At 42.7% G+C, this 239,984-nt stretch overlaps 13 protein-coding genes, 2 long non-coding RNA genes and 1 pseudogene across 37 annotated transcripts; 7 read left to right on the plus strand and 9 right to left on the minus strand.

Moving 5' to 3' along the window:
• Window positions 1-2,836: 2,836 nt before the first annotated feature.
• LOC114791129 (ras-related protein Rab-38) lies at window positions 2,837-7,969 on the minus strand. Of its 3 annotated transcripts, none has more exons than XR_003749919.1 (6): window positions 7,822-7,969; window positions 7,495-7,708; window positions 6,480-6,760; window positions 5,908-6,389; window positions 4,398-4,636; window positions 2,837-4,016 (listed from the first exon to the last, which is right to left on the minus strand). XR_003749919.1 is itself a non-coding variant. In XM_028981691.1 (4 exons), exons 2-4 carry the CDS (start codon window positions 7,685-7,687, stop codon window positions 6,174-6,176), a joined length of 690 nt encoding a protein of 229 aa, XP_028837524.1. In that variant the 5' UTR covers window positions 7,688-7,713; window positions 7,822-7,969; the 3' UTR covers window positions 5,633-6,173. The 3 variants fall into 3 exon arrangements, 1 of the variants encoding a protein (XP_028837524.1); XR_003749917.1 differs by having other exon boundaries at window positions 7,495-7,713; XM_028981691.1 differs by lacking the exons at window positions 2,837-4,016; window positions 4,398-4,636 and having other exon boundaries at window positions 5,633-6,389; window positions 7,495-7,713.
• A 923-nt stretch (window positions 7,970-8,892) lies between these two features.
• On the plus strand, window positions 8,893-13,377 carry rab39bb (RAB39B, member RAS oncogene family b). Its single transcript, XM_028979124.1, has 3 exons — window positions 8,893-9,305; window positions 10,178-10,404; window positions 11,260-13,377. The coding sequence occupies exons 2-3, from the start codon at window positions 10,190-10,192 to the stop codon at window positions 11,684-11,686; spliced, it is 642 nt and encodes a 213-aa protein (XP_028834957.1). The 5' UTR covers window positions 8,893-9,305; window positions 10,178-10,189; the 3' UTR covers window positions 11,687-13,377.
• A 482-nt stretch (window positions 13,378-13,859) lies between these two features.
• vbp1 (von Hippel-Lindau binding protein 1) lies at window positions 13,860-17,901 on the minus strand. The gene is made up of 6 exons (XM_028979138.1): window positions 17,745-17,901; window positions 16,828-16,952; window positions 16,297-16,363; window positions 16,117-16,215; window positions 15,777-15,915; window positions 13,860-14,427 (listed from the first exon to the last, which is right to left on the minus strand). The coding sequence occupies exons 1-6, from the start codon at window positions 17,838-17,840 to the stop codon at window positions 14,351-14,353; spliced, it is 603 nt and encodes a 200-aa protein (XP_028834971.1). The 5' UTR covers window positions 17,841-17,901; the 3' UTR covers window positions 13,860-14,350.
• A 2,311-nt stretch (window positions 17,902-20,212) lies between these two features.
• syt4 (synaptotagmin IV) lies at window positions 20,213-24,545 on the plus strand. Its single transcript, XM_028982186.1, has 4 exons — window positions 20,213-20,443; window positions 21,216-22,099; window positions 23,073-23,193; window positions 23,500-24,545. Exons 1-4 carry the CDS (start codon window positions 20,410-20,412, stop codon window positions 23,820-23,822), a joined length of 1,362 nt encoding a protein of 453 aa, XP_028838019.1. The 5' UTR covers window positions 20,213-20,409; the 3' UTR covers window positions 23,823-24,545.
• A 5,610-nt stretch (window positions 24,546-30,155) lies between these two features.
• On the plus strand, window positions 30,156-54,625 carry LOC114784414 (urea transporter 2). 5 transcript variants are annotated; one of them, XM_028969791.1, is made up of 8 exons: window positions 30,156-30,365; window positions 34,663-34,852; window positions 35,502-35,630; window positions 35,896-36,088; window positions 36,709-36,856; window positions 52,918-53,052; window positions 53,995-54,044; window positions 54,166-54,625. In XM_028969791.1, the coding sequence occupies exons 1-8, from the start codon at window positions 30,257-30,259 to the stop codon at window positions 54,340-54,342; spliced, it is 1,131 nt and encodes a 376-aa protein (XP_028825624.1). In that variant the 5' UTR covers window positions 30,156-30,256; the 3' UTR covers window positions 54,343-54,625. The 5 variants fall into 5 exon arrangements, with proteins under 5 accessions (XP_028825624.1, XP_028825637.1, XP_028825632.1 ...); XM_028969804.1 differs by having other exon boundaries at window positions 54,268-54,625; XM_028969799.1 differs by having other exon boundaries at window positions 54,150-54,350.
• Window positions 54,626-65,415: 10,790 nt separating this feature from the next.
• Window positions 65,416-66,504, minus strand: LOC114795272 (uncharacterized). The gene is made up of 3 exons (XR_003750491.1): window positions 66,397-66,504; window positions 66,206-66,265; window positions 65,416-65,626 (listed from the first exon to the last, which is right to left on the minus strand). It is a non-coding gene; the product is annotated as an uncharacterized LOC114795272 (long non-coding RNA).
• A 551-nt stretch (window positions 66,505-67,055) lies between these two features.
• Window positions 67,056-97,590, minus strand: LOC114800235 (iron-sulfur cluster assembly 2 homolog, mitochondrial-like). The gene is made up of 4 exons (XM_028997365.1): window positions 97,457-97,590; window positions 78,914-79,029; window positions 78,527-78,710; window positions 67,056-67,100 (listed from the first exon to the last, which is right to left on the minus strand). The coding sequence occupies exons 1-4, from the start codon at window positions 97,457-97,459 to the stop codon at window positions 67,056-67,058; spliced, it is 348 nt and encodes a 115-aa protein (XP_028853198.1). The 5' UTR covers window positions 97,460-97,590.
• Window positions 97,516-100,524, plus strand: ccdc166 (coiled-coil domain containing 166). Of its 2 annotated transcripts, XM_028988247.1 has the most exons (8): window positions 97,516-97,631; window positions 97,713-97,824; window positions 97,927-97,980; window positions 98,082-98,136; window positions 98,263-98,407; window positions 98,541-98,620; window positions 98,699-98,875; window positions 100,208-100,524. In XM_028988247.1, exons 2-8 carry the CDS (start codon window positions 97,715-97,717, stop codon window positions 100,433-100,435), a joined length of 849 nt encoding a protein of 282 aa, XP_028844080.1. In that variant the 5' UTR covers window positions 97,516-97,631; window positions 97,713-97,714; the 3' UTR covers window positions 100,436-100,524. The 2 variants fall into 2 exon arrangements, with proteins under 2 accessions (XP_028844080.1, XP_028844089.1); XM_028988256.1 differs by lacking the exon at window positions 97,927-97,980.
• Window positions 100,525-101,698: 1,174 nt separating this feature from the next.
• Window positions 101,699-143,240, minus strand: sema4f (sema domain, immunoglobulin domain (Ig), transmembrane domain (TM) and short cytoplasmic domain, (semaphorin) 4F). Its single transcript, XM_028999207.1, has 14 exons — window positions 142,395-143,240; window positions 111,874-112,022; window positions 110,520-110,579; window positions 109,417-109,515; window positions 109,174-109,285; window positions 108,838-108,957; window positions 108,244-108,398; window positions 106,562-106,743; window positions 106,307-106,448; window positions 105,878-106,097; window positions 105,663-105,772; window positions 105,373-105,524; window positions 104,928-104,983; window positions 101,699-104,498 (listed from the first exon to the last, which is right to left on the minus strand). Exons 1-14 carry the CDS (start codon window positions 142,480-142,482, stop codon window positions 103,711-103,713), a joined length of 2,433 nt encoding a protein of 810 aa, XP_028855040.1. The 5' UTR covers window positions 142,483-143,240; the 3' UTR covers window positions 101,699-103,710.
• On the plus strand, window positions 142,410-185,707 carry m1ap (meiosis 1 associated protein). Of its 12 annotated transcripts, none has more exons than XM_028999277.1 (12): window positions 142,410-142,990; window positions 164,173-164,189; window positions 164,320-164,572; window positions 164,651-164,830; window positions 166,437-166,626; window positions 175,323-175,505; window positions 175,953-176,103; window positions 177,372-177,513; window positions 178,936-179,136; window positions 180,295-180,486; window positions 180,670-180,852; window positions 185,388-185,707. In XM_028999277.1, exons 3-11 carry the CDS (start codon window positions 164,324-164,326, stop codon window positions 180,832-180,834), a joined length of 1,653 nt encoding a protein of 550 aa, XP_028855110.1. In that variant the 5' UTR covers window positions 142,410-142,990; window positions 164,173-164,189; window positions 164,320-164,323; the 3' UTR covers window positions 180,835-180,852; window positions 185,388-185,707. The 12 variants fall into 12 exon arrangements, with proteins under 12 accessions (XP_028855110.1, XP_028855074.1, XP_028855144.1 ...); XM_028999228.1 differs by lacking the exon at window positions 142,410-142,990 and adding exons at window positions 160,189-163,797; window positions 163,888-164,007 and having other exon boundaries at window positions 164,173-164,572; window positions 185,295-185,707; XM_028999219.1 differs by lacking the exon at window positions 142,410-142,990 and adding exons at window positions 160,189-163,797; window positions 163,888-164,007 and having other exon boundaries at window positions 164,173-164,572.
• On the minus strand, window positions 170,166-197,148 carry dok1b (docking protein 1b). Of its 4 annotated transcripts, none has more exons than XM_028999342.1 (7): window positions 196,843-197,148; window positions 191,462-191,755; window positions 190,542-190,632; window positions 189,936-190,108; window positions 188,233-189,289; window positions 187,944-188,050; window positions 170,166-171,167 (listed from the first exon to the last, which is right to left on the minus strand). In XM_028999342.1, the coding sequence occupies exons 1-6, from the start codon at window positions 196,897-196,899 to the stop codon at window positions 187,971-187,973; spliced, it is 1,752 nt and encodes a 583-aa protein (XP_028855175.1). In that variant the 5' UTR covers window positions 196,900-197,148; the 3' UTR covers window positions 170,166-171,167; window positions 187,944-187,970. The 4 variants fall into 4 exon arrangements, with proteins under 4 accessions (XP_028855175.1, XP_028855183.1, XP_028855167.1 ...); XM_028999350.1 differs by lacking the exon at window positions 170,166-171,167 and adding an exon at window positions 187,439-187,452; XM_028999334.1 differs by lacking the exon at window positions 170,166-171,167 and having other exon boundaries at window positions 187,554-188,050.
• A 684-nt stretch (window positions 197,149-197,832) lies between these two features.
• nagk (N-acetylglucosamine kinase) lies at window positions 197,833-203,677 on the plus strand. Its single transcript, XM_028988058.1, has 10 exons — window positions 197,833-198,032; window positions 198,445-198,529; window positions 198,670-198,768; window positions 198,872-199,013; window positions 199,108-199,218; window positions 199,304-199,416; window positions 200,396-200,483; window positions 202,191-202,288; window positions 202,361-202,439; window positions 203,170-203,677. Exons 1-10 carry the CDS (start codon window positions 198,004-198,006, stop codon window positions 203,361-203,363), a joined length of 1,038 nt encoding a protein of 345 aa, XP_028843891.1. The 5' UTR covers window positions 197,833-198,003; the 3' UTR covers window positions 203,364-203,677.
• A 536-nt stretch (window positions 203,678-204,213) lies between these two features.
• Window positions 204,214-226,435, minus strand: LOC114795167 (probable N-acetyltransferase 16). 2 transcript variants are annotated; one of them, XR_003750481.1, is made up of 5 exons: window positions 226,282-226,435; window positions 225,808-226,003; window positions 225,505-225,729; window positions 224,306-224,941; window positions 204,214-204,229 (listed from the first exon to the last, which is right to left on the minus strand). XR_003750481.1 is itself a non-coding variant. In XM_028988070.1 (4 exons), exons 2-4 carry the CDS (start codon window positions 225,994-225,996, stop codon window positions 224,372-224,374), a joined length of 984 nt encoding a protein of 327 aa, XP_028843903.1. In that variant the 5' UTR covers window positions 225,997-226,003; window positions 226,282-226,435; the 3' UTR covers window positions 224,059-224,371. The 2 variants fall into 2 exon arrangements, 1 of the variants encoding a protein (XP_028843903.1); XM_028988070.1 differs by lacking the exon at window positions 204,214-204,229 and having other exon boundaries at window positions 224,059-224,941.
• On the minus strand, window positions 204,249-206,294 carry LOC114795182 (probable N-acetyltransferase 16). Its single transcript, XM_028988101.1, has 4 exons — window positions 206,186-206,294; window positions 205,724-205,946; window positions 205,421-205,645; window positions 204,249-204,857 (listed from the first exon to the last, which is right to left on the minus strand). The coding sequence occupies exons 2-4, from the start codon at window positions 205,910-205,912 to the stop codon at window positions 204,288-204,290; spliced, it is 984 nt and encodes a 327-aa protein (XP_028843934.1). The 5' UTR covers window positions 205,913-205,946; window positions 206,186-206,294; the 3' UTR covers window positions 204,249-204,287.
• LOC114795189 (uncharacterized) lies at window positions 215,785-223,290 on the plus strand. The gene is made up of 3 exons (XR_003750482.1): window positions 215,785-215,832; window positions 215,905-215,983; window positions 223,208-223,290. It is a non-coding gene; the product is annotated as an uncharacterized LOC114795189 (long non-coding RNA).
• LOC114795176 (histidine N-acetyltransferase-like) lies at window positions 217,172-219,605 on the minus strand (annotated as a pseudogene).
• Window positions 226,436-239,984: the final 13,549 nt, after the last annotated feature.

The raw sequence follows: 239,984 nt of genomic DNA on the forward strand, positions 1-239,984 counted from the left end.
ACGTGACGCCAACGTGCCCACGCCCCGGCTGAGGCACCTGCGTCTGTGCAAAAGATCATTTTGCATATCCACGCAGCCGTGTGAGAGTTGGCCATTCTCGATTGATAAAGAACTGGCCAGGTGTTTTGGAGCCCCGAAAACCCGTAATAGCTCACAGGGGTACAGATCATTTCTTTCTCTGTCTATAGACGGACACGGGTGTATTTTTACACAGCCTAATATTCTGCTGCTAGTGTCGTGACATGACTTTTACTTGCTTCGTGAACTGTGACAATGTGTATTTGAGTTGTGTGGATTTCAACTATGTATAGCCGGTACATTTTTTGCATCCTTGATCATCTACAACATTAAAGTGAAATTGATTGTTTTTGTCTTTGTGAAACACAGCACATGGTGCACACAATGAAATTTGTCCTCTGCTTCTAACCCATCACCCTTGGTGAGCAGTGAGGAGCCATGACAGGCGCCCGGGGAGCCGTGTGTAGGGACGGTACCTTGCTCAGTGGCACCTTGGCAGTTCGGGATTCGAACCCGCAACCCTCCGATCATGAGTCTGCTTCCTTTACATTTCAATGTCAAGTTCCATTACAATGGCAAGGGGTGGAGTATGCCGAGCACCACATGCTGGAAATTATTTATATTTACATTTACGATTTTGCAGACGCCCTTATCCAGAGAGACTTACAACGTAATTATAAGAATTTAAGCAACTTTGACGAGACAACATCTCGGAAGATCTGGTGAAGTGTTCTCATTATTCAGTGTTTAGTACCAGCTAAATGTGGTACAACTGGTGAACTGATGACAAGCCACCCAAGGTTGTCCCATGAATGGGGATCACAGAAAATGGCTAGTCGTTCAATCACACATAACACATAATGTTAAAAACCATAATGTTTGTTACAAAAGAACAGTATTATAACACACCAATCCTGCTGTGTATGGGGCTGTGTTTCCAGGTTAACTCACCACAAGCATGTATTGGGATCTATGAACCTTGGTTTTCATCTGAACAATAAACTGGACAATAAACACAAATGCTCTCTACATGCTACAGAGGCTCAGGTCTTTTGGAGTGCAGCTCCTGAAGACCTTTTAAAAATCTGTGGCGGCATCAGCCATCTTTTATGATGTGGTCTGCTGGGGCAGCAGCATCTCTACTGGGGTCAGAAAGAAGTTGAACAGGCTGATCCGGAGGGCCAGCTCACTTCCTGGATGCCGTCTGGCCTCAGTAGAGGCAGTGGGTGATAGGAGAATGGTGGCTAAGCGGTTATCCCTGTTGGATAACATCTCCCACCCCATGCAGGAGAATATGATGGCTCTGAGCTGTTCCTTCAGTGGCATACCACATGCCTGTATGACCTCCCTACAATGCCTGGGCATACTCCTAGGTGGTAGTAGCCTAATGGGTAAGACACTTGCCTGTGAACCAGAAGACCCGGGTTCAAATCCCGCTTACTACCATTGTGTCCCTGAGCAAGATACTTAACCTTAAGTTGCTCCAGGGGGACTGTCCCTGTAACTACTGATTGTAAGTCGCTCTGGATAAGGGCGTCTGATAAATGCTGTAAAAATGTAAATGTACTCCTGTTGATGTGGCAGATGGACAGTCTGGGGTGCAATGTGGCGTTGGTGGATAGAGCAAGACATGATATCCCAGATGCCTTCGTCTTGCAGGAACTGCTGACAAATTCCAGCCACATGAGGTCTAGCATTGTCTTGCATTAGGAGGAACCCAGGGCCAACCGCACCTCTGGCAAGCACATGGAGGGCTGTGCAGCCCCCGAAAGTAAGGCTGCATAATTATGGCATAATTATCTGCACAGGGTGGTAGTAGCCTAGTGGGTAACACACTCGCCTATGAACCAGAAGACCCAGGTTCAAATCCCACTTACTGCCATTGTGTCCCTGAGCAAGACACTTAACCATAAGTCGCTCCAGGGGGGGACTGTCCTGTAACTACTGATTGTAAGTCGCTCTGGATAAGGGCGTCTGATAAATACTGTAAATGTAAATGTAAATATGGCCAAAATGATAATCCCGATTATTTCAATAATGTAATCCCGATTATTCATTATTTTAGGTAAAACACATTTTTATTGCACTTTCTATTTTGAACTAACAGTAAGTGAAGATTTTTGGTGATAAAAATCAGCTTGTCAACATTTTCTGTCTCAAGAGATAACTGAAGACAGGTCACCAGGAAATATTTAATATGAGTGATGAAACATTATTTTAACATGATGACAAAATAAAATCGTACTTATGACATGTTATACATTGATTCTTTGTTCGCTCGTTATTATAGCTGTACCTGGCACAAATGTGTCCTTTTAACCATAACCCTTGGTGAGCAGTGGGCAGCCATGACAGGCCCCCGGGGAGCAGTGTGTGGGGACGGTGCTTTGCTTGGTGGCACCTTGGCGGATCGGGATTTGAACCGGCATCCTTCTGATTATGGGACCTCTTGATTGTCAATCAGTGTTGCTTCCTAAGTGGACAGTTTGATTTCACAGAAGTGTGATTGGAGTTACTTTGTGTTGCTTAAGTGCTCCCTTTATTTTTTTGAGCAGTGCATATTTATGTATGTGTATGTATATATATCATTTCTATATTGTACGTTTTTCCGTACTTTTGGTATATTCTTTTTATCCCAGCTGTGACTGTGCCACTTGTGGGACTAATAAAGTGTTATTATCTTATATTTTGTCATCTTGCTGATCCCATGCATGATCTGTTTTGAGTGAATGAATGTATGGTGGTGTATCATCCAGGCCAGCAAAGCCCCTCAAAGGGAGGGGCTTTGCATGTTCCACATGATAACTTGAATTCTCTCTTCATGATAACATTTATTAGAATTTTTTGATCCCACTACCCTTCTAAGACAAAAAACTCCCAAAGTAAATGAACGAAATAAAAATACAATACATTAATATATACATGTACACACAGTTAATTATACACACAGTATAAAAATATTTACATTATTATACAAAACTGTCACAGCTTGATGGTTTGTCATATGGGTCTGAAAAAAGATGGTGTTCATGAAAACATGCTCCATTAACAGAGCCCACTTTTAGAAGGATAGACCAATCAAATTAAGAACTCTCTCTTAGATATTGCCATCTACCACAGATTCCTGCATAAAATAATTTAATAAACCTTCTGAACAATTGACTTGGAACATTGGTAACATGGTCACAGTCAGCCCAAAAGCTGTTAGGAAAGGTACAGAATTACTTGATGATGAACCACAGCCCCATCTAGGGGCATATAGGCTTAATTTGTTTCCATAGCAACTATCTAATCTATCAGTAGCCCCTGGCAACAACCGCTGCAGACATCACATATCCATTTACATTTTTATCAACCCAAATCAGCCCAGGGGCATTGTTTTGTTAATTATAATGTTATTGTATTTATTTTATTTTAATTTTTAATTTTTTGTTAATTTATCTCTCTTTGCACATACCAGTGACTATTACTATTGGAAATCAGGCATTATTTCTAATTAATCCATTTAATGTCACACTTAAATCCAGTTTGCCTCATAATAGAAATGCCAGTGTTACTCCAAGAAAAAGTGAAACTCAGCGAAACTCAAAGAAAAAGTGAAATCTGGAGAATGTGAGCCAGTCCTGTGGCACTGAAGGCTGATGCTAGATGGCATGCAACACAATCGCCAGGCCTTGTTCACAGTCATTATCCCATCACACCATGTGGTGACATGTGTAAAGCCCCGAATAGAAATGAAGCACGTGTGTGCACGGGGGGAGGAAATTGTGTTAGGTAGTCCTTTCAGACGACCCCCGACACGTTCTCATCCTCGGGACCCACCAGCACAGGCTGGCAGCAACCTTTACAGATGTAGCGCAGCACACAGAGGTAGACACTGCCGGACAAGCCCACGGTCAGCACCAGCAGTAGCAGGCTCAGGTACGACTGTCCTGGAGTGAACGGCGTCCCCAGGAAAATGTCACTGTTAATGACTGGCGGGTGGTCGGTGGGCTGAGCTGAATAACAGATAGACAGAAAGGTGTCATACAATCATTTTCTTGGATGTTGTTTATATTTTATAAACATCTGGCAGGTATTTTTGGTGAAAGTGAATGAGATTTCCAAAAAAATAATAATAAAACAGGTAGAGTAGATAAATGGTTGGTAAATGGGATAAAGATGAACTAAAAATTAAAATGATAAAATCAGTTTGAAGGGAAGAATAAACAAATTTTAATCTGGTGATGTCATAATTTGACGTCACTTACTTCATATTATAAATTGTTGTTTAGAGTAACACATTTTCCTCTCTTTCTATAATCTTTCTATAGTTTGCTTCAACATTAGGATTTTTTATTTTTCAAAGTAATTTAATTACACATAAAATAATGTCTTACCTGTTGGGCATAATAATACAAAGAAGAGCAGAAGTTCTGTCAAAAGCATCTTTGGGGTCCGGATTAAAACCAGAATCTGCCAGAAAGCTCATAAACTGCTTTTCTAATCGGAACAACTAAATGTGGTTCATTGTAAAAGATATATGATGAAGAAAAGTGTCTTGCTCCAGCGACGCTCCGTCACAAAGTCCCGTCATTCCCCGTGCAGTCCGCAGCGTAATTGCCGCTCCGGCTCAGCTCTGCGTAGGTGGGATTAAATCGTGTCGAGGAGAGGATGAGAGAGGAGGAGAGAAGAGGAGAGGAGAAGAGAAGTGGAGAGGAGAGGAGAGGAGGAGAGAAGAGGAGAGAAGAGGAGGAGAGGAGAGAAGTGGAGAGGGAGGAGAGGAGAGGAGGAGAGAAGAGGAGAGAAGAGGAGGAGAGGAGAGAAGGAGAGAGGGAGAGGAGGAAAGAAGTGGAGAGGAGAGGAGAGGAGGAGAGAAGAGGAGAGAAGAGGAGAGGAGAGGAGGAGGAAAGAAGTGGAGAGGAGAGGAGAGGAGGAGAGAAGAGGAGAGAAGAGGAGGAGAGGAGGAGAGAAGGAGAGAGGGAGAGGAGAGGAGGAGAGAGAGGAGAGAGAGAAGAGGCGGAGAGAGTGGAGAGGAGAGGAGAGGAGGAGAGAAGTGGAGAGGAGAGGAGAGAAGAGGAGAGAAGAGGCGGAGAGGAGAGAAGAGGAGAGAAGAGGAGAGGAGAGTGTTTTTTTATGACATGTTGAAAACATACTGAAGTATGGTGAGCATGATGGAAAATGCTGCTTTTTGTAAAAATGTACACATTCAAAACAATGTACCCGAAGGTCTATATTAGTTTGGTCGGAAATAGCATGCATTACGAATTATGAAAGATAATGTTTTATTTCATAGTCATGCAACATTCATAAGGACGCTGAAAACAGTAATAGTGTTTCCTGACAATGGTAGCCTGCTAGTATTTAGAAGTCAAAAAGACATAATTCCCATCACCTTCTGATTGAAACTGTTCTTTCATGGTCTAAAATGATCTGTGACGCACACAAAAGAAAATTGTTATAGTATTTCAGCACTTGAGTTATATCTGTGCTGGCGTATGTCTTTTTTCAATAAACTGGATACTTTATGTATGAAACAACCATTTGTCAGCACAGAACAAAAGGCTGACGCGTTACACCGCTGTAAAGCGCCTTGGATCCTTCTGGATCCTTCGTCACAACTGCAGAGCATGCATTCCCATGAATACACCGGATATCAGGAAAGCATCCTTAAACATGCCGACTTGTTCACCGTTTACTGAGCAGGCATGAGGCCATTACACAGGACCCATTCAGAAAGAGGATGATTAGCTGTGGTGATAAGAGACCCGCCCCGGCGGCAGTAAACAGTCCAAACCTCGCATCAACACCAGGCCCATCTGCTCAGCACGGTTTCTACGGCAGCAACAGCTGACAAGACTGCAGATGAGAGGGACAGATCCAGACTGATCACCGCACGGACCGGCTCACCTCGTTTCAGCTCTGTTCAGCGTATTCCGCGCTCATCGCCACGGCGTGATGACAGAACTGCTAATCACGGTGCTGAGTGAAGAAAATCTTTAATACTTTTTATTTCAACAACACAAAAAAAAACCTTCAAAAGTCAAGAGATTCAATTATGACCACCAAATTCTGAACAAAAGAAGGAGAAAATGTACAATATATAATATAGCTGGCAAATAAAACCAACATTTTAACAAAGAGAAAGAATAAGGTCACTCTCCATTACGGAGAATTCAACTCCAGTCTTTCAGTAGGTCTCTCCTTCCTCGTTGGCGTGTCTGGACTTTATTGCAGAGCGTGCAGCTGGGACCGCCGCTGTCCCTCAGGGTGCAGTCGAACGCAGGAAGGATGACCACACCGGGGTCCGAGTCCAGGGGCGCGCTGTCGCTATCTCTCGACATTATGTTCTCCACCAGACACGTGATGGCAGCGTCAATGTTTGTGTCGTCCTGGGTTCGGTGAGACACACACACACATAAATAAAGCATGCTTTTTTTTAAAAGTTTTGATAACGCACGTCGTCGGGTCACTACGCCCACCTTGGCAGATGTTTCGTACCAGCCGACGAAGCCATGCTCGCGGGTGAAGGTTTCCAGTTTGGGCCCTTTGGTGCACAACCCCTGGTGCTGCAGATCGCATTTGTTGGCCAAGAGGACGGCGGGTACCGGGCGCCCATTGCCAAGGGCGACCTTGGCATCCAGGTCACCCTTCCATTTGAGTACCGCTTGAAAGGTGGACGCCCTGGTCATGTCAAACACCACCAGCGCCCCAACGGCTTCCCTGTAGTACACACGGGTCATGTTTCCGTAGCGCTCCTGTCCTGAAATGAAATAATGGGACACGTGACCGCGGTGCTGCGCTAAACACTTTATTTGGTCAGCAAACATTCGAGAAGTAATCAGCAACAAGCCAATAAACTCTCAGGTGAAGGCCTTGAATCAGCATTTCAGAATGCGTACATGTCATCAGAGATCAAATTTCTGTCCCAAAGGCCCTTTGACGGGCCTCCTTGGTTCAAAAATGAACGCATTCGTTTATGCGGCGTGAACAGACATGAACTTTGCCGCTGTCTATAGTCTTGAATTCTCTCTTCCTTGATTGTGGTTTCAGCGCTAAACAGATTGTGATAAGCACACGGCCGCAGTCTCTGTGAGCTCGTTCATGCTCTTTTAATAAAATAAACGGCAGCGAGTACAGCCTGGCCCTCACATGATTCTAATAGAGACCATCTGATGCACATTCTCTCCACCGAGACAGAGATTAGTCTATCTCCAAAACAGGCACATTCCTGACCCTTTCTTCAGCAATGTTTCATCTATATACAAATATGTGTAGATATAAACATAAAAATAACACACTGTGGAGTACGCCGCCCTCTCACTGACATTTACAGCATTTGACAGATGCTCTTATCCAGAGAGTCTAATGTACTTGACAATGATATTCATGTTATTATGAATTTTATGACATTGAAAGGAAATGATGCTGTATGTCTTACTATTGCGTGTAATATCAGTTGAACAGTTCGGTTTATAACGAAAGGAACAGACGTACCGGCAATGTCCCACAACTGCAGGCGTATGACCGTCTGGTGATCCCAGTTGAAAACTTTCAGGGCAAAGTCCACTCCGATAGTGGCTCTGTAATGGTGGGAGAAGATCTGGTGGACATAGCGCTTTATGATGGAGGTCTTCCCGACTCCCAGGTCCCCAATCACTAGGACCTTGAGCAAACGCTCCTGTTGCATGACCACGGCCTGGTGCAGCTCCTAATCTATGGAGACGTGCCGCACATCGGAAAATGTTCTTACCGTACAGTGCGAAACAAACAATCAAAACAAACAATTAAAAGAGACAACTGAGCATAGACGTGTTCACCTACCAAGAGAGTAAAATGTATTTAAAGTATATTCCGCATGTTTAGAAAATACATTTCTTCTTTCTCCCACCCAAAAAGTGCGACGTGCTGCATCTCATCTGCAGCCCGCGAGTTTCACTTGTATCTCCCAGCAGAACCGCTTCGGGTGACGCTGCTGTCATCTGCCGGCCGCGCCCCCCTGAATAAAACGATGAAGGGAGGGGAGGGGTGGGGTGGGCGGGTTCTGTCACTCAAGCCCCTCCCCGCCCGCACGCCGCCTGAACTACAAGTCCCACTGTGGTCGAGAGCGCGGGTTACCTACCGTAATGTTTGTAGTGAATCGGAACCCAAAATATTTAAAGAAGCAGACGCCTCGTTTAAACGGTTCGGATCCAGTTGCACATCCGACGACGGTGAAATGAAAGGATTTGCATTTATTTCAGTTCATTTGAATTTAGCAGGGCGTTCAGAGCAACTCAAAAGGAACTGGTCCCAAAATGCCTGGACGTGTCAGGAAATTTTGTGCATTGCAAACAGTTTTAGTTCCATTGCTTTGGGACATTCGAAAATCATTATTTTAATTATTTTAATCATTATTTTAAAAAAGCTATTTAACCTGCAACTGCACTTGGATGTTCTTATCGCGTAGTGCCTGTACCGGTAAACTGGTTGTGCTGGTGGAGCATTTAACCAGGTTAAATTATGTTTTCATATTGGTTACGCCAGCTAAGTGCACTTTGTGTCTTGCTGGTCATGCCTGTCTATAACTTGATTTAATCCAGTCTATAATCCAGGGTACTGCACTTTCTAGTTCATACCTATCGCAACTATACAAAGTTCTATATCTTTCATTTCATCTCATTAGAATTTTTTTTCCATCAAGAACAGGATATTTTACAATCTGCACACTGGTTATTTTTCACTTGATTTTTTTAGACGATGCTGCTGTTTACTGGTCTTTAGAGAAATATACCTTAAAAAAAAAAGACACACGTCTTTGCCTTGATTTTAAAACCAAACGGGGCGTAGATCGATGCTAATTGCTTATGTCGAGGCGGGGGTATTAGGAGGATTACGGCGCTGGTGCTGATGCGGGATGAGTCAGGCTATATGATGCTGTTGGTGTTGCTGCCATTTCATCAGCAAAATCCCAAACATTTTTCCATCTTCAAAACACGGCGTGAAAGATAATTATCAAAACGTTACTTGTTGGTTTGTTCTTTAACGCGCCGCGCTTCGAGCCGACTCGGGTGCGTTTTGAGGGTTTTGTTTTGTGGAAGTTGGTTCGTTCAAGAACAAAAGACGCTGCCGCTTTGGCTTCCCTTCTGGGGAAAAAAAAACAGAGGCATCACCCGACAGTAGCCTAGCCGACCGATGTGCAACGCGTAGCCTTTTTCCCCCCACGTTTATGCGCGGGTTGTTTTTCCTGCGTTTTCGAGAGGAGCCCGGATCCCCTGAGCGCCATGGACGCCGCCGATTCTCAGCTCTGAACGGCTTCACCGAGCAGCGTAAGCACACCCCGCGTTCCCATGTTTTACACCCGCACAGCAGGCTTCACGGTGCGTCCATTACAGCAGACCCCCGTCACACGACCCGGGGACGACCTGCCATCGAGTGCAGCAACAGATCACGACAAACGGGCGGATGGAAATGGAATTGGGTTTCTTGTTTTTTTTTTTTAGATGCCTTTTTTCATACGGTCGAAATGAGGGGGCAAATGTTGCATTGGCTTACCCTTTACTGCCATGAATGCGAAACTGATTTAAAATGCTGGTAGGAAGAGTGGGGGTGGGGGTTGTGTAGTGCTTGCAGGGGTACATTTCACTGCTATTTAGATACACGTGTGGGCCGCGCGGCTCTATAGGCCTTCAGCCTGTGTTTAATTGTCGGTGGCCTACCAGGATAAGCGATTTTCTGTCGATGCGAATGTGAATATTAAATTCCCGCGTACAGGAGACATGGGGCTGTGGACTACAGAGGGCGGTGGGGTCGAAAAGACTTCAGGGCCGTTCCAAAGAAGATTGCCAAGTCATGTGGTAAAAATGTATTATTTAGCCAAAACCACAGAGCAGGTTTCAGTGGAGTTACAAAGAGATTAGAGCGGCCTAAGTCTCGTGGTGAGGGCTGATTTCCACCCGCCCAACACACACACACACACACACACACACACAAACACATATCCATGCACAGAACGAGGTACTTAAAAACTGAGAAAGAATTGGCGTTGGTACACCGTGTCCTCGTTTTCAGTTCTGAGGCATCACTCATCTACATGAAGAATCCTTGTGGGGGGAGGCTACTGGTCAATAGCCCTGTCCGTTTCAGCTCAGGCTTTATGGTCAGAAACTGCTCTTTGCTGGAGCTCTCTGTGTGTCCACAGACCCGGCTAGTCATGGAGGCGATATGGCTGTACCAGTTTCGATTGATTGTCATCGGAGACTCCACTGTGGGCAAGTCATGCTTGATACGGCGCTTCACTGAGGGGCGGTTCGCTCAAGTGTCAGACCCCACCGTCGGTGTAGATTTCTTCTCTCGTCTCGTGGAGATCGAACCAGGAAAGCGAATTAAACTTCAGATCTGGGACACTGCAGGTCAAGAGCGCTTCAGGTAAGACCGACAAATCTTCGCAACATCACTCTCCCAGACACGAGGTTACTGTTTTAGGTGTGTTATGGGTTCCAGGCCTCTGCGAAACACGTCTTACACGCATCAGCAGCGATATTAGAAGAATATCTGGGCTTGAACTGGGCCAGCAGCGTGCATTATTAAAAATCGAGTCAGTCTGAAGTAAAATTCTACCTTTGAACGCAGTTAGCCTGTATGCAGTATATATGTTTGTTTTTTTTTTACAGGATATATTATATGACGTTAAGGCAATGCTATAACTGTTTGTTATAACAATGGTGTAAAGTAACCTGCTCTGTCTCTTTAAGGAAATATTTCAGCTCAGGATGCCAGCGTATATTTACCTATCACTGCGATGGCACCCTTTGGTATAAAACGCCATGCTGATGCAGTTTTTTTCCTGGTACAGGAAAGCAGGTTTATCTGACCTGTTGAAGCATGTGCACATGATATTTGCTAGTTTTAAAGAGAGTCAGTGCATGAATCTGTAGTCAGTAGTTGGCTGTCTTGGCTGAGTTGTGAGGAATAGTGAACTTAAGCTGCATGAATGGGGTCATTTTAAAGGAGTGAAATGACGAGGAAATACACTGATATTTCAAGATAATATTAAGCTTGCAAAATTCTAATAATAATATAGTGTTCTTCTCTCTACTTGACACATTGTTTTACCGAAATGTCCCCTTTTCTATGATTCTCATGCTACAATTAACATGGCTGCCGGAACTCTCTTTCTCGCACCATCACCCTTCTTTTTTCATCTTTTGCTTCTCTCTTCAACACACTGTCGACACGCATTGCCGTCATCGCCCACCTCCATCCCGCTCCATCTGCTTACAGGTCCATCACCAGAGCCTACTACCGCAATTCCGTGGGAGGCCTCTTGCTCTTCGACATCACCAACCGCCGCTCCTTCCAGAACGTCCACGAGTGGCTGGAGGAGGCGCGCAGCCACGTGCAGCCGCACAGTATCGTCTTCCTGCTGGTGGGGCACAAGTGCGACCTGGAGGCCCAGCGGCAGGTCAGCCGCCAGGAGGCAGAGAAGCTGGCAGCCGCTTACGGCATGCGCTACGTGGAGACGTCGGCGCGCGACGCCATCAACGTTGAGAAGGCCTTCACCGAGCTGACGCGTGACATCTTCGAGCTGGTCAAGTGCGGAGACATCGCCATCCAGGAGGGCTGGGAGGGGGTGAAGAGCGGCTTCGTGCCCAACGTGGTGCACTCCTCCGAGGAGGTGACCAAGAGCGACCGTCGCTGCCTGTGCTGATCCCTGCAGCCAGCACAAGAACCCGAGCTCCATTCTGTCCCCTCCCCTTCTCACCCGATCACCACCCCGATCTGCCACCTTCACACACTGAATGTTGAGCCCCTCCCCCCTACATCCTGTTCCAGTCCATTTCCCATTCCCCGAATGTTCATTTGACTGAGCTCTTGAGATCCTGTCCTGTCCAGACTTTGGTTTTACGACCTACTCTACTTTTTACATGCTGCTCTGAGATGACCACTGCATCCCCTTGAGCTTGTCTGATTAGAATGTGAAGACAGCCTATAGACTGAGCCTCCAAATGGGCATTTAGCTGCACCGAGTTACACGGCTTTCAGACATGACTGAAGCGAACTGTAATTTATTCTGTAACCAAAACACTGTCTCTCAAAGCCTTCGTGTGACTATGCCTGCACCGGCTCAAGAGCACCGTAGCCACGGACACACACAGAGAGGGAATTGTCCTTGTAGACTGACTGCTGGGGGAAGGCATGCCTGCAGCAAGTGAGAGGCTCCTGCGACGCAGCGAGAACCCACGCTAGAGTCCCGACGTGGAGAGGAGTCTCATCAATGATGTCATAAATCCCGCTGCTCTGTTAGCTGTGTTCTTATTAACGCATTTCTCTTCACTGCTGATCGAGAGGAAATCTCAGCGTAGACGGACCGCTTTCCACACCCACGGACGGTTTGACAGTTGATGGCAACGATATAACAATTAGTACAAGCTTAGGTTTCAGTGGACCACGTGATACTAACAGAGAGGTTTGCTTTCTGCATTTCGAGGTTTGCTTAAGGTTTTTCTTCCTTTGGAGTTATACAAACACATGGCGGGAAAGGAAGAAAAAAACAAATCGCTGACAGTGCTGAATATTTTGGTTTATTCTCTAACTCATTGTGAAACACATTGCTGCATCATCACCGCTGTGTTCAAGGCATCTCTTCATGCCAGATAATATATGCTGATCAGTGCATTCCTAAATGATTTGATGAATTGACTATAATATTGACTATTTTATCCCTTCACCCCACACCAAGTTAACATTAGCCAGGCCTGAGGTTAACATACTAAGGAAGGTCCTGTCATTCCTAGATCTGGCATTACGCCCAATTACTATACAGTCCGGTATATAGTGAATAAGCCATAACTAGGTTACATTTTCACTATATATTGACTATATTCACTGATTTGCTATATACTAGAATATATAATGTTCAAGTGGACGTTTCCAATATCTGAAAAAGATGACCTTATCAGAAAAGGCAGAGCCTAGACAATTGGGCATAATAGTCTAAATTAAGATGGTAGGTGGGGCAAAACTGGCCTGCCAGCATTATGGTAACCACCTTGCCTTTTGCAGAGCCCGAAGCTGTCGAGTGTTTGAAAGTTAGCTGCAAACGTAACGAAATTGCTCACAGCGCTGATCGTAAACCTTCACAGGCATCTCTGTTCCTGGAAGAGGTGAGGATTCTCAGTAACATTCTCTCCAACGCTTTGTTCTCTGTGATCCCTTCTTATTTAATTTCAGCTCAACCAGTAGCCTGTCCCTACAGACAGTAATATGGAACTAATCCGAAATCTTGACAAATGTCATTTATCTGTTTCAACATTTGGTATGGAGCGCTCCTGGAGCACTCCTCCTCTTTATCAAAACAACTGGAAATGTACTAAAAAAAATAAAATGTAATGTTACAAAGCCGTTGCTCTGTGTTTAACTTGAGTTTAGTCGTTCAAGACTGCGATAAGCAGGAAGAACGATTTGTTTTCTTGAGCATGCAGAAATATCATGTAAAGGGCTTTTAAATCATATGAATAAAATCTATGAAAAGTCAGTCATTCAGTAGACATGTCCTTTTCTAGCGTTCTCCAGGTGTACATAGATAAAACTAGAAATCAACAGAACCCAAGTTTTCAAATGACATATTGACGTGTCAGTTTAAACTACCCAGTGATTAGTGGGCATCAGAGCAGCTTCATACTTTCTAATACTTTCAACTATGAAGTAGTTCTTACTTGTTTTATCTATGTATGTAAATCCTGAAGGCATGTTTGACCTTACACTAGTGAATAAGCTTTAAACAGCTCAGACAACAAGCCACAAGACGGTTCGAAAAATAGTAACATGAGTGACACCTTTTATAAGGTGAGTCAGAAATGGAAGAACTAGTCCAAAACAAGTTACATTTTGCCATATAGTCCCCCATTACTTTATCTCATCAGTTCTCATTCAGTGTTTCATTGATACAGTGAGACAAATAAATACAGAAGCGAAATTACAAAGTCACAAAGACAATGATGACAATGACAACTTGAGAAGACAAATGTAAGCATTGACACAAAAGGAAAAGATATTTGCATCTGCTGTAGCTGAAGTGGTGGTCCTTTCGGCCTTCTTGTGGACCTTAAGAGGTCTCCGCTTATTAAGTAGTGCTGTCCAAGAGTCAGCATTACACAGGGGGAAAACTCTCAGCGCTCATGGTTACTAATTGTGACTAACTTAATAATAAAAAATACAAAAAACTTCATAACATGACATTTCTTTACTTGAAAAAAAATACTTTAAATCAAATATATAATTGATACAGATGAATAGTGAGAACGTGTGTGAGGCCTATTTCTTTTGGGAGGCTAAGACGGGGATGGATGATCAAAATGGAGAGGGCTCCCAATTACGACCTCTCGGCTGCTTTCAAGACATTGTCTTTGCTCCTCCTCATCACATCCCAGTTGTAGACTCGTGCCATATCTAAGGAAAACTGGTTAAGGAAAACCCAACATGCATATAAACACTCAATAACACTGGATAACTTGACCATCAATAATGTAATAAAACAGCCCGATCAGAGCAAGGAAATTGAAATTATACATAAAAGACGCACAATATGAATGCATCAATTTTGTACCATCGTCTCACACTAAATCATTAATGACATTAGAATACGTTGTGCACCTTCCCTGTACCAACGCATCAAGAAAATACAGATTAGGAAATGGGGGTTGGTCATAGCCTAGAGGGTAAGATATATATGAACCAGGAGACCACAAACTCACAGGTTCAAACCCCACCTACTACCATTGTGTCTCTGAGCAAGACACTTATCCACTGAGTGTCTCTGGGGTGCCTCTGTAACTACTGATCGTAAGTTGCCCTAGAAAACTGCATTCTGTAAATGTAAATCTGAGACCATTCATTTTCACAGAATCTCTCCAGATCCAGGGTCCTAGAACCTCATTTTCAGGTGGGTTATGGTCAAGGTACTGAGGTGAAGCTTGATTCTGTGGTTTCAGACATGGGGTTTGAACCATTTTCCTGGTGGAAAGCCAATAATTACCCAGTTTTATTTGTCCTGCTGGGGCCGCCAGACATCGTTTTAAAGGTCCTGGTATTTGATGAAGTCCATAGTACCACATTCCCTAACAGTTCCCAAGATGTGAAGATAAAAACCCCACAAAAACAACCCTACACCATATTTCAGAGCTTAGATTTCATAATAATAATAGTTCTTTTGAAGGCAATGACACCTTGAGTGTTTACTGTTTAAAAACTCGATTTTTCATCAGTTGGAAAGGTGGTGGAATCTCATGGTGGTTTTGAGATTTCACTTCTCCCAGATGCCTGATTTTTCCATGTCTGTGTTCATTCCATGATTCAGTAATCATCACTCGAGATGACACCAGAATAACAAAAGGTTTCAGTAACCTTTACAAGCCAGTAATTATGCAGGAGAGTGTAATCTGGTTAACTGAATCCATATGACTGCCACTTTTGCCTCCAAAAACATCACTCGTAGCCAAATATTCCATGCCATCACAGGTGCTTCTGTAACAAGAGAATCCCCCATTGGTGGATTGACTGCTGTAATATAATTTTCCCCATTCCTGATGTTTGTCTATTTGCAGCATCCTATTTGTTAAATAAGTAGGTTACTGGAAGGTTGCTGGTTCGAATTCGCCAACCAGCCAGCTGCCATCCCCACACACTGCTCCCTGGGAGCACGGATACACAGGATATGTTAAATGTAGAGATGCTATGTTGTCGCACACTCTGTGCGCCACGCAGTTATCACATTCATTTTCATTACATTTCAAGGATACTGACTTCAGTGGTGGTAAACTGGTCTCTGAGGAAGTCCAAGTCTTCTTCCAAGGACTCCAGGTTTCTGGAAGCAGTTGCCAGGTTCTTTTCCAATAGAGACTCCGCCTCGTCTATGTCATATTCCAGCATAACATTGGCCTGAGAGAACAGTACAGAGAGAACACGATAGTGACACCCGAGCCCAAAGCTGTACAAGAAAGTTATTAAATTTCTTGAGATATATGAAAACCAATAGTTTGGTTGAGTGGAACTGGCAAAAACATTTGCACCAGAATCTATTATCAAAGGACAAAATATTGTTATGCAGGTCTGCTGCATAACAGGGAATGCCACACTTACCCCAAGCCACAAACACACTTTATCTGTGGGTGGAACTGAAGCCTTGCAGTATACATTATCAGCCAATAAAAAGTGTGTATCCAATGGTTCTGTAGTGTCCTAAAAGGAAACAAGTTTACATGAAACCCCAATGCGCAAAAATAACAGTGGACAACCATGGTGATGAAACTGCTAATTTACCTTCTTTTTCTGCATGTGTTTTAAAATCGCTAATGTCTGCTTAATTTGTGGAATCTGGTTTTTCAACCTGAAAAGCAGGACAGTACGGTTAAAAAAAAAAAAAGAATCAGTTTTGAAACTAATGAAAGGTTTTCCATCTTCCCAACAGTAACTCTCAAATGGACCACCTTAAAATGTAAAAACAGAATTTTTTTGGATGACTACTGTTTACTTATACGTGAGTATTATTACTGGCTACTCTACCCACCTCAGCAAATGAATGATTTCCTACACGCAAACGCCTACAGACGGAAAACTATAATAACACCATGTATAACACCAAAACAAATAACACCATTTTGCAATAAAATTAGGTGAATCAATATTTGATCAGTGTTTGACATTATATTATGACATTGCAAGCAGCTTATCTAAAACGTGGTTTTGTTCTCACTGGTTTGCATTGGTCACTTTTACACAGCACTGTACATATTTTTTTTTTAGGTCTGATTTGAATTATTTCATATATATGTAGGAGATTCTCTAGCATACCTCATTTTCTTTTGGACCAGATTGAGCTCCATATACTTGTATTTCTGATATTGCTCATCCAGTTTCCTCAGGACAGCATCTGCGGTGTCATTGCCCGGCTGCTTCATGAATGAATCTACATCTTCCTAAAACACAAAGCATTCATAATGAATGGACATGCTGGATCCCGAAGCTAAGATCCTTCTGTAATATTTAATTTATTATTGCAAATCAAATACACACAAACACAAAAGCAACAATATTTTTCTATTTATTCTTATATTTACAACAACATTAGATTTAAGTTCAACACATAAAAAAATAATAAATAAGATCTGTTAAGTGTGATAAATCTCTTATATAAGGCTTAAATATTCAGTATTTAGCAGTGACGAGGGCATCTGATGAATACCATAAAAATATATATGTAGTTGATCCGCATCGCGGTAACCGGGGCGTGGCTCCTCGATTTAAGGTGGAAAGCTCACAGCCACATAATATAGAAATGTCCGTTTAAAACATGCCACAAAAAAAAAATAAAAGTAGAAATGCACAATTAGCTCGCTGGTTTTCTATTGCCGACTAAACACAACTCGCAAAACAGTCTTACAAAAAAAAAGAACAAATAAAAAAACAAAAGCACACAAAGAAGACTATCCGGTCTGCTAATTACGTTTAAATAGACGTAAAATCTACTGCGAAATTAAAACGCCTCCTTGTAGCGCGACGCGAGTGCGGCGGGGATAATCGGCGACACCGACAAGTGAAGGATGCCCGCCGCTGCTACCTTAAAAGGACGTGGACGCGGACCAAGCCAAGCGGCGAGGCAGACTGGGCCTTAATCAACATTTACAGACGATCAAAGACCATTCGCAGCACATTCCCGCATCCTTCCTGCGCCTCACCGCCCGCAGCAGCGTTTACGCAGTCTGACGTACCACAAACACGGCCGCGGGAATGCCGAGATGCTTCTTCTTGTTCGCCGCTCCAGCGTTGCCACTCTCTATGGTGGTCGCCATTTTGAAAAGGCTCATAAACCTTCCGTCTTACGGCTTCTTCGCTCCTTCTTCGCGGCCCGACACTCAAGTACACGGCCGGACTGGGAAGTTGCAGGCGACAGGCCCGCAGTGCACGACAGCGCCGCCTTGTGTGCTGGTAGAAAAACGCTTGAAGAAAAACGGAACATGAAAACAGTACTGTGCCCCCAGTACTTAAAACAAACGAAACGTTCCGCACACCTTTATGTGAAGTGAAACTGTCAGTTTCATCAGAATTACGAATCTTTGCACCATTGCCTACAAGCCAGACCCCCCCCAGTCATGTCTATCATGATTGTAGCAAATTAAATAAGAAAAATGAAACTATAATAATAAAATTTTTTGCTGTGATATTATATTCATAGGGGTGCCATTACAGTGGGGCAAAAAAAGTGTTTGGCATTCACCAATTATGCAAGTTGTTACACTTAAAAAGATTAGAGAGGTCTGTTTTCTTCATCATAGGTACAGTTCAACTGTGACAGACAGAGTGTAAAAAATACACGAAATAGGAAAGAAAGAAAAAAATTGGGTCAATAGCAATAGTTCACCTCAATACTTTGTAATGTATCCTTGGTTGGCAATGACAGAGGTCAAATGTTTCCTGTAGGCCTTCACCAGGTTTGCACACATTGTCGCTGGTATTTCTTCCATGCATATCTTCTCAAGAGGTGTGAGGTTTTGGGACTGTCACTGGGCACTGATTCTCTACTGGATTGATGTCTGGAGACTCCAGAACCTTCTAATGCTTTTTACGTAGCCACTCCTTCATTGCACAGGCGGTGTGTTTAAGATCCAGTCATGTTTCATCTTCACTGATGGAAGGATACTTTCATTAATAAGTATCAGTTGTTCTGTCCTCTTTTCAGAAAAACAGCCCCAAAGCTCAATGTTTCCAACACCCATGCTTACCAGTGGGTATGGTGTTCTTGGGATGCAACTCAGCTTCTTTCCCCTCCAAACACAAATTCTATTTTGGTTTCATCTGACCACATGACATTTTCCCAATCCTCCTCTGGATCATCTATATGGTATCTGCCAAACTTCAGACAGGTCTGGACATGTGCTGGTTTAAGCAGGTGGACCTTTCCAGCACTGCAGGATTTTAATCCATGATGACGGTCCCAGCTCTCACTGACCAGTTCCCCCCATGTAGTTCTGGGCTGTTTTCTCACCGTTCTCATGGTCATTTGTACTCCACGAGATGAGATCTTGCATGGAGCCCCAGGCCAGCGGAGATTGTCAGTGATCTTGTATTTATTCCATGTTCTAACAGTTGATCTCTTCTCAGCGAGCTGCTTGATTGGTTCGTCTGAGTCTTGTGTAGGTGTACAGGCTTGTTTACATTTTTACATTTACAGCATTTATCAGACGCCCTTATCCAGAGCGACTTACAATCAGCAGTTACAGGGACAGTCCCCCTGGAACAATTTAGGGTTAAGTGTCTTGCTCAGGGACACAATGGTAGTAAGCGGGATTCGAACCAGGGTCTTCTGGTTCATAGGCGAGTGTGTTACCCACTAGGCTACTACCACCCTGGTATCCTTAGCCAGCTCTCTGGTCCTGAGTCTGACTGTTTGAAGGTGTGGACAGTTGTCTTTTATACAGATACAGAGTTCATACAGGTACCATTAATAGGAGTGAAAGATGGAAGAGCTTCTTACAGAAGAAGTAACAGGTGTCACGTGACGCCAGGAACACGGAAACGAGTGACGGGATTGGAAATAATCATCTGTGCGCCTGCGGCTGGTGCTCTGTCGTTGTTTGGAAGTTGCAGACCTGCAACCAGCCTCAACTGAGCTCACCTTGAAGACCAGTTAGACTGATCCTTACCTTGTTGTCTCGTCCTGCCCCGTTCCTTCCTCCTTCTGCGTTTGTGAACACGAACATCTGTTTGTGTTGCAGCCATGGGCGACTCTCGTTCAACGATCCAACCGGTGGGAATTCACTCGCCATAGTCCGGCTTTCCATCTCCTCCAACATGCGCTCTTCATCTCTGTTTCCCCGTCTTGCGTGTGCATTTTTTTACATGTTACATTACAGACCTCTCTTACCTTTTTCAGTGGAACAGCTTGCACAATAGGTGGCTGCAAACTACTTTTTTTGCCCCGATGTACACGCTTTTTTAGATCCAATAATAAGCCTATAATAATAAGTGGGAGCTATGTAGAGAGAGAGGAAGAGAGAGGGGGAGGGAGAAGAAAATCTCATTCTGGCCAAGACGAAGGTAAAAGGGTGTAAACTACGCCGATTGTGTATCAATTATGACACGAAACGTGTACGTGCTTCAGCAAACCCACAAACGAACGGCGCCAGCGGCCACTTCTTCCCCGGGGAATCGGGCCGATTGATTGCATCCCCGGCCTTCGTCAGCATTGCGTCAGCGTGGACGGGGCGGGGGGGTGCGTGGGTTCGGGCGGCTCCGCCTCGGACCCCCGTCACACCGCGCCGTGGAGCAGCGAGGAGATCCTGTTTGGGCTTCATCGCGGCTTGAAATATTTAAAAGACCTACACGGCGTGTTAATATTTCGACGCGGCTCAGCACCTCGGACAAGATCACGCCGCGATGGCGCCCGTGGCCGCGGACGACGCGCACTTGGGTGAGAGAAAATTGCGTAGTGAACGTTTATAATGAATTGTCATGTAAATACTCTGGATAGTATAGTGTAGTGTCGTATTTTGACGTGAATATGAAAAAAAAGAAATCTTCCTAATAGAAATATTATTTATGCATCTACACAATGTGTGTACAAGATGATAGAGATGACATATTCTAATGTTGGATATTCTATAATAAATGGCGCTTGTAAAAACAGTAATAGTGAAACAGAATAAACGGTGTCAACGTCCCTCACAAAAGCCTAGATGGTGGTGCAACAGTGTAAATGTTCCTGTGGTCCACGGTCAGCACTGGGGAGATGTGAGAATAAGGTCTGCCGAAGGCTTGGTAGACTACAGAAGGAGACGGTAAATCAGTGCGATGCAGGCAGCCTGCCCCCCCCCCCCCCGACTCACTCTGCACCTCGTCTGTGTCACAGTAAAATCTGTGACGGCGTGCGTGCGGACGTGTGTGTGTGTGTGTGTGCGTGCGCGCATCACAGGATGCAATTCCGCCGGGAGGCAGTGCACAAGGCGAGCAGAAGGAAAATTCCAGATTTCCTCCCATAGTCCCGTAGTGCAGGAAAGCGACACGGCACGGCCTGTTTCTTCAGAGGGGTATTTGTGTAGATAAGGTTTTGCTCAAGTATATTTGACAAATTTGACTCTAAATGAATACTTGCCTTGTACACGTGATGATGAAGAAGTTTAATTAAAGTGGACATTAGACCCACTGAAGGAAAAGTCTTTTTCTTTGTTTTCTTCATACTTTAGTGGAGCTGCCAATGACCATCAGTGTGGTCAGCGTATTTGGCCTGGTATTCAGTGTCTCTGTCTTTGCATGGATCTGCTGCCAGCGCAAATCCACCAAGGCCAGCAAGACCCCACCCTACAAGTTTGTGCACATGCTAAAAGGTGTGGACATCTATCCAGAGAGCCTGAGTGGTCAGAAGAAAAAGTTTGGGGCCACAGACAAAACACCAGACTACAGCAATGGAGGAAAGCCAGCTTCCAGTCCAACGGGAGGCAGCACCAGGCCAGCTCTCCACTTGGACCTGGAGAAGTGTGACCTCAATGGGAATTTTCCCAAGATGTCCCCAGTTCACCCGAAGATCCGTAGCTCCCCTGATCTGGATCTGCCGTCTCCTCAACCCGGCTTCATTCAGGGGGTCGGGGTACGTGTGGAGGTGGGCACCCCAGACAGCAGCCTCTCCAGCCAGGCCCCAACCCCAGCAGAGAAACCCCAGCAGGACAAGCAAGACAATGGCCTGGGCACACTGTTCTTCTCTCTTGAGTACAATTTTGAAAAGAAAGCCTTCATGGTTCACATTAAAGAGGCCCATGGCCTCTCTCCAACCGATGAGCAGTCGCTCACCTCCGACCCCTACATTAAACTAACCCTGCTTCCCGACAAGAAACACAAGGTGAAGACCCGTGTTCTGCGCAAGACTTTGGATCCGGCCTTTGATGAAACGTTCAGCTTCTATGGGATTCCATATGCCCGCATTCCCGAGATGGTTCTCCACTTCATGGTGCTCAGCTTCGATCGCTTTTCTCGTGATGAGGTCATTGGAGAGACAATGGTGCCACTGGCAGATGTCGACCTTTCTGAAGGGCGTGTCCTTATGAATCGTGATATCATCAAAAGGAACATCAGGGTGAGTTCGGTGCCTCTACTACACTACTAAAACCTTTCGTAAAATTGGACTTGAACTGGTGCTACCTTTACTCTTTCAGGCAAAGTGAATCTAGAACTAGAGCTTATCCTCAGATAATCAAATTCCACTGCTCTTTGGATGCTCATTTTACTTCCTGTAATAGTAAGATCTGTGAGAGTGTGTAAATGTAGCCGTGAAAGGAAAGATCTCTTTCTCTTGCCTCGCTTATACAGTAGGGAGACGATCAATAGCCAGTCTTCTAAGTATGTAACAGCCAGCAAGCCACACCTAGAATGGGAAATTCAGAGTGGACATGTGATGCCTTAAGTATTGATGCGCATGTGTGTCTTCCCAGGTCAATAAAATGACTGAAATGTCACCCAGACTTACAGCTGTGGAGAAACTAAAACCCCCAGAGGAGGCAAAGCACATGAATATTTAATGATAAAAAAAAAACAGTCTATACACAAATTACGATCAAGGATTAAATATTTCTATGCTTAGAAAAATGGCTAAACACTGCCGTGTCAGCGTACCGCTCTTATCAACATGCTGCTTAAACTCATTTTTCTAATTGGGGCATTATAGGCCATTATGCTGCTGCTGCCTGTGACAAACAGGCAGTCAGCAAAAAACTCAGGAGGTATGTCTGGCAAAAGAAACTCAGCATGAGGCACAAGCCCATTGCTTGTTGCTGTGCCATTGTCAAATGGTCCCCATGCATAATGGAGGCCACCATATTCTGGCAGTTCCAGTGTAGTTCAGCAGATTAACGGACTATCGACAATTTAAAAAGTGCTGCTTCCATTACAGACAGACAGATCCACAGACTTATCTGTATTGTCTCTATTGTGTTATTGTGCTAGGGGTTTGACTGGCTGAGTTTTCACATTTGTAAAAGATTGGCCATCTGTATTCACATGACAGACATAATTTAATCTTTCTGTGTTGCATTTTCTTGTTCTCATTCTAGAAGTCTGCAGGAAGGGGGGAACTCCTCCTCTCACTGTGCTATCAGTCTACAACAAGCACCCTGACTGTGGTGGTACTGAAGGGTCGTCATTTGCCCAAAACGGAGACCAATGGGCCGTTAGGTAGGAGAGATTATATCATCACATTCAAATGGATAGATAGCAGAGTCACATGGCACCAAATTTATTGAAACCAGACAAAAATCTATAGGGCAATGTTCTATAGCCTGTAACATTTGTCCTTGATAAATGGTAAGATTAGATTCTAAAGGTCATATGAGACAACTATCACTACTTCGGGGAAAGAGAAATCTTCCAAAGAAGCACTAATAAGTCCCCATCATCGATTATGTCATTGATTGTCCCTTTGTAGCAGCAGCAATTTTTAGAAACAAGCTTTGCATCACTTCTGGTTTTGGTCTTCCTCAGATCCTTATGTGAAGGTGAATCTCTACCACGGAAAGAAACGTGTGTGCAAGAAGAAGACCCATGTGAAGAAATGTGCCCCGAACCCTGTCTTCAATGAGCTATTTGTCTTTGATGTGCCATCTGAGGAGGACCTGTGTGACACCAGTGTGGAGCTGCTGCTGCTTGACTCGGATAGGTCAGCGCGTATGCCAATCATTGGCCGCCTCCTGCTTGGCACCTCCTCTCCAGGCACCGCCGGCGAGCACTGGCGCGAGATCTGTGATCACCCACGGCGACAGATCGCCAAGTGGCACATCCTGTCTGAGGACCAGCCACTACCTTAATTCCACCAATGCCCATAAACTGTCACTAGACACGGGAAGGGTTGCGTGGGAGGGATTAGTTTGGTAGTGGGCGGAGTTTGCCACAAATGATGTTATGATGATGTCAGTCATTTGATCAAAATCAATGTGTTTGGGCTCTTCAAACGGAGGCAACTAAACCCTGCCAACAGCCAATCAATAATTCCAAAGACACTCTTAGAATCCTGGATGACACTTATTGCCATACTTCAGCGTATTGCCATCGTGTGCAGTGCCGAAATGTCGTAACTGTCGCAATTGCTGTTCTTCTTCTACTACTCTAATATTAATATTACTCAGTCGTACAAAAAAAGGTCCACATGATGTGGTAAAATACTGAATGATCAGTTTATTTTTAAAATGCTACTTTTTTATTTATTGGATGTTGAATAGATTTTTTTTGTACTTGATTTCTTTGCCTGGGTATGTTTTGTAAGTTGAAGTGGTATGCCATATTGTATCTCATATCTCAGCGGTTTTAAAAGCAGCCTAAATTAGGCGAAAAACACAATGGCAAAAAAGGATCGTTGGGAGAACTGGCGTGGTGTGCATGTGAGTGTGTGTTTTGGGGAGTTTGAGAGAGCGTGTGTGGCCAGTTCAGAAGGAATGAGAGGCAGAGGAACATTCTGCCTTAACTGTTGAGCACAAAGACAGATCGTTATGTATGTATATGTACCTTAATATAAAACGTGAAGTTCTGAGAAAGTTGCCTCGTATGTTTTATTGAGTCTCATTGTAGACGTGAGGGCATCATCATTCCTCTTGTGCCCAGCCCCTTCTGTCATTTCAGCAAATGCAAATGGATGACGCCATGGTTTAAAATCGACTGGCTTCAAGGAGTCCTGACTAGGCGGCTTCCAGCAGTGAACACATTCTGTTCTAAGATGATGTAATGGTTGAATTTAATATCCATAAAGTACTTCTCTCCACTGCCAACCTTTCCTCACCTACACACACATTCTCTCTCTTGGAGGGTAGCCAGTGAGAGGCTTAGTTTTACAGCATATTATGTCACTGTAGAATGATGTTCCCAGAATTCTAGTGTTCTGAGAATGAGCACAGCGCTGAGGCAGCGTTATATTTGTGAACAGGATTCTGTCATTCTGAGGACAGACCTCAAACACACACACAAACACAGAATGTTGTGTATGAACATTAATATTTTCTCTTCACATTCATAATTTATGCACACAGTGGCAAGTCCAAATTAAACATTTATCATCAGATAAATTAAGATGTGCTCCTGTTGTGCTAAAATGTGCTCCTGAATGGGCATGTGCCAAGTATTGTAAACACACACTTGTGCATAACGAATATGACATCATGTGACAAGCAATTTGTTCAATTAGTCTTGGAATAAAATACTTTATTTGATGCAAAGCACTGTTTCCTGAATACAGCCAAAAGTAGTATGTTGTAGTTGTAGGATGATTTAACTAGACAAACAAAATTATAAAACCAGAGTTTCACCTTTTGACCACATCAATCCAACGTTTCCAAGACATGACAAGAATGTGAAAAAATCACAACCAAAAATTGACATTCTATAAAGGTCTATTTCTTAGTCATGCCTTCAGAGTACTGAGCCAAATCAAGCCACAGTGTGAACATTCTCTCAGTCACGAAGCATTACATCCAGTCTCTCAAGGATCCTAGTACTGTATCCATGGCAACAGGTGGAGAGAATCAAAAGCATTGTTAATAATTTGTAAACATTGTTAATGTGTACAGCAAATAGACAGACTTAATTTCTAAAATACTTACACATAAGCTAGTCACATTCTCACGTCAGCAATACAATTACCTCAATGACTATTGGCACCTTTGTAAAAGAAGCTTCACGTCACACTGAAAAAATCAGATCAAGATGATTAATACTTATTTGTAATACATTTGTCCATATAAAAAAACTCTAATTGGTAAAAAAAAACACGTGCCCACATTTCTGACATCCTTGTATAACTTGGAATTATTTTCCAACGTCTTCCAAGGTAACATTTCTCTCCTGATCATCCAGGATCCAAGACCCTCACTTGACCCTCTTCTTCAGCAACTGATTATGATTTGGTCATTTGGTCTGTTTGGTTTGATTTTGATGTTCTTAACAAGGCTTTTTATATTATACAACTTCTACAAATATATTACAGTTGGTAATTTTTTTCTTTTAATTATAGCCATCCCTTTCATTCTAAACACTTGAATGCTACATGGTGTTTCAGAGACCTTATAACATGTGGCTGTTTCAAAAGTAACATTTCACAAACTCTAGGTTAACTGCCAGAATATACTTGTCTTTGAATCTGTATCAATGCCTCATAAGTAGTCATGGGTGATTAACCATTTATTTAACATTCCCTGACTGTTTTCAGTGTTAGATGAAGCTACGTTCATTTACACTTGACAAGGGTTCACCATAATGACATCATGAGAACTTCATAAGCATGCAGGCAATGCCAAGTTAAAACATCAATAGTATAATTAATCAGAAATTGATGGTCTTGTGGAGTTTTAGAAGAAACAATCGCACATACTTGTGATCATCCACTCATTTCACATAAGTGTGGTCATGGCTACTCTGGGCATTAAGAATCCCTCCATCTATTAATGATCTTTATATTCCTATTTACACCATGGCACACCTAAATCACTCATTGGTCAATTCATTTGCACACACACACACACACACACACACTGGGTTGTGCAGCATTAACAATTCATCTAATGTCCCTGTCCTTGGGCATGGTGCATTACTAATCCTGTGGCTACAAGCACACAAAACATGATTAATGAGATGGTTCATTTGATCAGCATGCTGACTTTAACCACTGACAAAGTAGACAGATTATGGGGTAGGGAGAACATGACCTTCATTTAATTTGTTACGAGGCAGGGGTTGATTAGGTAATGCTTCTTAGATAATAGCTATTTTTGGTCCCTTCATTTCTTTTTTTAACATTACTTTAATTGTCACTTGTGGTTTATCTATTGTAAAGGACAGACACCAGTGACTACTGTTCAGTGGCCATGGCAATGACACGTTTTTGTTTCAATGGTTCTTTAAAAAGAGATCTGTGTGATTGCCTGCAGGCAAAGTCAAACTACATGTATTATGTCCATGCATACAGAGTTTAAGAAATTAGCTGAAATGTTTGTCATGTGTTGCTGCACAACACATTTGGGGCTGTCATGACACAGGGATAAAACTCTGGGTGTCGACAAGACACACACAGTTCCAATAACCTTTATTTAAACTGGACAAATCAACATGAAGGAATCTGCTTTGAAAAAAGGAAGATTGAAACGGGGACAGGAAACTCACACTCATGCAGGGACATGTTTACAACCCATTCCACCTGAAATCACGAAACAAACCAAGAACCCGGAAGAATGGTGCAGGAACTCCTTTATGGCTCCTTTATGGTGTGTGTGCAGCCCTACACTATCAAGGAACCTCACCATGTTTCACTGTTGCCTGCAGACACTCATTCTTGTTCAAATTTTGACTCATCAGTCCAGAGCACCTGCTGACATTATTCTTCACCTCAGTTCCTATGTCATCATGCATAGCTGAGTCACTTGGCCATGTTTCCTTGGCAGACAACTGAGTCTACAATCTTCACCATTGCCGGTTTCTTTGAGCTTAAAAAAGCACATCTTGAAACCCCAGTCTGCTTTGAAATATTTGTCTAGGAAAAACCTTGCTGATGCAGACTGACTACCACAAGAAGAATTTTTTTAACAGATGTCCCGACCCTTCACACTCACATGACATAGAACCTTCCTTGTAATCTCAGAAACAAGGTTCTCTTTCCACTCAAAGATTTGATTCTTTCTTCAGTCCCCTAAATGCAGAGTTTAGCTGTTTAATGACAGGTACTTTTTAATCATATTGCAGTCAACTCAGCCAGTGGTTCTCCACTTAGTCCTCACTCCATACTCTGTATAGACTGGAGCTGACGCAGAAAGCACACGTGATCAGGATTTGCCCTGACATTATCAGGACAACTCAGAATGTCACAAATGCCAGGATTGTTCCTGGAATGTTCATAGCCAACCAGTTGAGAGAAGGTCCTTGTTTCTGTCCCTGTCTCATTAATGTGTCTCCCAATTAGTATCCTATGAGAGCTGTTTAAATAATATTTTTTGTGTCTTTCTGAGCAAGTAACCGTAGATCCTCTTTTTCCCATTGAAGCAATAAGTTAGACATGATCAATTATAGCATTGATCAATCTATCTTTGTGCCTATTCATAAGAAAAGTGAATACAGGCCCCTACTGAATATCTTTCCACACACACACAGTGTATATTCAGAAGGCATTAATTTAACTGAGCAGGCCTGAGTGGCAAGGGAGAAAAATGCTAATGAGTTCTCATTGTGTGTATTTATGCACATCCACACACACACACCCTGCAGCAGTCAAAATGAGCAATTCAAGTCAAGTACTGAAAAAATTATAATGGTTCTCCAAGTAAACAGCATGAACCAAATTATTGAAGCCTCATCATGAAACCATGTAGCACAAAGAGTGACGAAGTGGCCTGGAGTAGTGAGATAAGTGCCAATAGAAAGAAATAAGCTATTTTAATTCAAACTTGTCACTTTGTGAAGTCTCAGTGTAAGCATGAGTGTGCATCTGTTTGTGACAAAGTGAAAGTGAAGTGATTGTCATTGTGAAACACTTCAGCACAGCACACAGTACACACAATGAAATGTGTCCTCTGCTTTTAACCCAGTGAGCAGTGTGTGGGGATGGTGCTTTGCTCACCTTGGCAGGGCCGCTTCCTTAACTTCTAGGCCACCATTGCCCCACTGACAAAGGGGGCATTTGTCAATGTTACATTATGTCTTCTCCATTTTCAGCCTAACTGCCATTACTACAACTAAAAATGCAATCTCTATTTCTTGGTTATACTCATTGCAGGATATATATTGGATAAACTCTTTAGTGTGTGGAGGTACAATCCAGCATGCCATCTACGGGTGTTATATGCAGCACTGGTAGTATATATTACACCCTTAACCTGATAAATTCCACATGGCATCAGTTAAGGGATTGTGGAATAGGGGATTGTTTATAGGGATTATGACTGAACAATCGTATTTATCTACTATGTTCAAAGTGACCTTTATATGGGACCACAAATTAGGGGTGCAAAGTAGTAAGAAATGGTTGGACAGTAAAGATGCCCTAATTCTGTACTCTGCTCCACTTTTACATAATCTGTGGCCCTTATAAAACTGGATAAAACTGAACACATTTTGCTTTTCAACCAGCTCTTCATTGTGTTCTCACACAAACAGACGAATGGAAAGATAATGTGTTCAACGACAGCTATCCCATACAAAGAAAAACTGCTGGCCAGTTCTAGTAATCATTAGAAACAGACATACGAATAGGTAGTTGTGGATTAAAATGATAGGCAGTGCAAGGGAGTGTTGGAAAAAAGAGAGAAATGCTCTTTTATATTTTCGCTGTCTTGTGGATGAGGGGAAAGATAGAGCAACATCACATGACTTCAATTGATGCTCATGAATCTGGCACAGAGGTCTGCAACACTGAGATACTACAAGAAGGTAGGCCTCCAATAATCTTAACACAACCTAAAGTATTCTTTTGGGTGCACCACGTCTCCTAAACTGCCCCAAATGTTGCCTACTTTATTGTGCACTTTAATATTAAAACGCTTTACTTTATGATTATCATAACAATTTCTCCCATTGTCTAATGCTTATTATAGACAAACAATATTTCCATTTTTGGTCCTAAAACACGTTCTTCTCAGAACCGTGCAGTTTAAACAGAAGACTTGATATTTCTCTCTCTTTCTTGCTTTTCTCTCCACCTTTTTTCCACCTCAGAGGCAATGATTAATCATCAGTGGCGCCACATCGAGGTAGCCCAGAACATGAGAGAGGTTTTGCATTAAAATGGGACAAGGTGAATAGGATAATATATGAAAAGCATCACCATTCAGATGTTTAGTGCTAATTATTAAATTAGTTAATTAATTGACCTGCTCTAAAATACATGCACACCTCCACATAAACTTCCATTTAACAATCAAACTAGAATTTCAAATTGTGCATTATATAAAAATACTTAACACATTATGTATAATAACTTCACGCAAAGTTTTAACATACAGAATCTGTCATAATCTGTTTAAAGAAAGTTGACAATGTAGCAAGTGAGTAAATAAGAAAAACACCCCAAACAATGTGACCCTTCAACAAATGAACTTTGAGAGGCGGCCAATGTGTCACCAGCTGGACTCTTACATAAACCCTCACATCACATTAACCCTCACGTGAAAGTGTCGTGCTGAGACAGAGCCACACAACTGAGACTGAAAGTGCGAAGAGGGTGACGGAGAAAGGAGAAGACTCATCTCTGTATAATAAAGCATTGCTGACAATGGCAAATCAGCACAAATCCAAGCCTTCCTGTGTCTTCTGGAGGTGGTCTCTATTCTGCTTACTCTACTGTACTGGGGACATGAGCCACTTCCACAAATTCATGCAGGGTAAGAGACCTTCAAGTAGCTCATTGTTTTTTTTTTTTTTTAATCTATATATATTAAATGATGTGCTGTCAACTTTTGCAGAGACAAGAAAAAAAAAAGACATCACTGCAGGCATAATTATTGTATTGGGTGTCTAAGCAATTCAAATAGTGAACAATTCTGAAATGAGATAAAAGTAAAAAGAAAAGAAATTTCTCAGCTTCTCTGCTTTGAGCTCTAATATCAGGCCACATGCTTTCATAGACATCACAAACAATATTTTCCCTGGCAATCCCTGGAAGGAATACCATTGCCATATGTGGATGAGCCACAAACCAATCCCTCACTGCGGCTGTGTGGTGAAAAGGAACATTGTCCCATACAACAGCATAATACAGAGCTGTGACTGTGGCATCGTCTCTCTCTTCAGATGCCACAATTGTGCCGGGTTGGCCTCATAGGAAATCATCATCATTATTATTAATACTACTACTTAATAGGCTTTGCTATGCAGGTGATCAATTCATGTGATCTTGTTGTTGTCATATTAAGATATATTACATGATTTTTTAGTTTCTAACAAGCGCTAACCCATACTTCAGATATTTTTCCCAAACACTCAAAACAGACACACACCTACAAAACACAATTGGCCAACTGGTTAATTTTTTTCGCAAAAAACTTTTTTTTTATATATATATACGAGTACTTCATTTCAAAATACAATACACATTTCTCTGTACACACTAAAAGAATGCCTGTATAATGTTCAAATTCTAAATTATTTCAGAAAAAGCTAATAATTTTTCCTTTACTGTATACAAGTTTTACTGTATTGCTTACAGTGAACAACTTATTCATGAAACATACAAGAGCAAACACACAAAACACACTGAGCAGACATGGCGTTCTTCGGGTTTAGACAACATGTCTTTGTCAACATCTCATCTGATGTCATCCAAGACGATACACCTGTAATAAAAGTGCTCAGTAAGACTGTGGCCCATTTTTCTATAATATTCCATTCTTGCCAACATCTTTTGGCCAAATTAAATCCTGTCTCATCTATATAGATGGATTTGTGAGGAACCTGATTTGCCTCCAACTCCATAACTCTCTGAAACAAAGTTTATGCAAATTGTCACAATATACTGTGCTGTATACTTATTGCTTACAGTGAACCTACTGTAGAAATAGACACAATTTTGCCTGGACATATTGTCACTAGAGCTCCTTGACTATGTCATTGTTCCTTTTAAAGGGAACGGTGTGGAGCTGCTTCATCTGTACTCTTGGACCATGTCTGTGAGGCTGATGCTATTGATATAGTGAAATGCAATTTTATTTCATTACAGTTTTTCTTGATTGCCCTGCTTAAAGAAACTGGGATCCACTCGTTTATCATCATGACCCTCTCAGCAGAGCAGAGCACAAATCTTGCAAACATGTTAACCCTTTCTCACAGTTAACACGGATATCTTTCAAAAAGTCCAAACTCCATTGCTGTAGCTGTAGTAACCAAACAGAAAACATATATTCCTACCAATTAGAATCTATCTAGATCGGTATGCAATTACTTGTTTGACGCTCCTTTACACAAATCTACAATTAGCAATCAGTCTGCAAGCCTTAAAAGAGGTAAAGGGGCCCGAGGAAGAGGAATCCATGTGCAAGTTGAAGGGGTATTTATAAGGGCTCAAGTGTCAGATGAAATTCAGGCCACTGTCATTGAACACATTATCAATTATGGCCTTAGAGACGAAAGAGTCCAACTTGTTTTAAACAGAAACACTGTTGCATCCATTGTCAGAACTTTTCAGCAGGAGAACAGGTAATGTTGCTGTGCAGTAAATTCAGAAATATCTATGTAAATGTTTCCTCATTCTCATTACATGTATTCTTTATAGAATCCAAAGTTTACCAAAACAACACTACTCATATGTTGCGCGGTCCATAAAAATGTTTCAGCCCATTATAACCAGCCTGCTGTCATGCAGATTGGTGCCAGGTGAGTCTCAAGCTGCACTTAATCGTGACAGAGCCCCCCTCCATGGGCTACATCCTCGGAGCCCAAGCAGCACCATCAGTGGAGGAGGTGGTGTGGACGGCGGCAACCACAGGGTTCCTGCCCTGATGTGTCCTCCGACCGGAGGACCCGGACCCTCTGGCTGGCTCCCAGACGTTGTCCTGCATGGTGGCCTCGGTCCATCCAACCTGCACATAAAAGTCAGGGCCGAACCTTCCGGTTACGAGCAGGCCCTGTCTCCACACGTCCCCTGTGACACTTCTTGGGTCGCTCCCGTGCAGGGAGGTGGTCCCGGACCCTTCCGGTAACCGTTTACTGTATCCCTGGGTGGTGCCTTCTGGGCACATGCAGCCCCCCTCGCTACATGTCCCTGCTGGCAGTGTGACCAGCTTCTCTCCCTGCACCGCGCAGGGAGGTGGTCCCGAACCATCCATCGACCATTTACTGCACCCCTGGGTGGTGCCTTCTGGGCACCTGCAGCCCCTCTTGCTGCACATCCCCGGTGCCAGTGTGGGGGCTTCGCTGGACCATCAGCCTCTTCTGTGTCCATTGGGACAAGCAGGTCCTCTTCCTGCCTGTCCCAACTGGATCCTCATGCCATCCAGGGGGCTATGTGGTGCTCCGCCCCTCTGGAGGCGGACTCAGGCCCATGCCTGGCCCACCCTGCTTACCGGCTACCAGAAGACCCAGCTCCGTCGGTTACCCCCCCGCCCTACCCTCAGGAGGAGCCCAAAAACCTGTACCGCACCCACTCCAAAAAAAAGCTTTGGGGGCGCACCCCCCCTGACTGGACAAAGGGGTATTTCTGGGCTCATCCACCTCATCCTGGACTGGTGAAGTCAGGTCAGGAAGCTCCTCCATGGGGTTCAGCTCCACTGCTTGATCGCCAGCTGGTGGACACAAAGAGGGAAACTAGGGACAATAAACACATGCACACACACAGACGGACAAAAAAGATGGTCTTCTAGTTCCCTCCAGTGCTGAGTCCCATAGGGTCTTCCTGCACTGGATCCTGGCTGGTGCTGGGTGTAGTGGTGGGCCAGGGTTTGATCCATGGTTCGGGCTCTGGCTGATAGAACTCCACCCTCAGTAGCTCCAGGATGTCCCGGTATTGCCATATTGCTATGCCCCAGCCTCAAGCTGACCCAGTCAGACGTGCGAGTATAGTGTTGATCTTCTCTGCGTCTGAGAGCAAGGGAAGAGCAACAAAGTAGACACCACAGGATGTTAAAAAGGTCTGGCATGTACCTGCTGCTCCTGAGAAGGGTCCGGGCACTTCCCACAGGGTGCTGGGCACTTTGCTGGAGATGGTGGTGGGCATGTGGCATGGAGGGTGGATCATGTTCTCTGCAGCAGGCTGGGGAATGTCCGGGCAGAGGTTAGGCGTGTCCACGTCTGGAGCTGGAGAGGCGGATTCCCTGCAATGCAGCGAAGTTGCTGGCTCTTACGCCCTGCGTCACAGTCTTCCTTCTTGCTGTCCGTCTCTCTCTCGTCATCCTCACACCACCAGAAGTCTCGTGGATCCCCACAGACCTCTCGACGATCAGGGACGGGTGCAATGGGCGGAGCCATCCCACTAACTCGTCGCTCTCGTTGCAGTCTGTGTCATCCGAGTCCATGGGGAGGCTTGCCAGCAGAGCACAGAGGTCCTGGCCCGACTTGGCAATGAGCGTGGTGGTCGCATCCTCTGTGCTCGCTGCCCACGTCACTTCCTCGCTGCGGTCATGCCCTTGTTCTCAGCAAAGTCACCCACAGACTTTGCCGCTTCCGGGTTTCACGGATCACCCAGGGATCGACGGCGCTGCCCACCACGGCCCTACCATCGTCCCACCAGGAATACACCACTCAACCAGCTCTTGGGGGGCGTATCCCGGTCCTGGCGCGTCTCACTGCGGAACGCCCCACCCCACGGGCGATCCTCCAGCGATTCCCGTTGAGGGGATTCAGAACTGAAAACAACACTACTCATGTTGCAAGTTGCACGGTCCACATAAAAATGTTGCAGCCCCCATTGGCTACTCAGCCGTGCCTTATAACCGCCCTGCTGTCATGCAGATTGGTGCCAGGGGAGTCTCAGGCGGCACCTAATTGTGACAGTAATTTTCTATTTTCAGGTTTGTATTTTAATCTTTTTTTCACTGACATTTTGCAAGCTGTCTGGCTAATTATACATGAAATACCTTTTTACCGTTACAAATACTTTTGAATATTATTAAACAATATTAATCCCTATCCCTATTAATTGGGTCCTTTATTTCAGAATTTCACTTCTTTAATATATAACTTTTTTAGATAAACCCTTCATTCTGCAGTTGCTGGAGTGGAGTTTGCGTGGGGTCTCACAGGTGATCTTGGCCAACAACCCTGTTAGCGGTGCCCTGATCCTGTGTGCACTGGCCATGGATAGCCCCTGGCAGGCCCTGTTGGGGACCATGGGACTACTGTCATCCACTCTCACTGCAGTCATCATAGGACAGGACAGGTGAGGTACACAAGGGCTACGAACAGAATTGGACTCAAGACTGGGCCTTCACTTGTGGATATTCAATACATTCAGAAAAACATCCTTTTCCCAGTTGGACAGAAACTCTTTAGTGAGAATTTGAGGTTGAGGTGGAAATGACTGTTTCATATGGGCCTGAAGATGTTCCAGTACTTTCTTTTCTCCATTGTCATTGTGGTTTGGACTGGGAGAGCAGTCTGCTCAATGTTTAAGTTAGTAATGGTACATTTTACAACCCTATAACAAATCCAGAAGTTGGATTTGTTATAGGGCAGGTATAACAAGGGACACCGGATGAATTCTCAATGCCCTTTAAAATTATGCCTGAGAAAATTAGCAATGAACAAGTACAGTGAAAATAATCAATGATTTAAACCAAATGAAAAATATGAAAATTGGTCTAAAAAGGCATTTAAAGGACAACAGGAGAGCTGATCAAGTCTAAATAACAATATAATGGTTGGAACCAAATGTAGGTAGAATTTAAATACTGTAAATCAAGATGATGTTTTATATTATTTCATGTAGGCTATTTCACATAGACCAGGTTGTGAAAGTTACAGATCAATAGTTCAATTCAACCAAAATCCAGATTTATGAGTACAGAAAAGCCTCTGTGTTTCCCAAGTGCAGAGATCACTAGTGGAGACCATGGATTCAATGGGATGCTTGTGGCCTTACTAATGGGTATCTTCAGCTCTGCAGGCGACTGGTACGGATGGCTGCTCCTGCCGGCATGTCTAGGGGGAGCTACATGGTGAATTTTCTTTTCTTTATTTATTTTCCCTTTAACTCCAGCATCTGCACCACAGAAAATGTCTCTTTTTTCATTTACTTTCAGCATTATCTTAATACAGTAGATAATTATATTAAATAAAGAGATATCTGCTAGTTTAACATGTTAAATTATTTTCATGTGTATAGTATAAACTGTGTTTACATGATTGAAAAAAAAATATATAAAGAGTTTTTAACAATTCAGTAATTTTTTTAACAATTGCACTCATATCTTTCTATTGTAGTACCTTTTTTCACAGCGGTTTAGCTCGGGTGTTTAAACCATGGGACCTTCCTGTCAGTGTCTTTCCTTTCAATACAATCATCCTGCTCTACCTGGCCTGCACTGGACCTACTAACCCGTACTTCCCTCATTACGACTTCACACAACCAGTGGCAAAGGAGAGCCTTAACTTCACTCATCTGGACACCACTCAGGTGAGAGGCGTGCAAATAGATCTTTTGCAGACTCCTGGGTTTAACATAATGGACATTTTTATTGTATGGGGAATGTCTGCCACTATTTCAGTAACAGACTGAGATTGGAAGTTCAGTGGGCTTCAAATCATTACAGGAATGGCACAGCAGTTGCCTCCCTTCAAATTACATAGAAGCCTAAGTGTCATTTTTAAACCATAACATATTGGGTGAGCTCTCTTACACTTATCCCATGAATATGCCTTGTACTTTATGAGCCCTGAACCCATACGCATGGAAGGGATAAATAATTCTCTTTAGCTTTTCTTATCTGAGAAATCAATGGTCCTGTGATCAGACACTAACCAATAAAGTGCATCTATATAGCCAACATTTAATTGTGTAGGTGCAAGGTGAATGTTTCTAATAAAGATTCAGATGATTGCTCAAAATAAATAAGAATATGTTGATTTCAGTAGAAAAGAATAAACATGTTCCATCAGCTGTGTTCTTTTTTTGTACCCACACAGTGGGTACACAGTGACAGTGACAGCTGTATTAATTTTCAAAAGAAAGGCTGTTTAACAAAGGAATGACAACCTGCTGCCCCCTCTAACTATCCTACCTGTCATTCCTGTCAGCTCCTGTGTGCTGTGCCACTGGGTGTGGGGCAGATCTATGCAACCAAGCTCCTCAGCTCCTCTCTGCTCATCCTGGTGGCTGTTTTTCTCTTCTCCCCCATTTTATGTATCCATGCACTAGTGGGCTCAGCTGTTGGAACCCTGGCTGGTGAGTACCATAATTAGCAGAAGCTAATTAAACTGTAGGGTAGTGGTTCTCAATACAGTTTCTGGAGCACCCCCATACCTTACCTTAATTGTGTTCAGACAATCATTTATTTAGAACCCGTTGTCTTGGGTTATTGTACCACGCACAAATTCAAATTACTGGCACAAATAACGCCATCTGAAAAGGTGATGTTGTCTTACATTCACATCTAGAGAATACCAGTAGATGGTGGAAAATACTATAATTTCTATGAAACGGTTTAATGAGGCTTGAAAACTGCCCCAAATGGTATTTGGCATTTGAGTTTGTGTTAGGTTTAGGGTTAATTCTCTCATGCTCTGTGTATGGTGTCTGGGATTCAGTACAGTGTGCTTTCAATGAGCTCTAATCATCACAAACACAGAGTGTTACTTCACTCATTCATAAGTACTGTTCATTTGTACTGAAGCCAAACAAGTCCTACCTGGAACTACAAGCTGAATATTTATTGAAATATTTACTCCTCTCTGAACATCGATGGATCTTGTGTGGAGATTGTCAAGAAAACAAAATTCCTTGGTGTTCAGACTAGAGGAGAACCCCTCCTGGGCTCCCAACACCAGATCATTAGTCAAGAAAGACTAGCAGCATCTTTACTTACTCCAGAGGCCGACGAAAGCCCGTCTCCCATCACCGATCATCACCACCTTTTATAGAGGGACTATTGAGAACATTCTGACCAGTTGCATCAGTGTCTGGTTTGGGAACCGCATCGCATTGGACCACGCATCGCATTGGACCACAAGACTACAGTGTATAGTGAGGACCGCAGACAAGGTCATCGGAGACTCTCTTCCCTCAGTAATGTACATTTACAACACACGCTGCATCCAGGAAAGCAACCAGCATTGTGAAGGACTCTACACACTCCTCACATGCACTCTTTACCCTCCTGACATCTAAAAAGGTACCAAAGCATTCGGGCCCTCACCACAAGACTATGCAATAGCAATTTTCTATAGGCCATTAGACACCTAAACAATCATGTCTTTTTGTTTATTTGTTTAATATACCCTTGTTCAGCCCATGTGCACTTTATTTTGCCTGGTTTGTCTGTGTTGCATATGTGCACTTTATCAGTATGTGGTTTAAATGTTACACCAATGTTACGTTGTTTCATTTCACTAGGTACTGTCTTAACATTTATGTAGCTGAAATGACAATAAAGCTCACTTGAACTATTTAAGAAATGTTGTCTTGATTAATTAATGTTGTTTGATGTTGTTTCAACTGATGACTAGATGCTATTCAGCCTACTATTAAGATGGTATACACTCAGGTTTCAAGACTTGGTCATAATACCAGTGGTACCACCACTTACCTGGGGCACCAACAGCAGACAATGTGCTTTAAGGCCCCTCTTCAAACAAAGAGAACAGGCTGGTGACTCCTTTGAAAAATAGAAAAATTGGGATGAAATATTTCAGAAATACCAGATTCACTTACCAAGTCTTGAATTGTCATTGTTAAAAATAATGAAAAACAGCAGAGCCAGCTGATACGTAGAATCATTTTACTTACTATATACTACAGAATGTTTTGTTGTAGCTGGTTTAGTGTGATTGTATATTTTTACATTTACAGCATTTATCAGACTCTGTCATGATCCGGACCAGCAGGGGTTACTCCGCATCCGGACTCCGGACCGGAGTTTCATGTTGGTCCTGTGTAATGTTCCCTGATCGTGTTCACCTGTTGTCTATTTATATAATTGTATAAAACTATCCTGTTTGTGTCTGTTCGCCATCGGGTCATTGTGCATGTTAATGTTCCCTTGTCTCGTGTAGTTCGTATTAAACCCCTGTCCTGTGATCGTGCGAATGCGTCCTCCTTCATGCCATGTCCAGCCCACCCGTGACAGAATGACCCGACCGCGTGGACGCGGCCGATCTACGCCCCGCTGAGATCCAGGGAACCGTGGATGGTCGGGAGGACGTCTGCTCCACAGATTCATGTCCAAGGTTCCATGTATGGACATCCCCTGACGCCGCCGTCTCGTCCGGATTCCAGCGACGCACCTCCGGTAATCGCCAGTTCCCCGCCATGATCCATGTCATGTTTTTAATCAGTTCCCCAAGCGTGACAGACTCTCGGCGGCCTACGAAAGCTACCGTGGGGTCGAGAGGATCTGTCACGCGGTCCATGTTCCCCCTGGTGATTCCGGAGGCGGGGAGTACCGACGAATCAGTGCGACCGGACCTCGATGGCCTACGAAAGCTACCGTGGGGTCGAGGAGACCGGTCGCGCAGTTCAGGTGCTCCTGGCGTTAACCGAGACGAGGGAGGCGGCGAACTTTCCAGCGGGGCGTACCGGAGACTGACCGGAGTGACGGTGCCTGCGGACGGCGGACAGGACGCCGGTCCCCCACGGACGAGCCGTGCTTTGGCCCGGGCCTGACGCCGCCGGTGCAGGACTGACGCCACTCGTCCTTATGGACTTCTCCCCCCTTTCATGGACCGTTTTGTGGGCGTAGTGCTTTTAAGGGGGGAGTACTGTCATGATCCGGACTGGCAGGGGTTACTCCGGATCCGGACCGGAGTTTCATGTTGGTCTTGTGTAATGTTCCCTGATCGTGTTCACCTGGTGTATATTTATATAATTGTATAAAACTATCCTGTTTTTGTCTGTTCGCCGTCGGGTCATTGTGCGTGTAGATGTTCCCTTGTCTCGTGTAGTTCGTGTAGCGCCCCTAGCCCAGCCAGGGATACGCTCCCTGGGTTCCCTCTGAACCTCAGTATTTAACTAGTTAAACTATTGTTAAATTTTGGATATGCTAAATTTCTCCCACCACTTACCAATAAGGAAAATCGCTAAATACACAAATTAACACACCACAAGTATTCTAACACACACAAATAATTTACTAAATATATTTACATATTACATTAATGATTAGAACATGAACAATTAGATAAAATAATATTTCACTCAACACATATATAACAACTCAAAAGTAAAAGTCCTCGAACACTCAATAACTCAAAAAGTCAATAGTTGAAACTAACCCGGGTACCCCACACTACTCGTTGCAGGCCTGAGTCGCTGCTCGGGTGCGTGGTAGCCGAAACAGAAAATGGTTGCTTCACTCGCGTAGAGCAATAAACCAAAAAAATACCAGGTACCTCCTTACTCCGTCATCCGCTGAACGGCATGAAGGAGCCTTCTCAGGATCGGTCCTGGTGTCCAGCAGAGCTCGCTCGGTCCTGGCCTCCGCGTTGGCGACCTGACGTCCGCGTCTTCCCTTCTGTGACCCGCGTACCGCGTCGGATTCACCGCTCGGTTTTCGCGATCGTAATCTGTCTATAATATCCGCTATCGTAATGGGTCACTATCCGTTTCCCACTAGCGCAATATGTTCCGGAGGGTATAAATACATGTGCTATGTATCTATTTCCACCGGACTCGCAGGTAACTTTACTGCACCTCGCGTCCGTCCTCCATCCTTCTCCTGTCCCCTTCTCTTCCGGTCTCTCCTACCAAATCACCCCCCGCTCACACACAGTAGGCAGGTAGTACACACATTACCAAAAGGAAATACTTTACATATACAAAAAGTTAATCAAATGCAAATACAACAATTGTTCCTCCATACAATAAATAAACAATAAATAAATACCTTATCCAGGCATTTATCAGTTCTATAAAATAAATAAAATAAACAGAATAAAATATCAGCAGGGCTACACTCTCCCCCCTCAAAATGTCAAGATGTCCTCATCAGACATACCATAACCTTACTAGCGTGGCATGAGGTGTGTATAACCTGAGCTGTATCTTACTGACCTGATCCTATATGAATCACTACACCCCGTTGTACTATTGTCAGCGGCTGATCAATACTTTGTCCGGGTTTGTCATAGGTCAATCTAACAACTGGTTTAGTTTTTCGCCTTTCTCTGATTAATGGAGGTATATTCTGAGCTTCGTCCTCAGATTCTCCTGATTTTTCAGATTCCTCTTCTATTGGAATGTCCAGTATTTCAGACACTTCGTCTTCCAGACCAGATGAATCCATTTCAGGTCCATTTTGCATTTCTTGATCCAGAACTTCATGTGATTCTTCACCACCCTGAATCTGTTCTGTTTCTGTTGTTCCTTGAGGCAAAGAATGCAACTCAAATGGTATTGATCTAAGTTCAATGTAAGACTGTCCACCCTCAGATTCTTCGGACGATTCTTCTCCACTTTCCTGATTCTGGATTTCAGTATCTGGACATTGTTTTTTTCTGTCGACGTTGTCGATGGGCGGAGTTCTGAGATGCTTCAGTCAACTCTACTGTGGATGGAAGTCTCACTGCCTCTCCAATAGGTAGTAGATGATCACGGTGTAGAACTTTCATCTTACCAGTTCCTGTTTCCGGTTGAACCTGATACACAGGTAAGTTCGGCAATTTCCTCTTCACACGGTATGGCACAGAACCCCAATGGGATTGAAGTTTGTGTTTCCCATGCAATCCAAGATTTTTCACTAGCACTCGGTCTCCAGGATCTAAAGACTGAGCGACCACTCTTTTGTCATATGACCTCTTGTTACGTTGGTGAGTTTTATTCGCCACAGCTGTAGCAAGCTGGAATGCTTCTTGCAAACTCATCCTTTTGCTTCTTGTCAGCACTCAAGGTCCCTAACATGGACAGCAGTGTCCGGTTGAACCTCTCAGGCTGTGGATCACCTTGAGGATGATATGGTGTAGTTCTTGATTTCTTTATACCCATCATGCTTGTCAACTCTCGGATCAGGTGACTCTCAAAGTCTCGTCCTTGATCGGAGTGAATACGAGCAGGAAGCCCGTAATGTACAAAGTACTTGTCCACTAGCACTCTGGCCACCGTGCCCGCTTTCTGATTACGGGTGGCAAAAGCCTGTGCGTAGCGAGTAAAATGATCTGTGATCACTAAAATATTACCCAGACCCTTAGAGTCAGGTTCCAAGGTCAAAAAATCAATACATACTAAATCCATGGGTCCACTGCTCACAATTAGATTCAGGGGAGCAGCCCTTTCACATGGACTTTTCCGTGTCACACAGTATCCACACGACTTAATGTACTGTTCAACATCCTTGGACATTTTCGGCCAGTAAAACCGGTCTCTCAGCTGATCAACCACTCTGTCAGTTCCAAGATGTCCAGCCTCATCGTGTAATGCTTTCAACACTGTGCCTCTAAACCAACGTGGTACTACCAATTGTACTTTTTCCACTCCTCCTCGATTCACTTTACGAAAGAGCAGTTCATCTTTCAGAATCAACTTGTCAGCTTCTTGCTTGAATAATGCAATCTCTGGGTCAATTCCAGTACAACCGGCCATGTCCCTTATAGTTTAGCCTTCAAGACTAACCCCACTACAGGATCTTGTTTCTGTTCTTTGATCAACTCGGCTTGAGTCATCAACTCCAATGAATTCAGGTCCAGTCGGGTAGGAAAAGCATACAGTTCCGGAACGCATTCTGGAGTTGCTCCTAGTTGCTGTACCAGTGGAACCTCGCATCCATGTTCATGACGTACAAGAGACTTATTGCAAATGACTTTGACACCAGTCCTTGATATGTCTTGCCACTCTTGCATCTCTTCTCTCCCTTCATGTTTCCTCGAGAGGAGATCAGCGTCGATGTTCTCTCTTCCAGGTCTGTAACGCACGTCAAAATCGTACGTAGCCAATGCCGCTAGCCATCTATGCCCAGTAGCGTTAAGCTTTGCAGACTTCAGAACATACGTGAGTGGGTTATTGTCTGTTTCCACAGTAAATCGAGCCCCATAAAGGTAATCGTGGAACTTATCCACCACGCTCCACTTTAGTGCCAGAAATTCCAACTGATGAATGTGATATCTCTGTTCAGCACTATTCAATCTTCGACTGGCGAATGCAACAGGTCTCAAACCTTCTGGGTGGTCTTGATTTAAGACTGCGCCCAACCCCTGCAGGCTGGCATCCACATGTAGTACATATGGTTTGCTTGGGTCAGCAAAGGCCAGTACTGGTGCATGGGTAAGTGCATACTTGATCTGATTGAACGAATGAGTACATTCCACAGTCCATCGGTCCCCAAACGGTTCAGACTGCTTGAAGTACTCCCCAGCGGTTTCTTTGCGAGATGTCTTTCCTTTTTGCATTGGAGGGTATCCTTTTGTGAGTTCTGTAAGTGGCTTGGTGATCGCGGAGTAGTTTTGGATAAATCTGCGGTAATAACCACAGAAACCTAAGAAAGATCGGAGTGTCTTCAAATCAATGGGTTGCGGCCAATTAGCAACTGCTGCTACCTTGTCTGGGTCTGTAGCAATGCCATCCTTCGAGACAATGTGTCCCACATATTTGACTTCCGTCTGACAGAACACACACTTGTCTAAGGACACTTTTAACCCAGCACTCTCCAATCGGTCTAGTACCTTGAGTAGGCGTTCTTCATGTTGTTCCAAAGAATCTCCAAAGACAATTAAGTCATCGAGGTAAACTAAAACCTGTAGAAGATTCATATCTCCTACTGTTTTTTCCATAAGTCGTTGGAATGTCGCCGGTGCTCCTGAGATACCTTGCGGCATTCTTTCAAACTGGTAGAATCCCAATGGACAGATGAAAGCAGTTTTTTCTTTGTCCTCCTCAGCCATCGCAATTTGATAGTAGCCACTTCTCAAGTCAAGAACAGTGAACCATTTGCTCCCTGCCAGACAGTCGAGGGCATCATCAATGCGTGGTGTGGTGTATTGGTCTGGTGTGGTGCGTGTATTTAACGTACGATAATCTACACACATCCTTACACTTCCATTTTTCTTCCTTGCTATCACTATGGGTGACGCATATGGACTATGCGACTCCTTGATAACTCCTGCAGCAAGCAGTTGTCTGAGGTGTTCCCTCACATCCTCTATATCAGCAGGCGCGATACGACGTGAACGTTCCCTGAATGGTTTTGGGTCAGACAATCGGATGGTATGTTCTACCCCTTTAGCTAGACCCACGTCCCACTCCAGGACAGAAAAGACGTTCGATCTCTTTGCGAGTTGTTGACTTAATCTTTGCTTCCATTCAGATGGTATGGGTGAATCTCCAAATTTGAATAAAGCGGGATCCAGTTTGTCTTCTGTCTCCGAAGAGACTAACCCAGGCAAGACAGAATCCACTGGATATTACTGCGCCAGCACCGTTCCTTCTTGAATCACAGTCTCTTTCAAAGACTCATTGTGAACCACTACTGAGAAGCTATCCACGTCAATTTCACTCCTCCTGGTGACCGATGACTGAACTAGTACACCAGCAGGAATGTTAAACTCTGTGGACACATCCAGTAGTAAATCCCCTTCGGGCACACTTGTCAGGAAGTCGACTTTACAGTGGGCATGACTGCTGCCTCCCGGTGGTAAAACCAGTGTTCCAGGACCTGACCAGCTCACACTACCGATGGCCTCAGCCTCGTCGTCCTTCCATTGTCTTTTTAAGTGGTTTTGTCTACTATGGCCTTCCATAGTTATTGGAGCATTAATTCCAAGGCTCCGTATCACTTCAACACCTGCTGTGCCTTCGCACAACTTAGCAAGTCGTTGGAACAGGCTAGCATTTGTCCCAATGATCACTGGAGTTTGATCAGGTCCCCTGGGACCAGGACATACTAATGCTAAAACAGCTAGAGTCTCTGGTTCTCCCAGTAGCGCTTGGGGGAATTCCATGGTAACCACTATATAACCCTTGTAGGGGTAGCTCGACTCACTTAAGCCCCAAACAGCAAGTCCAATCACTGGGAGAATAGGAACATCTGAGAGATGTTCCCGATGCCAGGACTCAAAGATTATAGTGACCTGTGACCCGCTGTCAAGCAAGGCGTCACAAGCATGACCATTGACCTTCAGTGGTACAATGGTAGAAGGTCCTACAAGTCCATCAGGAATACAAAGGCCATTATTCTGATGAACGGCACTTCGCTTCACTGAACAGTTAAGGTTACCGTTATCACCGTGGACAGTAGATTTTAGCTTGTTCTTTGTGCCTTTTATGGATCTAATCAACTTCTGAATGACCAAACGCTGGTTTTCCTCATTGTGACATTTGTTAGCAATGTGTCCTGCACCCCCACATCTGTAACAAAAATATCCATCACTTTGCTGATGGTCCTTTGGCACAAATCTTGTGGACTGGGGTGACTTTATGCCTGTAGCAAAAGTTGTGACCTCAGTGATCTCTCTACCACTATGGTGTACTTTGTTTTGTAGTCGCTTCACCTGCTTCTTCAGAGCAGTGATTTCCTCATTCGGACAACTATCAACAACTGTGTCCAGTGGAGAATGAGCCTTTAAGTCAGTGACCCCAACAGTACTGTCGTTCTTCACTATGGAGCTTAATTGTGTCTTAAGATCCTGAAGCTGCAGTTTTAGTTCTTGAATGTCTGTCTGTATAGCTGGCTGTACATTAACACGCTTGTTATGCACCGATGTGCTCAGCTTTGCCCGAGAATCTTCATATTCTTCCTCCGCGCGTATTTCACTAAGCAATTGTAGAAAATTTGGCGGATTGCTTAAACACTCTCTTAGTCTTAGTTGCAGAAGCTTCAAATCAGCGCGTGCATCAGCACCTCGTAGCAGTTGTTCCACTCTGACTCTGTCCTTATCTGCGAGTGAAATTCCTCCTTTCTGTAGTACTTTGCTTAAAGGTTTTTCAAGCCTCCTTACAAAATCGGAGAGTTTCTCACAGGGCAACTGTTGCATGAGTCTAAAAGTGAAATATAGATCTTCACCAGATTCAGCACTTCCAAATGCACGTTCCAGAGCCTTCACATAGTCTCTAGAACTGAGGTCGGGTGTATCATCCCGAGCCGCTTTAATTACTTCCAAAGCAGGTCCTCGAATGCTTTCCATTATGCGACGTTTCTTTTCCTTGTCTGAACAGTCACACTCAGATATCATCAGATAGGCCTGTTCATTCCAAAGATCAAAAGATTCCTCACCCACAGGTGTAGGAAAAGTCCCAGAAAAAATTCGCAAACGTCGAAAACTTCCACCATCTGAAGATGTCTTCCCTATTCTATCCAGCAGATCTCCCACAGCACGGAGAAGCGAAATAGGAGCAGGACTCTCAGAGTCAGTGGAGAACATAGCTTGGACATCAGACATAGTCTTACCTTCAGACTGGAGTAATAGTTTCAGTTTGGTAGAGAACTCATCTGCGTCTGGAGCATCATCACATGCTGTAACTACCAGCCAAGGGACAGCATCTGGATGTGGCCAGATCTGAGGTGGCACGAGCTTAGCATCAATAGATTCTTTGCATTCACATAGTACAAAAAAACGCTGGAGGTTACTTTTAAAAGTCTTACCTCGTACTCTTACTCTTCCGAGACATTCAATGGTGTGCAAAGTCTCCTCTATTTCAATTACTTTTACATCATCAGAGAGTACTAACATCAAGGCATGTGTTTCCGGGAGTTCTTCACCTATGCACCAGTCACTAAATTCCTCTCTGAACTGACTTGTGTGTGCCATCTTAAATGTTCTCTGTGTAAATGTGTTCTAAGAATGTGTGACAGTGTGTATCAAAAAAAAAACTGTAAAAGAAAGTAAATTAGTAATAATCCTCAAATAAAATATATATTACAACAATTAGCAATCCAATCCCAGCGGTGCCTCCATTTTTATGTAGCGCCCCTAGCCCAGCCAGGGATACGCTCCCTGGGTTCCCTCTGAACCTCAGTATTTAACTAGTTAAACTATTGTTAAATTTTGGATATGCTAAATTTCTCCCACCACTTACCAATAAGGAAAATCGCTAAATACACAAATTAACACACCACAAGTATTCTAACACACACAAATAATTTACTAAATATATTTACATATTACATTAATGATTAGAACATGAACAATTAGATAAAATAATATTTCACTCAACACATATATAACAACTCAAAAGTAAAAGTCCTCGAACACTCAATAACTCAAAAAGTCAATAGTTAAACTAACCCGGGTACCCCACACTACTCGTTGCAGGCCTGAGTCGCTGCTCGGGTGCGTGGTAGCCGAAACAGAAAATGGCTGCTTCACTCGCGTAGAGCAATAAACCAAAAAAATACCAGGTACCTCCTTACTCCGTCATCCGCTGAACGGCATGAAGGAGCCTTCTCAGGATCGGTCCTGGTGTCCAGCAGAGCTCGCTCGGTCCTGGCCTCCGCGTTGGCGACCTGACGTCCGCGTCTTCCCTTCTGTGACCCGCGTACCGCGTCGGATTCACCGCTCGGTTTTCGCGATCGTAATCTGTCTATAATATCCGCTATCGTAATGGGTCACTATCCGTTTCCCACTAGCGCAATATGTTCCGGAGGGTATAAATACATGTGCTATGTATATATTTCCACCGGACTCGCAGGTAACTTTACTGCACCTCGCGTCCGTCCTCCATCCTTCTCCTCTCCCTTCTCTTCCGGTCTCTCCAACCAATCACCCCCCGCTCACACACAGTAGGCAGGTAGTACACACATTACCGAAAGGAAATACTTTACATATACAAAAAGTTAATTAAATGCAAATACAACAATTATTCCTCCATACAATAAATAAACAATAAATAAACACCTTATCCAGGCATTTATCAGTTCTATAAAATAAATAAAATAAACAGAATAAAATATCAGCAGGGCTACATTCGTATTAAACCCCTGTCCTGTGATCGTGCGAATGCGTCCTCCTTCATGCCATGTCCAGCCCACCCGTGACAGACTCTCTTATCAAAAGCGACTTACAATCAGTAGTTACAGGGACAGTCCCCCCCCCTGGAGCAACTTAGGGTTCAGGGTCTTGCTCATGGACACAATATTAGTAAGTGGGATTTGAACCTGGGACTTCTGGTTCATAGGCGAGTGTGTTACCCACTAGGCTACTACCACACATGTGTGTGTGTGTGTGTGTGTGTGTGTGTGCTTAACTCCGGGTGTGTAACTCACAGCACCCCCTCCATTTTACTCTCACAGTTGTGTGTTGTGTATGAGTCATAGCCTTGAGAGCGCGAATGAAGGAGAAAGAGGAGCTGTGTGCAGACACTGCAGGTGAGAGATTGGCCTCCAGAATGTACGGTTAGCTGTTGCCAAACCAGTTGCAAAATAAGTAGCTTTCACCCGCAGGCTCAACCTCCTCAGAGCACTAAGCAGCGGTTTCCATGTGAAATATTAAAAACTAATTATGTGAATAACTGCAGGGAGATTGAGTACATGACTGTAAAATTGTGTCTTAAAAAGGCAATCTCCATGTGAAAATATACAGTATATCGTTAGAGCATGGTGCAGGGGAATTATTCATGTTCGTTTTTCCTTTTTATGTTAACTGGAGTTATAACAAAAGCATTTATTGTACTGTTTATCATCCAAGGTAATATTATAAAATCTGCAAAGCTTCCAGTGTTATAACTAGACCTGCATGATTTCCAAGACTCCAATTTCCCCTTTTTTGGTAATTGGCACACAATTCCATTCCACATATGTTTATATAAGCTAGTGCCTCTTTAAAATGGCAATATCATGTCTCATTCAGTAAAAATTACGTTAAATCACACAATATCAAAAGAAAATTGTCACGATCCGGTCCAAAAAGGGGTTACTCCGGTCCGGGATCCGGGAACATTTCATTGTTGTCATGTGAAATGTTCCCTAATCGTTTTCACCTGTGTTAATTGTATAAAGCTGCTCTGTTCGTTTCTGTTCGCTCTCAGGTCTTTAACGTTATGTTCCGTGTCCACCACTGTCAACGTCTCGGATGTCTCCCCTGTCCTGTGATTCACCATTAAACCCCTGTTTTGTGATGTCAGGTGATAGCGTCCTTCATTCCTTGTCACTCTTTGTCCTCCTCTCTGTGCACCTGCCTCGTCTTGCCCGCATGGACATGACAAAAATATGGCTCCCACTAGCCTTTAAATAGCTGAAAATGACAAGAAAGGGACTTCAACATCATTTAGATCCTACAAGTCTAAATGATGTTGGTGTAAGTGAGGTTTAGGTGTAAGATAAGTCTCACTCTCCCCCTGGGTCAACAGAAAACCTATATGATCGAGAGTCATCACAGAGCAAGAGAGTGAGAGACACGCCTTTGTGATTGTGGCATTAATCAACATCAATTTGCACTAAAGAGCAATCTGTAGTTTATACTTCTTTTTTTATACAAAGTGTCCATAGTAACAATGTATTTAATGTGATTACATTTGATGGTAAACACATTTGAAATACCCACAAGTGCTACGTCTCTCTTTGCATCCCTTGCTTCCATCACAAACACACATAACCATGCAACCATGGTGATAGTGAAGAAGCAAATTCATTTATTGTCCCTCAGGAGCAGGTTGTATGTAGGTTACTGAGAAGTACTGTTCATAGAAAAGCTCTGTCAAATAGATTTATTATATTGCAAAATCGGTACGGTTTCACCAAGAACATTAATAGCTGTGGAAGAACACATCCTTGAGAACATTCACATCTAGGAGACAGACAATGACAGAGCTACAGAGGATGATGCTGCACTGAAGATAAGAACATGCAGCACAGCTATTTTTAGCTTTGTAGACGGACAGTGCAGTCGGGCACCAGTGCAATATACTCTGAAGTTATTAGAGTATGTTAAATGCCCAATTGCCAAAGCTACTTATAAGAGCTTTGCCTATGCAGAGCTTTGCCTATGCAGTCAATTTTGTTCAGCGAAATAAAAACAATTAGGCTAATGAGAACCAAACTGAAGTGAAGAAAGCCTGGATGAAACTACACAGAATGTGTTTAACTATAAGATTAAAAAAAGAAGACATATTACATCATATTACAACAAATATAAGTTGCAATCAAATGATCACAGATTGGTGGTAAAGAGTAGGTTGTCAGATCGTATCTGGCAGAGGTCAGGGAAGGTTTGAAAAGAAGAGGGGGAACAGAAAATCAGAGAGGAGACCAACGAGACGCATGAGGGATGTTATGTTCTGCCATGTGTGATTTTCCTAATCACCCATGAGGCCTGATGAGGAATGCCAAGGCATACCAGGAAGCACTGAAGATTCATTAAATGCTCTGGCTTCAAACCAAAGAAGAAAATAAGACAGCCAATTTTCACCTTCTTAATAAGGGTGATGGTGCTGTGTTTCGTTGAAGGTACCTGTCATGGCCATTTGGCATGGCGAGGCAGGTGATCTGGAACGATGACAAGACATGACGAGGAAGGATGCATTCGCACAACGTCACGAAATGGGGGTTTAATACGTGATGAACAGGACAGGGGCGACATCCAGTAACAGTGAACATGTAACCTGTAACAATGACCCAACAGTGAAAAGACACGAACAGGGCAGCTTTATATGATCAGACACAGGTGAACATGATCAGGAAAAATTACACAGGACGAACATGAAACTCCAGTCCGGAATAACCCCTTCTGGACCGAATCATGACAGTCCCTCATTATCACAGGATCAAGAAAACTGAGCTTTCAGGATCAAGGAGGACTGAGCAGGCTGAATTAACCTGAATCCTTAACTGAAGTATTAACCATTCTGCCTTCTTTTGAGACCTTAAAGCATATGTCCTGCTGTTGGTGTATATGGTGGTACCACAGGCATTATGACCAAGTCCTGAAACACAGAGTGTATACTATCTTTGCAGTGGCCCGAGAAGCAACTAGGCACCAAGAGCCATCAAATTGGCTGCAGGTGTTGCTTCAAAAGGCTACCAATCAGGATAACTGTAGGGGGCATAGCACAACAATGGCTTGGTTGCCTGTGTGACGTGTCTGAGGATGTATCCAGTATAGTAAATTATATGCAGGGGGAGATGTTGCTGTAAAGGACAAGGTAATCCTTTGGGATATTCCCTCAAAAATACAGGATTTCACTGCACTCGTCATGTCTAAAAAATCTGTGAAAATATGCCATGCATCCATGCTGATGCTTCTCTAATATTGAGTGGGTCATCTACTCAACATTAGAAAAATCAGTCTTGTCATTTTGGCAAAATCCAAAAACAATCCAATCATATTGCTGAAGTGTTCTTTTGTGAAATTTTCGGTGTAAAATTTGCAATAAGTTATACATGTCAAACGTCTAAGTTATTGCTTCAGGTTATATTTATCTATCCATCAGAGTACACATTAAAGAAATAAACATCATCAATTATATGGAGACATAATTTATAATAGTATCACTCCATGCACAGCTGAAGCTGTGAAGGTTTCACTCACAGAATTTACTACGGTGCCCTGTCTTCCAGGTAAAGCAGCCTTATTGAAAATGTGGGATATGGTAAGAGATATCAAGAAGGAAAGAGATGATCTGGGGGAGTCTGGTTTCCAGCACTGAGCAGAGTGCAAATACAACATTAGCAGTAATGAGATAAGAGTGCCTCTGACTCACACCATTTGCATGGGAAGTGATGAGCTGGAGTGTGACTCACTGAAGGGCTGCCATGCTGCAGCTGAGCATGACGGAGTGGGGGATAGGAAGGAGAGTCATGCAAAGAGATAAAAGGGAGTGGAAAGATGAGAAAAAGATATGAAAAGTGAGATCAGTCAAATCTTTATACACTTTTATCTTCACCAGCATTGAAACATAAACATTACATTTCAGTTGAGCTGCTTACATTTCAGGAGCTGCTTAGTGTCTCTGTGACAACGTGTGTATGGAGGGAACAGACCAGAGCTCAGGTCCTGCCTGGTATAAATGTGCATCACAGAGAGAATGTAGTGAGCCTTGATACTTGAATGTCCAATGTTTGCTTTTATGCTGATTGTGTAATCATATTGTAACATCATCAGTAATTATCTAACCAAGCAAGAAACAACATGAGATGGTTACATTCATATCAACCAGGTGCATTAGAGAATATTTAGATTAACTTGTAAACTTCTTATTGTCTAACTTATGTGCAGAATCTACAACAAGAGTGAATCAAAAGATTGTATTCATAGTTGGGGGTCCTAATGAACTAGAACTGATCACTTCATCGATGGTAAAGGGCGTCTGCCAAATGCCTTAAATGTTAAATGTCCAGACATTTTCCATCTTAAAGATGCTAGAGAATATGAGACTGACCCTAATTCTAGCTCCTCTTTTCTGCTTCAAGCAAAATATGCTATTAAATGTGTGCTTTTTTATACATTAAATATATGTAATTTATTTGTTTTTGACAATAATGCCTCAAAAATATTCAACTGTCCTTTAAAGAAATTCTGAAATCAAACCTTGCTTGAATCACAACAAATAAATCCAGCATGTCCTTGAATTTAGATGAAGCCGTCTGACAGTGCTGGCTGACAACGTCTGGCTGGATTTTAAATATTCTGTGGGTTCACTGCCCCCACCCATTCATCTTCCTCCAAAATGAACCACAAGGGTCACCGCCTCAGACATTAATATTTTGAGCAAAACTGAAAATTCAAAGACAGAAAGGTGGAAAAGGAGAGGGAAGAGAGAGGAAAGGAGATTTTTGTTGCCTTTTGCAGAATATTGTGTGGTATATTATTGTCTGAAGGACTCTCATTTTTGGACGAGAATGTTCAGATATTGGACAGAGAAGATAGGTGGTTTGAGAGAGGAGTGAGGGAAGCTTTGCATGTGCAAATCAACAAACCCTCACTCAACAGAGGTGAAGGCCTCAGACACAACCTATCTCCAACCTATTTAGCTGCCCTTTCATCCATCCTCTGAAAAATCAGGCCCAATTCACACGTTCACCAGGTTGGCCACATTTAACGACCCGCTTAATGGGGGTAGGAGGAGCTGCCAGGGCGGGGCTGTCACATGTACCCGCCCCTCCCCCTGCCTTTGTTTCCACTTAACGAGCCTTTCAGACATCAGTTGTGCTGTTCGGTACCAGAGGATTATTAATAGGTACTAATAGCAGCCTCACATGAGGTAAAACATATATGGGTTACATCCTATTATATCCAGCCAGATTTGTGGGAGTGGAAACAGCGTGATGTTATTCTGTACAGCTCTGGCACCACCACATGAGTGTTCGCGGTATTACAATTACAAACCAGTTTTACAACACTGTCATAAACAGTTAAACTGTTCCTCCCCTACAGGACTGTCAGTGGTGGTGCATCACACCTCACTCTTCACTGGCCTTTCAGGGTTTAATGGAGCTCTGGGATGCATGGTAGTTGGTGGCTTGTGCTTCAGACTGAGCTGGACGACGCACCTCTTTTCAATTGCTGCTGGTGAGATGCACAGCTTCTTGGTATTCATTTGCTGGATCTCAAACTTCTGTTATTCCTGTATTTATGGGAGATGTTAATTCTGCCTCTAAGATTAGATGCTACAACCCTGCTGAAATTCGAACACATCCTGTAGTCCATAATAAATGGCAACAACACCAAAGGATGATCTTGGTGACCAGATGGTTGTGGGGCAACTTATTTTCTCTCAAGTCCAACTTGAAGGCATGGGCAGAAATGAAAGCGCCCAGAGGAACCATCTAACCAAACAGTGAACAACAATTATTAGCTGGCTCACAAGATATAGTGGAATGTTGTGCACCAGCAGAGGGAGGGTTAAAGCCATTCCTCTCCCACAACCCCTTTTCTGTGCAACTCTCAGCTTGATTAGTGAGACGACATTAAGATCACAAAGGACGAAAGAAAAAAAATGTACAACTAGAATGTGGAGGCACAGTGCAGGCATTACATTGGTGGGTAATAGGAGGAATTTGACCTCATCATACCTGTTAATGTAGAACAACATACGGTATTGAGTCTCTGAGGATTACAAACTCTTCAATTGCCGGGATCAGTATAGTGGTTAAGGAAGCGCCCCCCTAATCAGAAGGTTGCCGGTTCAAATCCCGATCTGCCAAGGTGCCACTGAGGTGCCACTGAGCAAAGCACCGTCCCCACACACTGCTCCCCGGGCACCTGTCATGGCTGCCCACTGCTCACTAAGGGTGATGGGTTAAATGCAGAGGACAAACCATTTCACTGTCTACACATAATAGCAGATTGAACTGCAGTGGCAGGTGGGATAACTCCATATCTGTAGTGTCACCTCAGTTAGGTTCATGGTGGAAGGTTACCTCTCTATTGCACAACACTGAACACTATGTTTTGTATCTATAGTTTTTTTTGTCAGTTGTTAATATGTTGTTCCATTGGACTGTGTTGCAGCTTTTCTATCATCATATTTAGATATTGCCTTGAGCAACACACTAGCAAAGGTAAGGACATCATAGAACATTACACTGTACACACAGATACACACACTGTGACAAAATCAGAATATTATTTTTCAGGCTGATTTTTAATTTTTTTAATATTGGCAGCCTCTCTCTTTCTCAGGTGGGCCTACCAGCCTGCAGTTGGGGTTCCACACTCACCATCACTCTGATGCTGGTGCTCTCAGCTAGTCATCTCTCTTCTTACCGAATCCCTTGTTCACAGAACGGACCCCCAGAGCACAATCTGCAACTCTTCACACATGGTGTCGTAGCAGAAGAAGACAGCACAGATGTATAATAATACCTGCTTATTAAAGTATATTTATAAATGAGTGACATTAAAATAATTATTCATGCTCAATGGGTTCTCATAAATCAGGAAATTCTCTCCAGGGAAGTAACCACGTGTTGACTGGTATTAGGAATGAATGTGTGTTTGTGTGTGAGATTTATGAATTTTAGTGCTGGGTTATGGTTGTGAGCATAGGGGGGTGGTGTTAGAGAGGTTTGGAATGTGTATAGTGATTTTGCACATTGATTTGTAAATTTCTGTGACTAATATTAAACTTGTATGTATGTTATCATAAGACTCTGACACTCTGTATTTAGTGGCAGTGGTGGCCTAGTGGTTAAGGAAGCACCCTCGTAATCAGAAGGTTGCCTGTTCGAATCCAGATTTCCTCTATCATTCCTGTTTGGTGCTGTAATTAATTATGTCAATATGGACATTATGGAACCTGGTTGGAGCATAGATTAATTCTCATCCCATACTTGTTTACCTAATGAATCAGCCAGGGAATTTGGAACTCCTTTGAGAAGGCTTGTTGCAAGGTAATGGGGAAAACTGTGCCTTTAGTATCACACGCCACTAGTAAACAGCCTTGGACTGTCACACTGACCACTGATATCATGATTCACCCACAGAGTGAAATGGTTATTCCTGGGAAGGTGGACATAGTGGGGATGTTAGAGCCTGCACCTTCGCTGGCTAATCAGTGTGATTTTTTGTGGTGGCATGTGTGGTCTGTCACATAACCAAAAGAGTTGTACCTGTATGAATGATTAATGTGACTGGAGAGGGGTGTAATCTTTGTCAGGGGATTAAAGTTGGTTTGATTACAGACATTGATGTGGGTCCGGCTGCGGTTCATGAAGCGGACAGAGGAGGCCTGGACAGTCAGGCTGCGTAGAGGAGCTTTTTCAACATCTTGGCTTGGATAAAAAGCACACCAGTCTGTCAGAATTTACATTGGATTTTTTAGTAGGGAGGGGGAGGTGATTTGGACAGAACGTGGCTGGCAATGCATACGATAGACACTGTGGAGGCTCGGCCTATTAAAATACCAACTCGGCGGTCCCTTTGCATTTACAAGCTAATTGAATCCATGATTAAATTAAAAGGATGTTGGGCACTGATGTTATTCAGCCATCCAATAGTCCATGGGCAGCTCCAATTTTGCCCGTGAGGAAAAAGGACGGGGGCTTAAGTTTTTTCGAGGAACATCTACAGCGGCTTGACAAGGTATTGGGGAAGTTTCAGGGGCAAATTTAAAAGTAACTTGTTTGCTAAGCAGGTGCATTATTTGGGGGGGGGTGTTGTTTAAGACGAAGGAATTAGAGCAGACCCTGCTATAATTAAGGTTGTCCAGTCCTCAGAAATCTAACCGAGGTATGCAGTTTTGTGGGGTTAACATCTTACTATAGGAGGTTTATTAAAGGGTTTGCAGAGATCGCAAGGACACTTAACCAGTTAACCGAGAAAGGGCAGAGATTCAAGTGGTGCCCTGAGTGTGATAAAGCCTGCCTGAGTCTTAAATCATGCTTAATAACATCCGCAGGGTTGGCTTACCCAGACCCAGTGGAGCCAGTGGAGGGAGGTAAGAAGAGGTGTAACATGGGTGTATTTTGGCTGATTGAAGATGAGACGGGCTGCCATATTTTGGATCATCTGGAGTGGTTTTATGGTGACAGCAGAGGCTCCAGCCAGGAGAGAGTTACAATAGTCGAGTTTGGAGATGACCATTGCCTGGACAAGGAGCTGCGTAGCCTGTTGTGAGAGAAAAGGCCGAATCTTGCGAATGTTGTAGAGAGTGAACCTGCAGGATCTGGAGCTCGCAGCAACATGATGGTTCAAACTCAGTTTGTCATCTATCCAAACTCCAAGGCTTTTTGCAGATGCCGTGGGTGTTAACAGTAGCGAGCCAATTTGAATTGAAAGGTTTTGCTGAGGGGAATTGTTGCACGGAAAGATCAGAATCTCGGTTTTGGATAGGTTGAGTTGGAGGTGTCGCTCAGACATCCATGCCGATATGTCTGAGAGGCAGGCCGAAATTTTTGTTGCTATAGGAGCATCTTCTGGTGGGAATGACAGATAGAGCTGGGTGTCATCAGCATAAGAGTGATAGGAGAAGCCATGTGATTGGATGATGTGACCAAGTGAGCGAGTGTATATTGAGAATAGAAGGGGGCCAAGGACAGAGCCTTGTGGAAACCCTGTGGTTACCCTAGAGAGGACAGATGTCTCACCTCCCCATGATACCTTGAAGGACCTGTCGTGAAGATAAGAAGTGAACCAATCTAGTACGGTTCCTGTAACTCCTAAATCAGAGAGTGTGGTGAGAAGAATTTCATGGTTAACTGTATCGAAGGCAGCAGATAGATCAAGTAGGACAAGGACAGATGATCTGCGGGCAGCTCTTGCAGCACGAAGGTCATCCATCATTGCCAGGAGGGAGGTTTCAGTTGAATGCCCTTTCCTGAAACCAGACTGAAAAGGGTCGAGAAGATCATGCTCGTGGAGAAATAAGGAAGGTTGAGCCAGGACTGCTCTTTCAAGAATTTTTGAAAGAAAAGGAAGGTTGGAGACTGGGCGGTAGCTATCCAGTAGAGATGGGTTTAATGTGGGTTTTTTGAGCAGGGGAGCAATGACAGCCTGTTTGAAAGCAGTGGGAAATGTTCCTGTTGTGAGTGAGGAGTTTAAGACGTGTGTCAGAGCAGATAATATGGTGGGCTGTATGGACTGAAGGAGGTGTGAGGGGATTGGATCCAGGGAGCAGGTGGTGGTGTGACTAGACTGGAGAAGTTTAGACACGTCTGATTCAGAGAGGGGAGTAAAGGAAGACAGATTCCTGGTTTCAGAGGTAATAGCAGGACGGGGTCTGGGGTTAGGCGGTGAGAATTGTTTGCTAATGTCAGCCACCCTCTCTGTGAAGAAGGTGGCGAAGTCTTCAGATGAGAGAGAAGTGGAGGGGGGAGGGGGTGGAGGATTCAGGAGATGGTTGAAAGTCGAGAAAAGTTTTCGAGAGTCATTGCAGTTGCTTACTTTGTCCTGGAAGTATCTGGTCTTTGCTGTAGTGACAGCAGCAGAGAAGGATTTCAGGAGAGATTGATACTTATTAAGTTGAAGCGGGCACTTGGATTTCCTCCACTGCCTTTCAGCTGCTCTAAGATGGGTCCTGTGGCGGCGAACCTCGTCAGAGATCCACGGCGAGGGTGGAGTCGCACGTGTTGGTTTTGAGGTTAGAGGGCAGAGTCTCTCGAGGCAAGATGTTAGTGTGGAGCAGAGGATGTCTGTAGTACAGTTAGGGTCCTGAATAGAGAGGATGTCTAGGGGGGAGAGCTCAGAGGAAACAGCAGAAGACAGTTGAGTAGGGCAGAGGGTGCGGAGATTATGGCGAAATTGTGTTAAGTGTGAGGTGGGTGTGGTGCATGCCAGGGGGGATAGTCTGAAGTGAATAAAAGAGTGATCGGATAGATGTAGAGAAATGACAGATGTGTTGGCTGTGGAGCATTTGCGTGTAAGTACGAGATCTAGTTATTTTCCAGCTCTGTGCGTTGCGGGCGTGCAGAGAAGTGTGAAGTTGGAAGCAGAGATGAAGTGTTGGAAGTCAGTTGTTTGTGGCTTGAGGAGATCGAGGTTGAAGTCTCCTAGTAGCATAAAGGGCAGTTCCTCATCTATAATTGAGGAGAGAGTTGTGTCTAGTTCCTCTACAAAGTTCCCCAGCGGACCTGGAGGACGATATACAGCAGCTATGGACATTTTTGCTGGGTGTGTAATAGTTACTGCATGGAACTCAAAACTGGTTGTTTGAATAGCAGAAACGGGAGTGAATTTCCAGTCCTTGGAAATGAGCAAGCCTGTGCCCCCTCCCCTGCCAGTGGGACGGGGGGTATGAGAGAAGTTTCCCCTGAAGCAAATACACATTAACGACAGAGGACAATCACCAGATTTTTTCTGCAGCTTCAAAACTCCAGGTACACTGAGATCTCACCTATCTCATTGTCATCCTAAAGAAGAAAACATGAAGAGACAAAAGAAATTTGCCAGCGGAACAGTTTTCTGTGTATAAAGTCTCACGATTGGATTACAATACATTGATATCGGATTACAATACATTGATATGAATCACGATGCCGCCCGTCAATTTTTCCACCTTATATAATGTTTTCAAATACAAAAACAATCATTGAGATGTAAGCTCCCAGTTTTATTTTACCTGACAATGTTAACATAAATGGTGATCATTACATTAAATTGTAAACAGAAATATTTTTTTTTTAAACTGTGATTATATCACTATATGGTAACTAAAAGAAATGAAATAGGCCTAACCTACATCCTGTATGAATATGTTCAGTCTTCCAAAAAAAAAAAATCAGTGTAAAATTTGTAGCATAACAGAACTGTGTACATGAGACTTCCTGAAAGTATACAATATTACACATATTAATCCAGTGGTCAGCATTTGGTACTTTTGAATATGAACACCAATCCAACATTCTCTGTCAAACATCCTCTGGTTTAAGAGTGGATCTTCCTGCAGATACCTCATCTCTACGACTGTACCAAAAAGTTTCTCTGCAGATGCTACTACGGTGGAAAATACAAAATACTGTGTGTGTGTGTGTGTGTGTGTATGGGGGGGTGTAACAACAACATATGGCACTTTGTAATGTGCAAAAAATCACAAGCACGTTTATTAGTACTTGGGAATTTGTCAGTTTTTGTGCAAGCATACCAGTTGATCTACATGCTCTGGGTTAAGAGTGGACTCTGCAGAGTCACTTGTGCCAGGGCTACATAAATATCGTTCTGACAAGCAAGAGAGGAGATGAAATGTGACCTCGTGTACCTGCCACCAATTCAAGGCATCCTGAGTCAGAGGCAGGGGAGAGGCTTTGCAGTATCACTTCATTTCCTCTTCAGCCATTGCATAGGGTGTCTTGGGTTCTACTTTGCCTTACTTTACAGAAGAAATAACGTAGCTCAGCATCAGCTTGTACCAATTTAAGCTTTTTAAAATAAATCTCGTTGATCATTTTATAATTGTATTACATCATATCACTTCTCTGTCTACATCCAATCTCTCCTCCTCTGTTAGAAAAGCGAGGATCCAGGGCAGGGTCTTCTTCTCTGCCTCACTGTTCACGAGATCTGTTCTGACAGCATTCTTGATCTCGTGAACCATCTCACATTTACATTTACATTTACAGCATTTATCAGACGCCCTTATCCAGAGCGACTTACAATCAGTATTTACAGGGACAGTCCCCCTGGAGCAACTTCGGGTTAAGTGTCTTGCTCAGGGACACAACGGTAGTAAGTGGGATTTGAACCCGGGTCTTCTGGTTCATAGGCGAGTGTGTTACCCACTAGGCTACTACTACCAGAATCTCCTATTGTGTCTGCTATGATTTGGAGAAGTTGTGTGATGAGGTAAACAGTAAAAGAGGCTGATGGATTACACTCTTCAAACATCAGCGTGGTCGCATCCTTCAGTGTCTTTAATGCCCTCACAGCATCGTTTGCATTTGACACTTCTGCTTCATTCAGTGAGCAGAGGTCAAACTGTCCTCTTCGAACGTTTGGTGATAGCAATGTGGAACAAATCGCAGGTTGCTGTTCCAAGAACCTCTGGATCATGTCATACGAACTGTTCCACCTTATAGATACATCAGTAAGCACTTTTAGATTTCTTTAAGCCCAGAGAGTTTTGGTTTACTCTCAAAAGGTGGCCGGGTGTAGTGCTATGGTGGAAGAATGTCGATATAAGTGCCCACTGAGAGGCGAGATTCAGTGAATGTGCGAAACATCTTATATGCTAATAATTTCCAACTTGAGCTCTAACCAGCATGTTTAAAGCATTGTCTGTCACGAGCACCACATCTTTACCTGAGACATGAGACGGTAGGTCCGCCAAATGCAAATGTTACAGATCCCAGCGCCCCGGGACTGTGACAGATTTAAAAAAAGTGTATTTGTGTCTGCGGTTTCTGTATTTAACAGAGAAAACACAGGCAGGAATCGTTAGTGTCGTTCTCTCGTGCAGGCCTTTCTTTATCTCAAGAAAATACATTTTACTCTCAACTTTACAAACAATTTACATACACTCACTTCCTGAATTACATTAAGTTTTCAGAAATACACATTCGAACATTACACTCGTTCAATATCTGCTATCACTTTTACAGAATCAACCCACATACTTGTGCTTTCAGCCCATTGAACAACCATTTTCATAATAGTACAAACCAGTATTACTTAACATAAATGCAATAATTACTTTCAAAAACACCTTGAATTTTCTGACAGCTCTTATGAGTAATTTCTCTATTATACCTAGTGGGTTTATTTAGAAATAGTGGTGCACTATACTAACCTGTATTTAACAGAGAAAACACAGGCAGGAATCGTTAGTGTCGTTCTCTCGTGCAGGCATTTCTTTATCTAAAGAAAATACCGCGAGAGTTAACGCCAATTCCCCCTTCCAGTGATAGCTCCCCCTGGTGGTAAGACCAAATTCTTCCCTGAGTGTGTTCCTGGATATGGGATAAAATACAAGAAACTAAACACCTAATTATGACCAAACATTTGAGCGTGTCATACAAACCCATGTGAGAAAAGAACATGGGACATTATCTGCAAGTCATCGCTAATGAGGAGGACTAACTAATGTGCCGTCACTGTAACAAAGGACAGCAGGTCACAAATCCCATTATTGCTGAGCGATTAGCTTTGCTCATTGTCATCATCATCTGAACTCTAGTTTCATGGTAAAGGGCTGGTATGGCCTCAAATCTTTTGGTATGAAGCCTTTCTCCAAGTTTAGCGGTATTGTAGATGGAGTCTTGGCTGTGCATCTTGGATTTCCTTGGCTGATGGTGTTGTTAGTATCTTGAAATCAAGCGTGATTTCTTAAATTGGTAGTGTTCCCGAAATATTTCATTTTGCATGACTGGCTTTACACATCACATGTGACTTGTCTAGTTCATGCTTCCCAATCTGCTCATAAAATCCAAGATGTGTCCTGATATCAGATTTTAAAGGGTTTGGAGCATTTTTAATCTCTGTGTCCTTCCGCCATTTTTGGTCGGCATGCATGTGGCGAGTGCGGTCAGTGAGGTCGGCGCTGTACTTGGATCAGGCCACCACAGTCACTTCCGGCAACCCTCTTTAACTTTAGTGCCATCGCCAGATTACAATGCAACATCATTATGATATAATCGATTATGTTCTGTCGATTTTGTTTCTGTTCACCGTCGGGTCTTTGTTATGTTACACGTTCACCAGTTGCCGGATATCTCCCCTGTCCTGTTCCTCACTGATTTTGTGACGTTTTGCGAACGTGTCCAGTTTTGTCATCGTCTCAGTTCACCTGCCTTGCCATACCAAGGGCCGTGACACCTACTTGGGAGATTTTGAAGGATCTCAAAGAGATTGTCCAGTTGGTTTTATTTTACTTTTCTGAGGAATCTATTTGTTACTTGACCGGCAAGATAACAGATCACAAGAAACTACTGATTGAGACATTTCCTGATCTTAAACTAAGGCCAAAAACTTTGATACACATAATTTCAAGAACATTTTTCTCAGTCTGGCTACCAAACATCACCTGATGATTACATACTACCTGGCTTCAGGTTATAAAGGGTTTGATAGCGGAGGAAACTCTTGTGAAGCATGCAAAGAACGGTGTGCATTTAAAGTAGAACTACCAGTATATACAACTGTTACAAGGTGAGCATGGAGTGCAGTTTCTCTGCTCATTGTAGCAAACCAAATTGTCCACCTTAACCCTTGTATTAAAAAACATTGTATGACAATGTAGAAAATGTATGGGATGCTTTGTGATGCATCGCTATCGAGGCATTGATAATCAAAATGAATCATGAGACCAGTGAAGGTTCACACCTCTCTTGAGTAGTATGGTATGATTATATTCTCCTTCAAATAAACTCTTGCATATTTAAATGTAATGTGTGCTATGGAAATTTGCATTTCCGGATAGATCTGTTCATAGTGTGCATTATACAGTGTCATTTGATTTTTAATAGTTGGTCAGGTCTTGTTAGTGTATTTGTGTATGTGTGTGTGTGAGTGTGTATACAGAACAGGACAAAAGTTTGGACACACATTCTCATTCAATGTTGTTTTCTTTATTTTCATGACCATTTACCATTGGTAGATTCTCACTGAAGGCATCAAAACTATGAATGAACATGTGGAGTTATGTAATTAACAAAAAAAACAGAAAACATGTTTTATGTTCTAGTTTCTTCAAAATAGCCACCATTTGCTCTGATTACAGCTTTGCACACTCTTGGCATTCTCTAGATTCAAGAACCAGTGGGAACCAGGCATGTGGTTTCTGCATCTCACAAAGACATGGGGGTTGGAACCAAAGATCTCAAATTTGGACTCATCAGACCAAAGCACAGATTTCCACTGATCTAATGTGTATTCCTTGTGTTTCTTGGCCCAAACAAATCTCTTCTGCTTGTTGCCTCGCCTTAGTAGTGCTTTCCTGCCAGCTATTTGACCATGAAGGCCTGATTTGCGCAGTCTCCTCTTAACAGTTGTTCTAGAGAAGGATCTGCTGCTAGAACTCTGTGTGACATTTATCTGGTCTCTGATCTGAGCTGCTTATAACTTGCGATTTCTGAGGCTGGTGACTTGGATTAACTTGTCTTCAGAAGCAGAGGTTATTCTAGGTCTTCCTTTCCTGGGTTGGTCCTTGTGTGTGCGTTTCGTTGTAACGCTTGATGGTTTTTGTGACTCCACTTGGAGACAATGAATGTTTTTGCAATTTTCCGGACTGACTGACCTTAATTTCTTAAAGTAATGATGGCCACTCGTTTTCTTTAACTGATTGGTTCTTGCCATAATATGAATTTTACTCCAGGGACAACAAAGGTTCGGATCGGAGAATTTTTAGTGTCATTTCGTTTACAGATCTGAGAGGGCATGCAGGAGTCTAGCTAACTAATAGCATGTTGATATAAGAGGGTACACTTCCATTTACAGCCCTGTAGGCAAGCATTAAGGATTTCAACTCAATGCGAGCAGTTACCAGGAGCCAGTGGAGAGAGGTGAGAAGTGGCGTGACATGGGTGTATTTCAGCTGGTTGAAAATGAGGCGGGCTGCCACATTTTGGACCATCTGGAGGGGTTTTATGGTGACTGCAGAAGCCAGGAGAGAATTACAATAGTCGAGTTTAGAGATGACTATTGCCTGGACGAGGAACGACGTAGCAACAACTTTTATATCTTATATAGCCCAAAATCACATACAGTATGTCTCAATGGGCTTTGACAGGCCCTACAGTTGACACCCCCCACACTTGACCCTTCTGCACACAAGGAAAAACTCTAGGAGAGAGAAAAAAAGAAAGAAAGAAACCTTGGGAAGGAGTGATACAGAGAGGGTCCCCCTTCCAGGGTAGAGTGAGCCTGCAAATGGTGTCAGTGCAGGGTTGATGATATAATAATAAGTCCTACAGTTGTAGGGTTGGAGAAATCCAGGATGTAGTCAGTGTCATGGTCTAGATTACATTTGAAGATCCCTATAGCTGTAGTTGTAACGGTGGTGGTGGCTGTGGTGACCCTCTGGTTTGTTTCATGGTATGAAACAAACCGGTTGTGAAAGAAAAGGCCTAATCTTGCGAATGTTATAGAGAGTGAACCAAACTCCAAGGCTTTTTGCAGATGCTGTAGGTGTGAGCAGTAGCGAGCCGATTTGAATTGAGACGTTTTGCTGAGGGGAGTTGTTGCCTGGAAAGATCAGAATCTCAGTCTTGGATAAGTTTAATTGGAGGTGTCCTCCAATTCATAATTAACTGTGTCAAAGGCAGCTCTTGCAGCACGAAGGTCATCCACCATTGTCAAGAGGGATGTTTCAGTCGAATGTCCTTTCCAGAAACCAGACTGAAAAGGGTCAAGTAGATCATGCAATTTTAACAGTTGTCCAATAGGGCAGCCCCATTGATAAAGCAAGAAACCCTGATAAGTCACACCTGTGAAGTGAAAACCATTTCAGGTGACGACCTCTTGAAGCACATTGAGAGAATGCCAAGAGTGTGTAAAGCAGTAATCAGAGCAAAGGGCGGCTATTTTGAAGAAACTAGAATATAAAACATGTTTTTAGTTATTTCATAATAACTGAAAATCTACCAATGTAAATGGTCATGAAATAAAGAAAACACATTGAATGAGAAGGTGTGTCCAAACTTTTGGCCTGTACTGTATGTACACATTGTAGCAGGGGTACAAAATAGTCACCCACCACCTGATATTCTATAATGTCTATATAGACAAAAAGGGAATATGGGAGATGTGTTATTGACCACCCCAACTGTTCAACTCTAATGGATGTGTCAAAATGTTCGCTATTCTTGAAGCCTAAAATAATCCTAAATTTCCTGGATATCACTATAGTAACAGGTTCAACAGAATCAAAATAAACCTTATTAACAATATTGTCATAAGCAAATGTAACACCTTGTACCATTGTATGAATGTTGATCTCTTTGACTATATCCGTGAGGGTTATTGTCAGGATTGACTGCAGCTGTGCTCAACACCGGTGGCCAATCCTGACAGCGCTTAAATGCCAGGTGTTTCCGCCCCTTCCAGGTCTCCGGCATTTTCGTGAACTTCATTTGGCAACAGTGTGCATGTTTGTAATTTGAGTTCTGGCAATCGCCACACGCCTACGGGTTAGTTTGTGTTCTTTATTTAAGTTAAATCGTTTTCGGCCACCGCGCCATTCTTTATTTGTGTTTATTGTTTATTGTATAATAAAATCCCCTTCCCAGCATGTCAGACCTCTGCGCTTCCTTCCCCCGTAAGTCCGTAGTCATGACAGTTATGTAATAAACCACACGTATTATAACACTTGTTGTCTGGCCAGTTATATTTTTGATCAAAAAGATGGTTTTGTCATCCTCTCCAAAAATCACCCATGTTCTCTGGTACTGGAATTCGATTAGCGCCACTTCCCAATCACCCTTTAATATCATAGATCTCACAAGTTTTGGTCCTGTACTTGGAAATAGTATTATTGTAAAAATAATATACTGGTATACGCTCTGTTAAGCATTACTTGGTAGAGTTACATAAAATGGCTTGGCTATGTCATGGAGGGTCGAGGGCATCTGTGTGCCTGGTAGGCGTTCGGCCTGGGCTTGACATGGCACGAACGTGGCTTGACTTGACAAGAGAAGTCTCTTTATATAGGTGGTGGTGATCAATAGAAATATGGTAGGTGGAGCCTGTAGAATTCAACTCCTCCCACAAAGGCAACCTAAAAGAGACAGGACACAAAAACACAGCCAAATACACAGAAAACATGGGAGCATAAGTCCAGGGACGTAACAGTGGCATCCTGTGTTTTTGATGCAGAAGTAGCTCATAACAATTTTATATGTTTTGTTCCATTTTGGTATTATGCATTGTGTATTGTGCATCCCTTCATAATCTGCCTTTATCTAGTTTCCCGTAGCCGCATAGGACATCTCTTTTTCCTATGCTCACTCTCGCTTAGCTAAAAGACCATTTTTTCTTTTGATTCCCCTGATCTAACTTACATAGATGCCATAGGTATTCTCAGAGGAGCACCTGATGGACAAACTAGTTCATCAAGTAGCTGCAGGCTTTGAATCAATTTTTTTTAATAACTCCTAACTAGAATCAATTACAATATGCAGTGCTTATCAAACTTTACAAGAGGTGGGTTTTCAGCTGTACATGAACAACTTAAAGCCACCTCACTCAAGTCCTTCCAGAACCGCATCACTGTTGATATGTTCTTACCAGAGAAAAGTGGAATTTGATAATTTTGACTGTGTCAGTAGAGTTAAAATTCAGAATTGCAATTCCTTACCAAAAGCTGCCTTGATCTCAAATAAGCGCCTGCTTGACAAAGTCTTTAAATTCAGTAGACCTGAGAAGAGGACAATCTGGTTTAATTATAATGCTCCAGTGAAGAGTCTGTGTGTTTTTGTGTGTGTGTGTGTGTGTGTGTGTGTGTGTCTCTGCGTGTGTGTTTTGTGTGTCCGTGAAGAAAACATTTACCAATTTCCATCCTTCCACAGCTTGGGTGGCACCATGATCTCGGATGTTTTGTATGTTACAATACTGAAAACAGACAGACACAAATATGTACATCAACCTTGAGAACACACACACAAGGGGAAGGTGGATTTTTAAAAATAAACATTCATTACTTGCACTTTGATTAACTCTGCTGTTAATGAAAAGTGTGTATGCCTACATCTTTGTGTTCATGAGAGTGTGTGTGTGTGTGTTTTCCAATTATTGGTCATGGTGCTGTGGGGAAATTGGCCTTCTGCAACTTCAATGGCCGTCATTCCCAGGGACCAAATGTCACAGCCGCCATCCCTCTTGGCACAGATGACTTTGGGCACAATCCTTTATAAATACAAACACACAAACACAGACAGGGAAAAGTGATGCACAGTGACACACACCACACAGACTCAAGGAACATTTTTGCTTTTGAAAGAAACTTACCATTGCAATGTTCCCATTCATTTGACCATGGCACTGGGGTCAATTAAAAGTGCTGCCAAGCCCAGATCACCTACAGCAAAAGATGTTTTTAAAAAAAATTCACATTCACACAAATTCTTCATCCATAAACATAAACACAAGCAATCATTAATCCAGCTTCTTTCTTGCTCTGCACAGGAAGTGGTGGAATAATTTGGAAGTCAGTACTCAGAGATCTTCACACTGTTCAGGAGGATGTTGTCTTCCTGTGGACCAACACGCAGGCCCTCACAGTTTAGATATGAGAGTACGCTTGTAATAAATCCTGTTCTAAGTAAATATATCTGTGCTGTTCTCTTTCAGATCAGACCGTAAAGAAGCCTCATAACTAACAAAAATAGATTGTGTTTGGTGTCGGTGTGTGATGACAAACCTTTATATCATGGTGGAAGATGTTGTTTTCATGGGGATACTTCAGCCCCTGGTGAACCCAGAGAGTACATCACATACATATCTGCTAGCATAAAGTATAGGTGTGTGTGTGTGTGTGTTTGTGGAGGAGTCCCGGCAGACATAAGCGATCTCCAGTTCGTTGAATGCGCCACCAAAATCTGTCCAGACAACAACGCAAAACATGAAATGAGAAGTGAACACACACATTGCTGCAGCCTTACCTTCATAAAGCTCAAGGACTGAGCCCCCAGCACAGAGCTCCGTGGCAGCACATAAGGTCTCACAGTTCCTAAAGAAGAAAGACGAATGATGAGTGACATGATCACAAGGTTTTAAAAACAGAAACGCTCCAGCTCTGGGTGGCTCTGTAATGCAAAACATGGAAGACAGCTCTGGATGCTCTATTGTGTTCATTGTATTCAGATTCAATGAACAAAGTCAAATGTCTTCACCTCCTCATGCACCAATCATGTGTTGGGGAAATGGATTTCACTGTATTTAGCGTAGGTTTTTTATTTGTACCTTTTTTTTTCTATAAGAATTTTCCTGTTCTGGTCTATACAGAGATCAGTCGTCACATTTCTATTAACATTAATAATTAAAGATCTGCTTTCTCAGTTCTGATACCAGTAATTGGTATGTGGATATCGGCCAATCCTGAGTACCAATGCAATCCAATACTAGTGTAACCTATAATAGAACCGAATCCTGAACCGCCAAGGTGCCACTGAGGTGCCACTGAGCAAAGCACCGTCCCCACACACTGCTTCCCAGGCGCCTGTCATGGCTGCCCATGGCTCATTAAGGGTGATGGGTTAAATGCAGAGAACAAATTTCATTGTGCCACTATGTGCTGTGCTCAGTGTTGGGAAGGTTACTTTTAAAATGTGTTCCGTTACAGATTACAGAATACATGCCCCAAAATGTAGTTTGTAATGTATTCCGTTAAGTTACTCAATGTGAGTGACGTATTCTGAATACTTTGGATTACTTAATATATTGTCATGCTTTTTACAACTACATGAATGTAGCAATCACACAGTAATAAAAAAAGCCCTGTTTTACCTAACCATTTCTTTATTTATAAAGCTGAAAAGTGGAAGAGAAACATAAAATATGAAAAGTATTTACTGTTATGGTCACCAACATATTCCATCACTTAGTTAAAATAAAAAGTAGCCTTGCACAAGAAAAATGACCCTCTTTTTCATTAGGACCACACCTTCCTCGCAGAGGAAAGCAGCCAATTACAGCCGTCTCCGCGGCCCTCCTCAAACCCAGTGCTCTCAACCTGCCTGGACCGAACACAAAACAGATTAGATTCACAGGACAAAATTAAGCAAGACAAAACGGGGAAATGGTGTCACCAGGTGGGCTAGAGGTCATGCCGTTAGAGTTGACATCCTCACTAAAATAATTAGAATTCAATCATATTTATGTACTACTAAGTCTAAATGTTTGAGTTTTGCAAGCATAAGAATATTTAGGTGACAGGTGTAATATCTTTGAGTTTTGCTGTTTACCATATATTTTCTGTAACCTAAAAGGTCAAAAATAAGGAATTAATAACTCATGTTATGCACAAATATATAAATCTAATAAAAAATATTTTTTAGTGTACTAAAAGGCAGACTATGTTTCATGGAATTCTCTTTTTATGTTATTTTATTAATTTATTTGGATGCAGGACAGAACTAGTAGTATAATTGGTTCCAGGAATAGTCCCCAGAAATAACTCTGTTCTAGGATCCCCTCTGGACCCATTGGAGGGGGTGAGTGACAGAAATGGTGGCTAAGCCCTGTCATCCCTGTCCCTCTTGGACAACATATTCTGCCCCATGCAGGACACTGACAGCACTGATCAGCTCCTTCAGTGGCAGGCGCCTGCAGGCATGATGTGGGAAGGAGGGATTCAGAAGGCCTTTCCTTCCAACCGCCGTGCAGCTGATCACACATTCATTGACTATATAGACACACACACATAATAAACCGTGGCAATTTTTAATGTGTGTATATATCCCCTCTCTACATATATACATACACATATTCTATATGTACATACATAAATATATACATTATTTTAATACACTCACCCACGGTTTTCCCGGACTATTTACTTGTATAGTGTACTTTTTATATTACACTGTAGGAAAACTGCGGTGACGTTAGTTTCAGGTTAGATATTTGACAGATATTCACAAATACTTCTGTTTTAAATTATTGTAGAACTGTGCTGCTGCATGGGACTATTCAGACACGCCTCAATGTCGTCTTCCTCCGGGCCCGGGTCACGGGGCCAGCATCCCAAGTAGGGAATCCCAGACAGCCATCTCCCCAGCCACCTCCACCAGCTACTCCGGCAGGACCCCAAGGCGTTCCCAGAGCAGATTGGAGATATAACTTCTCCAGTGTGTTCTAGGTCGACCCGGGGCCCTCCTGCCGGCAGGACATGCCCAAAACACCTCCCCAGGGAGGCATCCAGGAGGCAGATGCCCGAACCACCTCAACTGGCTCCTTTCGATTAGGAGGAGCATTCGTGAGGTGAGGATTGGTATGTAGATCAACCCATAAATCGAGATCCTTGCTTTCTGGCTCAGCTCCCTCTTTACCACGACAGATCGGTTTAGCCTCCGCATCTCTACTGACACTACCCCAATCTGCCTGTCGATCTCCTGCTCCCTTCTTCCCTCAGTCGTGAACAAGACCCCGAGATACTTAAACTCCTCCACTTGAGGCAGGACCTCTGCTGACCCGGAGTTGGCAAGCCACCCTTTCCCGGTCGAGAACCATGGTCTCCTGCTGCTGATCCTCATCCCAGCCGCTTCACACTCGGCTGCGAACCTACCCAGCAAGAGCTGAAAGACTGATGAAGCTAGGAGGACCACATCATCGGCAAAAAGACTAGATTCTCCTGCCACCAAACTCGACACCCTCCACACCACGGCTGCGCCTAGAAATTCTGTCTATAAAGGTTATGAACAGAACCGGCCTCAATGTTATAAGGTTTGTTCAGTGGATCTGTGGCCAGACCTTCTCAGCGGTTTTCTTGTGCCGGGGCTGAGTGGACACTCGTGGTTCCAAAAATGGAGAACACTCTTGCATGCCACTGCAGTGTGGACACCTCATGTTTTGGTCCAGCGGGGTGAAGCAGCACTTCAGTGACATACAGGTCTGCAACGTTGACTTTATTTGTGAGGTGCAGTGGATATTTAAGTTGAGTACAAGGGTATATAAATTGTATGTTATATTTTGGGTTTTGTTCATGTGTGATGTCTGATGGTTTATGTAATTGTTACGAATATGTTTGGATATAGTAAAATTGAGAAAAACGAGGTTATGAGTGTATGGTTTGTGTTGCGTGCAGGATTAATTACAATCCTACACTAGTTGTTTATAAGTTGAGTTTTGTATTAGTGAATTAAGTACCATGGAGGTGCAATTTGTACCTTCATAGTTGTTATCAAAGCTCAGAGAATGGTGTCCAGATTGAAGAAACTCTGGAAACAGTGAAATCTTTGAGTGCAGGGGGAAGGGTGGGCTTGATGCTTTTGTTTTCCGCTGTCCTCTCCGGCTAAGTCTGGTTGAGTCTCAAGAGGCAAGGACTCACGTGGCATTAAGAGATTTCTGCGACCTCTGCCTTTTTCTGGTCTCGCCTCATAAATTTGTAGGTCAGGCCCCATTTGTTGCACCACAGTGTGAACTGTATCCTCCCGGTAATTTTGAAGTGTACCTGGACCTCCTTTGTGTGTCACATTTTTGATCTGAACACGTTCACCGGGCTCAAGGGCACTGTCCCCACACACTGCTCCCCGGGCGCCTTTTGTGGCTGCCCACTGCTCCCTCGGGATGGGTTAAATGCAGAGACCACATTTCACTGTGTGCACTGGGTGCTTTGCTGTTGTGTGTTACCTGTGACAACTAATCACTTTATATTCATATCCGCCCGTGCATTGGTCAAGGTGGAGGAAATCAATACATACCAACTCAAACGGTTGTGTTGTCACTAAATTTGTCAAAGGAGCTCTAGCTTCATGGCAGGATTTTTTTTCTGTTTCACACAAGTGCCGGCGTTTCTGACTGCACATGTGTGCAAATGAAGGAGTCACGTTTCAGAGAGATGGTATATTCAGCACCTTGGTGGAGCTTGATGTCTTATTTTCTGAGGCGATGCAGCACTTTTCTTACATCTTCCATATGACTGTCAAATGTTTTACTAAAAAACAATGTGCTGTCTATTTAAGGAATGCAAATGCGATGCCTGAGCATCTTCCAGACATTCTTCTATGCAGTGTTGGAAAGCTGCTGGGGCATTCATGAGGCCAAACGAGATACGATTCCATTCATAAATGAAACAAAAACTGTCAAATGTCTGCTTTCGTCCATCATGAAGCATTGGCGATACGCTTTCCCTTGACCCCCCCTTGAAGAGAAAACCAAGATGTATCTTCAAGATTGTTTAAAATGTCTTGAACTTGATGGATAGACTGTGTCTTTCGATTCCAGTCTCTATGCACAGCAATCTCTTGTCACATGATTCAATCATGTGACTAGGAGCAACATGGAAACGAGGTAACGTGTGCCCTATAAATTGATGAGAGAGCAGCTGCCGGCTGCTCGGTCATTGATTGACACTCGTTGTCAGAACCGGCTCCGCACCCCTCAAGCCAAATAAGCTTGTTCTAGTGAAGTAATAATCCTTAAACCCGATCGCCGTCCTGTCGCCCTGTTCTGTCCTGTCCTGCCCCGTCGTCAGACCCGGCTCCGCACTCCTCGAACCAAGTAAGCTCGTTCCAGTTTGTCTGTAACCCCGACACCTGATCTCCGTCCTGTCGCCCTGTTCTGTCCTGTCCTGTCTTTGTGCCTTAGACGCAAACGACAACATCAGCGTGGTGTTGTGGCTCGCGCCGCCCGCGTTCGCAGAGTAACACGGAGGAGCTCCGCACCGAGGTCTCTCGTCTCCTCCTACACGACTCTCTCATTGTGGTCCCGGTTCGCGTGTCAGAATGACCGAGCCCGTAAACGCTTCAGATTTTGCTGCTTTATGTGATCGAGTAGCGCGGCAGGAAAATCTGATCGAATGTCTGTCGCAGGAGGTTCGCTTCCTGCGGCAGCGTCTACATGAAATGACTGTCGCGCACCGAGAGCACGAAGCGGCGAACGCTGAGCAGAGCCCTCGCCCCCCCCGCGGCTCCCGAACCTAGTTTGGCGCTCCCAGAGCGCTGGAACGGGACCGAGGGGAGCGGCGAGGCGCTCCTCACCACACTCTCATTAATTTTCGAGCTGCAACCTAGCCGCTACCCCAGCTCCCGGTCCCGAATCGCCCTCCTCCTCACCCTGCTCGTTGGGCCCGCAGCGGAGTGGGCGGCTGCCCGAATAAACTCACCCAGTTCTGCATCCCTGTCGTATTCCGAATTCGTGGGGGAATTGAGGAACACCTTTTGTCACCCGGACGGCGGGGAAGACGTTGCGTCGCAGCTTTATCATCTGCGCCAGGGTTCCTCATCGGTCAGCCAGTTCACCGCCAGATTCCGGACCCTGGCTGCAAAGACTCCGCTGGATGACCACGCCCTCCGGATGATTTACTATGAAGGTCTGGCCCCACGAATTCGGGGGGAGATGGTCAGCCGGGAGATGCCAGCAACCTACGAGGCCCTCATTCAACTCGCGCTGAGGATTGATCGCCATCTGCTGGCACTCCCGAAAACTGCGGTCCCCACTCCAACCTTGCACCGGATTTCCCGACCGCCTCTATCACCACCTCAGCCCACCGTCACTCCTCCAGACCATAGGGGGGAACCCATGCAGCTGGGACGGACGACCCTCACGCCCGAAGAAAAACAGTGACACTTTCGGGAGGGTTTGTGTGCGTACTGCGCTTCCCCTTCACACCTTCGCCTGGCCTGCCCTTATCGGCCGGGAAACGGGAGTCCCAGCTGATCGGTAAGGCACGGTCGGCTGGGTCAATTCATCCACATCCAAGGACGCCGACTTCCCGCCTCACTCTTCCAGCCGTCCTGGAGTGGAACCAGCGAGCCATTTCCACCACCGCCTTTGTTGATTCCGGGGCGGCTGGAAACTTCATAGACCATTCGTTCGTCCTACTTAATCACATTCCTCTGGAACTACTCATCCATCCCCTCACCATCACCTCCGTGGATGGTCATCCGGTCTCCTCAGGTCCCATCATTCACCGTACGGTCCCTCTGCAACTCCGGCTGGACTCCCATGTGGAGAAAATCCAATTTCTGGTGACCAAGATTATCACCTCACCACTCCTCCTCGGGTTCCCCTGGTTGTCCCTACATGAACCCCATCTCTCCTGGTCGTCGGGCATGGTGTTGGAGTGGGGAGCGCACTGCCATCACCATTGCCTTCTGCCACAACCCTCCTCGTCTGTCTCCACGAACCCAGAACCGACTCCTCCAGTGTTAGACAACATCCCCTCCTGTTACCATGACCTAGCCACCGTCTTCAGTTCAGCCAAAGCCGCCCAGCTGCCTCCCCATCGACCAGGCGACATGGCCATTGACCTGCTGCCGGGAACCACTCCTCCGAAAGGACATCTCTACTCCCTCTCGAAGGCAGAGCAATTGGCCATGGAGCGGTTTGTGGCAGAGGCGCTTCAAAACGGCACCATCCGCCCATCGACCTCCCCGGCCGCGGCAGGGTTCTTCTTCGTGACCAAGAAGGATGGTGGCCTGCGACCGTGCGTGGACTATCGGGGACTCAATAAAATCACCATCAAAAATCGAACACCGTTACCCCTCACCACCACCGCCCTGGACGCCCTCTCGGGAGCCAAATATTTCACGAAGCTGGATCTCCGGTCTGCCTACAACCTGATTCGTATCCGGGAGGGCGATGAGTGGAAAACCGCCTTCATCACCCCCACTGGTCATTTTGAATCCCTAGTAATTCCATTCGGTCTATGCAACGCACCCGCCGTCTTCCAGCAGTTCATAAATGATACTCTCCAGGACATGCTGGGACGGTGGGTGTATGCCTACCTGGACGACGTACTCATTTACTCACCCACTCTAGAATCCCATATTCAACACGTGAGGGCAGTACTAAAGAGATTGCTCGCCCACCGACTGTACTGTAAGCTGGAAAAATGCGCCTTCCACCAGCGCTCCACCACGTTCCTGAGTTTTACCATCTCGTCCCAGGGTGTGGCCATGGAGCCCAAGAAGCTAGAAGCAGTGGCGTCGTGGCCCCTACCCACGACGCTGAAGCAACTGCAACGGTTTCTTGGGTTTGCAAATTTCTATCGTCGCTTCATCCGTGGCTACAGTATGGTCGCAGCACCCCTAACTGCTCTCACCAAACCTTCGTCACGTCCGTTCCACCTACCCCCGGAGGCCGTTCAAGCATTTAAATCCCTGTGTCTGCAGTTCACCACCGCCCCCATTCTTCAACACCCGGATCCGGCCCTCCCGTTTGTTGTAGAAGTGGACGCGTCAGAGGTGGGTGCTGGCGCCGTCCTCTCTCAACGAGGTCCGGACAGGAGATTGCGCCCGTGTTGCTTCTTCTCGCGGAAGTTCACCCCTGCACAGCGGCGGTACGGTGTAGGGGACCGGGAGCTGCTGGCAGTCCGGTGCGCCCTCGAGGAGTGGCGAAAATGGCTGCAAAGCTGTGACACCCCGTTTCTGGTCTGGACCGACCATCAGAATCTAATCTCTATCAAAACTACCAAACAGCTCAATCCCCGCCAGGCGAGGTGGGCACTATTCTTTGAACAGTTCAACTTTCAACTCTCCTACCGTCCCGGCTCCAAAAACCAGAAAGCCGATGCCCTGTCACGTCAACACGCCCCAGACTCAGAACCATCTGACCCCGAGCCCATCCTTCCTCCTCACCGCATCCTGGGACCTCTCCGATGGTCACTGGAGACCAAGGTCCGGGCCGCCCAAGCGTCTGACCCGGGCCCGACCAACACCCCACCCGGGTGCCTCTATGTCCCAAAGACCTGCCGGCCCGATGTACTGCAGTGGGGCCATTCCTCCGTGCTCTCCGGCCATCCAGGACGCCAACGAACCCTCTCTTTTATTCGCCGGGCGTTCTGGTGGCCCTCAGTACGACGGGACGTACAGGCCTACGTGGATGCCTGTGACGTCTGTGCCCGGGCCAAGACTCCCAACACTCCGACTGCTGGGCCTCTACGTCCTCTTCCCATTCCTCGTCGCCCCTGGACCCACCTCGCCTTGGACTTCGTCACCGGTCTCCCAGAAGCCAATGGTATGACCGCCATCCTGACCATAGTGGATCGCTTCTCCAAGGCGGTCCACTTGGTCGCCCTGCCCGGCCTACCATCCTCTGCCACAACCGCTGACCTCGTGCTCCAACATGTGGTCCGCCTTCATGGGTTCCCCCAAGACATCGTCTCCGATCAGGGACCCCAATTCGTCTCAGCTGTGTGGAAGGCGTTCTGTCGCCTTATTGGATCAACCTGCAGCCTCTCCTCTGGCTACCATCCCCAGACCAACGGCCAGGTGGAGAGGGCCAACCAACAGCTGGAACGATACCTGAGGTGTTTTGCATCGGAACATCAACACACCTGGCCCGGCTTTCTCCTTTGGGCGGAGCTGGCCAACAACCTGCAAGTCTCCTCCGCCACTGGTCATAGCCCCTTTGAAATCTGTCATGGATATCAACCCACCATCTTCTCTCACCAGGTGCCCGCAGGCGGGGTCCCCTCAGTCCGTCAGTTAATTCGGGGTTGCCGAAGGGCCTGGAGATCTGCGCGGTCGGCCCTCCTGGATGCCTCCCGAAGGATGTCCACCCAGCACGATCGCCGGCATCCTCGTCGACTGCACTTCCGAGTGGGACAGAGGGTGTGGCTGTCCACCAAAGACCTACGTCTCAGGACCGAATCACACAAACTGTCCCCTCGATACATCGGACCATTCCGGATCCTCAGTCGGATCAACCCCCTCACGTACCGTCTCCAACTCCCTCCGGCCATCCGTGTCCATCCAGTCTTCCATGTCAGTAAACTTAAGCCCTTTGTCCGATCCTCCCTTCATCCTCCGGCTCCGGATCCGCCACCGCCACGCATCGTCGACGGGGGACCGGCATACTCTGTGGAACACATTATTGCCTCTCGGCGCAGGGGTCGGGGGGTCCAGTATCTGGTACATTGAACCGACTATGGACCTGAGGAACGTTCCTGGATCCCTAGTCGTTTCGTCCTGGACCCCTCTCTGGTGACTGAGTACCGGCAGCGTACCGCCTCCACTTCGGGGCCGTCGGGGGTTGGCCCTGGAGGGGGGGGGGTACTGTCACATGATTCAATCATGTGACTAGGAGCAACACGGAAACGAGGTAACGTGTGCCCTATAAATTGACGAGAGAGCAGCTGCCGGCTGCTCGGTCATTGATTGACACTCGTTGTCAGAACCGGCTCCGCACCCCTCAAGCCAAATAAGCTTGTTCTAGTGAAGTAATAATCCTTAAACCCGATCGCCGTCCTGTCGCCCTGTTCTGTCCTGTCCCGTCGTCAGACCCGGCTCCGCACTCCTCGAACCAAGTAAGCTCGTTCCAGTTTGTCTGTAACCCCGACACCTGATCTCCGTCCTGTCGCCCTGTTCTGTCCTGTCCTGTCTTTGTGCCTTAGACGCGAACGACAACATCAGCGTGGTGTTGCGGCTCGCGCCGCCCGCGTTCGCAGAGTAACGCGGAGGAGCTTACCTGCCTCCGTGCGTCCCGCCGCACCGAGGTCTCTCGTCTCCTCCTACACGACTCTCTCATTCTGGTCCCGGTTCGCGTGTCATCTCTGCACAGTAGGAGTGTGCCATTCTTTTTTCTAACACATACAATAAGTGAGGAGTATGAGGAATTTCATTTCCTGACCCACTCCTGAGCTATTAGGTCATGGAGATGGTCATTCATTTCCTGGTACAGGAGATGTATGTGTGTATGTCTGCTTGACTGGATTTGTGGCATTGAGAAAATTGGTCATCTGCAATTTTTCAACAAACTTAATGTCATCAGCTGACCTTTTTCTTAAAGAAATAAATGTTTACCTACTTGCCTCTGGTCTCCATGAAGATGATTTTAGATCTACAGGTGGATCCCACAGCTCACTAGAATGACTTTGGGATCCTGTGCTGGTGTGATTCACTGTAGCTTATGTCAAAGTCTTCTCAAGCTTCTGGGCAGGGAGGATGGTCCAAACAGTCTGTACTGTGTCCATTAATATGCGTCCTGGCTCACAATTTCAAAGTCTGTTGGGTTGAAGACATTAATTTTAATTTTCGATATACCCCTTTTACATCTCAAGACCCTTTTGCCATTGCAGGTTCAGATCTGTTTGGAACTGCATGGTCAAATGCTATTACATTTGGAAACAATGACTGTATAGCCCAGTAGAGAAAATGCCTTTTCTCTTTTAATTTTATTTTGAAAAAAACTTTAATTTGAAAGAAGGATTTGTGAGTCTTTTCCTAACCCTGTGTCATGGGCTGGGACGAAATCGTGAACATAACGTGAATCAGGAGGGTAATCCGAAAAGGCAAAAGTCAGTCAGAAAGGAGGCTTACTGCAGATGTGACGCAAAGGATGAGGAACGTGTTCACAAGGATGTTTACTGCATGTTGCCCCCCCCCCCCACTTTCTTTTTGAAAGATTGTTTTTGTTATGGTTTTTGGATATAGTTTATATTGCTTTTATGTATTTGGAAAATGACAGGTTACACTTGTGTATTTGGATGTAAGTTAATATAGTGTTGTACAGGAATTGGACAACCTGCAATGTTGTATACATAAAATACAAAGATTACAGAAAAAATTCCGCAAATGTACATAAAGTGCAGTTGCAATGTCAAGCAGCATTTATTTCTAGCACCATGAATATGCAATACTTTTTTTTAAAAAAACATCATTAGGCTTAAATACTGTCCAAAAACATTTTCAGCAAAAAAGGAACAGGTCATTTTGTTCAAACATTTGCATTTATTATTGTACATATGGTCACATTTTCTTTTACACAAGCCTCCATCATCTTTGTTTCTAAAGTGTGTATATTTTAAATATAGATATTTAAAAACATATGATGACCCACATAAAAATATATGTTCACTTGAGGTCCTATGAAGCATTCATTCTTGCACATTGTGCATTTGTGACACTAAAACGGGTAAACTGATTTACTATCCTCAAGAACTGACCACTTGTTTACTTGATAACTGAATATACTGTGACTGTGAAACCTTTTCTTTGCAGGGTGAAGAGAAACACACCATGGTGGATATAGTGGCAGAAATGATAGCAGCAGATCCAGTTTTGATGGAGTCAGCCTGTGGATTCTTCAGCTCTTGGAAAGAGGAACGGATCAGCTCCTGGCTGTAGTCAAGTGTGGAGCCCTTCACAAACTCCAGGCTGCCCTGGTTCACAACCACTCCAACACCATTTCTTTCAAAAACCCTGTCAATAGATGGGAAATGCAGTTGTGTGAAGGATTGTGAAAAAAATACTCTGTTGTGGCTTTCTTATGTATGTTGCTTGGCTTAATTTATGGTTATTTTCTCATTGTTTTTTTTCAATCAAGATATGCATTGTGAGTTTAATTCAATCAAGCGACTTGGGGGTGGAGTAGCTTGAAAGCCACAACCCGTATTCTGTATTACCTGTCCTCTTCGTTCTTGACTTCGTCAACTGAGAATTTGTACTGGAAACCCGAACAGCCTCCGCCCTCCACCTGTATGCGCAAGTACTCTCCCTTCTCCATAATCTCCTTCAGCCTCTTTCAAAATGACATACAACATAGCAAAGCTGATATGTTGCACCCTCAAGGAATGACGGAGGCACGAGATAGAGTCGAAAACGGGGTTTATTCTGGTCTTACAACCCGTGAGAACTGCTCACAAAGAAAACAAAAGAGAACTATGCATTAAAACAGGTTCTTGCACCTTTTCTCATACATTTGAAACAATACATTGATCACAAATAAAATATTAAAGTCAACAAACCTCATGAACTGACATCCATGAGAGGCTAAATATTTTCTTATGGCCGTAGTTTCTTCTCAACATTGCTTTGCTTATTTCTTCTGTTTTTTAACCTTTTAGTTCTATCTCTCTTCAGACTGCACGAGTGCATACGTAAAAAAAAAAAAATTTTATTTGGGCCTGTCAGCATGACAGACCACTTACTATTGTGCTGGGACCAGCAAAAAAGGACACGTCTTACGTTCAAGGCTGCCACGCAAAAACCGTGAAACGTACAGAAACAACGGAGTGGTCAGGCCGAAGGCCGAAGGCACAATATGACGTATTGTTTATTTTGGTAAGTCGTACGGCCCGCCCACAAATCGGGTTCAAAGTGTAAAAAGTGTGGTTTACTAATGCACAGAGGAAGAGGTTTTCAGCTCCCTGTGACCAGCCGTAAAAGCTAGAGACACGGGAGTCGAGGCGAGGCCGAAGGCCTTGCCGAGACACACAATCTGACATATTGGATGTGTTGCTACCACCAACAGTGGTCAGGAAAACATGGTAAATAGGGAAGAAGGGAAAAATGCCATGTCTCGCATTTGTGGCTGCCACGCTAAGGCCGTGAGACGCACAAAAAAAACGGAGAGGTCAGGCCGAAGGCCTGACCTCTCCGCACAAAATGACATATTGATTGCTTGTATGGGGACTACAGGAGGGCCACAAATTGTGATCAAAACATTAAAAGTGTGAAAAAATTTGGTTTCTTAAGATTTGCGATCAAACGCTTCACAGCACACACACAAGTCTCATATCAGGTCGTGCGGCTTTTCCTTCCGCACAGTTTGACATATGGCTCGGCTCGGCCGGATTTACGGTCCGCGCGCAATTCGCCAAAAAGCGTTTTCGGAACGCGTATATTATCCTAGTCCAAAATTGGACTTTTTTGGACTTTGTGTCCAGATGGTTTGACATAGAAAAAAGTTTTTAATGGTGTCTCGTAGATCTCATCAAGACCTATTTTTTGACGTATGGTTTGTCTCTGTCTGATTTACGGATTATGCACAAAGTTTGAAAAAACAAAAAAGTGTCAATGGGAAAAACAAAAATTTATTTGGGCCTGTCAGCATGACAGACCACTTACTATTGTGCTGGACCAGCAAAAAAGGACACGTCTTACGTTCAAGGCTGCCACGCAAAAACCGTGAAACGTACAGAAACAACGGAGTGGTCAGGCCGAAGGCCTGACCACTCCGCACAATATGACGTATTGTTTATTTTGGTAGGTCGTACGGCCCGCCCACAAATCGGGTTCAAAGTGTAAAAAGTACCGTTTACTATCGTTCTGGGAACAGGTTTTTGGCTCCCTGCGACCAGCCGTAAAAGCTAGAGACACGGGAGTCGAGGCGAGGCCGAAGGCCTCGCCGAGACACACAATCTGACATATTGGATGTGTTGCTACCAGCAACAGTGGTCAGGAAAACATGGGACATAGGGAAGAAGGGCAAAAATGCCATGTCTCGCATTTGTGGCTGCCACGCTAAGGCCGTCAGACGCACAAAAAAAACGGAGAGGTCAGGCCGAAGGCCTGACCTCTCCGCACAAAATGACGTATTGATTGCTTGTTTGGGGACTACAGGAGGGCCACAAATTGTGATCAAAACATTAAAAGTGTGAAAAAATTTGGTTTCTTAAGATTTGCGAACAAACGCTTCACAGCACACACACAAGTCTCATATCAGGTCGTGCGGCTTTTCCTTCCGCACGGTTTGACGTATGGCTCGGCTCGGCCGGATTTACGGTCCGCGCGCAATTCGCCAAAAAGCGTTTTCGGAACGCGTATCTTATCCTAGTCCAAAATTGGACTTTTTTGGACTTTGTGTCCAGATGGTTTGACATAGAAAAAAGTTTTTAATGGTGTCTCGTAGATCTCATCAAGATCTAATTTTTGACGTATGGTTTGTCTCTGTCTGATTTACGGATTATGCACAAATTTGAAAAAACAAAAAAGTGTCAATGGGAAAAAAAAAAATTTATTGGGCCTGTCAGCATGACAGACCACTTACTATTGTGCTGGACCAGCAAAAAAGGACACGTCTTACGTTCAAGGCTGCCACGCAAAAACCGTGAAACGTACAGAAACAACGGAGTGGTCAGGCCGAAGGCCTGACCACTCCGCACAATATGACGTATTGTTTATTTTGGTAGGTCGTACGGCCCGCCCACAAATCGGGTTCAAAGTGTAAAAAGTACCGTTTACTATCGTTCTGGGAACAGGTTTTTGGCTCCCTGTGACCAGCCGTAAAAGCTAGAGACACGGGAGTCGAGGCGAGGCCGAAGGCCTCGCCGAGACACACAATCTGACATATTGGATGTGTTGCTACCAGCAACAGTGGTCAGGAAAACATGGGACATAGGGAAGAAGGGCAAAAATGCCATGTCTCGCATTTGTGGCTGCCACGCTAAGGCCGTCAGACGCACAAAAAAAACGGAGAGGTCAGGCCGAAGGCCTGACCTCTCCGCACAAAATGACGTATTGATTGCTTGTTTGGGGACTACAGGAGGGCCACAAATTGTGATCAAAACATTAAAAGTGTGAAAAAATTTGGTTTCTTAAGATTTGCGAACAAACGCTTCACAGCACACACACAAGTCTCATATCAGGTCGTGCGGCTTTTCCTTCCGCACGGTTTGACGTATGGCTCGGCTCGGCCGGATTTACGGTCCGCGCGCAATTCGCCAAAAAGCGTTTTCGGAACGCGTATCTTATCCTAGTCCAAAATTGGACTTTTTTGGACTTTGTGTCCAGATGGTTTGACATAGAAAAAAGTTTTTAATGGTGTCTCGTAGATCTCATCAAGATCTAATTTTTGACGTATGGTTTGTCTCTGTCTGATTTACGGATTATGCACAAATTTGAAAAAACAAAAAAGCGTCAATGGGAAAAACAAAAATTTATTTGGGCCTGTCAGCATGACAGACCACTTACTATTGTGCTGGACCAGCAAAAAAGGACACGTCTTACGTTCAAGGCTGCCACGCAAAAACCGTGAAACGTACAGAAACAACGGAGTGGTCAGGCCGAAGGCCTGACCACTCCGCACAATATGACGTATTGTTTATTTTGGTAGGTCGTACGGCCCGCCCACAAATCGGGTTCAAAGTGTAAAAAGTACCGTTTACTATCGTTCTGGGAACAGGTTTTTGGCTCCCTGTGACCAGCCGTAAAAGCTAGAGACACGGGAGTCGAGGCGAGGCCGAAGGCCTCGCCGAGACACACAATCTGACATATTGGATGTGTTGCTACCAGCAACAGTGGTCAGGAAAACATGGGACATAGGGAAGAAGGGCAAAAATGCCATGTCTCGCATTTGTGGCTGCCACGCTAAGGCCGTCAGACGCACAAAAAAAACGGAGAGGTCAGGCCGAAGGCCTGACCTCTCCGCACAAAATGACGTATTGATTGCTTGTTTGGGGACTACAGGAGGGCCACAAATTGTGATCAAAACATTAAAAGTGTGAAAAAATTTGGTTTCTTAAGATTTGCGAACAAACGCTTCACAGCACACACACAAGTCTCATATCAGGTCGTGCGGCTTTTCCTTCCGCACGGTTTGACGTATGGCTCGGCTCGGCCGGATTTACGGTCCGCGCGCAATTCGCCAAAAAGCGTTTTCGGAACGCGTATCTTATCCTAGTCCAAAATTGGACTTTTTTGGACTTTGTGTCCAGATGGTTTGACATAGAAAAAAGTTTTTAATGGTGTCTCATAGATCTCATCAAGATCTAATTTTTGACGTATGGTTTGTCTCTGTCTGATTTACGGATTATGCACAAATTTGAAAAAACAAAAAAGTGTCAATGGGAAAAAAAAAAATTTATTTATTATTATTATTATTATTTCAGCCTTTTTTCGGCACTTAATGCGGGTCGTACCGAAGCACGCACACCGGCGTGCTACATATCAAAAATTAGTTCTTTATTGTGTGAGGTGTGCTATTACTTTTATAAGCGATCGGAGTGGGCGTGGCCGAGCTATTAACGATCAAACACGGTCATTTCCCATTGAAATGTATTGAATGCTAGTTTTAGCACTGGTAGCATTGGTAAAATGGGGCCCCTTTTAAGTGGTACTGCTACTGTGTCATTGCCAGCAAAGGGGGTCCTACAAGGGGTACTGATACAGCAGCAGCGCCAGCACTGTAATTCAATGGCAGATTAAACCAGCAGCTTCATTAGGATGACAATCATCCACATTATTAAGACCACCTGGTCCTTTGGCTGCTTTATTAGGGACATTGTCCAAACATCACCAAATCTAACATGACTCATCTCGGCCACACCCTGTTAGCGGTTTTGATGTTAGCATTAGCATGCTAACATGCTAATTTTTAAACATGCTCCAAACGTCACCAAATTTACAGTGACGCATCTCGGCCACGCCCTGTTACCGTTTTTGATGTTAGCGTTAGCATGCTAACATGCTAATTGTTAAACATGCTCCAAACGTCACCAAATTTAACGTCACGCATCTTGGACACGCCCTGTTAGCGTTTCTGATGTTAGCATGCTAGCATTAGCATGCTAACATGCTAATTTTTAAAACATGCTCCAAACGTCACCAAATTTACAGTGACGCATCTCGGCCACGCCCTGTTAACATTTTTGATGTTAGCGTTAGCATGCTAACATGCTAATTGTTAAACATGCTCCAAACATCACCAAATTTAACGTCACGCATCTTGGACACGCCCTGTTAGCGTTTCTGATGTTAGCATGCTAGCATTAGCATGCTAACATGCTAATTTTTAAACATGCTCCAAACGTCACCAAATTTCATGTGAAGCACCTTGGCCAAGCCCTGTTAGCATTTTTGATGTTAGCATGCCCGCGCTCCTACGAAAAACGCCCGGACAGGCCCATCAAAATTTCCCCTGGAATTTTGGCTTCTAGTTTATTATTATTATTATTTCAGCCTTTTTTCGGCACTTAATGCGGGTCGTACCGAAGCACGCACACCGGCGTGCTACATATCAAAAATTAGTTCTTTATTGTGTGAGGTGTGCTATTACTTTTATAAGCGATCGGAGTGGGCGTGGCCGAGCTATTAACGATCAAACACGGTCATTTCCCATTGAAATGTATTGAATGCTAGTTTTAGCACTGGTAGCATTGGTAAAATGGGGCCCCTTTTAAGTGGTACTGCTACTGTGTCATTGCCAGCAAAGGGGGTCCTACAAGGGGTACTGATACAGCAGCAGCGACAGCAGTGTAATTCAATGGCAGATTAAACCAGCAGCTTCATTAGGATGACAATCATCCACATTATTAAGACCCCCTGGTCCTTTGGCTGCTTTATTAGGGACATTGTCCAAACATCACCAAATCTAACATGACTCATCTCGGCCACACCCTGTTAGCGGTTTTGATGTTAGCATTAGCATGCTAACATGCTAATTTTTAAACATGCTCCAAACGTCACCAAATTTACAGTGACGCATCTTGGCCACGCCCTGTTACCGTTTTTGATGTTAGCATTAGCATGCTAACATGCTAATTTTTAAACATGCTCCAAACGTGACCAAATTTACAGTGACGCATCTTGGCCACGCCCTGTTACCGTTTTTGATGTTAGCATTAGCATGCTAACATGCTAATTTTTAAACATGCTCCAAACGTCACCAAATTTACAGTGACGCATCTTGGCCACGCCCTGTTACCGTTTTTGATGTTAGCATGCTAGCATTAGCATGCTAACATGCTAATTTTTAAACATGCTCCAAACGTCACCAAATTTACAGTGACGCATCTCGGCCACGCCCTGTTACCGTTTTTGATGTTAGCGTTAGCATGCTAACATGCTAATTGTTAAACATGCTCCAAACATCACCAAATTTAACGTCACGCATCTTGGACACGCCCTGTTAGCGTTTCTGATGTTAGCATGCTAGCATTAGAATGCTAACATGCTAATTTTTAAACATGCTCCAAACGTCACCAAATTTACAGTGACTCATCTTGGCCACGCCCTGTTAGCGTTTTTGATGTTAGCATGCTAGCATTAGCATGTTAACATGCTAATTTTTAAACATGCTCCAAACAACACCAAATTTCATGTGAAGCACCTTGGCCAAGCCCTGTTAGCATTTTTGATGTTAGCATGCCCGCGCTCCTACGAAAAACGCCCGGACAGGCCCATCAAAATTTCCCCTGGAATTTTGGCTTCTAGTTTGGGCCTGTCAGCATGACAGACCACTTACTATTGTGCTGGACCAGCAAAAAAGGACACGTCTTACGTTCAAGGCTGCCACGCAAAAACCGTGAAACGTACAGAAACAACGGAGTGGTCAGGCCGAAGGCCTGACCACTCCGCACAATATGACGTATTGTTTATTTTGGTAGGTCGTACGGCCCGCCCACAAATCGGGTTCAAAGTGTAAAAAGTACCGTTTACTATCGTGCTGGGAACACGTTTTTGGCTCCCTGTGACCAGCCGTAAAAGCTAGAGACACGGGAGTCGAGGCGAGGCCGAAGGCCTCGCCGAGACACACAATCTGACATATTGGATGTGTTGCTACCAGCAACAGTGGTCAGGAAAACATGGGAAATAGGGAAGAAGGGCAAAAATGCCATGTCTCGCATTTGTGGCTGCCACGCTAAGGCCGTGAGACGCACAAAAAAAACGGAGAGGTCAGGCCGAAGGCCTGACCTCTCCGCACAAAATGACATATTGATTGCTTGTTTGGGGACTACAGGAGGGCCACAAATTGTGATCAAAACATTAAAAGTGTGAAAAAATTTGGTTTCTTAAGATTTGCGAACAAACGCTTCACAGCACACACACAAGTCTCATATCAAATCGTGCGGCTTGTCGTTACGCACGGTTTGACGTATGGCTCGGCTCGGCCGGATTTACGGTCCGCGCGCAATTCGCCAAAAAGCGTTTTCGGAACGCGTTTATTATCCTAGTCCAAAATTGGACTTTTTTGGACTTTGTGTCCAGATGGTTTGACATAGAAAAAAGTTTTTAATGGTGTCTCGTAGATCTCATCAAGACTGATGTTTTGACGTATGGTTTATCTATGTCTGATTTACGGATCATTGACAAATTTGAAAAAACAAAAAAGTGTCAATGGAAAAAAAAAAACTTTATTTGGGCCTGTCAGCATGACAGACCACTTACTATTGTGCTGGGAGCAGCAAAAAAGGACACGTCTTACGTTCAAGGCTGCCACGCAAAAACCGTTAAACGTACAGAAACAACGGAGTGGTCAGGCCGAAGGCCTGACCACTCCGCACAATATGACGTATTGTTTATTTTGGTAGGTCGTACGGCCCGCCCACAAATCGGGTTCAAAGTGTAAAAAGTACCGTTTACTATCGTGCTATGAACAAGTTTTTGGCTCCCTGTGACCAGCCGTAAAAGCTAGAGACAAGGGAGTCGAGGCGAGGCCGAAGGCCTCGCCGAGACACACAATCTGACATATGGGACGAGTCGGTGCCACCAACGGGGGTTTGGAAAACCCGGATAAATCCGGAACACTGGGAAAAAGGCAATAAAAGGACATGTCTCACGTTCAAGGCTGCCACGCAAAAACCGTGAAACGTACAGAAACAACGGAGTGGTCAGGCCGAAGGCCTGACCACTCCGCACAATATGACGTATTGTTTATTTTGGTAAGTCGTACGGCCCGCCCACAAATCGGGTTCAAAGTGTAAAAAGTGTGGTTTACTAATGCACAGAGAAAGAGGTTTTCAGCTCCCTGTGACCAGCCGTAAAAGCTAGAGACACGGGAGTCGAGGCGAGGCCGAAGGCCTCGCCGAGACACACAATCTGACATATTGGATGTGTTGCTACCAGCAACAGTGGTCAGGAAAACATGGGACATAGGGAAGAAGGGCAAAAATGCCATGTCTCGCATTTGTGGCTGCCACGCTAAGGCCGTCAGACGCACAAAAAAAACGGAGAGGTCAGGCCGAAGGCCTGACCTCTCCGCACAAAATGACGTATTGATTGCTTGTTTGGGGACTACAGGAGGGCCACAAATTGTGATCAAAACATTAAAAGTGTGAAAAAATTTGGTTTCTTAAGATTTGCGAACAAACGCTTCACAGCACACACACAAGTCTCATATCAGGTCGTGCGGCTTTTCCTTCCGCACGGTTTGACGTATGGCTCGGCTCGGCCGGATTTACGGTCCGCGCGCAATTCGCCAAAAAGCGTTTTCGGAACGCGTATCTTATCCTAGTCCAAAATTGGACTTTTTTGGACTTTGTGTCCAGATGGTTTGACATAGAAAAAAGTTTTTAATGGTGTCTCATAGATCTCATCAAGATCTAATTTTTGACGTATGGTTTGTCTCTGTCTGATTTACGGATTATGCACAAATTTGAAAAAACAAAAAAGTGTCAATGGGAAAAAAAAAAAATTTATTTATTATTTGGGCCTGTCAGCATGACAGACCACTTACTATTGTGCTGGGAGCAGCAAAAAAGGACACGTCTTACGTTCAAGGCTGCCACGCAAAAACCGTTAAACGTACAGAAACAACGGAGTGGTCAGGCCGAAGGCCTGACCACTCCGCACAATATGACGTATTGTTTATTTTGGTAGGTCGTACGGCCCGCCCACAAATCGGGTTCAAAGTGTAAAAAGTACCGTTTACTATCGTGCTATGAACAAGTTTTTGGCTCCCTGTGACCAGCCGTAAAAGCTAGAGACAAGGGAGTCGAGGCGAGGCCGAAGGCCTCGCCGAGACACACAATCTGACATATGGGACGAGTCGGTGCCACCAACGGGGGTTTGGAAAACCCGGATAAATCCGGAACACTGGGAAAAAGGCAATAAAAGGACATGTCTCACGTTCAAGGCTGCCACGCAAAAACCGTGAAACGTACAGAAACAACGGAGTGGTCAGGCCGAAGGCCTGACCACTCCGCACAATATGACGTATTGTTTATTTTGGTAAGTCGTACGGCCCGCCCACAAATCGGGTTCAAAGTGTAAAAAGTGTGGTTTACTAATGCACAGAGAAAGAGGTTTTCAGCTCCCTGTGACCAGCCGTAAAAGCTAGAGACACGGGAGTCGAGGCGAGGCCGAAGGCCTCGCCGAGACACACAATCTGACATATTGGATGTGTTGCTACCAGCAACAGTGGTCAGGAAAACATGGGACATAGGGAAGAAGGGCAAAAATGCCATGTCTCGCATTTGTGGCTGCCACGCTAAGGCCGTCAGACGCACAAAAAAAACGGAGAGGTCAGGCCGAAGGCCTGACCTCTCCGCACAAAATGACGTATTGATTGCTTGTTTGGGGACTACAGGAGGGCCACAAATTGTGATCAAAACATTAAAAGTGTGAAAAAATTTGGTTTCTTAAGATTTGCGAACAAACGCTTCACAGCACACACACAAGTCTCATATCAGGTCGTGCGGCTTTTCCTTCCGCACGGTTTGACGTATGGCTCGGCTCGGCCGGATTTACGGTCCGCGCGCAATTCGCCAAAAAGCGTTTTCGGAACGCGTATCTTATCCTAGTCCAAAATTGGACTTTTTTGGACTTTGTGTCCAGATGGTTTGACATAGAAAAAAGTTTTTAATGGTGTCTCATAGATCTCATCAAGATCTAATTTTTGACGTATGGTTTGTCTCTGTCTGATTTACGGATTATGCACAAATTTGAAAAAACAAAAAAGTGTCAATGGGAAAAAAAAAAATTTATTTATTATTATTATTTGGGCCTGTCAGCATGACAGACCACTTACTATTGTGCTGGACCAGCAAAAAAGGACACGTCTTACGTTCAAGGCTGCCACGCAAAAACCGTGAAACGTACAGAAACAACGGAGTGGTCAGGCCGAAGGCCTGACCACTCCGCACAATATGACGTATTGTTTATTTTGGTAGGTCGTACGGCCCGCCCACAAATCGGGTTCAAAGTGTAAAAAGTACCGTTTACTATCGTTCTGGGAACAGGTTTTTGGCTCCCTGTGACCAGCCGTAAAAGCTAGAGACACGGGAGTCGAGGCGAGGCCGAAGGCCTCGCCGAGACACACAATCTGACATATTGGATGTGTTGCTACCAGCAACAGTGGTCAGGAAAACATGGGACATAGGGAAGAAGGGCAAAAATGCCATGTCTCGCATTTGTGGCTGCCACGCTAAGGCCGTCAGACGCACAAAAAAAACGGAGAGGTCAGGCCGAAGGCCTGACCTCTCCGCACAAAATGACGTATTGATTGCTTGTTTGGGGACTACAGGAGGGCCACAAATTGTGATCAAAACATTAAAAGTGTGAAAAAATTTGGTTTCTTAAGATTTGCGAACAAACGCTTCACAGCACACACACAAGTCTCATATCAGGTCGTGCGGCTTTTCCTTCCGCACGGTTTGACGTATGGCTCGGCTCGGCCGGATTTACGGTCCGCGCGCAATTCGCCAAAAAGCGTTTTCGGAACGCGTATCTTATCCTAGTCCAAAATTGGACTTTTTTGGACTTTGTGTCCAGATGGTTTGACATAGAAAAAAGTTTTTAATGGTGTCTCGTAGATCTCATCAAGATCTAATTTTTGACGTATGGTTTGTCTCTGTCTGATTTACGGATTATGCACAAATTTGAAAAAACAAAAAAGTGTCAATGGGAAAAACAAAAATTTATTTATTTGGGCCTGTCAGCATGACAGACCACTTACTATTGTGCTGGGAGCAGCAAAAAAGGACACGTCTTACGTTCAAGGCTGCCACGCAAAAACCGTGAAACGTACAGAAACAACGGAGTGGTCAGGCCGAAGGCCTGACCACTCCGCACAATATGACGTATTGTTTATTTTGGTAGGTCGTACGGCCCGCCCACAAATCGGGTTCAAAGTGTAAAAAGTACCGTTTACTATCGTGCTGGGAACACGTTTTTGGCTCCCAGTGACCAGCCGTAAAAGCTAGAGACACGGGAGTCGAGGCGAGGCCGTAGGCCTCGCCGAGACACACAATCTGACATATTGGATGTGTTGCTACCACCAACAGTGGTCAGGAAAACATGGGAAATAGGGAAGAAGGGCAAAAATGCCATGTCTCGCATTTGTGGCTGCCACGCTAAGGCCGTGAGACGCACAAAAAAAACGGAGAGGTCAGGCCAAAGGCCTGACCTCTCCGCACAAAATGACGTATTGATTGCTTGTTTGGGGACTACAGGAGGGCCACAAATTGTGATCAAAACATTAAAAGTGTGAAAAAATTTGGTTTCTTAAGATTTGCGAACAAACGCTTCACAGCACACACACAAGTCTCATATCAGGTCGTGCGGCTTTTCCTTCCGCACGGTTTGACGTATGGCTCGGCTCGGCCGGATTTACGGTCCGCGCGCAATTCGCCAAAAAGCGTTTTCGGAACGCGTATCTTATCCTAGTCCAAAATTGGACTTTTTTGGACTTTGTGTCCAGATGGTTTGACATAGAAAAAAGTTTTTAATGGTGTCTCGTAGATCTCATCAAGACCTAATTTTTGACGTATGGTTTGTCTCTGTCTGATTTACGGATTATGCACAAATTTGAAAAAACAAAAAAGTGTCAATGGGAAAAACAAAAATTTATTTATTATTATTATTTCAGCCTTTTTTCGGCACTTAATGCGGGTCGTACCGAAGCACACACACCGGCGTGCTACATATCAAAAATTAGTTCTTTATTGTGTGAGGTGTGCTATTACTTTTATAAGCGATCGGACTGGGCGTGGCCGAGCTATTAACGATCAAACAGGGTCATTTCCCATTGAAATGTATTGAATGCTAGTTTTAGCACTGGTAGCATTGGTAAAATGGGGCCCCTTTTAAGTGGTACTGCTACTGTGTCATTGCCAGCAAAGGGGGTCCTACAAGGGGTACTGATACAGCAGCAGCGACAGCACTGTGATTCAATGGCAGATTAAACCAGCAGCTTCATTAGGATGACAATCATCCACATTATTAAGACCCCCTGGTCCTTTGGCTGCTTTATTAGGGACATTGTCCAAACATCACCAAATCTAACATGACTCATCTCGGCCACACCCTGTTAGCGGTTTTGATGTTAGCATTAGCATGCTAACATGCTAATTTTTAAACATGCTCCAAACGTCACCAAATTTACAGTGACGCATCTTGGCCACGCCCTGTTACCGTTTTTGATGTTAGCATTAGCATGCTAACATGCTAATTTTTAAACATGCTCCAAACGTCACCAAATTTACAGTGACTCATCTTGGCCACGCCCTGTTACCATTTTTTATGTTAGCGTTAGCATGCTAACATGCTAATTGTTAAACATGCTCCAAACATCACCAAATTTAACGTCACGCATCTTGGACACGCCCTGTTAGCGTTTCTGATGTTAGCATGCTAGCATTAGCATGCTAACATGCTAATTTTTTAAACATGCTCCAAACGTCACCAAATTTACAGTGACGCATCTCGGCCACGCCCTGTTAACATTTTTGATGTTAGCATTAGCATGCTAACATGCTAATTGTTAAACATGCTCCAAACATCACCAAATTTAACGTCACGCATCTTGGACACGCCCTGTTAGCGTTTCTGATGTTAGCATGCTAGCATTAGCATGCTAACATGCTAATTTTTTAAACATGCTCCAAACGTGACCAAATTTACAGTGACGCATCTTGGCCACACCCGGTTAGCGTTTTCGATGTTAGCATGCTAGCATTAGCATGTTAACATGCTAATTTTTAAACATGCTCCAAACAACACCAAATTTCATGTCAAGCACCTTGGCCAAGCCCTGTTAGCATTTTTGATGTTAGCATGCCCGCGCTCCTACGAAAAACGCCCGGACAGGCCCATCAAAATTTCCCCTGGAATTTTGGCTTCTAGTTATTATTATTATTATTTCAGCCTTTTTTCGGCACTTAATGCGGGTCGTACCGAAGCACGCACACCGGCGTGCTACATATCAAAAATTAGTTCTTTATTGTGTGAGGTGTGCTATTACTTTTATAAGCGATCGGAGTGGGCGTGGCCGAGCTATTAACGATCAAACACGGTCATTTCCCATTGAAATGTATTGAATGCTAGTTTTAGCACTGGTAGCATTGGTAAAATGGGGCCCCTTTTAAGTGGTACTGCTACTGTGTCATTGCCAGCAAAGGGGGTCCTACAAGGGGTACTGATACAGCAGCAGCGACAGCAGTGTAATTCAATGGCAGATTAAACCAGCAGCTTCATTAGGATGACAATCATCCACATTATTAAGACCCCCTGGTCCTTTGGCTGCTTTATTAGGGACATTGTCCAAACATCACCAAATCTAACATGACTCATCTCGGCCACACCCTGTTAGCGGTTTTGATGTTAGCATTAGCATGCTAACATGCTAATTTTTAAACATGCTCCAAACGTCACCAAATTTACAGTGACGCATCTTGGCCACGCCCTGTTACCGTTTTTGATGTTAGCATTAGCATGCTAACATGCTAATTTTTAAACATGCTCCAAACGTCACCAAATTTACAGTGACGCATCTTGGCCACGCCCTGTTACCGTTTTTGATGTTAGCGTTAGCATGCTAACATGCTAATTGTTAAACATGCTCCAAACATCACCAAATTTAACGTCACGCATCTTGGACACGCCCTGTTAGCGTTTCTGATGTTAGCATGCTAGCATTAGCATGCTAACATGCTAATTTTTAAACATGCTCCAAACGTCACCAAATTTACAGTGACGCATCTTGGCCACGCCCTGTTACCGTTTTTGATGTTAGCGTTAGCATGCTAACATGCTAATTGTTAAACATGCTCCAAACATCACCAAATTTAACGTCACGCATCTTGGACACGCCCTGTTAGCGTTTCTGATGTTAGCATGCTAGCATTAGCATGCTAACATGCTAATTTTTAAACATGCTCCAAACGTCACCAAATTTACAGTGACTCATCTTGGCCACGCCCTGTTAGCGTTTTTGATGTTAGCATGCTAGCATTAGCATGTTAACATGCTAATTTTTAAACATGCTCCAAACAACACCAAATTTCATGTGAAGCACCTTGGCCAAGCCCTGTTAGCATTTTTGATGTTAGCATGCCCGCGCTCCTACGAAAAACGCCCGGACAGGCCCATCAAAATTTCCCCTGGAATTTTGGCTTCTAGTTATTATTATTATTATTTCAGCCTTTTTTCGGCACTTAATGCGGGTCGTACCGAAGCACGCACACCGGCGTGCTACATATCAAAATTAGTTCTTTATTGTGTGAGGTGTGCTATTACTTTTATAAGCGATCGGAGTGGGCGTGGCCGAGCTATTAACGATCAAACACGGTCATTTCCCATTGAAATGTATTGAATGCTAGTTTTAGCACTGGTAGCATTGGTAAAATGGGGCCCCTTTTAAGTGGTACTGCTACTGTGTCATTGCCAGCAAAGGGGGTCCTACAAGGGGTACTGATACAGCAGCAGCGCCAGCACTGTAATTCAATGGCAGATTAAACCAGCAGCTTCATTAGGATGACAATCATCCACATTATTAAGACCCCCTGGTCCTTTGGCTGCTTTATTAGGGACATTGTCCAAACATCACCAAATCTAACATGACTCATCTCGGCCACACCCTGTTAGCGGTTTTGATGTTAGCATTAGCATGCTAACATGCTAATTTTTAAACATGCTCCAAACGTCACCAAATTTACAGTGACGCATCTCGGCCACGCCCTGTTACCGTTTTTGATGTTAGCGTTAGCATGCTAACATGCTAATTGTTAAACATGCTCCAAACGTCACCAAATTTAACGTCACGCATCTTGGACACGCCCTGTTAGCGTTTCTGATGTTAGCATGCTAGCATTAGCATGCTAACATGCTAATTTTTAAAACATGCTCCAAACGTCACCAAATTTACAGTGACGCATCTCGGCCACGCCCTGTTAACATTTTTGATGTTAGCGTTAGCATGCTAACATGCTAATTGTTAAACATGCTCCAAACATCACCAAATTTAACGTCACGCATCTTGGACACGCCCTGTTAGCGTTTCTGATGTTAGCATGCTAGCATTAGCATGCTAACATGCTAATTTTTAAACATGCTCCAAACGTCACCAAATTTCATGTGAAGCACCTTGGCCAAGCCCTGTTAGCATTTTTGATGTTAGCATGCCCGCGCTCCTACGAAAAACGCCCGGACAGGCCCATCAAAATTTCCCCTGGAATTTTGGCTTCTAGTTATTATTATTATTATTTCAGCCTTTTTTCGGCACTTAATGCGGGTCGTACCGAAGCACGCACACCGGCGTGCTACATATCAAAAATTAGTTCTTTATTGTGTGAGGTGTGCTATTACTTTTATAAGCGATCGGAGTGGGCGTGGCCGAGCTATTAACGATCAAACACGGTCATTTCCCATTGAAATGTATTGAATGCTAGTTTTAGCACTGGTAGCATTGGTAAAATGGGGCCCCTTTTAAGTGGTACTGCTACTGTGTCATTGCCAGCAAAGGGGGTCCTACAAGGGGTACTGATACAGCAGCAGCGACAGCACTGTAATTCAATGGCAGATTAAACCAGCAGCTTCATTAGGATGACAATCATCCACATTATTAAGACCCCCTGGTCCTTTGGCTGCTTTATTAGGGACATTGTCCAAACATCACCAAATCTAACATGACTCATCTCGGCCACACCCTGTTAGCGGTTTTGATGTTAGCATTAGCATGCTAACATGCTAATTTTTAAACATGCTCCAAACGTCACCAAATTTACAGTGACGCATCTCGGCCACGCCCTGTTTCCGTTTTTGATGTTAGCGTTAGCATGCTAACATGCTAATTGTTAAACATGCTCCAAACATCACCAAATTTAACGTCACGCATCTTGGACACGCCCTGTTAGCGTTTCTGATGTTAGCATGCTAGCATTAGCATGCTAACATGCTAATTTTTAAACATGCTCCAAATGTCACCAAATTTACAGTGACGCATCTCGGCCACGCCCTGTTACCGTTTTTGATGTTAGCGTTAGCATGCTAACATGCTAATTGTTAAACATGCTCCAAACATCACCAAATTTAACGTCACGCATCTTGGACACGCCCTGTTAGCGTTTCTGATGTTAGCATGCTAGCATTAGCATGCTAACATGCTAATTTTTAAACATGCTCCAAACGTCACCAAATTTCATGTGAAGCACCTTGGCCAAGCCCTGTTAGCATTTTTGATGTTACCATGCCCGCGCTCCTACGAAAAACGCCCGGACAGGCCCATCAAAATTTCCCCTGGAATTTTGGCTTCTAGTTTATTTATTATTATTTCAGCCTCACTCTTCGGCAATTAATGCGGGTCGTACCGAAGCACGCACACCGGCGTGCTATATATCAAAAATTAGTACTATATTGTGTGAGGTGTGCTATTACTTTTATAAGCGATCGGACTGGGCGTGGCCGAGCTATTAACGCTCAAACAGGGTCATTTTCCCATTAGAATGCATTGAATGCTAATTTTAGCATTGGTAGCATTGGTAAAATGGGGCCCCTTTTAAGTGGTACTGCTACTGTGTCATTGCCAGCAAAGGGGGTCCTACAAGGGGTACTGATACAGCAGCAGCGACAGCACTGTAATTCAATGGCAGATTAAACCAGCAGCTTCATTAGGATGACAATCATCCACATTATTAAGACCACCTGGTCCTTTGGCTGCTTTATTAGGGACATTGTCCAAACGTCACCAAATCTAACATGACGCATCTCGGCCACACCCTGTTAGCGGTTTTGATGTTAGCATTAGCATGCTAACATGCTAATTTTTAAACATGCTCCAAACGTCACCAAATTTACAGTGACGCATCTCGGCCACGCCCTGTTACCATTTTTGATGTTAGCGTTAGCATGCTAACATGCTAATTGTTAAACATGCTCCAAACATCACCAAATTTAACGTCACGCATCTTGGACACGCCCTGTTAGCGTTTCTGATGTTAGCATGCTAGCATTAGCATGCTAACATGCTAATTTTTTAAACATGCTCCAAACGTCACCAAATTTACAGTGACGCATCTCGGCCACGCCCTGTTAACATTTTTGATGTTAGCATTAGCATGCTAACATGCTAATTGTTAAACATGCTCCAAACGTCACCAAATTTAACGTCACGCATCTTGGACACGCCCTGTTAGCGTTTCTGATGTTAGCATGCTAGCATTAGCATGCTAACATGCTAATTTTTAAACATGCTCCAAACGTCACCAAATTTCATGTGAAGCACCTTGGCCAAGCCCTGTTAGCATTTTTGATGTTAGCATGCCCGCGCTCCTACGAAAAACGCCCGGACAGGCCCATCAAAATTTCCCCTGGAATTTTGGCTTCTAGTTCCGTCTGTAATTCACCACTAGATGGCGGGAAAACTGGATTGACAGTTCAAAGAACATTAAATGCAAATGACTGTTATGTGATACAAGATGTTAACCAATATGGACACTACATTCATGTATTAAACCCCAAATTAGACACAGTGGAGAGTGTGGTCTAACCTCAACACAAGATTGTTTTCAGATGGACTGGCCACTTGCATTTCCTTTCTGAGGTGCTGGCCAGCTTTATGGAGATGCAGATTTAATTTTCAAACCAGACTTGGTTCCTGCACACAGTGCCAAAGCTACCAGTACCTGGCTTAAAGACCATGATATGAAAATATGGGGTATTGTGGAGGATGTGACATGCCAGCCAGACCCAACAATGCAGAAGAGATGAAGGCCACTATCGGAGCAACCTGGGCTCTCAGAACACCCGAGCAGTGCCACAGGCTGATAGACTCCATGCCACCCCGCATTACTGCAGTAATTCAGGCAAAAGGAGCCCCTACTGAGTACTGAGTGCTGCATGTGCTCGTACTTTCATCCTCTCTTTGTAGTGGTCTTAAGTAATATACTAATTACTGATATACTGAGTTCAGGTTTTCATTATTAGCCGGTTATAATCATCAAAATGAACAGAAATAACCCGTGAAATATATCAGTCTGTGTGGAATGAATGTATACATCATACAACTTTAACTGCTTGAATGGAATTAGTGATATTCTGATTATATGACCAGCACCTGTAATGTCATTGTACATTTATAATCAATCCGTGAACGACGCGGTCCGCGCGTGAAGGACCTTGCTCAACTAACAATAAACAGCTACAGAAAACTACACTCAAATCATACTTCCATGCACCACAGCTACGTTGCGGAGTGAACTGTACTAAAAATGACACTAATTACTATTTCTTACCATTATTCGGTGGACGCGAGCGTGATTGTACACTACGCATGCGCATTAGCCAAGGGTAGGGATTTCTGACAGGCGTGCTGATCTGTTAGGACACCGGCTGCCTGGTCGTCGTGGCGATGGTCAACAGAAACTGCTGGAACGGACAGGGAGGTAGAGCAGGAAACGTTGTACCTTGGTGAGTTATCTGAACAGTTGTGTTGTGCGTCCTAATAAAAAAAAAAAAGAAAATAGAAAACCGTGAGAATTTGTTTGGCAGACATGCCTCCTAAGAAGAAAAAATCCAAGGCCAAGGCGCAGCGTAGGGAGCGTGGGATGGAGAGCAGCACTCCGGCTGGGTCTGAAAATAACAACACCCTGATGCACGAGGAGTAGGTGTGAAATGCAGAGAGGATGTTTGCATGTAGAGATCCGTTTTCTGCAGCGGCGTGTGTGTGTGTGTGTGTGTGTGTGTGTGTGTGTGTGTTTAACAGGTACGAAGAACTGACAGTGACACTGAACAGCCTGAAGAGGAGAGTGGAGCAGCTGTATCCTTTGAGTTATTCTGAGTTGCTCTCATGTGAGAAGTGCGGGAAAGGAGCAGGCGGCTGCTCCGTTTCTCCTTACAGGCCTTCACTGTCTCCTCCAGACGTCGAGAGAACGCACTCCTTCAGAACGAGGCCGACCGGATCCGCCAGGAGAATGTGGGTTCTACCAGATGGACTTGTTTAGTGCAAAAACCCAAACCTGCAGAATGGTAGATTTTGGTCCCTTTTATGAGCTGGGCTTTGTGAAATAATGTTCCGGGTCTCCACCTGTCTTCACTGCAGCAAGAGTACAGGGACTACATGAAGATCAAGATCAAAAAACGACAGGATGCCATAGTGACCCTGAACAACCAGCACCAGAGAGAGATGCAGAACATACAAGAAAAGAGAGAGGAGGTCCTGGAAAAGTACGAGGATGAGGCCAGGGGTAAAATAGATTCACGTTAAAGTGTCACAATAGACCAGACACCAGAAATTTTACTTTAATTTGAATTTTTTTTTTAAATGGATTTAAAGATTTTTCATTATGTTGTTTTTGAATGAAAAATCTCACATTTCAGAAATAAAGCATCAAATTCAGGTGAAGGAAAAAAAACTGGCTGTGCTGAAGCTTGAGATTGCTGACCTTGAAGATGTTAAGGTATCACATTAAAATGGAAAGTGTGTGTCTGTGTTTGACCACCCTGTAATATCTGTGTGTGTGTTCGTGTTTGTACAGCACCTGCGGCAGCAGCAGCTGAGCCATATAGCAGAGCTCGAGATGGAGATTGCTGCCATGGTCTCCAGTCACTCCAAGTCTCTGCAGGGTCTGAAGGCTGATGCTGTTGCTCAGAAAAAGCAGCATGAGGCCCAGGCCCAACAGAAGGTTCGGCATTTATCACAGGAAGCTCCCAGAGTGAGTACAGCCTCTTGCATATTCAACAGGGTTACTAATCATTGTCAACCTCACCAGAGAAATAAAAACTGAACATTGAAAATGGTCTGAGGCCCTCTGGTGGGCAGATACAGATACTTGGTGGGTAGATATTTAAACAGGAGGGGTGGCTGCACACTCAGTATACTTGATAACTTTCCTTGGGGGGTGTTAATGCAAATATATTGTCTAATGACGATTAGTATACGAAAGCAGTTCTCATTATACTTGAGAAGGAGAACTAAGTACAGGCAAATTTCATAATGACATTGGTGCAGTGGATATTTACATTTACATTTTTACATGTACAGCATTTATCAGACGCCCTTATCCAGAGCGACTTACAATCAGTATTTACAGGGACAGTCCCCCACATGGTAGTAAGCGGGACTTGAACCCGGGTCTTCTGGTTCATAGGCGAGTGTGTTACCCCAAGGCTACTACCACCCATTATGTTGCATTATGTTGCATTATTAAATGTATCTGAAGTGTGTTCTGCTCAAGTTACATTGTTGTTCTTTTTTTTGTCAGTGTAATATCTGCATAATAAAACGGTATCATTGATCTGACATACTAGATAGCTATACCACCTCAGGAGGGGCTGATGATCATGACAGACAAATCTGACAAGCATTGGTAGGGAACATGGCATCATGGATTTCATGAAATATCAGGGTCTAAAATAAAATCCTCTGCCAGTAGATCTAAAATCGTCTACATCTGCCAGAAGATCAAGATAGAAGATTTTTAATTGTCACATGCATAGTTGTAGCAGTACAACATGCAGTGAAATGCATTCTGAGCTGCTCTGTTTAGGCTTGGCATGGTTAAAGAATAAAGTTAATAACATTGAATAAAGGTTAAAAACGAATAAAGGAGGCTAGTAAAAAAAAAAAAGAGTATGCAAGCTAAAATGCAAACAAATATTTTAGTTCAAGGTAAACCTAAGACTCAGACAGACATCATGGTGTGGTGGCTACATACCATGCACTGACACGGTATGTAGCAGGATGTGAATGTTAAGTAAAATCAAGTAGTATAGAATAGTGAGTTACAGTGCAGAGATTCAACTGAGTCGTTACTGGATTTTCCATCAGGATAAAGATCCCAAAAACTAGTTTGCATGTTTCTGGCAGCTGGTTTTGCTGGTATGACCAGCAAGACCAGCACAAAAACATAACCTAATCTGGTTTTAAAAGGTTATGTTTTTTTTTTTTTTTTTTTATTTCAGCATGGTGGTCACCCCAAATATTTACAGTCGGATATCATTTTTCAGATTATAAATAACACATACATTCCCTTAATCATTTGTAGGACGCTGTTCGCTGTCTGAAGGCCTTGACTACAAAGGTGTTTGAGGAGAACCAGAATTTGCGGGAAGAGCTCCACCTCCTGTTCCAGAGGGCGCGGGAGCTGCACGACCAGCAGATCGCGCTAAAACGCAAGCAGCAGAGGCTGCTGGCAGAAAAGGAGCATGTGCGCATGTTTCGCAGTGTACTTCCTGAAATAAAAAGAGGGGCTGCATATGGTGCTGATTCATAGTAACACAAACAAAATGAAAATTTTCATAAAGTCAAAAGTCTTCAGTCCAGCTTCCAAGTCTCTCAACTCCCCTCAATAAAAACAATAAAACAGCCAAACCATTCTTTGAAAGTCTGAAATGCTTTGTCTTGTGATAAAATGCCTTTGCTGTTCCATATGTGTTGTGATAAGACACTTAGCATACAGTGCATCACATGTTACAGCCTTATTCCAAAATGGATTAAATATTTTTCCCCCTCAGAATTATACACACAACATCCCATAATGACAATGTGAAAAAGTTAAGGTAAAGTAGTGATATAAAAGAATTGCTAAATATAAATATGATGTAACTGGTGAGAAATGCACCGATAAATAACATGTTCTTCACAGTTGATGTCACTTTAGATATGAAACAGCCCACACAGCCTTATCCCACTTCTGACAGAAAGCCCTGATGGGGCAGTGGTGGCCTAGCGGTTAAGGAAGCGGCCCCGTAATCAGAAGGTTGCCGGTTCGAATCCCGATCCGCCAAGGTACCACTGAGGTGCCACTGAGCAAAGCAACATCCCCACACTGCTCCCCGGGCGCCGGTCATGGCTGCCCACTGCTCACTCAGGGTGATGGGTTAAATGCAGAGGACAAATTTCACTGTGTGCACCGTGTGCTGTGCTGCTGTGTATCACATGTGACAATCATTTCACTTTATTTTACTTTATTATATCCTTTCACCTGATAGGAAAAAAACGCATAATGGAGGCATTGAGCAGGACATATGAAACAGTTCAAGTAGGCTCGACACAGAACAGCAGGAGGGGGTCGCTTGCAGCAGGGCCCGACGACCAGTACCTGCCTCTGCATCTGAAGGACAGTGTTATGAGCATGTTCAGAGTCATTGTTCCTGTAAGGGACACTCAGCAGAGGGTGGGGTGTTAGTGAATTAGTGTGAAGGACAGGTCAGTTTTTATGATGGCGATGACAAATGCATGTCCCTGTTTTTTGCTTCACTGACACACTTTATCGTATCTTCAGCACTGATATGAGTGAAAACCCTCTGAAAATAACATATATCCACTACAGTGCATTTAAGCATGTTTCCTTTCATCCGAGTGGCTCTAACAAAGGTCACCATCATCTCAATAACTGCAGGTTTTGTGTCAGTGTTCTAATGTTCAGTGGTTATTACATACCCTAAGACAACGTATTTTTCTTGAAACATATTTGTCGAATTTTTTCCATTCTTTCAAGAAGGGTTCCTATTAAAAAAGATAAATTGAAGCTAAGCAGGTTAATAAGAGGTAGTTTTAATTAAACGCTCTTCCACATACATAACAGATACAATAGAAGTATTAAAACAAAATGTACAGCTTCATTATTATATATATAAATTATAAAAATAAAACATATACAACATATCTGTACAACAACATTTCAAATAATAAAAGAAGGTATTACTCAGGAGAAGTCACTGTAACATTGTCCTGTATTTACAAGAAACTAATGAGTAATTAAGCCTGATTGCTTTTATTGATTGGTTTTTGTTCACACCTTTCATACATACCGTGATTCAATACATCTTTGATGTCCAAAGATTTTCACAATAATAACAATAATAATAATTGTAATAACAATAATGATGCAAGTGAAATTTTTAATAAGTAATGGTTATTTAAGTAAATATCTCTCTTTTTCCAACAACTCCATCAGTTCTTAAGTAATCCCATATAAATATCGCCATGGAGTTCTAAAGACAGTAGGACTTGCCAAAATCTACACAAAGAAAGAAAAAAAACAAAGTGGGCGATTGCATTTCACAGATTTCACGTGGTGTATTATCTTCCTTCTTGGTTTTGCTTTTCTGGTCATACCATCCTGTGACCTGATGTACAACCACTGAGCTTTTGGACATGAGACCCACAACGGACATGTACGTACCATGTATGCTAAGTGCCAAAAAGCATAGGCTACATTACGCTACACACACCACCCTGAGTACTACCTTCCTTCCATTCCAAAAAAAAAAAAACAGCAAAATGAAACACAATAAAAAGGAAAACAAAGTATTCCTCACCTATTCCAACACAAAATGGCAGTGGAATGCATTTCTTGCGCCCAGAATGACAGGGGAAAAAAAGTAATGTAAAGATAGAAGATGCTGTCTTTTTTACCACTTCACTAGGTATATTACCTCTACAATTATATTTAAATACCACAGATTTATAGGACAGATGGTAATACCAGCGCAAATTGCACATCTTACTCCCAGATGCTTTGGTGGTGAGACTTACTAAAACACACACACACACACACACACAGAAAAAACATAAAACATTGTCATCCTTCATAATTTCTTCTACTCCATGCATAATATGGAGTGTGTGTCACAATCCTCATCTGTTATAATATTATTTTAATTATTTCATTTCAATAAAACCAATGTTTTACAATGCTTCATTCCATGTAATCAGAGTAATCTATTATCAATATCATGCCAGTGTTTTATATTTTATAATCTCACTCCTTAAATACATGAGGACAGTTAAATGTAGGATTTTTATTATTTATTAAAAATCACAGGCAATCCCTACCGCTCTGCTCTTAAAATATGGTTGCAGTCTTGAAACAAACAATGGCAACAGAAACTAACGTTGCGGATGCCAGAGCAATCAGGTCCATCGCTACATTTCCATGTCTTTGTTCCGTGTCTCCATGATATCTGAGGTTAAAAACAACCCATCTCTGACTATGGGTGTGACCTTCTTCACTGATTCCTTCTGCAGATCTCCACTCTTTGGTTGAGCTCATCCGGCCACAGGACGGGCCACTGTGGCAGAGCCGATCTAGTTTTTGAAGGATTCTGGGTCTTTCAGTACGTCTGTGATTTTCACTTCAGCAGAGGCAAATAAGACAGACACCCCTCCTCTTGTAAAAAAAAAGGAAGAGGGGTGGAAAAGGTGCTTAAACTGTGCACTTTCTGTTCAAATGAAACATTTTATGTTGGTGTGTTCTGTGGTCATGTAAATCAATGCCCTTGTGTGCTTCCATTTGCCCAGCTTAACACACACAGTGTACAAAACCTGCAGAGAGAAGATGACTCTGTGTTTTTATGTGTGTGTGAATGCAACCATGAAAAGTCTGGTATTCATGTGACTTTAGTGCAGTGGTCTGAAAAATGGAATGTTTGAACATGTGTACACACACGTACACACACACACACACACACACACACACACAGTGCATATGGCTCTTAGTCCCACAGAAGTGGTTTATTGTTACATTTTTTTCATTTCTCTCTCTCATATGGAGCTCTCCTCACATTGAGCCAGTGGCGCTCCTCTGATCACTTTCAGTTTGGCAAGCTCCTCGTCCAAACCGTCCATCACATCCGACAGCCCCTCCTCAAATTCACGGTGCCCTGCATGTATGTCCTGCCCCACCCTCTCTGTCCTCCCATCCAGCTGAAGGGCCAAGTTGGTGACCGACTCCTGCAGTTTCTGCTCCGTTGTGTTGCAATAGATGTGAGCGGCGTGGATACCGCTGCCGCCATTGAGTCCATTGATTGTGCCATTCCTCTTGGTGAGTGGCACCGCCTCCGACAGAAAACTGGCACTACTTGGCGACTGCGGTGTGTCTGAAGAAGGTAACAAATCCCTCTCCTTCTCCGAGACAGAGGAGGTGGTGTTGCTGTGGAGTCCGTTTCCACAGCGACGGTACAGGATGCATATGAAAGCAGACAAGAAAACACCCAAGAGGAACGGCAGCAGATACCAGATGACAAACTGCCGGTTGCTCACGAGGGCCCTGCTGTCCGCTGTGGCTGGGCCCGCCACGGTCAAGAAGAACATGGCCCTTTGGCAGGGTTTCCCTGTGGAAGGGGGACCCTCCTCGCAAAAGCACACGTACTTGCCCAGACTGCTAGGTGAGACGAGCACCTCTAGGTCAGAGTGGTGCTGCCGAGTGTAGCGATCCTGAGGGTGTTCCCAGTAGCAGGGGTGTGGAGATATCTGCACACATGGCAACAGCACCCGCAAACCTTCCAAGACCTGAAGACTCTTCTCCTCAGGAGAGCAACGACCTACATTATCTTAACATTAGAAAGACAATCTGATTATTGGCTTAGTCAAATAAAAACAATACGTTCAAACTGATTTGAGATGATTGTAAATGTGACAGTCCCACTGATATTATGATTTCTCAGACTAACAAACCCAGACAATGCCATTTAAAGTCAAGCTACCAGAAATGGCATCATCAAGTATATCTGTCATAGTGGATGTGAATATACATCAGTCAATAAATTTGGGAGGAGCCCAATGATTAACTGTTCTCATGCACACTGTTTCCTCATACTGTCAATACATAACATGCACAAACATCATTAAAGGCTGTGTTTCTTTCTTGTTATGTACATATCTGTGTCCTGAGGAAAATAAGCCCAATGCCTAGTGCCAGTTCAATAGTTAAAATAGTTCAAACAAAATACTAAATAAAGAATTAAAAAGAAGAAACCCACCCTTTCCACCATTACAAAGGGTCAAGGGGTCTGCATGAGGATTCCAGTCAGCTGGCCTAAAAAAGAAAAAATATTTTTAACTGCTATCTTTTCATCTGTGGTTGTGGGCACACGGTTTCTATTCCATTTCCAAGAAATACAACGTACAGCAGACCGCACTGAGAATAAGGGCATTTTAAAATCTAATGACACTTCACCACACGCATACACTGTGCCTGTGTTCTTAATACAGAAAGTAGACAATGCAGACTTTGTTTGTGTGTGTGTGTACCTGATTGCATATGCTTTGCAAGACTTTCTGTGAGTACTTTATCAATATGTTTTACATGATTAATCATGTGGACCCTGGGACCAGTCAACTCTATGAACAAACAAGTATCTTTTTGTCATTGTAGGTCATTTTTACTCAAGTTTTTTTTTCAGTGACAGAAAGAGAGAGACTCACTCAGTGCCAACCCCATCACAGGCATTCTCTTTGGCATTCCAGATGCATCCAAGACTGCGGGCACGTGCACACACCTCACAGCTGGGGTAGTGAGAGCAGCCCTCCACCACCTGATGTGTCAGGGAGGAGGGGGATCCCACCAGAGCCGCATCCTAATGCAGACAGAGGTGTTAACCAGCAATACTTTGCAGAGGCTTGCAGGCAAGTGTGAAGGTGTGTGTCGGGGGTGATTGCATGGATGCAGATATGCATGTGTGTGCATGAGTGTGCCTGATCGCAAGTATATTTACCTTGAATAATATGATGCTGTTGATTGGCTCTTGGGCTTTAAATAGAGGGGTTTCTTGAAGAAGTGTTACATTCTGACCCACCACAGAAACCCTGTGAAGTTCCCCACGATCTGATAAAAACACATACACACAAAACATATAAATAACATATTCCTCACAAATCAATAACAAATACAAAAATGTGCAAATGTATTTGATTTCTAATACCCTCTTACCTGTGCCCAGAAGGAGCACTGCTGCCTTTTTTGAGTTGTCGCTGCTAATAGATGCAAGTGTTACAGCGAGTTTGGTGTATGTTATCCCCCTTCTGACCAATAGGGGTGCCGACACCACGCTGTTCTCCATCAGGGGATGGTCACGCATAAACGTTAACACTTTATCAGGCAGCTTCAGAGAAGATTCAAAGCCGTCTGCCTTCAGAGCGTTGTTCAGACACTAAGGAAGAGAGAGAAACAATTCTGAATTTAGGAATTTAGGTTGAATTTATACAGACTTTTGCAACGTATTTCCAAAATCAAACTCAACTCTGACTGATGGTTCTATGCATGCTCAGTGTGTACATCTGGAGTATTTAAATTCCTAAACAACATGCCTGATAACTGATATTATTGATATTGAAATTTTGGGTATGAAATTTTGGGTACCTGTCCAGGTCGAGGTGTAGGGACAGGTTCAGGGTTGATCCAGTTCTCACAGGTCTTCTTCAGCTCCTTGAATGGACCATTCATCGCATCACTAATGTCTGCTAGACTGTACACACACACTGCTGACAGCTCTTCCCTCTCCCTACACTCACACAGACACAAGCACAAAAAACACACACAAAATTATGAATGACAAGACTTGCAAAAAAAAAAATTCAAGTGGAAAAACAAACACAGAGAACGGTGGGGACTGACCACTGGGAAGTGAAGATGCCATAGAAGTGGGTGCTTCTCGGGTCCCCAGGAACATGTTGCACTGTGAAGACATCTGTGAGCACGTTGAAGCGCTGCTCACTCGCCCTGTCCTCGCAAACCAACTGAGTCTTCAGGAAGGTTGTCCATCGTCGCTGCAGGGTCTTCATTCCACCCACATCCGACTGAAAGATGGAGAAATTAGGTAGTGAATGTGATTGTCATTGTGATACACAGCACAGTACACAGTGCCACAATGAAATGTGTCCTCTGCTTTTAACCAGTCACCCTTGGTGAGCAGTGGGCAGCCATGACAGGTGCCTGGGGAGCAGTGTGAGGAGACGGTACTTTGCTCAGGGGCACCTCAGTGGTAGCTTGCCGGACCGGGATTTAACCAATTAAGGGGAACAGAGGGTGGGCAGATGTTTTTTTTTTAGGTAAATGACCAATCATTCAGTGTCAATTTTATTTATTAGGCACCCCTGTCCAGCTGCTCGATGACAAAAATTACTGATCAGCCAATCACATGGTGGCAACTCAATGCATTTAGGCATATTGACATGGTCAAGACGAACCACTGCAGTTCAAACGAGCTTCAGAATGGGGAAGAAAGGTGATTTAAGTGACTTTGAACATGGCATGGTTGTTGGTGCCAGACGGGCTGGTCAGAGTATTTCAGAAACTGATGATCTTCTGGGATTGTCAGGCACAATCATGTCTAGGGTTTACAGAGTAAAGGCAGTTCTGAGGGCAAAAGTGCCTTGTTGAAGCCAGAGGTCAGAGGAGAATGGCCAGAGTGGTTCGAGCTGATAGAAAGGCAACATTACCACAAATAACCTCTCGTTACAACCAAGGTATGCATAAGAGCATCTCAACGCTGAACACACAACACATCGATCTTTGAAGCAGTTGACCTACAGCAGCAGAAGACCACACTAGGTGCCACTCCTGTCAGCTAAGAACAGGAAACTGAATCTACAATTCGCACAGGCTCACCGAAACTATAGATAGAAGGTTGGAAAAATGTTGCCTGGTCTGATGAGTCTTGATTTCTGCTGTGGCATTCGGATGGTAGGGTCAGAATTTGGTGTCAACAGCATGAAAGCATCCATCCTGCCTTGTATTTACATTTACAGCATTTATCAGATGCCCTTATCCAGAGTGACTTACAATCAGTAGTTACAGGGACAGTCCCCCCCTGGAGCAATTTAGGATTAAGCGTCTTGCTCAGGGACACAATGGTAGTAAGAAGGGATTTGAACCTGAGTCTTCTGGTTCATAGGCGAGTGTGTTACCCACTAGGCCACTACCAACCTTGTATCAACAGTTCAGGCTGGTGGTGGTGGTGTAATGGCGTGGGGAACATTTTCTTGGCACTCTTTGGGCCGCTTAGTACTAATTGACCATGTCCATCCCTTTATGATCCAATAGAGCACCTCTGGGATGTGGTGGAGTGGGAGATTTGCATTATGGATGAGCAGCTGACAAATCTGCAGCAACTGCGTGATGCTATCATGTCAATATGGACCAATGTCTCTGAGGAATGTTTCTAGTACCTTGTTGAATCTATGCCATGAAGGATTAAGGATATTCTGAAGAAAAAAAAAAGGGGGGTCCAAACCGGTACTAGCAAGGTGTGGCCGGTGAGTGTACTAACCTTGTGATAACCAATGTGATATACTAACCTTGCAAACCCGAGCAACCCTGGGCACCTTCACCTTGGTGTAGAAATCATTTTCTTTGGCAACTTCATTAAAGAAGAAGTAAATCTTGTCGTCATCTCCCAGTGGGTTGTTGGCCTCATCCTCTTGGATAAAGGCAGAGCTAACAAAATCTGGTTCTGTAGACATGAAAGGAAGAAAACAGCAATTTGTTACAGCAAAGAAAGGCTCAGAGGAAGGTAAATTGAAAAGGGGAGAATGTGCGTAAAAGAGCAAAAGAGCGACACAAACATGTGCGTGTAGTATTTGTTGATTGTGGTCATTAGTACATGCCTCAATAATGGACTTTTGTTAAGCCAGTGGCAACAGTAACACTGCAGTGATGAACATTGGACACTCTTGCTACCCTGAAAGGGTGTCCCTCTCCTTACATTTTTTTTCAAGGGAGTTGTTCCTTGTGTCCAGAGAGGGTCTAAGTATGAGATGTGTCATATGTAGTGGTTGTTAAGTCTATTGTGACATGCTGCTTGTGATTTTGGGCTATACAAAAAGAAATAGTTGTAAAATGTTGTAGTTGTCAGTTGCAAAAGAATGTGGTGTGTTCCAAGTGTGTCTCACCACTGAGCCAGCTGATTGATTGCTCTGTTCGGATGCGCTCCTGCACTGCGCCTGTTACCCTGGAGATGTCGAAGAGTGTGCCCAGAAAGTTACTGGAGACGGCAGTGTATAAGATCCCTCCTGAAGCAAAAAAAATAGAGGGAGAGAGAGAGAGAGATGACTGTGTAATTATTCAAAATATTAATCTCAAATAATCTATTACCCTATAAATGGAATTTTGAGTTTTTTTTTTTCTCAGGATTAATTCATGAATTTCATGTCTAACATTTGTGACAATAAGCACAGGAAATGAACACAACAGGTATGATGGTAGATGTGGTAGGAGATTTGTCTCACCTGCCATAACTGCAGTGTAGTGTTGACGTGGCTCAAAGGGACATTTCCCCTTCCCAGTTTCCATATGAATCGTGTTGTCAATTCCTTTCTCCAGAGAGAAGTTTGAAATGGTCTATGAAAATGGGAATGAACAAAGCATAAGTCAAACATCAATCAAAATACAAACAGGTGTTCCTTCATGCTATAGATGCTATTGTCCACATACTCGTGAAGGGATGCTTGACAAAATACACACATACTTACAATGAAAGCACACTGAGGATCGAAGGCATACGTCCCACAAACGTAGATCCGGCCATCTCCCAGAAACTCTAGGAGACGGATGTAGTTCCTGCAGTCGCCCTGTAGAGGGTAACAGATGCAAAATTGTTTTTAAAAGACTATATTGTTCTTATAGTAAAGACAGTTGAATGATGAGTTCTTTTTTTTTTTTTTGTTTTAAACTCAGCAAGACAGCAAACCGTTACATGCTGATTAAGTGTTTGTATGTGTTTGATACTGGGTGAGTGAGTGTGTTTGTATATTTGTGTTTATGATCTGAATTTACACTGGTACTGAAGTGCAAAAGGCAACAGGACAAAATCACAACAGATGGCAATGATGGGAAATGATGCACCACATTTCCTGGTATCATATTTCACAGCACACTTATGAGGTCCACCTCACACTGATGCAAGCACCTCTACAAGGATCTACATGGTTGTCTGTTGAGTCCACAGGCCTCCTGTAGGGATGATAAAATATGCCAGCCAACCTTTGCCGTCATCACAGTAGCAGGAAGTCGGCCAGGGCAGAGCTACTGCCAGAAGGACCAGGCTGAGGGTGCCCACAAAATGCCTGACTATAAATCTGATGGCTGGTTTAGAGTTTAACCTGATTTTCAGACTAAGAGGAACAGGTCTTAATGGTTTTATTATGAAAGATCACCATTTTACAATTTTATACAGTGAGCAGTGTTAGGACACACAAAAAAACCCCGCACATTATCCTTCTTTCTAACACTCCACACATTTTTGCCTATGAGTCTGTCTGACAGAACTGACGTCACCTCTCTAATCTCTGCTATCTGGTCATCAGCGGTCCCCGCCTACCCTGGCAGTGTATCAAGCTCTGGGTAGACAGTCAGGCTTGTACCGTACTCATTAAGTGATTTATACAACCTAGCCCCATATGCTGATTCAATTCTCCCTGCTTACTAATTAAAATGGCAGGGAGCCGGTGGGAGTGAAACAGGCAGATTACTGACATTTACATAATAATAAAATAATTTGGATTAGTTTCAACATAAATTTCATTCTTTTCTCCTATCCGCTTTTTTATCCACATACTCACAAGTGCAAACTCACCTCTGTTTTCCCCTTGGACACACATGATTTTCTCTTGTCTTCTGGAACATCCCAGACAATCTAAAGACAGACAAGCAGGCAAGAGAGAAAAAGAGATTGATCATAATGTCCCTTGTGAAGTTCATGCAAAGTCCACCTCATTAGATCAATTTTAAAAGAAAAGGCCATGTGACACATGAATATGTAAAACAGGTTCACTCACCCAATTAGACTTAAAATTAATGAATAAACAGAAATGAGGAGGTTGCCAAAAATACACATTATGCATTTATACTCTCTAAAGGATCCAGGCAGATTGGTCTGGATTCTCCTTATTCCTTTCTTGCCACTTATGCAGCATATGAAAAAGACTCAGATTTCTAAGCAGTTTGGTAGTTTGAAAGAAATTTGACAGGCAAAATCCTAAATTACAAATTACAAATTAAACAGCAATACAATTATTTGGAGGATACTTCTTTCACATTTTTGGGGAAATGTAAGAACTCTTAGGAAATGTCAACAAAGATATGATGTATTATATGTTCTAATAGGAATCACATAAGCAGAACACTAATATATACAGTACAGGCCAAAAGTTTGGACACGCCTTCTCATTGTGTTTTCTTTATTTTCATGACCATTTACATTGGTAGATTCTCACTGGAGGCATCAAAACTATGAATGAACACATGTGAAGTTATGGCCTCCACAGTCACCGGACCTGAACCCAATCGAGATGGTTTAGGGTGAGCTGGACCGCAGAGTGAAGGCAAAGGGGCCAACAAGTGCTGAACACCTCTGGGAACTCCTTCAAGACTGTTGGAAAAGCATTTCAGGTGACGACCTCTTGAAGCTCATCGAGAGAATGCCAAGAGTGAGCAAAGCAGTAATCAGAGCAAAGGGTGGCTATTTTGAAGAAACTAGAATATAAAACATGTTTTCAGTTATTTCACCTTTTAATGTTAAGTACATAACTCCACATGTTCATTCAAGGTTTTGATGCCTTGAGAATCTACCAATGTAAATGGTCATGGAAATAAAGAAAACACATTGAACAGGAAGGTGTGTCCAAACTTTTGGCCTGTACTGTGTGTGTGTGTGTGTGTGTGTGTGTGTGTGTGTGTGTGTGTGTGTGTGTATAAAATTAGTGTTCTGCTCGGCCGCTAGGTTTCTAGACTTGTCTGGGTGATTCTACCTGCATTTTTGCTCTAGTAATGAAAAGCTGTAAAAAATGGGGTTCTGGCAGTGTTCTTAGCAAACTCATGCCCCATGACTAGGATCTTCGTCTCTCAACCCCCTCCTCCCTGCCACCTATACCCCCCCACACACACACACAAAAAAAAAAGTCTAGACACTCCCCTGGAAGTAGGCTCACCTTCAAAGGTTTCTGTGACAGGTTGCCTGTGTCCACTGCTAGTATGGCATCTTGTGCCCCCAGGTAAAGCATCCCTGAGGAGCGGTCCAACAGGAAAGTGCTGAAGTTCAACACCCCACCAAAGTGCTGAGGACTCAGGATTTTGCGCTCTAGAAGGAGACAAGGAGAAAGCAAAAGTCAACAGACAAAAAATGTTATTGTTTTTTTGTTTTTTTTACTATTAGCAAATTAAAACATGAAGCATATAAATTTAGTTTAACTAACATTAATAGACACAATAATTAATAAAGATTAATCAAAGATATTTTGGCATTCTCAACATCTATCTTGCTTTAATTTCAGAATTGGCACACCCTCCCCATATACACAACTTATATGCAAGTAGTCACTGAGAGAATGACCCAAATATGCAGTACAATGGAGACAAATAGGCAAATTATAATGCAAATGTATAAAAAAAAAATGCGGAAATTGCCCCGTTTTAGTTGTACTCACTCCTACATCTGCTGAACATTTCCTCTTTACCTTACTCAGTTCATCTGCCAATGATTTTCTTTCATACACCAACCCCCACAAAATGCAGTCAGAACAAGTGGCTGAGAAGAAATGAGTGTGACTTCATTCTGATAAGAAGGGGATGGTGGTGTGAAGGGCAAGCACCACTTCAGAATGATGTCACACTGGTCTGAGTGTGTGTCCTTGTAAGGGAGGGGGTGCGATAGAGACATGGAGAGAAAGAAAGGAGACGAGAGGAGGAATGAGAAACTAAGTGCCTAATGGCTTCCGCTGACCTTTTTTCAGCATATTCACTGACCCAGGAGCAGATAATCTGTCGAGTCGAAGCCAACGCTTTGTTCTCCTGTGTGGGGCGCTAACCTTAAAATTGTTTATTTGTACATGGGGGAGGATCTTTAAGACCCACACACAGCTTAGTGAGGGAGGTTTGCTTGTCTCTGCGTGCAGTGATCCTTTCCGTAATTCAGTGTGTGTGTGTGTGTGTGTGTGTGTGTGTGTGTGTGTGTGTGTGTGTGTGTGTGTGTGTGTGTGTGTGCACGCTTGTATAACCACACCAGACTGTCCAACACATGGTTGTTGAACATGTGACCAGATTAAAGACTCCTACCTAATCTTATTCTCCACTCCTTCATCCCTCCACCCACCCCAACCATTACCTTCATCTTGTTCATCCATCCATCATTCTTTCTTATGCATAAAAAAAAAAAAAAACGACAAACTGCATAAGGTATTCCAAAACCTTACATTCAAGGAGATTTTGTGTTTATTGCAAGGCTAATGCCTGACCCACACGTAGATCAGAACACGGGCCTCATTGTCAAATCAACGCAAACAAAAGAGTCAGTCAATCAGAGCGGCAGAGGACCGCCCCCACCGTGACATCATAGTACTGAATAATGAAGATTCAGCTGAGTCACGCCACCACATCTGCTTTTATGAACGAATGTACAGATTACGCATTCCTGAAGGCCCAGAGGCCACATTTGACTATAGCCCAAAATATTTCTCTCCATATACAGAGCAAAGCTTTTGTGTGTGTTGGGTGGGCATTTATGGAATTCATATATGCAAAAGAGCAATTTTTCACATCTACTCATGACGTAAAAGGGAAGGAGATTATGAATAGTCTTTTGCTCTCTACTGCTCACCAACCTGTGGACATGCAAATCCATTTAAAGGAGGTGGGATGGGAAAAGAAAAGATTTCCTCCCTGGTTTACTGAGGCATGTAATGAACTTCCTGACCAATCAAAAGTCTAGCTTTTACGCATGCAACCTCTTTCTCCTGCTTACAAAGTCAGGCTGATAATGTGAAGGAAAGAATCATTTCTGAAGCTGGTGAAGACTTAATCCCATTGCTGTATAGCATCAGGGCATCTGAGAAGGAACAGACTGGTGGGGTTTGGATTTTCTGGTCTGGAAATTTAAGATCCCTGCATGGACAGAATTTCTGTACAATGTTACTTTTACAAGAGATTACAAACATGTAGATGGTCCAAGGACACGTTACACAGGACTGTGTCAAGTTGGAGGAGAATTTATCTACAAAGTTTTGAGGAACATGACAAGAGCTGGCCTCAAAAACTCTCAGAACTCAATCTGACCGATGTGCTGGAAAAAAAGTCTTAACTATGGAGGCAGCATCTGACAATTACCAGGATTTAAAGCATCTGCTAATAATATGTTAGTATTAGATATCAGTCTCCATGCATCTCAGCTTTTGGTGCCATAAGGCCAAGCTACACAATATTATGAAGGTGGTTTTAATATTGCGGCTCAGTGGTGTGTCAGTTCAATGCATCATATTACAAGAGCGTTACTCTTTTGTTCCCTCCATCACCAGCTACATTTAAACGGGGGAGTCTCCAACAACCCCCACTTTTTAGATCGTCACGTCTTATCAGTCTTACAAAGTGGCGCAAGGACAAATACATTGCCTTTACACTGTCCCCGGGGAAGGTCCACAGTAATGCCCTTGTGCTGGAGACGTTTCTGTCCTCTGAACCTATAGGAATATACCCCCCTGCTGGGTGTGCCAGTCTGGTGTTAGTTCCTAGAGCTACACCATCTGCCCCTCACCCAGCCCTCCAGTGACACGATTCCACATGATGAAAGAAAGAGATAGAAAGAAATGCAGATTTTTTAACATTTAAATGGTCTTTGGCAGTAAAAAAAAACATTTTTTTGGCCAGTAGGGTATCTTAGAAGCTGCGTGAATGTTTTTTTTTATCACAATTAAACCCTGTTTATGGTCAGATTTACATCCACACCTGTGTAAGTGATAGTCCAGAGAAAGCCAGGGGCCGATCCACTCAACACTCAGCGCAGTCATGAATCATGCATTCATCCAGAGCCCATTAAACATGAATGAGCAGCCAATCAGAGAAAAGAGGGAGGAGGAGCTGGGATGTCATGCGGTAATGGCTGACGAAAGTAAGGGTGCAACGAAGAGAGCAGTCCAGAAATGATTCACTCCGTATCTGCTCTGTTTAAACTTAATTTCCCTCCATATTGCTCTTGTTAGTAAAACCTGCATTAGCTGTGTGCTTCAGTTCTTTGTAGCCAACGATTAGAGGAGGCATAGCTGCTAACTTTCCACATGATAAAGTCCCAGTGGCACAAAAACACTCAAAAGTGATTAAATTTTAAATGAATTTGCTTCTGCTAAAATCTGTTTATGAAGAACATTCAAATTAACGTACACACACACACACACACACACCATTATTTAATTAAACAAACAGAATCCAAGTGTATTAAATTACAATTCATTGCATCCATTTTTTGGGGCACTTTTTTTCCACAATGTGGAACTGAATTCAGAGTGGAGTTTCAGAGCATGCACAGTAAATGCTCAATATTTAAAAATCATTTCTCTCTCCCTTTCTCTGGCACGTATGTGAGTGCTAATGGCAGAAGTGCACACAGTCTGCAGGCAGCCATAGCAGGACCTCTGGGAGTTTGCACATTATGAGACAGGCTGGGCGGGACAGGGCTGGACCACTCTACAAGGAGGAGAGCAGTAGAGTGGATTGGAAAGAAGAAGTTTTACACACCTTTAAAAAGACAACTGTCTAACTCTCCTGCACACCTATACCAATAGGTGACCCAATTTAGGATTGTGGGAGACTTCTGGGAGCAATTTGTAGGAGCATCTGACCTTCCATGTCATCAAATCCCTATTTCACTCATCAGTAAATGTCATGACATGACATCTCATAATACAGCTGATATCTATATAATGCAAAAAATATATAAAGCAGCATTATATGCACACTGATTGTCACATAAAGTGAATATATAAATGTTGGAATCCTAATTTAAAGAGTATGGATAAGCCAATAAACTGTTTAATAACATGAAAATCATTTCTGAAAATCGGTAATAAAATACCATGATATTAGCATGTGTTGATTGTTTCGTACTCCTCTACTGGTACCATGTTGACAAAGAGGATCATTCAAAATGAAAGATATGCCTTCACAACCACTGCCAGCATCTATTTTACAAACCCCATTCCGATAGCATTTCATGTCAGAGTACAAAAGCATTCTTGTGGTCAGAGAATGTTGCTGCCTCTGATTTCTCATGAAATATGTCAATTCGATGGAGCTTCTCTGGTGCTGCCACAAGCTTGTACAACCAGATTTACAACCAGACTGTTTTTTTTTATTCATACTGAAGAACACAATCAATTAAATTCAATAATAAAAATGTCAGATGTTCCGAGATTTCGCGCACCACAAATAGATCTGGCTAAATAAAATGTCTTGAAACAAGTAAGCCTATACGAAATGTTCAATTTGTTAAAAAATCAGGCCCTACACAAAACTACACAGAGCACTGCATTGTTCATCATGTGCTAAATAACTTCTCCAAGCCATGAGGAAAAACCGTGAGAATGATGCATACACTTCAGCGCTTCAGTCCTCTCCTGCATGGCTCACACTTTGGTGGAAAATCTGAAGCGTGTATAAGAAAACCCGAAGGGTTACAATTTAGTTCGTTCACCCTCTCTGAGCAAACAAGGCTAAATATTTGTCACTGGCGAGCACACACAGGATGTCACGTCACTTTAACGTCCAATCTGACCTGCCTGAAAAAAAAGCACGAGCCGTCTACGCCAGTTTACCAAATGGTTCACCAGCATCTGATAAGCCAACGTCACTTTTCCTAATTTATTGCCTGTCAGAAGCTCACGTGGCAGGCTGCTCAGGTAAATGAAACAATCAACTATACAATAAAGCGGGACAGACGTAATGATGCCAGAATGAAATATTTATTTGAGGATTTTACTGAGACGTGTCTCCTGACCATATACTGCAGGAAAGAAGCATTTTGCAACACAGTCACATGATTCGGCTCAGGGGAACTGTACATTTACTTTAGTTTAGCACGAAGTGCTCAGCCATTGTGCAGGTCAAGCCATTCTTTTAACATTGATTATGAAAAAAAAAGAATACAAATATCAGCCGATCACTGTTCTCATCCTTATAACCAGACATGCTAATAAAGCTCCCCTGTCTCATTCCCTCCCTGCAAAGGACACAAACATTCATCAGCCGCGTCCTGGACATCAGCAGCCACATCAGATTCACTTTGCAGGCTGATTCAAGCAGACAGGGGGCCCTTTTTCTCCGCAGAAACTGCCCGAGGTGCGTGAGGTTTGCTGATGGGCATGTAGCCTGGGTAACAGCAGGGCGTGGAAGGGTGTGTTTGACGACTCTGAAATTGCTGGATGGCCACGGGCCCTGGTTCTGGGTGTTAACCCGTCTGACTGATGCAGAAACAGGAAGAGAGAATACGGCAGCTGTCTGTCACAGAGGGACCTAGTGACCCTGCTCACTGTCCACGTTGTCGTTTCAATTCAGTCTTCCTGTCTGAAGGTTTGCTGCTAAAAGGTACTGAGGCAAGTCCTTTTTCCTTTTTTAGCTGTTTATCCCTGTTCCCCCTTCTGTGGCCATATCAGGTCTGAATGATAAATATTAGAAGACGGGTCCCCATGCCCCCCACCCTTTATTTGTCTCTCTCCGTGGTACTGATTAGATTCATTGCTCTCTCTCTCTCTTCTGCACACAGATTGAATCCTTAAGGGTTCACGCTAATATTAGCACTGTCCCACACTATCTCCACACACACACACACACACACACACACACACACACACACAACCCTCCTTCACAGAGACGGCCAGAGCTGAAGAGGGGACCTGAAGGGAGGGAGGAAACAGATCTGTGAGTGCGAGCCGGTCAGTCTGGAAACTAAGGGGAGTGGATTGGGAGCCTGGGGGGTCAAGGGCACCCGCCCTGCCCTGCTGCAATTCTCCAGGAAAGGGGGTTGGGGGTTGGGGGGGGGGGTATGGATAGAGACGTCCTGCCTGATTTAATGAAGAGCTCGGCGACCGAGAAGAGGAGGCGGGAGGGGCCATGAGAGATCGTCTGTGTGACAGAGCTTAAATCAGACTGTTGACTAAGAGGGCAATGTTCAACAGACGGGGCCACGGAACACACACACACTCTCTTCCAAAAAGAATACATCTGTATCGTCGACAGATATGCATCCGACCATTGTAAATTCGGAAAAACCTAACCACAGTCTAGCCTGAAGGCTTGGTGACTCAACACTGAGTTTGGGGCCTTTTCTCTAATCTTTTAAAATACTCTGTGATAAGATAAGTTGATCCTTTATTAGTCCCACAATGGAAATTTACTTCTGTGACTATGTATACATATACACCTTTCGTATCATTCAGCATAAAGGCCTGCGGTGGAAACGTCCTGTCCGTCCGTCAGCGTATGCACCCTGTGATACCCTAGTTGGTGAGAGTTTGGTCTCTTGAGAACAGAATAGGTATTATATCAGCCTGATATTTCTTAAAATGTCTTGAGACCCTTGGACAGGATGCTGGCTTTTGGTCCCACCAGTCATATACACATGCACACACATGGTGCACCTGCACATCCACACCCACTTCGGCCAGCTGTGTCCCATCCTTCATTAAGACAACCATAAAGACATGTTTGTTTGTGTGTGTGTGTGTGTGTGTGTGTGTGTGTGTCTGTGCATCTTCCTATGATCCTCTCTGCAGGATTACAATGGAGGAGTCTGTTTCTTGAGCTTCGTCACAATAATGCGATCAGGCACACATTTACTCTAAGTATCACTGCCAGTTGTGTGCGAATGTGTTTTTATTTTCTACTTCTCACATCTCACACTATACTATAGAGCCACAAAATTGAGAGATAAAAAATATATCCTAGCTGACTATGTTGACATCCATATGCTATGTGAAACCCAAGGTCTCGCACTGAGCTCTGTGGACGTCTTTGTCTGTCTCGTGTGGAGAACGTCTGGTTCTGAAACGCATTGTTTTGCAGTGATTGATGATAACCATGGACACGTATAGTGTTACAGCTGTGCACGGGAAAAGCAGTTTGTGTGTAAACTATCCACACATGACATCACATTTTCCCGAACACAGAATACAGAAAGACTGATAGCCCTCACCGCTGCTAGTGGACAGTACCCTGCACTACAGCGGGCTGAGGGCTCGCTTGGCGAGCTTTTAGTATAGGACACATCAAAAGGTGCTCTCCTGCCCTGACACCATGTCAGCTTCCTTTGAATTTTCTCTCTCACTGGGCCAGTTAGTGACCCCCCCTTGTGGGGGCAGGGATTAGCAGGATTTACGCCTGGTGGGGGTTAAGGAAGTGAGAAAAGGGAGGAGGGAAGATGAGAGGAGGGATTGGAACTCCTCCACGTATCACAGCATTATTATTGTCAATCCAAAAAAATATTTCTTGATCTCAGAAGTCTGTCCCTCTATTTCTCTCTCTCTCTGGATGGTATAAACGCGGGTGAGGCCGGCACTAATCGGGCTTGCCCTAAATTCGCCCATGCCCAAGAGGATTAGATGGAGGTTCGGCCTGATGCTTTATCCACCAATATGGCAAACCACAACACAGCACCACACAGCATGAGATCAGGCACAGACACCATAAATCTGTAAAAGACAAAAAATATTTTATATACATACATACATACATACATACATACATACATACATATACGTACATATGTAAATACAGTACAGGCCAAAAGTCTGGGATACACCTTCTCATACAATGTGTTTTCTTTATTTTCATGACCATGTACATTGGTAGATTCTCACTGAAGGCAACAAAACTATGAATGAACACATGTGGAGTTGTGTACTTAACAAAAAAAAGGTGAAATAACTGAAAACATGGTTTATATTCTAGTTTCTTCAAAATAGCCACCCTTTGCTCTGATTACTGCTTTGCTCACTCTTGGCATTCTCTCGATGACTTACAACGTGCTTTCAAGTTACCATTGATGAAGAGCTTCAACAGGTCGTCACCTGAAATGGTTTTCCAACAGTCTTGAAGTAGTTCCCAGAGGTGTTTAGCACTTGTTGGCCCCTTTGCCTTCACTCTGCGGTCCAGCTCACCCCAAACCATCTCGATTGGGTTCAGGTCCGGTGACTGTGGAGGCCATAACTTCACATGTGTTCATTCATAGTTTTGATGCCTTCAGTGAGAATGTAAATGACCTGTACTGTATACATACTTACATATATATATATATATCTGTGTGTGTGTGTGTGTGTGTGTGTGTGTGTGTGCGTGCATATAATTGGTTCGTTGCTTTGTGAATAGTGGTTGACCCAAGAGGGTGTGATCCATAGGTTCATTGAAGAGTGAATTGTTATTCAACAAGGGTTTATTGTCCAATGCCAGCTGTTCTTTTTACTCTTATTAAATAATTGTTCATCAGTTGTTATTAATGTTTAGTAACTGTTGATCTATAAAGCGATTTCAAATAAAATTGTCATTCCAATCCAGCATTTAAACAGTATAAAAAAGTAAACTACCTTCAGTTAAAGCCAAATCATTATTTATCACATCCGCCAAGGTGCCACTGACCAAAGCACCGTCCCCACACACTGCTCCCCGGGCGCCCACTGGTCACCAAAGGTGATGATTAAAAACAGAGGACACATTTCATTGTGTGGCACCATGTGCTGTGCTGCTGTGTATCACAATGACAACCACTTCACTTTCATTAGTGGTGTAATTAATTTCTTATTGCTAAATTTTGACAAAATCTCACGAAAAACAATTAATTGTTTTTCTGTATATAAAATGCAAGTCTTTTAGATAATCAATAGATAAACCATGAACCATTCCACCTGAGCAGTGACTGAAATGGTCCACTCTTCAGTAATAATTGCAATATACGTATTAAATCATATGTTTCAGCTCTGTCAGTGATTGAGAATAAGATCAATCTGACATCAGACTTCTTGCTATATGCCCTGAAACCATTTCAAACATTTATGAATTATTTGGCAAACACTCAGGGTAATAAATTACTCCTCATGGGGTGTATAAACTGGTTCCTTCGCTCTCAAGCAACAATGACAATAACTGAACTAAACAATGTACATAATGTACTGTGTGTTGTGATGCAATTAAACGCCCCTGAGTAAAACTGGTGTAATCTCTTGTGTAGTCATTAGGGGAGCCTACCCTCTATTAAGCTTATGGACAAGACTGGGCCATTACATGCTTAGGGTGCCTTAATAATGTACATGATTAATGGGGTTTTGTTTACTTGTATCACCGGATTCGTGTCAAATCCTTGGGGGTGTGAGAAAAACAGGTCACCAACAATATGGGAAGCGGTCGCCAAAAGGTTTGGAATTCTTGGAATATTAATGTAGGGCCTGCCAATGGCCCACTTCCTGTTCCTTAATCCCAAACATAGCATTTCAGATTTGGCTTTAGAAAGGGATGCATGACAATAAACACCTTTACACATGATTCCATTCTTGACCCCAATTCAATAAAAATGATTTGGCTCTAAACCAAAACACCAACAGAACAAGATGAACCAGGAAAAAAACTTTATGCAGCATTCCAGGTCAAGAATAAGTTCAGCCTTAATCACTTCTACTTTGTGTCAAACAAGCCTCTTACCTCCACCCTAGCATCAAAACACACTGCCACAAATTGAACACCCCAAAAGTTGGACTGATCCCAGTCCAGATCAAGCCTCTATGCAAGCCTCAGGATGCATCAATGTAGGTTACAATCCCATGCTACCCTGGGCATCATTAAGGGCTGATGTCATATTTAATAATGCTGATAAGGCTGCTTTTGTATACAGCCATTGCCTCTCAGCGTCCAGTGAAATGTCTTTTCCATTCTCACACACAGATCTACCCCCTGGTTGGGCACAAAAGCTACTGCCACACCCAGCTGTGTAGACACTTGGATTCAGCCTAACCAAAATGCAAAGAGAACACACCTCTAGTGTTCACACACAACTGTACAACTACACACAAAAAGCAAGGAACAATGTGTGATACCAGGATATTATCAAATGACAATGACCAAAAGTCACATGGCCTAAAAACATAGTCAGGTTTCGGTTGGTATAGATGTAGGAAGAGCTTCATGCTCTTCTGTCCAAAGCCATTTCAGTGTTCCAGGCAAGGCTGCAGATGAGACTAAACAGTCTCTGCTGCGTTTAGAGAGAATGCTAAAAACAGCCCGGTTATTTCCATGGTTTGGTTATGTGACTTGACAGCTTCTTAAAAACACACTTTCTTTTGGGGAAACTGTGAGCACAAGGATAATATGAGAATATGACAGCAAAAGAATCAGACTGGTCTGTTTTTCTACAATATTGCACCATATAAACCTTTATATAATTAATATGTCATTTGCAATACATATGATCACATAAATTGGTCATTTTTAATCACTGCACATGTAACTAGTTGCATTTAAAGATCCTGCATATGCGTAAGTTGACATATGAGAAAGCGATAAAGAGCCTTGAAATAAAGGTAGGGTGGGGGTGTCACTGATTAGATGTGTCACAGTAGAGTGGATTGTGGAAACACAGCAGAGGATGTGGGAGGACGTGATCAAGTGGAAAATTTTGCGGTGTCTGTTGACCACTCTATTCCTGTTTAATGCTAATTTAGGCCAAAACCAGCAAAACATTGCTTTCACAGATATCATTTAAAAAATACAGATAACTATAAGCAATGTTTAATCATTTGGCACCATGAGAGCGCTTTTCTCCATTGGGAAAATGCTGGACTAGTTGCATGAGAAATAGAGCAATGAAATCAAATCTAGTTTGATGTGTGGCTACGGTGCACTACAGTATTTTCTTATCACATAGCAACATTTTCTCATGATAAGTGTACAAAGTCCAGCATGCAACGTATGAACATAGTATTAATCATTAACAGAATCACTATTAATTATTCACAACCCCCCCACACAAAAAAGTCCTTGTGGTGTGATAAAAAAAAAATTGCTTTTTCAAAAATCTGGGGGGGTTTTATCAGTGACAAGAATGTAAACAACATGTTTTTGCTTACTTGTTTACTGAAGAATGTACTGACTGTGGACTGAAATGTGACATGTTTTTACTATGGCACAATGCTCAAAAACCGTCTCATTCAATTGACATTATCTTTGACTCATTTCTTCCGGTGTTGCACTGACACGCCTTGAATTATTTGTCCTGCACCTGATGCATCCTTGCTTTGGGGCGGAGGAAGAGTATCATCTAGGCACATTTGCCTTCCTCTGTAGTGTGATCTTACATACTATACATTGCAAATTAAATAAATGACCATAGTGGCCTTTAGAGGACAGTGGACAGAAGCAGAGCACACCCTGAGTTGTGACAGCGTACTCGCGGAGGTCTTTTCTACTAAGAAAACTGAGCAAATTTGCTCTTTTACAGATAAACAAACTGGAGTGAAGACATGACACTGGATGACAGTGATGGTATTGTTCTTTCTACCATCACTCTTTCTGCTCCCCACAATTAATTATTGATTCTTATGACCTCTGACCCTGATCAATGGTCAGTTGAGGTTGACTATGTCGGTACATTTGCATGAGTGCCTTTAAAAATTTTTCCAGCAAAGATAATTGACTATTTACACATCAATTAAATATGTTACTGCAACTGCTGTAGCACTATTAAGAAAGGCCACATACATTACGGACAGAAATGTGTGTCCTCCTTTTCTCAACCTCTCGCCAAGTGGGCGGCAGCTAATAGATTTATCAATTATTGACTGGTTGAGCATTTACACCAACACAGGCCCAGTCCTGCATCCACCACTCCCTCTCTCTCTCTCTCTCTCTCTCTCTCTCTAAACTGTCTCTCTCTCTGCCCGTCATGTATGATTTCCATTGGTTCATCTTGCTGGGCCAATTACAGCTTATTTTGTCTCATTCAAAATCCATATTGTATACAGTATGGTACAACTGACTCAATCAAATTAAACCCAATGTTGCTCCTTACAACACAGTGGCATCCAATAATTAGTAGTGAAAACTGATAATTGACCAGTTTCTGAGGTTATTCCACTGAAATATCTAACAAAATAGTTTTTAAAGATTATGCTACACTGAAAAACCTGATTGTTCTTAGTGGTCTTCAGAGCTTATTTGAGTTTCAGCAGACAAAAGCAGAGTGGACCTTGAGTTGAGACTGTGTCCTCATCAAGGTCTATTCTACTCAGAAGTCTGAGCAAATTTGCACATGTCCAAATTAACACAGACCACAGTGTAGACATGACCACAGACACACGCCACCCTCTGTCTGCCTCTTCATAAAATGCTTCAGCTGAAAATGAATTAATGGGACTCCTGTTAACAGTTGCTGCTGGTGTCTATAAGAGCAAAATAAAAACCTTTCATCTGTGTTGTTTTTCCCAGAAGCCACTGTGCGGGCAGGAAATGTTACACCCCTTCAGATGTGTCAGAGGGCCTGATTGAGAAATGGGTAATGAATGTTTTGGGGGTATTTCTGGAACTTTCTTTTCTGAGAGAGAAACAGACTTCAAGGGCTCAGCTGTAATCACAGCGTCACAGCAGTCCTGAGGATTCGAACATACAACAAAGCTGACATGGAAAGATGACACACACACACACACACACACACACACACACACACACAGGTCCGATTATCCAGACCATTTTAGTTCTAAGGATACACACATACATGCAAACAAGTGAAGCTCAATGTTCTTCATCTTTCTCTCATATACAGCTACTGAAAAGAACAAGTAGCCTCTGTATGTATGTATGTGTGAGTATGTGTGTGTCTGTGTAACCATTTATAGGGACACTTCAATGACTGTTACGGATGTAGTCATGCCAGAAAGTCAGATGTGTGTGAGCAAAAAAACTTCAACCCAACTATAATCACCACAAAAGCCTGGAGGGGCCAGTGTAAAATGATGTCTGACTCTAACTCACACACCACACCACTAACACACACTAACACACACATAAACATGAAGAAAACAAACAGCATCCAAATACACTACAGTGTGTTTTTTGTGCATATGTCCAATGTGTGTGTGTGTGTATGCCTCTCTCTTAACCTGTCTGTTTTTTCTCTCCACATACCCACTATCAGGACCACTAAGAGGTTGGACATTTGGAGGCCCTCCAGTCACCCGTGACCCTTTCCGTTCTCCTCACCTCTCCTGAGCTGCAGAGGCCCACTGACAGGCCTCTTCTCCTCAGCCTGTTCTATCACACCAGGGTGCCTTTGTCTGGTGGAGAGAGTCTCATCCCTGCCCCTTAATTCATCCATATTCCTCTGGACAAAAAGGGCCTATGGAGCCTGGCTTTAAGCCACTATGGGAACCTCTGCTGCTCACTGTGGTCCTAAGGACCTAAAGGCTCTTGTGAATTCTCGCCTCAACATTTGAGTGACACTTCTGCCTAGTTTTCAGTAGCCAATCGCAGCATGGCTCCTGACCTGACAGGTCAAGTAGGCAAGAAGAGAGCATTCTGGGAAGATGTGGAGGAGAAAGGACGATCTTTTGAAGGCAGAAGAACCAACAATAGTTCTTAATGGTTTGAAAACACAAAAACTTACAGAGAGAAAATAGATCTCTTATTCTTTCTTATTGAAAATGCGTGATAAGGCACAATAGTGCAGCATTCTTTCATGTGCCAATCAGATGAGATTAACAGATTTGATGATCAGCGTTTGCCACAAGTGCAACAGAAAGCAACAAATTTATATTTAAAATGAAAATCACCCCTGCGATCACTGGCTTGATGTTTGTATATTAAAACTCTCACTTCTGCAAAACCACAGAGCATGTTTCCACCCCTCCACCCGAGCGGCTCGCTGTTAAAGAGATAATTGTTTTCAGCGCATCACTGCAGGATGCAGAGGTCACAGAGAGCCACTTGGCACAAGGTTTCTTCTGGAGGAGTTTCTACGGGAGCACCTGCCTCCCCTGTCATCATGTCTCACCCAGGAATGTGAAAGAAGCAGCTGGTGGCTCAGAGAGCAGACGGCGGCCTTAATGTAGTTAAGAAAGCAAATGAATTACTGTCAGTTTAGCCAACCTAGGGACGAGTTTAGGTTTAGAAAGATTTAGAAAGGGTAAACATCACTTGTTACAAACAGAAGGACGCCTCAGGTCAGTGCAATCCACTGGAGCATGGTCGCACTGACCCTGTGAAAGAGATACGAGTGAGAAAACGAGTGAGAATGGAGGTTTCATATTACTACTCAGTTACCTACTTCAACCACACTGCACACTTTAAACTGAATTTATTCTGTTTTATGCCTTATCTGTCCTGTTGATAATCTCTCTCCTGTTTTATGATTAATATATATTTTTTTATTTATCTTTATCTATTTTTGTGTTATTTGTCTTTATGTCTTCTCTTAATTGCTCAGGAGAACATTATTTCAGTCCTCTCTGTACTGCATGGCAGGGATTACAATAAATATTCCTGAACCATGTTAAGAGGACAAATGCAGTATGGTTACACATGTCCAAATGCCATTTAGCTACAAAACACTCCAACCTGACCCTTGACCTCATTTATCTAATATTCACTTAGGGCCCTTTAACCCCCATCTGTCATTGGGTAGATAATAAGAACCTGTCAAGAACCAAAACGTCCTGTGTAGATCTGTGTGGGTGGTAAAAACGTTGTCTTCTACATTTCTTGTCCGGGAACTCTGTCTACACAGATCCCACAAACCAGACAATGTGGGTGTGATGCATCACATGTCTGATACCATATACCTGTATCAGTGAGCTGTATTCAGTTTAAACACTGATGTCTTTGTCTGAAGAGGAACACGGCTGCTGTCTTAGACACTGATACAAGATGAGAGAAAACACACACTCACACAGACACACACACGCAGACACCAACTCATCCATCTGCATGGGGCAAGCTGATTCTCCACCGGGACTGGGTTTCACTGTTAGCTATCTTCACTCTGTCGAGTTGTGTTGAAATAGAGCTCATGACTGGCCACTGTCCCACTCTCCCCTTTCCCCTGCCAACCTCCCAACCATCTGTCCAACTCTTTTCTCCCTCATCTCTGGTGTTTTCACAACCTGTGCATTTTTAGTGTTGTGCCATTGTATACAACTGTATTTTGCACAATGTATTTTTTTGCCTTCTTTAAAGACACAATGTTCAAACAGGGAAGAAATAGAGGGGAAGGGATTCAGCAGGATCATCTTACGATGCTAAAGCCTTTATTTATTCCCATGTAGGCCAGGCAAAACTCAGAGGTACTCCCACATACAGTGACACAGATCCGCACAAAACACACACATCCGTAGGGCTGCACTTACAGAAGCAGGAAGTAAGCCATAATGACACATGTGGCTTTAGCAAATACACACATGACAGGGATGGCTGAACGGAGGAGGACCTTCACCCGCTGCCATTGCCAAAAGTGTGCACAACTGAGACGAGTCTAGTCCACAGGCTAGGGATGATTTGATCTTAGCAACATTTAAATACAATCCATAAACAGACACTTCAACACAGAATCCAAATATATAACCTTGAGCTTACACACGTCTTGCCAACAACGCTTTGCCTGACTCAGAGTTAACAGTTATCAGTGTGGCTCCGCAGCACTAATGAGGGCCGATTTCCACAGGCTGCCACTAGCGAGAGAACCACAAGTCAGCAGCCTTTATCAGCGGGAAAACACAGAAAGGTAATTGGGCTAATTTCTGCTACGTGAAGGTTTCCATTCACGCTGAGGATGTGACACATCTCTCCGTGTGTGAGAATGTGTGGGTTTTCGAGGCCTAAGTCTGAAAAGGCCATAGACCGTCTTTGTCCTCCCCTCGTTTGAGGACATGATACCATATGAACCGCACGCGTTTCATTCTGTCTCGATCTGAAACAGAGCAGGCCTTCGTGCTCACTCACCACAGACCACACAGAGCAGAACACTGAGTAGAGCTCAGCTCTCATTTTCGAGCCTGTAGGAAAACTACGGGTGAAGGAGGATGAGGAAAGGCCCCTACAGTTTTACACAGTCAAAACCAGAGATCAAAGAGGCATTAACAGGACAGGATGATGGCTGGCTGGCGTGTGCTGGTCTGCAGCTCAGACTAGTTGGAAAATGTCAGTGTGAAATGGGATGGAAAGTAGAAAGGTGGTTGGTAACTAGTTTTTTTATTTCTCTTTTTTCCTACATAACAGAGGAAAGAAAGCATGACAGAAAGCAGTGACGGGTCAGCAAAGGTCAGGAAGCAGCAGATGGACAGCTGTTCAGAGGAAGAGACAGAAAGAGAGAGCTGGGGTGTGAGGAATACTGATAAGAGCCTTATTATTGATGGTAAATAGCAGATTCAGCATACAAATAGACAAAAAGTACAGAAAAAAAGGACAGCAGAGGAAAATGATGCATGTGACAACAAAAATTCAGGTCAGTGTTTATAAAGGAACTTAAAACACCCACATGTGAGCAAACTTCACTTGTCGAGTGACATGAAGTTGTCACTGGCCTGCCAGCTGAAGTGCTGCCAATGAGGACACAAAAAACATACATAAATACACACACACACACACACACACATACAGAGGCCAATGAGGCTGGCCTCAATGCTCAGCACATCCAGTGTCACAGAATAAGACAACAAAGAGAAAATTTGACAAACAAACATTCATTTAAAGCAGGAGGGAGTGCTCCAGATGGACCTATACAAAGGTAGCAGGATAATGAGGCGTACATGTGCTATGCATGTTTTTTTAAGAGATCAGAACAGCTGTGACAAATGTCTGTGTGCGTGTCAGAATGAACTTTTTTATTTGTATCATTGTCATGTTACTAGGGTCTTAAATGTGCTTTACTTTTAACCACATTTAAAGCCTCATTTTAGGTTTATTGCATATTTATGTTTATTAAGAACATGTTCACCAACACCAGATACAGCTCATTAGTTCATTATCAAGCTCTTCTTTTGGTGTTCTTGGAAACTGATACTGTGCAGGACAGCGTGTGATGGAATATCTACTGGGAGAATGGTGTCCATCCCTCCAGTAGCGTAATCTGTAATCTCTTTCTCTCCCGTCTCCACCCTTTATGTATACAAAGCCGCTTGCCTTAATAACAGATCACCTCAGTATCCCAGAAGCCATTTTGCTTCAAGACCTACTATTACGGATCTCTAGAGGATCTACGCAACTGCTCCATGGGGGGCTGAGCTCAGGGACGTGGCACCTTAGAGGGGAATCCTTACAACCTCCACCTCTTTTATTCCCCCCGTGGAGGTCCCACTCTATAATCAAGGAGAAAGAGGCCCTGCTACGTCTTCAAAGGGCTTTATGCACCTGGAGCTATAGTCCCCATTCCTAACAACAGGCTTTTGTTTGCATGGGAACGATGGGGAGTGACTGTAATCCACAGGAAAGGTCGTGATTTACTTTAACTACACCTACAGTACAGGCCAAAAGTTTGGACACACCTTCTCATTCAATGTGTTTTCTTTATTTTCATGACCATTTACATTTGTAGATTCTCACTGAAGGCATCAAAATTATGAATAAACACATGTGGAGTTATGTACTTAACAAGAAGTAGAGACCTGGCCTCCACAGTCACCGGACCTGAACCCAATCGAGATGGTTTGGGGTGAGCTGGACCGCACAGTGAAGGCAAAGGGGCTAAACACCTCTGGGAACTCCTTCAAGACTGTTGGAAAACCATTTCAGGTTCAAGCTCATCGAGAGAATGCCGAGAGTGTGCAAAGCAGCAATTAGAGCAAAGGGTGGTTATTTTTGTTAAGTACATAACTCCACATGTGTTCATTCATAGTTTTGATGCCTTCAGTGAGAATCTACCAATGTAAATGGTCATGAAAATAAAGAAAACACATTGAATGAGAAGGTGTGTCCAGTCTTTTGGCCTGTACCGTACTTTTTTCTTCCAGTGACCTTAAATTACTTTAAGTAACTAAATAGCAATTTATTAATAAATACACAACTCCCCCCCCCCAAAAAAAAAGCATGACTTTCAGAGATTTATGCAGTCTCCAACATCTGGTTATCATGGGGGTGGTTTTGTTGCGAGATTATAATTAACACCCCCCCACCCTAAAAAAAAAAAACAGTTGCTGGGATTATTGTTTTACCTTGGTGGTTAGAGCGTTAGGATGCCTGACGACGGAACATTATATGTTACCAGTGGGTCTCCACTGTACACAGAGACCAAGTCTGTTTATTTACCCAATGAAGTGATGGAAAGATGAAGGGAAAACAAACGTGAGGGTCACAATGTACTGGGGACAGTTTTATGCCACCAGTTATTCTGATTATCAGAATAATCAGAATTTAGTTGTATACAGTATTATTGCCTTTTAGCAATATTTAATGACAAAAATAAAAAAAAGAATTCATATCATAGGGTTATTTCAAATAAGTGTATGCTGTCAAATGCCCCATGTACATGCCTTTCTCCATTACTGCTGGACAGTTAAATCACTTGCCAGTGAAGTTAATGGGCCGAGAGTACTGAGGAAAAACTTTTCACATGCATTACTGTGCAAGCAGTCCTCTCTCCCAAAATTATGGAGATCTTAATTATGAAACATTTATTTTACAATTAGGTTAAGAAAGAGAAAATGCTATTACAAACCTTAGAAGAGTGGAAGCAACTCTAGTCTCTCAGTCATTATTTGCCTTAGCCTGATAAAGACTCTGCCTCATCATCGTATTACAAGTAAGTAGGGTGGTAGTAGCCTAGTGGGTAACACACTCGCCTATGAACCAGAAGACCCAGGTTCAAATCCCACTTTCTACCATTGTGTCCCTGAGCAAGACACTTAACCCTGAGTTGCTTCAGGGGGACTGTCCCTGTAACTACAAGTTGTAAATCGATCTGGATAAGGGCGTCTGATAAATGCTGTAAATGTAAGTCCTGTTGTCCTCCTCATTTTTCCTGCCTGCCTGTTTTGCCTTTCCCTTGTCTTGCCTGTGTTTTGTGAATGTCAACGTCTACATTTTAACCATGCTGCAAAAGCACTGCTCATGGGACAAAAGGTGTAGATTTTTATGTAGGTTTTATTGGGATCACAACCACACACTCATCTTGACAATTGCAAGGCTAAAAAAACAAGTGCTCAAGTGCTAGAGGGATAGAAGTGGCTCGAAAGCAGGGACAGACATTAATAATTGAGAGGACTGTGATGCTCTTTCCGTGCGGATGAACCCCTCTTGCTGAGTCATGGCGTGGTGAGGATGGTGATGAAACCTCCGCTCAGTCGCCCGTGGAGACAGCAGGCTGAGCCGAGCTCCAATGGCGAAGTGGCTATTTTAGAAAATGCACTACGAACTCTACACAGGGGTTCGATCTCAAAATAACCACACGTTGAGTGCTGAAACAGTCACTTGCATTTTAAAATGTACAACATGAACCCCCTGCATAAAGCCGCTCAGAATTGTTAAGGCCAAAGTTCTTTTAGCAAAAGAACTAAATGTTATTCATTAAGCTATTAAGCTCCCCGTAAACGGTTTAGTAATCCCACATCTAGTGTGTAGTCTGGACATGGGCTTGGAGTGCAGTTAAGGGCTTTAATTCAAATTGAGTGAAAGAACTAAATAATGCTTTTAACCCCTTAACACTTCAGAAATAAGGGCTATTCCAGCTACTTGCTATTTACTATTTAGTAACTACAATTGATTTATGCTGTAACTACCTGGAATAAGGATGTGAAACCAGTGGGTCCTATGAGTACTGAGGGGTAAAGCATTAATACAGAGAAGGAGCATGGCATCATCAGATGGGTCCTTTCTTGAGCATTGCAGCAACGGCCAGTCCCTGCAGGAACGATCAGCACTTGTGAGAGCCACAAAAGCCCTACTCCAGAATGTCAACCTGCACTTTTCAGAACAGAGAGAAGAAACATCTCTCAGACAGCATGGTGTCTGTGACCACCACAGTTACTGGGGATCGCAGTTTCCTGGTGACATAATAGTAGTAAGAGCCTGGAACAGCTGGATGTCAAGAGTGTCACATCAGAGGTGTGTGTGTGTGTGTGTGTGTGTGTGTGTGTGTGTGTATGTGGGGGGAAGGGAGTTGAGGTCAGTGGGTGTTTTTCCTGGAATCCTTCCAGTGGATCGATACAGCTCTTCTCCAGCTCAGAATCCTGGTCAGTCACATGATCAGTTGGCAATATGAACAATGAGCCAGGTCTGTGTGGGTGGTGTAGTGCTTGTGTGTGTGTATGTGTATTCCTTTTGGGGCAGTCTGTGTGCTGTGTAAATTTGTATTTCAAAGAAGGCTAAACCAATATCACGCTTGGCTAAGCAGCATGCAACCCGACAGCTAACTTCAGAATCGATTTAACATTTCTAGTAAAGGGTAAAAGATGGAGGGGACGACATTAAAAACAGTGGGAAGGAAACCTTCTGCTAAGCAGTGGCAGGTCTGAGGGGGAAACATACTCATCCTCCCCCACACATACGAACCTGGAATTTCTATGCTGCATGCAGGTTGCTTCTACTCATGTAGACATGTTTTAAATCTTTGTAACACACACACACACACACACACACATACACTTTAGTGCACTGAATGCTTTGGATCTGACAGCAGTACAAAACACAGTTAATGAGCATAGTGTACATGGACAAAGTTCCCATCACCCTTACTACCATGCATCTCTGAAGGGTAGTCAATTTGTATTAATGTGCAATTACGATGCTACACATCGCTTAAAATATGGAATCGTATTTGACAGTGTCAGGGGTGGCAAAGGCTCACATGCTGATCAGGGGTGTCAAACTCATGGTCCACATGCTACAGATCCCATAATGCAGTGCTTCAGTTGCCTTGCCAAAGGTCATCTTTACACTGCAGCAGAATCTGTACACGAGTTTCCAATAAAAAGCATAAAATACCAACAATACCATTAAAAAGAAAAAACAGCCCACTTCCCACAACCAGACATACTAGAATGCTGACAAAGCTGAATACTGACTCTCCCTCTAAATCAAATTATGAATGAGTCCCACAGGACACACAGACACACACACACACAGACACACACATACACGTCCCACAACCCTTCCCTATGGCTTTTAATGGCTAAAAGGCAGACAGGCCTCATCATTCTTAAGTGCAGCAGACACACAGGGGTCCACTGCAGAACCTGCACACATGCGTGTAGAACATCATGCCACATTAACATCATCAACACCTCTGAGCAGCTCTGAGGAAAGAGGGGAAAGAGAAAGGGGTGTAGCCCTTCCTTCCAGTCGCTCACTAAATCACAATGGCCACGCTTCCCAGACAAACCCACTGGGGGAAGGGGAGTAGGAAACACACCACAGGTGGGTGTACATGCGGTCTGTGTGTGTGTGTGTTCACATGCATTATGTGTATGAGCGTGGTGTGAAAATTGGTTAAGCATCAGCTGGAAAAAAAACATTTTTATGTGCCCATTTTACTATTAATTTTAAAAAATTACTAAATGGAGTACCTTATTGTAATGCATGAGGTTACATAGATAGCTGCTTTGTTTAGGAAGCATTTCGTTGCCACACCTTTAGGTGCATAAGTGCATAAGAACCTTAGGTGCATAACTCAAAAAACAGGCGCACACACACAAATACAATCGGTCTCATGAACAGCCAGCAGGGCTGCTGGTTTATCAAGCTCCGTCAGATTCTTCCTCTTCTGCTTACACACAAACAGTTTGCTGGACTTTAGAGCCGGATAAACCTGTTTCTTTGAAAATGTGAGTGTACGTTAGTAAGAGTGTGTGCATGTGAGTGAATGAGTGAATGACGGATTATGTCCATGTACAGTATATCTCACAGACCAATGTAAATTTGTCCATCTGTTCTTCCATCCATTAATGGGTATTATGCAACAAGGAAGCAACGAAGTACCCCTCTTACTACCATTGTGTCACTGAGAAAGACACTTAACCCTGAGTTGCTCCAGGGGGGGCTGTCCCTGTAACTTCTGATTGTAAGTCACTCTGGATAAGGGCGTCTGATAAATGCTGTAAATGTAAATGTAGGTCAACTGTGCCCAGAATTTCTCAGAACCAAATGAGAGGATGAGCAGAATGACATTGAGGCAGGGAAAATATTACACACTACGAGAAAAGTAGACTGGAAGACAAATTGAGCAAAAAGGCTAAATAAATGTCAGTTGGTAAAGACAGCCTTATTGTCAGATCAAATGACAAACACACCTGCAGGACATCTGGAGTTAACCAGAGACCAAAAAACAAATGTGCTATTCCAAGAAATGAAATATCAGCTGCCTTGTCATTCATCAATTGTCAGGAACAAGAGCCCAGCTCACTGTCTTACCATACAAACATGCATGAATGAATGTGATACTTGCAAACATTCATTTTATGACACCAGTGTTGTGTGATGGATGCAGCTGGTGGTGCGACAGTGACAAATTGCTGCTGCACCACTTGACTTTCCCCTCAGCCATTGCACATCCAGACTGGACTGTGCCATTATGCAGGTCAAGGGGGGAGGTGTGGCGAGTTCCCAGCTTCTAAACACCCAGAGAGCTTCCATTCACCCCCTCACTTATTCCACTGCCCTTCACTGTTTATTAACCCCCATCAGCCAAATGTGGCTGAGGGACTCAAAAACTGCCTGGCTATTGTGCGCAAACCATCTATCCCTCTCTGAAATCTCCATTATAAAAAGTGGATTTTTATGGGTACAGCCTTTGAGTTGGGTTTGGCCTACCATAAATAGGAGCGTATGCCATTGTGTCATCAGACATGATTCAGCGCTGAAGCTGGATTTTAAAATTTTACTTTTATGGCCATCATAAAACATGTTTACAGCTTTCAGCGCCTACTGTGCGACAGCTTTTGTTTTACTCTTCATCTTTTGCTTCAGTCATTGCATTGTCCTCCACTCAACCCAGTCAAACCTCCTGTTCCTTCTAGTTTCAGGAGGGTCGCTAATCGCCACCTAATCTGCTCTAAACCCACACACTCCCCCATTCAATTTAATTACTCAACTACATAGTTAGGGCACACAGGGGGTGGTTAAGAATCTGGACCAACTGCCCCTCACCCATCCGAGCCAGTTAATCGCCCCTCAGTCATAAACTTTGGTTTGGGAGACGGATTAAGACAGCCTGAGCTTAGGGGACAGAGTTCACCTTCAAACGGAAACCTCTATTTACAGGGTTGGATTCAGCATATGCTCAGTACAGGCAAAACAAGGGTGGAGAACGCCTTCATACACCTGCACCCACAATGCACCTGCTGGGAGACACCAAGAACCGGTTGGGATGGGGGCAATGGACTGTGAGGGTTGAAAGAGGGACTGGTGAGAGCCTGACTGCCCTGTGACATGTGAGAAAATTAGGTCAAGAGAGCCTCCTAATCTCATTTGTGTGTTTGTGTGTGTGAGCACATGTGAGAGTGTATCACTAATGCTGCCTCCATCCAAGTGTAAAAAAGCTGATTGCACCTGGCTGGGCCCTTTCATATATATTTTTTAAAACCTCTGCACTTTGAGTGGCACTAAAACAATGAACAGCGACGATCAGAAAATAAGCCCGACGAGGAAAGACATGAGAGACAGATGGGGTGAAGCGTTAACAAAAAAACAAGTATTGTGGTTTAACAGTTTTGATGTCACCCTGTGCCGTTCCACAGGATAACATCTGCCACACAAGATTAGCCACTCTGAGCTTACTACTTGCAGTGCAAATGTGCAAGTGTGTTTGTGTGTGTGGTGCCCAGGGTATGAATGCATGAATGTGCTGTAAGTATAATATCATTCATTTAGGAGTGAATGTTTTTTTCACTACCCTTTTTACACTTCTGGATGTAGGATTCAGCCTGTTATTGATTTCCTCTGCTTCAAATATATAAATGTTTGATTATACGTTAGCAGGCAGACGAATCTTGACTGAAAACTTTTCACACGTATCTTGGTGGATTTTCATTTAAATTTTAACACACATAGTTTATACAATTGTGGGCTCAATCACTGGCTCTCTCAATAATGAACTAACAGCCTGATCTCATGTGTGTTTCACAGCAGCAGTGCAAATTTAATGGTATCGACACTGTGAGATCACTGAAAACAGTAGATGGCACTGGCATTGTATATTTTAGACTGGAGTGTATGCCAACATACACTTTGATAGTTACATTACATAAGAGATGGCTGCATCATGATACAGATAATATTCAAAATACCATGTTATAGTTATTTATTGCCAACCCAGCAATTGCATTTACAGAATGAAGAGTTCTTACCTAAAGGCAAATACAATGACTGTTACAGCAATCCAGTTGTGCATCAATATGATGTACTTTTGTCCATTAGAAGACACATTTTGATACCCTTGTGTTAATTTAAGTGGTTGAATAGTATACGGGCTGTTAAAAGATGTCAAATGCAGCCATTTCAACAGGCTACAAAAAAACTAATCATAATCAAGAGAAATATTGCAATTGTGAAAGTTGTGTCATCCATTCATTCATACAGCTAACAATAAATGGAGTACCTCAGTTCCTGCTCTCCTGAATTTAGATAAGACTAGACCAGGACATGGCATACAAGGGTAGTTTAAATACACACTGGGAGAGACGCGTACATTCAGGACGGTCCTGAATGAAAGGTCCGCCTCAGACGTCCAGGGATGGAGATCTGCTGATAGGAAAGTTTTGTGACAGCAACATCACATTTAAAAGCAACATCACCAAAAAAATGATGCTGTCCTCAAACATTATTTAGCATTCAATTATTATTATTACAACAGACATGAAAGTACACAGAACAAAGTACACAACCACTGCTCCTTCTGGTACAGTAAGCATGGTACACATGAGCATCAGGTTTCATTTTTAGATAAACTGTGATATGAGTGAGATACAACCTTATTCTGATCTCTGTGTGTGTATTATTATTATTGTTGTTGTATTATAATCAGTATGCAAAAAGTTGAGCCAAACATGATCCAATTGAAATGGACACACCTTCTCACTGTCTCCTATAGAGAAACACAGAATCATGACTGGGCTTCCAGACTATCAGCGATAGGATGAGAGAGAGAGAGTGTGTGTGTGTGTGTGTGTGTGTGTGTGTGTGTGTGTGTGTGTGTGTGTGTGTGTGTGTGTGTGTGTGTGTACAAAAATCTTCTTCATTCTACCTAACAAGGAAGCTATGCAGCTCTTTCTGTGTCAGATGCCCTGCCAGATGTACCAAAGTTTCTTTTAAAAGGAAATGGAAGAAGGAAAGCTGGTTTGGCTGGCTACATGCCAAGGACCATTTAATAGTTTCTTTGGAATCGTTCCTGTTTCTGCTGTTGCTCTCCTGGGTATAAATCGGAAAAAGCCGCACTGGCATCAACAATCGACTGCCCACCAGACTGCACCGTCACTGCACGGGGGTGGAGCCAACATGAACACAGCGTCTGATCAACCATGTGAACGAACTCCCTCTAGTCAGGTGACAATTCAGGGAGCCTGTGAGCTTGCTCAGGTCAACATGCATTCGGAAACACAGCCATCACACCCAGGGGCTGAACATTGAATAATTAATACAATTTATAGTCCATTAGTGGCTGAAAAAAAGCTCAGGATATGAATCCTTGGGCAAACACAATATGACAATGACTCACTCACACTCTGTGATGCACACACGCTCACACATAAAGAACCCCTTAGATAAAGCTACTTATACAAAGAAACAAAAGGCAAAAGTTATTCATAGTATAGGTTTCAGTCGTGTATGTGTACACTTTGTGTGTGTGCGCGAGTATGTCTTAGGCCTGATATAATTTTAGGAGGAACGTGTGTGTGTGTGTGTGTGTGTGTGTGTGTGTGTGTGTGTGTGTCAGAAAGTGGCAGGCCCTTCCAAAGACAATCCTATTAACATATAGCATTGGCTGTTCTGAATCGCACCCCGATCACAGTCAGCTCTGGTGACAGTTTGATCTCCAGCTCTTCCTGCTTCATTTATCAATCCGCCCATGCCAGGATTTCAGCTGAAGAGGGTCTGATGATAACCAGTCTCTCTCCCCCTCCCTCTGCCTTTTCAAACTTCCTCCCATCTTTTTTTCCCAGCCACTTGCTCAATTGCTCTCACCCCCACTTCTCTCCTTCCATCCTCCTCTTTTCCTCTTTCCCTCTCCCCATCCCTCCAGCTCTCTCGTTCCTTCTCTGTTTGATAAGGCTCTTAGTAAATACGTTCCCATTGCGATGTCATGGTGACAGATCAAAGGGGCTCTGGTTTTATCAGCTTTTAGGTCCTCTGTTCGGCTGCTCTATCAGTCAGCCTCTGCCCTACTCACTGCACTACACTTCAATTATGATAATGGGCTCCAGTGATAATGTACTTTTTTCCCTCTAACCTAAGCCAGTGCTGCAGCCAAACATCATTAGGGGAGACTGAAAAAAAATGGGCCATGTGCAAAGATGCACAACAATGATACAAAGGTGTGCACACACACACACAGCATCTTGCTGGCATTGGCCAAGTTAAAAAAGAATCAATACAATACAAGAACATGGCTTCAGTCAACAACACCATCCTCTCTGTGGAGCGGCAACATCTGGTGAACATCAGCCACGTGGGGAAAAAAGAAAAAAAAAAAACTGTTTTATTTTCTCTTTTATATCGAAACCACACAGAGAGACCGGAACAAGGGAACAAGCAGCAGTAGCAGATCACGTCTGCATTTCCCAGCATCCTTCACTTCCATATGGCCTGCTGTCTGGCGCGACTTCCCCCCCACTCCCGTCACCACATCCATCCATCTCCGGACGCACCACACAGGGTGAAAAAAAAATGTAATTTAATAAATGTCCTCGCTGCTGGAGGACTTGTGCAGCTGTCCAGGTTTAATTACCACCTTTGGTCCTCAACCACGGCCCCACAATAAAAGAAGGGATGAAAGAGACCTAATGAGGGATTAACTTCTTTCCCTATGCTGTCCCACCATCGGCCATAGACAACACACTGGCAACACACTGCTATTTACAAGGAAGGGGCTTTGGGATGTGTGTATGTGAGTGTGTGTGTTGTGCGTGCGTGTGCATATGTGTGTGCTGCACAGTTTTCCTTTGTTCACCCAAGGCTGCTTCCTGCCATTAGGAACTGAATGCACTTTACAGTTTTGCCGGGTTTCCTCCTGGCACTGCCAAGCCTGGAACTGACCCGAAAAAAACCCCAAAATGAAACAACACTCAGATACAGAGAGAGAGAGAGAGTGAGAGAGAGAGAAACAGGACCACAAAGTGCTGATTCAAGGATTTGGCTCCTTTAATTACTGTACTGCCTGGGCAAATACCCCTGGCCGGTGTCATAAACAGATCGATACGTGCAGACAGCCCATCGCCCGGCCAAAACATCTTCATAATAGCTCAGCTCAGAACCAAGATCAATGCAGATTACACCGGAGCACATTTCTTAAGTATTGCTTAAGCTTATACCAGTTATTGGTACATTATGTACAAGCTATATGTATTACGGGTTTTGTGGTGTTGAGATTCGTGTGCAAGTACCTTATCATTTAATAGATTCATTTCTATTTCATAATATATCATTTAAAAATATGTCTTCATTGTAAACTCATCATGGAGAGTAGACTGCTGCCTGAAAATTTTAGATTTGTTCCTCCAATGGCGGAATGAGAGAAGTTGAGCAGCTATGGATGTCACTGAATACTGAGGGACAGTGTGTATTGCGCATTACTGGCCAATGACATGAATGACCTGTCACCAGTGCTGACCAGTGAGAATGGACGTGTTCACCCGGCCAGGTAGCAGCAGGCACCCACGATGCACCACTCTATCCTAGCGCTGCAAGAGCCTTTTCTTCAAGAACAAAGGCAGGAAACAGCACCTGACTGCGTCTCTTGTGCTTTTCTTTTCTTTTTTTTTTTTGCTCTGTTAAAAACCCACACCCTTCTTCATCCGAGTTGTGTTTATCCGAGTGTGTGTAAAACTTGGTTTCTTTTTCTCAGCCAGAGAAATTCTGTAGGCTCGGCATGCCGTGGCTTACAGTTCATCTGCAATATCTCCACTCATTCATTTAACAGGAATAACTCTTTGGACAGTTGCCCCCTGTAACGCCACATCCCTCCCTCTTTCTTTTACTTTCCTCCGCTCCCGCTCTCTCCTCCTTCTCATTCAATCTCCTGTGCCCGCTGTGTAGGAGGCCGTTCCACGTTCATGGCGCTGGGAATGCTGACTCCCGTGCTACCAGAGGCTTCCGGCAATCTGTGCTTACAGTGCAATATGCGAGTATGAAGTGGGAGGTGGAAGGCAGAGCGCATAAACTATCGCAAAATTCCATCTATTCTCCACAGACAGCATCGCAGGGTGGATGCCAACCAGGGACAAGAGCACAAAAGACACACCCTTCATAGGTCTGGTAGGTGTGTGCATGTCTATTGTCCAAATGCACAGTGAAGGGCAGAGTAAGGCAGTAGGCAGAGAGGTAGAGGTGATGGCTACAAACGTTCCCGTGCACAAACCAACATTTATCAAAACCGTACTGTTGCTTACATGCCAACAGACTGAAGGTCTCTGCTGGTGGCAGTTTGGCCCACGACGTGATGAATTGTGAGCAAAACAAGAATGGGGGACAGCGAGTCAGTCCACATGATATATTGATATATTGATTAATTTTATAAAAATTATAAAAACTTGCTTCTTGCCTGCTTCAGTAGAACTGATCTTTCAGTACTGGAATAAATGCCACAGATACATATGATAAGGACTGATGATATTTCAGTCAACCATTCTGTATGAATGAGCATAAGTAACTAAAAGATTCTGTGTTTTATCTCCAGACCTCAGGATTTCACCCAAATTCTGGGTCCAAAACCCATGGTGAGGATATGCTGACACCAAAGATCAATCGCCTGTGCTCCTTCGAGAAGGATCGACCTCTGACATTTAACCCTGTCTGTCCCTCCCTCGTCTCCTTGGTATCCGCAAGTCCCACCAACCCCCACCACTGCGGTTTCTTCACCTTGCCATTTTTAATCATGTGTGTCCATTGAAAACATGCCCTCGAGAGTACAGCATAAATTCATTTTAAAGGGAAAATGGGTGTACATTACAAACATATTACAAGGCGTTTACCTCTCATTTCACCACAGAGAAGTACCATTTAGAAAAAAAGATTCCTTGTTCAAGAAGACAGGGAAGACTGCAGCATTGCTTAAAAACCCCACTCATAACTACGGGTCCACAGCTCATACCATTTGCAGCACATGACACACGTCGTCTTTGTGTGAAAACGTGAAACGTGAAAAGCATTTCTTGGTGAATTATGGATTTCTGCTGACCGGCTAGGTCTGTAGGATTCTGTGGCCTTCTAAGGGCATAGTTCACCCCTCCCTTTGCCTTGCCTGACAAAGGATGTCTTGCCTGGGAACAACATTGCAGGAACTGGATACTTGGAGCTGTGTGGACTTCCTTCATGTTTTTTTCCCTTGCAAACCCTGTCAAAACACTAGTGTGGACAAAAGCAAGCCCTTATGCAATGGACAATGCGCCTTCTCACCTGCTTCAGAAACAGGGAGGAGATCTGACACTATATGCCACTTCCATCAACACCCAGAGAGTGAATAAGACTGTGTGCATAAACGGTTGAAGACGTACCCATGCAGATCCATGACAAAAGACAACACATACTCCCACACAGATTCAAAAACTGGACCCAACAGCTACTGAAAGAAACCCAACGCGGCACCAAAACTCTGAGGAGAGGTATTACTATCAGCACTTACAATGCTCAGCGTCGTGGTGCTGTGAGCTTCTCGTACCACTTGTTTTCAAGTGCTAATCTGCTTCATGTGAGGGGTATTAACACACCAAGTGAAAATGGATGGGGACAGCAGCGGTGGACCCAGTCTGTAGTGCTTCATGCCATGAGCCCACACACACCATGCAGAATGGGTTTGATCATGCAATGCTTGTGTTTGAACTGTCCATCAAAAGAAACCATGAATGGCTTGTACTCGCTTAGTCGTTTAAATGGAAATTTGAAATTTACATCTTCTCAAATGAGCAGGAAGCCAGAAACCTGCAGCCTAAGCGCCGCAGCTACATTAAAAAGAAGTTAGACGCAGAGCTTCTCAGTTCATGTCTGCACAGTCCAAATGGGCAGGATCCTCATGGACATGGCGTAAACACAGTCACATGTCACAGGACTCAGGAGGGCTCTGACAGCCGCATGATCTGAGCGGCCCGCTCACATACGTACACCAGGTTCTCAACCGAAAAAAACAAGGGGGCACGAGAGGACGTATGGAACAAAATTTTACAACCACACAAAGGACCAATTGTCAAGAACAACTTCCCATGTATCGTGGAATGCACCATGGAATCCATGGACAGTTATTTGGGGGATCCATATAGTCGGGGATGTGCTATTTATTCCATTTGCATGCAAGCTTGCATGTGTGTGTAGTTACACCACTGATCAAGTGTTGCATTTCTGAATAAAGTGCATGAAGTGCTTATTTCTTCATGTGAAACATGCATAAGATGCTTGCACACAGGGAGTTAAAACGATTCGCCGACAGCTTCCAGTCAAGTTGTAAAACTATGCCGGCCTCAGCCTTACAAGCTACATTTCAGATATTATTGTATAAAGAAAAGCTGCGGTCCGAGACACCTGCTCTTACCTCCGTAGCTGCTGACGGAGGCTCCCCGGGAGCCGGGGCTCAGGCACAGCGACAGGAACCCGGCGAGCAGGCAGGCTGCCGGCGTCATGGTCCGCGGGTTCGGTCTCAGCTGCGCACCATCTTCGGGGAGCTCGGGCTTGGTCGGAAAACGCTGGTTCGTATATTTACGAATTCAGGGGAAGCATATTTTAAACTCCGGTACAGGTAGATGCGTCCTTTGGGATACGTGGACCGGTAATTTTAAACCAGTGACAAAGTACAACAGTTTTTTTTATAAATAAATAAAAGGACAAATTGAATAGCCACTCGCAAAAAGAATCGCGTAAAAAAAAATAAAGTTACACGTCCTTGGTCCTTGAATAAAATTCGAAAAATGCGCAAAACACTTGTCGTCGCCGCGGCTCCCGCTCGCGGTGCCGCTCGGATCTCCGGAAATCCCACGCAGGACGCGTCCACGGCAGGGGCACGGTGCAGAGCCGGGCTGCCTCGAACGCCGCGCACAAAGAGCGCGCCGTCGGGACGCGACACTCGCGACCGTCTCCGAGCCGCGCGACCCCGCCGCGGTGGCCACGCCCCGAAAGTACAAGCGACAACAGGTAAGGGGGCCGTGGCCCCGGGAAACGGCCACAAACAACGACCGAATATCAACCACGCGGCCAGACACGCGGGGACACGGTTTTGGTTGGTTGATTGTTTGCTTCCTTGTCGTGAAACGCCGCTGCGTTGCGCGCGCGGTTCGACCCGCTCTCCACGCGGAGCCGACACTGCTGTCGGTGTCCGTTCATTTGTAAATCAGCGGGGAAGTGGCCGAAAGTCGGGGCCTGAAACCAGCAGCTGAACGACACGCCGGTGGTGACAACTTCTAAACGTGATGGCGCGGGCTGCATTTCTATTGCAAGCGTGACTGTAACTCGAGGCGACCGTGGGGGTTATGACTGTGGCCGTTGTGACCCGGCGTTTTGTTCCGAAGCCTCGTTGCATTGTGCTGTGACATAAAACGAACAAACGGAGGCGACCAAATAAACGGCCGGTTCTCCCGCCCCTCTTTGATGAATCTATCCGTTTTTTACTCCCAGGAGGGCGGGCCCGGTTTCCATCTGTCTCGCTCTAATCCGCGCCGGGACAGCGGGATCCGAGGAGCCGGGGACTGACCGGATTTCACGGGCGCACGCGGGACAAAGACCCGAGTCGTGACTGGACGTGGGAAGCCTGTAGTGGGTCAGAGGTTACGGTGTAGACTAAATGCAATAGCGCATGCAATGAATACCTAACCACAATGCGCGGCGTTGCTGTGTTTGCAGAATTTGTGTGTGTGGAGAGCAATATTTGACATTTGAAGCGCAAATGGGCTTTTAACGAAACATTTAGGAAGTACAACCACTGCATTTAATGAGACACTATAACATGCTGTTAACATATAAGTAGTCTGCATTGCTGATCTGCGAGGAAGGCGCCCTCTATTGGACAGGTGCAAGCACGTGTGGTTACAGTGGTATACAGAACACTGTTCACTCCTTAGTTACTTATATACACCAACCCTTGAGTTGCTCTTAATTTCCCTACCTGAACAATAAACTGGACTGGACTCATAACACAAATGCTGTCTACAAAAATGAACAGAGCAGGCGGTAGCTGCTGCGCCGGCTCAGGTCTTTTCCCCCTGAGGACCTTTTATGACCCTGTGGTGGCTTTTATGGTGTGGTCTGCTGGTCTCTACTGGGAACAGAAAGAGGTTGAACTGGCTGATCCGGAGGGCCAGCTCTCTTCCAAACTGTCCGGACCCGTTAAAGGCAAAGCGGTTATCCCTGTTGGATAACCTCTCCCTTCCCATGCCAGAGACTGACGGCACTGAGCAGCTCCTGCATCCATGATGTGGAAAGGAAAGATTCAGATGGTCTTTCCTTCCAACAGCTGTCAGACTTTACAACAAGGTCCTTGCAGCTGACCACACATGCAATACACCATAGCATTTTCCCTTATGTTCAATATGTGTATATGTCCACTCTATACATACAGTGGGTACAGAAAGAATTCAGACTTTCAGACAACCATTTGCTAAAATAATTTTAAGTTCATTTATTTACCTGATTAATGTACACACAGCACCCCATATTGACCGAAAAACACAGAATTTTTGACATTTTTGCAGATTTATTAATAAAGAAAAACTTGAGTTATCACATGGTCCAAGGTTGCTCAGTATTTAGTAGAAGCACCTCCTAAACTTGATCTAATACAGCCATGAGGCTTTTTGGGAAAGATGCACCAAGGGGATCCTCTGCCATTCCTCCTTGCAGATCCTCTCCGGTTCTGGCATTTCTAGGTCTCTCCAGAGATGCTTAATTGGGTTTAAGTCAGGGCTCTGGCTGAGCCATTCAAGAAAAAGTCAAGAACAGAACAAACCTCCGGCCCAGCCTGAGATCCTGAGCACTCTGGAGAAGGTTTTTGTCCAGGATATTCCTGTACTTTGCTGCATTCATCTTTCCCTCAATTGCAACCAGTCTTCCGGTCCCTGTAGCTGCAAAAGACCTGCCACAAAGCTCTGACTGGTGGAGGGCTGCAGTGATGGTTGACGTTCTACAACTTTCTCCCATCTCCCAACTGCATCTCTGGAGCTCAGCCACAGTGATCTTTGGGTTCTTCTTTACCTCTCTCGCCAAGGCTCTTCTCCCCCGATAGCTCAGTTTGACTGGATGGCCAGCTCTAGGAAGGCTTTTGGCCATTCCAAACATCTTCCATTTTAGGGAAGCCACTGTGCGCTTAGCAACTTTAAGTGCAGCAGAATTTGTGCCTTGCCACAGATTCGTATATATAGACAGGGGTGTGGCTTTCCTAAGTCAGTCAGTCAGTATAATCAAACACCGCTGGACTCAAATGAAGATGTATTCCTTTCATACCTACTGTATGTACATACATATATTCTATGTGTACATAAAAACAGATTTTTTTAAGATATATTCACATATATATATTTTTAAAATACACTGATGCATATTTATATTTTCAGTTTTCAGGTTGTTTTTATTGTGTACTTTTGATACTGTACTTTTGGTTTAGTTTTTTTTACTATTTATATCCTATTTATTTTCACTTTCTACCAAGACTATGCCATTTTACCACTTGTGGGACTAATAAAGGATTTTCTTATCTTACCACATTTGTCAGCCATCCATGATCATTATTGTCATATATATTACTAAAAAAAAAGTGAAGTGATTGTCACATGTGATGCACAGCAGCACAGCACATGATGCACACGGTGAAATTTGTCCTCTGCATTTAACCCATCACCCTGAGTGAGCAGTGGGCAGCCATGACAGGCGCCCGGGGAGCAGTGTGTGGGGATGGTGCTTTGCTCAGTGCCACCTCAGTGGCACCTTGGCAGATCAGGATTCGAACTGGCAACCTTCTGATTTCGGGGCCGCTTCCTTCACCGCTAGGCCACCACTGCCCTAAAAAGAAATGCCAGATCGCGCCCGGGATTCGAACCTCACGCCCACGGACTGCGAGACTGGAGACCGGTGATATTACCCCTGAGTTACCTGTCGTCAAGGCTCTACCTACTACCCACTGCCTGTGATGTTTTGACACATTAGATAGGTCCGCCACTTAAAACATCCAGCCAACATCCAAATATATGGTCAGAAACTGAGAATTGAAGAAGGGATATAAGATAACAAATAAAAGATTTATCAAAAGCATTTGTGTCCAACTGGATAGGTGTTTACTGAATGCACAAGTTAAATAGCTGTATGTGGAAATCTGAAAATATTTGAACAATTTATGTAGTGGTATGGTATCCTGCTTTTTTTTGTTGTTGCAGAATATCAATTTACTCTTAACACAAGGTCTCGGCTGAACTAGTATGCTTTTAAAAGCAGACTTGGGAGTTGCTCTTCATCCCTCAAGAGTGTTCGAATGGCGGACTGACCCCATCGCCTGTATTTTTTAAGGTGTTTTCCTAGCAAAACCTCATCATCCTTGCATTAAGAATGCGCATACATTTCGAAACCAGGCCAATCAGCATGAAGATATTAAAAAGAGCCTTAAAGGGATTGTCACGCAACTTATGTGGTACGCATTATTATTCCGCCCCTGATGTGAGCTAGCTAACACAACATGAACCCAGATTTTGAATTTTTAAAAGCAATGTGACACCAATCTATATCTGGACAAAGCACACAAAAGGGTTTGCTGGGAGTCCCACGCCAAGAAGTAATTCTCACTCCACTCTAGGGATATTGTTCGCATCTTAATATCTTAATGGGAGCAGTGTAGGGACTGGCTTGTGTGTGTGTGTGTGTGTGTGTGTGTGTGTGAACCATGCATGTCAGTCCCCATCACTCTCAGACAGTGAGGGTGACCTTGCAACAGCATCAGTCACAGTTGTGGAGAAGCCAGCCTCCTGATTGGATTAAACGTTTATCAATGCTCACATGTACTCCAGCCCACTCAGGCTGATGTAAGCTGAGACCATAGTCACTACACTGCCAGACATGTGTGTGTGTGTATGTATGTTCGAGTCTGTATTGAAAGAAAGGCTTTTTGGCTTCAGAACCTCGGGAGGAAAAGGGGATATAACCCCACAATAGACCCATCACTTCAGCTGAAACCATATTTCCATAGGGTCAGCTCTCATTATGCTAAGAGCTCTTATTACTCTGATGGTTAAGCATGGGAATGGGGATGCAATATCATTTTCCCTATAACCTCTTATAACATATGTAAGATGGGACGTTGCAGGGCCATGACGTTTCTGCACCTTTGTTTTGCATGGAGGTTCAACACCTCCGTTTTCCATATCTTTGTCAAATGGCAAACCAGCCACAGGTTTTTGCGATGCCCTGCCTTTGTCTGCCCCAGACGGGAGACACCGGGGTCGGGACAAATTCTGATTGGTCTGTGACAACTTCCTGTGGGTCAAATGTATAAAGGATGTTCACTTGTGGTAGCTGGGCTCTTTTTTCATCTTCTTTTTCATCGGGAACTGGGCCTTCCAGCTCCAGAGCCTTCTCTCTAACCATTTTTCTCCTGGATCAGGTGATGTCTCTTCATGCTTTCCTCCGGTCTTTCATTTTGGTTTTCTCTGTAACCTTGGTACCTTTTTTACACACAATATTTACATGTAACTGCAATAATAATTTGCTGGGGTTAATAAATTAGAAACTGTTCATTTTTTAACCTCTATTGTGCCATTCCTCTTTCAGCCAGGTAACATCAAGTTGTAGTGGTTTTGTGTGTAGAGAGAGTGTTTTTGTACGATTCTCCACAGTTTTACACATATAACAAATAACCTGAAACTACTGATCAAGTGGGGTGCATGTTAAGGTGATGGCATCTCAGCAGAGCTGCCACACTCATATCCCCAAATTGGCCATGTTGTTTAGAGTGGACCCTGAGCTGGGTTAATTACCTCCATCGCAGAGACCAACATCATTATCTGGGAGTGTGTACCTTTGTCCAGTGGGTAAGAATATGTGCTTATACATATCTGTGGATCATGTGGATATCTGAATGATCATGTGGAGGAGCGTTTGTGTGTTTGTGTGTCTGAGAGAGAGAGAGAGAGAGAGAGGGAGAGACCATGGGAACAATCCCTACATAAATCATTGGATTCTCTGCACCTCCCTCTCTGCTTACTGGTACATCATGACTATAACAGCATGAGCCCACTGTTACAATGGCAAATTCTGGATGTGTTCACCATTACATTCGGTTCAGTGTTTAACATGTCTCAGCTGTGTGCCCAGTAGTGCTGCGCAGTATGTACTATGCCTGAAGGTAGGTAAATCAGAACTCCCATAAAATGTCAAGTCTTTTGGAGTAAACTCCCACACACAGACAATTCAGTTGTATATTCACAATCTGAGTACATTCAGAGGACTATATGAAATCTCTATCCAGTGTACACAGCATATTTAATATTTTCAGACAGGGTACACGGTCATTTATTCATTAAAATACACACAAACACACATGCAGAACATGATAAATAGAGCCATTTCCTCTCTGTAGCTTGAGATCAGTAAAATCCCCAGGCCACTGGATTTAATGCATTCGATTCGAAATCTGACCTAAATACACGGGAGTAGCCTTTGTCTTTTCCATTGCTGCCTCTTTCTCTCTCTCATGATTTGTCTCCCTCTGTACTCTACCTGAACAAATGTGTTTCTAATCCTGTCAACCACTTTAATTAAGAAGATGGAAGAGAGGGGACATTGGCATGCTGTCTTAGAAATACAGCTCCTTAGCACTTCGGGGTCCTCAACAATGTTTAAATATTAATAAACAAACCAAAATGATTTATTTTATTCTAGGAAGCCATTCTTGCACCTGTGAGGCTATTTGCCATCATTAAACAAAAATAGCACACAAATAAACTAATCTACCAGTGACTAAAGCAGGAAAATTGTACATTTCAGAAAGAGCCAAGAGAACCCCATACAGTTTCATTATCAAATTCACAATCTTCTATTGTGTTATTAAATGGCACAAGGGAATAATACTGAGACAAGGAGGCAAATATAGAATGCAGCTTTGTACAAATTTGTGTTAATGCTAATTCATTCACTTTATACACACCTACTTCTTTGACCTACTGCATAGGCAAGAGCCAATCCCAGGACACTGGAGGTAGGGCGAGGTCTCTCTCCGCACCACAGGGTGCACACACCATTCAAACACCAATTCGTCTAGTGTTCATGCCTTTGGATGGCGGCAGGAAACCCATGCCAAAATGTGGAGAAAACTTGAAATGACAGCTAACAATATGTCATCCACATGGCTATTTACACCAGAGTGTATCCACCTTAAAAAGGTGAAATGACACATCAGGATTTAATATGACTGGTTGAGTAACATGGAACAAATAGATTTGATGTGCTTTACAAAATGTCGTGTACTCTATTTTTAAGATGCAGTAAAAAAAGTTGAAACACTCATAAACACAAGAATCATGTAATTTTGATATTTGCATTAAAGGACAATCAAATTATAAATAAAATTCATGGCACATGAGACAACTACTACATGTGACCACTGACTCTCTTAGCAAGACCCTTTCCTCTGTGTTGCCCTAAAAATTGATAATGATAAGGGGGTTAAGCTGTGTTAAACACGGGGCTCACTCAATACCCCCCCAGCCAAAAACCTGCACAGACAATCTGTCTGATTTACCACAGAACAAACACAACACACGGGGGGGAGATGTCCTCCAGGAATTAGTAAACATGCCCCCATTAAACAGCGAATGAATATGCATGCCAGAGGAGGAGACAAGAAGAAGAGACAGATGAAAGAGTGGGAATTAGGGGAGAGAAAGGGGTGCACAGCTGCTTTCAGCCATGTTCCTGAAGGGGAGACGAGCACGGTGAAGACGTATCTTTTGAAGAGCAGAGTACTGAGTGGGATTAACACTCTCAGTGTTGGAGAGTAAGAGTTCTGTGGGAAGGCCAGAGAACAGGCTGGAAAAGTGGGAGAGATTAAACATATGGCTCTTCAGTCTATAATTATGTGTCATGATAGAAAAAAATGATAATTTTTTAGAAAGTGTTGTGCCCACAAGTAGTGGATGAGCGCAGATGGCGTCAGCAGGGATCATGCATCCCCAAATAAACTCCCACAGACGAGCGCTGCACTCTAAGGGGAAAACTTTTCATTGCCTTCAAAGAGGTTTTGAGAGTATTCCTCTATGATTATGGAGGTCAAATCCTCCCATGTCCAATGTTCATCGCAGGATGGAGATTTTGGGTGGGACTGGTGCCCTGGCTTGTATTCAGAAGCAGACTGTACTGCTACACTGAGTGTTGGGAGTGAGTTAGAAGAAAGTGCCAAAAAAATAAATAAATACGCCAAGGTCAAACTTAAGACACTGTATAAAAGCAAATTACAAGAATCACACTCATACACACACAAACGTATGATTTGCCATAATCTATTGCTGATAAATATAAATGTATTATTTAATGTATCCACTATTAACAAATGAGCTAGAAGCACCACATGTGTTCATACATCACCATGCGTGTGACATCTCTCTTTATCTCTCTCTCTCTGTGTGTGTGTGTGTGTGTGTGTGTGTGTTTGCATCACACTAAGAGACACAGCCCATCTGTAAAGCACCATTCACACCACCACCAACCACGTCTGTCAGCACTGATTTCTGCAGTAAATTATTATCTACATACAGCCTGCATCTACATCACCCACCAAGTAGATCTGACATAAGCCACCCTGCACTGCACAAAGGGCCTCAGATGAAGAGATGTAGCGCCCACAGGCTTGATCAAAAGCCACAAGCACATCCACGGCGCCTTAAAAGGGGGAGGGGAGCAAGAGTCAGAGCCTCCTACCCCCACCATTTCTGGATATTAGGATTTAATAGTAATAATTCCATTTCCTTCAGAGAACCACACCACTACACTGCCTTTCCCTTATGTCTAAATTAACTGCTAATTAAAATTATTAATCCGTTCCCAAATTATTGAGACATTAGTCATACACTGCAAAAAGAACCCTTCAAAATGGTAATGATGAAGTTTTTTTTCATGTATCATCTGGTTAACTGGTTTAATTGAACCTTAAAAATCAGCTTTTGCAGCTGATTTAAACACTCTAAAAATCGAATGGAGTTGTGCTTCTTTGCTGTTGTTCATGGAGAGCCCTCATTCAACGCCTCTCCTCAGTGTAGCCCACCTCTTTATGTTGCCACAGCAACGCAGTGTACACATTCCATGGGTGAGGAAGCGGCTCCACCAGGACCAATGTAGCATTTCCATGTTTATATTAAACTGGGGGTTTAAGACCTCCAGGCAGCACACAGACAAGCCCATCTGCCATCTTGGCTCAAAGCCAGATCCAAGATGGCACAGTCTGCAGCAGGGGCGCACACTCATAACCAGGTGCGGTGAGGGGGCATCAGGTGTGGCAGTGACACGCTGCTCCTGCAGGCTATTAAGGAGCTCTGGGGTCAACGGGAATGTCAGTGTCTCTGATAGTGCACCTGGAAATGGGCTGGAAATTTTAAACAGAGCTCGCATGTTTATTCAGCTTTCAGACAATGGCTTTAAAGACTTCGGGCTCCCCAAAGGGATGGTAGGTCCCATCACGGACCATGGGCTCTGTATAATGATTTTTAACATTTTCTTAGCTCCCACAATACATCAAAACAACCCTAATCCCATGTTATAGTCAGGAAAGCGTGACTATGAGGCATGAGGCAAACCTGTTACCGGTGCAGTTACCTGTTTAAAAAGCGGACATGGGAACACTAAATAATTCAAATAATAATTCATGTATGTCAAAAATAGCAAAGCATTAGATAGTTTTACAGTTTGCCAAGTGCCTTGCGCAATCACTCATGAATTATTAATATTGTATGCATAAAAATTTATATACACAAAAATGTTTTGATGATATATCATGATCAGATTTAAAAAATATCATAAAATGTTCAATATAAAAAACAACAACAAATGCTGCTCCTTCCCCTTAAAAAAGATCTTTAGATGATCTTTAAGGTTGGTGAAAGCCAGGATTTAAAAATGAGTCTGTATGGCATAAGAAAGCATGTAAACAAGTATACAGGTCTCATGTTCCAGATGGCTCTGGATGACGATGATTAACACTGTCGCGACGGTGATCTAATGGTTTATACATACATGAACATCTTTCTCATCAGGGGTCCTTGGTCCAATATAATTCTGTGAAAAGAACTGGATTAGGCGTCGCCACTGGGATACAATTTCACGGCAGTGAAAGTTAACATATTTAATGCTGCTTGTTCTCTTCTAGACAGGGATTAAGCAGTCAGATTTAATACCATGTACAACTGTTTTTTTTAGTTGACACATATGGTGATTTATCCTTCTCCCATTAGATTTTGAATAATCATTAAGTGGACCCGAGACACAGGCCAGAGCACTGTGTAGACAGCTCTACTGCAGAACTCTCTGTTCATGACCTACCTCTGTCATCTTTGAAAATCGGACTATCGCTGGATTAAATGTTCTGTACCATATTGAGATTGTAATATGAGATTACTTAAATAGATTAGGTTTTATAGTCGCTTTAAACATTAAATCTACAACTCACTATTTGTTAAAATGCATGAATAATAATGCTCAGTTTCAATCAATGTGCTGGTCAGACTTTCCTCTCTGCATGTATCTGTCAGCTCTATGGGATAAACAGGGAATGATTTAAAAAACTGTGGCCTTTTGAGGGTGGCATCACTTTTCCTCATAAATCAGACAAAACAAAATCTGAACAAGCCATTGTCCTCTGTCCACATTGAATGTCTTGTGACATTTTTGGGAAACCATTTTCCAAAATGTGCATGGTGAGATATGGGAAAAAATCATCTGTCTGTCTGGGGAAGGGGGGTTATAGCAGTTCTTCAAATGAATGACTCAACGAATCAACGAATAAACAGTGCAGTATCACAACTGCAACTCTACTAACGTCTTTTAAATTTCCAGATGACAAAACTATGAATGAACACATGTGGAGTTATATACTTAACAAAAAGTGGAGACCTGGCCTCCACAGTCACCGGACCTGAACCCAATCGAGATGGTTTGGGGTGAGCTGGACCGCAGAGTGAAGGCAAAGGGGCCAAACAAGTGCTAAACACCTGTGGGAACTCCTTCAAGACTGTTGGAAAAACATTTCAGGTGACGACCTCTTGAAGCTCATCGAGAGAATGCCAAGAGTGTGCAAAAAAGTAATCAGAGGAAAGGGTTGGCTGTTTTGAAGAAACTAGAATATAAAACATGTTTTCAGTTATTTCACCTTTTTTTGTTAAGTACATAACTCCACATGTGTTCATTCATAGTTTTGATGCCTTCAGTGAGAATCTACCAATGTACATGGTCATGAAAATAAAGAAAACACATTGTATGACAAGGTGCATCCAAACTTTTGTCCTGTACTGTATATAAAACCTAAATATCCAGCTTTATTTGTGCAGAACTCAATATATACAGTATGATGATGTGAAATGCAGCTCAGTATACAGCAGCATTATGTAAAATGAATACACACACAACAGATTAATGCACAGGGACATTTTGTGCAGTATCGTTAACAGATCTTGATAAAACTTCACTTGGGACTAATAGAATCAGTGTACAAATAACTCCTACAGTCTACAAATAAACAGCTTAACTGGGAATCGTTTTTACCCAATGACCACCATTCCAGTGGGTTAACAGCATGTTCCTCTATGGGATTTGTGAATGGATTTGCCTACAGCAATGGAATCACTTTCAAGTCGAGTTAATGTTGTTGTCACATTGTGGGACAGATCTCAGTGGGAGGTGGAGATAATGTCTGCTAATGTAGCGCCTTAGCATCTGGAACTTAGTGACAACCCTCTTACAGTTCGCTGCAAAACCCTGGGTCCGACAGGTTCGGAACAATAAAAGAAAAGAAAAACCGAACACAAATGTGCTTCTTAGAGGGACTGTTTGAATGTTTCATTAATCCACTGTAAACTGTTTCATGGTGTTAAACTGCTGTTGCTGAATCTGCTGTCTGAAAGTGTCCAGGGCCTTCTGCCATTTTCTCTATTACAAATCATGCTGCTACTGTACTGTAAGTGTAGTGAACCCATCACCAACTGTGAGCAGTGGGCAGCCATGAAAGCAGTGGGCAGCCAGGGAGTGATGTGTGGGGACGGTACCTTGCTCAAAAGGTACTTTGATGGTTGGTGGATTGGAATCTGCAAACTTCCACCTCCCTAACCACTAGGCCACCAGTGCCCACTGTGGCTGCCTGCTTGTGTATACACAGAGAAATAAAAGGTACATACAAGGTACAATATAAAACCTATATTGTACCTTGTACCTTTTACCTTTTGTACAGGTACAAAACATTTCCTCTGTTGTCCCATCTTCCATATTGAGATTCTTGGTATAGTCAAATTCTGGAATTTTCTTAATGGTTAAATCAGTCACTCTGAACATGAATTCTGCAACTCGTTATTTTGGTATAAGGCATGTACCAGTTTCAGTCAACATGCTTGTCATACTTTCCTCTCTGCAAGGGTACAGGACAGATCCTTTGTGAAACCACGTTGTACATTTGAAGGTAGGTAATTTGGGGATTAAGGGTTCTGCCCCAGCAACAAGTATTTGTACCCATTTAGGTAAACCGTGGTGCTTCAATTTCTCTGTGTGTATCTATGTGTTTAATTTGTTCATGGGCTTCAATGACTTCCATTCATACCTGAGTCATTAAAGAACAGCATATTAGCTGTACTTTGAAGGACAGCTTATCATTAATTCAGTTCAGAATGCATGTTATGGGAAGGTTATGACTGGAGAATAAATTCCAGTTCTGGCCATATCTTACAGCTATATACAATTGCAAGAAATATATATTTAAATAGCTTAATTATAACCAATTAGATTTTTCTTATTGGTTGGTTGTTGGCTGGATGTTTTAGCTTTCTACTTTCCAAATGTTTGTTTCCAAGTGTTTGTTCAAATGAAGACATCTGTTTTGAGCACTATGGACTACAACCTTTTAATATGCTGTTAGAAGTCAATTGAGATTGAATTTCTGGATCACTCTAACCAGCCGTACCTGAAGGACAGCTGCCTTGCATTCTCTTTTACAGTGATGAAGAAATTATTTGTGACTTCCAAAAAAATTCTCAGTGCTGTATTTGCTTCATTCTTCACATGATAGCTTTTGGTATCTTCTATGCAACATCCAGACACTGTCTCCCACACTGCTTCAATGACCTCTGCAATGTTTCCTGTCACATTCAAGTAGACATTTTTTGTACACCCTTGCTTAAAAAACCTTGCACAACATAAGATACTGATTTTGAAATGTATCATCGGCAATGACCCCCTTTAACCCAAATTAGTTGCATTGTAAGAGTGTACGATTTTGTAGTGTTTGACAAAAGCCCTGGGACAGCTCTATCTTATTCTTTGGGTTATATCTTGCTGGATCTATTAGCAGATATTTATTTGGAAACCACAGAATTCTGCTGTCAAATGTTCATTCACAGTTTCATTTCTACCTCAATGGACAATCTTTCAAATTGTCATGATATTGAAAAATATTGATTTTGCACATATTGAGAGTGTTCCCAATCTTCTTCATTGTTTTAATTTTTGATATCCCTATGCATATTTCAAAAATCTGCCATGTGAATGTAATGTATAATATTAATTTCCAATATATGTATGACACATTTATACATAGAATCTTTTATTTTTAAATATTTTTTGTGGAACACACAAACTGAAGCCTGGAAGCAATCAAATATGATTACGTTGTTACATAGATTAATAGAAATACAAAGGCCTTTATTAAGCATGTTTTCCTCTTTTAAATTAATAATATGGAACTGAAAGAACAAACCTCTCTTCCTTGAAAGCTGACCCTTTCTGTTAGAGGCACACTCAAAAGGCTTTGTGTGTCTTTCTTTCTCTTTTGAGAACTCCTCACATTATACAATAGCATTAATGGCTATTTCCCCTCCAAGTGGGCAAGCAACCAATCTAATTACTCCAACTTGGCCAAAATGTCTCTCAATCAGAAAAAGGAAAAATCCGGATCTCAATCACCTAATTGGGGCACCACTAAAACCCAGAGTAATATATGTTCTGCAAATACCTACAGAGAAAGAGAGTAAGGCGCCATGATGAATTTTAAAGATACAGAAAACAATCTGGAAAAGAGGGGGAGGATGAAAACTGAGAATGACTGACAGATTGAGAATATGGACAGACAGATGTTAAATAGTTAATGATGCACGGGAGGGGGGAGGAGAAGCCCATATTAGGGGGATGAAAACCCAGACAAATAAAGGGACTGATCAAGACATTAATATGTTGATGATTTTTGGTGTATTTTTAGCTTTTAAGTAGGTGTCATATTCCTTGTTGTCCTTATATTCAAAAGACAAACCCTAGGTGAATATTAAATAATCACTGGGGACAGTGATGCCAAAGAGTCACCCAGTAACCATGGATACAAAGGCCAGAAACCCACCATGATCCATGGGGTGATGTCATGTTGGCTTTCAGCCAATCAGACTGAAAGAAGAGGAACCTGCTGCGTGGTGTCACTTTAATTAAAGTCCTTTTCTTTTTTCTCTTTTTTTGCTCTCTTTGCAACCCTACCCCCAAAAAGGTTAAATGTAGTCTGGACTGAAATTAAGTTTAAATTCACATTTTGTGAATAAATTGCAGCAGGCATTGTGAAAGACAAGTATCCAACCGGTTTGAGCACCTGACTGCCAGAGACACTCCCTGACCACTGCTAGTAGGGGGGGTGGGAACTGTTATATGAATACTCTCTGGGGTTACAACCAATTTTCCAAAGTAACATGCATGCACTTATATGTACATTTACTGTGTTACTGTGAAATTCTGCTATTACTACTGAAGAACAACAGTATTGTTACAATAACAACACAAGAAATAAATAACCAAAGTTTATGAAATGTTATGAGTAAATAAACATTTACACGTCAAACGGTGTCCAAACGAGTGAAGGTAAATCCCATCCCCATCCCCTGATTATACAGTACTTATTATTTGATCAGAAAGAGCAGAATGGATGGAGTCCAGACAATTGATTTTTCATTACGTGTTTACAATCATGATTTTTATAATCTTTCGACAAACACAATTTTCTGTTTCTTCATAAATGTGTATGCCTTGATTACACACAAAAAAACAAAGTGACCATTTCCAGGTCTTCTCTGCAAACATGTCATCTCGCAACCACAAGACAATTACAAATGACAAAGCTCTGACAGGGAGCAGCAACCCCTCCAACACCCTTTCCTTCCTGTGCCCAGCCACAGGAGCAAGGCAGACCTCGGTTTCCATGAATCTACGATCACTGGTTCATCTGAGAAATTCTGGAGCTGGGTTACGTAAGCCAAAACCAAATTTACTTTGGACAAAACAGTGTTATTGGTGTTAAAGTTATCCACCAGTTTTATTCCCATTCTGAACAATAACACACTTTGGCAGAAATACATTGTGAGCATTTAGAGGCTTATGCATTTAATAACAGCACAGCTTGATCTAAAAAGTCCTGAAGAAATCAATTGCGGCACTTCATGGTTCCGCAGCCATGTGCAAATGCCAACACATTAAAGGCCACTGGAGTAGGACTGGAGGAGCTGTGAATTCTGAGACAGGTGGTAGCAGTCATGTTCATCTCTCAACCATCTCTGATTGGCGGTAGGCAGCTCTGCCGTCCGACTGCTCAGCCAAGCTTGGAGAGACCTGCCAGCTCTCCAGTGTACCAATACTTCTCTCTTTCAAAAAAAGTGCCATAAGGCCCGGCAGCTTGATGGTGGCAGGGCACGGCACAGCATGCTATGCATTTGGAAAGCAGATGGCTACTTTTTCACATCGCTGTCAGGCTGTATTGGTTCTTGGGGTAGCAAATGTAAAGAAGCAAGAGGTGTGATGCACACAGTAAGGGGTTTGTCCTTGCATTCAGTTCATTTCAACAATGGTCCTGAGTTGGCCATGGCTCACATACTTTACACATGCTTTTGCAGACATTCTATCTGGAATGTATCCGGAAGTGATTTAGGAGCTTAATTTTACAAAAATAAAAGTAAAGTATATGGGGGAAAATGATAATACAATGCCCAAACACAGTTAAAATACAGCCTAGTTTATCCTAGTATATCCAAACAGATTGCTTGGTGCATGAAAACCCTCCCTTCCTCCTACGTCGCCCTGTTGTTGCTGAGCAAGAGGTTGGCCTGAGTGGCCGCTGGATTTCCTGGCCACCGCCCGCACGGCCCTACCTGTTTCCTGTTCCCTATAGCCACACGGATGAGCAGGTCTAGAGGTTGTCTAAAGGTCACCTGGCAACCACTTCCCTCCAAGGAACCGAGGAGGAGGATCACTGTGGAAACAGGACAAACAATGGAGCAGGCTCATTGCCAAATGAGAAAAGCAAAGGCAGGGCGTGTCATGCAAAAAACGTGACAGCTTCATGTTTCCTGAAAGAACTTGTCAATTACTAGCTTTAGTTTTGCTTGTAAAATGCAGAGGGATTCTTTGCCTTCTACTCCTGCAACAGCAGGAGACCCTACACATGCAGTGCTCCTCTTTTTTACTCAATAATTAGCTATTAGTCATGCCCCAATACTTTCATTATCAACACCTAAACTCTGAAACTCAGCTGGAACAATGGAAGGTTACAATAAGGGCAGAGCTCCAGTTAATATTGGCCCTTATCTTTTTGAGCTTAGACAATAGGCTTGCACACACCAGGGGACACAAGGGAGTGATAAGACTGAAACACAATAAACTACACTCCTTCTAGTCTTTGCCCGGCTTATTAAATGCAGCAATAACATATCCGTATTGTTGAATGCTTGACTTTGTTAAAAAAAAAAAAAAAAAAGATGGTTTATAGTGGTGCCAGCGCTATCGAGGAACCCTCTGTTACTTATTTTGCAGAGGGCAGCATGTCAAGTTGTTTATGAGTTTTTGAAGGAAATGAACTGCACGGCCTTTTTCTGAGGTCTCAGAGTAGTTCAAACACAATCCAAATACACGCTCACACAGACTGAACAGCATATCATCTTACTTTAATAAGATTCATTTTAACAAGTTCTTCACCAGGAAAGGTTGATGAAGAGCAATATGATTTTTAGGACGCAGCAAATGCCATCCTACCTCATTGGTAGTTTAATGGACATTTCTGTTGTTAAATTTTGTTATTAAAACGTAATATGAAATGCATCCATCAATTAAATAGAAAAAGCCACTGTTCTTGAGAATCTAAACAATGTTTCATTTAAAAAAGGCCAATAATTCAATAAATAAATTATTTAGTGTATTACACTATGCTATAAAGTATGGTTACACTGCAGAAAAAACAGGACAGAATCAGATCATGCCCTACCACAAGAATGTTATTAAAATCAATACAATTCCATTACAAGAACATTACAGAGAACTTAATGTGTTAAGGCCTAATCAGAGAAAATTAATTAATGAGTAACAAGGTCATTTTAATTATGGGTTGAGCTACATTTATTTGGATCTGTTTAAAGGCAAACATTTTTAGGGGAAAAAGCAATGAAACAGAAACCAAAAATTACAGGAACACACAACAAAGCTTGTTGCTTTTAAGGTAGGAGGTCCAAGTGAAAAATGTGTAATGCTGCCACGGGGCCAGGGGTCAAACGGCGCCCTAAGAACCTTTACAGAACATAAACAATGTGATCTCTCTAGGCTTAATCCATGAGAACGGATCCTGTTCCAAACACAGCCGGTTCAGATGAATCTCTGGGTGTCTGTTGACCCGAGTTCTTCTGATAAACAGGGTGTTGACGTGTTTCAGATGGAGTCCAGTCCCGACAACAACAGGTGGGATGAACTGCCACGCCTGAAGGGTGCATGAAAAGGAGAAGGCAGGGAATATGGACAGGGCTAGAAAAGCAAGAAAAGCTCATTCTCTCCAAAAGACCAATTATAATTGAAAAACAAACAGTATCCTGCTGATATTCAGTGGTCTAAAGTAATGCTTCTAAATTCTTCACATTCCGCTTTGTGCGTGTTCAGAAAAATATAAACCTGGGTTATTTGCTCAGAGATAACAATGCAGAGGGATACAAATGTTTTTTTTTCTCTGCTGTATCTAAAATAGATCACCGCATCCCGCAGAAAACAGGCTGGTGGCATTTTTAGCACACCGCAGGCACATGCTATATCAGCATTTAAAAAATAAAGCACCCCCCCCCCCATCCCTTTTTTTCCACCACCTTTTTTTTTTTTTGTGAGGAGATTACCACTCAAATCCAGCCCCCTCAAATTCATCTTTCATGCAAGACTTTTCAATAGTTCCATTTCAGAAGGTGATTTCCATGACAACATGACCAGGATTAGGTTTTTTTTAAGAAAGGAAGAAAGAAAACCCTCATTCCCATGCAATTGTGAAGGCCCTTCATTCGGAACAGCACTTAAAGATTATTTTCTGAAAAAAGAAAACAGCGGGTGAGTGGCCAAGTGAGTTAGAAATGAACTGGCATGAAAAGAAAAATGGGAATCGAGTCAATGAAAGATTTATTGGAAATGTCAAGATATTATAAAATTTCTTCAGTGAATGTAAACACAGAAATCTCTTCTGTGTGCATATTCAGAATTCATAACCGGGCCACTGCAAATTTCAGCACACAAGTTCCCCACCCCCCACCCTCCATCCCCCAAACCTACTCCCCCCTGCAATCTCACCTCCCTCCACCGAGCGCAGGGGCTGCCAATCACAGCTTCATGAATACGTTAACAAGCAGCAGGCGAATGGTGGACTGGTGTCCTTGTTAGCACCTCCACAGAGCTTATGGGCACAAAGCTGGGATGTCCCCGCCAGTCTCTAATGTGTCTTACAACCAACCCCCCTACCTCAGACATGTAGAAAAAAAATGAGACATATACTCACACAAACCCCACACTAAGCCACACCGTCCAAGCCGTACGAGGAACAACCCCACAGAATTCACGTGACCCACCAACTGGAGGGCCCCAAGACAGACTGTACAGTACAGTGTGGGACCCAGACTTCATGTCCTCTTCTCGAACACACAACAGAGGAGATTTAAGCCTAATAAAAGCTATTGTTATTTTCAATTCTGCAAAGTGGGCTACTGCATACCCCTTTAAAAAAAACAGTCCATTAGCTATTATAAAACTGAGTCAAATTATATCACGAGGCTGGGAAGGGTTTTGACCTCTGCTGAGAAAGGCTCCAGCTGGACCTGTGATGATGTAATGACCCAGAAGATCAATGCAATGTTTAAATCTGACAGGCGCGGGTTTCTGAGGTCTGCATGACCTATTATGATTCAAAACACATCTAATCCCACCCATGTTGCAGCTTCATTTAACATAATTCACATAACTTGTGAGTTTAGATGAAATTATCTTTAGATTGAATACCCAGAATCCATTGAAATACAGTGTAAATTAACTGTAAAATTATATGTAGATGTTAAACTATTTACATCATAGGAATTTAAACTCTATTGTGCACCATCGAGAATTGCAGAAATGTAAAAAGTTAAATTATAAAAAGTTAAGAAAAGTGGCAATAATCAGAAACAATATTTTATCCATTACTACAGTAATCTGAACTTATTTAATGAAGAGCCATTTGATAAGACCTTTGAGGCTACATTACTGGAAAATGACAGGCACTAAAAAGATTTTGCATTTCAGTTGCCCATATTCATAGTAATCAGCACTAGAAAGCTGAAATATCCTCTCAGATGACGCGACAGATCTTTCGGTAATATTCATGCTGTCCATTTAATAAATTCCATGTAATCTCTGAATATCAATTCTTTTATGAACATTTTTATCTTAACCAGAATGTCGCAGCAATCTGTGTTCCAGGGGATCAGATAGTTGTGGAGAGGTGATATACAGAGACACAGGGGTTATACAGAGACACAGATACAAATAGATAAATTCCTAATTTAGATCTAATTACACTCCAGTAACCAGAAGGACACATTTATCATTGGAATCCACTTACAAAACATTACTTAATGTCTATACAGGAAAGGCTTAACAACATGTTAATGCAATTTCAAGTAATTTCTTCATTAAAATTGCTCATGGTTTATTCTTACGTGAATGGATATATATGGGGTAGTGGTGGCCTAGTAGTTAAGGAAGTGGCCTCTTAATTGGAAGGTTGCCGTTCCGAATCCTGATCCGCCAAGGTGCCACTTAGGTGCTGCTGAGCAAATCACCATCCCCACAGTGCTCCCCGGGTGGCTGACATGGGTGATGGTTAAAAGCAGAGGACACATTTTGTTGTGTGCACCGTGTGCTGCGCTGCATCTTTTCACAATGACAATCACTTCACTTTTCACATTTGAACACTAGTACCAAAAAAAAAAAAAAAACTCCTGGCATGTTTGCTGTGACATTCTTCCAGTTATCTGCCTACAACAGATGTGTGCTCCTCGGGTGCACCCCTCGTATAACAGAGAAGTGACATATCGGTGTGTGTCAGCCGGGATTTCACATCTCACCGCTGGCCAAAGCCTCTTAAAAACGCAAGACATACTTCAATCGCACCAATATTATTGGCACACACACAATTTATTTCTGTGGAGTGTCTCGCTATGACTTTGAATTTTAAGCAGATATAAGCAGCACTACATTGTGGTACACTGACGTGTGTACATTTAAGCTGGGTGTCAAATGTGTATTTCACGCATCATCATATAGTTGACCAGTTCGGCCTAGAATTTTCAAATACTGCATATGGCAAGGAACTGCTCCACCACCATTGTCTTTTTTTATTATTCTAAATATGTATGATGTGCACCTTGAATTAAAAATAACCCTAAATGACAAATGACCATATTAAAAATGGATTATCTGCATTCCAAATTTAGCACATTTGTTAATGGATTTAATTCATTCTTACCTGATACATGAAATGCCATTGCAGATTTTCTTTCTTTTTTTTTTTTTACACAATTGAGATGAAACTGAGATGAGATTTGTTGAGAAGCATATTTAAAAGCCTGCATGTTGGACGCTGGAGCAGCAGGCGGTTCTGCGCATGCGCAGCGGCTGGCGATGTCGGGCAATTCAGAGTTCCTCGTCAGCTACTAACTTGGCAGACGAGAACAACAACAACAAAAAAAAAACCTCACGCGTTACGAGCGAAGTCATTATTTGCAGCAAAGACGTTCTAGTCCTCATCAGGAGCGAATGTAAGCAGCCGGAGCAGCCAGTTTTATATCCAGGTAGCCAGGTAACCTGTTAGCCCAAATTAGCGCGGCTTCCTGGCTGGAAGTCGTTCTCCTCGTTCACGGTTCAATAAAACCCGCGCAGGTTTAATTTTGTCATTTAAGATTTAATTGAAGGACAAGTTCTGAATGTTCTGAGCGTTCCACCATGAAGGCTTTGGAATGCCTACGCCGCTACCCTCGTGTAGCTGGCACGGACGTAACAATCCAGGTGTCTTGCACAGGGGAAGAAACATGAATATTAAATATTAATGTTGCAAAAGTTAATATTCAAGACCGAAATATTAGAGCTGCCACAGGCCAGGGGCAAAAAGCGTCTCGTCTTCTGCTTGAACCCAGATGCCTCACAAGACAATCTGGCTGTTCTCACCAGCACATTTCAGCACCAAAATATCCACCACAAATCCAGATTGAGGAAAGGACAATTACATTTTTTTTTAGGAATTAAAAAGAGAGCCGGCCATTTGAAATCTCCTAGAACATGTATAATTAGGCAAGATTACATTCTGGTGCAACAAAGATGAAGCCGCAGGCTGTTTTTGACCAGACAAAGTCTCTTTTGTCGTCGTGTGGTGTTGAAGACAGAAGGAACGAGGGCGCTGGAAGATGAACCCCGTGAAAGAAGACTGTGTACGCGACACGCACAATTATTGATGAGCCAAAAATGAAGAAAGACACTGTTGATGTCCTTAATTTTAACAATGCAATTCTTTGTTTCAGCTGTTGCTGGAAAAATTGAAATTATTGGAAAGGCAGTTTGAATATGATCTTTGTGCTAGAAATGTTCTCCTCTGGCATCACTTATTGCACTATTTTTACGTTATTCCTGTGCTTAATCAGGTAATAAACTGTGGAATTTCTGTATTTTTATTCTGTGGAAAATAATTGTATTGATGTATTCATGTTTAGAGTTGAATTAATCAATCAAGTACATCTTATTTGCTGTTTGATACTTTCTGATACTTGCTTAGTTAATCCTTCATCCATTTTTTTTTTTTTTTACAGCTTTAACCTCAACGCAAGTAGGCTACACATTTCACTATTTTTCTACATTTGTTTCGTATACTCTGTTGGAGTACAGCTTTGTATTTGTTCAATGGTGGCTAGGCCTTGTGGAGTTCTTCATTTCAAATGTCATTATGTGTCTGACAGAACTATGAATAGCAGAAACAGACTGTGGCCTTCACCTGGTCACATCTGCCAGCCAGGTTCTTTCCTTCACCAACCTCCTCGGGTGCTGATCGTGGACGCGTCGCCACCCTGCTGGTCAGAGATTGGCTTCCTCTTGTGCGATGCGCTGGACAATTTCCTGACTCTGGCCAGCTGCCTGGACGGCCCCATTCGCCTGCCTCTGCTCAGTGTCTATGCTGTTAACCTCCAGTTGGAATGTCTGCTACCCTTCGTGGTGTGTTGTGTATTTTGTGCGTAATCTTTACATCCATGTCACCCCCCCCCCCATCAACTTTCTCCTGCCCATGCTTAGCAAGTCAAGGGGAACTTGCTGCGCCTCAGCTCCTGTGTGGAGGAGCTGCGCTCATTGCCCATGGAGGGATGTACTCACCCCCGGGGGGAGATGCTCACCCAGGCCGTGCTGGACAGTCTGCAGCAGTTTAAGCAGTACATGCAGCACACCTCGTCTAGGGAAAGCAGCAGCACAGTAGAGGTGAGGTGGCCACCTTTTCTTGTCCTTTTTAGCAATAATTAATGGCCATGAGAGAAGAGTTATAATTTAATCTAATAAAGTCATCTGGGTGTGTCAGTGATTTAAAGGAACCTGTGATTAATCTGTAAATCGCATGGCTATATTAATCAAAATTTATCAAGAGACATGTTGAAACGCGCAAATGCTCTACAGTGGAGGACTTATTGTCATTGTGCTTCACCTGCATTTAAATTTTGTTGTACTTCTCCATGGCAATTTAGTCTAGTCTATGAAAGAACTGACAGTACCCCCTAAACTGTAAATGAGGGTTTAAAGACAAAACCAAGTTACCAAAAGCAAGTTACCAAATAGACAAAATTAAATTTTCATTTGTAGAGGTCATTGTATGGCCCAAGCCTCCAATAACCCATTACCATGGATAGTTACTGCATTAATTTGTCCTCAGCAAAGTGCCTTCATTGTACTTTCCCATCTCGGTCAGAGTGGATGTAGATTCGGGCGCAGGCCTCCTCGTTGCATATTAAAGCAGACACTCTGACTGACAGTTACCACATGGCCTGCTGGGGCAATTTTTACTGCTCAGCAAGCCTTCGTCCCAAAATAATAATAATACAAACACCCCGTTTTATCTCAACCAGAGAAGACAAGTGCGTGTAATCAGATTATTCTGATGATTTCATTGTGTGACTAATACGATTATAGGTGCATGTGTGCCTGCTGTCTCTCCTAGTTATGACTATTTTCATCGGTAAGTCTGATCATCTATAGTTTATGTTTTTTTTTTTTTATAAACCTAGCCTTGCAAAAAAACTTCTCCTGTGCCTCTAATGTGTTTTGTACATAAAAAGGTCAAGTGATTAGGATCCACTTTCAGAACAGTCATAAGACCCATGAGCCATGGGCTGCATGATGGTCTACTGTAACCTAGCTGAACTGATCTTATTAAAGAGGCAAAGGATGATCTGAGGAAGAAGCTGAGATCTGTTTTGTGTCATCATATGACTGAAAAGCCATTGTTTAAAGTAGCCGTAAGTCCTAGAGCTTGTGTGGGAAGGATTCATGTGGACAATTTACAGCTGATCAGCAGGCTAGTGTGATGTCAGTGTGATGTCTTGAGGCCAGAGTTTGCTCTTTCTTTCATTTTGTAGTGATTTCATGCTCAGATATTGCTTACTGTGCTTTACTGGAGGTGGTGCCCTGTCTAGGTTTCATCCCTCAAGAAGGGCAGACAGCAGAGTCCATTGTTAATCAAAAACAGAAAAGGCGCATTTAGTAATGTGAACTTGGTGCTTCCATTCCATGGGCCTTGTCACAAATTATATATGTTTGTCCATATCCGACTACATCAAATAAAAAAAACAAGTAGGGTTGGACAGATGGAAAAGATTAATGATTCAATAGATTATTTCCGCATACTGTCATATACAATTATGCAGTTATATTCATGTGATGTTGCTTCTACCAGTGGAAATACAATTTGATACCCAATACGTTTATTTTGAATTGGATGAATATGGTATTTATTCTATATTGCAAACAGTATAGTACTGACAAATTTATTAGTACATTCAATCATTGTTTTTTTTTTTTGTTTTTCGCTTGCCAGGTGACCGTATTCACCAGTAAGCCAGGCCAGGCAGTGGTGAGGCAGCTGGAAGAAGGACTAAAGAACTCAGACCTAGGAAGTCTGCGGCGTTTGCTGGTAGTCCAAATTTCCATCCATCGGAGCTTGTCAGAAGGAGAGCCCACCTGGAGCCCTGACACACCTTCCCCGGAAGCACTGGGTGACACTGAGGGTAGGCTTGCCATTACACCTACAGAGAGGCTTACTCTGGCCACACTATGTTGCGGGATTAAATTGAGAATTTTGGTATGTAAATATTTGCCGTATTATTATTGAATTTTGCATCAAGGAAATTAAATGGTACTAGAGGTGATACATATTCTGACTTCCTGGGATCAGTCTCCAGGTTTATATTTTGATTTGTTTCCATGACTTTCATAAAATATAATGTAGTTTTCAGAATTTTACAGGAAGAACCCAAAGCTCGGCCAGTAAAAGCAATGAAATGTTTATTATGTATGTATTTACTAACCCATCAGGCTGACCTTTGCTCATTGGGCTTCTGCTGCAGTGTATTCCAGAGAATGTACGGAAAAAAGAACTTGAAAAAATCGAGACAGAGTGATGCATGACAAAAGTATGTTGTAGTTTCAACCATGTGTCAACAGCATGGTAAACCGTCTCGGCCCCACCCCTTGTTTGCAGTGTAATTGCTTTCATTAAAGTTTGTGGTGAGCCAGGCTTGCTGTGCCACTAACTATCATGGCCTTGCCTTATAGCACTGGGAAAAAAAGTGATTAAAAGTATGCTATGCATTATATCCAATATTTCAGGGAATTGTTGAATCGTTGACAGGATATCGAAAAGTAAAATGGCACCCAGAGAATCAGTCTGGCATTCCAGCTTAGCTGCACATTTATTTTTCACTGTGTCAGCCTTGGTTGAAGAGCGGAGGAATGCTAATGATTTCTAGAGAAACCGGAGTGTTTTTCTTTTCTGGGGTGGGGTCTCCAGATGGGTTTCCCAACACATTCCTTATTTTCCACCCTCATTTATTTATTTTAGCACAGTGAATTTAGGGTGTCAGGCAAAGGAAGGTTTTAACAATCACATCCAATCTCCATATAGCTCCTTTTCTTGATTCACAGCACTTTATTGCCATGCAGGTCAGGAAGCACTATATAGACAGAGTAGAAATCGAGAAGAAGACTGTGTGAATAGAATGAAATTCTAAAAAGAGCCTGAATATTACGCTTGCATAACAACCTGACACAAATAGTCAAAAATACACAGCACCCTTAGACATGCCCTCCTCTGAACTACAAAGCCATGATTCATCTCATGTCTGTGCATTAAGTGACAGTCACTGTGATTAGACTACCCTTATTCTGTTGCACAGCCTGTCCAATCCTTAAGAAAGAGGCGGTTACGTAAGCTCAGGCATTTTTGTTCGCTCTTTTAGGAGCGCCGTGTGTCTTTCCGCGCAGTTGAGTTATCTTCAGTTCGCCAGACAGCTCATCCGTCTCTGAGGCGAGAGTCCTGCTGGGTTTTCTAAGGCCAGAGCCCTACAGACTGTCTGGCAGGCCCTGCTCAGCACAAGGCCATACTTTCTCTGGAAGGTGGCCCAGAGTCGGTGGACCCCTCCATGTCTTAACACAAATACACAGTCAAGCGTACTGCACACATAGCTAGAGGTACTAGGCATGTGCAAACTCCCCAAACTCTGAGGCAGGATGTCAGCATCTGCCAAAGTAACTCCCTGACCCAAATGCAGAAGCTTCAGTACACAGATGTCTACTCTCAGAATTCTGAATTCCATGCACGGTTCTGCTTGCAGGCCTATTGTACGTAGGCAGTGAGGGTGACATCACACCCTGGCTCGTGTGACAGGTGGACAGGAGCTCAGGGCTAATCACAATTTAACACCAGCAGGGAGCTCAATCTGACAGTGATACAGTATTCCTCAAGTACACATGCATTTTGGCAGATTATCTCTGCTGATCCCAGTGGGTGAAGGAGGGGTTGTTGTGATGCAATGGCATGCCAAACTAAGCCAGTTGTATCTAAGGGTAAAGATATTTAGGCAAAAATCCTTTGGCAATGTCCCTATTCTCATCTCTTTTTTGGGCAGTATAAGCAGTTTGGAGAATCTATACTTTAGGTGGAAGCACCCTGGTGTCTTGCTGCATTGTTATAACCTCGAGCACTATATTTTTGGACCCATACTGTAGTCCACTGCCTACATTAGCATAACATCAAAGCAAGATGCATTTTATATGACTGTAGCGAACTGTGACTCACAATTCAGTTAATTAGGCCAAAATGATCTGTGAACTCATTCCCTGTGCTGAACTTTAAATAGATTAGTCATTATATATGCAAGATTGCATTTGCACATAGTAATTTAATTATAGCAATTGGTAATCTGTAGTTCTCAAAGCCATCTGGATATCAGGAAATAATTTTCTGAGCTGTTCAACTGTACATTGGGAGGTCTGATATACAGTGATAACATGTGAATAGCATTGATCAGCTTGTTAAAATGGCAGTAGGAGGGATGAATTAACAACTTGTCCTTTGAGTTGATGTGTTGGAATTTGAGCAACTTTGACAATGGCAAAATTGATGCTAGACATAGACATCATCATAACTGCAGCTGTTGTGGGACCTCATATGCAGTGGTAAGGACCTACAAAAAGTAGTCCTAAGAAGGAAAATCTGTGAACTGGCGACGGGGTCATGGGCTGCCAAGGCACATTAGGAGTGCAGGCTGGTTAGTGTTCACCACAATGAACAGAAGAGCTACTGTAGCTAACATTGATTAACTGATTATATTGAAATGTTGTTGGTACTCTTTCCAGATCACTTTCCAGTGAAGATACAGCGCCATGATGCACTTTGGAAGATGCACTGTGATGCAATGTTCTGCTGGGAAACATTGGGTTCTTTATTTATATGGATGTAGTAAATGACAGGTTCCACCTACCTAAACTGACCAAATACACCCCTTCATAAAGGCAGTTTCCTTTTTTACCAGGATAATGCTGATCCGCACAGCAAAAAAGGGTTCAAAATGGTTTGAGGAACACAGCAAACAAGCTTGAGGCAATGACATGGCGTTGAAATTGTCCAGCTCTCAGTCCAATCAAAACCTTGCTTACAAGTATCTGCTGCTGGTGGCTCAGTGCCAGACACCACACCATACCTGCAGAGGTCCTATGAAGTCCAAATAGGGACTTTGTTTACGTGAGTGAACAATTTTCATGCTTATAAAAAAAGTTGATTGATGGAAGTGAATGATTAAAAAATATAATACATAACATAACATATAACACATTTGAGATGCTTGGCGCTATTTACAATGTAGAACAAATTATGCATGTACAAGGTGACATGAGTAGAAACGTGGATGCTAACAAGTAAAGACAAAATATTTTTTTATTTAGGCTTTATTGGGTTTATATTTTTGTCAGGAATTTAAACCAATAGACACAGAATGCTGTTAATGTAAGACCAGTGTGGGGGCTTGTCATGCTGCTTGGATGGGGCAGTGAAGAGCAGAAACTCAACTTTTGAAAAATATTTATTTACACAGAAAAGAAAGAAAAACAGCACGAAAAACTCAAAAGATTAAACAACAAAACCATGTGACGATTGTCAGGACCTGTTCAAAAACGACACTCATTTAAAGGGTCCCTCAAATCCGAACTAGCGGCAGCTGGGAGTGATCAGGATCCAGTTGTCAAGGTAACAGGCACTTGTTGAGCGGCGCCTGACCATGACAGGGCTCCGTCCTGGATGAGTTCAAGGTTTACTCATTCTGTAGTGCTAATATTCTTTCTTTAGATGTGAATCAGCTTCACCTTTTCAATCTGATCTCATTTGATCAGATTTCTAGATTTCATGAGGAATTAGAAAACTAATTCCTGAAACAAATTAGCAGGGCTGAATTTCACACAAATTCATGATCGTCAAGTTCATGGATTCCAAATTTTCTCCGGTGCTGAAGAGTTGCGAGTGTCGGGTGGCTAATTTCCCCCTCTCCTTTTGTAACACCCTGTTGGGGTTTCCATGGTGATAGGGGTCTGGATAGCCGGTGCAGCACGTTGGAGCATTGTTAATGTCTGGCAGGCCAAGAGCAGAGAGTGGATGCCGAGAGCCCAGTCCAGCAGAAGTGGTAATGGACTATATATCACCAGGCGTTAGAGAGGGGGTGAGAGATAGAGAGAGAGAGTTGGCACTGCTTAGATCGGTAATTCTAAATACATCGCGACCGGCTCTCGTACAGACCTGGTGGAAATGCAGGTCTTGGTAACTAAAATGTGGTGTACATGCATGTGCATGAATATATGTGTACATTCATCCTTGTGCCCCATCTGCCACCTGTTGCACACATGCCCAGACCAGAGCAAAATCGCATAATGGCAAAGCACGTCTTAGCGTCACCATAGTCAGGCAAACAAAAATAAAAATGACTATAGACTAAACACAAGGCCAAAACTGTGAATGCTAAAACTGTAAGATTTTTTTTTTTTTTACTTCCCAGTCCTGGCAAGCGTCCCCCTTTTAAAACGGTCTTGGATGGAGAGAGAGCACGCAGGAGACTGATAGCACCTGTCTGTCTTTCCATTCTGTCCCTTGCTGTTCCAGCAACACCTGGCCTCCCAGTTTATGAGACACCATGGAGCATCCATCATACAGCCAGGCTCGTCTAGTTCTCCACCACAGGCACCAGGGTCATCCCAGGTCCGCACCGCCTCTCCCATGCCTTTCCTGAAATCCAGACCCAACAAAAATACACACTTTTATCTCAGGCATACATATTAAACGTGGTTCATCTTGTCTCGTGGTTTTTGCACAGATGAAGTTAAGCACATTTATTGTGTTTTTTTTTCTCCTTTTGTCAGATTGTCAGAGGAGACTTTAAAGGGAAATGAAATAGATTAAAACAAACGTCCATTCATCTGTCTTCAGACATAATCCCAACAAAAGAAAATTGATTAATAATGAAAATGCTCAGTTTGAAATAGGTCACAACAATATGAGTTGGGGCTGTTCTAGAGCTTTAGCCATGATGTCAGGCTGTTGGATGGTCAGCACTGGATGTGTTAAGACTTTTTACAATGACGGATAGCGCAGGATTACACTAATTAAATAACCCCCACAATTAATTACCCAAATTGCCCTCCTGGGCACAAAGAAGGAAGGATTAGCTCAGATTTATTTTAAAAGGTATAATATTAGCAGTTAAAGTCAGACAGAAAAATGGAGAACATGGAGAGAACATCAAGGAACTTGAGGAGAAAAGAACACCTGGTGTACCTGGAGCACTGCTGCTGTGAAATAAAGCAACACGAAACCTGGCAGCACTGTGTATATAATCCGAACCCTGAAGGTGGATAGCATATGCAAAAAAACGACACAATAAAAATCCTTTTATCAGGCTCTGTGACAGATCACCAGAACATGAACCATCATAGGCGTAAGAAGCTCAGAGGGAAGAGTGACTCAGGTTTTAGTGTATTCATAAACCCTATGAATCTTGAGGGTGAGATTAAAGCAAACTCGAAGAGGAATGCATGGAAATGGCCATGCCAGCTACTGTCGTGACTCAGCTGCAGATCACCATGCCAGTCACTCACTGAAACCAGTCCAGTCATATCTTTAAAAGTTTTCTGGCTGCAATGCAATTTTTGGAAAATTTGTGTAGTTCATGTATGCATGTAGAGAAAACATTTTGTTTCTAATAAGTAGCTATTAGCAGACATGCAGAATCTGGCTAACCGCAGGCTAACACACTAGAACATGCAAGGCCTCTTCCATATAGTGTTATTGCTCGGGCTGTTCTGATTCTCTCTCTTTCCGACCCTCTCTGCGATGTAGTCAGAAAGATACAGTAGCTCTTTGAAAAATAAGAGATGATTGATGCACACCAGAGCGAGATATTGAAACAGTAGGTGCAGATAGACAATGGTGGCTTGTTTAAAATCTACGAGCATCACACTCACACTGTGTGGATTTTCTTGCGAGGATTTAGGTCCTGATTATGCTGTTTGCAGGATTTATGACTTCCTCAAATAGAAGGATTTTCCTTGTGAAGTGAATCCCTCAAAAAGGCAAATAAAGAACTTATCTCTCTCCCCTCTGTTCTCAGTGAAACTTTTTTCTGTTGAATGAGCTTGGGACTAAACTCAGGGGCTTGACATAAGTATGCATTACATCACATGCTAATCTCTTTTTGATAAAGGTCGAAAAATGACATGATTTTCTTTCCCAAACCGTCAAAGTACTCTGGATTATTCATAAAGCAAAAAAAAAATGGTGACTTTTTTTTTTTTTTTCATCTTAGTTGACAGTCTGTGCATACCTTCTTCCTCCACCATCACCAGTCTTCTCTTCACTGGTTATACCCTTGTTGAATTAGCTATACCAAGCCTTTTTTTTACTTCAGATTACTTGTTATGAGGAGTTATGGTGAGGGTTTTGTGGTTAAGGTTCGGTTTCTTGAACATTTTGTCGAATAGGTGTGAGGTGTCAAAACGTGGAAAATGCAACTGTTATTCTTGTTGTAACTGAATACAAATGGACTAAGCTTATCTCATATTTAGCATATCCCATAAACTGTGCTAATGTGCTGAGAGACTCAATAAGCCATATCCTGAATTCTGGAGTGCCTCACTAAAAGCACTAAGTGCCCTTTTGCTAATTTGGAGAGACTGCATAATGCTTCCTGCATTGTTTTGCAATGATAGCTGATTTGAAAAGATGAGAAGAGATAATGTAAAATAGCATTAATGGAAGTACTGACAAAATAAAAATAACATGGCCGCTGATTTCTTTGCACATACAGATCAGTAAAGCGAAGAGTAGATTTTGAGTGTCTTTATATCATATCATGATTAAAAGCTATATACTATGTTTTTCAAATTGTATGATTATTTTATAGTCTTACGAATCATTTAAACCTGCTACTGTGTTTTATATCAATCATATCTTTTTACTGCAAATAATACCTTACTTACAGTTACATAGTTTCATGTTCATGTTCTGAGAACTAACAACGATAAGAAGCTGTTGGTGCATGAATGTGTACTTACTTCTGCTGATATACAATATGGAAGTTGAGAATGTAGTAGTTCAGCATGGAAACGGTCAGTTCACACAGCTAACAGTTCACTGAGCCCACATCATGTTTCAGTTAGGTAGAATTCATACTCCAAATCAGACAATAATACAAAGTCTCAACTGGGTTAAAAAAATAAAAGATCTTCAAATTCCTGTCAGTTTCTTGGAAGTGGGAGCTTCAGTTCAGTAGTTGTTTGGAAATTCATAAATGCTAATCAGTCAGTGATATTTTCTTATATGTTAAACAGAATAACCTGGCTTTTGCCTTTAAATATTTGCAGAAAGCAATTATCGGAAAACTCCTTTGCTGAAATCCCATTGTGCCGGAGCCACGTCTCTTGCTTCCTTTCCATAATATTCCATCACCAAAATCCCCAGAGTACTTCTGACCTGATTAAGATCGATTTCTGGTGTTTGTTGCTTTTCTTGTTTTCCTTCCTCTGCGTGCCTGCATCCCCGTATCTCACTCGTGAGTGGGGAAAAAAAAGATTGAACCTGTCCCAGTCTCTCCCTATTAGATAGCATCAGGACCCATAAAAGAGCATGAATAATTCACAGGTTTTGCTGAGAGTGATCCCTCTGTCAGCAGACTTGATACTTAATCTTGAGGGCTTCTCAGTGTTCCTTCTGGCTTTCTGGTCAGGCCTATCATAGCATTAAATGAGGAACAGTATGAAACTTGTCCACAAAATGTAAAAAATGTTTTTATCCCCCAAAAGATAAACACTGTAAAAGGTTTCTCTTTTTTTATATTGATCTAAAGGACATTGCAGCAGTTCATTCTAACCATTCCAGGTTTTTGGAATACTGTGATAAGTCTCACATCTGAAATGCTTACATCTAACCAGTAACACCCCAGGGAACATATTTTGAAAGACTGGGTATGTTTCAAGGTCTAGTTTGCAAATACATTCCTTTTTAGATGATTTCCTGTCATGCCCCTGAAGAGAAACAGTTCAGCAATGGAGCAACACAGACAGCCTTTGGCCACAGTTTTCCTTGTGGGTGTAGTGGTTTGTTCCAAAAAAACGGCTAAAAGGAAAAGATAAGATGCTGCAGAATATGGACATGATCATATACCCACTTTGATGTGTCCTGTTTGGTGCTGGAGGGAGGTCAAGTATTGGTAGTTAACATGATATGATATTATTAAGCCTGCTTGGTTTATAAAGAGGAGAAGACTGATTTAAGACAATCATTTGGACACCAAACAGATAATATTCAAATACTTCCAGCTAATGGAAATTGAAACTGTACAGAACAGTTATTTGATAGTTAAAAGAAGACCCTTTATTAGTCCCACAAGTGGGAAATTTACAGTTTGTTGAGGTGAAACTACATATTTGATGGTAGCAAATATACATGCCTATAAATCTGCATAAGTTTAAGGTTTTCGGTGATCTAAAAGCTTTTGAAAGAACTAAACCTTATAAATCTAAAATACAGTATGCCATATACACATTCAGATAGTCTAGGAACTTTTTTTTCAGTTCCACTGACTCTGATGCCCTCTAGTGGTAATTGGACAAACTTATTTATGTGTCTTGTATTTTTTACATTATAAAAAAAAACTAAAGACACTGGGCTATGAGTAATAACTACACACTTATTACCAACCCAGTAATTAAAAGAAATATCAAACAAAGGTAAAAAGTTGAACGCTTGAGGCTCTCCAAAGCAGCTTTTGCCCTGGTGGCAATATTTCCCACTCCTGGGCTCTTTCACACACTTACAGATTTTAAAAATAAGAAATTTTGATAATAATTCAGATTTATTATGTTTTCCTGTCTCTCTGTTTAATAGAAAATCTAATGCTGGGTGTAGAGGTGGATCTGCAGGTTATAGACAGCAGTGTTGTTGCCGTGGAGAGTGTTCTGAAAGCGTGGCTACATGACCAGGCGGGAGATCGAGAACACCTTTACCTTCTTTTACCCCCATTGCTGGGGGCCAATGAGTCTTCCTCTTCAAACAGCAAGAACAACAATGGTACCTACAACCCCCACCCTGTTTCACTTGTTGATACGAGCTTACAATAAAATAATTAATCTATATCTATATCTCAAGCAATCTATCAATCAATCTATATCTCACCAGACAATTATATATTTGTGAAGTTTGATTCTTATCTTACACTAGCCCAACTTTTTTCCAGAGTATTTTCTGTTTGTACAAGAACAGCAATTTGTCTCTCTGATAATGGATCCAAAATATATAATACATTAAAATATACAGTACGTTAAATACTAAATGCTCTATGTTAAGCCATTTTGAGAAAGTGATTCCCAAACATTGATAGGGTGTAGTTGTTGTGGAAATACATTACCATTGCCTTTCCATGTTTAGTTGTACAATGAAGTATTGTACATAATTTACCAAAACCAAGCAGGGCTTACAAATACTACTACTTACATTTGTGTTTGCTGCCCCCTACAGTTTGTCTGAAGTGTGATATACAGGAAAGACTTTTGAGTCCCGCCCTTGTGTCTGGGCCACCAGGAATTGGGGCAAAAACTGAGAGCGTGCAAGACTTCCTGCCTCCTAGCAAGTCTCAGAATCCCCAACCACTGAGACTCAGAGTTATCAAGTAAGGGTGTGCTGAAGCTTGTTTGCCAGAACAAATGACATTTAGCATGACTTCATTCATGGCATTCCTTACATATCCACAACAGAGCAACCAAAATGTGTTCTGTATTTGACAAACAACATTTCATGAAAGCACTCAGGCTGTGAATTCCTTACACAAAAAGTAAGTCACTTCATACACAACACCATGCAATATCACTTGAGAGTGCGTGTGAACACAAAAAGGAGCCATTGTCCACATCAATCAGAGAATACAGTAAGGGCTTATAGAAGATGTAAATTGCTTCAACAACAGCATCTATTCATGACTGCATCTTATGTCTGGGTGGCCAGTCTCATCCAGGGAGGACCAGTGTGGATTTCACAACAGGTCTGTGCTTGCTGCACTAATTATAGAAACTGATTTGCTTAAGAGCAGTCATCTCAGTTTCAGGGCTATGATTACAGGCTAATGGGCTAATAGACCAGTCCTTCATTCCATAATCTTCACCATGACTTCAGAACAAACAAGAAGAGGAAGAGAGCGTGAGAGAAAAACCGATTCAAAGTAGAGGAAGGTAAAGAGGGCATGTGAGTGTACAGGCCTAATCAAGGGAACAAGAGTGCAGGGAAGAATATGCAAAGTAGTAAGGCTTCTCAACAGAGTTGCTCTGTACTTCTGGAAACAGAAAGTAGATGAGGCTGAACAGAGAACTGTGTGTGTTTGTGTGTGGCAGTTTCCTCATAGATCATCTTGCTGCTTGTGTCTTTGCATATGTTTTGCATATGTGTCAGATCACCTGTAGCTGCTGGGAATTTTTGGACTTAGGTAATGAGCACACTCAGAGTTATCTTGTTATTGTGGCCAGGTTCGAAACTGCCTTATGGGCCCATGTGTCACGTTTAATTGAATGCTGTTTGAATGTATTTAAAGAAACTGTATGGATCTATACCTACATTCAGTTCTTAACCACTGTAGTCAGTTTTACCTTTTAATAAAGGATTTACATGGCAATAGCAATCGGTTTAATGTGTTTTATAAGTAAGAGTTTTAGTAAGTACACAATTTCTATGTTTATAAAGTCAATTGAATCCATATTTTCACATTTGGTGATCATCAGCAACTTTTATATCACTACACCTCACTGAAGTGTCGTGTACACAAATGGAACAAGTCTGGAGTTTGGTGAACACTACAATAATTCAATTAGTATTTCATAAATGTCAACCTCTGGTTTGGAATTTGAATTTGTTTTTGTGTACCTGTGTGCGTGTCTCCATGCATTGCAGGAGCCTGCAGGCAGAGGGAGTGTGTGAGTCAGTGTTGTACGGGCTGCCTCTGCTCATCAGACCTACTGTAAGCTGGCAGCTGGACTGGGACGACATTGAGAGCAACCAGCAGCTCTTCCAAGCCCTCTGCCACACTCTCAGGGTGCCTTACTTATTTTGTTATTTTGATTTATGTAAAATTTCTTTCTTTATGAGGGATTGGCATATATCTTGTTTAATATGGGATTTGAACAAATCAAATCTGAATTGCTTGGATGTGAAATTTATCAGACCACCACCATTTTGTGTAGTTTTGTGAAACAGAATTTGTAATGTATATTAATTTCTGTCATAGAAATCAATCCTTGGCATTTGAATTTTCAGTCTTTCAGTCTATTTAGCTGATTTTGATGTGAGCAATAATCAACCTCAGTGATTAATGATCTGCAATGTGATTTAACTGTGCAAAAAAAATCACCATGTTTAGTTGCATGCAGAGGAAGTCTCTTTTTAAATAATAGAAGCTGTCGGCATTACTTTTTTAAAAAGTGACAAAACTGTCGTTTTTGGGTCATTCTATGTCAAGTGTCCGAATGTTTCCACTCAACCATATCAGATTTAGCAGAAACAAATCTTCCTAAGTTCTCAGTTTGCTGTGTCTAGAAAATATTGGTTCTTCAAATTTTCAAAAGTTAAAATATGGCACCAGTACTTGTAGATTTTTACACATGTGCTTTTGGTTTATCATGGAATTCTATGAGCTTGAATTTGCTTGAAATTCCACATATTCGGCTCTGTGGCGGCATAATTGAAGGACTGTATATATTGCAATTTGATATTGCAAATACACCTTCCCAAACATGTGGTGTACTTTACAGTCTGAAACTGATGATTGGTCTGCCAATAAGTGACAACATCCATCTTTTTTGAAAGATTAGTTGACTGTTTTTAACATATCCAAAATTTGTGGCTTGTGTTCTGCCTCATTTTTGCAAAATAATTGTGATATGGTTGAATCTGAATGAACAAAAGTGAATCTTGTTATAAACTGTTACATTTCTGTGTACCATCATTTTGAAGACAGAAATGCATGCTTCAGTCAATAATTATCCATGATAAAATGTCTTTGACAGTCTAGTACAATTGATTATTATGATTTATCAATCTGTTGTATCACTCCTGTGACCTCAGTGTTTATTTAGTCAGCATGCGTATGTGTATTATCAATCTTTGAAATTGAACTATCCACAGTCCTTCCATTATGCATTCCTCTTCGAGCAAATTCAAGCCCTCAGAATTCTATGATAATCCAATAGAACACGTGTAAAAGTAAATTCTCAGAGTACTAATGCCAGGTTTTATCTCTTGAACATTTGAAGGACCTATCTTAAATACTTTTCTAGATGAAGCAATCTCAAAGTTGCTCCTGAGGTAAAATGCAAAAATATTTTTTAATTCCAAAAATTAGGAGTTAAGAGCTTAATAATAAGTGTGTGAACCACGTGGAATTTTTTTCTGCCTAACCTGAGACGGTTGAATGTGAGCATTGCCTATTGCCTATGTCTGAAGTGAGTGTGATTTTCAGGCACGCCAGTGGTTCCTGCTGGCTCGCTCAGAGGCTTCGTCGTTCCCAGGCCCTGCGATATCATCTCACTACGTCCTCCAGCCCTCCGCCACCCTTCCCATCCTTTTGCTCAAGCCAGTGGTCACCCGGGAGCTGTTGCTGCCCTCCAGCATGTCTGACTTCAGTCAAGACCCTTCACTCAGCACCCTCATGACTGTGGAGGTGAGGAGACTTTCAGAGCTCACTGAAGTGAAGTCATTGTCATTGTGAAATACTGCAGCACAGCACACTGTGACCCAATGAAATTAGTCCTCTGCTTTTAACCATAACCGGGGAGCAGTGTTTGGGGACGGCGCTTTGCTCAGTGCCACCTCAGTGGCAACTTGGCCGCTGCAACCTTCTGATTACGGGGCCGCTTCCTTACCTGCTAGGCAATTCACTGAAAAGATTAAACATCTTTGATAACTATTTCCCCTCTTAACTTTCTTTCACTCATACACACAAACCTCAGTCATTGTGTGATACTGTATAGTATTTCCCCCATTTTCTCTCTCTGACTCATATGCACACACTCATGTGCCAAATTGGACTTGACTCTGACCCTGAACATAAGTCAGTATTTGCATTTGTGAATCAATCCCCACATTGTCTCTCTTTCTGTGCCTTGACGTCCACGTTCAGATGACTGCCGCCACTGTTAATTAAAAACAGTTAACCACACGAGCTGCTTGGTTGCAGTTTGACAATGCGAACGCAACAATGTCAGTAGTGGTATTTACATCTCGGTGCTCCCTCTGCAGTAACATTTTGTGACTCAGCTTTTCTGCCAGGCCGAACACCAGAGATGATGTAAAAAATGGGGAACTTCCTAAACTTGCACATTTCCATTTCCTCTCTGGGGGCTGCTTATCCTGACACACTTGATAAAGATGAGGGTGTGTGAAAAGTTTATACCACAGTCATTTTTTTTATTATTTTGTACAGTTTTGCTCTGAAGTCAATATATACTTCTAAGGATTGAACACATACATTCTGAAACACAACCATTCTGAAATGAAACATTAAACTGGTGCTGATCTTTTTATTTGACTGTGATTCTCAGGTAGGTGTTTTGGATGTAAAAAGAGACAAAAAAAATTAAAAAAAAGAAATGCAAGGACCTGAGATCCACGATTTGCGTGTTTTCTTGCTTATGGTGAATTTGGGCGAGTGGCTGCATTTGTTAAGGGAATTTAAATGGAGAGAACCATGACATAAGTTCCCTGTCTGGCTCTAGTGGAATTACTTGCAGAAACTTGTGACAGCACATACATTTTTTTTTTTTTATTCTGAGGTTGTTAACAGTTTCATAGCGTAGACACACACCATTCCCCTGCACAGAGTTTACTGATGCAGCTGGAGGAGGACCCAGTGTTTAACCCCCTCTGCCTTGTTGGCAACCTGTACCCATACCTGAGACAGCGAGGGCTCACCCCTCGATTCGGTCACCATTACAGAGGCTTGGGACTCAGGCCTGCCCTGGGCCAACGTAGAGACCCACCATGGCCAACAGAGGGCCCCATGCCACGGCAGGTCAGTTGAGAGACAGTTAGAGCTGCATCTCATTAGCAATTTACATATTAATGTATGATGCAATGTACGATACAGACTTTTAATTCTAGTAGGTTAATGTCTTATATTCAATTAACTTAATATATGGTCATTATAAGCTTTTAGCTATTCAGTCTTCTCACTCTCTCTATTCTTACACTGCAGCCTCATGGTCAGCAGGCCACTGGGCGAGCAAAGGCAACTGTGGCACCACTGCTGACAGGCCCTCCTTCAAAGGTTACACGCCCAGCTCTGACCCTGAGCTGCACTGCACCCTGTGCCCCCTCCCTCTGCCGTGAGGAGGGTGATGAACTGCTGATGAGACTATGATATGTACTGACCAGCTAGGTAAAAAACAATTGAACTACATTATACAACTGTAGGAATAACATGCATACAAGCAGCATATACACTGTATATCAAGGGACACACACACACACACACACACACACACACACATATATATATATATATATATATATATATATTTTTTTTTTTTTTTATTTTTTTTTTAATTGTGGGACAGCTAAGGGGCTGTTCCAGGAAAAGCGTGAGAGGTTTAGGAACATCATACTTGTCCATCCAACAAGATGTCAGGCTATCCAAAAAGACATTAGTAACTTTATAAACAAAACAGGACATTTGTCCAATTTTAATCACATTATGGTGGCATACAGATTTTTTCACCAAGACCAAAAATAAATGTAGAAGAGTCAGAGCTTCATTCCCCTACTCACACACAGCAGGAATGAGCAATTAACAGTCTAAACCCAGGGTATCTGCAGGTCCTTAAAAGGTCTTAAATTGGATTTTTGAAAATTAAGGCCTTAAATAATCATTAAAAATGACCGGTAATCCTTAAATGTCTTAAAAATACTGCAGACGCAATAAATGTATTGACTGGTAACCTCTAAATAATTTCAGATTTGTGTGTCGGGAAATGCAGGACAGAGCTGGAAATTAATTTTGCACAGTAAATGAATGGTTGTACAGACCATTTCTATATTTCTACAGTACAGTCCAAAGGTTGCGTTTTCTTTATTTTCATGACCATGTACATTGGTAGATTCTCACTGAAGGCATCAAAACTTCAAATGAACACATGTGGAGTTATGTACTCACCGGAAAAAGGTGAAATAACTGAAAACATGTTTTATATTCTAGTTTCTTCAAAATAGCCGCCCTTTGCTCTGATTACTGCTTTGCTCACGCTTGGCATTCTCTCGATGAGCTTCAAGAGGTCGTCACCTGAAATGGTTTTCCAACAGTCTTGAAGGAGTTCCCAGAGGTGTTTAGCACTTGTTGGCCCCTTTTCCTTCACTCTGCGGTCCAGCTCACCCCAAACCATCTCGATTGGGTTCAGGTCCGGTGACTGTGGAGGCCAGGTCTCCACTTTTTGTTAAGTATATAACTCCACATGTGTTCATTCATAGTTTTGATGCATTCAGTGAGAATCTACCAATGTAAATGGTCATGAAAATAAATAAAGCACATTGACTGTGTTTTGGCCTGTACTGTATATCGCTTGTAAATTTGTTTCGGAAACATTTTTTGATAATGTTAATTTGATTTGCAAATGTCAGCCACAGTCATCAGGTGATTGTGACTGCATATACAAGTCTCGGGCTGTTTTTACATGGCAAGTGGTGAGCCAAATAAATAAATACAGAGTAGTTATAATAGCAGCGGGGCTTATTACTTTTCACAGGGTTTTATTGAACTCCTCACCACACTTCATATTCAGTTTTCATTTCCCATTCAAAGCCACACTAACCCTGTACAACACTGCATCTTTCTTAAAGGACTCCGTAAATCATACAAGTCATATGTGAGACATCACAACAACAGCCCAGGTGTGAATGGATATTAAGTCAGGCGAAGGTGAAGAGGTTGTAGTTAAAAATGCAACAAATACAAACTTGTATCAGCACCTAAAACCATAAAATGTCCCATTTATATCCAGCAGTTCCTATATACTACTATATGTAGTACATCTTGTACCTGTTTTTGAAAAAAATCGTATTGATTTTCATTTTATTAAGCTGCAGTGTTGGGAAAATAACATTTGCAGTCATGTAAAGATTTACTAAATATTTTTATTAATATCAATATCACAATATGATAAATGGTATCAGTAATCAAAATATGACTTCCTCCGTGCAGCCCTGAAAATATCGCAGTCACCACCTAGTGGCTTGCTGCACTACAGGTAATATGAGTCTGTAACATTCACAAAGGAAAATTTATACATCAAATAATAACATATTACTTAAGATAATACTAATTATGTATTTAATTATGTATACTAATAAAACTAATACTGTATTTTTGAACAGCATCTGGCCCTCACAGTGTCTGTCATGATTATCTCTGGTCCTTGGAAAAATGTAGTTGATTACCCTAATGAAGGTTCTTAAATTTCATGAAAGTTGCCTTAAAACAGGACTTGAAATACTTAAAGTCTTAAACTTGGCTTCCTTAAACCTACTGAATCCCTGAAAGCACATTAAACAAACATTAGAACCAGCGCTCCCTGGTCCTACTGTCACACACTGCCCAGAAGGAGAAGAAATGGGGTAGGCCTCACAAAAATAGGTAGTGAGTAAAACAAACAAACAAATAAATAAATAAATAAATAAATAAATAAAAACTAAAGCAAAAATTAAATGATGTTTGAGGAGGACAGTGCGAAAGGAAGGGTGAGAGAACTGAAGAATTCGGTCCTATTTATTCCTAATAAACCCTTGACTGGTGCTCAAAAGCCTACAGTGTGCTCAGGGTGGCATAGCGTAGAGAAGGAGAAAGAGAGGGAAAGTAGAGAGAGACATCCATTCATCCCCACTATGGAGGCGGATGGTACTGCAGTGAGTGGGGGTGTCAAGGGTGAGTCGGCCTGCTATTCTGAAGTCACTGTGATGTTGCTGAAAGGGTTCTTCTTTCCTCAGGGCTCAAACCAAAAACTAATTAGCAGTTCCGCCATTCCACCCACCATCCGCTGCCTACACCGCCATGTTAAAAGCATTTCTAACACCCACCCACAAACACACATACAGTTGAAACCAAAAGTTTACATACACTTACTGTCTAATATTAAATCATAAAAAAAACTTTTAGTTTTAGACCCATTTGGATTTCCAAAATATTTTTTATTTGCTAAATGTCAAAATAATGTGTGAGAATTTTTTTTAGATTTTTTATTACTTTCTTCAAAGTCAAAAGTTTACATAAACTAAGGTTACTATGCCTTTAAACTATTGGGAAAGTCCAGCTGATGATGTCATGGCTTTGCAAGCGTGTGATAGGTTAACTGACACCACTTGAATTGATTGAAGCCACACCTGTGGATGCATTTAAAGGCACACCTCAACACACTGCTTCCTTTTGTGACACCATTGGAAAGTCTAAAGAAATCAGCCAAGACATTAGGAAGAGAATTGTGGACATCCACAAGACTGGTTCATCCTTGGGAGCTATTTCCAGATGTTCATCTGTTCAAAAAAATATACGGCAGTATAAACAAAATGGGAATGTCCAGCGATCATACCGCTCTGGAAGGAGACAGGTCCTGAGTCCAAGAGATGAATGTGTTCTGGTGCGGAATGTGCATATTAATCCCATAACAAAAGCAAAAGACCTTGTGAAGATGCAGGCTGAAGCTGGTAAGAGTGTATCACTATCCACAGTGAAATGAGTCCTCCTCGCTACTCAGCAAGGAAAAAGCCATTACTCCAAAAGCGACATTTAAAAGTCAGATTACACTTTGCAAATACACACAGGGACAAAGACCCTAATGTCCTGTGATCTGATGAAACAAAAATTGAACTGTTTGGCCATAATGACCATCGTCATATTTGGAGGAAAAAGGGGGAAGCCTTCAAGCCAACTGTGAAGTACGGAGGTGGCAGCATCATGTTGTGGGGGTATTTTGCTGCAGGAGGGACTGGTACACATCACAAAATAGATAGCATCATGAAGGAAGAACAGTATGCTGAAATATTGAAGCAGCATCTCCAGGAAGTTAAAGGACAAATGGGTCTTCCAAATAGACAATGACCCTAAGCATACAGCAAAATTGGTTACAAAGTGGCTTAAGGACAACAAAGTCAATGTTTTGGAGTGCCCATCACAAAGCCCTGATCTATATCCCAATGAAAATTTGTGGTCAGAGCTGAAAAGGCATGTCAGAGCAAGATCAAGTACACAAGTTCTGTCAGGAGGAACAGGCCAAAATTCCATTAAACTATTGTGAGAAGCTTGTGGAAGGATACCCAAAGTGTTTTGCGTCATTCAGTTTAAAGGCAATTCTACCAAATACTAAGCAAATGTATGTAAACTTTTGACTTTGAAGAAAGTAATAAAAAAAATCTCTAAAAAATTCTCTCACACATTATCTGGACATTTAGCAAATAGAAATTATTTTGGTAATCTGAACGGGCATAAAACTGAAAGGGTTTTGTATGATTTAATATCAGACAGTAAGAAAAAAATAAGTTATATGTATTTTTATACAGTGTATGTAAACTTTTGGTTTCAACTGTGTTGTTTTAATTGGGAGGAGTGAGGAGTGTGTGTGTGTGTGTGTGTGGTTTTTTTCCCTTTTAGCAAGATCGTTGCATGCCCTCCATAATCATTTTGCACTTAGATGATTTTATTAAACCCCACATGTCTAGTTTTACAATGAGGTAAGGCGAATTCTTGCTTAGTATGGGTCAAATTGTGGTTCTATATTTATGTATTTTCCTTCAACAAATTTGGATTTCATGTTTTTTGTGTTTCAACCTTGATTTTAGATCAATGTTCCAAATACAAGAACAGTCAACTGTGTTATTTAGAGGAACTAGGAGTGCAAGGAGTGCTATTGGATCTATTTAAACCATCCACAGAGCCAGGAAAGTGGACCCGGGCGGTCATTCCACTGGGGGACCAGATGTGCAGACGTTTCCTGCCGCCTTCTTTTTCTCTGGGAGATGTGGAGGAGTTGATCAAAACCCCTGTTACTGTTGCTTTTGTGAGGTTCACAGTATTAATTCCTATTAACTTTTTACTGTTGTCTGTTCTGTTTTTTTAAATGCACCTTTAGATGTTAACCTTATTATTAACATATTTTAATGGCCTGTAAGAAAGGCCTGTTCCTGTTGTAGTGGAGAATCAGTGGTGTTCAATAATCTTTTAAAATAAAATTATTTAAATGTGTTGCACTGTATACGAATTTCCATAGAAATATGTTTTTCTACCTCAAAGGCCATTATTCAGTAGTGCCAGAATGACTCACAGGGCTGTGAAAAAAATCACTGAAAGTATACAAAACAGAGCAAAGAGGGTCAAACTTTAATTAATCAAAAGGAAATTGTGGAATTCTGGAGAGCGAGATACTGATTCAAAAATGGAAGCACAGCTGCGCTAGTTCACCACATTCCAGACACCCCAACAATCCACAAACATCCCAAAAATATCTGCCTAATGATTTTCACAAGTCTGTTAGTTAGCAAGACCTGCTAAGTACAGATTAGAAATTGAGCAATATGGACAACTTTGGATGGATACCATTTTGGTATACAGAAGCATGAAACTGTTGGATAAAAGAAGACCATGTACATGAAACAAAATGCTGAATTTAGTTTTAATGCGATTTAAAAAAAAAATGCATTCAGACAAAAGCAGGATATACAGAAGCAGCATATACATGATGTCCACTGCTGCAGCTAATAAGAGCTAATAAATTAGATTGTAAAGTTTGGCCATTTACAAGACTCTAGTTTGGCTGTAAACAAAGCTGTCCAACTATGACGGTGCAATAAAACGGAACGTTCCAGAAAAGAGGAAGCAGAAAAAGTCACAGAATAGGACAGCATGCAAGACCACTGAGGCTCTTTTTATGGTCTTTACAAGCCCAGAGTGCCAAAACCGAAACTTTAGACAACGTGACAAGTATGCCATTTAAAGGTGTGGTAGAATGAAGAAGTCTTAAATATAACTTAAGTATATTCCAGTATTGGCCTAAAGCATAAGGCCAGTACTGGAATAAGGAAGCATATAAAGTGTCACCTGAGCGACAAAAAAAAAAAAAAAAAAGTGTCTGCTGTGCAACCAGATTAATAAAGCAAGTCTAGACTTCACACACAGACATTAATAACAGTTGGTTTAAAGGTCAAATCGAGAGAGGAGAAGTGTGAAACTTCCTCATCATCACACACTGACCTTTAGTAGGCTAATATGTCAAGTGGTGATTGCTATATCTCAGAAGATTCTTGATTATTACACATTGTAATACACAGCGAATGCAAAACTATTTTTGTGTGCATGGATAAGGCAGGATATTTTTTGTGATTCTAAAAAAATATACACTATTACTCTTTCTCAGGCATCAGTGATGGGCTATCCTACCTGAAACTGCTGACACTATACAGCTACACTTTGCTTTGGAAAATCCTAAGAGGAAGAATCCAGCCGCTAGAAATGCTGACACAATGAAAGTGTAGTATCCATTTAGACCTTGGGCTATCTCTACACACAAATGTCTTTGAAATGTTCACCGTTTTGTCTGACATTTTTTTAAATGAAGGAACAGACTAAAAAGCATGATTGAAAGCAAAGGGACAATGTGATAAATAGATCAGGCCTTTGGCAGGGCATCCAGGTTGCCTTTAAAAAGAAAAAAGAAAAAAAAACTCTAGACAGAGTGAAGAAAAGACTGAGGAAGAGGAAAGAGAGGGTAAGTGGGAAGGAAGAAAAAAAAAAAGAGAGAGAGAGAAGAAAACAGAGAAACAGCCAGTACCTTAAAACAGAGGCAGACAGACATTAGATGAATTTAGGCAACTTTTCAGGCATTCAGAAAAGGCTCCTTTTTAAAGAGCTGGTTAATATTCACCAACCGGCATGGCCACACTTTTGTTGCACTGGCAACTTTGACAGTCACTCAGGACAACCGAATAATGGGGACTTGAGACCCTGGCGATTGAAGATGAGAGAGAGGGAGAAAGTATTCAGGAGATTTCATGGCCTCTGTGGCCAACAGCATTGGGACCAAAATAAATTGGATTGGAAATGCCTTCACAATGCCAAAATGACTTTTTTTATTATTGTTAAACATAGAACATTTAACAGCACAGCTGTTTTTCCATATAAAACACACATACACTAAAATACATGGGTTAACTATAGCTCTGTGCTTTAAAAAAATATTTTTTTACAGCACATCACAGGTCAAGTTCCGTGTAGTGATTTTGCTGTTCCATTCATCCATAAAAAGTTATCCATGTTGAGATTGTCGAAGAAACAACATCTGTTAGTAAAATAATTTAGATTTGGTCCCTTCAAGCACAGTGACAGATGTAAGGTGCAAGACTGAAGTGCAAGACTGACTTTTTTTCCAGTTAAAAGTATTCACTCTCATTCACTGTCAACATCTGCCAAGTCACCAAAGCTTTTCCACCCCTTACCTCACACAGCAACAGCAGCTCTGAACATCAAACTCCACCACCTCTAAAGCCACGTGGAGATGCCAGCTCCAGCGGTGGAGATCTCTCACACCTTGAGTCGAGGGTCACTGGTGAGAGATTATTAGAAACGGGACAGAAAGGCCCGGATGAGTCTGCCACTGGGTGACACACTAGTCTCAAATGTTTCCCAGATTGTCGTAGATGATGTCTGGGGAATTCAGTGAAGGGATCGGGTACCAGCTGTTAGCTGGAGCCTTTGACTCCTTGCTGTAAAGCTCCACATGCTTACCGACAGGTCCACCACTGCCACCTCCTCCCGAGTAGCTTGTGGGGCTGCTTCTGCTGCTGCTGTTGTTGTTGTTAAGGTTAGACGCAACTTTTCCCGGGGGAAAGGGTGGTGGCTCCTTCCGGGGTGCTCTGGTGGGTTTTGGGGCTGTGAGAGGCTTGGGGCCCTTGGGTCGGGCAGTGGTTGGTGGGGGCTGCTGTTGCGCTGGCTTGACGAAGCTGGAAGCTGAGTAGTCGTCTGGTTTATAGAGCTGTGCGTCATCGGTCCCTCTGGCCCTCCAAGTTTGGCTCTCGAGCCGTGTCTCATCATAGACGGTTGTGATACTGGGAAGAGAGGAAGGTGCCCCCCCATGGCCCTCTGGCTCGTCGTAAATGTGTTCAGCATGGCCACCCTCTGCAGGTCGCCTTTCCACAACCAGGCCAGCAGTCCTCTGAGCCAAGTCTACATTCACACGGTCATAGATGTCAGAGTAGAAGGGCTCAGGCTTGTTGCAAGTTTGACGGCTCCCACCCTCATCGCCCAGCGGTCTCAGGCGAAGGTTAGGAATGGGGGTGGAGCCGGGTTTGATACTGTCCACAGGATCGGAATACAAGGAGTCACTAAGGCTTGGAGGAAGGCGAACGGAATCAGCTGGTTCAGAGTAAAGGTTGGACTGGTCATCTAAAATAGGGCTACCCTTGGTCCCACGGTGCATGGGTGATCGAGGAGGGGTCCCTCCGACAGGGGCAGGGGGCTCGGGCAGACTTCGCCCCTTTAAGTTCTTGGCGTCAGTGCCCTCCCGCCAGTTGAAGACTCCATCAGCTGAGCCAGGTTTGCTGCCACCCGAGTCTCCATCAGGATCACGGCTGTTGCCCTCCACAATTGCAGAACGGATCTGCTGCAGGGCGGGGCAATCAGAGTCAAGCGAAGGGCAACTCTGGTGGCGCTCCTCAGCCTGAGCCTTCTGTTCTCGAATGGCGTTCTCCACAATCATAAAGATCTCGTTGCCTTGCTTTGTCTCAAAAGTGAAGTTGCCCGGGCCAGAATCACAGCGCCGTCCCGCTTCAAATGAGAACATTACCTATGAGAGAATTTTTTTTATAGATTTATTGCACTTGCTAGACCATGCAACACAGGCTTAGATTTTTGTACAAATATTACTTTGATTCCTAATCGTACTACTGAGGATTTGCTGTCCTGAACAGTTGCCCAGTAATACAGTTAATGACGGGCTTGATAGAGAGGGATGCTGGGCCAGTGGACACCCAAGGGAGCAGGACTGGGAACCAAAACCAGACACGGTATTCTGCAGGCACTATAACAAGTCCTCGATTCTTCGTTGCTCATTTAGCTCGTCTGCTGACAGCAAAGGGAAAGAAAGGGCTGGCTGTCGTATCCATGGCTGTTGGAAACAACTGGTTCTGGCGCTACTGCCTCAAATGTAACATTTAGCTTGAGGGTCCAAAACAAATGCATCCACCCACTCTGCACAAATGTGCAACAAACCTAGAGGTCTTCACACAGGGTCATGTCATTTCAGGACTCAAGACGTGATGACCCAGGAGTCTGAAGTATGAGCGCACATGCCGCTGGCTTTAAAGTGTGCTCAAGGCGTGCACTCAGAAGCTCCATTTCAGCGGAGTTACGTAACCCGTGCAGTCTAAAGTTCAGCAGATGTAAACATTGACAGAATTCAAGGTGGACTGATGTTTCTGGTTTGGACTCACTCTGTCTCTGCCGTAACGTCGCAGAAGCTTGTAGGGCCACACCAGCACATCTTTCTTGCTCTTAGCTTCTTTGATGATTAAGCTGTCCCTATCTGCCTTAAGGCAGTAGCTGCCAAGCAGTCCACAACGCTCCGAAGCCTCAGTCCGCTGAACAGTCACCCAGAACTCGTTCACTGTGGGAGGCAAAGGAGTGATTAGGAAGAACGTTAAACAACCTAAATGCCAAGATGTATAAAACACCACACGCCCACACACAAACAGTAGGAAGCTGCAAGAAAACACAAGTATGCACACCCTCCATATCCATAAAAGGAGCACACTCTGCATCAATGCTTCTGTTGAGTTGAAGACCAGTCCAATGATCTGGGGAAAATTCCTCAGATGTTAGAGCTGCAGATCTCAGATTTTTATCGCTGCAGACAGGAGATTTTTCAACTACTGCCACAACCTACTGACATGTCGTCGAATTTATTTTCCCAAATCAGTTTACCCCACAACTGAATTTGTATAGAATACATGATAAATGGACTCCTCAAAAACAATGGCTGCCAGTGCTCATTTCGAACTGGTTAATTATCCTGGCTGATGTTAAGTTTTCATTTGTACCTTCATCTCTGGAGTAGTAAATGAGGTTCTCTGCCATCTGAAGCTCCTGTAGCACATTGGATTCAGAACTACTGAGACATGCACTTCCTCCCTGCAGCAGACAGTAGATAAAGAAATATTCTTAGCATGAAATTCACACTAAAAGAAAACCTAATTGCCCAAAACATAAAAGTCACTTTTCCTGTTGGAAATTCCAGGTGAAGGAGGTCAAGAAGATCTAACTATAGAGAAGGAAAAGTTCATGACGTCATCATTGTTCATTTCACTGAAACAGAAACGGACTAAAAGTGAAACCCAACTAACAGCATTTAAAATGTAATAAAATGCTTCTAGTCTAGAAGTAACAGCCAACAGTCTAAGACTTTTTGAGTAGTTGTAGAAATGCATCCGATCACATACATTTCATAATAACACAACAGAGACATGTGGCAATGAATTAAGATAGTGGGGTGCTCATAGAATAAAACCAATGTGAAGTTAAAAAAAAAAAAAAACCCTAGGAAGTTGGACAAAATGGAAAAGTGAAGGTTTTCAGTAGGCAAAGTTTAAACCGTATTTGTGTGTGATATGATCATATAAAATGGTGCAGTGTTATTATATACTAATGCTTAATATTAATAATCGCAACTCATTACTGATGAGTATAGCTGAAACAATCAGTTGCACCCACATAAACGCAAGCGTGTTAAAAACCTCGCTTCTTTTTCACCATCCATGTTTGGGGGGGAGAGAGAGAGAGTTAAAAAAAAAAAAAAAAAAAAAACAGCCATCACAGCGCAATAACAGGAAAAATGCATTTGTCTGGACATGACCCACAGGGTTAAGCATGACCAGTCAGCAACAAATATGTTCTTCTTAGGCGACTATCATGCACATTAGTGGGATATTTCAAACCAAAGGAACAGAGGCCAGCATCTCACCTGAAAGGCGATTTCACACATCTTGTCCACCCACTCGTTGCTGACGTGCTTCTCTGCCGCAAAGACGTGCGTCTTGTCATTTGTTTCGACGCAGAAGGCGGACATGTTGTCTTTGGGGCAGGTTTCGGTGACTGCAGGCAGGATGCTGATGCACTCCGACAAGCGAATGATCTTCTTGTCCAGCTTCTTGGTGCTGGGCTTCTCTGTGCTGTTGCCACTGCAGTCATAGAACTCCAGCCTGGCAATGCCATTCTGACTAGCTGGGTAGAGCACAAACCAGTTCTTCTTCCATTTCTGTTTAGAACAAGATGGAGGATGCTGGGATTAGACCAGTTTGAATGCATCGTTAATTATTGTGAAGAAGGACAATTAAATGCTGTGATATTTAGTAACACACAAAGTATTTTGTTTTGCCTTCATAGAAGATTTTGTATTCTGTAAAACATTTATAGAAACGTGATTTCAGTAATCTAGGCTATTTATGGGCAGTGGTGGATGATGATAGAAGATACCAGCGAGCTAAACTGGAATTTAACCATACAGGTCATTTGCTTTACATAAGGGGAAACCCTATGTTGAAAAACCGACATAAAACGTACAGACCAAATTACAGTAAAAACATTTGGATAAGCAAAAGGAAACCTGGCCGTGAGCATCAATGTGCTTCCTCCACAAGGACAAAAGAGGGAAGGAAGAAAATATCAGACCGATGAAAAACAACAAAGCAAACAACAGACAACACCTGCTCAACACGCCACGGTACGTGCCAGCGTGTTGGGCCGCAGTGAGAGCTGAAGACCAATGCCATCTTCTGATGCAATTAGCTACATTTTTGCATGAATCTAGTCAGCGCTAGAAATGCCTACAGTGGCAAAATTCACCCGCTGGGAAATCCCCTTAACCGCGACGGAGTGTATGCGTGATCAGGGAAGGTCTGTTACGCCAAGTCACACACACCACTCGAAATGCAACGATCTGGTCAATTCATATTCTGACTTTAATAATGCTTTCTTTGGGCTTTCCCCACTATTTCCTCTCAAGCAAAACGTGCAGCCGTGCTACATGCCGAGGAGCTGCCTCAGGCACCACGACCATTTAGGAGCTTCGCGTTTCTTTCTATGATCGCACATTAAAACATTATCAAGAGGCGTCCGCTTGCTGAGATCGGTCTGTGTTATGCAGCGCTGGGGTCCGAGTGCCATGACATCATATTCATAAATGCAAAGGGGTTAAGAGGCCTCAAAAAATGCCACGTAAGTGACGCAGTCCGGCAGTGCTGTGCTGTGCTGTGCTGTTATGGGCTGTAGTTAAAAAGGCCCGCCAAACACAGACCAGACCAGACCAAACCCGAGCATGTCGAGTAACTAGATAAAAAAAAAAAGAGCTATTTTTAGCAGACAATTGTATGACTGTGAATAACGAAAAGTTGCACTGTTACACACCAACCAAGGTTGGCACTGACTAAACATTTCCACTGATCACTTAAGCCCGGGCAAGGAGTTGCAGTGATAAAATTGAGGGTTCGAAGCCACGCTTTTCTCATCCACTTGCTCTCCCACACAGGCTGATTCTCTCTTTCGGTGTAAACGTTTCTTCCACTGCCGCTTGTGAGCTAGAAAGCAACTGTCACCGGGGCAGAGAGGAAATGTGTGGGATTACCCAGCATCCCTGGCTTCCTTTCCCACCTGCAGCGCCGACTCAGGCCAGTGTGTATTCCAAGCTCTAGCCTTTAACTCTTTAACTTAACCTGCTGACACGTGTGTGGTATGCAAACAGGCATGCATGAATATAGAACAGACACACATGCAAAGGAAACGGTAACTTCAACCGCTCCACTTAAGCGGTTAGTAACTGGACATATTTAACACATTTACAAAAATACATTCAACACACACTTGTATAAATGCCTGAATTAGGAACAAAAAGGTCACTCAAAAATGCAATGTCTGTTTATTAAGGTCAAGGTCTTCAAGTACCATAATACAGGCTAATTATATTACGGGCAAAGCCAATCATCTTCACGTTACACTACAGCACTGTCAGTTCAGCGCCATATAAGGCAAAGACTAGACACGTAACACAGGATGGAAATTATGCAAAAAGGCCCAACAGAAAGGCAATCGACTTCCTCAGTCCTCTGCCTATGGTAGGTAAGAGAGATAGAAAACTGAATCTGTGCACAAACTTTAAAACCTCAGAACTAATGGGAAATCATTCATTAATGGCTGCAATTGTATTAAAACGCAATTGTGTAGTACCTGCATGGTCAAGTCCGTAAAACTGTCAATAGGCCATCAATAGAAAGCCTACGGAAAATGAAACATACTCTGCAGTAGATTAGGATGTATTTTGGGCCAGTCATTTGTTGCAATCTCTACATAAAATTAGGCCATCTTTCGGCAGGGTTCCTAACTATGAAATTCAATTTCAATAAAATACAGTTCTGAGCCACTGTGGAATGTAGGTGTGGAAAATAACATGTTTTGGAATAATTCGGTATCAACCAACAGTTTTCCCTGCTGTTCTCAGTTCTACGCTCACACACACACACACACATTTGCAAACAGCGTAAATCTGCCTGAAAAATCATTTTGTAGCACTTTCAGTAGGCTTTACATAAACACTTTCTTAAGAGGCTGTGTGACCACTCTTTCAACAGAGCAGTGCGCACTTGACCAGAATTCGGACGATCATTCATGGTACACTTCCAACCTTCCTGCAGATATGGGCTCACACACTTTTTGTTCTACTAAGTACAGCACCATCCATGATGGAAGTGCAAATACTGACTATCTGTGAAATATACCACATATAAGGAAGTACTGGCAAATGGAACTGCCTAAATATGATAGAGCAAAGTAACTGAAGTAAGCTTTAAAATGTTTATCACAGCCAACAAAATTAAGACTTTACACTTTACATTTACATTCTTGCAGATTTTAATACAATGATGCATCAACGCTTTATCAATAAAAACGATAAAGTGAGTTATAAGTGAGGGCAAACCCTCTTCATCTTCCAAAAAGATCATATTGCAACACACAACCCAAGTCATTTGGTCTCGGCTCAGAAAATTTGAAATAATTACGTGCAGCGACTCAAACGTGTAAATGCTGTTCAACTTTGTGCAGCAGTCCTATTAATACCAACCCTTCTCTGACACCTACTGCAGAAGGAGCTTCTCCCTTTTTTCTCCATGGGTTTTTCTTTGTGTGCAGAAAGGGTCAAAGTGTGGGGGTGTCAACGGCAGAGCCTGTCAAAGCCCACTGAGACAAACCGCTCGTGAGTTGTGGTTAAATAAGAAATAAAATGTTGTATTTCATTCATGAGTAATTTACTACATTACAACATAATTCTCCATGCGGTATGTAGATAGGATAAAATCATCATGTCAGACACTCTGAAACAAATTTTTATGTTAAAGCATGTATATATACACACATACATACACTAATAGATACCTAATTTCCACTGGGGCTGCGTGGTATAAACGGTATGCGATATAAATTAAACCAACGAGAGAGGTTTTGATTATACTGGCGTACCGCAGGAATATCCGCTCCTCGCCAAAAAAAGGCTAAAAACAGAAATATACTTGCTGTTATACTTTCTTTAAATATGTACGTACGTACAGCCTGGCCCGTGTGCGAAGTTCTTTGCGTCGGTTTTTGTGCGCATACTGAAAAGTGAATGGAACGAATATGGATGCAATACCTGCAAAAGTTTGTAGGTGCGTTGTTGTTACGTTTAAGATACATGTGTTCATTCATTTATTTGGTTTGTGGCCTCGACACTGACTCCTGACTAATTCAATTCTTCCCAGCACCAAAGTCCCTTTCAGATGAACCCACTACTGATTCTGAAGCTTCTGCGTGCATCTGCAGGCCTTGCAGACTGCAGTGTAAACATCAAACACGATCGAGCTGCGATGTCTACCTACACGCTAAATCCGCCACCGAATATCGTACTTAACTACGCCGCCATCTGTCTTGAGACACTTATGCACATCCGAAGTCATCTGAACACACTAAAACGAGATCGGTGTATCCCAAGTGCCGGCAAAGGGAACTCGCATCAGCTTCTGTGTCTGTTTCCTTAGACAATCGCTTGCATTCTATTAATAACGAGCAGGCCACTTCCTGCAGAAATCAAATCTGAGCATGCTTCCCTGTTTTTACCGCAGAAACGGCACACGCTCAGTCCAGTGCATAAACTAGCAGAGCGAGCATGGATGCAGTGCAGATGTGGTGAAGCAGGAACTAAATCCGTGGGCTTGAACGGACCTTGGTGGGCTCTTTTCTGCTGCGTCACGAAGCCCCACTCTGACCTGGAACTGAATGGACAGCATGCTTCGGCTTACGGCCTCGTGTCCATAACACATACAGACAAATTATGGCCATGCTGCTCTAGATCACACACGTGCGCACAAGGCCTCAGCCTAAATCCAACACGCATCTGGCAACTTGCTCACAAACGGCACCTTGATTTTAGCCCAAAACACACTTGGACTTGGGACAGCTGTCGGGGACTTTAAATCAATCCCATGTGGTGATTCTGGAGCGGTAACCCAGTCCTCGTAGCAAAACAACAAGATGTGAGGGTCACGCAACAATTCCAATTTTCCTCATTACGCTCACTGTAGAGATGTGCAATATGCTGGATTCAGATGATGTTGGGTAGAAGGCAGAAGGCTGGAACCGGGCTGATGGGCCTGACTAGTCAACACTGAATTTAGAATGGTTTGCTGGACTGGGTTTTTTTTTTTTTATGCGTGGTCATTACAAGTCTGCCCACAACGCCAGACGCGATCTCGGACTTATGTGGGAAAGTTCACGTTGCCATAGTAATGCTGATGGTCTCGCAGAATGGAAACTGGCGGGGAACGAGAAATAAACTCTCAAACTCGCCCCTGCCGTAAATAGTAAAAAAGGGTTCTAGAAGGTTCTTCGGCGTGTTGGTTTCGCCCGTGAAGCCACATTTTCCGCGTCAGGAGGTCAAAGAGCGAACGGCCTCACGAAAACGGCAACTAACAAGAAACGTCCACACGACCTAAACCCGACCAGATGACCCGAGCTGCGCGGGGGCCGTGTGCGCCATTCGAACTCCCTAAAGTCGAACTCCAGAAATAAATGCGCAGATTTAAAGTCCGTGCGCTGAGGTATAACCTCAGTAGGGATATAAAAAAATAAAAAAAATAAAAAAAAAGCGCTGGTGGCGATCGGGCGACACAATGATCGCTTGTGTGCGCGAGATGAGGGTGGTGGGGGGGACAGAAGTGTCCTCTGTAGCTGAATCCGAGTCAGCGCTGGAATTCCAGGGATTTCCAGGTTATTATCTAGGATTCAATGTCCACAAGCAAAACTACGATCATGAATAATTACCTTGCCAAATTTCTGATGTTGGACGTAAAGCTGTCCCTCTTTGACGTGAGAGTCCATCCTCGCCTCCTCGGCGGCGACTCTCCACCGACACTTTGAATAAAAGCGAGATTCTGGACCCTCTGGACGCCCTGCACCGAGTTCCGCCGATGCCACTCGGAGGCATCTGTTTAAAAAAAATCCCGAGAGAAGGAAGGCGGGCAGGCGGCGAGCGGACGGGGAGATGATCCGACGTGCGACGTTTTCGGGTCAACTTTACCCACCGCCCAGCGCCTGCGCGCGCACGTCGCGTCCTCGCGGTGCCGCGCCTCCCTCCGCACTGAACGGCGGCGGCGGGGGCGCGCTGCGGGCGCGCGCACCGGCCAGGGCCGCCCACCGCCCTCCCAGTTCGTCACGAATCAATAAACCGGGCATCGAAATGAAGCGCCGAGCTTTCCTGTGCGTATTTGCGTCTGATGTTTGATTGTGAAGAAAAGATCACTTTTGTTGGTGACGTTTGTTTATTTAATATTTTGCGTTTTCTACCGCACTTACCTATTATGTGATTCATTTTTTATTACCTTAAATGAATATTATCATTCTTGGGCACAACTTTCGACATAGTGGAAATTTTGCCTTCCAACACGATTGAGTAAAAATCTGAGTGTTTCTGGGAATTTAGCATTCAACATAAACTGATTATGAGTGTATCTATAATACATACACTACCAGTGTATATATTGGGATCCTGGGACCAGTTGAAGCACGTGACCTGGCAGATCTGCGTGGAGCACTTGTGGAAGAGTGGAACGCATTGCCTCAGAACAACATCATGAGGCTAGTGAGGAGCATGAGACGTCGCTGTCAAGCTGTCATTGCAGCAAGTGGTGGAAACACCCGCTACTGACATGGTCAATTTTTGTTATTCGGGGTGAGCCCTGTTATTGTCTAAATTCTTGGGGTAATAAATATTAAACTAATGAAAATGGTGTTTCTTCTCATACGTTATTTGAAATATCAAAGGGAACTTTTACTTATTTCGCAAATAGGAAAAACACTCATGTAAATAACACTTTTGTGTGTTACACCGCCATCTTGCGGTGAGTAGACAAATACATTAAAAATTCCTCGTGCTTCTCTGATTGGCTGGCCGGCGATGACGTGGCTGTAACAGGAAGTGCCATCATGGGACCTGTGTACGGCGGTGTGGAAGGGTGAGTGTGTGGGGGAAATCGGTGAAAATCAGCTGCATTGGTTTGAGATGAATGAAAGTATTAGCCGCGTTTAGCAACTGGTGTTCAGGCCTGGTGTGGCTCGGAGGAAGAAATGCTGCAGCCCTTTGAAACGGTTGTTCCAGTGACGCCAGTTTACGCATCGCATTCGTGTCGTTGTACCAAGTTGTCTACTAATGAATAGTAAAATGTGCAGTATAAAACAACTATTGTGGGACAATATGGTGCAAATTAAGTATGAAATTGATGCAATACGTTTATATGACGCATTAGTTTTAAAAATGTGGGATAAAATAATACTTGGTTGTACTAGCAAATGCCTGGTGCCAGGTTTGTTCTAGAGTGGGTGAAGCGTAGTTAAGCTCATGCAGTGACAGCAACTGTCTTTGGCCAGTGGTGGAACTCACTCTGTGGCCCTCATCGTCTCTGAGACTGGGAAGATCCTTGCTCAGACAGATGGCCCCTGTACCAATCACTGGGTGAGATAACGCACTTTACACTTACTGAACCTGCTCGCTTCACATACTTCTGGCCTTTAAGAAAGCTGGTTAATCTTTCAGTGTTCACTATAAAGACTCACGATTTACCATCATTTTACTGCTGTCTCCCTTTCACTCAGCTTGTGGGTGTGGATAAATCTGTTGAGACCATCAATGACATGGTGCAAAGGACAAAGGTTAAAGCAGGTCTTGATCCAGACACGCCTTTACATTCCCTGGTGCGTGTACACTCACTCAAAAGACTGGAATAAACTCCATATTGTTACACATTGACATATTGTTATATTAAAGTGTACGTTAATATGTAACTTTTGCATGTAGGGTATGTCCTTGAGTGGCGGCGATCAGAAGGATGCCATTCAGAAGCTGATTGAGGAGATGGGACAGAGGTTTCCTAAACTGAGCCAGAGCTACTTCATTTCTACTGATGCTATTGGTGCCATGGCAACAGCCAGTGATTGTGGTACATTTCTGGAAACTCAATTAGAAGATGTTGCACCTATTTTTGAAAAGCTGAGAATTTGGTGTGTTGACCTTTTTTTTTTTTTTTCCTGTAGGTGGCATTGTAGTCATCTCTGGCACTGGGTCCAACTGTAAGCTGGTGAACCCTGATGGTTCGCAGGTGGGCTGTGGCGGCTGGGGTCACATGATGGGTGATGAAGGTTCAGGTAACCATGAGACCTAACCTGTAAGACAAGGATTACAGAAATGTATGGCAACGCATAAGTCTGTCCATTTATTTCTGTCTGTCAGCTTTCTGGATCTCCCACCAGGCTGTGAAGGCAGTGTTTGATGCCAAGGACAACTTTGTCCCTCCACCTCATGATATTACATATGTTAAGAAGGCCATGGAAGATTACTTTCAGGTAGGAAGACTACCTGAATTACAAAGTGTTTTTTTTTTTTTTTTTTTTTTTTTTTTTTTTTGCACTTCACACCCTTTAAAAGGAATTGAGTGAACTAATGGTTAGACAAACTGAGACTACAATATGAACATTTATCAATATTTATCAAATCTAATAAATGAAGATTCCATTCCACCTGAATATAAGAGCATAAAGATATGGAATAGCAAAACATGCCAGAGTATCGAGCTACTGATGCTGACCAGGATTGTGCTTGTTCGATATAGAAGACTAGGTAGTTGGTAGGTAGTTAAAAGGTGTGTTTTTGGTATTGTTGCACAAGTATGTCTTGTGTGTCCTGTTAGAAGTCTTATATGTCCGTAGAGATTCCACTCAGGTAAGAATTGAATTGGGCTTGGTACATTGTACTCTGTACAGTCGTCGCCAAAAGTTTTGATGATGACACGAATGCTGGTTTTCACAAAGTTTGCTGCGTCTTTGTTTTTAGATTTTTTGTCAGCTGTTTCTGTGGTGTATTGAAGTATAATTACAAGCATTTTGGTGTTAACGAGAGGATCACTGAAATGATCTCAGCAGGTCCTTTTTGTGGCAGGGCTGAAATGCAGTGGAAATGTTTTTTTGGTATTAAGTTTATTTTCATGACAAAGAGAAACTTTTGTGTTCATTCATCTGATCACTCTTTATAACATTCTGGAGTATATGCAAATTGCCATAATAAAAACAGAAGCTGCAAACTTTGTGAAAAAACAGTATTTGTGTCATTCTCAAAACTACTTGACCTTAAGTTAGTCCCAGTTTGATTCCAGTTTCAAGTCTGGCCATATATTTCTGTCATATATTTTCTGGTTTTAACAGTTGAAAGGAGAACTTTCCTGTCAGGCAAAGTTTTAACACACTATTATTGTCTGTTGACTGTCCTGTGGGAGAATTGGATTGTGGTCTGATGTGATATGTTCTGTTTTCCCTGTGTTTTGTCCAGGTCTCAGATCTCATGGGCATGCTTCCTCACTTCTACAGAAACTTCCAGAAGTCTCACTTTGCAGGTTTTTGCAGGAAACTGGCTGAAGGTGTGTTTTTGGCAATGGTTGGAGGAGATTCAGAGGAACAGATTTCTTGCATAGTGGATTGTTTTGTACAAAGATTTAGCTCAAAAAGCAGCTAGATGACTCTCACATGATAGTGGTGTGAAAGGGTGTTTGCCCCCTCTCTGATCTCTTACTTCTTTTGATGTTGGTCACATTTAAATGTTTCAGATAATCAAATAATAGTAAATATTACTTAAGGACAACACAAAATGTGGTTAAGTGAAGGATTTTATTATTAATGGAGAAAAAAAAAATCCAAACCTACATACAAACCCTGCATGAGAAAGTGGTGAAAACTACACCTAATAAGCGGTTAAGCAACCTTTTTAAGGTTATGTCACAGGATCTAAATAGCATTCAGGACAGGACTTTATTCTGTTATTCTTCAGCTCAGGGTACCTGTGGGGTCTTTTAAACTTGTCTTAAATTTTGTATTCATATATTAAGGCCTTAAAAAGTTATTTTGCCTATGATCATATTCTCAAGGTTTCACTTCAATAGAGTATAAAACCATGTGTGTAGTGTTTTGATTTTTAACCCATATCTGTGACAAACAAGCAGTTCCAGAACCAGGAAGTAAAACATCACTACAAGAATGACGCTCCGCCCCCCCAGACGTGAAAATAGGTCAACTTAAAGCATCTTCACAGCCAGACCTTTCACAAGAAAAATAAGATTTTTGTTACGTGACATTAACTTGTCTGAATGCTGAGCAGTTTTGGTGTTTATGTGATTGTAAAGAGCTGAGCATAAAAGTTTAGGATGACAAAAAATAAAAAATTTTCTTAGGCATTTTAGTACAGGGATGTCAATTAGAAATGTGCTTGTATTAAGACGACACGTGTGTGTACCAGCTTTGGTGTCTTTCCACAGCAAGAGGGAAACACTTATGCCATGTTTAAAATGTCAGCGTTTTATTCACTGTTCAACATATGATATAGTCCTTATCAGTGCTTCAAAAGGAACTTTTGTCAGAGGTGAGCTTGCTGGTGTGTTCCTGATTATTGTCCTGCTGCAGAACCCAAGTTCGTTTTAGCTTGAGCTTACGAACAGATAGCCAGACATTCTCCACCAGGATTTTTTGGTAGACGGTAGAATTCATGGTTCCATGGTTTATCACAGCAAGTCTTCCAGGTCCTGAAGCAGCAAAACAGCCCCAGACCATCACACTACCACCACCATATTATACTGTTGGTATGATGTTCTTCTTCTTAAGAACATCATACCAGATATAATGGACACACACCTTCCAAAAAGTTCAGTTTTTGTCTAGTAAACCTATAGAGTATTTTCCCAAAAGTCTTGGGGAGTAATCAAGATGTTTTCTGGCAAAATTGAAAATGATTTCTTGATTGAGAACCGTGTGGCAGTGATCAGGTCTGGGTGTGGCTCACGTGTAATGAACCACTATTAAGTTCGGTTTTAACAGGGGGAGGCAATCCATTTGTCACACAGGGCCATGTAGTCCTATATAATAATATAGTCCTTCATTATTTTTATCTAGAACATTTAAATGTGACCAACAAGGGAAAAAAGAAAGAAATCATAGAGGGAGGAAACACCACTCTCTATTCTTTTTTCTTATTTGTTAATTGGCCATGCTAATGAAATACATTAGTTAGGGCCACTAAAAGTAATGGGGAACTAGTAATGGGGGAAATGTCTTCAAATGAAATTACAATTTTCTAGGCGCCAGTGCTGGAGATGCACTATGCCAACACATTTTCACACAAGCTGGAAAACTACTGGCTAAGCATATTGTGGCAGTGCTGCCTCAGGCCCAGCAGGTAAGACCATCCTCTGCACAAAATACAGAAAGAGATGCCTATAAGATATTCATCTTATATGACATTTGGTAGACTCTGTTCTCTGGAGAGCTGGGCCTGCCCATTCTGTGTGAAGGAGCAGTATGGGGAAGTTGGGAGCTGATGAAAAGTGGTAAGTTTAAAAAGCCTGAACCCAACCACATTTATTCACTGATATTGCTGAGTCCTGAGCGCTTTGGGTGAACATATCATTAAATAATCAGCAACAACTAATTGGCATGCATTAGACCTGGTGGCCTAGCGGTTAAGGAAGCGGCCCTGTGTCTAAATATCGACCTTTTTGGGACTGACACAGTTTTGGCAAAGGAGGCGGTGGTGGCACATCTGGAGAGGAGCAAGGGGCAACTGCGTGGTGGACTGGTGATGCATGTGTACATGCACACCTCTCTTTGGGAGGACCTCAGGGAGTTTTGCCAGGGTGTGTCAGGGTTGAAACAGTTAGAGAAGAGGGGGCAAAAGTTCTTTGAGGAAAAGATTTGATATATGAGAGATTTTGATTACATGAGAGTTAATGTTAAACGAATGAAAAGGCTTAATATGTAAAATGATTTGAAGGTTGATCAGGAGCTTGCCGGTTCGAATCCCGATCTGCCAAGGTGCCACTGAGGTGTCACTGAGCAAAGCACTGTCCCCACGCACTGCTCCCCGGTCCCCTGTCATGGCTGCCCACTGCTCACTCAGGGTGATGGGTTAAATGCAGAGGACAAATTTCACTGTGTGCTGTGCTGCTGTGTATCACATGTGACAATCACTTCACTTTACTTTAAACCCTTCAGGAAAATTCTTGACTGGACTCTGAACTTCTCACCCTGTTAATTGGAAGCCTGTGTGTGCATTGGCAGGTTTCACTGAAGTCTTAGCGGAAGCAAAGGCATCAGGTTTCCACCATCTCCGGGGCTACAGCTTGATGACGCTCTGCAAGTCCTCAGCTCTAGGAGGAGCCAAACTTGGAGCTCAAAATGTGGGCGCTGTGCTGCCCCTGGACTACCAGGCCAATGTGAATGTCTTCTACCGGCACTCCTTTACCAACCAGTGAGGAGGAAAAGAAATGTAATAACCAATGAACCAAGATCAGGATTACTTAATAATAAGAATTATGTTTAATTAAATAAACAGGTATACCGTGAAGACGCTTTTATATCAGAATGTCTGAAATGTAATGTTCTATAGTAAAGAAAAATGCATACAATATATAATATATGTACACACATATTTTGGATTTTGTATGCCAGTAATTTTTGTACAAATTTGTCTAGTGGGCAATGCTGCCTTGAAATATACTGTTCATTATTACTCCAATGATACCTTGCCTTAAACATAAATAAATGATTATTTTCTTTTAACCATGAACAGGGTTCAAATATTTTTTTGAAAAATGTTGTCAAACAGAATCTCCTGTGTGATAATTCTATGATAATTCCATATTTCAATCCTGGGGGTCTTGCCATCAAGGTCAGTTTTAGACGTGTCCCAGGGTTCACTGAGACAAGCTAAATGGCTGATGAGCAGTTTTGGGGGGTTGTATGTGAAATGGTGGGGCATGTTCAGATTGTTTGAAGTTATGGCAAGGGTGCAGGTCAGATATGAATTGGCAACATTGGCACTCGACATCTAATTCCAATAATACTGTAAATGGAAAAAAACATCTCTCAGGCTAACCAATAAAAAATCTTTTTTTATTTCATGAAATGTGTTTAAAAAATGTTTCACTAATATTGCACATATTAATGATTTTATTTAGCACATTGTGAAAGTCAATCTGATTTTGATACAGTAATATGAAATCAATATGATCTTGTTTTGTTGTCTGAAAGGCCATTGGCTTTTGACCAATTTGGATTGGTTATTCAGAATGTTACAAGGTACGTTATTACATAATTTTGCAAAACATTAACAAATCATTTTACATATTAAGCCTTTTCATTCGTTTAACATATCCCCTCTCATGCAATCTCATATATCAAATCTTTTCCTCAAAGAACTTTTGCCCCCTCTTCTCTAACTGTTTCAACCCTGACACACCCTGGCAAAACTCCCTGAGGTCCTCCCAAAGAGAGGTGTGCATGTACACATGCATCACCACTCCACCACGCAGTTGCCCCTTGCTCCTCTCCAGATGTGCCACCACCGCCTCCTTTGCCAAAACAGTGTCAGTCCCAAAAAGGTCGATATTTAGACACAGGGAACCGTTGTTATAAGGGATTGGATAGGGAGGTGTGTGTAAACTCAAAAAGAGTATCTTCTTTCCAGCCCTGGCAGCAAACCAGGAAAGGTTCTGCCTCCGCAGAATCTCCATGTTGGTTTCTGTTGGCATGAGAGGCTGCCAGTCTTGGATGATTGCACCCCCAGGCAGTTGCAGCATGGAGGGAAGGTCAGGGTCCAAAATGACCGACCTCAGCTGGTCTTCTGTCTCCAGGGCACAGGTCTTGAAGTCAGAGCCACCGGGTCTATTCTCAGCCACTAGTTTAGCCTTTAGGGTTGATGTGAGGGTGAAGAAGCTCTCAGCTTCTCCATAAAATGACAGAACAACCTGGAAGGAATGACAGTAGTGGTGCAGAGAGTAAAAAGAAAGAGAGATAATGTGAAAGGCAAGAAAAAAGAACACATTTATTGCAAATTGTGCAATAAATTAAATGGTTCAAATTGACATATTAGTATTAATAGGACATATTTGCTGTTTGGTTATTTTGTCCACTGTTTTTCTCATAGCCTAATTTCTTTAATTAGTTTGTATTATTGAATGTTTAACATAAGAAGTCAGATTATAGACCAGAGTATTAGAGTGATTTTTTATTAGTTAGAATGTTATGGTGTATTGATAGTTCAACAGAGAAAAAAACAAACATAAAAAAATGTGTAAAATAAATCTGTTAATCCGATTATATTGATTTACTTTATTAACGTCAGTCTGGGAATTATAAAATAAAATAATGGTATTACCTTGCTAGTCTAATCAGTCATTCATGTTCAGTTGTAAATTAACATTAATTTACTCCATACATGGACTACTGCCAATAAACTAATCTAATATGCATATTTTATTTTCTACCTCCTGTGAACTTATTCAGATGATTCACTGTGATTCTTACTCACCCTTTTTGCCAGCAAATTGAACTTGGACAGTTTCTCTGATGCCACATAATCGTATGTGATCAGGTGCCTCATCCTGATGCTAGGATACAGCTTCTTCATGTAACTGTCACAAAACCTGTGCAAAACACTCGCTAGTCCATGACCAGCCTCACTGGGACAAACACGCAAACCTTGCAAAACCACAGTGTTGCCACCATCAACCACAACTCTTGATTCAAGAGCCACCTAGAGACATGGAAGTATCATTAGATCACATTGCACAGCCTGAGAACACGTTATTATTCACCACCAGCTGCGTCTCACCAGCTTCCTGCCTTTCCTCGCCACAATAACCACTCTGTTCGGCTCGGTCATCCATTCCTGGTAGAAATGGGGAAGGTAATCGTTGCCATCGAAAATGCCCTTTGATATGGCCATCACATCTTCATAGTCTTCAGGCTTGGCCAGCCAAAAAGTCAGCTCTTCACTTTCACCCAAGAGATCAGGTTCCATCACGTTCGTGGATAACAGGTCGATCGGATGTTAACTGGGGATTTTGTTGAATTAGACGTGGAACAGCAGAGATATAGAAAAGCAAGATTAGGGCCTGACATCTACATTGTACAGTGAATATTAATATTAATATTAAGCACGGTAAAACAGAATTATCCAGAAAGGACTAGTGTTTAGATATCAGGCCTGGAGTTGAACAGCTGAACAAAAAGTGCAGACAATATCATTGTTTAATTAATGCTCTGTTCTTTTCATTTGCACCGCCCTAATTACCTTTCGTACTTCCTGTGTTTCTCTTGTTTCTTGAGAGGTCCTTAAAGGTTCTTCTTTATCCTTTAATACTGGATGAATCCTAAAGCCACATGGGTTTGGAACACCAGGGAGACTGTCAAAAATTAATAGCTGTTCCTGGGTTGCTTAATGTACACCCTGGTTCTTCAATAACAGGATGCAAATCACATTGGGTGTGACAAGGTACGGCAGCTCCAATGACAGCGTCTGACAGAAAAAGTTTTTTAACCAACATAAAATGTGGTTAAGTGAAGGATTTTATTATTAAGGGAGAAAAAATATTCCAAACTTACATGGCCCTGCATGACTAAGTGGTGACAACTACACCTAATAAGCGGTTAAGCCACCGTTTTAAGGTTATGTCACAGCATCTAAATAGGATTCAGGTCAGGACTTTGAGTTTTATTCTGTTATTCTTTAGCCCAGGGTACCTGTGGGGTCTTTTAAACTTAAATTTAGTATTCATATATTATTGTCACAGCCAATACACCTCCAGCCCACCAGAGAGCACCAGACCAGACAGAGAGACGGCAACCCGGAAGAGGAAATGAGAGCGGGCAGCGTAGAGTATAAAAGTCAGGTAACTCCGAGGAGACGCTGCCCGCTCTTTGAGTTGAATCTATTCCCCAGAGACGCTAGCCTTTTTTTTCCCCACGCCCAGCTGACTAGAATCCACGACCACGACCCTTGCCTGTCCCTGACCACGAGCCTTGCCTGCCCCCTTTATTACGAAGATCTACGGACGGATTCCACCTCGACACCACGACCTTCGCCTGCCACTGACACTGAGTTTGCCTGACCCTTGTAAGAAGACGATCTCCCCGCTACCCCCCACGAAGCCCTAGTTCTCTCCACGCCGCGCTGCGGCGCGTCCACGATTCCACTCCCGTTACCTCCGGCCTCCCTCTCCCCGACCAAACGCTTCCGGTCCTCCTCCCCAGCGCGTCCTATGTCTGCTCCCCGTGCGACGACTTGTCCCCTTGCTCCCAGCATGCCTGCAAATGCGTCCCCGAACTCCAGCAGTGACAATTATATTATATATTATAAATTTTGTTTGCCTACACTCTAAAAACTGCTGGGTTAAAAACAACCCAATTTGGGTGTTATTGGTAACCCAGCGCTGGGTTAAAAAGGGACCAAGACAACGCTGGGTTATTTTGACCCAACAAGTTGGGCTACACATTTGACCCAGCATGCTGGGTTGTGATTTTTAACCCACATATTAGTTATAAATGACTACGCTGCTGGGATGAATGCAGCAATACATACTTCAATAATGGAATTTTATTAATGACAAAATATGTAAAAAATGTGTCCATATGAAATTAAGACATTTTTCCATCTCAGCATTAAGACAAATTTTATGAAAATGTATCAAACTGTATTCCAGAAACCCTGTGACTAAAGTCAGTAACAATGAATCAGACTGAAGTCAAATGAACTTTAGAAAAACACAATTTGACATGTAAATGTAATGAAAAGTTTTCATATCATGCATAAACTAAGATGTAAGAGTCATCTGTAAGAAACACACAACAAAGCAGGCATTAAGAACATCAGACTTAATAACAACTATGCAGTAAGGATCAGATTTGGTAAAAATAAACTTGCAACTTTTATAAAATGTGCCCTCTGTAAAATAAATAAATAAAATACTTGACACATCTAGCACAAGAAGAATCAGACAAAATGAACAACTGCAAGCCTATTTGCTCTAATCAGTGCAAAGTAATTGTGCAACAATCCAGACACAGGCATGAAGAGCTGTGCTATAAGCATAATTGTGTCTTTCCCTGCTAGCTAATTCTTCTGAACCTTAGGAGGTACCCCACTTCTACCTTAATTTCACATTGCCTCATTGCCTGCTGAATGAAGGTACAAGCAGTTCGGGTTCTGCAGGTGAAGTGCGTAGGTAAAGCCAAACAAGAGGCACATTGCTTGAGGTAGGTTGGTGAGTGCTTCCATTGCCAGGTTGCCCTCTTGGATGATGCCCAGTCTTGAGGGGTTGAGTTGTGGCAATGCTGGGCTTGCAGCATTGTTGTCCTCGTAGCAGAGGATTCCCACTGGGATGTCCATGGAGTCTCCCTCAGTAAGACTCTACATAGTGCAAGAAACAAAAGACAAAAAGAGAATATTCAAGTTAACAGCAATTTGTCTACAATCAGATGTATAGAATTATTTAATATTATAATTTTTGTAATTCAATGTGATTTTATTTTAGGCACTGTAAACAAGCTATTTTGTGTGTTTATATACAGGTGTCTTTCATGTTGTGACAGTAGGTGGTACATTACACAATATTTGAATGGTACAAATGGAGAAAGGGTTTACTCACTGAACTGCTCTTGAAGAACATAGATGCGTCATCTCCAAGAATTACTGGAAGTCCTCTCAGGACAAGGCATCTAATTGCTGTTGGCTCTGTGCTCTGCAAAGCGATATATAACATGTATAACAAAGGAAATATATTTCAGTTTATTTGTCCATATAGAGAAATACCACAAGGGAAGGTGAGAGGACACGTTTATGTATTGAACTAACCATCAATACCATTACAAAGGAAAAGAGAAATATCAACCCACCATTGTGTTGTAGCAGGTCAGCTAATTGCTTGCCTATCCGACCTGTCTTCATCTTGAAATTTCCATCAAACTTGGACACAACCCCTCAAGAACACCAAAGAACTCTTCTTTAAGATTTCTACCAACAATCCTGTTAAACTCCAGGAAAACCTGAAAAATATATAATATGCTCAGTTTTGATATTCAGATTTGATATTTATAACACAAATAAACCTCTCTGAACATGATGTATGTAAAACAAATAAGAAAAAAAAACGTTAAAGGACACATTCAAACCTGCTTTCAGTGAAAAGCACTGGTCAGCACTGGATCATCTGGTTGATGACAGACTCATCCTTTACAACCTCCTCTCGTCTAAGAGCAAATGTGATTCCTGATGCAAGCAAGGAAAGGGCTTGCATAAGTTCCATGTTTTAGCCTGTAATGTTTAAAAAAACTTCTCACAGATGGCAGAGCAGTACTTGCATTTCCAAAGCATTTTAAAAAGTTGCTTTAAACAAAACTAGTAGTGCAAAAAAACTGGCATATGTTGAAAGTGGGTGTTTACTTTTTCAAACCTACATTGAAATAATTTGAATTCTACAAAACTGTATGTCGAAGTAAAAACACATTGCTGCAAGTATCAAATGCTCAGTGTTCACTTAACACTAGAATTACTGACTTTTTTATTTTCTGTTGCGAGGCCAGAGTTATTTTTCACCCCTGCTGAGAGGTCTTCAGCTTGATTCTCCTCAATCTTTTGTTGAGCAAACCACCCATTACCTGTGAGGCCTGGCACATTTGCATTTGCAGAGGAGATCACTCGTGCTTCACTGCACAAGCTGGACCCACAATGGACCCTCTGCTAAGGTTTGTCACTGTCATAGTACATATGATATTTATATAAATCTATTTAGAGTGAGGTTCATGTAAATCTCAGAACAGAGCCAGACTGGAATTTTGGCAATTCATGAACTGATGCCATTCATTTCAGTTCTGTTTGTCACACGTGTAAGAGCAATCATGTGTTCCGTTGATGCCATTGTGAACTGCTGGTCAGAAAATGTTCTGGTGCCAGTAAACAAAGAGACAATGCCCCGAGATAGATTCACACAGTATATCGCAACCAAGCCAGACAAATTTGGGATCAAGTTCTGGATGGCCATGGATTTGGAGACCAAATATGTCTCCTTCCTTGGGACAGGAACCCAGTCATCAGAAGGGAGAGAGAACGTGGCCATGACCAGTGAACGTGGTCATGAATCTGATGGAGTCATTTTTGGATGATGGGAGAAATGTCACGACAGAAAATTTCTTTACTTCACTGTCACTGTCGCACAGACTGCTGCAGCACAAAGCAACACTATTGGGCGAGGTGAACTTGCTAAAGACACTGAACAGCGAGAAGTATTCTCCACGTCAGTGCTTAGAAGTGGCAGTGTCTCCTTTACTTTGGCCTGCCTTGGTTTTAAGCTAAAAAATGCAAATGTGCCAGGCCTCACAGGTAATGGGTGTGTTTTCAGAACAAAAGCAAGAGAACAATGGAGCTCAGCAGGATGCCAGGAGGTGTGAGGTCCAGGGAATTTACGCAAATTTGCGCAGCCTTAGTAAATCTAGTATTAAGACGACCTCATAATTTAGACACATTCAAATGCACGTTTCAACTACAAATGTTCAGGTCCGCATTCCCAACCCAGCACTGCTGGGTTAGAGATCAAGACTGATTTTCAACCCAAATTGGATTAAATCCAGAGGTGGACAGAGTACACAGGTTCATTACTTGAGTAAAAGTAGAGATACCCCTTGCTAAATTTTACTCAAGTACAAGTAAAAGTACTACAGTCAGATGTCTACTTAAGTAAAAGTACTGAAGTACTTGTTTTTAAAAGTACTTGAGTATCAAGAGTACAAGAGTAAATTTTCTAAATATTGCATACAGAAACATCCTACATGGAGTTATGAAAATTGAAAGTAAAAAGTCATTTTCATCTTTTTACCATGTTGCTTTATTTAACATTTCTCACTTGCCCACAAGGCAATAGCACAACAATGGCAATGCTCTGACAAACCTCTGCTAGAGTTTTAATGGATTTTTTGTACCGACATTTGAACCTGACTGTGTTAAACACACCACATACTCAAGAACATAAAAGCAAATGCTCATTACATTAATGTGTAATTTCAGAAAAGAAAATTCAGCTAACAATTGTGTGTACATGTGAGTTTCTCTGTTTTATCATCAATCAAATCTATAAACCTAAACCAGCAAAGGCAATATAGCAATGTTCTGACACACCTCTGAACCTGACCGTGATAAAGTGATTAAAGAAAATCAGCTAATCAGCTGTGTTTAGGTCAGCGTACAAATAAGGAAAAATAAAATTCAGCTCATTTGAGTGACAATATTAAGCCCCTTCCTCTGACATTGACATACAGCCAAAGGCAGGAGAAAATACTTTCAGCTGAATAACACCATTCTACACAATCTATGTTTGACAACTCTTGTGTATGTGTGTGTGTGTGTGTGTGTGTGTACTGTACTTCAATTCAATCAAATGTCATGAAGTCCTTGTTCAACTTGAGGAGAATTTGGTTCTCAAAATTCTGAGAATGAACTGATCCCCTTCTTGGGGTGAAAAGCAAACCTGCTATGCTAAAAAGCCTTTCACATGCTGCTGAAGCTGGCAGGGCTGTGTTGAGCTTTAGTGAGAGGTTACGCACAGCTGGATATGGGGCCAGTGTATTCACTCCTTCAGCTGTAGCAGCTAGGTATCCATCAAGTTGCTTACTTATCTCATGGGAATGCGTCTGCTTGACATTGGAGAAGAAGTCATCTTCATCAGAAGAGGTTGATGTGGTATCAGGAGACCGAAGACCTTCATCGTGTTCTGGCAGATGTTCCTTGATGTAACTAAGGCCTTGATTAGAAACACAGAATCACACCAACAAACACATATTTTTGTTATTATTACTCTGTAAGTAAACAGATTTTTGAAAAAGCAAGCAAACAAAAAAATAAACATTTTCCTTACCAAGCTGTAGGACTGTGTCATTGCTGGTCCAAGAGGTTTTGAACCGTGGAACGAGAATCGCTGCTGCAATTAGCTCTGGCTCGGACATCATGCTCACAAACCGCTTCCTCAAACCTTCAAGAAGAGCATCAACAAGTGGCATGCAAAATCTGAGTGACGGTCTGGACTTTTCAAGCTTGGTTGCGAGGGTGGTGATTGTCGGGAGCAGCCAGCCCATCTGAATGTTGACTTCTCCTTGTAGTATGTTCAAGGACTTCGCAACTGGAATCATGGTGGTGACATATTCCCCTAAAAAGGCTATGTCAGCTGGACTATACCTAATAAAAACAAGTAAATAAACATTTTTATACAGAACCACTGTGCAATGCTGGACATTTATTTATTTGTTTATGTACCTACAGCAGATAATGTGGTAAGCATTACTCTAAAAAAATAAGAACACAATTATACATTAACATAATCTACTTACATTGGAACACTGAGTGCAGCACAGACTGTTCTCATAGACCCCTCTCCTTGGTCTCTATTAGGCTATACCAAGTGAAGCTTACAGTGTTCCTCTATAAGCTCTGCATTTTGAGGAGACCTTGGATGCTTTATTCCAGAGTGCCTGACACTTAGAAAAGGCTGATCTGGACAATTTCTTGTAAGCTTCTGTCTTATTAGCCTGATCAACATCAACTGTGGAAACTAAATTTAGTAAGTGGCATGCACACCAGCTGATACTGAAGCCCATCATCTTCCTCCAGAATGGCTTCCACATCCATGAATTCCACCTCCTCTTCACCATCAGATGCATCACAATCTTCTCCTACTTCTTCTTCGATTGTGCTTCTGCAACTAACTCTTCATTATTATTTTCGTCCTGCTGACCAAAGACACGGAACGCTTTGACGAAATTGGACCCATTGTCTGTTGTAGTTCTAACAACCTTTAGACTTACTCTGCATGAATGTCGGTCAAAACAGCTGCCAAGGCATCAAATGTGTGGGAGCCCCTTAGTTGACGACAAGCAAGGGCAGCTGAACGACGTTCAAAACTGCAAGAATCGAGCCAGTGGGCTGTTACACCTATAAAGCTCCTTCTCCTGGCCATCCAACAATCAGTAGTGGTGGCAATGTATGGTACCTTTTTCATTTCGTTCTTGAGACGTTCTTTCATTTTAGATGTAGCTGAATCAATCTTGCAGCGCACAGTTGTGAGGGACATGACAGCACTACTCAGTTGTAATTCTGCAATAAGGTCTTGGAAGGATGGTGTCTCAACCAGGGAGAAGGACTGGAGACCTTGAACGATGAAGCGGAGGATAGCCCGATCAACCGTCTTCTGAGACACCTGCTTGGCCTCCAGCAGCTTCAGTTGCTTTGCCTTGAAGCCTGTTCCACCTTCTGATGGCCTCTTGCAGGCTGTTGAAGTCAGTTGACAGTGTCCCTCTAGATGTGTCTCATGCTTTCTCTATAAAACACAGTATAATATTTACACTATAATAAACTAATAAATATTAGAAAAGATACATCATGTAGTCTACATAGCAGTATTATTAATTATAAAGTGCTGGTTCATAATTTTCCAATGGTTCCAGACTAACTTTTTTAATTTACTGGTGCAACTAACTTTAATTTACGCAAACCAGCAAAGTATTTAGATGCTTCTGACATTCTAACAAGTGCTGCAATATTAGGTCAGGCAAATACAAGACTTTGGGTAGCATAGCTCTCATGTATTTAAATACAATTGTAGGCTACAGCAATTTTTTATGGTATAACAAGACATGTATAAGTACACTCAAGAGCGTTCCCCCACTTGAACAGGCATTCAAGCCTTACAGTTCAACAAACACTATTGTGTAAATAGCCCCTGTAGGGCTAGCTCTATGTAGTTATTTGCTCTGGTGAAATAAGTGAGCTGAAATGCCCTGCTTGCAACTAGCATAGCATGTTACACAATTAGCTTGCTTTGGATTATGTTAATTATTGTTAGGCCAAACTTAGCCATCTGAGTGGCTAGCTACAGCTGGCAAATTGGCGGGTGTATGTGGCTTCGACTACCCAAACGTAACCGAGAATTTAAAAAGCTGCATTATCACAGCTAGCAAATCATTTAGTGAACTTTTCTGTAGCTTGAATGTAGCTTAGAAATGGAAGGAAGTTTATTTCAATGTACGTACCTTGACATGCTTCCGCAAGTTGGAGGATGAATTTTTGTAGGCGGTGATGAAGTTCTGTTTTGGTAAACACAGCAAACACTTGAAGCGAAAACTATCATTAACTTTTTCAGAAAATTTAAATAGTTTGGCGAGGTGGGGCCATGGGTTGGCACATTCCCGGGATGGACCTGCTGCGTCTTCATCCATTGTTTCGTCCATGGTTTCATCTCTTATCTAAATCATTGTCTGACCATGGAGTTGACTTTGGCGGAGAGCTGAAGGTGATTGCTGATAGGCTGCCCCAATCAGTGGCGCCTGCACAATCCAATCGCGTTTGAGAGGGAAACAACAAATTTCTATTTTCCTTTTTTTAAAAAAAAGAAGTAATGGGTACTCACGCTTATGGATTTGAGTAAAGTCATGAGTACTCCCCAAAAATGATACTCGAGTAAAGTACAGATCCCTCAAAATTGTACTTAAGTACTGTACTCAAGTAAATGTACTCCGTTACTGTCCGACTCTGGTTAAATCAACCCAACAGCAGTCTCAACCCAGCATTTGGATTGAAAAAAACATATTGATCATATTCTCAAGGTTTCACTTCAATACAGTATAAAACCATGTGTGTAGTGTTTTGATTTTAACCCATATCTGTGACAAAACACAGTTTCAGAACCAGGAAGTAAAACATCACTACCAGAATGATGCTTCGCCCCCCCAGAGGTGAAAATAGATCAACTTAAAGCATCTTCACAGCCCGACCTTTCACGAGAAAAATAAGATTTTTGGCATGTGAGATTAACTTGTCTGAATGCTGAGCAATTTTGGTGTTTATGTGATGGTAAAGAGCTTAGCATAAACATTTAGGATGACAAAAGGCATTTTAGTACAGGGATTAGAAATGTGCTTGTACTAAGACGACACGTGTGTGTACCAGATTTGGTGTCTTTCCACAGCAAGAGGGAAACACTTATGCCATGTTTAAAATGACAGCGTTTTATTCACTGTTCAACATATGATATAGTCCTTATCAGTGCTTCAAAAGGAACTTTTGTCAAAAAAAAATGGATTAAAAATCCTGGCCGTACTCAGAGGTGAGCTTGCTGGTGTGTTCCTGATTATTGTCCTGCTGCAGAACCCAAGTTTGTTTTAGCTTGAGCTTACGAACAAACATTCTCTACCAGGGTTTTTTGGTAGACGGTAGAATTCATGGTCCCATGGTTTATCACAGCAAGTCTTCCAGGTCCTGAAGCAGCCCCAGACAGCCCCAGACCATCACACTACCACCACCATATTATACTGTTGGTATGATGTTCTTCTTCTGAAATGTGGTGTTACTTTTACACCAGATATAATGGACACACATCTTCCAAAAAGTTCAGTTTTTGTCTAGTAAACCTATAGAGTATTTTCCCAAAAGTCTTGGGGAGTAATCAAGATGTTTTCTGGCAAAATTGAAAATGATTTCTTGATTGAGAACCGGTGTGTCGGTGATCAGGTCTGGGTGTGGCTCACGTGTAATGAACCACTATTAAGTTCGGTTTTAACAGGGGGAGGCAATCCATTTGTCACACAGGGCCATGTAGTTTTTTTCCCTTAATAATATAGTCCTTCATTATTTTTATCTAGAACATTTAAATGTGACCAACAAGGGAAAAATAAAGAAAATGTCTATTATTTTTTCTTATTTGTTAATTGGCCATGCTAATGAAATACATTAGTTAGGGCCACTAAAAGTAATGGGGAACTAGTAATGGGGGAAATGTCTTCAAATGAAATTACAATTTTCTAGGCGCCAGTGCTGGAGATGCACTATGCCAGCACATTTTCACACAAGCTGGAAGACTACTGGCTAAGCATATTGTGGCAGTGCTGCCTCAGGCCCAGCAGGTAAGACCATCCTCTGCACAAAATACAGAAAGAGATGCTTATAAGATATTCATCTTATATGACATTTGGTAGACTCTGTTCTCTGGAGAGCTGGGCCTGCCCATTCTGTGTGAAGGAGCAGTATGGGGAAGTTGGGAGCTGATGAAAAGTGGTAAGTTAAAAAGCCTGAACCCAACCACATTTATTCACTGATATTGCTAACTCCTGAGTCCTGAGCGCTTGGGGTGAACATATCAATAATCAGCAACAACTAATTGGCATGCATTAGACCTGGGGCAGTGGTGGCCTAGCGGTTAAGGAAGCGGCCCTAAAATCAGAACGCACTCCCCACGCACTGCTCCCCAGGCGCCTGTCATGGCTGCCCACTGCTCACTCAGGGTGATGGGTTAAATGCAGAGGACAAATTTCCCTGTGTGCACCGTGTGCTGTGCTGCTGTGTATCACATGTGACAATCACTTCACTTTACTTTAAACCCTTCAAGAAAATTCTTGAATGCATTGGCAGGTTTCACTGAAGTCTTAACGAAGCAAAGGCATCAGGTTTCCACCATCTCCGGGGCTACAGCTTGATGACGCTCTGCAAGTCCTCAGCTCTAGGAGGAGCCAAACTTGGAGCTCAAAATGTGGGCGCTGTGCTGCCCCTGGACTACCAGGCCAATGTGAATGTCTTCTACCGGCACTCCTTTACCAACCAGTGAGGAGGAAAAGAAATGTAATAACCAATGAACCAAGATCAGGATTACTTAATAATAAGAATTACGTTTAATTAAATAAACAGGTATACCGTGAAGACGCTTTTATTTCAGACTGTCTGAAATGTAATGTAATAAAAATATATACATAAATAAAATATGTACACACACACACATATTTTGGATTTTGTATGTCAGTAATTCTTGTACAAATTTGTCTAGTGGGCAATGCTGCCTTAAAATGTACTGTTCATTATTACTCCGATGATACCTTGCCTTAAACATAAATTATTTTTTTTAAAACATGAACAAGGTTCAGAAATTTTTTGAAAAACGTTGTCAAAAAAAGATTCTCCTGTGTGATTCTTTACTATGATAATTTCATATTTCAATCCTGGGGGTCTTGCCATCAAGGTCAGTTTTAGACGTGTCCCAGGGTTCACTGAGACAAGCTAAATGGCTGATGAGCAGTTTTGGGGGGTTGTATGTGAAATGGTGGGGCATATTCAGATTAGTCGAAGTTATGTCAAGGGTGCTTCAGATTGTTTGAAGTTATGGCAAGGGTGCAGGTCAGATATGATTTGCAACATTGGCTCTCTACATCTAATTCCAATAATACTGTAAATGGAAAAAAACATCTCTCAGGCTAACCTATAAAAATATTTTTTTATTTAATGAAATGTGTTTAAAAAATGTTTCACTAATATTGCACATATTAATGATTTTATTTAGCACACTGTGAAAGTCAATCTGACTTTGATATAGGAATATGAAATCAATATGATCTTGTTTTGTTGTCTGAAAGGCCATTGGCTTTTGACAAATTTGGATTGGTTATTCAGAATGTTACAAGGTACGTTATTACATAATTTTGCAAAATATTAACAAATCATTTTACATATTAAGCCTTTTCATTCGTTTAACATATCACCTATCATGTAATCAAAATCTCTCATATATCAAATCTTTGCCTCCAGGAACTTTTGCCCCCTCTTCTCTAACTGTTTCAACCCTGACACACCCTGGCAAAACTCCCTGAGGTCCTCCCAAAGAGAGGTGTGCATGTACACATGCATCACCACTCCACCACGCAGTTGCCCCTTGCTCCTCTCCAGATGTGCCACCACCGCCTCCTTTGCCAAAACCGTGTCAGTCCCAAAAAGGTCGATATTTAGACACAGGGAACCGTTGTTATAAGGGATTGGATAGGGAGGTGTGTGTAAACTCAAAAAGAGTATCTTCTTTCCAGCCCTGGCAGCAAACCAGGAAAGGTTCTGCCTCCGCAGAATCTCCATGTTGGTTTCTGTTGGCATGAGAGGCTGCCAGTCTTGGATGATTGCACCCCAGGCAGCTGCAGCATGGAGGGAAGGTCAGGGTCCAAAATGACCGACCTCAGCTGGGCTTCTGTCTCCAGGGCACAGGTCTTGAAGTCAGAGCCACCGGGTCTATTCTCAGCCACTAGTTTAGCCTTTAGGGTTGATGTGAGGGTGAAGAAGCTCTCAGCTTCTCCATAAAATGACAGAACAGCCTGGAAGGAATGAGAGTAGTGGTGCAGAGAGTAAAAAGAAAGAGAGATAATGTGAAAGGCAAGAACAAAGAACAGATTTATTGCAAATTGTGCAATAAATAAATGGTTCAAATTGACATATTAGTCCAGGGGGACTGTCCCTGTACCTATTGATTGTAAGTCGCTCTGGATAAGGGCGTCTGATAAATGCCATAAACGTAAACGTAGTATTAATTGGACAGATTTGCTGTTCGGTTATTTTGTCCACTGTTTTTTTCTCATAGCCTCATTTCTTTAATTAGTTTGTATTATTGAAAGTTTAACATAAGAAGTCAGATTATAGACCAGAGTACAAGAGTGTTTTTTATTAGTTAGAATGCTATGGTGTATTAATAGTTCAACAGAGAAAAAAAGAAACATAATTTAAAAAAAAAATAAATCTGTTAATGAGATTAGATTGATTTACTTTATTAATGTCAGTCTGGGAACTATAAAATAAAATAATGGTATTACATTGCTAGTCTAATAAGTCATTCATGTTCAGTTGTAAATTAACATTAATTTAATCCATACATGGACTACTGCCAATAAACTAATCTAATATGCATATTCTATTTTCTACCTCCTGTGAACTTATTCACATGTTTCACTGTGATTCTTACTCACCCTTTTTGCCAGCAAATTGAACTTTGTCAGTTTCTCTGGTGCCACATAATCGTATGTGATCAGGTGCCTCATCCTGATGCTAGGATACAGCTTCTTCATGTAACTGTCACAAAACCTGTACACAACACCCGCTAGTCCATGACCAGCTTCACTGGGACAAACACGCAAACCTTGCAAAACCACAGTGTTGCCACCATCAACCACAACTCTTGATTCAAGAGCCACCTAGAGACATGGAAGTATCATTAGATCACATTGCACAGCCTGAGAACACGTTATTATTCACCACCAGCTTCGTCTCACCAGCTTCCTGGCTTTCCTCGCCACAATAACCACTCTGTTCGGCTCGGCCATCCATTCCTGGTAGAAATGGGGAAGGTAATCGTTGCCATCAAAAATGCCCTTTGATATGGCCATCACTTCTTCATAGTCTTCAGGCTTGGCCAGCCAAAAAGTCAGCCCTTCACTTTCACCCAAGAGATCAGGTTCCATCACGTTCGTGGATAACAGGTCGATCGGATGTTAACTGGGGATTTTGTTGAATTAGACGTGGAACAGCAGAGATATAGAAAAGCAAGATTAGGGCCTGACATCTACATTGTACAGTGAATATTAATATTAATATTAAGCAAGGTAAAACAGAATTATCCAGAAAGGACTAGTGTTTAGATATCAGGCCTGGAGTTGAACAGCTGAACAAAAAGTGCAGACAATATCATTGTTTAATTAATGCTCTGTTCTTTTCATTTGTCTCTGGCCTTATTACCTTTTGTACTTCCTGTGCTTCTCTTGTTTCTTGAGAGGTCCTTAGAGGTTCTTCTTTATCCTTTAATACTGGATGAATCCTAAAGCCACATGGGTTTGGAACACCAGGCAGACTGTATTGTTTTTTAACCCTACCCCTGTCAAAAATTAATAGCTGTTCCTGGGTTGCTTAATGTACACCCTGGTTCTTCAATAACAGGATGGAAATCACATTGAGTGTGACAAGGTACGGAAGCTCCAATGACACAGTGTCTGACAGAAAAAGTTTTTTAACCAACACAAAATGTGGTTAAGTGAAGGATTTTATTATTAAGGGAGAAAAAAAATTCCAAACTTACATGGCCCTGCATGACAAAGTGGTGAAAACTACACCTAAAAAGCGGTTAAGCCACCTTTTTAAGGTTATGTCACAGCATCTAAATAGGACTCAGGTCAGGACTTTGAGTTTTATTCTGTTATTCTTTAGCTCAAGGTACCTGTGGGGTCTATTAAACTTGTCTTAAATTTTGTATTCATAAATTAAGGCCTTAAATTTTGTTCGCCTACACTCTAAAAACTGCTGGGTTAAAAATAACCCAATTTGGGTGTTTTTGGTAACCCAGCGCTGGGTTAAAAAGGGACCAAGACAACGCTGGGTTATTTTGACCCAACAAGTTGGGTTACACATTTAACCCAGCATGCTGGGTTGTGATTTTTAACCCAACTATTAGTTATAAATGACTACGCTGCTGGGATGAATGCAACCCAAAATGGGTCAGAAATGTAATCAAGTGATTAAAATTACTAAAATAAAAACAGTTATACAGCAATACATTCTTCAATAATGGAATTTTATTAATGACAAAACATGTCAAAAATGTGTCCATATGAATTTAAGACATTTTTCCATCTCAGCATTAAGTCATTTTAATGAAAATGTATCAAACTGTATTCCAGAAACACTGTGACTAAAGTCAGTAACAATGAATCAGACTGAAGTCAAATGAACTTTAGAAAGACAAATTCACTTTAGAAAAACACAATTTGACATGTAAATGTAATGAAAAGTTTTCTTATCATGCATAAACTAAGATGTAAGAGTCATCTGTAAGAAACACACAACAAAGCAGGCATTAAGAATATCAGACTTAATAACTATGCAGTAAGGATTTGGTAAAAATAAACTTGCAACTTTTATAAAATGTGCCCTCTGTAAAATAAATAAATAAATACTAGACACATCTAGCACAAGACGAATCAGACAAAATGAACAACTGCAAGCCTATTTGCTCTAATCAGTGCAAAGTAATTGCGCAACAATCCAGACACAGGCATGAAGAGCTGTGCTATAAGCATGATTGTGTCTTACCCTGCTAGCTCATTCTTCAGCTTCTGAACCTTTGGAGGTAGCTCACTTCTACCTTAATTTCACATTGCCTGCTGAATGAAGGTACAAGCAGTTCGGGTTCTGCAGGTGAAGTGCGTAGGTAAAGCCAAACAAGAGGCACATTGCTTGAGGTAGGTTGGTGAGTGCTTCCATTGCCAGGTTGCCCTCTTGGATGATGCCCAGTCTTGAGGGGTTGAGTTGTGGCAATGCTGGGCTTGCAGCAATGTTGTCCTCGTAGCAGAGGATTCCCAATGGGATGTCCATGGAGTCTCTCTCAGTAAGACTCTACATAGTGCAAGAAACAAAAGACAAAAAGACAATATTCAAGTTAACAGCAATTTGTCTACAATCAGATGTATAGAATTATTTAATATTATAATTTTTGTAATTCAATGTGATTTTATTTTAGGCACTGTAAACAAGCTATTTTGTGTGTTTATATATAGGTGTCTTTCATGTTGTGACAGTAGGTGGTACATTACACAATATTTGAATGGTACAAATGGAGAAAGGGTTTACTCACTGAACTGCTCTTGAAGAACATAGATGCGTCATCTCCAAGAATTACTGGAAGTCCTCTCAGGACAAGGCATCTAATTGCTGTTGGCTCTGTGCTCTGCAAAGCGGTATATAACATGTATAACAAAGGAAATATATTTCAGTTTATTTGTCCATATAGAGAAATACCACAAGGGAAGGTGGGAGGACAAGTTAATGTATTGAACTAACCATCAATACCATTACAAAGGAAAAGAGAAATATCAACCCACCATTGTGTTGAAGCAGGTCAGCTAATTGCTTTCCTATCCGACCTGTCTTCCTCTTGAAATTTCCATCAAACTTGGACACAACAACAACAACATTTATTTCTTATATAGCCCAAAATCACATACAGTATGTCTCAATGGGCTTTGACAGGCCCTACAGTTGACACCCCCACACTTGACCCTTCTGCACACAAGGAAAAACTCCACAGAAAAAAACTCTAGGAAAGAGAAAAAAAAGAAAGGAAGAAACCTTGGGAAGGAGTGATACAGAGAGGGACCCCCTTCCAGGGTAGAGTGAGCTTGCAAATGGTGTCAGTGCAGGGTTGAGGATGATATAATAATAAGTCCTACAGTTGTAGGGTTGGAGGAGTCCAGGATGTAGTCAGTGACATGGTCTAGATTCCAAGTCCACAATGATGTTACTGGTCCATTTGAAGACCCCTGAAGCTGTAGTTGTAATGGTGGTGGTGGCTGTGGTGACCCTCTGGTTTGTTTCATGGTATGTCCTTGTTTAGCAGTTGTCAGGAACCAGGATTTATTTGCTTGTCTCTTCACTGGGGTCTGCCAGTAGTCTGGGTGCTTGATTCCGTGTCTCGGAGAAAACAAACAGAAGCAGCGGCAGACGGTTGCACTGTACGACCGATACTGAAATATGTGGTAATATTGGTGTTATATATATAATAGTATATATATTGGTGCTACAGTGGCCCGGTACCCTAACTAAAATAGCCTAACTAGGGGGAATTTAACTTTGTCTGTGTCTAACAGGGGGACACTGTGATAAACTGGACTTTATAATTGACACTGCGTCAAAGTGAAGTGAAATGAGGGTCTAGGATTTTAACAAAAAGCCAGAGAAAACAGATAGGTTTTGAGATTGGATTTAAACACTGACACTGTGTCTGAGTCCCGGACACCGACAGGCAAGCCGTTCCACAACTGCGGAGCTCTATAGGAGAAGGATCTGCTCCCAGCTGTGACCTTCTGCACTTTTGGTACCAGTAGTGACCCCACACCCATTGATCGAAGGGGGCGTGGCGGTTCGTAAAGAACCAAAAGTTCATTCAGGTATTGCGGGGCGAGACCATTTAGAGCTTTATAGGTCAAAAGTAGGATTTTGTAGTAAATCCTAAATTTGATGGGTAACCACTGCAGTGATTGTAAGACTGGGGTGATGTGGTCAAATTTCCTAGTTCTAGTTAGAACTCTGGCTGCAGAATTCTGTACTAGCTGGAGTTTACTCATGCACCTACTAGAGCATCCAGACAGTAATGCATTGCAGTAATCTAACCTTGATGTCTGCGATCAAGATCCGGCTTTTTAATCAGGGGTCTAATGACTGCTATCTTGAACGAACTTGGTACGTGGCTGGTGCTAAGCGACGAGTTAACAATTTTGAGGGTAGAATTTATAATATCGGGTGCTATTTGCTTAAGGAACCTTGTTGGAATCGGATCCAAAGCGCAAGTACATTGATCATTAAATAATCATATCATTAAATAATCAGCAACAACCAATTGGCATGCATTAGACCTAAACCCTTCAGGAAAATTATTGACTGGACTCTGAACTTCTCACCCTGTTAATTGGAAGCCTGTGTGTGCATTGGCAGGTTTCACTGAAGTCTTAGCGGAAGCAAAGGCATCAGGTTTCCACCATCTCCGGGGCTACAGCTTGATGACGCTCTGCAAGTCCTCAGCTCTAGGAGGAGCCAAACTTGGAGCTCAAAATGTGGGCACTGTGCTGCCCCTTAACTACCAGGCCAATGTGAATGTCTTCTACCGGCACTCCTTTACCAACCAGTGAGGAGGAAAAGAAATGTAATAACCAATGAACCAAGATCAGGATTACTTAATAATAAGAATTATTTTTAATTAAATAAACAGGTATACCGTGAAGACGCTTTTATATCAGACTGTCTGAAATGTAATGTTCTATAGTAAAGAAAAATGCATACAATATATAATATATGTACACACATATTTTGGATTTTGTATGCCAGTAATTTTTGTACAAATTTGTCTAGTGGGCAATGCTGCCTTGAAATGTACTGTTCATTATTACTCCAATGATACCTTGCCTTAAACATAAATAATTGATTATTTTCTTTTAACCATGAACAGGGTTCAGATATTTTTTTGAAAAGTGTTGTCAAAAAGATTCTCCTGTGTGATAATTCTATGATAATTCCATATTTCATATCATTATCATATATTCTATGATAATTCTATATTTCAATCCTGGGGGTCTTGCCATCAAGGTCAGTTTTAGACGTGTCCCAGGGTTCACTGAGACAAGCTAAATGGCTGATGAGCAGTTTTGGGGGGTTGTATGTGAAATGGTGGGGCATGTTCAGATTGTTTGAAGTTATGGCAAGGGTGCGGGTCAGATATGAATTGGCAACATGGGCACTCGACATCTAATTCCAATAATACTGTAAATGGAAAAAAACATCTCTCAGGCTAACCAATAAAAAATCTTTTTTTATTTCATGAAATGTGTTTAAAAAATGTTTCACTAATATTGCACATATTAATGATTTTATTTAGCACACTGTGAAAGTCAATCTGATTTTGATATAGTAATATGAAATCAATATGATCTTGTTTTGTTGTCTGAAAGGCCATTGGCTTTTGACAAATTTGGATTGGTTATTCAGAATGTTACAAGGTACGTTATTACATAATTTTGCAAAACATTAACAAATCATTTTACATATTAAGCCTTTTCATTCGTTTAACATATCCCCTCTCATGTAATCAAAATCTCTCATGTATCAAATCTTTGCCTCCAGGAACTTTTGCCCCCTCTTCTCTAACTGTTTCAACCCTGACACACCCTGGCAAAACTCCCTGAGGTCCTCCCAAAGAGAGGTGTGCATGTACACATGCATCACCACTCCACCACGCAGTTGCCCCTTGCTCCTCTCCAGATGTGCCACCACTGCCTCCTTTGCCAAAACCGTGTCAGTCCCAAAAAGGTCGATATTTAGACACAGGGAACCGTTGTTATAAGGGATTGGATAGGGAGGTGTGTGTAAACTCAAAAAGAGTATCTTCTTTCCAGCCCTGGCAGCAAACCAGGAAAGGTTCTTCCTCTGCAGAATCTCCATGTTGGTTTCTGTTGGCATGAGAGGCTGCCAGTCTTGGATGATTGCACCCCCAGGCAGTTGCAGCATGGAGGGAAGGTCAGGGTCCAAAATGACTGACCTCAGCTGGTCTTCTGTCTCCAGGGCACAGGTCTTGAAGTCAGAGCCACCGGGTCTATTCTCAGCCACTAGTTTAGCCTTTAGGGTTGATGTGAGGGTGAAGAAGCTCTCAGCTTCTCCATAAAATGACAGAAAATCCTGGAAGGAATGAGAGTAGTGGTGCAGAGAGTAAAAAGAAAGAGAGATAATGTGAAAGGCAAGAACAAAGAACAGATTTATTGCAAATTGTGCAATAAATTAAATGGTTCAAATTGACATATTAGTATTAATAGGACATGTTTGCTGTTTGGTTATTTTGTCCACTGTTTTTCTCATAGCATAATTTCTTTAATTAGTTTGTATTATTGAATGTTTAACATAAGAAGTCAGATTATAGACCAGAGTACAAGAGTGTTTTTTTATTAGTTAGAATGCTATGGTGTATTGATAGTTCAACAGAGAATAAAACAAACATAAAAAAAATTGTAAAATAAATCTGTTAATGAGATTAGATTGATTTACTTTATTAATGTCAGTCTGGGAATTATAAAATAAAATAATGGTATTACATTGCTAGTCTAATCAGTCATTCATGTTCAGTTGTAAATTAACATTAATTTACTCCATACATGGACTACTGCCAATAAACGAATCTAATATGCATATTTTATTTTCTACCTCCTGTGAACTTATTCAGATGATTCACTGTGATTCTTACTCACCCTTTTTGCCAGCAAATTGAACTTGGACAGTTTCTCTGATGCCACATAATCGTATGTGATCAGGTGCCTCATCCTGATGCTAGGATACAGCTTCTTAATGTAACTGTCACAAAACCTGTACACAACACCCGCTAGTCCATGACCAGCCTCACTGGGACAAACACGCAAACCTCGCAAAACCACAGTGTTGCCACCATCAACCACCAGCCTTGATTCAAGAGCCACCTAGAGACATGGAAGTATCATTAGATCACATTGCACAGCCTGAGAACACGTTATTATTCACCACCAACTTCGTCTCACCAGCTTCCTGCCTTTCCTCGCCACAATAACCACTCTGTTCGGCTCGGTCATCCATTCCTGGTAGAAATGGGGAAGGTAATCGTTGCCATCAAAAATGCCCTTTGATATGGCCATCACTTCTTCATAGTCTTCAGGCTTGGCCAGCCAAAAAGTCAGCCCTTCACTTTCACCCAAGAGATCAGGTTCCATCACGTTTCTGGATAACAGGTCGATCGGATGTTAACGTGGGATTTTGTTGAATTAGACGTGGAACAGCAGAGATATAGAAAAGCAAGATTAGGGCCTGACATCTACATTGTACAGTGAATATTAATATTAATATTAAGCACGGTAAAACAGAATTATCCAGAAAGAACTAGTGTTTAGATATCAGCCCTGGAGTTGAACAGCTGAACAAAAAGTGCAGACAATATCATTGTTTAATTAATGCTCTGTTCTATGCCCTGTTCTTTTCATTTGCACCGCTCTAATTACCTTTCGTACTTCCTGTGCTTCTCTTGTTTCTTGAGAGGTCCTTAGAGGTTCTTCTTTATCCTTTAATACTGGATGAATCCTAAAGCCACATGGGTTTGGAACACCAGGCAGACTGTATTGTTTTTTAACCCTACCCCTGTCAAAAATTAATAGCTGTTCCTGGGTTGCTTAATGTACACCCTGGTTCTTCAATAACAGGATGGAAATCACATTGGGTGTGACTAGGTACGGAAGCTCCAATGACACAGCGTCTTATTGGTCAGGCTGATAATTACTTTGTGAACCAGATTGTGAAATCCCTCAGTGTTTTATCAAAGAAACCATACGTTGGTTTCACAGTGGCACTTAACTGCCTCAAAACTGACCACAAAAACAACATATATGTTGAAATTGTATGCTCATGATTTACACTCATGGTTAATTCACATGTGCAGAACAGAAATATGCTGTATTGATCAACTGTGCAACGTTTCCTGCTTATTTGAACCACTTTATAAAACTACAGATATTATATCGAGCTGGGTGTAAATGTACCCATCATTCCACTGTATAAAACTGCAGGTATTTAATTCTGTCAGTATAAATGTATGCTCATACCATATATAATTTTATTTTAATTAGCCTTAACATGCTATTCTGACAAAGTATTTCAAAACATGAGGCAGCTCTTTTCTAAAAAGGTCTAAAAAGGTGAATCCCAGCCTCTCAAGATGACCCAATGCTCTAGCAGCATCTCCTCAGCCCATTGCATGTTAATCATCATCAGTGTTTGTCTTGTTCAGTGGTGGTCATCTTTCAGCCTTTCTTTCCTTGGCCATGTCTCTGAGTATTGCACACCTTGTGCTTTTGGGCACTCCAGTGATGTTGCAGCTCTGAAATATGGCCAAACTGGTGGCAAGTGGCATCTTGGCAGCTGCACGCTTGACTTTTCTCAGTTCGTGGGCAGTTATTTTGTGCCTTGGTTTTTCCACACGCTTCTTGTGACCCTGTTGACTATTTTGAATGAAACGCTTGATTGTTCGATGATCACGCTTCAGAAGCTTTGCAATTTTAAGAGTGCTGCATCCCTCTGCAAGATATCTCACTATTGTTGACTTTTCTGAGCCTGTCAAGTCCTTCTTTTGACCCATTTTGCCAAAGGAAAGGAAGTTGTCTAATAATTATGCACACCTGATATAGGGTGTTGATGTCATTAGACCACACCCCTTCTTATTACAGAGATGCACATCACCTAATATGCTTAATTGGTAGTAGGCTTTCGAGCCTATACAGCTTGGAGTAAGACAACATGCATGAAGAGGATGATGTGGACAAAATACTCATTTGCCTAATAATTCTGCACTCCCTGTATGTGTGTTTGTCTCTGGACTCCACTAGTGAATAATTACCAACCTTTTTCATTTTTACATAACAACGGCCTCAGACCACTTAGACTTTAACTAAATTTGATTTGTCATGTTCAAACGCAGACAATGATGTGGTGCCATGTAAACCTGTCACAGATCACAAATTACTAATCACAGTCACAGGCCATCACAGATTACTGACATGGCGTCGACAATGAAAATGCGAGTGTGACAACATCAGTGGTATACTGAAAACAGATGAAAAGTTTACATTTCTAAGAACAATGTCAACCTCCAGAAAGCAGTAATGCTTTTATTATCAAAAATTTCAGCCAGGAGATAGGTGATGGATAATAAAACCTTATTTTGATCTCACTTGAGCACATCAGGATCATTTTTTAAACATTTAACTTCAGAATCAGCACTATGAACAGCTTGTCTTCATTATTCAGCAAATACATCTTATTAATGAGGTAACTACAGGACCTTACAAGGACGTGAAGGGGTTAACTTGGCAAATCACAGAAAACAGAGGTAACTTAGTGACTGGGAACTGTCCTATAAACTGTAAAATGGGATTTGAAATTTAAAAATAAGAGATAACCTTGACCCAAAGGATGAGCTATAAAAGATAGTTCATGGAAAGTTCCATTTTAATAATGCAATGCAAGCCTTTTATTCCTGACTGATACTGCTCCATGCCAACCGATTGCCTTTCGACCACATCTCTAGGATTGCCCCGTCTGTTTCTGTTTTTGACTTTTATAGAAGGACTCATCAACTAATGATTTGGATAATTTGATTCTCAATCAGAAGCTTGATAAAATCTGTTCTAGCATGGTCTTTGGTTTGATTTATTGTTTGAGTTTAGTGAATCGTAAGAACTTAATACTAAACCGAAGTTATCAAATAAATTATAATGTGCGACGCTACTAGGCGGAGCCACATGCCACAAATACACCATTACATATACATCAGTTTCCAAACTAAAAACATCAATGTTTCACAAACTAAAAACATTCTCTGACCTTTTTAATTTTTTATTACTTAATTTATTGTGGTAGGGTTGGTTGACACGCCCACTCATAGTCACTGGAGTCATTGAGCCATTTGAAATGTTTGGCGCGTCCAGCGTGGTTCGTGGGATGCTGGCTTGCATTGCGGTGATTGTGTGACCTCTTTACATACTATCCTAAGTTCTATCTTCATATTTAATTCATCCTGTGGATGCCTGTCTGTACAGTGTGGCCTTTTTTACGTTGTCAGGTTGTGGGCTAGATGTACATCCGATCAGTGATGGGCTTGGGATTTCATCCTTATGCTTTGAGTTTTTAATTATTCTGTGAATGGTTAATTGTTTATTTTTTGCCCAAGTATCAAAATGTATTTAAAATTTTATGTCATGTTATGTATTTGCAGAGACCTGGGTTGCTGTGTCTGGCAACGGTTTTCACTCTGCCTTTTTATTTTGACTTTATTGTGTGTATTTGAGTAGAGCCACTAAACTGGCTACCGGGTGTTTCTTTCTTTCTGCTGTCCTTCTAGTGCCCCATGTTTATTATAGAAAGCCGGTGAACAGGGAGAATTAGATTGCTCTAAACTGAGTTTTTGCGAGTTGACATTTTAGAGTGTGCTTCCTATCATGGTGGCATGACTCTTCCTATGTTCACTCTGTGATAATTTCTTTGTTTGCGATATTAAGCATTCCCTGGCACCGTGGGCACTTGGCTTCTAGAAGTTATTTGTCATTGATGTGTGTTATGTGTTTGGATTTATGTGAAATAAATTGTCAATTTCTTTTGTACTCTGCGGGGATCTGGAGGGGGATCTCTTACCCACATCAAAACAAAATGTGGCATATTTCACTATATTGATCTGGCGTCCCCGCTACATTATTATGACAGAATGTGTGCTGATAAACACAAAAGCTCATACTTTGTAAAATGCACAAGACTCATGATGCATGAGATGGATTACTTCCACATGTGAAAAAAATATGATGTATGGTATATTGCTTACTTTGTCCTGTGCACTTTTCACAACACACATTCTATTCAGTTCCAACATGCCCGGTATCACTCAGATGCAAGGTGAGGAAGGAGCACATGTTGGAGGAGATGAGAAACTCAATTGGGGAAATAACACAAACAGGTGAGTGAATCTCCGCCGGTTTGATCTGCAAATGCGAGTCAGCCTGAGATGCAACAACCACAGATGTTGGCATTCACGTAAGAAAGACAACATTTACATTTACATTTACATTTACATTTACATTTACGGCATTTGGCAGAGCGACTTACAATGTGCTTAAGTTACCATCGATGAAGAGATCAATTCCGGTTCACTAGGACCCCAGCTATGAAAACATCTATTTTATTCACTAGACAAGAGACCGGAATAGGGCAGGACAGGGTTGAGATTGGTACTCAGTGAGCAGGGCCCAGGATGAAGCAACAGGGAATCCAGGACTGCTCATTGGGCCTGTAACCAGCCCAATGGACGAGGAACTTGTATGCGTTTCAAGGTGTATGCCAGGCGTGGTGGAGGAGGAGCCAGAAGATGCAGAGGTGAGTTGATAACATGGAAGACGTGATGTGCCCAGGCAGTGGAAGGCAGTTAAAGAAGATACGTCACTGGAATGATATGGCAGTTGATCCGGAAGGGGCTGATGAACCAGGGGATCAGACTCAGGTCTGGAGATGAAGGTCCTGAGTGGAGAGCCACACCCTGGTACCCAGCCGGAAGCACGGTCGCCCGGAATGTCATCTGTTGTACTGGGCGCCAGAGCATCGATTGGCTGCCTGAATAGCAAAGCGAACTGTTCCGGATCATCAGCCATGTGGCGGAGACCCCTCCTGTCGGTATCTGGTGGGAAAACCACCAGAACCGGGGCAGTGGTATCCTAGCGGTTAAGGAAGCAGCCCCATAATCCAAAGGTTGCTGATTTGAGTCCTGATCCGCTGAGGTGCCACTGAGGTGCCACTGTGCAAAGCACCGTCCCCACATCCTGCTCCCCAGGCCCCTGTCATGGCTGCCCACTGCTCACCAAGGGTGATGGTTAAAAGCAGAGGACACATTTAGTTGTGTCACCGTGTGCTCTGCAGCAGTGTATCACAATGACAATCACTTCACTTTCAAATATGGCCGGTTGCTATCCGCAGAACACTTCAAATGGGCTGTGACCAGTGGCTGAGGAGATCTGCAGGCTGTTGGAGAGTTCTGACCACATCAGGTACCGGGGCCATGTCTGTTGGTGACAAAGCACTGCAGCAACTTTCCCAGCTGCTGGTTGCTGGGGATGATGGCCAAAGGAGAGCCTGTAGGTGATGTTGAGGAGACACAAAGGTGACAATGGTGTTCATGCCCTGGGGAGACCAGTCATGAAATCCAGCACAATGTGGGACCAGGGATACCGGGGTATCAGAACCTGTTGGAGTGGACCTGCAGGTGTAGAGGTGGGATTTTTGGCTCAAGTGCATACCTTGCAGGTGCTGATATAGGCCCGGATGTCCTGACACATTGTGGGCCACCAAAAGGTACGGTGGATGAAGGAGGTGATCCATTGGTGGCCTGGATGCCCCACAAGGGAGGAGGAGTATCCCCACTGCAGAACCGAAGTCCTACTTGGTTCAGGGATGTACAAGCACCCCTCGGGCACTGTGGGTGGCCCCGGGTCAACTGCCTGCACTTCCCGGATTTGGGTCCGATGACCACTGGAGAGGACCCACGATTCATGCTTGGGGCAGGCTTGGATGGTGGCTGGGGTCTGGTGAAAGGTGCATGCTGTGGTCTGCATGAGAGTGGTGAGGGGTGCTGCAACTGCGCTGTAACCACAGGTAAAGCATCAATAGAAATTTGCAAACCCAAGGAACTGTTGCTGTTGCATCCTGCATTGGAGGCTGGTCACCAGCTGGTGGCCAGGGCTCCCAGGTGATATCTCCGAGTATATGACCGAGTATATGACCTGCGCAGCCTACAAGGCAGGCACACAGAATCTTCAAGGTCTTCTATTACCCCTGCCTTGCCCACATCGATCCTGGTCCCATTGACCCTTGGACATCATCACTCTCCAAGGCAACCAAGTTTGTTGCGGTAGTAGGGCAGTAAGGACTCATTGCCCGGCTCTGGCAGTTCTGGGGTCAGCTTGACTTTGGGCTACCATCCGGAGTCCAACAGCCAGATCAAAAGAATCAACCAAAAAGTAGAAAAGTACCTTCAGTGTTACTGTTCTGCCTACCCCACTTTCTGGTCCATGCACATCCTCCATGCTGAGATGGCCTGCAACCAGCATGTCTTTTCTGCCACGGCCTCTCACCCTTTGAGGCCATAACAGGCCACCAGCCAGGATGGTTCCTGACAGACACAGATAAGGGTCAAGTTCTAGTGTGACCTGCGACTGCACCAGCTGAGGAACACCTGGCCTCTCATTCACTGGGCACTCAATGGCATAGCTCATCAACCCTCTTGCCTACCAGGTCCATGCGTGTAAGCCCTGGTCAAAAAAATGGTGGTCAAAAAAATTCTCAGATATTAATCGATACCAAAATTTAGCACAGGTATCAAAACTTAAATTCTGGTTTTGCATCTGCAGTGAGACTACACCAATTTCCCTGGATACCTGAATTACCCAATGTTTACATGACAGACACACCAAGCTTTTAAAAAGCACACTAGGACTATACAATTAATTGAATTTTAATCAGGATTATGGCTGCCATTATTCAATTAAGATGATCGTCTGTGATATTAACATTTGAATAGTGGGCTCTGCTGCATATCAAATCAAGCACTATCGCAACCAATAATCAGGCAACCAACTTCTTGACTCGGGCCAAGAATTACAGCTAGAATTACACCTCTATATATTGTATAGTTCGTTCATTGTCTATCAGCCACAGAATGTCAAAAATGCATCAGTTGGTTCAATACAAACAGTGAAATCTCTAGACTGTTGATACTCAGTTTAATATAATAAAAAAAATGTCCAATATTATTCAACACAATTCCTTTTTTCAGTGCTATTAAGTATTCAATGGGAGACTGGATGATATGGTAACATGAAACAAGCATCGTCCTGTCTTGGTGCAAACAAGTCTCAAGACTTCATACTAGGTGTAGAAGCAGTAGCTTACTCCTGTGTGTAATCTTAGACATGTGGCAGGCACCTTAAGGTGTGGCTGAGTGGTTATTTGTCCAGCAGGTGGAACCAAAACATCACCATGAATTCAACAGATCTCAGGCATATGGCTGATTCTGAAAAATCCTGTTTTCCCCTGGTGCTCTCTCTCTCTCTCACTCAAGTCAAGAGGGGTTTATTGTCAGTACAACAGTATACAGTGCATTGAAATACTGTTTCACACAGCCCCCCCCCCCCATATTGCAATCATAAAAGAAAGAAAGATATATATGTATATACACACTAAATGAAACTTTAAAACTTAAATACTGTACAGTCTATAACAAAAATGGTAACACTGAACAAGGACAAACAGGACAACATCATGTAAGATGCTTGTTGGATATGTTGGATATATCATACTGGACACACAATACAAGACAAGTATGGGCAAAATGAGTAGAAATGTGCCAAATGAATTGAGATGTGCAAACAAGCAGAATGTTAGGAGGTGCATATGGCTGGAAGTGTATTGTTGTTGAGTTTAACAGTGTTTTGGTGATGGCAGCGCATTGAGAGCTCTGACTGCTTGGGGGAAGAAGCTCTTGCACTGTCTGGCAGTTACAGTTCTGATACTGCGGAACCATCTGCCAGGTGGTAGTAGGGAGAACAGGGCATGTAAGGGATGGTGAGAGTCAATTTTGCGAGCTGAGCGGATAAGGTGTTTCTTGAGGTGTTTCTCTTTCTATCATTTACTATCCATAACCTCTGTTTCCAGATCTGGCTCACGACTTCTGGAGCCCATCACGGTATATAGGGGGCAGAGTATGGACTCACTGTGCAAATTCAGAATGTCTCCAATCTTAATATTCTGTTTATTAATCATCCATTTTACAGTGCTGTTAGATTTTCTGAACCTCTAATTATTTTCTTTAGGTTTCTGTGAGGTCAGCAAGGACAGGAAGCCCTTGCAGAGAACTGAGGTTCATTTGTCCCTCTAAAGCTTTCAACAACAAACAATTTCAAGCATGGACAGGACAGGAAGTCAAGTGGCTGTACAGCAGCTTGGGAACAGCTTGTTCCCCTGTAAGAAAGAGAAACATACAGCTTTTCTCAGAAAGGGGTCAGGGGTCCGCACCAAAAAGAAACATCAATATAGCGATGTCAAGCTGAGGGTTACTCCTCAAGTGACAAGAAATCTGTGCTTGAGATTATTCTTCACTTGAGGAGTATTCAAATGCACGTTAAATTGGAACCATCCCTTCCAGAACTTCACATAGACCTTGATGACAGACAGTCCTTTTCTGAGAAAAACAACTGCCACAGTGTATGGAATCCTTCCTGACATGAGAAAAAAAATCTATCTTTTCCAGTACTCAGCTCATCAGCTCATTGCTGAGTTGTGCAATCAGTTGCAATTTTGAATGCCACAAAAACAGACAATGTCTCAATCCAGAATAGTGTTTAGAAATGAAAAATATTTTTCTCATTAGGAGAGTCTGAACATCAAAAGATTAGCATGCGAGATTTAAGCATTAAACAGATGACAATATTGCAAAGGAGCATTTTGTATTGTAAATGTCACAGTGTAGACTATATTTGAGTTAAAACTGATTTTTTTTTTTTTTTTTAATTATGTAATTTTATATAATGTCATGACTCCATTAATGTATAAGCCTTAGATGTGCGCAATAGATAGTAATTAAACTCAATACTGAATTTTGAAGAACCTGACTATTTTCTATTCGGAAGCAGCAAGGCTGCTTCACAACAGATGCATGTGTGACTGTGTGTGTAAAACAGGCCAGGGAGAGAATACATGTCCTCATCTAGGTACTCTGGGATATTTATAGACTGAGCCTGCACGACTGCATGAATATTTCATGAGATCTGCAGCTGAGTGACGTCACAGTACTATACTCTAAGACAGAAAAAAGGTCCAGGCACGTGCACACGAATGACTCATTTGTCCTAAACATCAAGGTCCTGGTGCACTGAGGGAAATATATGAGTGTAAAGTTCGAAATCCTGGACCCATTGTGTGGTATAAATAAAGATTATGGGAAGTGCACGCTACACACAGAAGTTTTACAGGTTGGTCTTACACATGTGAAGCTATGTATTAAAAAATAGCAAACTAGTAACATGGCTTCTCTCCAACACTTCTGGTTTTCCAACAGTCCTGAAGGTTTATGATGAACACTTTCTTATCATTCACTTATGTTAACGGGCATCTTATGAAGCTGCTTTTGATGATAATCATAGTAAAAACAGGTGACTCAGAGAAAACAGGACTTTCTCCTTCGACAAAAAATACTAAATATGTTTCTTGCATACAATTCTTCAAAAAGCCACCATCTTAGTCTCCATTACCACCACAGAGTAGGTCCAAACTTTTGACTGGTAGTGTATGTGCAATATGCTTGGAAAACCAGACATAAGACATAATATAAAATTTGATATAAATATTTAATGATTCAAGAGCGTGTAATAAAAGTATATAATATTGTAGGATAAAAGCTTAATCAAAAATCCTGCACTTCCTTTGTTCTTTGACACCTTAAGATGTGTCTTTTCGGCAGCCCTTTAAGGTGAACACACATAGTCAGTTTGCTGACCTAAGCAATCCTCATGCGAGTGCAAAAGTAGCACCGTGACAGAAGGCCAGAGAGGGAGAGAAAGGGGCCTGCACAAGAAGGGGAAGTGAAAAACAGAGACATAGAGCCCCACAGAAAAGCGGTGAGAACTGGATTGATCTAGACTCCCACGAAAACAGTCACGTTAGGTGCAGCGTGTCTAGGAGGGGTTTTGTGTGCGGAAATCTGAAACCTGTTTAAGGTGGGTGGGTGAGAAGGCGGGGGAGACAGAAGGAGACTCAAACATACGGTTCAAGAAAAATACAGCAAGTCACGTGACCCAGATCTAAGGTGAAAGACCGGAAAGCAGTTGCACACAATGGAGTACACGGAGTGAAATATGAATATTTACTCACTAAATTACCCTCAACTGAAAATAAAGTTGCTAAGTAGTTATAGAGTTGATTAATTTAGTGACTAAGCTCGTCAGACCTGATTTACAAGCTCAAACTCTTTTGGTGACTGAGTTTCATCAGTGTTGACACAACAGAACCGCCCTGATTGGATTAGCAGAACAATTAACTCAAGTCTGACAATCACAAATGCAGCGAAACTTTACAATCAGGGTACACTAATGAACTCGCTCTTGGTTAAAGTACTATTTTATCATTTGTTGAATATATTGTAGATATGTGTTGTGTGTACAACTAAACCAGGCATTATTTGTTAAATGTTCCAACCAGGCATTTTGATTGGCTGAGAGGAATCCTGGGAGCAGTGTTGCCCCCCCCCCCGATACAAAATATTTTTCTGGTGTCTAGCATCTAGATCACTTGGCGATCATTTGGTTTGGCCCACGAGCACTCCCTCTTGTGTGCCACAGCTTACGTAACTAATGTCAGTGTCAGTTTTGCTGCCCCTGTTGTCAAGGTCTGCCACAAATCCTCTTGTAAACATGGGACAATTTGACCTCACAGTACTACGCAACCCCGCTGTCCAAAGGCAACACTTGGCTGTGAGCGCGGTGCCCCTAATAAAGTGAACAAATAAACATACAGGGACAGTCCACAATATTCACTATAACAGACTGTTGGCATGCTGGCATGACAGCTGTCACATAGACATGTGAATCAGTCCCAAAGACTGACCCGGTCTGGACACTACATGTTAATCAGCCATATAAGGACAGCTGAATCTGGCATGTTATGACAGGAAGACGCCAGAAGGACAGGCCTGCAGAGACACGAGGTTTGCTGCTGATGGACAGTGACGAGAATCAGAACACGGCCCTTCGAACCTGCAGATTTTCCTCAGCGCTTTGTTGCTGAACTGCGTGTGTCTTGCGGCACATAGTAAACACAAGTGTCAAGTTGCGCCCCCTGCCTTAGACAGACCCGCACAAACAGCCCTTTCACTCAACCAGCGTCCCTTCTTTCTCTCTGCCACAGCTTTTTCCTCTCTCCTGCAACCTGTCCATCTCCCAGCCTCTCTGCAAACATACACATTCCTCTTCTGTATGACGTGTTCCACAAGTCCGCTTTGATGCCGGATCTCCTGGTCACTCTTCCCCCCAACACAATCCCTCTTTCTCTCCCACTTCTGTGAGCTTCCTGGGAAGCGTTCGCTCCTCTTCTTTCCCCCATTCTCCCATTTCGCTGTGATTTTGTCTCTTTCTTGTTTCACAACGTCCTGTCCATTGCACAATTCCCTGGAAAGTGTGGGTGGACCTCTCTCAGGTTGCAGTGAAAGTGTTAACCTCACAGTTCTGTGACGCAACACACCAGAACCCCAGATCATAAAACTTATAAACAAATGTGCTGCCTTCTCCAGATGCACTTTCATGATTTGTGTTTATGGATTTGGAATATGTGGGTCATTCTTGGAAAGCAGGAAGGCCAAAGTGACATTCCCATGCACAAACAATTCAGGAATCAGAAGGTGAAATCTGACCTTCAAATGTCACCCTAGTTTTCTGTACTTGCATTAACTATTAAGCCATTAATGAAACCGGAATGCTCAGGGCTTTATGACACTAGACTCACGTGTGCAGCAAGGATGGAAAAACAGCAGACCTGCATGATTATGGTACCTGAGACGAAAACATTGCACTTAATGTCATTAAATCTGCAGAACGTTAGGGTACTAAAGCAAAAAAAGTAAAAAACAAAAAAGGTATCTAATACATTGCAGAATTTGCTTCAGTTTCATATATATTCCCTGTCATATTTTATTTTTTTTATATTTTTAGTTCCTCTTGCAACTACCATTCAGAGTGTCCTGTCAATCTCAACTGGTCTTCTTGACATACCTTGTCTGTTCAGCTTATTCCTACTTGTCTACTCAAAATATTTCCAGATCTTCAATGCTCTATGCTTTCAGTGATTTTTAGGAGCGTGGCATTGCCTATCCTGTTCCCTATCCCTAGTCTAGTGATAATATTCTGTCTACTTTTCCACTACTCCTCAGTATGCTTGACTGATATCTGAGGTCATTGGTCCACATGCAATTGTTTTTTCAACCTACATTAACATGGTTTCCATACATTTAAATTAATTCATTTTGTCTGTTGTCAAACTCTGCCCATCTTTTCTGCGAGTCTTGTTAACTGTGAGGTTCTGTGCTGCCTACTGCCGTCTCCACTGATACTGGCTAATCCAGAGACAATTATGCAGTGTGTTCAATTTACCCCCTATTTCCCCTGGCTCGCCATTAATGAAACAAATACAATTACACAGTGTGGTTAGGTTTTTGGTAGACATCCATCTTTCTGCTGCAAGTACATTTTTGTTTGTGGCATTTATCAGACACCCTTCATCAGTGACTTACAATCAGTAGTTACAGGGACAGTCCCCCTTGGAGCAACTCCGGGTTAAGCGTCTTGCTCAGGATCACAATGGTAGTAAGTGGGATTTGAACCTGTGACTTTGTGGTCTTCTGGTTCATAGGCGAGTCTGTTACCCACTAGGCTATAACTACCCCAGAGTGAGCGTTTGTATGTTATTGGTCCCATTTTCCAGCCACTGGGCAGCAAACAGGCCGAAAAGCTGCAGTTATTGATTAACCTCCATAATGTCCGAGCCTTGTTCCACCATCATGACAGAGAGATGGACATTGGTGACTGAGAAATGATCATGTAGTAAATCACAAGGTGACACGTTCTGAATGATAAATACAGCCAGAACCTGTCATCATGTATGAAATCTCCTCATTATACTTCCATGGTGACTCTGTGTCATCTGTTGCAGTAGAATCGGCCTTTCCTCATCTTTTTACAGTCAGGAACCCGTAAATGTGATAAAGGAACCCTCTTGTGATGAATTATGTATGGAGCAGGAATGAAGCAGGGAGAATTCATTGCAGACCCCCCAGCCCTCTAGAATGAGACATGGGAGTTTTCAATCCATTCAGGTTAGAACTGAAACCGTGACCTTAATTCTTTTGAACCATTGGCCCTAATCCCTTCCCTGTTTATGTGTTGATATTTTAAAACTGTATCTTAGTATGGGCAGGGCATACTGAACTAAATGCAAACCTGAAATATGAAGATGTTTGCAAGAATAAATAGATGTACAACGTCTAAACTACTGCTTCTAGGTTCTAGTATTTTTACGTCTCAGTGTGGTAACATTACATTTTTCACCACAGTAACACTCTATCATCCTCTTTCCATCACCGTCGTATCTCCTCAGCAATAGTGCCCACAGGTTCTCTTGATCTCTTTAGTCAGACTGGAGGTGAGCTTTCTTGCGATTCTATCACTCAGCCAGTCTCCAGTTCTGATTGGCTCAAACAAGATTAATGACAGAAGGAACATCCTCAGCATTCGTACAGTTGAAGATACGGTGTGATTAAGTGCCCATTGTTGAAACGTCTATTGGGCATGACAGAAACCAGCCATGTGAGGTCCTCTGACTAATTAAAGTTCCCATGGGGCATTCATTTCTACATTTGTTTCTAAGATGACCCTTATTCCGAACCCTTTGACTCCTTCAGCCATAGGTAATGTGTGCTAAGGGGAACATGTTTGCTGAGGTGATACTTCTGGTGCCTTGGTGACCTATTGACCTGCTCCCAAAAAATAACAGGGCCTTATATGTGTGTGTGTGTGTGTGTGTGTGTGTGCATTTGATAACAGTGTCTGGTACGCACCACTGCGTAAGTGTTCTGAACTGATACCATGCGTGATCCATCTGGAACCTAAATGGCCACTGGCCAGTTGCAGGTGATGGCAAAGTGTCCTTTTCTAAGAATTCTCAGCCACATTAGAGAGAATTATTACATAGCTTTCTCACCCACGGACGCCCCCCAACCCCACCCCCCCTGTAACCGGACAGACAGATGGCAGCTAAACGAGCGAAAGCCCCTCCCCCACGCGCAGCCAGTCCTGATTGTCGTTTTTTTTTCTCTTTGTTCTCATGGGAATGAAGATATCTCCGTTCTTCATATCAGCATTTACCATATCTCTCCTGGACGAGTGACCAAAGTTCCCCGGGGATTTATAACGCGGCATAAAAAGAATCCCACTTCATCTTCAAGTCAAAGTGCATCAAGGCATTTTTGCACTTGCACAAACAAACCCATCCCAGCTGTCCCCAATTCCCCCCAAAGATTCTAGGGTTACCTTGGGATTTAGCCACAGAGCACAGACATTGCACTGTCTCAGCG

This window comes from Denticeps clupeoides, chromosome 1 (assembly GCF_900700375.1).
Source record: "Denticeps clupeoides chromosome 1, fDenClu1.1, whole genome shotgun sequence".
NCBI lineage: Eukaryota > Metazoa > Chordata > Actinopteri > Clupeiformes > Denticipitidae > Denticeps > Denticeps clupeoides.

What these genes read in the sequence shown, in the direction of transcription:
- LOC114791129 (XM_028981691.1), bottom strand. Translation starts at nt 7,687, where the DNA reads ATGCAACAGGAGCGTTTGCTCAAGGTCCTAGTGATTGGGGACCTGGGA. An exon ending in GCAGTTGTGGGACATTGCCG is followed by an intron (nt 6,761 to 7,494) that starts GTACGTCTGTTC and finishes ATTTCATTTCAG; the next exon opens with GACAGGAGCGCTACGGAAAC. An exon ending in GGTACGAAACATCTGCCAAG is followed by an intron (nt 6,390 to 6,479) that starts GTGGGCGTAGTG and finishes CACCGAACCCAG; the next exon opens with GACGACACAAACATTGACGC.
- rab39bb (XM_028979124.1), top strand. Translation starts at nt 10,190, where the DNA reads ATGGAGGCGATATGGCTGTACCAGTTTCGATTGATTGTCATCGGAGAC. An exon ending in GCAGGTCAAGAGCGCTTCAG is followed by an intron (nt 10,405 to 11,259) that starts GTAAGACCGACA and finishes ATCTGCTTACAG; the next exon opens with GTCCATCACCAGAGCCTACT.
- vbp1 (XM_028979138.1), bottom strand. Translation starts at nt 17,840, where the DNA reads ATGAGCCTTTTCAAAATGGCGACCACCATAGAGAGTGGCAACGCTGGA. An exon ending in AAGTGTGTTTGTGGCTTGGG is followed by an intron (nt 15,916 to 16,116) that starts GTAAGTGTGGCA and finishes CTGTTCTCTCAG; the next exon opens with GCCAATGTTATGCTGGAATA. An exon ending in GTTTACCACCACTGAAGTCA is followed by an intron (nt 14,428 to 15,776) that starts GTATCCTTGAAA and finishes AGTTTTCCTTAG; the next exon opens with ATATGGCACGAGTCTACAAC.
- syt4 (XM_028982186.1), top strand. Translation starts at nt 20,410, where the DNA reads ATGGCGCCCGTGGCCGCGGACGACGCGCACTTGG. An exon ending in CGCGGACGACGCGCACTTGG is followed by an intron (nt 20,444 to 21,215) that starts GTGAGAGAAAAT and finishes TTCATACTTTAG; the next exon opens with TGGAGCTGCCAATGACCATC. An exon ending in GGAGACCAATGGGCCGTTAG is followed by an intron (nt 23,194 to 23,499) that starts GTAGGAGAGATT and finishes GGTCTTCCTCAG; the next exon opens with ATCCTTATGTGAAGGTGAAT.
- LOC114784414 (XM_028969791.1), top strand. Translation starts at nt 30,257, where the DNA reads ATGGCAAATCAGCACAAATCCAAGCCTTCCTGTGTCTTCTGGAGGTGG. An exon ending in CTCATCTGGACACCACTCAG is followed by an intron (nt 36,089 to 36,708) that starts GTGAGAGGCGTG and finishes CATTCCTGTCAG; the next exon opens with CTCCTGTGTGCTGTGCCACT. An exon ending in TGAGCAACACACTAGCAAAG is followed by an intron (nt 54,045 to 54,165) that starts GTAAGGACATCA and finishes TCTCTTTCTCAG; the next exon opens with GTGGGCCTACCAGCCTGCAG.
- LOC114800235 (XM_028997365.1), bottom strand. An exon ending in GTCAAGAACGAAGAGGACAG is followed by an intron (nt 78,711 to 78,913) that starts GTAATACAGAAT and finishes ATCTATTGACAG; the next exon opens with GGTTTTTGAAAGAAATGGTG. An exon ending in CTGCCACTATATCCACCATG is followed by an intron (nt 67,101 to 78,526) that starts GTGTGTTTCTCT and finishes GTTGGTCCACAG; the next exon opens with GAAGACAACATCCTCCTGAA.
- ccdc166 (XM_028988247.1), top strand. Translation starts at nt 97,715, where the DNA reads ATGCCTCCTAAGAAGAAAAAATCCAAGGCCAAGGCGCAGCGTAGGGAG. An exon ending in AAGAGGAGAGTGGAGCAGCT is followed by an intron (nt 97,981 to 98,081) that starts GTATCCTTTGAG and finishes TGTCTCCTCCAG; the next exon opens with ACGTCGAGAGAACGCACTCC. An exon ending in ACCGGATCCGCCAGGAGAAT is followed by an intron (nt 98,137 to 98,262) that starts GTGGGTTCTACC and finishes TCTTCACTGCAG; the next exon opens with CAAGAGTACAGGGACTACAT.
- sema4f (XM_028999207.1), bottom strand. Translation starts at nt 142,482, where the DNA reads ATGACGCCGGCAGCCTGCCTGCTCGCCGGGTTCCTGTCGCTGTGCCTG. An exon ending in TGTCACAGAAACCTTTGAAG is followed by an intron (nt 110,580 to 111,873) that starts GTGAGCCTACTT and finishes GTCTGTCTTTAG; the next exon opens with ATTGTCTGGGATGTTCCAGA. An exon ending in CCTTTGTAATGGTGGAAAGG is followed by an intron (nt 104,499 to 104,927) that starts GTGGGTTTCTTC and finishes TCTAATGTTAAG; the next exon opens with ATAATGTAGGTCGTTGCTCT.
- m1ap (XM_028999228.1), top strand. Translation starts at nt 163,931, where the DNA reads ATGATCTTTGTGCTAGAAATGTTCTCCTCTGGCATCACTTATTGCACT. An exon ending in AATGTCTGCTACCCTTCGTG is followed by an intron (nt 164,573 to 164,650) that starts GTGTGTTGTGTA and finishes GCCCATGCTTAG; the next exon opens with CAAGTCAAGGGGAACTTGCT. An exon ending in AGGGCCCCATGCCACGGCAG is followed by an intron (nt 180,487 to 180,669) that starts GTCAGTTGAGAG and finishes CTTACACTGCAG; the next exon opens with CCTCATGGTCAGCAGGCCAC.
- dok1b (XM_028999324.1), bottom strand. Translation starts at nt 196,899, where the DNA reads ATGGACTCTCACGTCAAAGAGGGACAGCTTTACGTCCAACATCAGAAA. An exon ending in TGTGTGAAATCGCCTTTCAG is followed by an intron (nt 190,633 to 191,461) that starts GTGAGATGCTGG and finishes TGTCTGCTGCAG; the next exon opens with GGAGGAAGTGCATGTCTCAG. An exon ending in TTACTACTCCAGAGATGAAG is followed by an intron (nt 190,109 to 190,541) that starts GTACAAATGAAA and finishes TGCCTCCCACAG; the next exon opens with TGAACGAGTTCTGGGTGACT.
- nagk (XM_028988058.1), top strand. Translation starts at nt 198,004, where the DNA reads ATGGGACCTGTGTACGGCGGTGTGGAAGG. An exon ending in GCCCCTGTACCAATCACTGG is followed by an intron (nt 198,530 to 198,669) that starts GTGAGATAACGC and finishes CCTTTCACTCAG; the next exon opens with CTTGTGGGTGTGGATAAATC. An exon ending in CCATGGAAGATTACTTTCAG is followed by an intron (nt 199,417 to 200,395) that starts GTAGGAAGACTA and finishes TGTTTTGTCCAG; the next exon opens with GTCTCAGATCTCATGGGCAT.
- LOC114795182 (XM_028988101.1), bottom strand. Translation starts at nt 205,912, where the DNA reads ATGGAACCTGATCTCTTGGGTGAAAGTGAAGAGCTGACTTTTTGGCTG. An exon ending in CGAGGAAAGGCAGGAAGCTG is followed by an intron (nt 205,646 to 205,723) that starts GTGAGACGCAGC and finishes CCATGTCTCTAG; the next exon opens with GTGGCTCTTGAATCAAGAGT. An exon ending in TCAATTTGCTGGCAAAAAGG is followed by an intron (nt 204,858 to 205,420) that starts GTGAGTAAGAAT and finishes CATTCCTTCCAG; the next exon opens with GTTGTTCTGTCATTTTATGG.
- LOC114795167 (XM_028988070.1), bottom strand. Translation starts at nt 225,996, where the DNA reads ATGGAACCTGATCTCTTGGGTGAAAGTGAAGGGCTGACTTTTTGGCTG. An exon ending in CGAGGAAAGGCAGGAAGCTG is followed by an intron (nt 225,730 to 225,807) that starts GTGAGACGAAGT and finishes CCATGTCTCTAG; the next exon opens with GTGGCTCTTGAATCAAGGCT. An exon ending in TCAATTTGCTGGCAAAAAGG is followed by an intron (nt 224,942 to 225,504) that starts GTGAGTAAGAAT and finishes CATTCCTTCCAG; the next exon opens with GATTTTCTGTCATTTTATGG.